Raw genomic sequence first — 288,358 nt, 5'->3', positions numbered from 1 at the left:
CAGGACAGCACTCGGTCTCTAACCACTGCAGGTAAGTGAGGAGAAATTCTTCCATGTGGAAGATTTCTCTAGGCTGTTCACTGCAAGCTTTCTGCACAGTGTTCCTGAGCCACGTTCATAGTCACTGGTAATAGCAGACTGCTGGATTTGGTAATAGCTCAATCTATGCTTTATATTAGAAGGGTATTAGAAGGCTCCCTGTACCACAGGCATTGAGGAGGAGAGTCTGGTTTGAGGAGCTGTCCAGTACTAGGTGGAGAAGACACATTCTAGGCTTGCTCTTCTCCCTGGATATTTCTCTAAGTTCTTTTTCCCCTCTCTTTTACGTTTTCCACTAATGCATTCTAAAGGCACTGCCAATGGCTAAAGGGCTGTTGATTCTAAGAAATACTCTATAGAAAGTAAACTCATTGAAAACAACATAACCCCCCACAAGCTTATGGAATGAATGCAATATTTAGTGAAGACCATAGAAATTATGGGAAGGAAGGGAGCATCTAAAAGGAAAAATACCATTTAGATGCCATCAGCCGAAATATAACAATCTGTAAGGGCAAGTTGATTTTGTCAGTATCACTAAAACAAGATGTTTCTGAACACTGAACTTGCTTGTATTCAGGACAAAGAGGTACTGGGAATAGCAAAGCAGGATGTTAGCTGGTTGGGTTAAGGCACTGTTGGAATAGATTGCCTTAGGATGTGGTTGATTCATCACCATGTGGAGTGTGCAGACTGAGACTGCATGTCTTTCTTTAACTGCTCTTCAACCATGGGATACTGCTCTTAGTAATGCTGAGTGTATGTAGTGGGGAAGGAGGATAATTCCTTTCACTGCAGGAGTTTTGCATGGTCCATGATTTTGCAGGATTGCAGACAGTGTGACATTATTGCTTCCTTCTGGTGTTAAATATGTGACTCAATGAAATTCCCTTTGGCTGCAGTGTGGTGCTAAGGCACAGGCTTCATTTGTGGTGCTGTGTGGCCACAACTGCTCATGGCACTCCTGGGCAACATTGACACAATGCAGATTTTCAGAGAAGCACGGAGTAAAAACCCTGCTCCTCTTTTGAGAAAAGGGCTGCAGAAGAGATAACGATTAGTGTGAGTGGGAAAAGGTTTGGTGGTAGGAGGGAGTGAGGAGAGTTTGTGCTAGAGCGTATGCTTCACTGCATGGGCTGTAAGGGACAAAGTCACAGAAAGGTGGATTCCCATCTTCTGTAGCCCAGCTTCAGTCAGAAGTTCATCAGCTGAAGTCAGTGGCAGAGTTGCATCAAAATTAAGCTTGAAGTGAGCAGTATTGGGCCCACATTGTTTTGCTGCTTTGTTTTGAATCCTGTTGCACCTCATTGTAACCAAAGGCATGGGAAGATCCATTCTAAGAGGTTTTAAAATGGAACAGTTTACCATTTGAAGGGAAAAGGACAACTCACTGCTTTCTGGCTGCAGTTGAGGTGTTTACCCTGTATCTACACTGCCGTGCTGTCAGTACAGCTACTGTAGCTCTTCCTGAGACATCTAATGATGGCTTTGATGCTGTTTGCACTGCCAGAACCATCATATACTCCATGCGGGCCTATAGGCTGATCTTCTCAAACCAGTATGTTAGACTCTGCATCTCCCTCTTGCTATACTGCTAGGAGGATTGATGCTTACCACCTTAAAACTAGCTCAGCCGTGTATATTCGAGCTATTCATGCTTTGGACTGGAAGTGTGGATATTTTTGTTAGTTTTAGATTTGATTTTACAAAATCCGAAACCTGATCAGGCAGATTCTGCAAGTCCTGAACCTGTCCTGGTTTTGCCATTCTCTATTTGTAATCTGAAAGCCTTTGTGTGGGTCAGAGAGAGAAAAATTAGGACACACACACTCAGGCAGTATAGATCGGTGCAGATCCTCTGAGCTGACAGTTCAGGTAACTCAGTTAAACCAGTGGAATAGTTGGCTGAGGGACTGCTCCACACTAATAGGAAAGAGAGAACTCCAGGGGTTAAAGGCAAGAGCATCCTTTGTATAATTAGGACAGATCAGAAGTGGAGCAAAATGTTCTTGCAGCTGAATCAGCTGCCCTCTAACCAGCCTGGAGTCTGGAGCTGGGGCTGATGGACACTTGTGCAGAATGCAATTTAATCTGTAATGGCTGAAGAGGACTCCTCAAAGTCTGCAGCAAATGGCAATTATTGTCCCTTTTTGTCACATCCCTCCCCACCAAAACAAAAAAAAAGAGAAGGAAATGAATGAAAATAACAACAAGGAAGGCTCCCAAGCAGCATGCCCTGGCTCCCCCTTTCTGTTTGAACATCCTCTGCAGTGCAGTGACTGAAATGAGCTGCCCGGTGTAATAAAATCTCTGGAGCACCAATGTGAAACCAGAATTCCTCCCCCCCCCATGGATACACACCCCTTCTCCTTAATGAGCAGGGAGACGCCAGCTCGGGGGCTGCAGCCAGCGTTAGATTAGCAGGGAGGGCCATCCGAAGTGGGCTGACTCCAGCTTAAACTGCCTTAAGTGTCTGTTTATTAAATCACACCACCGCTTAGAGTCTGCCCTGCTGCCACATCAGAGCTGTCTGCATACAGACAAATCCTGGCCAGTCCCAGGGGAATGGGGTCCAACTGAATACTGGTAGTAATAAAGGCGGGGGGGGAGAGAGCAACCCGCCACCAACAGGCCCCTTGTTAGACTCCATCATGCATTATTCTTGAAGAGCAGAACAGGCTTTATCTGAGGTTACAAAGCCGGGAACGTGGGTGTCTTGAAACTGTAAATTCTTTTTCCTCTCTCCATTTTATACAGTGTAAGTCATGGCAGGCATTTCCTTGCTCAGCTGGCTTCTATGAGCCTTGGAGCGAGAGCTTTCCTCTATCAGTCCTTACTGGGAAGTGTGGCCTTCAGTTTCAGCTCTGCTTGGGCTACAGTGCGAGCAGATTGTTAAAAAGCACGATTTTTAAAGAGAATTCACTGATGTCAATCCCTCTAAGGCTTTGGAAATAGAAAATCTACTGTTCAAACCTGAAGCCATCATATTAAAGCAGGGGATAATCAAAATGCTTCTGTACATTTGTACGGCGTGAGGTACAATAAGGGTTTGATTCTGGATGGGGTTTCTACGCACACCTGCAAACCAGCAATGCTACATTCTCTGCAGTTAAGGCAGACAGGAGAGATAAATCCAAGCTGTAAATCTTGTCCTGTTGGTCAGGAGACATCACTTCTTTTTCCGCTCTTTCTGGGAGAAATTGTTTACCAAGAGCCCGTCTATATTCCCTTCTTTCCCGATACAATTGGAACCAGAGCTGTTGGTTTATGACTCCTGCTGTTTATGTTACACATTGGACTGTCTTGATCCCTTCCCTACATTTCCAAGATAGTTCTTCTTTTCTGCATAAATCCCTGCAGGGGAATCTTGGGGATAAGATAACGCTCTCATCCCAGCATCTCGTAGGAAGCCTAGGATAAAGCTTTGGAAAAGTCTCTGAGAGTCAAAGTTCTTATGAATTGCAAGGGTTTGCTGAACAGCTGCTCAGTTTGCCATCCTTCCACTTAGCACAGCTCTTCTCTGTAATATGATTTTCAAGCTTCAAACAAGTTTCATCCATGTGGTGTCAGTCAGCATACAGAATGTACAGCAGCAGCTCCATTTCCGTTTATTCTAACAAGCTGGTGAATGCTTCTGTACATGCGTCCCCTCCTCTGCCTCCTGTTTTATGTCTTCCATGAAGGGTTTTTGCTGTACATATGCTTCCAGAGGCTCCACTGCAGCCCAGATGGCATCTTCTACGATAGCAGGTTAGGAGTCATGGCCAGGCACCCTTTTTTGAGGTGGTCCATTGGCACTGTGGAAGAGCAGCCGTTGTTGAGCTGATTTGTATGAGACAGAAGCTGTGCAGAGTTTAACATGAAGCTGGTTTAGCTGGCAGAAGGGTGAGGTGGGCTGGTTTCCATTTCCCTTCCGAATGTCAAACACTAATAGTTTCTTCCGATGATCCCGAGATTGCCAAATAATTGACTCCTGCCTACAGCAAAACCCTCCCTGATCGCCAGAGCAGGAAACTGGTGACAGCAATTGCCTGAACGTGTCCAAATTAGTCAACCCCTTGCAACCCCAGCAGGGTCAACAGTGGCAGCCCAGAGGTCGTGGGGCAGCAGGAGATGGAGGTTGAAGATTGCCCTGCTTCCTCTGCCCTCTCATGCCTCCAGGACATAGCTTAGGAGATGAGGCACTCACAGCTGGAGCAGCCAGCACCTGAACTGTGCGTCCAACAGAGATGTGTTTATTCAGAAGATCTGTGCTTTAGCCAAAACCCAGGGTCAGGGGAAGAAAGGAGGAAGTGCCTGTCTTTGTGAGTGGCAGGAGAGCAGTTGTGTTCTGTGTGCGGCTGACCCGGTGTCAGGCTGCTCCTTGCATGTTTTCTCTAAGTCCTCCAGGGTTTGCTTGCTTTGCTATGTGGAACTGACATATTTACAACAAGCTGGTGTCTATCCCGTTGCTGGATTATTTTTTCTGGGCCTTTGTTTGTTCTTCCGCAGCTGTGCAAGTGACTGCAGAAACAATGCAAGCATGTGAATGTTGCCTTGGAGCAGCCCAGTAGCACTTGTGCACATGGAGTATTTAGGCATACACATACAGCCCAGGACCTCAGCGAGAAGCCAGACACCCACCACCCATTTCATGGTTGCCCCATCAACACATCCACTTAGGTGTGTGGGGCTGTTCGATTTTGTAAAGTGGAGGAAGTAAAGGAGCAAAGAATCTCTGGCCCTGTCCCCTCTCTCTCACCTTTGAAAGGATTCCAGGTGTGTCTGTGAAGGAAAATCCAGCATCTGAGGGCTGTGGCATTTTCATAAGACTATTTTAGGACTTGGAGATAGGACAGAAGAAAAGAGAGAAGTGTTGTCACAGAGCTCCCAAGCAATACAACTTCTGTTACAGGTAGGATGAGAAAGTTTTAAGAGCAGGCTCTTTGTCTGCCTGCCTGTATTCTCATCCATGTTTCCTAAAGCAGAGGAGCTGGGGATGGGGAGCCTGCCCCTGACGTCTCTCTGAGTGCACTGCTGCAGGTCAGGACCTCTGCCCATGGAAGGAGCACTGCCTGTAGGCCTCCCATGTCTCCTCACGGAAAGCTGGGCTGGATGCTCTGTCACACTCTGACAAAGGTCACTTTTACATCCCGTCTTCTAAAAGGTCACAGCATGACCCCAGGTGCAGGAGGAGAGGAGGAGGGAGAAGGTGGCTTCCTCTCATCTTATTTCCTTTCAATATGTTACCACCACTGGAAAAAACACACTGTGCCCTTGCTCTTGTGTTACCCCCCCTCTCTCGACCCACACTGGCACCTTCTCTTCCTAAACACTATAGTATAAGTGTTCCCCTTGCTTAACTGGCTGCCTACTGGGTTTTCTCCTCTTGCTCCACTTTGTTCTGAATTAACTGTAGCTGTCCTATTGATACTCTTTCAAATTAATAAGGAAACACTTCCAGCTTTCCTGGACCCCCTGATGAAAAGTTGTATGAGCACAGCTCTTCACCAGTTTTTGTAAGGCACATGAGCACATGCATAAAGGTAGTTTTTCCCCCTGAGGGCTGGGTGGGGGGAAATTAATAGTCCTTCTGACTCACTGCTATACTGTGGTAAGCGGATACATCTCCTGAAGGGAAAACTACTTTCTCTTGCTCCTTAGTGTCAGCATTTACACATGTCAAGGAGAGACGGGTGAGAGTAAAAGGCAAATCCTCAGGTGTCACATGCTGTGCTGTTTGTTGTTGTTTCCCAAACTAGGATTTACTGAACCAGCTGAAGGATGAAAATAAGTTCTTAACTTAAAGAAGGCTCAGTGGTTACAAAGACATTTATGTTCAAAGCCTACATTGGCTTCAGTTCAGGACTTCCAGGGTTATTTGAAGTTCTTCTTCATCACAGAATTTGCAGCAGCAATAGACTTTCTTTCTGTATTTCAGATACTGATGAAAAGGGAAGATACAGGAGGTTTCTCTGTGTGTGCTGATTTTAATAAGCATTTTGCTTAAAGGCTGGACTGTGCTACCAAAGATAAAGGTGCTGGGCTTGATTCTCTTTGTGGGGTGCTGCGGTGACTTGTTACAGGTGGTAGTTGTAGAAGTGGGTGATAAAGTTCTAGAGACGCAGTTGACTTTGTGAAGACAAGAACCTGCCACAAGCTATTTTATTGGCGGTATTCATTCTTCATAAAGAATTTCCTTAGGATGCTTAAGTAGAGATATAAAGAGGTAGAGAGAGAAACGTGGAGGAGTCGCTTTGCAAGGGAGCTCATTACAACTTCTGTATAGGAAGTAGTCTGCTCCAGCTAGCCCTTGAAAATAGATAGTCAAGATTTCACTTCTATAGCAAAAGGTATTAATGTGCAGCTATCTTAGATAGCTGTAAGGGCTCTTATAACTCACATATCTCAGTTATATCTCACAATACATTTTAAGATAGAGGTCCATGCTGTTAGGCCAAAGGAATTAAGTAACCAAAGACCAGTTTGCTTTCAGTTGTGTGAGGACCTTAAAAAAATCCATGCCTGATTCCTCAGATCTCAAAGGAAGTTTATGCAGCTTGCAGCCTACCCACGAGCTCAGTTACCTGTTCCTGACCATCATCTGACCAGACTGACAGAATTCTTGCGCATTGCCCAAAATCTGTGGAGCAGCAGAAACGTGTATAACGTAAAAAACCAGCTCATGGTTGAGCTGGGAATACCAATGGACCAGGCTACCTGCTGAGCGGAAAACAGAAGAAATAGCCACAGTGCAGAATACCCAAAGGTGGTTTTCCATCTTCCCAGTCACAAGGGAGACTGTTCCACTAATTGGGCCTTAAAAGGTCTTTGCTGTTGAAATTCTTCTAATACGCCCCGAGATATGAGGGTGTCTGTCTAAGGATGTCTCTCTTTTCATTCTTTTCAGCTGTGTTTATTTTCCTCTCTCCCCTTCCCCATTCTTTGCAAGTTCATGAAGAGCATTCAGGCCCCATGAGGGGGTCTCTACCGATCCCCTAAGAAGATTAAGCTCTCTGAATATTTCATGCCCCTGATTGACAGTTCTTGAGGACCTCTTGTAAGCCTGGCGCCCGTATTCTGGCTTAGAAAAAAAGAAAGAGAGAGGCAGAGACAAGAAAATCACATCCACAGAAAAAAAATTGATCCTATGGGCCCGACCTCTGCTGACGGAAGGCACTAGATGGAGGCAGTTCCTCCCGGACATCCCCCCCTCCTTTTCCCTCCCCACCAGTCTCTACTGTGAAATAAAAGGAAGGTAATGGGATTTTAAGAGGCAAACAGTAGTGAGACGAGGCCGTGCTTGCTGCCTCCTCCCCCTCCCCTGCGCACCACTGCTTAGGCTTATGGCCCCTCAAGAGCTATTGTCAGGCTCCAGCCCTGACTCCCAGGCCCGGTCCTTCCTAACAAGCTGAGCCCATGGCCCCTCATTAGAGGCCGGACTGAAGAGTGCGCCCTGTGGTCTCCTGCAGCCGCTTCACCCCATTAAGGGTTGCCCCCTGGTTGACAGCAGGGAAAGGGAGCCGGCGACCTGTAAACTCTCATCAGACTGCTTTAGAATCTCCCTTCCCTCTTAATCATCCCGCAGTAGGCAGCTGAGAAGTTTTGCCGTTATTTAGAGAGGCAGGGCCAAGGGGATCTCCTCACATGCTGGGTTTAGGCGACATTCCTTGATGGAAACGGGAGGATGAGGAGGGGGAGAAAGGCACAAAGAAACAGCTCCTCGTCCTTACAACTGGAGTGCAGTGGGATCTGCTGCTCCGCTTGCTATAGGTACCAGCGTTAAAGACAGTGAAAGTGTGTTTGCTTCTTACCTGATGCTACAGGAGGAAGTGCATTGCACAGACTCTGTTCTAGCCAGATAACAGTTCCCACACAAAATGCTAAGCTTGCCTGAGAACTGTAAATCTTACTATGAATAGTAACTGTAATTACAGCAGCACTAACAATGAAGGGCCCTGATCCTTCCACTTGCTGCTTATTGAGTTCAGGGGCTCGCTTGGGATTCTCAGGATCATGCCTCTCCTGGCTAATGCATTTTGGGGCTTGCTTGAGATACAGGTGTAAACTTCTTGTGTGGCTGAGCCAAACGTGGGCTTGTTGGCCTTTGCTTCAGGTTGTTTTCAGACCAAAGGGGAGCAAGTTACAGGAGTGAGCTGCTGGGGCATGTTTCAGTTCTAACAAGTGTGTGGTGAGAGGGAGAGGACAAGGAGCTCATTCCTTCTCAGAGTGAAAGCACTGGAAGTAGTCGTGGGGTTGACTTCCTGTGTTTCCTGGATGTAAATGAAGGTGAAACTTTGAAGCTTTGTTTTGAGCTGTCACAGGGGTGGAACAGGCTGGGAAGGGTGACGGAGCCTGGTCAGTACTGAACATAATCCCCCATCGGTGCTAGGTGAGAGCGAGCATCTTGTCATGGCTTCAGAACACATCGTGTCTGCACCTCACACATCGAGTACTTCTTCTCTTCTTTGGACTCTAAAATGGTTGAAGTTAATGGTTTCTTACTCCAGATTTAAAGTTTATTTTTCAAGATGTTGTTCATAAGATGAACAGCCCATGGGGGAAGGACATGTACGCTGCTCTGAAGCTGGTATGTGTGAAGGAAACCATTAACCTGTGAGAACACTGAGTTTGCCCCGGCTCCCCATTTCACTTATCTCTTGATGGGCTTGTTCAAGTTTGGAACTAACCAAAGAGCAGGAGTACCAGTCATCTCAGATCAATGGCAGATTTTATTTAAGCAGACATGACATGCTTAAATACCTTATGGAATTTTAACTAGGCATTTTGGGCAGAGAGCAGTTGAGTTCAGGCTAGAGCAAGTCAGCCTCGTACTTCTGCTTTATTCCTTACAGGGGTTAGTAGGGAATCTGTGAAGTCCTAGTACCCCATGCAGTGGTCTTCACTGGTAAAGAAAAGGTAGTTGCTGAAGGTGGGAGTAAGTAAACCAGAAGGCAGAAGGTCCTAGCAGTGTTTGTTCTGGACTCACCTTATTCAGGGTAAGGACGGCTGGGGAGGAAGGATAGCAAAAGGGAGTCAGATAAGTCTGAGGCCTCTGCAGCATGCACAGAAATTGGCACAGCTTCCTGGTGGGAAGTTTAAGGGCATCATCCATGGTGGTGGGTATTTGGTGCAATGGGATTACAACCATGCAGGTAGATAGCATGGTCATGGCTGAGTAATTAGGAGGCTCTGTCAGCTTTTGCATTACTCTAGTCTTTCCCTTGCTCAAGAATCCAGAGTTGCTGGACTCAATTTAAAGTCTCCTCTTTGATGTTAAGCTTGCCTTCTCAGCATGACTGATCTGCAGTGGAACACAATCTTTACTAAACTGCAAAATCCTTTATACGTAGGGTCAGTATTTCTGTATGAGCTGTGGCTGGACACTCCAGTAGGATTGGGATCGTTTGAGTAGTGGACTCAAGTACATGTAGGATGTTACACGTAGAAGGCATAGGCATTTTTATAAAGCATCTGTTGAGCCAATAAGTTACCCACTAACATCACCTTTGTAAAGTCAGTTATTATTTTAACAACCAATAGCTGTCCCATTTACTTGCAGTTGCGATCGTGGTGGAATGCCAGTGCTATTCCTCAGTAGTACTTATCCTGCCCATGTGCTCTGGATGGGAATGCAGCTGACATCGCCTATGGCTACAGCTCACTGTTTTGGTTGGAGGGGAAGAGAAGAGCGTTGGGGTGTTTATAACCATCATGGGAAAGATTTGTGTACAAACAGGACTTGTTGCTAAGTTTTTGCCACAGTCTGTAGGCAAAATCCTTTGCTTAAGGTCAGTGAAACCTTTTCAGTCCAGTTCTGTCCTTTGACTTAGAACAACTGTATAAGGAATTTCTGTCTGATTCCTGAAAGTCTTTTCCTCTATTCAGCTGCTTTGTCAGAGCAGAAGAGCTGAGAATGGCAGAGCCTGGAGACAGAGCTACCCTTTAGTCATTCCCAGCTTCTTACATGGCTTGCCCAGTCTCTCTCATAGACACAGAGAAGGAGCTCTTGAGAAGCAGCTGCATGCTTACCATGACCGCGTCAGTCCTTTTCAATTTTAGATGAGCAGCAGATAAAGCAGGAAGACTGAAGGTCATTTTTCTTGATGGAAATTGCATGTCAGCCTCTGCCTACTTGCAGGTTTTTGCTTTTCATCAAACACACTATTTCATCTGTAATTAAGCAGGAGATGGGCTTACTGGAACAAATCTGCTGATGTTTGGGACTGATGGCATATTTTCACTACCCAGCTTTTAGGTATCTACCTGCAGTGATAAGATGAGGAGACTAAACGCACATGCTATGCTCCTGCTCTGAATGCTCTACAGAAACCTGCCTGCCCCCCTCTTCTGTCTGCACAGAGACTTTAGGGAGAAGTCCTGTCCCCAACTTAGATAACTGGGGTATAAAAAGGCAGGAAGTAAAAATATCCCTCAGTGCTACAAGTCCCTTTGCTTAGGGAGAACGATGAAGATCCTTGTGCTCTGGTGTGCTGCAGTGGTCAAGAAGGTTTTGTGGTTGGTTGGTTGGTTGGGGTTTTTTTTCCCCCAGAAGCAATTTCTGTCCGTTATTTTATATGAAGTGTGGTAGAGTATACAGCTTATTGATACTATCACATTTTTCTGGTCTAGTCACACATAGGGAGATATTTAGCACGACACGCCTCATCTTCTATTTTTAGACACCTAATACAGGATAAAGATATTGCTCTTCAAAGCAGTCCTCATCTCTCCAAAGAATTGTGGAGTAATTCAAGTTGGAAGGGACTATTGGAAGTGCTATGATCCAAGCAGCACTCAAACAGAAGGGGACAGCAGGTCAGGATCCTGCCAGCCATTCTTAATCCTATGCAATAGAGAACTGGCTCTTCCCAGGTAGGTTTTCAAGAGCCAGCACTACTGCAGAGCTGCCAGCCCTCCCTGCTGTGGTCTATCTGTGGTCACTGTGGCAAAAGGGAACTGCCTGACCTCTGGATGAGAATGGAGTAGCCCTGGGTTGCTGGGGGTATCTCAAAGTTGCAAATGTATTTCCAGCACCCAAGTGGAAAACTGCATTGCTATGGTGCTGTATATGTTAAACAGTAGTTACCACAGTAATAATAGGATGAGAAAACGAAGGGGTTTCATTAGGAATAGAAGAATGGTAATGGAAAATCTGCGTTCCCTGTTGCGATGATTATCCATGTTGAAAACCAGAGTGGAATTTAAACGTGGTTTTCAGGGTTCTGAAATTTCTGGATCATTTTTTCCATTTTGATTTGTGGTTAGGAATAGAAGCAGACAGAGCAAGGCACCTCACGGACAGAGCAGGACACCTCACGGACAGAGCAGGACACCTCACGGACAGAGCAGGACACCTCACGGACAGAGCAGGACACCTCACGGACAGAGCGGGACACCTCACGGACAGAGCGGGATACCTCACAGACAGAGCAGGACACCTCACTGTTTCTGTAAATATGTCCTAGAAATCACACACAAAAAACTAATTTCTTCAAAGGTTTCCTCAAAACCATTTTTCAAAGGTTTGGAGCCCAGTCTTGCTGAGGTTTGCTTCAGTCTCCGGTTAGGTAACAGTCATGAGGGCTTATGTGGGTCAAACACAGGGCCGGGGCTGGCAAAGAGCTCTGGGTGTGTGGGGCCCTGGAAAGGCAGGATTGGGGTCTCAAAGATCTTCCCCTTTGTTGCTCTATGGAGTCCAAGGCAGGGTGGGAGAATCACTGCTTTTGCCTTCCCTTATAAGAGAAGAGAGATTTCCACTGAATGTTATCATAGGTCTTGAGACCGTCCCTTCAGTTTTGGGGAGGTGAAGCTATCACCACAGAGAAACACTGGCCTTTTCATGCACCCCTGAGCTTGTCTACAAGAAAAGGATCATGTTGGTGTTTGCAGAGGCTGGGTTTTGCCTTGAACAAGCTGGCTAAAATCTGGAGTTGAAATCCACAAAGTATTTTCATTTGGCTTAAGCAAGATTCTTTTTAAACCAACGTTGCCAGTAGTGAGAGCTGTAAATGTAACATGGCATAAAGCACAGTCAGCTGGAGGTGTTTGAAAGCAGATGGGGAAGAAGGAGTTAAGGATTGTGCTCTAGGAGCCATCCACAGCAGGGAATGACCCAGTTTAAAAGGGTTAACAGTATTTGGTTTTTCAGAACTATTTGTTATATCAAGTTAGTGCAGCAGAGGTCACACAGGTCACTGTGCCTCCCCCTTCCCTTGCCATTCTGGCCCCTGCTCCGGTCCTTGTTTCTGCTCTAATCTGATGACCTCAGACACAGCTCTTTCCTTATGATGTTCTTGACAGCATCTTCAGACAATATGCAGCTCGACGCCAGTTGTCTTTCCCTTTTGCTCCTGTCCCTCAGGAGAAAACCTCGGATGCTAAAAGGCACTTTGTGCAGTGGGGAAAAGCCTCAGCAATTTGTTCTGTGGTTTTTGGACAAGAGCAGCTCAGAAAACAGTTTTCCTTGTATGTGCACTCCTTGCACGACTGTCTGTCCTTCTGGGTTTGTTATTTTTGTTCCATTGGTTTGGATTTTCTTGTTTCTGTTGTATGTGTGTGTGTGATTAAAAGCCTTCTGTAAATCCCAATTTGTCAGCAGTACCTTTGGGTCTCTTTCCTCGCGGTGCTGCTGAGGGTGTCTTGCAGATGGAATGAACAAATGCTTTTTGGGGAGTACAGGTTAATATGTTACTAATTGCAAATGGTAATGAGAAATTGTGGCTGGAATTTGTGCTGGGGTTAGTAACCAAATGAGGTCAGATTTGCTGTTGTAACTGTGAGTTAAGTACAGAAAATGCTGTTGGGACAATTCTCATCCTCATCCCTCCCCTCTGACCTTCTTCCAATGGAAGCTTCTCTTAGGTGTGTGCCAGTGTATTTTTGTAACCTACTTTCAAAGGTCCACAGAAAGCAGAGTCTTGGAAGTGAAGGAAAACTTCAGGTGCTTGGTGTCTTCTGTGAATCAGGTGATCACTGTCATGCTTGTGCATTTCTGTTTCATCTTACCATGGTCTCTGTGTTAACTTTCTGTCACACCATCAATGAGGAGCAGAATACAAACCAGCCTGCCCGAGCTGACATCAGGAAAGGTCCCATATTCCTGGTGCCTCAGCTGTATGTGTTTTACTGTGTTTCTCATTCTTCTGCACTTGTGCCTATTTGGACAGCGTTTTAAGAGTGTTCCTTGCTTCTCATTGCTGTCTGTTGCTCATTATGCAGCCAGAGGGAGGGGAGTTACACAGCCTGGTAGGGGGTAGAGTTAACAAGAGTGTGATGGACCAACTTTCCCCTTTTGCTATGGGTTGACCTGGTTTTTGAGGAGCGTGCCTTGCTTTCTTTAGAAGGATGGGCTAGTGTAGTAATAGATGTCCCTCATCTCCTGAGGGAAATGACTGGCCACCAGCAAGCTGCTGCTGGTAATGCTGAAGCTGTTGCTTGCAGCCTTCACTCTGGGTAGCTGCCAGACCTCAGAGCTGAGGGATCAGTGAGACAAAATGCCTGTGCATATATGCTTGAATTCAAAAGCAGGTTGCAACTCCAGTGTGATTGTATGGCTTGCATTTGCTTCTCGGTCATGTTCAAGTGCTAATGGTGTGAATGTTAATTATAAAGCAAAGTTTAAGGCTGTGTCTTTCATTAAGGCTCTTTTATACTATGCTCCAAGGAAATCGATGCTTTTAGTTCAGTCACCACAAATGCTGTATCTGGAGAGCACGCCTTTGGATTCCAAGTTCCATATAACTGGCAAAAGTTGAAGTAAAAGTTTCATTGTCAGATTTTTCAATCCACAACTTGCTTCTCTTGATAAGTGCCAAGGTCTGTTTCGCAGTAGCATGTCCAGCTGACACTGGGTAGCAACCACAATAGTTGGTTGGAGTTGCTTTGGATAAATCAGAACAAATGGCAATGTTTTGCACATGGTGTACGTGGCAAGCTGCTTATTTGACTCTAATACTGAGCAAGAGGCCTGGATGCAGGTCCCGAGTGTCTGACAGCAAGCGTGGTACCTCCGAACACTTGGTGGTTGTCCCAAAAGCTGGTGAGGTATGAAAGGGCTCCGTGTTCAGGTAATTCTGAGCTCTACCTTCAGCTTTGACATGAATCCTGTCTTTAAAGAAGTTAGCAAGCATTCCTGCCTCAGTTTCCCCAGGAGTGAGTTGAGGATTAGACAGTGTACTCATCAACCTCACAGAGACACTGTTTCTTCTTATAGCAATGGATGAATGCTTGGTGGCCAACCACAGCAAAAAGGGTTTGAAGCCAGAAGTTTGGCTGATGGATCTCTTCAGCAGGGCAACTCTTGAACATGTTGTAAGAAATTGTGTTTCACCTTCTTTGATCTTAGGTGGACCATTCCTGATGATTCACATTATGCAGGATAGGTGTTGAATTCAGTGCCTGTATGTTTCAGATCTTGGTTGTAGATTCCCTGGGCAGGTTTCAGCTCTTGGCTCCAGGATCTGCCCAGGAGTTCAGGTTGGATATAAGAAGTGCTTTACTGTGAGGGTGGTGAGGCCCTGGCACAGGGTGCCCAGAGAAGTGGTAAGTGCTCCATCCCTGATAGTGTTCAAGGGCAGGTTGGACAGAGCCTTGGGCTTCATGGTCTAGTGTGAGGCATCACAGGGGTTGGAACTGGATGAGCTTAAGGTCCTTTCCAACCCAAACCATTCTATGATTCTATTCTATTATTCTATGTTTGATGCTTCTAAAGGCTCTTGGAGTTGCTGTGTTGTTTATTATGCAGTTTTCTTTGTACCTCACCATTGGCCTTAGGGCTGCAGGTTTTTGGAAGCACGAATGTGGCAGAGAAAGGGAATATCTGGAGGAATGAAACTCCTCCAAGTTTTCTTTGGGGAGGAGAGGCATTATTTGGCTTATTTTTTTTTCTTAAAGAAAAAGGAAAACACTCCTTTGTCACTGCATCATTCTTCTTACCCACCAAGCCGTCTAGCTCAAAGAATGGTATCCTAACAGAGGAATCTCTAATAACGGGAAGATGCATTACAGTCTCTAGCAAGGAGGAAGGCATCAAAACGGGAGTGAAAATTGGCAGGAGGAGCTTTGCAAGGCCAAAAGTTTCCAGCTCAGAAGGACAGCGAGGGAGGAAGTCAGTGAGTGCAAAAGGATTCCCTCTCTCCCCACCTCTCGGCCCCCACCCTCTGCCCTTCCTCCACACCGCACCCGGGGAGATGGGAGAAGAAACTTGGCAAGCCATCGTGTCGCCAATCAATCTGTGGTGTAACAATTAGCACTTAAGCAGCACTCACGCTAAACACAGCCTCAGAAAACACTTAAAAGGGAAAAGGGAAGAAAAAATAACCCCCCCCCCGAACCCCACCGCAACAACAGGGGAAAGCTGGAACAGATCAATGCCACGCCGAACAGGAGGCACCTAATACCCCATTATTGACGAGGACGATAGCGCTTTAAGTGTGCGCTCTCCATGCTGAGCAATTAGCCAGCAGGCCCGCTGCCGTGAAGGCAACTCCAGCCCACAATGCACCCTCCCCCTGCTGCCCACCACTTCCCCCAAGAGGTGTTTGATGACAGCTTCATTTGTTAGCGTGATTCCAATAGCTGCCGGCGCCGGCATCCTTTCCATTACGGAGGAGAGTGCGAGGGGAGGCTGGGCACTAGGTCTTCTCCCCCCACCGCCCCGCTCCCCCTGGCCTGTGGTAACAGAATACAGTAGACACGGAGTCTGTCTGTGCGCTGCCTAAATTGATTGTAATGGGTTTCTTAACGTGGTGAAAGAGCCGACTGTTTTCTCGCCTCTAAGAAAGGCTGGAGGGAGGAGGAAGTGACTCCAGCGGCTGCGGCACAGCGGATGAAAGTAAACTTTTGTTTAGTAAAGCCCAGCCGACTGCAGACTGTCTCTGGCCTTTCAGCCAGCTCTCAGCAACACTGTTCTTCAGAAGAAAGGAGAGAGGGTAGAAAACAAACTGTCAGCTTCCTGCCTTGGCTCTTGCGCTCATAATAACCCCGCTGTCTGGCTGCACTTCCCAGAAGCACGCTGGAAACCTCTTAATGGCATGGAGTCTGTTTTCAGAAGGTGCCTATGGGCTAAGGCTTTCAGAGGGAATTCATGCACATGTAGAGCAGGGCATATGTGCTTTTAAATGCTTGGCTAGGCTGAAGCTTACCTCTAAAAGGTGTGCCTTGCTCTCGTGACAGCTAGGGCCAAGGCTAGAGAGGATATGGCCTTCTGAAGAGCATCCAAACAGCATCTGCTGTTGATAAGCCCCGGTGCTTGTCTGGAAGCCCAGGAGCCATCCTGAGACCTCCCAAGTGGAGACGCTTGTCCCAGGTTAGGCTGTGTCTGCCCAGCCAGGTAAAGCAGACCAATCAGTCAGTCGTACCGGTTTGTCACCAAACACAGCAGGTGCCACTCAGGGGCCTCACATGCACACTCTGCTATTCTCATTGTGCTCAAGCCTGTCCTGCTAATCTTTACTGTGTTGTTGCCTAAGCTGGCTGGGATCTACCTAAGGGAAACAGCATTGGGAGCTGCCTGAGTAACCTGGAGAATCATTGCCTCATATCTGAGCAGCCTTTATCAACACAACAGATGACACACAGATGTTCAAGCTTTTCTGGAGGTACTTTGTGTTGTAACAGCTCTGTACGGAAACCTGTGTGTGGGGCCATCCCCACACCAGCACATAGTGTTGGGATAGGAGAGGCTGATCTCTTCAGTTGCTCTACAGATATGCTTAGGTTCACTCTTCTCTTCCCATGGAAAGAGTCTCTCAGAGTACCACAGACTGACAGATACCACAAATGATGGGGTGACCCAGACACCTGGCGTGCGGGTGCTGATGTATTGGTAGGGAGGAGGAAAAGAATTTGAGCTCAGCATCACAGTGGTGTCACTCAGGCTGCAGGTGGTTACACACCTTCAAACCCTGCCTGCTTCACAACATGCGTTTATTCTCCAAGTTAGATCTTGTGATTAAAGGGGCTGAAAAGTGCAACTTCCTGTGCCACTGTAACCAGAAGCTGCTGTTTGCTTCTAACCAGGAGGCTTTAAGATGATGCCAGATGGGGCCATTAAAGCTGTGCAAACAATAAGGAGCACATAGGGGAGGCTGTTAATGGGTTTCTTTTGGAAGCATCAGCTGGAGCTCCTGAATGGGGCACATGACCTATTAAAAAAAGCCACTTGAGAAATCCGTGTGCCTGCTGAAATGATGGGATGTTTCTACCCTCCCTGTTTATGCCAACCCACTAAGGATCTGACATGCTGGATGCTCACACACTTGTGTTTGCTGCTTTGCTCACTTGCCAATGTGCTTTATGGCTTGTGCTGTAAAGCGGAGATCAATGGGCTGGATGAAGCTTCCCAACCACATCATTCTGAGCAGAGAGAGGAAGCCACGTTTAAGGGCATGGCTTCCATAGAAATGTTGTTTGATTACTGCTTCTGGGAAGGGGGAGCCCACTTCAAATGCAGATTCTTTCTGTGGTTACAAAGCCATGTTTTGCATGGAAAGCAAGCAGCACAGTGAGAGATGGCTTGTGAGTGCCTGTTCTTAGGCCTAGAGTTCTGGTGGGGGACTTATGTAATGCAGTGATTGTAGTAGAGCCTGGCAAAGCTATGAGTTTCAGCTCACAATGAGGATCAGCTACTGACTCCCTTTGTGCTATATGAAGGGAAATCCCTTTACCTGCAGTGGCCAAAGAAAAATGATGTGATGGAGAGGTGATAAAAGAACATACAGATATTCAACTTAGTGAATCCAGATCTTAAATTGCTCCATATTGCGAAGGCATTTTCAGCGTCTCTTGTTTGGCAGAATACTTCAACAATGCTGGCTTGAATTTGAACACAGGGAAGCTGTGTTCATGATCTCAAAGGGAGTTAGCTGAAGAGTGTACATGACAACTGTATTCAGCGGTTTCAGTGAAGAACTGCTCCTTTTCCACAGCAAAAGTCACGTCTCACAAGGCTATGTTGTTGTAGCTATGGTCACTCTTGTTCAGCTCATTCATACGGCTGCAAACTCCTGTGTAAGTTCCTGCGTGGAAGAACTGTAGACCTGTCCTCTGTGTCCCAGCCACTGGAGACTTCATAGCTGGCAGGGCTTTTTCAAGTGAAGTGACTATGAAAGCCTTATCCCCACAGGGTGCTTACTGTACGTGGGTAGAGCAAGCTCAGCGATGCAGAGTAAAATCAATTCCATGGTGTACACTGTGTGTACTTCATTGGCTTGGGTTTGAAAGAGGATAATTTTCATTTCTTGATTGAAATTTGGCTCAGTCTTCTTGATTCTTTGCTATTTGAAGCAGTCTTGTGACTACTGTGAGCAGCTCAGTCATCTTACAGTGCAGCACATCACCATTCAAACAAGGTGGAAACTGCAGTAGAGTGGTTGAGTCTTCGTTCCCCACAAGGATGTAAGACTTGTTCTCTTCAGGTGATTCACACCTCAATGATGTGCTTGTGTTTATTTCAGAAAGAGTACAATGTAAAGGTGTTAAACTCTTGCTGAGATAAGGGAAATGGAAATAGAATAGGCCTTGGAGAACACCTTTAGGAAAGGCATGAGATGAAACATTACATTTATGTTTATGTGTGCTAAGAGTGACTAATAACAGAATAACCATGGGAAAGGGTGGGTGTGGATTATCTGAGACCAGTGAGAGCAGAGCTTTTCCATAGGGGAAAATAAACTGGGAGCTGAGGGTGACCATACAACAGGCAGGAACAGTGACCTCATTGACCAGGGTGCAGTCCCACAGCACTAACAACAGGGTTGGTGATTCTAACACCCTCTATTCACAGTCTGATTCGCAGTGTGGGACAAATGCAAGATGATGCATCATGTCTGAGGTCAAACCAGGAAGTCCAGCCAGTGAATCAGGTTCAGCAAAGGACAGGACAACAGGTCTTTCTGTTCACAGCTCAGGCAAGAACGGGACCTGAGCTTAAATGGAGCTTCAGAGGTACCTGGGTAGAGTTCCCTGGTGAGGCTGTCGGGGGCTGTAGAGGCCTGTTGGTATATTGAGGGCTTGAAGGTGGATGTCTGCATCTTTGCAGTGATGCCTTAGCTCACTTCTGCACTAAAAGAGCTAAAGACCAGCTTTTCAGTTTGACCCAAAGTCCCCTTGAAATCGCATGAGGTTCTCAACCAGTTTGCTGGAGGCACGCAAGGGAGAGGGCAGTTTGAATCAGGGGAATGTTTTGTCATGTTCTCGGGAAGGCAGTGACAGAGCATTAAGTTTGACTGATTTCACATGGCAAGATCCAGTCTCCAACCACTTCAGAGTTTTACACTGGCATGGCAAACAGAAGAATTCATGATGCCAGAACCTCCTGGAACATGGATTTGTCTCACTTCAGAGAAGGTGTTTTCTTGAGTTGTAGGAGCAGCAGTGCAGAACCGATAAGGGAACTTTTCCTATCTCATCATTTCTCCTTGCCTTTGCTGTGTGCCTATACCTGAGAGAGGGAAGAAAAGCTGGCAATATGGGCACTGCCACTATAGTTCCAAAACCTCCAAAAGCCCGAGTATGCGGTTCTGCAAATCCTTCCCATCCCATGCCTGTGCTGGGGAGCCTTTCCCATCTGACAGGAAACATCTCCTGAAGGAAAATCAACCTGAAGTGTTTTCTCTCCCATTTACCACCTTCCAACTTTGGTTGCTGAGAGAAGAAGAGAAAGGCTTTTAACACCATCCAGTGACCCAGCCCTAAGTAGAGTCTCCTGGATTTGATCTAGCTGGAGAGACAGGAGGTCAGCTCCAGGGGCCAGGAGATGTGAGAGAAACCATGTCAACAGGCTGCTCCCGCCATGGCTGAGTGGTGAATGATGAGCGTGTGACACGGCAGAAGGAGCGAGGGTGCTCACCTGGAAAATGTTGCAGGAAGCCTGTCATGGGTGTTTAAGTGCTGACAAGATGTGTCTGAGATACCCTTGCAGTGCATTTAGGATAAGAGTAATCTTTCTCGTGGTTCCTGATTCGGAAGGAAGGTTGCTGCCCTGGTTCATATGGTAGGAGAGTGAGCAGCAGGTTTACAGCTTGATGAGGGGGAGTGAAATCATTTTTCGATATGGAATAATGCTTCTTTACTCATGTAAGGACTAAAAGGGCAGTTGAAGGTGGGGATTTAATTCTGCCAGCTTCCCTTGATCCATAGTTCTGATCCCAAATCAACTGAACTCAGTAAAACCTCATTTTGCTTGAGCAGGTTTTGAAGCAGGGTCTATTCCAGGAACGTCTCCAGATCAGTAAATCCTTTGGTCCAACATGTGACTGCTTTCTGAGGGAAATACCCATGGGACGAATCAGGTGCCTTAAATGTGTGTCTTTCAGTGGTCAAGTGTATCCCCTGTTCCCTCCAGTAATGTTGCAGATCAGGCTGGAGATGGCATTGGCCAAATTAGATACCCAAAGACTTTTAAGTAGTCCTGCTATAGCAGTTGCTGTCCTAAAATGTAAAGGAAAAGTCAGATGAGCTCAGTGTTTTATAACCCACGACTATATGTGCCTCTGGTCACTGCACCATTGCCTGTGAAGCAGTGAAGATTCATCTAAACTATACTACATCTGTCTTGAGAAATGGGTGTGATGTAGCAGTGGTGTCATGAGCACAGTGCAAAGCAGTTTGGCCTTTCCTCTGGTATCCCGGCTGGCTTGTTCCAAGGTAGCTGGGTTATCTCTGCACTGCGCTCTGCTCTGCCTTGGAAATGACCAGCAATTGGTAGGGGGGTTCTTTGCCCAGTAGACCCCTGAGATGCTGTCTGCCACTTAACCAGAGTCATGTTAGAAGTTTCTAGTAGTGTGAAGGGAAGGAATTTACTCTTGCAACTAGCTTTTCTATAGTAAATTGTCTTAAGAAATAATGACTTGGTGGGGTTTAGCATGCACCTCTCAATGGCTAGTCAGGAAACACACATGTACTGTGGAGCCAAAAATGTCTTTTGGAAGGGGATGACCTGTCTCATTCTGATGTCAGTTTAAATGGATGAAATGCATCTTCCTTGCAATTTTCCTACATACAACGTGATAAGCAAGAACAGAACCATATCCTGATCTGCAGCAGATCCTTTTCATTGATCTATTGGTTAAATCAAGGTAAAAAATAGCAATTTTCTACTGCTTATAAAAAGGCAGGAACTTGAATCTGTTTCTGTTTCTCTTCCTTTGTTTGCTGCTCACACTCTTAATTGCTTGACTCCTGTCATTCTGCACCAGTCAGCTGGGAGAGCTTTGTAATGTTTAGCCCTTGAGCCTGACCTTCCAATCCCTGCAAAGTCCAAAGGAGAGGAAAGAGTTTTAACTGAATTTAATTGGGATCATCTTTGCCCATCAGCCTCTCCCTACTCAGCACCTGGGGGGGTTGAGCTGGGGCCCTACTAACTGGTGGAGACGGAAGGATGGAGAGGAGAAGATATCTCCACGTCAGAGCCGTGCAGCTGTCATTGTGGGTTACGAAGCAGACAGGAGATGGTGCCTGCAGGAAACAAAGATGGTTCCCACCTGTCCAGAGCTAATGAGGATGTTTCTGATGTCAATAAATGTTTCCTGATCACAGCAAAAAGCCAGTAATCTTCCCAACCCTCTCATGAGCAATAGGCAAGTAGAAAGGGTGGGAGAGAGAAGGCAAAGAACCGGGGAATAGAATGTGGTGAGAGATGGAAGAATTGGAAGAAAAGGGAGAGAGATTTTGAAGGAGGAGATAAAAAGACAGGGAAAGAGCAAAAGAAAGAACAGAGAAAATATCTGGCAAAAGAATGAAAACGAGGATGAAGCAGCAAGGAAACAGAAATAGATGGAAGGGCCTAAGAGGAGAAATATGGAAAGCACTTTGGAAATGGACCAGAACAAAAAGAGCTCTAGAAGTAACAGAGGACAGCCCTATCAGGTGGAGGGGAAGTGATTAACCTACCATAGCCCAGAGCTATGAAGGATGGGATCTTTGGCATAGAGGGTTTAAGGGGAAAAAAGGGAGAAAGTAATTCTGACATTAATGTAAGACTTTAAATCTTTACTCTTGAAATAGTCTGTTGACTGAAGAGAAAAAATAAGACATCTACTTCAAGTTAGAAGATGGGAAAAGAAGTGTAAATAGTCAGGAAGACTGAACTAGGGCTTGTATGGTGTATAATGCTGGTGGGCATCTTGTGCTCAAAGACTACAGCATGGATGTGCTCTAAACACATCCTGCGAACAGGGTGGGAATGAGAGTAAGGCAGCACTTGGGCTTTTGGAAATGGAGCTGGGGGGCTTTCACTATAGATAATAAATAGACTTGGCCTTGGATGTTCATTATCATGCATGTCCTCTGTCTGAAATCTGGCAATATGTTTCCAGGAGAAGCTTGGAAGTACCAGAGCAATGTTGAAAATCAGCCTGTGAGCTGAAATTGCTCATCAGTTTGTAGAAATGGAGCCACTGTTTGCCTTCCTTCATACTGCTTGGATCATGTGCAGGTGATTCTGCTCTTAGTAGAGGACACCACTAAAATGAAGGGAATTTTGCATATATATATATCTATATATGTATATAAAAAGTATATAATGTATGTATGTGTATTGACGAGTACATAATGTAGAATAACTCTGAAAAATAACATTTGACTTTGTATAACTAAGTAGAGCATTGTATATTCAGCCATATAGTTCAAGTTCAATTTCAGCCCTGGACCAAACCCACATACATCATTAGATTGTGAAGTAACAAACCAAAATGAAACTTGAAGCATTTTCTGCTCATACAACATGGGATATATTTCAAGTGATTGTTTTAAGCAAATCTTGTGCTGAAGTTGGTGCAACACTATCAAACTGATTATATCAGTAGGACCTTCCAAAACAATCTAGCTCAAAAAAGAACCCTTTTGGAGATGGAACTACTCTGTGTACCTGCTTAAGCCTAAACCATTCCTTCCTAAGAGACTTAACGTGCTTGCACTACTAAGCTCTGCTTGTCCGCAGCAGAAATGTGAAGACCAGAAATGTCTATTAGCCCAATGTAAGCTGACCAAAAAATGTAGCACAGGGCAGGAACTTCCCTCAGGAATTTTACATCAGTCCTATAATTTCCTTTTTGCCAGCATCTTGAGGAAAATCTTCAACCTTGACATAAAGCAAAAGAGAATCCTTTTTAGGTATTGCACAAACTATGAATAGGGACTAACAAGTCCCCTGCTGGGGTAGCAGCTCTCATCTGTGACTTACACAGAAGCAGCAGACAGCTGATGGAAGACATTTGTCCAGGAATGTATAGGACTTGTTCATCTATGGCAGGAGGAAAACCATTGCTTTATACCCCTTGAGAATGTGCTTCACCCTCTCAGCAGCCCCCTCCTCCCTTCTCCTTTCCCCATGATATATTTGATATGGAAGCACCAACTGGTCCTGCTCATACATTTTTGCCAAAATTGGGCTTGTGTTTTGGGTTTTTTTCCTCCCAAGAATAATGGATTTTATTATCAATGTATGCTGATATTTCTTTAAATCCTGTGAAAAATCTTACTTTGGAAAATTAATTCTTCCCCTTCCTGACATCGGGTATCATATTTAGGAGTTAATATGTGTTTTCCGTGTTTCTGTTGCTTTTAAATTGCATCTCAATACCAATCTTGGAGTAATTGTTGTATCGAGGGTGGGATTTATCTGATTTTGGTCTAATGCCTGATGATCTTTCACCACAGCTCTTCTGTAGTCAGTATGAGAAGATCAGCAGCTCCGGAGCACAATCAACTGCTCTTAAAATAGGTGTCAAAGTAGAAGTGAATCCTACTGGGAGTCAGAGTGTCCTGTTAAAAACAGGAAGACACTTGGATCTACACAGGAAGGACAAAGTTGATTGCTAAGTAGAAGTTGTCTTTCATGAGCTGAAAAATAAACTGAAAGCTAAGAGTATTCCTTCAAAGTACATCCAGTCAGGTCTTCCAGTTGTCCTCCTCATTGCCACTGGCCAAGAGCAGGAGTAGGAAACCACCAGCTCATTTCACTCAGAGCTAAACTTGACTATCATTAGTGTTTCATTCCCACAGGGATGTCAGGCGTTCCCCTGTCAAATGCCAAGTGAGTTGGGTCGCCAGTGAGGCTGGTTACTGGAGCTGTGCTGCTCTGTCCCTGTTTGAAGCTCGGCCATGTGACAGTCACCGTGAACAATCACAGTTGAACGCTGGGGAGGCCAAAGCCACACAGCCCAGGAGTGTCAGGCTGAAGGAGAACTTGAAGACATTGGGGTCTTTCTCTCTCATCCCACACCCCCCCCTCTGCTCCTCTTTGCTGCCCTCCCCTCTTTTCCCTTTGAAGAAGAGTGTGTTGATGTAAGTGGACAACGCAGGGAGTCAATAAAGGGGGTATTGGAGAGCCTAGGGGGAGATTGCCTGCAGCAACAGAGAAGACACAATTACTGCAACAACTGTCCAACCAACCACAGCCAGGAGACTCCACTTAATCTAATTGAGTGTGAAGGCAGGCTGGAGACACAGGACCCGCTCCTCTATCCCCCCCTCCCAGAGTATAGACACTATTGGCTGCTAATTGGCGCCAGTGGGCTTGTGCTAATTGTGCTGATGTCTTGGTCTGAGGACAGGCATGTGAAGGATGAAGGGGTCTGCTGGGAATAGGAGGAGGGGAGAGTGAGGGAGACAGTGGTCATAAAAGTTGGACTAGGGCTTTAATTTCATATCAAATATTTAAGTAAGTGAGTGGAAGATCTGTGAACTCTCTTTGTGGTAACCCACAAAAGGCCTTGGAGAATACCAGCCCCCTGCTGCAGCCCCAGCCATGAGCGATCTGAAGTGCCTTGTTCCTCTTCCTCCTTAGCTTTGTTTAATTAATTGTGAGAATTGCTAACGATGCTTTATTCCTCTTTGTACTTTGTCTGCTTTCTGCTATTGCTACTTCATCCTTTATTTCAAAGATCCAGCTTTTCCAGCTCTAGGGCTGTCAGGTGGATACTGGCCTTCATTGCATGACCATTTTGGCTGAGCAGAGCGACAGCTAAGGCTGTGGTCATGTTCATTACCCTAAAACTGGATAAGGTCTGATTTGTACCTGCAAGGCCAGTAAGAGCACTCATGCAGGCATATGGTGCTGTTCCTTATAAAGCTCTGATTGCTCTTGGTAGCAGAACTTTTACATGCATCAGATGTTAGTAAGACTTGTTCACATAGAAAGTGTTGATGTATTAATTGTGCAGGTACACATGGCAGAGTTAAAACAGCTATTTGTACTCCTAGGATGGACATAATCGTAGCTGTATAGTTATATGGGAGTTGCATATTTCACACAGATCATTCCTTTTTCTTTCTTGAACAGAATAGACCTTATCTGCATATTCAAATACTTCTCTGCTCAACTGTGTTGCAGGCAGACATGTGCTCTGTGGACAAACAGTGCCTATGGAACAGGTTACTGTATCCTGCCCCTCTTCTGGCTCATTTTCCCCACAACACATGCTGGAGATGAATGCTGTCTTGGATCTGTCTGCAGAGATGCTTGTGTGAGTGCCTCTCCAATGCATGTTAGTAAAATCAATGTGGTCATCTGAGTAGTAAGCTCCTAAAGGGGGGAGTAGCAAGGGGGAATGGGCAGAAAGCTGGGATTGGAGGCACTGAGCATTCCCACCTTACAGCTGGATTTGGCAAAATGCATCTGTCCTCTGTTGTTCCCATGACTTAGTTGCTATCACAAGGTAGATGAAGGGTCATACTTATTGCTCTATAAAAATACAAATTTAACTTCATCCTGAGTTTGAAACGTTGCAGTGTGCTGCACTGCTATAGGAGCAGGTCTGCTCTTGACAGTGGCATCTATGACAAAGCCCAGAGTTGTGGTTGCAGGAGGTAGGTTGTTAACCTTGGTAGTTTGGCTATTTGACGTAGGCTGGCCAGATTCCATGTGTATAAGTTTTCTTGCTGACTATGCTGAAGTTCTAAGCCTTCATCTGTGCAGGTCCCGAAGAGCAGCTCTTTGTTCCAGCACACCTTGCTATACAGAACTCATTGTTGTTCGGATACTTTCCTCCCAAAATCCTTTGTTCTCTTTGTGCTTCCAAAGAATTCTACTACCATATAGTTTGCTTTTCTGGAATGCAGATTGTAAAGGGCAGGAAGTGATATCCTACAATACATCTTATTATAAATTATATATTTATAAATTATATTTATTTATTATAAATTATATAATTATAATAGTAATTTATAATATAATATTAAAATACGAATTTGAAAAATATAATAATTTATAAGAATATATTTTTATATTTATTATTAGAAATTGTCATTTAAAAATACGTATATTGGGCTTTTTATGCTGAATATGCCAAATCTGCACTAGTGACACATCTTAAATCTCAGCCTTCCTCCCCAGGAAAACCCCATCTCCCTCACTGGATTTTTCTGATACGTGTAGGAATAATGATTTGTGCTGGGACCCCTGATTCAGATCAGGAGTGAAGCTGTGAATCGTATCTGCAGGCTGGCTTGTTCTAAGGTTTGAATCTCTAAATAGGCAGGGAAAGTCTAAATAAACTTGGTATGGAAGCAGAGCTCCTGTGAGAAGTGACTTGCTTATCACCTAGCTATGGTGGTGTGCTGGAGTAAGGTGGGAATTTGGCATATGGTGTAATATTCAGCCAAAGTGAAGAACTTTACCAGTGATGATAGGGTATACCAGCCTTTAACAGATCCTTGGAAGAAGCTGGCAATCTGAGAACCCTGCTGTGTATTCTGGATGCTACCATTTGGTTAGAAAATCCAAGAAATGATGTTTTAAGCTTTTCTGCCCTCAGTGTTTTAAGCTCAAAGTGTCTTAGGTACCTGTATCTTGTTTGTGAAGGACTCACCAACCTTGTGATCCAGTTTGGTGCCTGACTTAAGACAGCGTGGTTGTGTGAAGCAGGGCAGTGCATGCAGTACACAGCCTCCTTCCTGGCTGGATGTTTCTGCCATCTCTTTTGAATAAGCTCAAATAATTACATGGTTGTCACCTGGATTTGAAAACAAATCTTCTGATTCCACTGAAAGCAATTTACTTCCTTAGTTTGCCATTAGTTTTCAACAGGATCATGGAGTTTACATGGATCCTTCTTTCCCAAAGGAGTAGGAAGGGGAGGTGTGATCAGAAGAGAAAGCTGTGATCAGTATCTTACTTTTATTAGTAACCACAAGATATCCATGTCCCTAGCTCCTCCTAAAACCAGACCTTAAGTGTGAAAGACACTTGAGCCTTGCAGTGCTGCCCAAGACAATGCAGAAACAACTTTAAAGCTCTCATCTTTGAGCTGTTATAATTCTCTTACATGTGTGTGGTGTGTAACACGATGTTAACTTGTTTGGCCTCGAGGCCCTCCTGCCATCAAATGTTCAATATGAAATAATAATGGCAGAAAGTACTTTAGTAGGATCTCTTGGTAGGATGTTCTGAATCCACAGATATGTTACAGGCCACTGAATTCAGGTAACAGTTTCAAGCTACAATGAAATTTTAATGTCCTGATATCTCGGCAATTTTAAGCTTTTTAGAAATTATCCCAATGTGCAGATTCTGAGGTGAAAGGCTTAAACATCCGAAGTTCTCTGCCTCCTCTCCAAATGGAGGCCCAGAGCTGATGTATGAGGCCTTTAAACTCATTTGACAGCACGTCACTTTTACTAAGGAAAGCAGAAAGTGAGTGAAAGCTCCGGAGTGATGTGTTGCAAAACCTAAGTTCCAAATCCCAAGCTCATGAACAATCAGGTCTGTCTTACAATCAGAATATGCCCATCTCTTCCATGCAGATACAAACTCCTAGAATATGACATCCTTAAGAGAACCTGTATGCTTGGTAGAAAAGCAAACCGTTATAGATCAGGGACATATTGGGCCAGACTCGTACCAAGGACAAAACAATGCTGTATATGGCTTTTCTTTCTCAGTTCAGTCTTCTCTTCAAAGGAGTTCATGACTTGTGCAGGTTCCTCCTACCCTTTCCTTCGATGAGATGGAATTTACTCTATAGCTACTGGTGGATCTTACAGGGTATACAAAATACCTTTAGCACCAGAGTTTGGATGCTGCTTATTGAATGGTTTGTTTTCCTTGTCACTCTGGATATAGCTCTGCAGTGCAGTGCTGGTCTGAGATATCTGGGCTAGCTCATAGCCAGCTGACAAAAAATGCGGTTGAATGGTTGGTGTAAGCTTTTCTAAGACTGTGCTTATGTTCTCTTCTTTCCTTCCTTTTCCTGCCTTCTAATGTGAATATTCATGCTTTCCCTTAAGTCAACATTAGTGATCTTACACACATGGTAAATCAGCTCTCTGATACCTCCTTCTTTCTATTATTCCCCTAGTTTTGCTCTGCTACTTTGTAAATCAAAAAGCTGACTTGGCTAGTTGGGTAGTGGCAGGATCACTACTGCTGATGGAAAGAAAGCAACAGGAGCAGGTACTTAAGAGCACTGTGACTGTCCCTTTGTGGTCTTAGTTTGGCTTAATCCAGCTCTAAACTTAATCCAACCAATGCAGTTTGGTTCAGTCCAAATACCCCCTGCTTGTCCACATTATGGAGATCATATCACAGAGGGCTCAATTCACAGAGTTCATTTATTGGGTTAAATAGATCTCTCCTGTAATCTATTGTGGAACTGAGATTATGTCACTGAAAAGAGCATCGCTTCCTAACGTAGTGTGAGGGATCTCCTTGCTCTATAGCTTCTGGATCTGAATCAGCAAAGTGGAGTGGAGTCAGTGGAGTGATGGCTCAGGTGCTTGCAGGTGGGCACGCACTTTGGTGCTTCACTGAGTAGGAATGGACATACTGGTATGTTTAAACTGAACGTGAAGTGGAATGCCTAGAGCCAGGATCTTGGGCAGGACCTCTGTTGCACTTCTGTCCTCTATCAGCTTCAAAGTATATAGTGCAAGAGACTAAGTCCAGATCTTGTAAATGATAATTCACATCTTTGAGCATGAAACTCCCGTTTGGCATCATGCTGAGCCTCTCATGAACCTTTGAATCTATCCAACTGTGCTCTGAGAACAGAGAATATCCAAAGAGTTTTCCCTTAGTTCAGCCTAGGGATGTGTGCAGGGGTTACTTCAGTGAAAAAATAGATGATTTGTTGTTCTCTGAATTGGGAAAACAAGAAAAGCTGCTCTTCTAATGGAATCCAAGCAACAGGAGACTGCTGTTATTATTAACCCTTCTAACGGGTTAATACCCCAGAACAAAACTAATCCAGAGTCTCCGCTCATTTGGAGCCGGGGCTTTCAGCAGAGGACGGGCTGGTTTCTCCTCTGTGTATTAGCTTCAGTGGGTCAGTGCCAAATGTGGGAAACTGAAGAACCGAGTCATTCTATCAACTTGGGTCTTAATGTTCTTCCTTCAGGGGATTTCTACATTTTATGTTGCAGTGCTGCTTTGAAAGGCAACTGTGACCAAAGAATAAAGGGAAGAACCCAATTCCACTGGCTTAAATTGCAGAATAATTTTTCCTCAAAGCTACTCCCTCCATCCCATGCCTTTCCTCTGCACATGCATTTTAAGTAGATTCATTGGTGCTGAAAGAGATTGGTTTGACAGGTCTGATGATTCACACCTTCTGTTCAGCTTCCTACTTCAAACTAGCCCGGACTGAAAAAGGAGAGGTCAGCTGCTTTCATGTAAGGCTGTGATTACTGTAATTCTGGCTAGGCTGGAAGCAGGGAGTATCTGAACCCAAGACCTCACTCTCCCATTAACCAGTGGAAGAATTTGCTCTCTCAGTGTTTTGTTGTGTGTGATACAGGTAAGACACTCAATGTAGACCTCTAAAACGTGTTCTGAACTCAACCTCTGGCTTCTCTTCTAGACAAGCAAGTTCTTCCTGAGCTGCTCAAACCGCATAGATGATCTGGTGGTATCACTACTATGAAGGTTCACGTGCCAGTGTATATGGCAAGAAGGTAATTTTTACATGGTTAATAGCTATTCATTAGTGCTGCTTTAATGTTAGTGCATGAGAACACTGGTTGAAAGCTGAGGCTTAGTACATAGCTAGCTAAACAGTGTGTGCATAGCAAAGATAAGGAGATCATGATCTACGCTTGTGGATAGAGAGAAGCACTGAGGTTTCCTGGGTGTCTTTACAAACCAATAAAACAAAAATGCATCTTTGTACTCAGAGCAAGAAACGACACAACCAATACAAATGTACGTGCAAGCCCATTCACCCAGCTGGCTGCCACACAGTCCCTCCTGACCGTGGCAGAACATTTGCCCTTCTCAAGATACAGACACGAATGTCTGAGTTCTCTCACCGAACATTTGTGTTTTCCCTCTGGATGTAGAAATGTGACTTCAGAGATGTCAGAGCGTGTCTGTGTGCACCAAGTAGCACTTAGATGTATCCATCCCTGTGCTTGCAAACAGACGCTGTCACAGCACACCCAGTTTTGCCTTTCTTTGTCCAAATTTGTCCCATTGATTTTTACTTTTCATGCTTCCGTTACCAGCTCCAGCTAACAATTGCCACTGCTGTTTCCTATCAATATTTGATGAGTAGGGTGAAGTGGAATGGAGAAACCCTGTGAGTTTCTCCTTCTAATGGTCTCTGTGAGGATTGAGGGTTTTGTGGCTTATGTTTATTGTCTCGGTCTGTTTTACTTGGTTTGTTCAGGTCCTAACGGTGTCTTCTGCTGAAAGATAGGATAGAAATAGGACATCTCTCCCCCACCCTTCCCTTTTTATGCCTTTTCATGCCTTCGTCTCTCTGCACTCTTGAGTATGATCATTGATGATTTTGTGGGGTTTTGAGTTTCTGGATACTTGTGAACATGAAATACTCATGGACATGAAATACATGTGAAATTCCTGAGCAGCGGAAGGTCAAGCCACGTGCTGCTACATACAGACAAGTACGTCAGCTACATACTTATCTATATGCCATACTTATCTGTATGTAGCTGACATAACTTCTCCTTAACTGATGTTTCCCAAGCTCTGAACAGCTGAGTGTTCCCAGGAAGTAAGCTCTCAGTTTTAAAATGATCTTTCAACTCACAGACTTCATGACCACCCTCAATGTTGCCTGTAGCTGCACAAAACCCCCACAGGACATATCTTTGAGTTATAATTCTTTATTTACTCTTCACTTGCAGTAAAAACGAAGTGCCCATAGTACCTAAGAGAGAGTCATCCTTTTTTTCCCCTGGGCTTAAGCAGCTCATGCAGCTTACTTTGTGGATGTGAGCTTATGTCAAAATAAGGTCAAAGGCCCATTCATTACTGAAATGAGAATTTGGTGCTTTGCAAATCCTTTTCACACTAAAGAGCTAGTTTAAGTTTGCAACAGTGGGGTCCTAGAGGGCAGTCCATGAAACATGACAGTCATTGCCAGGAGCTCTATGGTGAGTGAGAATATCTGAGGAGTAAACAGGGCCATGCTTAGAAATAGCAGCAAAGAGGGTGTTGGAAGCTTGGCATGTTGGAAATGCAGGGCCAAAAGCACTGGAGGAGAAGGCTGCCAGCTCTCCAACTCCTGCATTTGCCACCTTGGTTTTAGATTAGCATCCACAGGCAGTTGAGGTGTCAGCTGCAATACAACCCCAGCAACTGGGATAAGAGGAAGTGTGCGAAGGGCATAGCATAAAATGAGAGACCAGCCAACAAACACAGGCTACCCACAAAACAAGGAATTGGGTGTCATTTGGGAATGCTAACATGAAGAAATACCCACTGACTGTGCCATACAAAACTGCCAATCTCTTTGCAATGTATCAGGCTGTCCTTGTGATGGAGGAGGAAAGGGAACAGCCTCTGTCATCCCTGTCTGGGGTTTAGGCTGCAAGGGCTCATTGATGAAGACTTATCAGTTAGGTTCAAGGTAGGCATCAGTCTCATGTGTACTTTATAAGATTGCAACAGGGGAACTGCTGAAGAAGGAACTTGCAAGTCTAGAAAAAACTGTTCTTGCATTTGCTGCAGCCATCAATAGCCTTACAGGAGTGACAGGCAGGTCACCCAAAGGTCTGTGCAGGCTTCATATTCACATGAGGCAAAACATAGTAGGGAGAGCATAATTTCTTTCTTTTTCTTTTCCCCTTTCCATAATTGCTGCAGTGAACATGGATGTTTTGTTCCTGAAGGAGTCAGACTTCCCTTCTGACTTTGAATTGTATATTAGGTTCAAATAAAATGCAGCCTAGAAATGGGGAAGACAGGGATAAGAGGAGGACAGATGGGCTCTTCTTATCAGTCCCTGGGATATATTCTTTGCTAATCTTACAGATTAGCCAATTCTACAGAGAAACTGGAAGATGAAACTGAAAGGTGATCAAACAAAAGAAAACTGCTTCTCCATATTCCAGTCTTCTTCTTGAACACATATCCTAATCGGATGCTGCTGTTAGGAGTCATTATTCCTGGCTTTCCAATGACCCTTCACCTCTCTGGGCTGCAGGAGCATGTGCCTGCGGGATGCAGAGGTATCTCCTGGGTCACTGCCTGGCTCTGGGGCTTGAATCAGGCCAGCTCGACCTCTGTCAGCATTAAAGCTGCAGCTCGGAGGAGAGGCAGCGAGGAGGCAGGCAGCCGCTGCTGCTTGCGGGCATCCAGAGAGCCCTTGAGTCTTGGGTCACTAGAATCTCTAAGCCCAAAGGCTGTGCAGCTGGTGTGGCAAAGGCCTTTGGGTTCCGGCTCCAAGGCAGGATTGCTTCCAGTGGTGGCATCCCTTTCAGTGTGTGCTTGAATGTAGGAGTCTCATTTTTCCTGGAGATGAAGGATGAGTGTCCTACTGTCCCTTACCTACATGTGCCCCCTGAATCTCCCAGAGAGTTTGAGAATGCTGCTTTTTCTGATGAAGAGGAGAACTTTTACATCACTCTTCTGAGGCCCCGTAGATTATAGTTAAAGGGTTTATTTAGTTGTTTCCCTTCCCCATTTCATGTCATGTCAGTGGTGTAGAATGCAGGAAATGGCATCAGTTGCTGTGGAGGTGACCCACAATCCATCTATTCCCTCAGGTGCAAGGGTTTAGATTATTACTTAGAGAAATGAAATGAACATCCCCCAGCTACTCAAAAGAGCTCAGCACCCAAACAGTGCAGCAAAACAGGGTTGGTAAGTTTGGATACACTTGATGTTGCTTTTCCCTCCCCAGGTAAGCTTCCTGTGTCAGGTGCTGCGCTTCTGAAACTCACACCTTGGCTGCTGAGCCCCTGGAAAACCCAGTGAGCTCTCTTGAAAATCATGGCCCCCTTTGATCCAAATGACCAATGCCAAGGTTCTATGAAATGTGGGAAAGGAAGCATGACAGGTCCCATTTCCAGATGGAATGAGTCACACTGTGTAATTTTAAGGAGAATTGGTTTTTTCATCTCTAACATACATCTTTCCCTGTTTCTGGAACCCAAAGTCCATTTTGGATAGATACACCAGGTTATTTTTCTCCTTAGTCTTGCATATAAAAGCTCTTCCACGCACTGCAGCTATTAGGCAGCACATTAACAGGTTATTCTGGGCACTGCAGAAACCTCTGCTCTGGTTCTTCTCCTGGGCATTGTACCCTGAGCCCATTCCAGGTGATGCAGCAATCCAGCTCAGGTTCTCTTCTGTCTTCCAAATGATTTAGCAAACCACATCCTTTCTGTAAGAGAAAAATGATCTCTTTTCATTTGTAATATCTTTCCTAAAATGTGCTGTACAATCATGTCTCTGAAATATATGAGGCGATAGAGCAAATATATTGAAAAATAGCACATACTTGGCCAGTTTTACTAATAAGTAATACATACAGGTCTGTCTATGACAACTCTATGTGTTGAAATATATTGAAAACATATTTGGATCATTCCAGATAGGCTGAAATATTGAAAACTGGCCAAATCTGTAAAAAATTTAAGGCTGTGTTTTGTATATTATATATTTGAAAATCAGTTTCACAAATAGATAGCAAAGCAACTCGCTATGAAGATGTGGGAAATATGAACCAGGCTTTATTTTTTCCTGATGGAAACCAGTGATCGTGGATGCTGGGGCATTAGAGGCACTGCAGGAATAGTTAACGTGGCTTCTAGCTAATAATCTGTGTCCTGGGCCCAGCACGAGGGTTCATTGATCTTAATAGAGACCACTCAATAACAGTGAACTCGAACAGTAACGGCTCCCTTGGCATTGCTGGTGCTGATTTAAGTCCTTGCATTTCTTCCTCTGCAGTCTCTTTGGATTAGCCTGGGAATGACGGGGGAGTGGGAGTGAGAGTGGTTGTGACAGCTCTTAGGTGGAGGAGCGTGCAAGTGCCTGCAGTTTCCAGAGCCATGAGAAGTTGCTGGAGAATGAGGATTCAAGCAGGGAGACTTGGAGAAGGGATGTGACCCCTTGAAGAGTGCAGTTGTCCTGGCCTTTGCATGAAAACAAGCGTCGCCATTTGCTGGCATTCACAAGCATTCTCTGGGTAAGCCTAAAGATGTTTGGATGCCCGAGATCCTCTGGGAAGTGCCCTTTTGCAGTATGACACATAACCCAACAGAGTCACCTGTGATTAGAGCAGAGCTGTAAGCACAATGCAGCTGGGATTCCCACATGCTTTGTGTTTACTGTGGTACCCTGCTCTGAATATCTCAGTAAACATGGGATTAGCTGTGAATGATGGATGTAACCTTCCAAATCAGCACTACCATACCCCATCCCTAAAAGTCAGCAATTGCCTCTTTTTTGGAAGGCTGTCAGGGTCTAAATGATCCTTTTGAGTTTTGAAAGGCATGGGACAGGAGAACCCACTTTGTGCCATGGGAGATCCAGGGCTTTCTCTAACTTTCCCTGCATGTTCCAGCAGCAGTTAGATCCCCAGTGAAGATGAAAGCTCCATGTACGCATTGTTGTACATAGCATTCACATTGTGCGTATGTTTCTGGTTAGGGTTGGGATGATCTGCTTTGCTGATGGACCTATTCTGTGTTGCCAAGGAAACTAGTTATGGTGGAGGCACTTGAAAACAAAGTCCTCAAGTTTGAGTGATGAGTGTTCTAGAAACAGTAAAAAGATGTATGGGCAGTTTGAAGACTTGCCAGGAGAGCAGGTTCTGTTTGAGAGTTAGGTGGTAAAAACCAGCAAGGGCCTGGTTTCCTCATCCAGGTTAGAATAGGTTAGCAGCTGAGGGAGGAGGAGATCTCCTACAGAGAGCAACTGTTAAAGGAAGACCAGTTCCCTCAAGATGACATTGCTGCCTGGTTTGAAGGTGAATGGAATTTTCTTCAGTTCTTTGAATTGTCCTATCCTTTTGTTAGGAAAAGCATGAAGGACAATTTGGGGTCCTAAAGCTGGCTCCCTGTGTAAATCACTGTCATCATCTCTCAAACAGGAGTCATAAATCCTGTGATACTGTTGAGCAAGTGAATGTATTTCTGTCTACTACGCAGTACAAAGTGTGTGCAAACATTTACTTCTATGCATGGAGAAAGTCCAGCCCCAGCCAGAACTGAATGTCAGGTATACTGAGGATCCTGTCATGAGCTGATCAGTGAGGGTTAGGAGTGTCAGGATGAGAATCATCACTGGTTTACTCTTCTGAGATTCCTTCTGCCCTGGAGATCAGCTGCTTTGAGTGGTGCCCATGGTGGTTATTCTTATTCTGCAAAGCATCAGCGTGGAACACCTCAACATCTCAGAACCCTAATGAAAACAAGGAGCAAACCAGAGTTCTTCTGGAAACTAAACAAGGCCACGTTCCTGACCTCGGCTTGACCTGCCAACGAGGTGCTAATTACTAGAGGATTAGCACCTCTTCTGTGTCACAATGGACCCAGCCAAGGAGCAGGAGGTGACAATGCTCTGCACCAAATGCAAATCCAGAAGCATTACTCCAAGGGCAATAGACAAGTGCCAAAGTTAAGAACAGAGAAACCTTCTCAATTGTGAGTTCAACCTGGTGTCTAAACTTAGAAGGATTCTGCCTTAGAAGGCAGAATTAGTGGCTTTTGGAGGAGTTAGGCAGGGATGGACTCTTTTGTTTCCCCTTCAGGACAGGCAAATATGTGGCTTTTCTGGACTTTCTTTCACAGCTCAATAGAAAACCTTTAGTGTGGCTGCAGTGACAGCAATATCAAAAAAGCTCATTAAAAATTAACTGCACCAGCACGAGTATCTGTATGTATCTGTGCTGAAATACCATAGCCACCACACTACATCCACTGCTACACTGATAAGCTGGAATGAAAACTCTATGAATTAGTACTTGCAAAGGAAGCCCTAACAGAGAGATGTGTGATCTGTGAGCTACCTTCTGTCAGACAGACACACCATGAGCTTGGAAGCTGTGTAAGATGGTCTCATATGGTTCAGTGGCTGCATTGGTTATAATGGGGCAGTTGAATGTTTTTGCAGTGTGCTTTCCTTGGTTTCTGCTTAGGCATTAAGAACACAACAAAATCACTAGAAATCACACTGAAAATCACCTCTCCTGTTTGTGGTTGCCTGGTCAGCCACACGCTCTCTTGTCCTTTTCAACCTCTATGAAAGCTGCCAGAGAACATCCTGACTTGCTTTGGATTAACTGCTGCACTAAAACATGTCCCTCAGGGTATTTTTGGTACTGCTGAGAACTGAGACACTGGATTGACAAAATCCACATCCCCAGGGGACCTGATCTTTGGAAGTATTAGAAACCCAGAAGCTCTCATGGGAGCTCTATGGTTCGCTGGCAGTTCTTGGTTGCTTCTGAAGATCAGCGCGTGGACCTCCAACACAAGGACTGTGTAATTGTCTAGAAATCTGCCTCGTTCTGGGGATTGTGTGATGGTTAAAATGATAAAGTCTTTACGTTGCAGCTACTGCTGTCTCTGCCTGGGGGTTTTCATCTCTTTGGTCCTGTATGGGATGGGAAATGAAACACCCTGGTATAAGGCATCTTCACATTTGCATCAGGCTTTGTATTGGTGTTTAAATTTTGGTAGAAAACATAGTTTTCATGAAAATTTCAATGTCAGAAATAACTTTAATGATAAATCAGATTTTTAGGAGCTGACTTAAAATGTGGTCTTTGCCTGAAGCCAGGTCTACTTACAACCTTTTGCCAGCAAAAGTATGAAGAAGGGAGATCCCTGGCATGCAACAAATGCCATCAGCACTGCTGGTGATTTATCAGTAAATCAGTATTGCAGTATCTGCTGCATGTTCCATTCGTAAGTGATGATCCTCAGCCCGGGAACTTTGATTATACAGATGTGAAGTGTGGCTTTTCCACTTTAAGTTCCATGTCATGATCTCCATGGGGATGAAGAGGCTGAGTTTGCCTGGGTGGCAATGCCCTGGGTTTCCTGCTTTGGGCTGCTGGAGGGAGCCCCCAGTGCCCTCTTGTGATTTAGGGCAGTTCCATCTGGGAAGTCTCTGGTGAGGGGCAAGGGCTGACACTCACTGCACATCCAGGGAGTTCTGCCTTCCTGTGCCTCAGTTTTCTTCTCCATAGGATGTTCTGGTTGGTTTGTGAAGTCGTTTGGGAGCTATTGGTGACAAACCCTGTAATAACAGTCAAGGTTTGCGATTATAATTGGTTTTGTCTAAACATCAGTGAGGGCTAATGAAAGCTGTCACTGTATGCTCCTCTGTAACTGCATTTTCCATAGGGCATTGTTGTACTTGCAGTGCATGTTAGAAGAAAAGGCTCCCTTCTTTCATGTGTCCACCAATTGCTTCTCTACACAAGAGGCGGTTCCATTTTCCTTGATATAATTATATTAGTATCTCTTCGTTTGTATGGGTAGTCTTATTGTAAAGGAAGAGTGACTTAAGCTGTTTCCAAATACCAACAGGAGCTTTGCCCTAGGGTTAGGAAAGACACAGGTAGACTGGAACAGCCCAAAGTCTAGTGGCCAAGATGGACCCATGGAAGGTGAGACAGCAAAGCTGGGTGAGATCTGCAGATGAGCAAAAGCCTCCTTGGGAGCAAACGCCTCCTTGGGAGCAAACTGTCCCCCAGAACAGATAACAGAGCAGTGCTCTGCTGGGGGAAGGAAGACAAGCCATAAACCTGAGTCTCCTGAAGCTCAAGGACCTCTCCCAGGCAGTGACTTATTGGCTGTTCTGAGGTTCTCTAACCTGAGAATGCTGTTCCCACAAGTTTTTCAGTGCTGCTACATTCCTGGGGGAAAGTTTCTGGTTGGGATAATTGACTTTTCCAATAGAAGATGTTGCCATCAATGAATTCCTGACCGCCTCTCCACTGACCAGCTGCTTTGCCTTTACTGAATTTCCCAGCTTTCTTAGGCGTGAACATGAGCTGCTACACCACAGTCCAGGAGAGCTCCCTCTGGGTGAAATCCGTCCTCTTCGCTGGTTCAGCCATCTCAAGACACAGTTTTCAGAGCCATTCCTTGCCTTGTTCATGGCAGTTTGTCTTTTGCACTTCTTCTCCATGGATGTGAACTTCAGTTGACTCCGGCAGTGCTGCCTAAGCTTCCACCAGCAGATGAGCTGTAACTGTAACTACTTGGCTGCACAATGCAGCCCCATTAGTGACTGTGGCAGACACAGTGTGTAATGTAATTTCCTGTTTTGAGAGCTGCCTCCCAGATTTTCATATGGTCCAAGAGACTCCTGTCTACATTGTTCTTCTGCAAAGGATATGTGCGGTATGGGGCCAAGGTGACACAATCAAGATCTCCTCAGTGTAGTGTCTGAGCGGGGCCTCTGAATAATAACCAGATGACTATCTCCACCTTACCCTAAACATGCCTGCCTCCTTCTACGCTTTTTGTTACAGAGTATTGTCGCCAGGATGGATTTATGCTGGGCCATTTCCCACTCCAGCTGCGTCATCACAATCATTGTCAGGAGAACACAAAAGCACAGACTGAATGCCTTCTGCCTTCCGAAAAATATATTTGTCCCATTGCCCTGTGGTGACCTCTGGAGAACCATGTGGCTTCATCTGCTGGTGGCTACTCAAACGAATACTTCCTGATGCTTGATTAGCAGGGATCCTCAAAGGCCAGAGTGTCTCCTTGTTGTCTCACATAAGCTGGTTAGAATATGGAAAGCAGAACTGCCAAGTGAAGAGCAGTTCCTAGAGGACAGGAATCAAGACAAATGCCTGCAGCACTTTAGACCTGAATAGACACCGTTTTGTTCTCCTGCAGTCTCATGCCCACCCCCTTTTCCCGTGTGTTAAGTGTTAGCTATCCACTAGAAGGCACTGTTGTACAGACAGTCTGGGGGTATGGTCGCTAGACACTTGAGTGACATCAGGAGAGTCCCTTTCTCTTCGAGTGCCTCAGTTTCCCCATCCGCCAAACAGTTAATAGTTGAGAACTGTTGACCAATGTGGCATAGAGCATTTGGATGTTGTTAAACCACCAAAGGGGGAAGTCAAACTATATTCTTGCTTTAGGAAACCAAGACCCAACCAGATGCCTTCAGGCTCCTCTGCATGACACAGAGCCACAGAAGGTGATGGGGCCGTTTCTTCATTCTTCCATTGGTTTCCCATTGCTTTGTGTCCTGCTGTCATCTCCAGCCTCCTATAACATTTTGCCATGGGGCTTAAAAGAAAACAACCGCTTATTCAAAGGGGCATGTGCTAATTTTATAAGCTTACATGGCTCTGGCATACAGCATACAGCAGAGAGGTCAGTACAGAGCCGTTCCCCACGTAGATTCCTCAGATACAACCTAGAAGAGCAGTCTGCATTGCCTAAACCCATCAGTTATTTGGATACCAGGCAGGGACCCCTTTTTGGGATGAGATACACTGCTGATTGTATGTGGTGGACCTAATAGCAATGAGGTTTCCTCCATCAGTGTGTGCTGACACTGAGACGGGGTTTCAAAAGGCAACAGCGTGTCTGAGGAGATGCAGAGATTTGGTTTGTCTGCAAAGCTCTGAGTAGTAGAAACTGGTTTTCCCTGCTGTTCATAGAATATTCAGAAGAAACTATTTAGGAAGAGTCATAGTTCCTACTGGAGCGCTTTGCTCTGCAGGAAGAGCGTGTGTTTTCCCATCCATCTGTGCATCTACCTACCTGCAGCCTTAGTGCTCTCTGTGTAAATGAAGATGCAGGGCTATGGGCTTGCACCTGCCTGTCCCTTTGGAGGTGTTCTGAAAGCAGGGAAAGCCACTCTTGGTTACCACTGCCATTGTGTCCAGGGTGAGCTGGGATGAAGGTGTCTTCATCTGTGTTTATGATCTCAGAGAGGAGAAGAAGCTGCTAAAGCCTCCAAATTGTTTCTCTCCTGTTGTTCATCAGCCTAAAGTGCAGTCTATCACTGATCGAACTTCATGCTTGATGAACAGGAGGTTGTGGCACATTTTCCTCTCTCCCCAGGGCTGCACACAGAGCTGGAGAGCACAGACCTTGTCTTCTGGGGCTGCAGACCCACACCAGCACCTGTGTGCATCCCTGCACTACAGGATCCCTTGTCTTACTCCTGGCCTCTTCCTGGTGCTGCACTCGGTGTGCTTCTCTCCCTTTTCCCTCATTGTCTTGTTTCCAGCCTCCTCATTTCTAACTTTCTTCCAACCTAGATCTCCTACAAAACCCATCTAAATAAATGGTTGAAGAGACCCGGCCCAGGCCTTGCATCTATATGAAACCAGTCAAGTGAGAAAGAAGTTCTTGCATGAGAAGGTATTTCAGATCTAGAATCCACTCAGAGACTCAAATCAAGAAGCAAGCTTTCTGCTCCCTGTCTTCTGTGCAGTCATGCAATGAGCAGGCACAATCTGGTACTTCATGCTTATCCCCTCTTGTGGTTCGTGACAGTCAGCTGCTGTTGTTGTCAGGATCATATGGAGCAGAACCAATGATTTCAGCAACGATGTGAACACAAAATACTCCCTTCACATCCCCAGCTCCACCAATCTCATCTCTTCCTTCCAGCCCTCGGGTACATTAAATGTTTTGGCCTAATGAAGCTCTCTGATCTTAAAATCACTCCACTCTCAATGACCTCCTGTGGCAGCGGGTAATGTTTAAAAGCCTTCTGTGCCTGCTGAGGCTCCTTGTCTCTCTTTTGGGTTAATAGTTAAAAATTCATGGTTGTTTTTCAAAACCTAAATTGCTTTACTCTCTGCAAATGATTCTCCTTTCAATTCAAAATCAAACCTTTGTCTAGACTCAGCAGACTCTTGGCTAATAGCTCTGGCAGGCGAGGAGGATACCACTCCTTTATCAAGATGCTCCCTTTCTACCCCAGACTCACTCATCTCCATTACATGGGGTGGTTTTTGTTCTCTCTTATTCAGCAGCAGCGGAGTGTTTAGCTAATTGGGTTAAGGAGCCTTAGATGTTACTTGGCTCTCCACAGAGTGTTTCTTTTTTAGCAGTGCCAATTTCCTTAACAAATGTATTTCATTGTGTGGCGCATTTGATCCTCATATCCGGAACTGTATGTGAATCCTGAACCACCCCGGAGTCGTCTTTATAGCTGCCATGTTACTGACTGCAACGCTGCAGAAGGCTCCGTTGACTTAGAAAATGCTCCTCGAAATTCAGACACTCACTTCCAAATGAAATGAGAATGTAAGGAAAGATAAAGCAGTGTGTCTTCTTCAAGTCTAGGCATGTATTCCCCTGTATTTAGCTGCTCCTGTGGTGAACTGGCCATCACCTGCACTGGGCCTGTGCAGAGGTTTTGATGTAGTCCTCTCTCAAGTCTTTTGGCGGTGTCTGTAGAGAACAACCTTCCCCTTTACTCAGGGTTCAGAGATTTCCAAGCTTCCGTGTTCAAATATCAGCTGCATTTACATGGGAGCTTGGGAATCGTATAGGTGCCAAGCTAGGAGTTTGGAAGCCCAACTGTATATGTCAGTGTTACTAGGCCTAGGCAGAAAATGTTTTTCATGTACAGGACCTTAACTAAAAGTATGTTATTAAAAGAACAGCTTTATTCTGAGGGTTTGTATCTGGGTTTAGGGGCTTTGGTGAGGAAAGGCAAGCCATTTGCTACCTAAAGGTAGCCTTACAGGACCTCACAGGGCAAGCTCAGTTCCCAGGGAGCAGCCAGCTTTAAAGTCTTCTGGTTTTGCATCTCCTCAAAAGACTGACTGTGAAGTAGTCAAAAGTGCAGAGTCCAATTTGCCTTACAGCTCAAATCCTGTTACAAGGAGCACCAGAGAGACTTGAAGGATTAGACACATTTGAAATCTCTTTTCTAACTGCTAGGATGGTGTAAAGGAGCCTTAGTGTCAATGTGGAAGCAACCTTCAGTCTTTAGTGATAGGTTGTATCAAGGCAGTGATTGCACAGTATGGTGTTCTCATTGCTATGTAGAGCTAATCCTGGCCCAGCTGCTAGTACTACTGTAGTAGTAAAGGAAATAATGCTTAGCACATATAAATATTTTACTTGCATACTGAAACATCCTAAACCTGTATTTCTCAGCCCGCCCAACCTGAAAATAAATGCTGTTTTATAAATGGGAAAAGGAGGTGGGGAGAGGGAGAATCATTCTGGATCACATAACATTTTGGAGATGAGACAGTGCTGAGACTACAGTTTGAGAGTGCTGTGTGGCTTAATGGCAGCCCTTTATTCCAGGAAACTGTAGATATGAACATTGTTGCTGCCATATGAAAAAGAGGGGAAAAGAGGACTGTCTTTGTGTAGAACACCCACTTTCTGTTGGTTTATTTCAGGTTTAACATGGGCAACTTTCTCATGATTACTGATAATGAATTATGGCTCGAAATAACCACGTGTTAACTATGCAATCGGAAGGCAAATGGGAACAGACATGGCATGTGGGATTTTCTAGTGGTTTGTGACTGGAATAAAATCAAGCATTAAATAAGCTTCACAAGTGTTGCCTTATGGTGAGCGTTTGTTTTATGTTGTGTTAAAGGCACAACATAAACATCATTCTTAAGTGGGAAAACAGCACACATGCTGGACTGCAAAGTGACCACTTCCAGCATGGACACATCGTCCCAGCACCAAACTGAGCACTGCCTACCAGGGGAACAGAGAGGCAGAAACTCAGCTGGCAGAGGACCACAAGCATTCAGAGGGCCATTTTGGCATGTCAGCTTTACAGCGTTGAAAACCACAAGGCTTTGAAAACATGAATCAGGCCCCTGGAAATGGAGACTGGCTTAAAAATGCTGAGATTGCAACAGAAAATGGATCTAACAACTCATTTGTTGTTTTTACATTTGCCTTCTGATTCTTCCTCCTCCTGGGTTTTATGTCTTCAATCTGTCCCCTGAAACCATGACAATTAGAAACTCTTCTTTCTCCTGATGAGATTTGACAATCCTGTGTACTCACATGACTCCAGACACCAATATTGTGGGGAAGAGAAGCCTGAAACCCTATTCTGAGAGCTGTCTCCACTGGCACTGAGGGGTGAGTGCTGAATCAAGGCTATGGAGTTTTGAAGCTTTGGGATGTGCTGGTTTCTAATGTAAGCAAGCTAAATATGTAAATGGTCATAAAAGTGAAATTACAATGAGTAGGACTTGTCATTGGGAAAGAAATTAGTCTTCAGAGTGCTTTCTGCACATATGTATGTGTTGTGAGTTACATAAGGAAGGTACGTTCCTGTGTTGCCTGCTTGGGTGACCTGCTGAGTGGGACAAGTTTGCATTTTGTTCAGAGTAATGGCCAGTAAGGTTCTACAATACAAGTCCTGTCTCCAACTGTAGGGAATGGAAACTACAGGAGCGGGAGGAGAAGCAGCATTGAATTGAGGTAGAAAGTTGTGTAATTCAGCCCTCCAGAGTGCTCTTTTTTGTTTTCACTCTCCTCCAATCCCAAATACTCTTAGTATTCAAAAGTATTCAAAAGTATTCAAGTATTCAAAGTATCAATCCCAATTCTCTTAGCTTTCCCACTTGGGGAGAGAAGGTAAGCCTGGAGTGGGAAGAACCATGGCTGCAGGGAAGCATCGTCCTTCTGGACTTCTGATGCTCAGACTTTGGGGCAAGTCAATACAAGTTAATGTGCTTGAGGTTCCCCAGGCCTCACTGTGTACTTGAGGGAGGATTTCAGATGGCAGTCCATAGCACAGATTTAAGCTGCAGGGGACAAGCAGCATACTACTGATGCCTCTAGTACCTCCTTTCAGCATGTGCACAGAGCTTCCAGTGACATCAGAGCTTTCACAGCTGAACAGAGCCAGGACTAGGAGGAAACTCATGGTGGTGCACTTGAGATCGCTCCTGCTGTGAACTAAAGCAGCACTCAGTGCAACAAGAGCAGATGGCAAAGATGAGGTTTTGCCATCTTCACTTCCCTCTGCCCAGGCATTTACTCATCATTAAATACAGAAATGCTTCTTTTCAGTCTGCAAGAGGTAAATGTGATGAGGAGGTGAGCATATGGATTCAGTACTAGCCAAGTGTTACCTTTTCAGGAGGACTCTCCAACAGGCTATCTAAATGCAGCTAAGAACTGTCATGTATCACAGAGGAAGGTGAGGAGGAGGGTATTGGGCCTGGGGTCAGACCTGATAGATCTCCAAAGGCTTGTCTTCACTGCAGGATTAGCTCATACCTTGTGTATTGCCCCCAGCACAAAAGAACTCTCCACTCAAATGTAGCAGTGCTGTTCATTCAAAGGGTTTGACCTAAGGGAGATGCTGGTGTTGGGTTAATGCATCTTGCCAGCCACTAACACAGCCACTTTAACCTGGACTCAGGGTGACTCCATTTGAGCCCTTTCACAGCTCCTCTTTGGATATGATAGGAAATTCTTCTACAGGTGACTGGGAAAGGATCAGTGGAGGGGCTCAGCAGTGCAAAGAGACACGGTGTTTGTCATGCAAGCAAATTTCAGATTCGGTAGCTGGAATTAGGTGATGTAACTGCTCATCCTTATGGCTCAGGAGTAGTGCTTTGAGGGCAAATTACTTCATTGTGCTGAGGTATCCCTTTAAAAGTCTTATTTGAACTAAGGAGTGATGGCCAGTGAAAGCCTCACAGCTCTTTTAAAAGGCATATTCCTGTTCTGTGGAGGATCTGAAAATTCAGTGCCATTGGCATTGGACAAGGAAGAATTTCATGATAGAAAAGCTCTGTAAAGTGTCTAAGGTTAGCTTATTATATATTATAATGTAGGTATATTAGGCATTTTAGATGTCTAAGGCTAGCTTTGTAAGTGCTCTAAGGGTATCATCCACATCTCATTTCTGGGTCGCAGTTGAACTCCTCAAGTAATTCAGTGTGAAGACTCTTGCTGTGAAAAGTGTGCACTAGAGGAGGTGGGTGTCCCAGGGTGGAGATGCTGCTAACACCCAGCAATAACCAGTTCCCCTGCTTGGCAACCCCCTTGCTGGTCTAGGTAAATGGAAATGACTTCATTATTTGTTTGTCCCTTGTCCTAGTGCCTTTTATTTTTAAGCCTGCATAACGCAAACCCCAGCCCCCTGGGAGCTGAACGAGGGTCTAAGTGGCACCACCGTTCCCTGCTAACAATGGGCTTTTGTTGTTCACACTTTCCCTATCAGAGTGTCCCGGAGGAATGTCCTTGCTTAGGAGACTATATTGTGATGTTATGACCTCAGAGAGGGGTGGGAGAGGAAGGGAGGTTTCAGGTGTATCTTTAACTTACTTGAATAACTTTCTTCTAGTTGTGTTTTCTTCCCACCAGGATCTCTAATAACCCCTCCGAGGGGCAGGCGCTGTGCTATAAATACAGCCGCATTATCACTCGGCTGCATTGTGTGCAAGCGCGAAGTTTCTATTGCTGGGTTTGAACTTGTTGACTTTTGCAGGCGCTCTCAGGAAATGTTGGGTGGGAAAGGATTAAAGAGGCTATTGATGTGACTCGGAATCGCGGGCCAGGAAGACTGCTTGTATCATCTTAGATCTAGAGACTGGTGTTGATATCCAGCTTTGGCTTTTTGTATAGAGTCACTTTAGGCAGGTCCCTGTTTCTCCCTCCCGCCTCCCCCAGCGCAAGCATACTGACTCCGGCTCTCTAGGCCGGAGTCTCCAAGGAGGAAGTAGACCCTGTAGGCGAATTTCCTGGTATTATACCATTTTAACAACCTCTCTCTTGATTTAGGTGTTGCAGGCTGGCTAAGAATATTCCTTGACACTTGAAAGGGACCTTTATTGTTTTCTTAATTTGTGAAGAATTGCCTTTTTTTTTCCTTCTTCTCTCCAAACTTTTCTTTGTAGGGTCAGACTGGAGCCATGTTATTGTTGTTAAATTTAGATCTGAGACTATATTAAGTCCTCTGGCAGTCTGCCTCAAGCGCTTTCACTTCTTAAAACAGGAAGGCAGGCCTTGGCCTACTTGTGCTCGTGTACTTAAAACGAGTGAGAAGATGACTTCTTACACTGCTGGGAAATAAATACAAAACTCCCCGGTGTATATACAACAGCCGTTCTGCTGGAGCCAAGAAGGAATTTCAAAGGTATCAGCTCCCAAGCCTCATAGTTCTTCAGCAGGAATTAGGCACTTCAGTGCCTTTTTGGAACCTCTGTCCCCAAAATAATGCAGTCACACAAAAACGCTTGTGCTAAGTGGGAGAGCTGATTCAGCAGTGTAGGCTGAGCTTTGAAAGCAGTAGGTATGTAACAGAGCAAGCATCGTAAAGGTTGGGGTGATTGATGGGATATAGCATGTTTACCAGGGGTATCAGCTCCTTCCCGAGGTGCTGCATGCATCTGGGGTAAGAGTTCTCTTTCAAAGCCCTGTGGAGGGTCTCCTTAGGAAGGTGGTGACCATGACAAACAGGTGAAACAATTCCAAACTGAATTGAATATATATATATATATCCAAAGAAAAGTGAGCATTTGGGGACGGAAGGAATTGTTCTATCTCTGACATTGCTAGTGACTTCATGTGTGACTTGGAAAAATGACTAAGGATTTGTCTCTGCTCATCTGATTGTGATGTTTGGCCCAAATCTGAACACGTTGCATCTGTACATTCTTACATCTGAACATTCAGCTCAAAACACAGTGCTCTTTCTATATTCTTCCTTACGTGTCAGGAAGAATATCCCATAATTCTCTTTGACAAATTGCAGTAACATTCTTTTCCTGGTCAGTGGGGAGCAGCTGTGGGAAGGCATCAGAGGACTATCAGCACCTGAAAGATCTTTTCTTCTATCTCAAACCAAAGTAGCCTCTTCCCATGGCGAGAGAAAACATTGCTGAGCTTCTAAATAATCCTCCCTCGGCCAGGTAAGCTGGTCCAGACAGAAAGCACTTCCAAACCAGAGGATGTGTTATACAGATAGTAAATTGTGTGCAAAATGCAGCTGACACCTCTTTGCCCTGAGGAGAGTGTGACCTTTGGGAGTGTGTGCTCCTACTTGTTCCTGGCTGTAAGGATGCGGAAGAGCCTGGTTCAGCTTCTCTTCCTCAGGACTGTGTTCTCAGGTAACGTAACTTGCTGTGCATCCTGTTACATGCATGCTGCAGATAACTGCTTCTCCCACTTCATTTAGGAGTCGTTGTCTTGGAGCTACCTTTCTTTATGTGACTTAGTAGATGTGGGATAAAAAGCAGGGAAAGGTTTGGCTGAAGGCGAGAGAAGGCTGGACTCACTTTGGCTGCAACAGAAATGGAAGTGGTTTTCCTCTGAGTCTCTCTTCACTGTATTTTGGGCCACTATAACTACGGATACCTGTACAGGAGGTGCAAATAATCATCAGATTAAGCAAGTGGTCAGGATGAAGTCCTGCTAGTGATACTTGCATTGTACTTGAGGCCAGGGCATTTCATCAGGCCTGGCACTTGTAGGCAGCCTCGACTCAGAATTCAGGATATAGTTACAGGGTTCAGGATGCACCCAGTTTGCTGATGCAGCAATGGGAGGTCCTCCTAGAAAGGACCCTAAGCCACCTTGTTGTTTACCTGTGGGCAGAAAGAATAGGCTGACTGGTTGAGCAGTGTGTTCATGTCAAAGCAGCTGTTTTCCCTTCTGGTTACTGAATGTCCTTTCATGCTCTTGTTTTCTCTGCATTCAGTTTTATTGCTAGCTTTTGGTTAGTGGAGTCACCAGATTCCTCAGCTGAGAAGTTGCTCAGCTCAAGATGGCATTTTGAAGACACAGAAACAGAAGGAAGGTAGATTTAGGTGATGGTGAGGAGGTTAGTGGAGAATTTGTAGCTCATTCTCCTTTAGGAAGCAACTTTGCAACGTGGCTGCTCCTGATGAGAGGTAGGAGATTGAAGGCTGAATGGGAAACATAAGGAGAAACTTGTTGTGTAGCAGAAGCATTGATAGATCTTAAGATTCCATTTCAGATTTAATGATATTTGGTGTCATCTTGTTTGTTGCTTGTTTTTAACCGGCCTCCCAACTCCTCCATTGGTTTGGTTACGTGTGCAACGATGTTGGTGTCTAAAATAGAACCTCCTGGATCATTTTTGTGCATCTCAAAGAAAGTGAGCCTTCTAAGACTCCCAAGATTCCCATGGAAGGCAGTGAGGGGCAGGCAGTGAGGGGAGAATGCTCAGCGCTTCAGGAATAACGACTAACTCGGATCACAAAGCCCAGCTTTGTAATGTCTGGCATCCGGGTCTGAAAACTCTGCCTCGAAGCATCTAGTGTGAAAATAGATTGAAATATCTGCCTGTGTGTGGAAAGAACAGCTTGAAAACACAGTCCCTAAACCAAAACACGGTGGGAAGGGCAGAAAGCCTGAAAACCTGGGCTGCTTTATTTTACCCTCTCAGTATTTCTGAGCACACTTGACTCTTGCCTTTCACAAGGGACAGCAGAGCCAGTGAAAGGCAATATTGCAGCACCTGCATTTCTTCTTTTATGGAGTGGTGGCTGAATGTGAACAAATTGCCTGGGTGGGTAGGAGCTCTGTGCTCCCCTCCAGTTTTGACTCTTTCCCTGTGCCATTTGTGTAGCTAATCCTCCCTATCAGCAGACAGCTAGGAGCCAGCAGCCCTTTGAAAGGGGAACTAGACTGAGGACAGGCTGCTGAGAGGGGGATAAAAACTGTTCCTTCGAGGACTCTATGGATTTTTATTGTTTTTTCCCTGTGTAAAAGCATTCTTACTCTGATATATATGATGGGGGCGGGGGCCACGAACTGTGATAAAAATACCCCTGTGCTTCACCCGGGCTCTTTCTACCTTTTCATAATTCAGGAGTCTGTCAATCACGGCCAAACAAGAGCGGCTGACAAAGGAGCGTGTGAGGATGTGTATGGGGAGGGCGAGGGGCAGGCAGGGAGAGCAGAACGTGCTGTCCTCCAGCCTGCTGGCACTCCTCATCCTCAGGGTACCACTGGAACTGGGCACACAGTAGCAAGTGTCCCCTGCTCTGAGGGTGTAACAACAGTGAGTTTATGTTAGGAGCAGGCTGGTGATGGAAGGGCTCAGGTTCTGTCTGGGGAAGGAGAGGTCTGTGGGTACCAATTCCAGTGCGTGGGCTGTGCACTCTATGTTCATTGACACACTCGTGTGTGGTGCTGAGCTGAATAGTTTGGTCTGTCTTGAGAAGTGGTCAGTGTGAGCTTTGACACTAAATGGGAAGAGAAGGCTCAGGGGAGACCTTAGAGCGGCGCCAGTGCCTAAAGGGGCTACAGGAAAGCTGGAGGGGGGCTTTGGACAAGGGCCTGTAGGGACAGGCCAAGGGGAATGGCTTTAACCTGCCAGAGGAGAGACTGAGATGAGCTCTTAGGCAGAAGCTCTTCCCTGTGAGGGTGCTGAGGCGCTGGCCCAGGGTGCCCAGAGAAGCTGTGGCTGCCCCATCCCTGGCAGTGTTCAAGGCCAGGTTGGACACAGGGGCTTGGAGCAAGCTGCTCCAGTGGAAGGGGTCCCTGCCCGTGGCAGGGGTTGGAGCTGGAGGAGCTTTAAGCTCCCTTCAACACAAACCAGGCTGGGATTCTGTGATTCTATGAAAATCTTGCTCAGATAAGGATTGTCTTTTTGCTGCCTTTCTTTGAAGCTGGCTGTGCGACACTGGAAGTTCCCAAGTCCCTCCTCTTTAATAGTATTTCAGCTCTTTAAATTTGATGCCAGATGAAACATAGGAGAAATTCACAGGGGTGGGCAATCAATTCAGACCACCCTGAATATTCAGTTCAGGCCAAGGGATGGTAGGGGCAAGGCTTAGTAAGAAGGTATCAGGGTCTGGAAGGCTGGTAGAATTCTTTAGTAATAATGAATCTTTGAAGAACAAGGTATTGAGGACTTGGGCCACTGAGTCTCTTCTAGGAAGGCTTTTATAGCAGGGGAGAAAGTGAAAGATGACATTAAAATAATATTACCCAAATTAATTAATTAGTTAATATTTTCCAAAGGAAAACATTGTAATGTTGCTGAATCTGGGTTGTTTGGCGTTTTGTTGTTTTTTTTCTGCATTCAAACCAATGCAGCATTCCTTAGTTTCAAGTAATTCTTCACCCAAAAGGATAACTTTGGTACCAGAGCTGAGGGTCTTTCCACTGGGACCAGTCCTTCTGCTCTTATCTCCTTGCTCCTGCAGCAGAGCCAGTGATAAGGCAGGGACTCAGAATTCTTTCGTTTACACAATCTGCCTGACAAACACTCAGATGAGCAACAAGAAACCCTGAAAGAGTGTAAAAGGCTCAGGTTTTCTGGTCCTCTGCATCTCCAGGTAGATTCAGGATTGTTTTATCTGAACTAACTTTGGAATTGCCTTTACTCGGGGCTGTTGGGGATGTGAGTAGGTGGAAAGGTTATTTCTTTCTGTACACAGGATCTAAAGTTCCCCAGATCCGTTCCCTAAGAGTTTTACACCTTTATCTTTAGCTTCTCCTGGCCCTAAATCCCCTCACTGCCTAACTGGCTGCTGCCTTCTGTCTCGGCACCAGGGGATGCTCTGGAATGCCATGCAGCCAGCGTTACTGTCCTTATCTTGGCCTGAAGTTTGCAAGGCAGAAGAGTCAGTTATTTAGTGCCTTCCAGAGACAGAAGATGGGCAATCTGTGATCTGTTTTTCCTTCTGCCTCTGGCATACTTTTAACCTGGTGCCTTTTGTTTGCCCTCTGGCCCTGTTTCTGTGGCTGTCTGACCAGATAGCAAACTCATCACAGTGGTGGTCGTCTCTCCCTTTGCATGCAGCTCTGAGCACAGCAGCGCATCCTCCGTGTGGGGTTTTTACCTCTTGATCCCTTTGCTGTTTACCATCATGTCCTCCCCATCTGACCAGGTTCGTGGCATGTTGTTGCAGCGTGCTGAGTGAGGTGTTGCAATTGCATGATTGTGCTGGTTTCCAAACAGACTATAAATCAATTGCTTTTAGAGCCTGGCCCGTGGATGTTGCCTAAACAAACAGGCGCTGACTCCATCTACTAGAGCACACCTGTCTCCTCAAACACAGAGGTTTGCTGTCTGTGGAGCTCCAGCCTCTTATCTGAGTCCCTTCCCAAGAAGAGACAGGTGTCTCCTGGCTGCGAAGCCTTTACAGCCCCCTTGTCCATCCCGCTCCCGTTATCAGGCACTGGGTGGACTGGCTCATTAAGCAGGGGGTGTGCTGGGAGCAGAGGAAGGAAGGTAAGAGTCAAAGATACTGAGCCACAGCTGAAAAGCCCAGATCAGTGGACAAGATGTCTGAGGCATATGATGCTTATCTGCTGGAGTGGGTGGAGGAGGAAAGGGCATCCCTTATCTATTCTCTAGTTCCCAGCCCGCTGTGGCTGCTTAAGGAGGCTCGCTGGAGTCTTCCCACATTCCTGTACGTTCGGATTCCTGCTAGACAGGAAACGGCTGCTGCTCCAACACCCATCACATCTCAGCTGGTAGTGTCATTTACAGTTAGATTCCCAGCATCCCCCCGGGTTTGGGGTGGAGTTGGGGGGAGCAGAGGGGTGGAGGGGACGGCGATGCTTGTGCAGTGACCCCCGTGCGAAAATACCTCCCTGGGAACAGAACAGGAACACTGAAACGCTCTGATTTCTTGAGCAGTTGGTGAGCCTGGCCTGCAAGATTTAGGCGCTTTAAGGCAATCAAACTGACCCTTCGGAAAGATGTGGAAAGTTGTGCTATGTGTAAGCTTGTATTGAATAGACCCCTTGAAAAACCCAAAATAAGAGCCCCAAAGGAACCAAAAACCTGGCCTGCAGCTGTATCAACAGTAGCACAAAGCTACTCAGGGTTGTTCCTCATTAGCAGGACTCTGGTCGAGAAAAAGCCACAGGAATTGCTTTATTGTGGGTAGATTCCAGGGAGATGTCACCTTCCACTCCCAGTCAGTGCTTGTGTGGAAGGCTGGTGCTGCCAGCTACCTGGGAGAGGAGACAAGTGGACCCCTGCTGCATCCCACCACATCCAGTTCTCCGCAGCAGAGCCAGGCTGGTGTCCCAGCACAGTGACCATCAGGGCCATGTATCACAGAGCCTGGATCTTGCAGAAAGCAGGATTTCTGTGGTCCTGGCTAACAGTGACCAGCCTCTCCTAACTTCTGGTTCTCATTTCTGTTTGAATGCAAAGGCATCGGCACTCACTTGCAGGGAGCAAATATGTGTTTGTGACCCTGCTGTGCATGATTCAACAGCAGCTGCTGCTGTTTCTGCCCCAAGTTCTCTGCTGGGCTTTGGCAGTGTGAAAGTCTCTCACTTCCATTGCGTAGTTCAAAAAGGTAATTGCTGTGCAACATTACAGGATGAGCCTGACCATTCCAGTATTAGCCTATGTCTGCAAGGTGCCAGATAATACTGCATTTGTAGGTAGGATTTCTCCTCGTGCAGATCCTTTTGTGAATTCCTTTGCTTGCAAGTGTGGCAAGGTGCTGAAGGCCACAGAATTAATGAAAACAGAGATACAGGTGCCACTTAAAGGGAGATACACCAACTCCTGCTGGTAAATGTGGTGGTAATGTTATAAACATGTTCATGAATTCAGATGTATCTTTCATGGTTTGTTTAGGTCAGTTGAACATTTGCTGCTGAAGGCAGTACCAGTGCCATGCTCTGATGGCAATTGTGCAGTGTTCTGATTTAGGCAACTCTTGGAACATTTATCACAGTTGCCTGTTAAGAGGGTAAAAATAGATTTATTCTTTCTTTACCCCCTAAAGTTCTTGGTTCTCTTCATTTCCACCCATGCTCCATTTAAAACTCTGTTCTTTAAAGTATATGACATATTATTTCTGATCAACTCTTTCAGGTGCTTACAGGAGGTTTCACCTTTCACCCATGAAACATTCAGCATTTGCACCGTGATTATCAGAAAAGAAAGCTCTTCAAAGGGCCTAGAAGACAGATTCTTCAACCTTTGTGTCACTGTTTCGTCCCCTTGCATCACTGTAATTTCATTCTTTATTTTGCTGATAAGAAGAGTATCAACTGTGCTAAGATGAACCTATCGCATGTGCAAAAGTGAGCTGGGAACTCCATTATCTTGCTCTGGTATTATTCATTGTATTGCTCATTGCTGCTCAGCCCTTCTCCATGGCTTTTGGTTTGTGTGTGTTCACAAACAGGCTGAGCTGGCAGAGCCACGAGGCGATAACTTGTTTTGAGATCATTATCACATAGTTTAAGTCTAGTTTCTCTTGAAGGAGAACACATGAAGACCCTCCCACAACTTGCACAGCGGGAGCTTTTGCCTTTTGCAACCCAAACCTGTTGGGGATTGACCTAATGTCAAGGCAACATTAGTGCTCAGGTTTCCCATCTCTGCAGCTATAATCCCACCGAGGTATTTCCGCTGGGTGAACAGGGGTTACAAGCTGTCCAGCATGATGTCGTGCTGGGACAGGGTGTCCATCTCGGCAGGTAACCATCCATAAACATTGCACTTCTGTTCCTCTTTCCATTTGTGTCCTTTGCACTGTGGGCTTGTGTAACACCCAGTACACAGAGTTTTGACATCAGCTGACTGTTCAAGGTGCCTGTGATATATAGATCAATACTGACAGTGACTTCCTCCAAAGTGAATCTGTTACAGAGAAAGGGTGTTGCCTGGAGGCTGAGAGTTACTGTGCATGAAGCGACTTCTGTTACCTGCCAGGAAATCCATCTTCTTCCCAATCCCTAGAAGTGCTGCTCTTAGGATTCTGCCTCTTAGAAAACAGAACTGGGAGTCTGCAGGCAGAGCGAATCCCAGCAAATGTTCCTAAATGGAGTTTTGCTGAGGTGTTGGAGGGTTGTGGTGCCTTAACACTGTCACTTGCAACAAGTTGTGACCAGTGGCCTGTCAATGGAAAACAGGAGCAGCTGTAACATGGAGTGTCATCTGCCTCCTGCTGCAGATGATGCGCAGTAAAAGCCTGTTTAAAGACATAACTGTGTGGGTTTGAAACTGTATTCTCCCAACAGGTGTACTGCGTTCTGCTGTGAGGCTCTCCAGTAACACAGGAGAGCTTCAGTGAGCAGGCCAGCTGGAATGCACAGCTTTGGTAAGCACAGAAATGGGCGCTCTGAACAGATCCGCTTTGTCTTTCTTATTTCATTGCGATTTTATTCTTCAGACAGATTAAATCCTTTACCAAGCCCTGAGCAAAGAGTTCCCTGGTATATCTCTGCAGATACGGTGCACTGCCGGATGCTTTGGAGTTTTTCGTTTAGGATGGACTATTTCAAATTGTATTCATTATTTTAATGGTTGCTGGCTTTTTTTTGCCCCAGTCTTTGAAATTAATTCCACATTCTGATAGGAATTTCAGATGAGTTTTGCTACCTTTTCACCACGGGATTTCATGTACTTCCAGATGCATTGCAGTCTTTCATGGTCATTGCTTACCTCTCAGCCTGCTTGAAGCCCATGTGAATGGAATCAGAACTTAGGTGCTTATTTGCCCAGCCCTTATAAGTAACAACTCGGAGTATCCCGGGTCTTATGATCGTTTGTGATGGCTGTATCTGTGTGCAGGTACACATCTGGCCTGCACTTCTTTCTTTTAAGGACTAAAATCCATGCTGAAATGTGGTAGAACTTCCGAATTGGCCTTTCTCATGCACAGCTCAGGAATCCTGTTGGGAAGCATTTGGGTAATTATCGTGCTAGAAGATCTTACAGGCAAAACATGAGTAATGTGGAGAAGGTCAAACAGATCCCGAATCTTTACCCCTCTTATGAAACAGTTTACTTGTAGTTGCCATGATAAGTGCTAAAGAAAAGATGTGGAGGGAGCCATGAATTGCAAATCCTGTGAACTGGAATTGTGGAATTGGATTCCTGTTCCTGTGTGTATCAGGGAAAATCTCGCCTATCTCTGTGGAGGAGATTGGCAGCTCGGTATTGTTCATCCTGCACGTGGCTATAATTAACATTATATTGCATTGTTGCCCTCCCCCTGACCTTGGTGAGTTTCCATTTATGGAATCGCTTGTCTATTGTCTGACATTGTCTTACATCTTCAAATACGTTCTTCCTTCCTGTGATAAGGAGAGAACTCCTGAGGCCAAGCGTGTGGTTCCTTCTGGGCTAATTGGCATCTTGGTCTTCGTGGAAAGTCTGAAGTGACATCAACTCATTTTCCAGGCTCTCTTTTAACTACTTCAGTTCTTTGGTACATTTAAATTGCTGACCTCTCTCGCATCGCCCTTCTGCTACATCCACTACTCCATTCTTATCTTTGTCAGAACATGATTTGACCAGAGCCACACTTCCCTCAGTGTTGGGTAATCCTGGATTCAGGTACTCATGGAAGTTAAAGGATTCAGAAGCTTTTCAGAAGGAGGTTGCACGAAAACAAGTTGAACCCCTCTGGCTGCAGGGGTTTCAACAGAGAGGGCTCTTCAGAAGAGCATCTTTCCTACTCTCTTGTGCATACGCACTTTCTTTCTTTAGAGAGAAGTGGAAGGAGTTGCTGAGGAGGTGTTGGCGAGGAGGTGGGAGTATAAATGAAGAAGGAAAGCCTATATTGCGTGGAGACCTCATAGCAGCCTTCCAGTATCTGAAGGGGGCCTACAAGGATGCTGGGGAGGGACTCTTCATCAGGGACTGTAGTGACAGGACAAGGGGTAACGGGTTCAAACTGAAACAGGGGAAGTTTAGATTGGATCTAAGGAAGAAATTCTTTACTGTGAGGGTGGTGAGGCACTGGAATGGGTTGCCCAGGGAGGTTGTGAATGCTCCATCCTTGGCGGTGTTCAAGGCCAGGTTGGACAGAGCCTTGGGTGACATGGTTTAGTGTGAGGTGTCCCTGCCCATGGCAGGGGGGTTGGACCTGGATGATCTCAAGGTCCTTTCCGACCCTAACTATTCTATGATTCTATATTCATTTCTGTCTGTATTGGTAATATTGTGACTTGGATATTCCAGACTGCAGTATCCTGCAGTTGCAGTGCCTGCAGTAGAAGTGCCTGACTGGTTGAAAAACCTCCTATCAAAATCACTCACACAGGAAGACTGAGTTCATTTGAATTTGAAATGAACATTTTTCTAGAAGGCATCTCCTTCCTTCAGATGGAATCAGTTTCATTAGACATGAGGCAGAAGCTCTTCCCTGTGAGGGTGCTGAGGCGCTGGCACAGGGTGCCCAGAGAAGCTGTGGCTGCCCCATCCCTGGCAGTGTTCAAGGCCAGGTTGGACACAGGGGCTTGGAGCAAGCTGCTCCAGTGGAAGGGGTCCCTGCCCGTGGCAGGGGTTGGAGCTGGAGGAGCTTTAAGGTCCCTTCCAACACAAACCACTCTGTGACTCCATGACTCTATGAAAGCTACTTTTAAAGCTTGAAGTAAAATCTGTGAGCACTTGAAGTAGTAGCTCTGCTGCAGAGCTTCTGTGATGAGGGTGAGTTGTGCTGTAGTCTTTCCAAAGGAGGAATCTTCCCTTGCTGCTGGTTTGCCTGAAATTTGGAGGAGCTGAGTGTTATGAGGATCCTGTACTTCTCTGTTCAAATAGGCATTGAACTGGCACAGTGGATTGAGAATTGTTGGAGAGAGGAATAGAGCCACATGTCTAGGGTGAAAGTAGGTAATACTGTGTTTCAGATGGGACTGAATGAATGGGTTGATAAATACCCTTGCTGAACCTCTCACCTCACTCCTAAGGCTTTTTAATCTTAAAAAGCAACATTTCATTCTACTTGACAAAGTCTCAGTGATGGACTTCAAACCAGAAGCAGAGCATTCAAGAGTGAAAATGCAGAACTCGTGCATCATCAGCGGGGCTGGACTTTGCTCATCTGGATACAGTACCAAATTTACCATATGTTTCTTTTGTGAAATGTTTGTAATGATATATCACAAATATTTAAATATTGGAAAATTGGCAAATTTCCATGGTATTTGAAATGCATTTTGTTGTACCATATAAGCTAAATTATTGTAAGGAAACCAGCCAATTTTCTACATTATTTTGAAGATCTTCAGTGCATTTTGATATACACATACAATAGTATGTCTAATAAATAGATATTTATGCAATATGATTAGGGAAATATATACACCTAGATGTGTATATATATATGTATATATGAATGGAATATGTACTGGCTATCCTTTTGAGTTCCTTCTTTTTTTCACACACAGATGCGCCTCCAGATGCATGCCAGGAATTCAATGTCGTGTGGCCCTTAATGATGTTGTAAATCATCTAAGTCAAAAACCCCTGAATGTTAAAATCAGAAGTCACTGCTGATGTGGTGTCGAAGCAGCAGAGCTCTACCTATGCATGCACTGAGGTGTGGGGATCGCTTGTCACTTCCTAACTTTCTTTAATATGGTTTCTGGAGGCTGATCTGATCCTGCTACCACATGGGCTTTTGTTAACTAACTGCTTTGTAATTTAAGCTGTTATAGTGGAGATTAGAGTTAGCTTTGATTTGGTGGATAGGGATTTTTCATGCTGGTAGCCTGTGCAGCACCCTATTGGGTTTACTCAGCAAATTCTTTTGAGTTCTATTGAGCCACTGTGAGGGAAGAAGTGGATTCAGTTTACACCTAAAAGAAAAGGTGGGACAGATTTCCAAGTTGTAATATCTGCTCTTGCTCTGTCTTGGCTTTCTGTACAAGCAGATGTATATTGGAAGGACAGGTGGGAGACTTGGGAGGTATTTTACACTCATGAAGAAAAGGTGGTGAGCATAAGTGTCATTGTGGTTAGGTGTGTAGGTGTTTGTGAGAGAAATAGCCATTACCGACCTCTTGTAACTGGTGTGTAAAGGGTCTTCTGTTAAACTTCAAGGGGAGTTCCAGACACTCCTTAAGGACAGTTTATGTCCTTAAATTCCCCTCCAACCCATTCCTTTTGACTCGTTAATCCATAGTGATTATGTCTTGTGCCTTCCAAAATGACTTTCTGCCCCTGTTTCTAGAGCATCTCTTGCAGTCTGCTGTGTGAAATGTCCCTGCTTGGTTCTGTTTGGTGAAACCTTCCTTTTCCTGTTGTCTTCCCCACCCAGTATAAAGCCACCTGCCCCAGCAGCACAGGCTGCAGCACGTTTTTACATGTCTACTGTTTAATTCCTCCCTGGAAGAAGCCAGCAAGCTTCAGTTCTGTGGCATTGCTCCGGTAGCGTGTTGGCAGGCACATGAAGCAGATTCTTCAGTCACCCTTAACGCCAACAATGAGATTTATTATCTCCATTGCTCTTAGGGAAATTAGCCTAGGGAATTAATTTATGGTGTTTTGAAATGCTGTTGTCTTATCGAGTGATTGCTTGCTTACACCCAAACTCCCTCTTACCTTTGGTCACAGGGATTACGTGTTTAATGTGTGCTTTAATGGGGGCAATTAAAAGGGCACAAGTGAAACACAGTCACACTCGGGGCCATTTATGGCATTTGACCCTTGTACAGCAGGAATGACCCCCTCCAGCTCACCTTCTCTCCCAACATTGTATCTGGGAGGAGAGATAAATTCACAGTTAATAAAGATAAGACTGGAAACCTCTCTTTGTAAACTTGTGAATAACTCCCAAGTTGCAGTTCAGTTTCTAACAGCAGGATGCAGCAGTATCTCATAATTCCGTGGGCCGTGAAGAAGCACTGTTGAGGGAACAGGAACTGAGCAGTCTGAATGCCTGGGTTGGACTGTGCTGGACAGAAGGATTTAAAGGGTTAAATTCCTCTGCTTTAGCATACTATTGATGAAGTCGTGCAACCTCTTTGTGATTCTTCAGCATTTCGGTATGTAATGGTGCTCTTGGCAGGGATGATTTCTGCGGGCACATTGCTTATCCAAGCATCCGCGATGGTGTCGAAGATGGAGTGGTGACTCTTGCCCTTCTGTCTCCTGCATTATTCATATTTGTATTATCATTAATTAATGATTTACAGAACCCATTTTGCAAACCACAGACCCATTTACAGCAGGATAAAGCAGCGTGTATGTAAAACATGCACACAGGTGCGTACCCTGTGCAGACAGTTACATTGGAGGTGGAAACTGGCAATAGCTGCATAAAATGTACAAGAACTATTTAGACAGAAAGCAGAGTTCTGTGTCCCAAGGAGTCAAAGGAGGATCATAAGCAGAATGTAATTACTCTGCATTGTATTTAAATGTCAGCTTTCTCCTGCTATGGTGCCTGTTACATGGTTTGACTCAGAGTCTTTACTGAGCAAAATGGCATAACATCAAGTGGATATTCCCCTGCAGGGAGTTTCATCTCCAGTACCTGGCCAGGATGTTGAGAGGGTTATTTCATCATGGTAATGGAGATATATGTGCAAGATACAGTGCTCTTCTAGTATGAAATTAGACACCCACAGTTAAACAGCTATCTTGGGGTTTAGTATCAAACCACACATCTCGAGGTCCCCAAAGGGCTTGTTTTCCCACTGTCTGCAGTGCCTCTCACAGTGTTTTTCTTCTTTCATCCCAACTCACACCTGCAGTTCATCTTCTTGGAAAGGTGCTTCAGGAGCTCTGCTTGAACTTCCTTTTTCTTTTAACTGTAACTCATAGCCACTTTATCTCTGTGAGGTTTTTATGTATTACCTATCACTGTCACACGTTGCATTAAACACAGTTAAATTAAAAATCCAGCTGATGCTAGAAATCTGTGGTGTGAGAGGCTCTGAAGGGGTGATGATGGCCACTTTTTCACACAGACAGGTCGTATCCCCATCATTTTAGAGCTGGGCAGAATGTCCTGGTCAGCCTTTTCATCACAAACTTAAACAATAGCTCTGAGCTCTTCATGTATTGGCATCTAAGGATAAACATCCTCTCCTATATTCTAACCTACATCTTCCTCTCTGAATCAGATAGCATAGTGACAATTCCATGTGGGGTTTCTGTTTGTTTATCCTGTGGCAGGGGGCACTCGTACTCTGTTACCTTATGATGGAACAGCTCAATCACTGGCATATCACATGCAGGTTACATCAGTGCAGCTGAAAGCTCTCTCTGTAGTTATGCCACACAGGTTTACCTCCATGCCCATAAAAACCACATCCACCAGGGACCTCATCAATGCAAATACACTCAAGAGCAGCTAATGAGGATTTTAATTTAGCTGTAAATGCCTTTGGTGCTGGGGGGGCCTTTACGGCACCAGGCGGGGAAACCTCCGAAGCTCTGGCGGCTTTCACCATAAATGTCACCGCACCGTATTTATTATTTGGTTTAGCTGCATTTCTAATGACCAAAAAAGCTCATTTCTCAGGTTACAGCGATGCTGTGTGTTACTTCCCAGCACCCTGCCTGGCTTGAAACACGCTGCAAAACGCAGGAGCTGGCCAGGAATAATTTTCCCTTCAACGTGGCAGCGGGACAAGCATCTTCGGGAAGGTTGGGAGAGAGACCCTAGGAAGGGTCTGACTTGACTGGATGACAGGATTTTATGGAGGTGTGGGCTGAGGTGTAACAGGTACCTGTGATCCTCTATCGGCATGGATGCTTTGGAGGACTCTCCCAGGGTTACTTGGGAAAGAACCTTTTGCTGTCTGTAGCTGAGCCAGTGCTGTGAGGTGAAGGTTTGTCTTGCCAGTGTTTTATAACTGCCCAGGCATTTGCAGGCAATGATTACTTATTAATGTTGCTGTTATATTGAGTGTCACCTTTCCCTCAATCCTAAGTGAGTCATTATATACTTCAGAGCTGACTTCAACCTTCCTTGAAGCTTGTGTTTGCCAGACCCTATCAATGGGAGATTTATTGCCCTGAGGTGGTATTTTCCAGCCTTGGTCCGGGACTGGTCTATTTTACGACAGGATAAGGGTAAGCCTTTTCATAGGCTCACATATCAGTGCTTGTTTGAGGTTGGAGACACCTGTCTTAGGATGCTCTGTGCTCCCATTACAAGGTAATGCTGGTGCTGCTCCTCTTCTTTTCCTTTCCTTTTCTGTTCCCTCTCTCTCTTCCAGATTCTCCTTTGCACCATCTTTTCCACTTGATCTCCTACCCTTGGAGTGCTCAGAAATTCCAGCTTCTCTTCGCCTTTTCTCCATCTGCAGTCCTCCCCTTCCACAACCTCTGTCTCTTCACCATTTTTGACAGTCCCAAGTTTCTCTAACCCAGTTTGTCCCTCATGGAAGAATTATATCTGGCTCTGGGAGCTAGCAAAAAGTAATCTGCAAGTCACCAGCAGGCTGTGGTTTAAGGCTCCAGTGTCTTAGGTGATAGATAACTTCTTTAAACCAGAAGGAGAAAACCAAGATACCCAAAGTCCTTTTATCCAGACACTGAGGTGCTGGTCTGTCCCATCCCGTGGCAGCACTAAGTCCTGCAGTAACAGATATCCCTTCACGGCTCAGGTGATGTGAGGAGCAGGGATTCAACATCCCTTCATGGCTCAGGTGCCTTGTGGAGCAAAGGGGCCTGATGGATTGCTGGGATAATGGTTCTTTGCTCTATTTCCCAGACTACTTCGGGATTTGTAGTGCAGGCTTCTAGGAGTTTGTTTGCACAGCTGGAAAGCTGCATTAGCCAACGTGATTCCTCCATTTATAATGTAGTGCTGACTGACATGACTTGGTGAGGTGCCTCTCAGATCTTAGCCCAGTGCCTGGCCATTGCTGTCAAAAACGCACCATCCCTTCAGCTTTGTGGCCAGCCTCAGCAGAGGCCAAGGATTAGCCTGTTCCTTTGAATGGGCTTTATGTGCAGACAAAATGAGGTGAAAATCCTCCTTATGGCTTTTCTTACTGGAGTTTGCAACACGTGCCTTCCCCAGGTGACAGGGCTGAGTGTCCACTAAACAAGAGGAATACCCTTCTGTGTGTGCACATTCAGGCACTATTAAAAGCCCACTAGGAATTGCTTAGGATCACAGCTTTCTCATCTGATTAATGCCTGGCTCCTGACCCAAGACATTTAACCACTTGACACGTGTTCTGTGGCCTCGATACAAAATAAGTCAGAAATCTCCATTTGATCATTCGAGGACTTGCAACCACATCATGGAATCCTCTCTCATCGTTCGACAGCCTGGAAGGAGATGCTGTAGATCTGGAGTCAGATGAATTCCTCTTGGAGCTGTAGAAACTTCCATGCCGGGCAGAGGTTGAGAACCAGAGTCTTGGCCGGGAAGGCCTTCGCTTCCCAGGTGTGTGTGTTCTGTTTGAGGACTGAAGTTTTTCCAGCCCTTTAAAACTTGAAGAAATCCCTACCCCTGTCCCACCTTCCACCATGGAACAGTTTCCTTCCTCACTCCTGTTTCAGTCCAACACAGAAGCCTGTGTGTTGACCTGTCCAGAGAGACCCCATGGGCTGGCAGGAGCCACCTCCCGATCCCTCAGCAGTTAACACCTCAGCTCTCAGTGAAAGCAGCTGGTTTGCTCCATGCCTCATAAAACCCTGAGCAAACTCCTATCCGTTTGTGCTGAGAGGAGGGAGAGAGATTCCTTATCCACTCCCCCAGCGCTCTGCAGCACAGCCCAGCAGTTACAGTCAGGTCTCACCTTATCAGGTGAGCAATAAGGAGGAGTGTGAATGGAGATAGGTGATGGGATGGGCACTGTGGCAATGAACACGTTATTGCACATTTGCTGGCGCCGTCAAGTCTGTATCGGCTCGTTTCAGTGGCCGTGCTGGAGCAGAGGGAGGCAGGCACCATGCTGCCCTGTGCTGAAGTCAGATGCCTCTCTCATCTGCATGCAGGGATGAGTAAACAGCATACGATGTGCACATTGATTTCCAGCCCTCACTGTCGCCTGCTCTCATTTATGGTGGGGAGATGAACTTTCACCTTTCATTCGTTTCCTGTGTCTCCCTTTTCCCTTTGCCCTGTCAAACCCCAAGGCAAGTTAAGAGTTGCTCAGCCAGTGTTGTTGTCTTCCTCCTCAGTCTACGTGTCCCCCTTCCGAATCTTTCACATGATGATATCCAGGCAATTCAGGAGCATCCATTTATGTGCTGCTCTTAGAAAAGTCTGTATAGAAACGCACTGTCTTGCTCAACAGCCCAGCGCTCATCTGAAAGTCAAAACCTGTGTTACCAGATGTGTAAAGAGAGAGAGAATTCAACTTCAATTTGAAGCCTTAGATTGTCTTTGCAAATTTAGCCATTAGAACTGTGTTAGTCAAGTATCCCCACAGGGAGATGAGAAGCATCTTAGTATATCAAGATTTAGAGTCTAATGATTAGAAAAGGATGAAGAATCTTCTAGCAGGAATGAGGTGAGAGATGCTCAGTTTATTGGGCCATGTTGGTATAAGCCAGAACCCTGGAAAAGCAAAACCTTCTCAGGACATCTGGGGAAGTCTGACTCTAATTCTGATTGGTGTGAGGTAGGTCCAGATTTGTTACGCTGAGTATTACTCCCAGGAGTATTACTGGGTGAAGTAATATTCAATATGGTGAAGATGGGAATGACAGGTGCTTCAAAAGGAAAAGAAATGCTGAACAGAGAAATAACTTGCCTTTCCCTGTGTCATTACTGACTGGTTTCTAAACCTACTTTCTGATTTCTCTGTAGACTCCAGATAATCTTTGTTCTCAGGTATTCTGAATAGATCTGACTACTGAGTTCTGACAGTCCTTAGTAACTAGAAGTGCTCCATTAGCTAATTGCTCAGTGACAGTGACCTTTCTGGGTAAGTCCATGTGACAGCCACATAAATGCCACCTTAGTGCTTCCTGATTAACTTTAGAAGTCGTTTGCTGTATAACTGAAGTCCTCAAATAACAGCACTTTTGGTTTCATAGGACTTTGGGTGTCACAGCTGGTCCTGTAGACAGGCTTTGCTTGTTTGGAGTCAACAAGTAATGTCAGCCTCCAGTGTAGTATGCTTGAGGAAGTTCTTCAGGAAACCAATTCTACACCACAGTGACCACTGCTCCAGCCATGCCATGGTGTGTTCCTTGACTTTACAAGGGAAGGAACACCCTGCTCATGACTATCAGTGGAGCAGACTGTTAAACATGTAGATATGAGATAGAAAAAGTGATGAGCGGAAGAGGAAAGATAAGATGGACTGACTTGCATTGGCCAGAATACAGGGGGTATACAAGAGTACAGAGGTGGCTGGCAGTCTGTGAGCTGTGCTTCTCCCTCTACTGCAAGCATATCCAAGGCTCAGTGTATTTGACAATCAAGTGTAGAGGCAGGCATTGCAGTGGGAGGTTCTTACTCGGCTGCAGGACCTCAGGTTCTCATACTCAGCCTCTCTGCATCTGTGTGCATATGCCTTTAGTGCATCATTGTGGATTGAGCTCACAAGCATTGCCTTAAGGTTAGTCCTAAGGCCTGTCTAGCCTAGTGTGTAATAGTGGATCCCTTGGGAGAGGATATAAAGAAACATGTAAAGAAAGGATAATTATAACTGATCCATCCCAGCTTCCTGAAGTTGGTAGTCAAGGTATCAGAAGAGTTCTAAGACCTGTGCTGAAATGCACATACCAATGACCTAAGTAATGGCAAATAAATCTAATGAAACAAGGCCTTGCTGAGAGGGTGGTTGATGCTCCAGGTCTTCTAAGAGTTTTCCATCTTCTTTAAGCCATTGTGTTTCCTCTTGCACAGTGTCTGGAATAAACCACTCTTATTTCTCCATTTTCTTCCTGCTTTCAATTTGGCTATGCCTGGGACTCTGCTGAAGTGTATGCCCGGCTGGTTTATGCCTAGGCCAAGTATGTAAACATGGGATAACAGGTATCCAAGGTCTGCTATCCTTCCTTCCTTTAGTTAAGATATGGGGCAATGTTGTGCAGTCATGATTTAACCCACCAGCTCTGGGTGGGAGTTTAAGCACCATTTAGTGCCTCAGCCCTTCACTTCTGATCTGAAGATAACTGGGAGGTTAAAGAACTGAAGCCAATCTGGATAGAGATCAGAACCAGGCTTACACGGGTGCGGCCCATAAACTTTTATGATAGCTTTAGGTACTGGAGGCTTGTGGCTATCTTGTCTTGATCTTCAGGGATCTGCTTTCGAAGGGGGAGACAGTTACAAGTGGTTGTGTTGCAAAAGACCCAAATAGTGCTGGGTTTCTGCAGAGGATTTATGCTGGCCACGGGCTTTGCTGCTGTATCTGTTGAGGTTTCAGTAGAGGCAGGAGAAAAATGAATGCTGGCACTCTTGGAAGTAGGAAAAATCCTCTCTGTTTCCGGTATCACACTGTGCTAGTTACCACATCGGTTGTGATGCTCTGCTCCTTGCTTACAACCCCCAAAACATTCATCTTCAGTGTGACAAAACTCAAGAAAAAAATTCAGCATGCAGGAGGCAAAGCCTAAGGGGAGTCCAGCTCAGCAAACACTGAATCAGATTTAAGCTACAGAGAGTGGGGAAAAAAGAGGTTCAGCAAGACTTTTTGTTGAGGAAAGCAGAGGACAGTTGAACTGAGCAAGTTTCCTGTTGTTTCTCTTGCTGTCTTCCACTTCAGCTGGTTTTTAGGACCATTCTTTAGTCCAGTCTTGTTCAAGCTCCTGCAAAGAGCAGTTTTATCTCCCCAGTGTGAAGCATGGCTTAAATCCTGACAACCAGATTTTTAAGAGTGCTTAATTAGATGTTTCCTTCTCACCCTCGGGCAAAGTAAGGTTCTGGTGCTATCATAAAGGCTGGTCAGGAGTAAATGTCATCCCAGTGACAAGAGAACTGTTGTGATCCTACTGTTTTCTTCTAGCTTTTGCCTGTGTCTTATGCCAGGCATTCACATAAACCAGAGGCTGCCTCAATAGATTGCCTCTGCCTATGTTTCCTTACACGGGTGTGCAGTGTTGCTCCACACTCACCACTCAGAGTTGTTTTAGCTTTGGTGTGATGGTTGATTTATGGTGAAATCTGTAATGGGATAACCAACAGCAGTGGAGGCTCCGGGATATAAGCCCAGTGCTGTTTCCTCTGAAGTTAGTAATAATAATCCTGATGACTGGTTGGAAAAAAGCAGTTCTACCACCTCAAGGCCTTTTCCTTCCAGCAAAATATCTGCTGACTTCAGTGCAGAAAACCCATGCTCTCTGTCTCTTTGCCCTTTTTGTTTAACTCATGGGTTCTTCCTCTTTTACTTCCTATGCTTCACTTGTTCCACTGTTCAGAATCATAAACAGTTCTGGTAGTAAAACATATCTACCAGGGGGATGTATGGGCTATTCTTGCAGCTCTTGTTCCTTTGATGTATTCTTTGAATCCATTACATCTTCCTCTGAGCCTGAAGAGATGTGAAAAGACAAGTGATACAACGGGTAAATATTTTAGCACACCACTCCAAGCACTTGAGAGCAATATCCTTGTGTCATTTCCACCTACGTAATGTAATGTCTTCTGTGCTTAAAAGGATCTGAACTCTTTAATAGCAACTCAGATTTTGGATGATGAACACTTAAATCTCTGTCTCTGAGCTTGTTTGAAGGTCTGGTCCTGGAGTCCAGCCTTGCTGTGCTGCTGCCTGGGTTTCAAATGCTGCTGAGAGAAGTGAAAACCGATGTTACTGTGTTGCCCTGCCCAGGTAGCCCAGGTTTTTGGTCACAGCTTGTGAAGCCTTACACGTGATGGGTTTTTGGATAGGATACAGTGTGTTGTGGGGCTCCCATTCTGCAGCAGCCTTTGCTGCAAAAACTTAGATCTCAGTCCCTCAATTCTGTCAGTGATGCTTAACATCTCCCTGGCCTTTACCCATGATTTTCAGACTCATACCCATTGCCCAAGGTGTTGTAAGAGCCTGCAGCCTCTCCAGGTATGCAGTTCTTGGGGCAGGATGGACCTGCAGTGAGGATGTTAGTGATGGCCAGTGGTGGTTCTGGTTCTGTCATACTTTCCGATGCACTACACGGAAGGATAGTGGAGACCAGACTTACCTGAGCCTGGTCTTCTGCTAGTGTAAAGGCATCACAGCTTAACTTCACTGGTGACATGCCTTGGCTGAAGTTTTCATCAGACATTTAGTGGACTTCTGCAGTATTCGGAAGTATTTCCATAGGATTTCGTGTGCATGAAATGAGTAGACTTTTCAGTTGAAAATGGATAGATAAGTATGTAAATGACCTAGAGAAATAAATAGACAGTGTTCTTCACTCTCGACTGTTAAAAATCCCCCATAGAATAATTTAACAAGAACATAAATAAGATATAAAGGACAGGAACATGAATCCATACTGTAGTTTTTGCACTAGACAAGTTTATGCTTTGTTCTTGTTCCTATATGTCTTTTCTGCTGCTGTACTTAGCAATGCTGATTGGAAGAGCACAATGATCCCATGGCCGTTATTGTCACTGTTCTTAAGTTGCAGCTGTCAGTGCTGAGCTGGCAAAGGGATCCATATTTTTGGAGTCTATACTGACCTTTGCAAAGTTCTGTGTTGAGTACAGCCATCAGCTGTCCACACACACTTTGGGTAAGTACGGGCAAATATCTCTTCATTATCTTAAACCACACTATGGTAGTAAGTCAGTACAATAGCAGCTAGAAGCCACAGCTGAAGTCCCTGTTAAGGGTACCCAGAATGAGTGATGGTCTCAAAAATGCAAAAATCACATTTTAGAAAGACAAAAGTAAGCTTCTTATTGCCATTTCACAGATAGGAAGACTGAAAAACAGTCAGTTGCGTGCTTGATGTCACACAGGTTGTGTGACAGAGCTGAAATTCGTATATCCAGTTTAAGGCTTTAATGTCATGGCTTTCACCTCTTGCTTTGTTGTTCCTTCTCAAAACACACGGTGTCTTGCATACCTCTCCAGCTTAGGGCAGGCTGTCTCTTACTTGACTGTGACAGGATACTGTGTGCTAAAAGCCTCCCAGGCTTGGAGCCTTCGCATCCCTCCTGGAGGCTGGCAGTGACAGCTCCGCTGGTTCATATGGCACTGCTGAAGCATTGCAAAGGGGTGTAAACGGGGTGTAACTCCTGTGAGGTGGGGGCACCTATGTGCAATTTAAATGGTGGGGGCCAGAAGGAAACAGAAGAAAAGGGCTGGAGCTGGTATTCCCACTCAGTTGTGTCTCCCACTCCCTGCCTTTCTTCTGTCACCACTGCTCACTTACTGAGATGTAATGTCCACATCAATTCATGACAGCATTTTCCCTTGGGGCAGGAAAGCTTTTGTAGGAAAGGTGTGGAATTTTCAGGCTCTGGACTGAAAAATAATACAGAAAAAACCAAAAAGCCAAAGAAATCCTACCTGAGTGACAAAGAAAAGAAAACCTGGTTAGAGAAAGCACACTTGGGGCTGGGGAGATGCTTCATGTGCTTCTGCAATCGGATTTCCTTGGAGACTGCAGCAGACATTGTGACATTGAATTACATTTTCCTTTACATTTGTATACCAAAAATAAACCCTGCCTAAGTCATTCAGTGTCTTCTTGATGGTTTAGAAGCAGTCAGGATGACAACAGCTACTGGTCAGAATTGTCAGAATCAAGCCTCATTATCACAGCTTGCAGTACTTGACCTGGTGCCCTGGCCAGGAGGAGACATTCAGTAGGGTGCCAAATTCCTTTTGAATTAGGATCTCGCATATAGAATTCATGCTTCGTAGAAAGATGCTCTTCCTCCTCATACATGTTACCAGAGTAATACTGGTACCAAGGAAAACCCAGTGATGAGTTGGGCGCTGCCAGTTCCCTACTCCAAACACAGGAAAGGGTAGTTAGGATTACAGAGTACCTTCATTCCTTTGTGAGAGAGGGTTCGAATGAGTAAGATGGAGTATGGTTGTTAGTACTATGAATGTCTGAGACAATGAGTTTTGTCGAGCCCTCCTTTGAGAGCAGGTTTGTAGAGAAGCTCCATTCTTGTATTTTTACACATAGACGAAAGCTGGATTTCCAGTATTGCCTATCTGCAGTTTTAACAATGTGGACACATGTTTATGTGCTAAATGAAGACTTAACAAACGTTCAAACTGGACTAAGCTTTATGGTTAGTGGCCAAGGGCAGGGAATAGAGGAGTGCATTTTAACAGTAAACGGCAGCAATACCCCAAGTGAGACACAGATGAAATGGGAAGTCCTTGCAGATAGAGCCAAAGGTAACCAACCTTTACAGAAATGCAGAGATACTTTGTCCCATAAGCAAATTGGAGGTAAATGTTAAGACAGATTTTAATAGGTATTTAGGTGGCTCTTTCTTGCTGGGTTCAATGGAAGTGAAACATCCGGAAGCTTGTGAAAACCTCATGGACCAATAAATTCTCCTGTCCAGCCTCGGTACCCATCATATGCTGTTAGTATCCAAAAAATGGTTTGTGCTCTGTTACTAGGACCAGCCCCTCGAGGATGCTGAGACCTTGGGCCTCTTGCGCCTTCACTCCTTGCTTGCTTGCATCCTTTCTTTCATCCGATCTTGCTAAATCTGATCAAGACCAGAGCGATCACCCTGGTACATGTTTTCTCTAAGCTGTCTATCCATTTTTTTCCATTGAAATCAGATTTGTCACAAAGTTCTTAGTTAAAACTAGAGCTTATCCTTCAGATGTGCTCAGTCCTCTAAATGAGGAGTGAAATGTTTGGATGTACTGGTAGGAAACAGAGCAGATGGAGTGGCACAGAACTGTAGGACCTTCGTACAGAAACCTTGCATCAAGGTCTTCCTTTCGAGGCCTAACTATTCTATGATTCTATGTCATGGCATCTTTGGGTTTGAGTATCCTGAATACTTCTGTGAGGGAAGCCTTAGTTTTCCTATGTAGATGAGGTTTCCAACAGCCCAAAAAGAAGCTAGACAGAAGTTGCTTTAAAAATACTGGTGGCATATCCAGCTTTCTATCAAAGCCCCATAAAAAGAAGTGGGTTTGGCCTAAAAGCTGTGTACAAAGGAAATAAATCTTACATTAATGCACAGCTCATAAAAAATGAATTATTTTTAGCCAAATATACAAATAGCTGCCATTTTATTTGTTATGGCTTTGTTTTGGCTTGGGTTTTTACATCAAAAAATAAACCCTAGACAGAGCATGGGAAGCAATAAATCTGGGTGTGTCATCAGATAGTGCTCTAAGAAGTTCACATTGCAGAGTGGCATGAAATTCCTCTGGGAGCATATATATTTACATGTCAGAGGTCTAAAAATGGGTTACTAGAATAAGTGTTAGAAAAGAGGCAAAGGGGGTTGGAGTTTCTTTTATTGTTCTGGTTTGAAATGAAGAATTGTAATCTGAATGGGAAAAGGGTTTCGTTAGGAAAAAGCCACAGAAAATAAGAGATTAGACTGGATCTAATGAAACCAATGAACCGTGGGGCTGATCTAAGACATTTCTGGAAATGGCTGGAAGTCCTTCCATTAGCTGTAGCCAGACCTGTGTCCATCCCAGGAGTCCTAAGGGGCACTTAGGTGGTTGGTTTCCCTCCTGAGTAGGCAGGAGGTGATGTGTTGTGGCCTGGTTTGGTATCCTCTCTGCCAGCACTTTGTGGATGGTTGTTCCCTGAAGGATGAGGTAGGATCTGAACTTGCAATGAGATAATGTGAATTTAACACTTTCTGTCACTGGTGTTCGGAGCAGTCACAGAGTGGTGCAAGTGATGCTGTGTCCCCAGCCCAGAGATGGGGCGCTAAGTCTGAGATAAACAAGGCCAGAAGCACTGTGCTACTGTGACAGCAGCCAAGGCCCAGTCTCCAACAGTCAGCCATGGGTGAAGCTGTTGATCACATTCAGGTCTGTCAGCCCCACTCAGGAGCCCTGGCACAGGGTCATGTCCCACAGTGAACCTTCCGCAGCCAAAGTCTCCCTTCTCGCTTTGCTACCCACTGCGTGCAGCTCGTGTGGGATGTCCCTGTGTGCGTGTGCTGAAGTTCCTATCCCCAGGGCAGAGTCTTTGAAGCACGGCTGCTGGGATGGGGTTTGGGCAAGGGGACAGGAGTTTCTTGCACTAGATCTAGTGGAAAACAGGAAACGGGCAGGGTGGTGCCTCCTGTCCATGCCAAACTTAGGGCAAGCGGCTCCTTTATTCACGCTATTGCTAAGCTTGCCTTTGATATTTATGTTTCCTTGAGGTGGAGCAGTGTTATGAGGTTCCATTTGAAAAGAAGTCATATTAAGGGGCTGAATACACGTAACCACGCATGGGGGCACATGCACTGTCGCTCACGGACAGGCCACCCTCACTAAAGTCAGGAGAAATAGCTAGTCTGAAACCTCTGTACCTCTGAAAACCTGCTCTTTATGGACTGCAGATGAATGGAAGAGGGTTTTTGAAAGACGTCTGTCTTATTTATAATAGCTTAATCAGGCAGATCAAGAGAGCCTTTTTTCTTGTGTTCTCTAATCAGAACATACCACAAAGTCTGTTTGCTTATCTCTTAAACCTCTGCTGTCCAAACAGAACATATGGTATCCTTGCAATGGCAAAGGTGAATTCAAGTCCTCAACTGTTGTCAGAGAAAGAGCTCAGGAAGACTTAGAAAATGATGGTGTCATTTTGCAGCAGTCCATCAAGTGGAAGTGCTGGAGCCGCCCATGTGCTTGAAGGTGGATCTGGCACCTCTCTTAGTCAGCCCTGTCATGCAGGCTGGAGGCGAGGGGTGTGCGGTGGCGGATGCCCATTAGCTCATGATGAATAGCGCGTTAGCAAGTTACACCAAAGAAGCCTTTTGTAACCCCGGTTACAGCAGGGAATGTTCAGCTCAGAAAGAGGAAGAAAGTCACTGACTTCATCAAGGCCGGACCTTCCATTTGTCTCAGCTTTTTGTTTCTGCTGTCACGGGTGGAGTCAACTCTTCCCCGTTTTGTGCTCAGAGGTCTCCTTGCTGCATGTTCTGGCATCTAACCTGCTCTTCAAGAAACTGGCCTGGAACGGGCCAGCTTTTTTGTTCAGAAATGGACAGACTGGATTTGTGTGTGTGAGTGAAGAAGAGGCAAGTACGCACTGAATTACCTGTCAGTCATACCCATCGTATCTCTCTCGTGTATAAATAGAATGAAGAGTTAAGCCTCCGTAGTCTTTCTCCTTCTTCAGTTCTACAGTGACTGAGTGATGACTGCGGTGCCTCCCCTCGAACAAACACCTCTCCCCCTCCACCCCTGCGCAGGGATTCTTCTCCTTCCCTTTCTTTTTTTGCCAAGATAAACTGCGTGTGTGAGTTGGATGAGCACTGAGTACATTAAGAGGGGGAGGGACAAAAATAAGACCCTAAGTAATAGTTTTGTTACTAAGGGAATGAGAGAAGCAAAATCAGAGGAAGAACAAGAGCAGCTTTTCAATCTGTTACTTGGTGTGTGTTTGTGCATGTAGTTGTACATGAAGATAATTCCAGCTGTCCTTCCCTCTTTTAATAATGGTTCATTGCTTTCCTGTTGTGGGGCCATATTTGGACAAACATTAACCAGATCAAAGCCTAATGGATAGTTATGATGGCTCTGATTCAGCAAAGCACTTAAGCACAGTGTTTCGTTGTAACTTCAATGGGACATGCTTTAACTTCAGCAATATACAAGCATTGCTTCAACCAGTGACAGGAGGAATGACTGTATGACTTGGCAGGGGGGGGTGCTGTGCTTAAAACCCAAAGGTAAAGTGAGTTCTCATTCCCAAGAGTGATAATTGATTGTTCTTCCTGCCAGGTATTGCTGTTGGACTTAAGCACTCCTTTGCCTTCCTTGATCTAGGCCGTCCCTATTGTGCAGTGTTTTAATAGCTGGAGTACTAGAATCAGAAGAGGTGATGGAAACCGTGGGATTCCAGTCAACAAGAAGAAGGATGGAGGGATAGCATTGAGGAAGAATGGGGATGTGCCCATGAACCAGGTTCTCTGCATGACAGCAAAGATCTGTATCTCCCCAGAAGCTGTCTCTGGCAGTGCCTTACAGCAGATGCTTAGAGAACCAGGTTAGGACATAGGAAAAGTAAAGTAGACTCCATCCCTTGGGACAAACACCTGGGAGGTGGGAGGCAGTGGCCTGTCCCTTCAGAGCCAGGGGGTTTAATCCTGGTGCTGGAATGATTTTGTAGGACAGCAAGTGTCACTGTTCAGCAGGACGTGAGGAGAGAGGCTGGAATGACTTTTGCTGAACTCCCCCTGTTGATTCCTTCCCTGTTGATGACATGAAATCTTAGAAAACCATTTTCTTGTCTCATCCAGGCCATTAAAGTGTAATGAAGTGTGGCAGCTCCAAGGTTTTAAAATACTTTCTTTTCAGTGGATGGGCTGCACAGCCTTGGAAACCCTTGGAATTCCCCTTTGTGATTATGGGTGAGTTATTTATAGTAAGTCCCTATTCGGATGGCAGAGTCTACATCCCACTTTGAGCTCTGCTGGTTTGAAGGTGGGTGTGTAGTTTCATTTAGCAGTTTTACTCGCTGTGTTTTGCCATTTCATGTTCCTGTGTTTTAAACTGCTGCCATGAGTGAACAGTGCCACTGTTGCACGAGACAGCCTTGCTTAGCTTTAAGCACTCCCTCTGGAACCGCTTTCTGATTTGAACATCATTATCATCACTATAATCACATATAGAGTGCCTGTGATGGGCCAAATCTGTCCTTAGGTACGGGAGTGGGAGCCTGGAGAAAATGGAGACATCAGGGGAGGAGAGGGAGGGGAATTTAATTTCCTTTCCCTTGACATTGATGTTGTTGTAAAGTCTCTAAAATGGCACCTTCTGGCTCAGAATTAAGCAGCCACAATGACATGTCTCAGTTTGTCCAGACTGGTTTTCTTGTCCCGTTAAGTAGGAGAGTCTTATGCCTTTAAAGCTTCCTGGCTCCCAGGAGGAAAATGCCAAACTTGTCAGAGAAAACAAACAGTGGCTTTCCTAGCCTGTGTGTGTTCTGATTAACGAATCTATTAGGCTATAAAACCTGGGACCCCCTTTCCCAGAGAAGGAGCATACATTAGGAAGCTGTTGACAGTTCCTAAGTCTGACCCCTTGCACAATGCTGGAGACCTATCAGCAGCTCGGAGGCAGCAGCCGGGGCCTGGTTTGTTCTAGGAGGTCTCAGAGAAGTATTTGACGCTCGGTAAATGCCAGATGCTCTGTTGTTTTAATCTGAAATGTGGGAGGCCGGAGGGAGAAAAAAGGAGGAGCCGCCGCACAGCTGAGTGCGTTTGTTCTTCTGCTCTAATCAGAATGGGTCTGGAGGAATATTACCTTGAGCTTGGGCATTGCTGGCTGCTGCAAACTAAGCAGGGCTGGTTTAGCAGGAGGTTCCTAGATGGATTTGTTGTGGTGGTACAGCGAGAAACCGGAGTATTCCAATTGATGGCATTCTGGGCTTTCAGTTAAAAGGGAAGTGCTTGCCAGTGCTGGATTTAGCAAGGGCTGTGCTGATCTAAGCATTAATTCCCAAGGAGATGCAAAACCAGGGTTCTGACATACGAGGATGTACAAACCCCATTTTACAAGAAGAGAGGTGTTAAGCCCTGTATTCCTGGCATGTTCCAGTGACAGCAGTTACATTCTTCCTATTTCCCCCTGTTCGTTCCACTTCTGCTGATGCGTGTTAGGGGTGCAGCAGTTTTTTCAGGCACTATGGTATTTGTCAAGCAAAAACGTAAATTCCTGCATTCCATCATAAACTGCTCAATGGGGGTTTCACGTTTGGACTGCTATGAATATTCCAGTGGGTTTCAGCTCACTGCTCTCTTCCTGGGTTGGTGGTACCTGGTGCTTTCCCTGTCCCGGAGCAGATAGCACGGGTTGAAGAGGCAGGTTCAGAGCAGCAGGCTTTCATTGCAGTTCATCCCCTCCAGCTGCCAGCCACCCAGCAATGCAAGGCTGGGAAAACCAGTGGTCTCTCCAACCCATGTTGTAAATGAGTCACCCCACTTTCTGTAATTAGTAATTAAGATAACAAATATGTGTCAGTGAATAACGCTGAATGTATTGAAGAGTTACCGATACCTGACCCAACACGTTTTAGACAACTTGCTGCAGTATAATGAACTTATTTCTTACTTTGTCAAATTGTGGAGCAGCGGAGAAGCACCTCTGTGGTTCCAGCCCAAGTCCAGCCTGGTCCCAGCCTCTCTCATTCCGTTGGACATGCTCCTTTGTCAAAGGTGGGTCAGAGCCCAGGCTTTGTGTAGCAGGTGGCTTTCACTCTTGATATAGCACACACCATTGAGGTCAGCCCCTGGGAGACCTCCAAGCAGGAATACTGGAATTCACTGTAGCACGTATTAATCTGCTGGATGAGATCTGTGTCTCCCAAACACAAGACTTGTTGTGAATCACAGCAGGATATTCTCTTAAAGAGCCCAGCAAAATGCTGCTGACTGTCACAGAGCAATGCTAATCCGACATCGCATTGGTCATGGCTCCTCAGGTTACTGTCCGCCTCTGTAGCAGAGGAGGGCTGTTACTGTGGGAATGAAGGACCTCGTGCTGGAGGGACACACTCAGGGCATTAGAAGGAAGAAAATCTATCCTATTCCCATCACTTCCTGAAGGGTATGTGTCAGAATGACGCACGTAGCCTTGGCTTTATTTGATGAGGGGCCTGGAGGGGGAGCGAGAAAAGAATGAGATGGTCTCAGGGGACACACGATTTGGCTTCGTAGGGTCATGATGCTCTAAATGTTGATCCTGAATTGCTGAAACTGAAGGAGTGGAGAACGGTCTTTGCTGGATACACATTTGTCATCTTCGTGACTCAGGAGAGCTCTTGTGGATATTTTAGACAGACCATGGTTTATGGGGGGCTCCTTCATAGCTTTTCTCAGCCTCATAAACAGGCCTCAAGAATCAGACAGGAGGGTCCCAGTGATGGTGGTGTGTGCTGTGAGCAAGTACATTCTCCCATGATGCTTCTGGTTGGATGAATCAGGGGAGAAAAGACACCAGGAGGACAAGCATCCCTTAATGCACATTCACTCCTGCCCTCATGTTCAGGCTCAATTCCAGGGCTTCATTTCAGTGTAGGCCTCGGTGTCCACTCCAGTCTGACTTAATACTGACACAAGAAACGGAGCTTTTATCTTGTGATGAGATCCTCTTGTTCTCTGGTTTTCCTTGCTCTTAGGGAATGGTACCCTCTTGGAATGGAATGCTCTTGGGAAATGGGGGACCTAATGATGGGGAAACTTCGGGTGTAGCTTGTGAGGTTCCCTGCCAGCAAAACTGCAACCAGCCTGTACCACCACCCTGGAGGAACCTCTCTTACAGGACAGCAGGCAGGTCCAGGCATCAGGAGCAGCCCAGAAAGCTCTTTGCTTTGCAGAAATGGAAGTAGATTTAATGAACGTACATTTAGCTTCCTGGGGAGAGAGGGTCTTCTGAATGTCACTGTGCTTGAGCTTTCCGGTGTAGTGAACTGGCTGTGTCAGGAGTGAGGAGGTAGTGAGGAAGACAAGTGCAACCTGCACTGACCAAAGCTGAGTCACATGTTGGCCAAAATCTCCTCTTCTCTGTTCTTTTCCTCCTCAAGAAATATAGATTTGGGTCAAATGAAGTACGTCACAAATAGGTGCTGAAATACATTGGTTAAAGCAGAGACCATGTGCCCTACCACCAGTCAAAACTCTTGGGCAGTGGGTGAAGAAAAGGAATGAGTTTCAAGTGAGAAACTTCGAAATTAACTTCAATGTCATTCTTCAAGTTTCTTTTTCCTTGGGTCGAATGAAATGTTTTGGTTGAGGCCAGGCTGTTGCTTATTCCTGGTTTTCAGTTCACTGAAGAAAATCTGTTTATTTTGGGTTGCTGCCCAACTTAATCTCTTTTCATTCGTTTCTCTATAATGGGAGCAAAATGCAAACCCCGTTGTTTACGCATCTCAAGTTTGAAACTCCTGTTTTAACCATCCATCACATTAACAGACACCACAGCGTGGTAGCAGTTTTTCTTCTTCAGATGTGGTGCTGTGTTGCTGTTCTCTGATGGCCTGTGAATGAGAGTTACATAGGGAAGGAAGAAAGTAGTGAAATCAGTGAGATCCTGGATTCTGTTTGCAGAGCTGTTGAGTGATTCCCTAACTGAATGGAAAGCCTGGTTGAATGAAGGTGTTAACCTTGATCTTAATACCTATGTCCCCCTTGCCATTTGAGAAGTCAACAAATGATTTGCTTTGACTCTGCAATGATGGTTTAGTCTGGGTGCTTGCTTCTCATAATAAACCTCATCTGAGAACAAATGGCAAGGAGGCCATTGGCTTCCGAAAGAAAGGATTTGTTTAAAGTGGGAAGGGGAGAACTGAATTAAAATACAAGAGGATCACATAATCTGCTGCCTCCTGCAACCTCATCTGGCGGTTTAACCTTTGATACTCACTTTATTTTTCTTCATTTCTGTTATCGTCCTCTGAATTCTCCCTGTTTTCCCTATGGCTTGAGGGAAAGCTGTGCCATGGAGCCTTAACCTGTCTGCAAGGGACTTCTCCTGAAGCACTGGAGCAATGGAAAACAAGCCTCATCCCTAATGGCTTTTGGTTGTTATGGGGTTATTGTTTCACTTTGTAACCTAATTTTTGGTGGCTTTTTATCAGAAACAACTCCCATGGGGATGCCACTTGTCATCAAGGTGGGTTTCGGGCTGTTGTACCGAGGTGTGAATGCAGGAATAGACTCAGATTTATAGCAACTGGTTTCTGCTCCTCACCTCATTTACACACCGTCATTTACACACCACCGGTTGGTCTTGGTAAATCATTGTAGCTCTCTGTGCCTCTTTGCTTGCCTGAACTCTTCTTACTGCAAAGGGGTTTGGGAAGAGCCGGCTCCTCACTTGGCTGATGTACAGTACCTTGCACAACAGGTCTGCAGTTTCAGCGGGTGCCTCTAGGTGCTACCACAATACAAACAATAATCAATCACTGACCAACACCTTCCAGGCTCTTAGTGAAACCAAACACAATAAAAAAGGCTCCCCAGAGGCCAAATCCACTAGGCTATGTAAACGATTTTCTAGTGAAAGTGGTAGAAACCCTATCTCTTGGGACACTTCAAACTACGCTGCAGAAAGCACCAGCAGTCAGTGTGCTGGGGAATAACTGGATGTTGGCAGAAGGATCAAATGAAGAGGAGTTCATTCTTCTGGACTGCCTGTCCAGCATCTATCACTCTGAGCACAGGCACAATGACTTAATAGATGTCTTTCAGCTTCTGACTGCTGCTGTCCTTCACTCTGGGTTCTCACAAGCAATAAAGAAAGTGAAGCAAGCCTCAGCCAAAATGGAACGTTGCTTTTTAACCTTGCAGAGAAACTTGGATCTTTTGCTCAAATAGTGTTAGGTCTCTGTTTAGGCCAAGTCTGAATTCCTTTGTTCAGGTTGTTTGCTCCAGCAAAACACTGGGTAAAAGTGTGCTTTAGGAGAAATATTATCTCCCCATAATTAGTTAATAATTGCATTAAATCAGAAGCAAAACAGAATGTGAAAGTCCTGGGGAAGAACTGCATCTTGGTGCAGAGGAAAATGAAGGTAGCTGCAGGTAGGAGAGAGGTCCACAGTATTTGTATGTAAGCTGTGTAACCATGGTTTTGATTGTCATCTGCGTTTGGGGTTTTTTTAGGTTCCTCCGTACAATGGGGTATAAATTTCCCAGGTAGGTGAGCCCAGGCAGGAATGGAGTGAAACAGCCCAAGGAATGAGACGGGATCATTCCATAGTCCATTTTGTGTTCTTGCTCACCAGGCTAATTAGATGTTGCAGAGCTGCTCTATCCTGGATAGGAACAGAGGCTCCTGACTTCCACAACGGTGCTAATCCCTACAACAGGCATCTTTTCAAGCCAGCCCTGCAGGTGGCACAGCGAGCCTTGTGTTTCCAGCTATGTGAGCAGCCGCTGTCTCCCCTTTCTATCATCTTACAGTACAAAAGCAGCTGTGATGGGAAAGGCTTCTGGTATCGAAAAAAGGACTTAACGTGCTATGCTGGCTACCAAAGCATCAGGTCTTATCTCAGGCTGTTTCCAAGGCTTAGCTTTAGACAGGTACAGAGAAACCAGATCATTTCCTTTTGGCTGCATCAAGGTGTTTCGGATGCTCTTACACTACTTCCAAGCTCAAGTTGAGAAAGAATGTGCAGCCAACCTCCTAAAACTCGAGGTAACTTTTGTGGGTCCTAGTGGCATACTCTTCCTGTGTTCTGTCAGGCAGGTCTTCTGTCAGAAAATCTCTTCCGAAGCCATTGGAGTCAAGTGGAAGTGATTGGGAATTGTGGAAAAGATGCATAGAAAAGGACCCTGTAGCCTGCAGGGCTGCTGGGAATTCCTGCTTGTTAGTCCTTGTGCTCTAACTTCTCTTCATGGCCTTGGGCAAGTCACTTAACTTCTTAATCTCTGGCTCAGTTTCTCTGCCTGTAAAATAAGATAACTATGACTATCACATACCTACCCGACAGGATTTTCTCCCTTAGTAATAATTAACATTTGTAAAATACTCTTTGACTATGTTTATTTTTATTATAGTACTTCTAGATTATATTACAATACTGAGGCTGTTGCTGTTGCTGATTTGAGCTCCTGTACAAGATTACACCGGAAATTAAGTCATTTTTCTAATGAGATATAAAACAACTTGTGGTCGGTGTGGTTAAGCTGAGTTTAAAGCTGCTTTGCAGCATGACAACAGTGCGAAGTAGTTGAAGCATTCCAGTGAATCTAACCCCAGTATCTGTGACAAAATGAACTACATGCACGGAAGATTGTTCTTGATCTGATCTTAACTCTAACAGAAAGGTTAGTTATTTGATAAGTACAACTGAAGCTTTGAGGTTTCCTTTCCATTACCACATTACCAAAAGGTGTAAAGTGCACATCTTGACTCTTGTCAGGTCGTGTCTTCATGCACATTTATATCCAGGATGCTCCTTGGTCCAACAGTACAAGGAGCTGAACTGAGGGTTTCTATGGTTGTGAAAACATCTGCGAGCCCAGTGAGTCTTCCTTTGCATTTCTCTTTTTAATAGAGTTATGATAGAATCATAGAGTGGTTTGGGTGGGAAGGGACCTTGAAGATCATCTGGTTCCTCAAGTGAGAGTTGCCTAGAAATAGCATGTATTTTTCCCTCCGTCTATGTGAAGGTAAAATACCTGAGACTTTGGCTTTATAAATGAACCTGATGTTGCTCCAGCAACAAGTCAGCAAGAACTGAAGTCTGATTTTTGGGTAGGGATGCTGTGGTTCCAACTCCTTTGCCTCTGTCCCTGGAAAGCTTTAAAGATTGACTCCTGCCTTTTTTCCAGTCTCGTCTGTATCCATGTCAGCTTTTGGTGTCTGTCACACCCTGTGGCACTGTGGTCCATCATTAACAGAGGTCTGTGTAAAGAAGTACTGCCTTTGGTATTCTGAACCTGACACCTCCGTTTGATACCCTCAAATTATTATGGAAAAGTATTAGAAGAAACAATGGATGCTTGTTCTTTATCACGGCCAAGATTCTTGTGAACTCTATTACAGGCTGCTCAGATGCTTCTCTTCTAGAGATGAGGAATGAGAGAGATTATGGACGTGAGGAGGTAAAGAAAGTGAAGATGAAGAGGACTGGGGGTTTGCTGCTTGTTTTTTCTCACATCCTGATATGGGTTGATGCTAGACTAGAAGAGCAAATGATGTGGATATTTTGCAAGAGCTGATCTGGTTCTGGTCCTTTCGAGATGCACAATGTTCAAGGTTAGGTTATGGTGTCTCCCCCCATCATTTTTCAGATCAAAATGTGTTGGTTGGTTTGAATTAATCTGGGAGAGAAAGCCTGTCTTTACAATTTGGATACCTCTGAGGGGGTGCTGGGGTGGTTGCTCTGTATTTACACAGAGCAAAGACTCTTTAATCTCTCTCTAGAGCATCTGCTACCAGCCAGTGTTGGAAGGAAAGTGGATGGGGCAGAATTCCATTTTGACCCAGCGAGGCCATTATGGTAAGGGATGAGGCTGTTTGGGCCCGTTCTGAGCCAAGGGGATGCTTGTCTTTGCTGAGTACTTGAAGACAACCCAGGAAAGGTGTAAAGCCTTTTAATCTAAAGTACAACACATTTGTCCATGTCTGAGGTGGGAAGAGGTGGAGTGGAAAGGCAATGCAGCCTTAAATAGCATCTCCTCTGCTTGCTGTGCTCTTTAGCACCCACACATGTAACTGTCTAAGTAACAATAAGGAAAGCGTAAACTAAGCAGGAATCCAATGCAAAGAGGCAGAAAATCAAAAGAGATTCCTTTTAACCTGACAAAGAGGAAATTGGTGACAAGTTTCAGGCTTGACTGAGCAAAACACAGCAGAAATACCTGTATTTTTCTTTTTCTCTTGTTTTCTAACCCATCTTCTCCCAGCTTCCCGCCCTCTGCTCCCCTGGAGAGAAGGCTGGATGTAACACTACTGCTAGGACTAGGCCTGTGATTAAGTTCTGTTTTTCAAAGGTGATCCCAGCATGATTAAAACCAGGTGGCCCCCATGGTGCGCAGCGAGGGAGCCAGATGTGCTCTGCAACTGGATTGCCATTTCCTAGCCCAGCTGCAAACATTTGATTGTCCACTCGCCCTGGGTATTACAGCCGTGACCTTCTCTCTTCCTTACCTCCCCCGTCTCCTGTCTACTTCCCCCAGTGACATTTGAGAGGAGAGAAGTCCCTTTAGACTTGTTTGTCACTGTTACAACCATCCCTTTCTCCCTTCACCTCCCCGCTCCCGGCCTTGGTTCCGCACTTCCATTATTCACAGATGTTAACGGGTAGGAGCTGACAGCATTTGCTTTTACCTCTCTTTTGCCTTGATTTGGATTTTTTTTTCCCTTTCCATGTTCCGGCGTGTGTGCACTGACCCCAAAGCACTCCCAAGTCAACTGGCAGCGTCTGAATCCACTTAAAGGTGAAGGGATAAAGCAATTTTCTTCAAGACGTGGCATAAACTGTTTAGTTTTTGCTGTCTCCAAAGGCCTATAATGAGAGGGTGGCCCTGTCCCAGAACAAGCCCTGTCTCACCCTGCTCTATAAAATTCAGAATAGGTTAATCTTTTCCCACAGCACTGGCCTGTCAGCCCTTTTTTGCTGAATTAGGGCTCTAATGCATGGATGGTGTCAATAATTGCCTAGTAAGCCATACTTAAAAAAAGAGTCACAATCAATCGTCCCAACATTAGGATGTCATAATGCATCAGTCCTGCATTAGGAAGTTGTAATCCATCAACTTGACATCAGAAGGGACGGTGGATGGTGGGAGCTCGGTTCAGGCTTAGGGGAAGCTGAAACTACTCCATGGGCTTTACATCAGCTCTGGGTTTGGTCTCAAAGGGTTATTTTGTTTTGTTTTCCCACCTACCCTTTGCAATTTAATAGTGAGTTCAATGAATATTGAATTCTCTGGAAAGAGAAGGGCTGGTGATGCTGGTTTCAAGAGGTCTGGGACACCAGAGAGTTTTTCATCTCCTTCTGTCTAGCAAAGTATCTTTTTCCTTGCCCACACATTCTCCTCCTCCTGTGTTTGTTGGTACATGAATGAAGGCAGCCGTAGTTATTCCTGTCTAGCCTGTTTCTGCTTTCTCTGGAGATACCTATTTGGCCTAGTTTGTAGATCACACCTTGCTCTATTCTAGTTTGAGATTCAGCTTCTTCAAATCAACCTTGCAGCTCCTTTGCTTTAAATCTGCAAAGCTTTCTCTTTTCTGTTCTGCAGCAGTCGTTTTGTTTAGGGCAAAACCACTCAGCTGGGTTGGGTGTCGCCTCAACTTTGTGGACCAAGCCTGAGGATGTCAGTACTCAAACCAAGGGTTGAACTCAGCTCCATGCAGGGAGGCTGCAGAGTTCCCTTGGTCCATCACATACATGCAGGCTCCAGCTTTCAAAATGTACATCCAGCCTTACCTGTTCCATCAGCTCTCAGGAGGCCAGCTCCAGCGCAGGCACTGAGTGCCTGAAAATCTCACTTCCTTCACCAGGCATGGTTGTTGAGCTACTTCATGTTTTAGTCTTGCAAGTTTTGGGTGTTACACAGAGCCTTCAGCCCGTGGCCTGAGAAAAACCCAAGGAACAAATGAGCTACACGGAGTTACACAGAACAAATCTTATCCAGAGGCTCTTTGCAGGCAGCTGCAGCTAGCCTAGCCTAGCCTAGCCCTATTCTTGGTAAGTCAGTGCTTGTGGGGAGCCAGCTCTGGGGATATTGCTCCATCTCTTGTTATCTACTTAGAGATCCTGAGGTGACAACTAAGGTGAATGCATAAGCTGTTGTTAATAGCAAATCAGTGATTTCCCTTGCGTCATCCTTCCTTAGGTGAGGATACAGCTTGAGGAGCTGGGTTTGGGGTGAAATGATCAATGGGACATGGTGCAAAAGGTGGCAATGTCCTTCCCCACACCAAGGTTGAAGGCTCTGAAGAAGCAGTCTTCCAGTATACAGACCTATCCATTCCAGTGGGCAGGCATCAGCATGGCCATTGGAGTGTTTGGTCCTTCTCAAAGATGTTATCAGAGGCTCTGATACAACATCTTTGGGACACAAATGCTGCTAACCTACTTGGCTGGCACCCGTGCTGCTGTGGTAGCAGTGTGTCCTGCTGCTTGGTAAGGCCTTGTAGGGCTTGGTAAGGCTGTGTGCTAGGAGGTGGTCAAAATCCATCAGAAAGGCATCACTTGTCCCCCTGAGCAGGAAAACGGAGAGAATTCACAGAAGGTGAACTCTTCTGGAGTAATAATTTGATTAAAACTGTGATGTCCTTCCTTTTGAGTGATGAGGAGCAATTAGGATGGAAGCAGGAGTGCAGTGAAAGGCCATGTTTTGGTCAGCGGCGCAAGGAATGACTGCAGGGCTAAATCCAGACCACAGGAGATCACCCCACGTTCAGGTGTTTGACAGCACTGCTGTGGTCGGTTACTTTTTGAAGTGTGTTTCTTAGGTTTTGGTTTATGTAGTTTCTTGTGTGAGCCCAAAGGTTTGTCACAGGAACCTTCGCCTTTTCTTGGCTTGAATTTAGTCGTTACTGGCTTTGTGTAGAGCAATTGCCGTGCATAAATGATAAACTGAATAAATATTGATGGTGGTTTTTTTAAGGGAGGGATGGCTTTTAATGTGCTGAGCTGTTTAAGTATCAGCTCTTGACTGAGAGTCTCAAAGCTGCCTTTAGCCCATTGAAATGGGTGTCCAACCCCCCTGGAAAGATTGAAAATCCTTTCCTTTGAGTGCCCTGCAATATGGCTGAGATTGGCAGAACAGACAAGAAAAATCATCTATCCCCAATACTTTCTGTGCAATTACCTTGCTTTCAGCCCTACATTGATGAAGGCCTCTCTGTCACCATGACTGAAAACACCCCTCTAGTTGGCTAAAATGATTGGTACCATCCGAGCAGTTGCTCGGTGCCAAGGGTCGAGTATTGCACCTTAGAGAAATGGATGGATAGATTCTGGTAGCTCCTCTCTTCTGCTGTCATCTCTCTTCCCTCCTCGAGTAGAGCACTGAGCTGCCCTCAAGAGAGAAATGCAGCCACTTTTGCTCCTGAAAGGACCCCACTGACAAGACTGCAGCTTCAAGCATGAGGCCTAAGGTCGGTTTTAAGATTAGCCTCTGGCTTTGGCTGACTCAGTTAATCCTTTGAGGCGGATTTGAGCCACGCACGATCCCATGCCAAGAGTGACCACTAAAACCCCACTGAAAGCACGGCTTTCTTGGCTGCATGATCTCTGATGCCACGGGAACACCACTCCGGAGTGACCTTCGTAGTTGATCTGGTTCTAATTATAATCCAAGGAGTTTGGAACATTCATTTAAATGTCTTCTTAATTGCAAGCTAATTTCTTCAATTGTAGCCCATTCATCAGTTGTTAATCATTTTTTAATTGTGTGGAAAGTTTGAAGGGTTGGTAACAAGTCATTTGTTAGCTAGAGGTCAGCGAAAGGGTTCTAGAAATGGCTTGGCTAATTTTCAATAATAAATTAACAAATGGGGGGACTCCCAAATTCTCAGGGATTTCAGTATCTGCCCATGTGAATAAGTGTTACAAGGCAGGAAAGAGGAATTCTATTCCTGGTACAAATAGGGATGCTGTGAGGGAAACATGTGTTGCTCCTGCTGCTCAGGAGAACAGAGAGTGGCAAAATGAGCGTTTTTAATGATGTTTTAATTGGAGTTGGATGGAAATGACTGAGGAGATTCTGGTTGTGGTCTTTTAAAGGCAGGCACCTTGTGTGGAAGAAACAAAGAAACAACCCAGTGTCTTTTTCAAGCTATGTGCTTAGTAAATGAAATCCCTTGACTGTTTCTAATAAGAGCAGCTGTGAGCAGGAGCCAGGGAACAAGAAAGGATGTGAAGCTGAAATGAAACAGTCTTTAGGATCCCATTTGTCACATCCTTGGGTTCTGATCTTCTACTTCAGTTTGTTGCTTGGCTTTGTCTCATTTGTAGGGAATTCCTTGTTCTTTGCTTTGAGCTTATTACAGCAGTGAAGGTGGTGACTGCGAGCTCTTAGGAGTTTTCTGTCATAGATAGTAAGAGACTCTGCATCTTGCTAGTGTTAAGGATGACATTCAAGGTGATACATAGCCCAGGCTGGACTATCCCATCAGTTCCTTCTCTTTGGATACAGGATCATGGTGTCAGTCCAAGCATGGGGAATTTGGGAAAATCCCTGCCACACTGTAAGAAGTGTTACAGAAGGAACAAAACTCCCCTGTCTAAACTGTGCTGAAATAACCCCAAGAGCATCACACTCCTCACACTAACAGGAGCTGAAACCAGAACTTCTTTGAACCATGCACGCTCTGAAAATACCTTTAAAGAGTGATCATAAATCTGGTCATATTCTCCTACAAGAGGCCGGATTGCAGAGGAAGACAAAGTACTGTATCATGAGAAAGCCTTGCTAAAAGTCGTGTCTTATAAAAAGCACAGGGATTCCTCACTCTTCCTCCTCTCTTAAATATTTCCATTCCCCAAATCATGGCACTTCCACAAATTGATGGCTTTGTGTGGATGAAATTCCATTTACTTCCTTAGTCATCCTCCTTTGTCTTACTTCTCAGCTTACTATTTTGTAACTGCTGTTCCTGATGAGAAAGGCCACCTTCCTCTCCTCTTCCAGCTGCATGAGAGATGTCTGCCCTGTGATTTACTGTCGGCTTGGGGGAACAGTTTGTATCGCAAGGTCCCTCCATGCAGCTGTAATTTAGAGTCATTGCTTAAAATTCCCTGGAAAGGGAACTCCTGTGAGCTTCCCCCACTTTGTACCCACCCCAGGAAATAAATACGCATCAGCTTCAGAACAGATTCCAATCAACATATGGGCAAAAGTGAGCACAGTGATTGGAAATTGCCATATATCAGGAAGGTATTCAGGATATATTGTCTGTCCTTATGGGATGTGAAGGGAGCTACAGGCAAAGCTCACGTATGGAGCGCTCTCACCGGAAGGAGTAGATTATCAGAGGGAAAAATCCTTTAGGCAGTGCCTAAGGTGGAGCAGCCCAAATGTGTTCTGTTCTGTTGGGACTTTATAACCCCAGTGAACTAGAATCTTACCCTTTCTTTCCTGTTTTTTCCTCTCCCCATGTACACCCCTGAGACTGGCAGCACTGAGAAATTTTTCCCTTCTCTCTGAAGAGAGAAGAGGAAAAGAAGAAGAGGGAAGGAAAAAAAACCCTAAACATGAGAGGAATAAGGTCCTGTGTTCCTTACCTGATAGCTCACCCTGATCACACTATGGGGCTGTCATACACTCGCACGTGCAGAAGTCCCTACATTATATAACAGCTAAAGGCAAACTCCAGTGCGACCTGGATCCAGCTAAAATCCAAAGCACTTCACAGTTTAAGATGATCATTTTGTTGTTTTGAGTATATTTTAGATCTCGCTTAGTATTCCCCAACATGAAACACTCGTTTCCCTCCCTTCTTCTCATTGGAATGTGCAGAGAGGGTGATGTTCAAATGAGTAGAACTCTTCTCACTCTCTGGGACTCTGCCTCCATCCTCTGCAGAGGAGGGGGGGGGTTGTAGCTATAATCCAGGATGAGTTTGGTGCTCGGTACAGGAAAAGAGGAGCTTTATTACGGTGACTTTGTGCAGGCAGCCATGAAGCAGATGTGTGATTGAAGATGACTTGTAAAGACTTCCCTCTCGTTTCTGTGCCTGTTTGTTGAGGTTGGCCTTAGTTTGTTTCTGCAGAATGAAAGTCTCTGAGGAGTCTCTGTTTGTATGTTTGCCTTTCTATTTAAAAACCCCCATATATTGCTTGTGTTTTACAAATGCCAGAAATACCAAGTTTCTTCTGTTTTCCTGGAAGACTGCTTGTGTTTGCCAGGGATCCTATGTGCTCTGCTCTAGAATCTGAAGAGACAAGTGTATTTTTAAGGAGTTATTTATGTCTGATACATTAATATTAACACCGTTAAGCATTGTCAGACAAACCCCAAAAGCCTGAGGACAGCACACGGTTTATTGCCTCCTCAATTTAATCCAGCCTTTTGTGCCACTCAGTGTCACCATTTCAGTGGCAGTCAGTGAAGCTTGCTCATGTCCCCTGCTTGTGGGAAGAAGAAACACCCCACAGTAGAGGCCAAGGTGAGGGAGCTCTCTGCTAATACCTGTTGGTGAGCAAGGGGAACTTATGAGTAGTTTCTGCTTCATTTGCACTTCAGCCAAACACCCTTTGGAGCACTTTGAGCCATCGTTTTCTTTGTATGTTCAGTTTTCCTTCAGTGGGAGGGTTTTTAGTTCATCTGACAGAATATAAAGGTAGATGAAGTTCTTGAGCTTTCTCTGCTCCGTTCTCATCAGGATACCATGGCAGCTGGCACTCTTTTGGAAAAGCTCTTTACTTTTCCATCCTGATACTTCTTGCCATGTCGCTGGGACTTGTCCTTGGCTCCCTGTTTAAATCTGGGATTCCAACCCACCAACTTGTCCTCTATTGCCTTATCCAGCCTGCCCAGAAGGGTTGTGTTTGTAGTTTTGAAACTGAGCCTTCAAAGTAGCCTTGGGGTAGGCTCCAGTGAGGTTGCTGTTACTTCTTCCCCTCACTCTTCGCAGTTGCAGCTATTGGGAGTCCCATTGTGCCAGCGCTAAGAAGAATGGGTTTAAGATTCTGACTATACCCTGACTGATGTGCTTGAAAAGAGTGAGAAAACGTAACGCAAGGGAGAAAGGGTGAGTGATTCCAGATCATGTCTTGGGCAGAATTGATTTCCTGCAGTTGCTGAGTTAATGTAATCAGTAACCAGGGTCTGTAACAGACGGAAAACATCCAGAGGGATTAGATGGGTAGTGAACAGTGTTCTTACCTAAGGAACCCCTTTGTAAAGGAGAACTGTATTAAAATCTCTGTGTTAATTGTCAGGGAGTGCAGGGAGTGGAAAAATGAGCATCAACAATATCCCAGAGATAGCTCTCCATGGCCCTCTGCTTAGGGATTATGATTATCTGAGATTTTGGGACTTCTGTAACGTGTGTCCTGGTTACACCAGTGTTACTTTTGGCTAACTATGTCTATTCAAAGTGCTTGCTATCAGTGGGAACAGTGTGAGTGGTATACCTCTACCATGTGAAGGTGCACTGTGACCCGAGGGCTCCCTAGAAAAGGAGCCTGTGGTGAAATATTGCATCCTGGCCACATTCTCTTTTTCCTCCAGGAATCTCCAGGCATCTTTAGACAGTGGTGCTGCTGGTAGGGAAAAAACCCCCCCTCTTGCTTTCAGAGGCAGTAAATGCTAAACAGACCAAGCGGTGATCCAGCCCCTTTCTCCCCTGAGCCTTTCCAGGGGAAGTTTTTTGTGAATGACTTTAACAGAACCTCTTGAAGAGTCATGAAATACACAGCGATGAGATCACAGGGACTCCATTTAATAGGATTTCTTTTTTGGGGTCCCAAGAGTAATGTCATGCCAATAATTCACCCCTGCAGCTCCCTTTCTGTTTCTTAACAGCACTAAAGAACCCTAAACAGCTTCCTTCTGACCAAACAGCATGCCTGCAGTTCAAGGGTCTGATCCAAAAGGCACAGCAGTCAGTAAACAGTGATTTAAGTAATCTTCATACAAATGTGATACCAAACCTCTTTGACACCAGCAGGTCTCAGCTTTGGGTCTGGTTCAGATTTCAGTGTGTTTCAGCCACATCAGTCTGAAAACAGAAACAACCTAAAAAGAACTCAAACCCAGAAAGCAGCAAAGAAAATGGTGTTTTGAAGGATGGACCCGGGCCAGACCAGGAAATGTTGAGTTATCCCATCAAGTTCATTAAAGTAAACATATTTATAAATAGAGTCATACTGGGCTCTGGCTTTGCATGGAGAATTCACCTGGTAGATGAGGGAAAGAGAAGCATTGTCCAAAGCAGCCAACATTCCCAGAACTCTGGGGGAGAAATAAAATCTCAGGGAGATGTGAGCTCTGGAGCCAGGTCTTGCAGATCATTTGAAGGGGATGTGAGTAAGGCAAGTGTTTTCCAGATTCCAGACTCGAGGAAGGACCTGTCCTGAGGGCTTTGTGGTTGGAGCATTTCAGCCGGACTCTGCTGCAGTCTCTCTCAAGTCCTCAATATAAATGGGATACTTCCTATAGCTCTCAGGTCTTTGAATCACACCCAAATGAGAATGTGGTCTTTCTCAGGGGACTTGGCTGCATATCTGTGTTGTAGGTGGATTTTCTAGGTAAAATAGGTGCTTCAGCCTTGAGGTTTTAATGTGTATTTGAAGCAAGCAATTGGGAAAAGTGGGGTGAAGTGATTTTTTGACACAACTCTGCCTTTTCTGCCTCCGAGCATGGACCAGGCGATACACAACTCAGAGAATGTTTCTTGTAGCATGTGAGTGTCACAGGATAGTGTCATTTGAAAAGTCTTGTTCTCATAACACTGGTATTTGGGAGGGCAGGCCAAAGCAATGGGTATTAAATCTATACAGTGGATTTGGGATGCCTGAGCTAGCAGACTATTATGCTAAGTATAACTGGTGAATAGGATGACACTTGTCTTTCAGTGCCCAGAGACACTGTCCTTTAGCAACCCCCCAAAGCCTCTGTCTTGTCTGTCATCTCTTCAGACAGATCATAGCCATCTCCCCCAATCCATTCTTCTCTTAAAAGGGATGTTAAGCAGGGACACAAGATTAAAGAAAGTGAAGTTTGCTTGCAGCTGCTGTGTCCTGTCTGTTCCACTTAGCATCAGTGGTATTAAATGCCTTCTTTTGGGTGTCAGGTTCTGTATGTGCCTAGCACCAAACTGCCAGCAAAATCCAATGCGCCGAGCGCTCTCCCTTCCCTGATTGGTTCCACCTTTGGATCTGTTTCCTTCCCGCTGACTGGTGTCAGCAGCCTATTTGATGTTGAGTGAATTAGCACCAAAGAAATAACTGATAAAAAAATGCACATAACCGCCAAGCAAACTCCAAAGGAGGAGTTGGCTTCCTGAAGTGAGCGTTCAGCAAGCACCTGGGAACGCTGCGTGTCGAGGAACAAACCGCATTTGGCCACAAATAGTTTAGCTTGATTAAAAATTTCTCCCAAAGGAAAGACTCGTTTCCAACACACAAATAGGATTTTGTGCTGAGGCACTCAAAATTAAGGCTTTCCATCATGTCAGTTGTCTTTCAGTCTGAATGGTCCTTGTGTACTTGGTACAGCTCTTCTCCGTGTAAGGCGGAAATCTCTGAGTACATGGGTGTTGACAGGGCAGGGAATATGCTTGTCCCAAGCTAATCTTTGGAGAGAAACATGCAAATAAAAGCAGTGATAATAACGAGAATGGGCAGCTCGTGTCCATGAGCTTTTTGGGAACCAACACAATCCTGGCTGCTGTGGTGGACCGAAGCCAGAGAAATCCCTCTTTTTGGGGTCATTCGCAGAGCATCCCGAGTGTTGTTTTTGAAGCAATGGAACTTTCTGGGAAATCTGTCAGAAGAGTTTTCATCTGTAATTTGATGTCAGACTGCTGCAGAGCCTGGCTCTGGTATCCAACACTGCTCCCGTGTACCTTGCCTTGTGTTACAGCCTTTTGTTCGTGTCTCACCCCTAACCTTAGTGAAATTACCCCATTAGGGAATTCAGTCCACTGCTGTGCTTGAGACGGAGCTCAAGGGGTCTCACCCAAACAGGTATGTGACACCTCTGTAGGAGAGTTCCATTACATCCAGAGGGAAAAAGCAACTCCTTGAGGATCCTGATGGCCATTTTGCTTGGTTTCAGACACAGAATTCTGAGTTTTAAGAATTCCCAGGGCACCAAGCAGTGCTGTCAGCTCCAGATGCATTGGAGTCTGCGGCAGATAAATGTAGACATTTTTACTGGAGAAGATATACTTCATCTACTGACCGTATCCCCTTAAAACCCAACTATTCCTCTTCCCAACACATGACCTGTGGGTTCAGGTGTCTCGTAACATGGATTCTCCCATGCCCAGAGCACTGCGTTCTGTGCTGCTGCCGTGTTAAAGCCCCTCAACCTTGCCTCGCTGATATCTTTATCATGTTGAAACATGTTTTCCCAAACACACACACGCACACCCCAGCAGTGAAAGCTCGAACTTAACGCCTCGTGTTCTTCTCAGATTTCCAAAGCACTGAGGCCTGGAGAATATGTTTCCAATATCCTCTCATCTCTCTCTGTTAGTGTTTTACTCAGCTCCATGCTGTGGAGGTCCTGACCCCTGCAATCTCCAGGGGAAGGGGGTGGGAAGGGGGGTCAGGCCATGTTAGAAAGCTGCAGGCCACAGCCTGTGAAATAAGCCTGCTTTCCTCGACTCCTTTAATACATTTAACCTGGAAGAGGCCGTTGCTGGCCAAAGATTAGATTACCAATGTTGGCATGTTTGGCCTAACAAATGGCAAATGGATGACGTGCCAGGCAACAGCTAATCACTGTTGACACAGATCTATTGCGAGGCCTTTTAGAGGAGGGGATAGTTCATGTCTGCAACGAAGTTTTGTCTTGACGACTGAAAAGGGAGTTGAGAAGGCCACTGGAATACCTGTCTCTTTGAATCTGAGGGCTCCCAAACTGTGTGTCATCTTTTAAAGGTCTCACTGGCCCTCTCAGAGGACGATCTAAATGTCCCGGCCTCCTCCAGGCAATAGGATGTGAGAGCTTGAACCTTTCTCATAGCAAACCTGCATTCTCTGTGCGTGTGTAGCTATATATACCCCTATCTCTTGACTGTCACTGATCCCTGGGCAAAACAGACCTGTTTCTGCAGTGTTGGTTTGAAAGGATAGTGGGGTCAACCAGCCTTACTTCAACAGATGTTTTTCTAAATGCCTTTCCATGGTCATGGCTTTAAAAGTGTTTTCTGGCTCCTTTTCTGTGAGATGCCTCTCACGAAAGGGTAGAAGCGGGAGGCAATGACTGAGATGCAGATGCTGTCTCTGGCTGAGCAAGGCTGCTTTGCAGTTCTTGAGCTTAACTTCACAGTGTGTCTTCTTTGATTCCTCTAATGTCTAAAAGTCCGAGTTGCTCCTTTCTTTTGCATGCTGCTGAGAACTTTCACGAAGGGATTAATTCTCATTGCAAGCAGCATGTTTTGGGAGTTCCAGTTCCAAGTTTATGCTTTTCTTTTGGAGGGTGGAATGAATAAGGTCTTAGAAAGACCATGGTGACAGACAAAGCTCTTCCTAACCAGTAGATTGTCACCACAATTAGTACTTTGCATCCAGAATGTTCTTTACATCATTTATGTGGGCCAGCCAGAAAGATCCTTCTCTGAGTGTAATCAACCTGAATCTTGAAAGGAAGAACTAATAGGTAAAACTATCAGTCACAAGACCTCAGTTCCATTCTGAGCTGCTATCTCATAGCCTTAGTCAGACTAATGGTCTTTTAGCTTTGCAGTTCTTCAAACCTAAAATTAGATTGCAATGTCTTACTGAATAAGTGAGCTCTGAAGGCTCACCAGGGCACCAGGGAGGGGGAGCAGGATCACTCTGAGCCGCTTCATAGTCTCAACAAGGTCAGAGGAAGGAAACTGCAGAGAGGTCCTGTTGGAGAGCTCTGTTGTTTGGGATAGCACCAGTCTATATAGAGCCCTCTGTGCAAAATCAAAGAGCATTTTGATGAGGTATCTATTAGGAGGCACCTATGCTGTGTTTTGCACATGGAGAGATGACTAGATAGGGCATGGAAGCAGCGGGTGATGGAAAGGGAGACGAAAAATCCTTTAGCAAAGTGGAAAATGTAACATGCTGAGGCTTGACATCTAGTAAGCAGCAAAAGAGGCTGAGATTCAACTAAGAGGGCATATGTTTTGTTTGCCTCATTGAACTGATGACATTAGATCCATAGACTTTCTGCTTTCCTGTTAGTATTTAGAGCTCATATGCTTGATGGCAGAATATCATTCTGGTACCTTTCTTAAGAAGGCATCTGTACAATTGTGTTTGATGCTGTTGACAGCCTGGTCGGCTGCCAGTCAACTTTATCTCCAGTGTCTGATTTCAGTTATAAGACTTTCTGTTGCAGATCAATCTCATGCACCTAGATGCTTCAGATCTTCATAAACCTTGTCAGGCTTGGATACATCATGTCTAATTTTTACTTGGTCCATAACTCATCTTACCTAGTTCTAGACATGTAACTTTCATCAAGTTAAAGTGAACTGTCTGTATGACTAATATAATCACTGAAGAAGAATAGGCTGTTCTGCAGGGAGTATTCATTCCCTTTTGAAATGTAAGATGTGTGATTGAAATCAAGGGGTAACCCTTTGGAAGCACCTGCTTTGTCTTCTGCAGATAAGGGAATCTAGGTGACTAATCTAGATCTGGAAAGCTCTTAGGCATGGGAAATGAATGCCAACATTTGAGGGGAAGTCCTTGCTAGAAGTTGAAGACTGAGAACTATGTAAGATCTCCAGGTGTCTTCAATACCATTGCCAGTGAAGACCTGCTAAATCTACTACATGCTGTAGCAGGAATAGCTAGTGCTGTTTGAAATGACTGTTCTTCCTTCACATGTGTTCCCAGATTTTGGACAGTGGCTCATGACTTTCTCCAGTGCTTTGCCTTGACTTCTTTCCTGTTCCTGGCTATTGGGATGGCCGGTGCTTTATTACGTTTATACTTACAAGATGTATTATTCTGTGTGTTCTCCAGCAGGGCTATCCAGCACCAAAAGCAGTGTGAGGTTTGTCTTTCTGACCACAGTTACTGAGAGAAGAGCACTGATCTTTTTGCAGGACTACATACATCCTGGGTTTGGAGTATTGTTTTTATCCCATTGACTCATACAATGGTTTTATGTTTATGGTTTATCCCATAGACTCATACATTGGTTTGGGTTAGAAGGGACTTTCAGGATTAGCTAGTCCAACCCCCCTGCAATGAGCAGGGGCATTTTCAACTGATCAGGTTGCTCAGAACCACATCCAGCATAGCCTTACGTTGTTCTGATCCCCTTCAGTCACTGGAGGAATTAATGAGTCTCTTTATCTTATAGACACATGCCAGTGGGATGCCTGTAGAGGATGAGTCTCTCTTGCCAAGGGGGGCTTGATTTTGTTCTTAGAGTGGTGGTGGACCTGCAGGAAGAAGAAGGCAAGAAATTGTAGTTGTAAATACATTGTGGTTAATACGCAGTATTGCCATTGAAACCCATAAATGTGCCTAATTAATACACAGGTGAAAGGGTACTGCAAAATACAACCATGAAGGGTAACCTGGAGTTTGCATTTAAGTGTGTGCTTATGTCTTCGGTTACGTGTACTGGGACTGTGTGTCCTCAGCTTGCTTGCGTGTGCCCCATGCTCCTGTGAGTAGAAATGTGTGTAGTCATAGGACCTGTGTTCGCCATCAGATTTAAAATGCCAACAATCCAAGTGAAAACAAGGGAGGGAAATGAACAAACAAAACAAATTTGCCAGGAGATATGGTTGCTGCTTTTGTTTTCCTCAGAAATAAAGAGAAAAATGAGGGTGAGGAGGCAAAGGGGGAGAATGTGTGTGTGTGGAGGCTGGAGTTGGGAAAGACAGAGGCAGTTTTGCTCTATAGCTCACAGAAGTCTCATCAACCTCTGCCTCGGATGCTGAAAGCTGCTCCTTGGTCATGCGTGCAAAGGCTGTGAGACGGAGGCAGAGCAGGACCTGGGGGAAGGAAGAGAAGAGAGCAAAGATGTCGAAGGGGGTGGGGAAGACGTGGAGAAACCAAAACAGTTGCAGGGCAGAGGAGGGTTTAGTTTAATTAGGAGGGAACATGGGGGAGAGCTGGAGCAGCACACGCACCCACACGCATGCACACACCCTCTGCTCCACACCCTCACCCCCCAGTGAAAAGTCATCACACCGATTGTTTCATGCTCTGGCAGTCAAGTGATGAACTGAGGAGCCCAGGGTCCCGCTCTCCTTTCCCGCAGTCCCTCTGCCCAAGTGCACCACGTCTGAAATAATGAAGCAGATCTGATGAAATTTTCGCTGGCTGCAGCAGCCACGCTAATTTGGAGATGGGCTCATTAGTTTAATGACCGATCCGAATAATCACAATTCATTAGCATTAGTGCCACTATTGTCAGCTCAACATTAGCCCTGGGCTCCCCTCACACAAAGATGCGGAGTTATATATTTAGAGAGAGGCTGTATTTATATGCAGGGAAAGAGAGAGGGAGAAAGCGAAAGGAAAACTAAGCAATTGCATTTTATACTCTTATTCTTAGCCTTTACTGTGGATCTGTGTTCAGTAGGGATCTACTCAAAGGAGAATCACATAAAAATGAGGTTTTGAGAGAGTGTCAGGGTGGGTCAGCCATGGGAATCCAGCCCACCGCTCCTGGGAGGTGAACACGGGGGCCCAGTTTGCACATAAAGGCAGTGTGGGTTTCCTTTGTGGAAGATGCTGTTGACTTTGGTTATTTCTGCGATCCAGAGATGCTGGGGAAGTGCTTAGGGTTTGGAACTGGAAGAAGCTCCAAGAGAAGCCCAGAGATTTTAAGGTATTTAAACTGCTTCTCTCAGAGCCCATTTGAAATGAGTTCTCTGTTAACTGGTGAAAGTCTCCTGGAAAGACTTCGGGTCTCATTTTGTGTCATGGTGAAGGTATGATCTGGTAGATCTACCAAAACCAATGAAGCTTGTAGAGGGGTGGCTTAAATGAAATGAGATTCAGTTCCCAAAGCTCTGATGGTGGTAGCAACTTAGCTGTCAGCTCCAACTACTGCTCAGTTCAATGCAATAAAACAAGATTAATTTAACATTAAGGCTGTACAAAATGTCAAAGCCCACAAATTATGAGCCATGATGTTTTCTCGGGCTGGCTGCATGTCATGTCTGTCTCCTGATAAACATCTTTTCATGCACAGAATACTTGATTCAGTCCTGCACTTCGTAGAAAATGCGGGAATGTGTAAGACTGCTCACGCTGTAGGAAAGAATGAATGTGATAGTTAATAGCAGGATTTGCATTTCCTTGCCCTGTGATCTTTAAAGATGGTTCAATTGTATCACTATTTCTGTTGCTTTTTTGTTTTGTTGGGTTTGTTAATCTGATATTCTTGTTTAGACAGTGTATTTTATAATACCGAGGTCAGTATGTATGTATGCCTTCATTTTCCATAGGATTTTTCCAGCTCTGAAAGTTGGGAAGAGTACTTTCATCAGTCTAGATTTTATTTCCCACAGAAGCACAGCCCAGTCCCTGTTCCTCTGCCTGCCTTGCCATGCCTGTGTCGTGTGTCAGAGACGTGTGGTGGGAGAGCCGGCCCTGATAGATGGTGTGTCTACATCCAGTTAACTACTGTTGAAACACAGGTGTTCCTTAGGCAGTATCTAACACATCTTGCTTGTTTGCTTTTCCTCCTTTCTTTGCTGCTTTGAACAGAGGCGCTTTTCTTTTCACCTTTACAACTCACCTGAAGGGGCATTCCATCACAATTATATTGACAAAGTAAGATATATTAAAATCATATCTCCGAGACTGGGAATAAATCACTGATATTTGGGGAAGCTTTGTAACACCCATCTGTCCATGACCTGAGTTTATATATTGATGTATTGAGGAGAGCACAAAGCACCAGAGTCAGGTGCTTAATAGCAAAGTCAAAAGCATTTAGAAACCTAAGGATGATTGACTACAGAGGGTTTCTCCACCTAATTTATTTAAACACTTCTGAAAGTTCTATGCTGTGGGAAGATGCATTCATTTGGACTTTGGACCTTCAACTTAGATCTCCAAAGTGAGAGGGTTTGGCACTTTGACCTTCCCTGCAGTTGGAATCTGGTGAGAACAGCAGGAAAGTCCATACCTGAATCACTAAGGATTGACAAAGAGACTTCCTTGTAAGTCCATTGTCTCAGAGAAGTATGTCTTTCGGAGAAAGGCCTTTTGCTATAAAGGGATAGTTGAGTTCCTTTCACATAGCCATTGGCATCAGCTGCATTACTGAAGTATGGAGAATGGGAAAACATTCCCATTTGCCTTTACTACCTTCAGCTCCTCAGTGATTACCCCTCTTGGGATGCTTCCTTTCACCACCACGCATGGCATCGCTGGATTGTCTCACAGTGTTACCTACCAAGGTCTTCCCAACTGCTGGAAGTCTGGTCTGGCAAACAAATATCTGGAATCTATATTCATCCAAAATGTAGCTGGGGTATTATAAAACCCTTAGGACTTCCTCCTTGTGGTAACTCCAGAAACTTTCCCTTCTACATAGCCTTACATGTTGCTTAATGTCTTACTTAGCATTTATCTTTTTCTTCTACAGAGATTTTCACTAACAGGAAGCTGATATTTCTTTAAATATATTTTATTCCTAAAAAAGCTTTTAAGTCTCTGTAAACCCTTGAAAATCCAATTTCTGAACTACAGGTTCTTTGACTTTTCAAGTATAACAGGAGTTCTCTGGCCTTGACTAGATGTTTCAGGACTATTATGACTTGCAAAGTTAAAACCTCATAAAACCTGGGAAAAGACAGCAGATGAAGTCTTCTTCATCTTGTGACTTTTGGGTTGTCTGCTCTGCTGAGCAGTTTACTGTGCCACATTAGTAGGAAATAGCTGTACCTGTGGTATTCCAAACATGAATCTAAACTAAAAGTGGTCAAAATCTGTTGGTTTTCACGCAGAGATAAAGGGGCTGTCATAGCCAACCAGGCTGGCTTCTACTGGAACTTCTACTTGGTGGAACAAGTTGAATGAAGCCAGATAATTGCTTTTCGTTTGGAGAAAGGATCTGAGTCTCTCCAAAGGAGGAGCAAAGGAAGAAAAGGAACGGGGAGAATGCTCAGTGAATAGGGGATGTTTGTGCTCTTCTTTGTTGTTGTTAATCAAAGACCAGCTTCCTTCAGAGGAGGATTTCTTCTGTTCCTTGTGTGTGAGTAAACTGGAGTTAACACCAGTAGAATGAGGAAAAGGGACTGGGGGATGAAGTGAAGTATATGAGGTTAGGAGTGGCCTTGAAGTGCCAGCAACATGGGACTGGTGAGCATTGCACCTGGGTCGGAGCAATCCCAGGCACAGCTATAGGTTGGGCAGAGAAGAGATTCAGAGCAGCCCTGCAGAGAAGGACTTGGGGGTGTTGGTCAATGAGAAAATGAACATGAACCGGCTTCAGTGTGCGCTCGCAGCCCAGAAAGCAACCGTATCCTGGGCTGCATCAAGAGGAGCGTGAGCAGCAGGTCCAAGGAGGTGATCCTGCCCCTCTACTCTGCTCTCGTGAGACCTCACTTGGAGCATTGTGTGCAGTTCTGGTGTCCTCAACATAAAAAGGACATGGAACTGTTGGAACAAGTCCAGAGGAGGCCACGAGGATGATCAGGGACTGGAGCACCTCCTGTATGGAGACAGGATGAGAAAGTTGGGGCTGTTCAGCCTGGAGAAGAGAAGGCTGCGTGGAGACCTCAGAGCAGCTTCCAGTATCTGAAGGGGGCCTACAAGGATGCTGGGGAGGGACTCTTCATCAGGGACTGTAGTGACAGGACAAGGGGTAACGGGTTCAAACTGAAACAGGGGAAGTTTAGATTGGATCTAAGGAAGAAATTCTTTACTGTGAGGGTGGTGAGGCACTGGAATGGGTTGCCCAGGGAGGTTGTGAATGCTCCATCCTTGGCGGTGTTCAAGGCCAGGTTGGATGAGGCCTTGGATGCCATGGTTTAGTGTGGGGTGTCCCTGCCCATGGCAGGGGGTGGAACTGGATGATCTTAAGGTCCTTTCCAACCCTAACTATTCTATGATTCTGTGATCTAGAACTGAGGCTTTAAGTGTTTCCTTATGTTTTCAGGAGTATCAGAAAAAGAAGACTTCAGTACTGGTGTGGGGGATCACTTCTCTACTTGTTTTCACTGGGTGCAGTTTACCAAGTGTTCTCTTTTGCATCGCTTTGATTAATGCCATCATTGCATCACTGTGGTTCTTGTCACTGTGAGCAAGTTATTTCTTTGGTATCTCTGCTGGATGTGGGAGTGGGATCATCTTCAAGTCCTTATTGCTGTGTAGCCATTTGGATAACTGAATGGACTTTTATGATTGTTTAGTTTGCCCGTGTCTGACCTGTTTTGGAAACCAGCCCTTCTTTAAGGGATTCAATAGATGTAAGTTCTGTGAAATCAGGTGCTGATTTGATGGTTTTGAGTGCTTTAAGAATCTGCCTCTCAGCTCATTCAATAGTCTGACTCCATGTCTCAATTTTGGATATAGTTCAGAGTGATAGTCATTAACCTTGCATTGCTTTTTGGTGTCTCAGTTCATGCAGTATTGGGCGTTGGAGGTATCGATCCTGGTTTTTGCTTTGTTATTAACTTGTTGTGCAGACGAGTCATTTATTTTTCCCTGTGATCTGTTGTCCCCTGAGCTCAGGAGTCTGATGGTGTCCAGCTTGTACATTGGATTTGATACCGCTTTGTATCCAGAACCAAGCAACTGGAATTGGAAGCAGCCTGTGATCATTTTGCTTTTCCTGTCTGCTCTTCCTTTTCCTTTCCACCTAACAATGGTAACGTCAGAAGATGATTGCTATTTACATGGGGATCACCATACTGGATTCAATCAACAGCCTCTGCAAATGAAATCAATACCAGATGCTATAGATGAAAGTGCACGAGTTCTGCTGAACAAAGAACTTTGCAGTTATGGCCCCATAGATACATTCATTTTTTAGCTCAAGTTCTAGCCCCAGATGTACGGAAGAGGGGAGTTGAGGTCTGGGGACCCCTGTTTTCAAATTCCTTCCAGGGAAACATGCAGTAGATGGTAGAGGTACCTCTTCTTCTTTGCACTTCACGTACTCTTCTCCCCGTGGCAGGAAATTCTGGCCATAACACATAATATTGTAAGTTGAACTTGGATTCTGCCTTTACTGCACCCATTTGCTGTGTAAAAGACAGATCTTAGCAGAATGTCAGGCACTTCACAGCTACAGAACTGTAGTGGTATGTCCTCGCCCTGGCCGTAGAGAATGGTCCCAAAGAACACCTTTGGTCTTTCTCATGTCCTGAGCCTTGTTTTCTATCTCAAATGTTGCCCATGCAAAAGAGTGCCTGAAGCACAGCTGGCATGCAGGCAACTTCAGGATACTGGGAAGCACGTATGGGTGGTAAATCCTGTGGCCCAGCACTTTTATAGTGTAGGATTATATTTGCTTTGCTAGTCTAATTTTAGTTGGAAGGGAGACTATTACAGGCTAGGTGTGCAAAGGCATGTTTGTACTGGGAGATTTTATGTCAGTTGAAAAAACCCAAAGGTATCTTTGGCAATATGGATCATGCTGGAACTCTCTCATATTCTGACCTGGGAGATTTTGAAGCCTCTGGTAACATTGGTAAAACACTGTCAAATCTGACCCACCGCTGAGCTGTTTGCTTTCGCTTGCTGCTTGCTTCATTACAACAGGACTTAACAACACACACACTGTCATTCTAGCAAACAGCAAGTGACATTCATTTCACTTTAAGTAGATGTGGATTGCATATAAATTCACCATCAGGAAGTTTTGCAAGCCATACACAACAAGCCTTTCTTTCTTCCATTCATTTTAGCTGGTATTCCTGAGCACTAATATTTAAACTAGGATTTGTTTCTACAGACATTGAATTGATCCAGCTGGGTCTGCGTTGGCTCCAGCTTGTCCCTGTCACCGCTGAGGTTTTTCTGCTGTCTTAGTTGGTAGGGGAGGGGAGTGTGCATGAGGACAGTTTGGGCACTTGTTTCCTCTTTGGCTGTGATGAGGGGAGATACCTGCATACTCTTGCTTGTTCATTAGCTGGTTGTTAACAATCAGATACAGAAAAATATGCACTGAGGGTGTTCCCTGCGTAAATTCAAATGAGTGCTGGCAGCTGGCCCACCCTTCTGTGAGATCAGGTTCTCTCTTTTCCTAGCACTCTGTTGAAGACGCAGTTAGCATAAGACTGGCATTGTCAAAGGCAGGCAGAAGATCCAAATGACCTTCAAGTGGCCACTGATGGGAATGTCCTTGGCTAAGGTACCCATGGAGATTTTAAAGGGGCATGAGCACTTCTCTCATGAATCAAATGGAGGTGGAAGCTTGGGAGACCTCTACTTGAGAACTGGGACAGTCTAGAGATAATACAGAGTGGTGTCAGGGACTGTTATGTACGCAGGCACTTGTTCAGGGGCCAGGAGGTTGCAGGAAAATGAGAGTCTTCCACAACAGGATAGCTCCTAAATCATGTGCCGTAAGAAACCAGGACTTCCAGAAATATAAAAGGATCCCTGTAGTGTACTTAATTACAGGGATGAGAAAGCGCTTTTGTTGCAGTAGAGGTAAAGCAAAGTTTAAGCTCGGTGTAGGATGTCTGTATGTCAGTTCTGTTGACTGCCTCACTGCTGGGAATGAGTCAGCTGAAGCTGACCAGTGATGTCTTTCACCAAGCCATGCCAGCTCTAGTCTGGGCAGATCAAGAACGTGTCAGCTTGATGGTAGGAGGATGAGTAAGTCTGCAACACCTAAAAGCTGGCACGAGAGCAGTGCACTGCAATTTCCTCCCCAGCTGGCATGTGTCTGCGGCCAGCAGGCCTGCTGGGAGCCAAGAGCAGAACTGAATGACAGCCTGGGTTAGAGCTGGGTGTTAAAGGGCAAGGTTTTCACACAGGATCCTGTCGGAGGTGAGTGGTCTCTGTAGCCCTGTAGGAAGAACTTGGAAACCATGGAGTACCTCCAGATAACCACCTGGTTTGTCGCCTTACGCATCAGACCTTCTGCATATGGACTAAAGAAGGTAACAGCAGCAGAAGCAGGCATGTGTGGCACCCTGTGTAATGGCTGCTCGCAACAGCCTGGCACCCAGATGTGGTATCAGCCCAGCTTTGTCTTGTGCGAGCACTTTGTAGAACAGCAGTTCCCTGTGGCTCGTGCTGGAGAGCTGGCCTGGAAGGGCAGCTGCAGAGAGTGAATTTGGAAGGAGCTTTGCCAGGCTCCTCACTTTCTAGGTTGAGTGGTTTTCACTTCTTGTTTTGAGATGGTCTTTGTTCTTTTCAGTAATCCCTCATTTTCATACTCTTCATATTTTCCTGTAATTCCTGAAAGAATTTATTTCCAAGGAATCGTGCCAGTCATTAAATAACAACAATTTCTGGCTTAGCCCTTTGTAGGCTCCTGATTTACCTTATGTGGTGCTTTTTGATTCACTTGGAAAAAAAGACTCTGCTACATAAAGATAACACGTACATAACAACATATAGCAATAGGATGTTGCTTCCTAGAGCAAAGTGTGAGAATCACAATCTGCACAAGCTGATGAGCTTTAATTACAATTCAAATGCCCATTATGTAAACTAGAGACACTTGAATTTAAAAAACACCCCTTTTTTGAGTCTGGAAACCAGCGTGTTGCATTGCATCACTCCCTGGGAGCATGAGGCAGCCGTTCCCATTGGAAACACCAGTCAAGGTGCCTTGGATGTGTGATTCCTGCCTGTGGCTTCACAGTGCCGTGCAGGGGAGGCAGAGCAGATGCTCCTCTGGGGTAGGGCTCTGCCCTGTTGTTACCTGCAGCCCCTCAGCTACAGAGCACAACTGTTAATCTTCCCGTGGCCCACACAGCACCTCCCTCAGCCATCCACACCTGAAGGCGCTAAGGGAGTCATAAAACAAGCTGCTTGCTTGGGTTGCTAGGGAGTGGCGGCACGCAAGCTCTCTTTGGAGTGGGATTATGGGATATAAGCCATGCACCTACGCAATCCTTGGCATTTAATTTCCCTGATTTATTAGCATGAGCTTCTTGCACCTTCAGGGATGGTGAATTATCTTCTCTTTGTAAAAGGGAAATACCCGCCGTGCCGTCCTCCCTTTGCTGACTGGCAGCCAGAGCCAAAGCGGTGGCTGTGGCGGGTTAAGCTGTGGGTTGGTTGCAGAGCTTTGGAAATAAGATTGAATTGCAGTGGGATTGCTGCTCCTTTCAGACTTCCTAATGGAAAGATGCTGTTGGATACACTGGGGGGTTAGAGCCCTTAAAGCCCCTGGCTGCTCCACAGCAGAGAGAAATTTCCAAGAGGAGCCTTAATCCAATGGCTGGGACTTCCATGCTTCCCGTTCTGCACAGATGCTCGGAAGGAGCTCTGCCTGTGGGGTTTGAAGCTCTCTGTCTCCTTACAGAGGGAGTGCTCTGGATGAGGCTCCAGCACCTGTGACAGCTTCTGCTTCTGTTTCCCTGGGGCAAAAAGGGAGAAGGGAAATGCCCTGGAAATACTTTGGATATGATTCTGCTCCTGACTGCTGGTCATTTGCAGCGGGTCAGCACAAATCATTCTCGTGGGCGACCACTGACAGCTGCAATGTGTTTCTGAGAGGCTGGTTCAGAAAATGATAAACTGAGAGGGAATTAGCTGCTGCCCGTTTGTCAGCCGGTTTCAGTGGTGCAAAATGCAGCTTTGCTGTTTCTCCATGGCTGTCCCAGTTTCCATGTCCAAGAAAAAAAATATCCCTTTCACTAAAGAGGCTCCCGACAGGCAATTATTGTACTGCTGGCACTGATCTTCCCTTCTCAAAATTAGCTCGCTCAAGTGAGCCAAGATGACAACACTTTTTGGAATCTGTTGGTCAGAGGAATGGAGCTGGCTTTCTTGGAAGTTTTCTAGCTCTCCTTGGCTGGGGACAGAGTGGGGATGCCAAAAGGTAGAGGTGTCAAAATCTCCCCTTTTGAAGTTAATCAAATAATTTGAACATTTCTCACCTCTACCTTCAGACTATTGGGATTAATCCAGTGGCATATGGTAACCTTGAAAGCCCTGCAGCCCACAGATCAGAGTTGTCTCTCTGCTTTTAATACGTGTGAATTCTCCCCTGCAATCTCTCCTCATTCCTGATGATGTTAGCAAATCACTGCACAGCTCTGGACTATTTCTCTAGAGATTCCCCAAAGCGGCAGCAGCCGTGGCCACCTGAAGAGTGCTGAAAGGTTGTGGCACCGTGCGTGCACTCTCAAACCTATGCATTTGCAGGGTGACAAGAAGGCTTGAGCAGGGAGCCTGAGATGAAACACTTGGGTTCACACGTGAGATGTAAAGTTGCTTTCTTTATTTGCAGCCATTCTTACTCTTTATAGACTTGCTATTTACATACAAGGGAGAAAACCTGAAAGTCCCTCTGAAAGCACCCTAGGGAGAAATACAAAGGAGGGGGGTTGGAACTCTTAAGCTGCAAGGCATGAACTGCGAGACATGTGCCTGTCCTTCTGAGGAGGCCCTGTTGGGAGCAGTTTAAAAGCAATGGCCACGGTAGAGCTGGATGGTTCAGTGTTGGGGTGCAAACCTAGGAACTGCTGGATTTATGACCAAGTCATTGACACTGCTTTGCCACAGACCTTCTGTGGGATCCCAGGCAAATTCTGTGACCAGGTTGGTGAGATCTGAGCTATGGATTGTGAAAAGACCATTAAACAAACTAAAGCCACTATGTGGGAGCAGACCAGCCTGTTTATACTTGCACAGGAACCTGAGGAGCAACTGGTTTGTCCATGGTTAAGCTTGCAAGACTTTCCATTCCTAACCTGAGGAACAGGACTAATTGTTTCTCATCACCTGACCAAAAGCATCGAGAGGATGGGAGGTTGTGAAGCTGCCTTTAGATTCAAGTGTGGGGAGAGTGAAGTTATAGAGAAACGGGATGTATCACACTGAATTAGGAGGTGAAGACCGTATTCTCCCACCTTGGTGCAAGACAACAAAGGTAAGCCAAAGGAGGGGGAGAGTAGTAGGCCATAAGCAGCATCTGAATTACTGCTTTTTATGCCAAAGAACTGTTAAGTCTGTAAGATTTTGAAGGAAAAGACCTTAGAGGTCATCTTGTTCCAACACTGGATTATTGGGATCAGAAGGCACAGAGATCTCAGACACTTGGCTGTGCTTTGCCACCCAAAGGAGTTTTTTCTGCTTCTGAGGTAGGAGGATTTACCCACTGAACTGTTGGAGCAGCAAGATGAGAAAATCAAACCAGCAGTGATGAACAGAGAAGTTAATGTAAAAGAAGAGCAGATGCAAGCCTTTGTCTAAGAGCTAATAATTGATACAGGTAACTAAGACTGATAACTAAGAATTGATACAGAACTTAGGTTTTTCCTTCCCCTGAACTTGAAAACCAATTGTAGTCATTGTCATTGATCCTTAGGGGTTTTGGGGGGCTGGGAGGATCCAGAATGAGAAAGGTCGAAAGCTCTTCAGGAAGGTTCCCTGTGGTAGCAGCCACCCAGTAGTCCAGATTACAGTTGCAGTTAAATTCAGATAAAAATCTGTACTTGCTTTGATTCAGCAAAGCAATTAAGCATGTGCTTTAGATCCACTTGGGATTTGAGTGTAACCTTAAAGTTAAGCATGTACTTAACATTTTGCTGAGTTGGAGCCTGAGTCTTTAACCCTTGCTAGAATCTAAACTCCTTTCTACTGAGTACTGGTGTATAATAGGCCTCTTTCTCAATAATGTTTGATTTTTTGCAGCCTAAAAGTCTGTCTTTCAGCCTCAGTGGGCTTTGGATCAGGGCCCAAGAATGCAATCCAGAAATAATAATTTACCATATTTACATTGCATGTAAATTATATATGAAGAAATGAAACGGCATAATGAATCAACCACAGGGGCTTTTCTTCCCCTCTGATACCAGAAGAGAAAAAGCCTGTAGGCAGCTCACAACTTTTCTTACTAATACTCTTGAGCCTTTCTCTTATTAAGTCTTCTGTTTTCTCTGGCAAAGCCTCCTCTAATGTTACCTTCAGTACAACCTTCTTAGTCCATAAATGAGATTTTGATTCTGCCCTTATTAAAACGTACCATTGAGCAAAGGGTTTACTGGTGGGAAAATCCCATTAAGCGTTTCTGAAATACCCTTCAACTGCTTGATTTTGAAGCTGATAGGCAAAACATGACACTCCTCACAATTATATATACAATAGCTGATATTTGCATTCACCACTCCGGTGATAGGAGGGTAAGAAAGTAGATATCACATCTTGTGATTTTAATGCCTTTGCTCTCTCTGAAGGGTGTGCAGGGCCCTAATGTTAATGGAACCGGGTGCTTGCAGAGGTTTTGAACCTGTCCTGTCTGTGAGAATACATCTCAGTGGTTTTCCTCCTTTGGTGTCATCCTCCAAGGTGTCTGATGCAGGTTCCTGCTAACTGAATTCAGGGAGACTCTGAATACTTTTACCCTGAACTAATGCTTTGGATCTAATCGCCAGGGGTGGGTTTGACCTAAAGCTTTGGTTCAAAATCTGCTCCTTGAGCTAGGTAAAACGTGGCTGCAAAATGCATAGCTCTTTGTTTGCAAGTTGTTATTATTCCATTTGGTGAAACATTAGAGCAAGAGTATATTCATAAATAAATTTAAAAGGATTAATGCATGATGAATAGACTGTGTAAGCATATTACAGGCATGGTTATTACGTGATATAGGTGATCATAAGTCATGGTTAAATGCAACCTATTGACCAACTGGACTCTATAAAAGTCTGTAACAAGACATTAGCCACTTGTTAACAGAGCTAGTAATCATTTATTGATCTTCCATGCAGTATTTATACATCCGCCACCCTAGAAAGTGTGGAATTCAATTCCAGGATCTACTTTCAAGCCCCACTTACTATAATGGGTGACACAAATCTCTCACTTCTCTACGTTTAACTGTCAGATGTTGTCAGGACCGGCAATAGGTGAATGCTGTCCTCAGGTGCATCAGAGCCTCGGGCTGTAATACCATAAGTAGTATTAATACTGGGTTGGAGCAATGCAGAAAGAAGTAGCTCAGGTTTTGTGAAGCTTGGTGATAGTTTTACATTTGGGTTTGTTCAGACCAGAAATGAAATACCCAGATCTTGCAAACATGCTCTAACAGGTATTGAAACCATCATCAGGAGCAGTCCAAGTGTTGGGCTTCCTGTGAGACAAGGACTAGAAGCCTTCAGGTCCTCAGTTCTGCAGCAGTCCAAGTAGGTTGGTCTGCCAAGGCTCAAACACATCTCAAAGCTGATGTGAGAAGTGAGGTGGACTAACCCAGCTCCGCTGGAGCTTTCTGATGGAAACAACAAGTCATTTCCAAATGAAGTTTTGTACCCATTTTCTTAGTCCTGTCTAAACACAAGTGAGGAAAGAGAGTGAACTAACCCATCCAGTGAGATGAAAGGCCCCGTAATCCCAGAGTCAAAATGGTAGAGATCCAGTGGCCAGATGTTCGGTTATCATCTCCCTTGAAAAGATGGGTCACTCATGTTAAGAGAGGGTCAAAGTGAGTCAACAGTGAGAAGAAATAGAAAGGTGAAAGGTGCAGGGAAATGAAAAGGACTGAAAGAGAGAAATGAGGAGTGGGGCAAGGGACAGAGCTGAAGGAATGGCCCTTGTTGCAGTAGGGCAGTGCAATAATAAATACCTCTGAAACCCCAGAGTGCAGTCGTGCAGTGTAGATGCCGTTCTGAAGAGGCCTGCGTTTCTCTCCTCCTCCTCCTCGTAGGAGGAAGTAGTGATTTTATCACAAGAGCGAGGAAAAAATGATGGAGTGGCACATCCATGCAGTGCTATAGTGAGGAAATGAAGGCACACAGCCCCGGAGGCAGGCTGAGGATGGCCCTTAGTTCTCTGTCTCTCTGTGCTCCTCTGGCTCTGGGACTCGGAGAACACACAGCCCATCTGATTTAATAAAGGCAGGAAGCAAACAGGGACGGAGCCATGAGAGACTGCAGATAGGGGTTGAAGAAGGGTCAAACTCATTAGTCATACGATGGGATGTAGTGTGTGGGGAGGGGGAGAAGCTTTGAGCGTTAAGAGGAGTAGAAATGGTTGCAGCACTCAAAGAAAAGTGATATTAACATAGCTGATCTGACTGCTGTGCTGCAGTGTGGCTATTAGGGGTAAGGACAGCATCCTGGCCTCCATCCTTTCTGTTTTCTCACTTTGGGTCATGTTTTCATAGTTTCATTTATTGCATTCTTCTTCAGTATTACTAAGAGATGGCTATGTTTAGTGTTTGCAGCACACAGGGACTCAAAACAGGGGTCTCTGCAGGGTTGTTGCTGCTTCAGGTCAAAAGATCTGTCCTTCTTCCAAAACTGATGCTTTCTCCTAGTTGTAGCAGTGGCTAAGCATTAGCTTCTCCAACTGAGTATCCGTCATTCAGCAAGACTTGAAATGAACCTTTCACTCACATGCAGAGGTCCTTCAGAGGGTACTTGTTAATACCCTGTAAGAAGTGTACCTTACTCAATGCGTGTGCAACGAAGAGCTAAAGAATCATAGAATCATCACAGAATCCCAGCCTGGTTTGGGTTGGAAGGGACCTTAAAGCTCCTCCAGCTCCAACCCCTGCCACGGGCAGGGACCCCTTCCACTGGAGCAGCTTGCTCCAAGCCCCTGTGTCCAACCTGGCCTTGAACACTGCCAGGGATGGGGCAGCCACAGCTTCTCTGAGCACCCTGTGCCAGCGCCTCAGCACCCTCACAGGGAAGAACTTCATAGTGAAGAATGATCGCAAATACTCATCACTGCTGTCATTAATGATCTTTCCGAATATATATTCATTAAATGCACATTAGTATTTTAAAAAGTGATTTCTGTTGTTCTGCTCATTCCAGGAAGAAGTTTGGAAGTTCCGGGTGCTGTGTTGCAATGCAGGACAAACTTTACTCGTGGCAACAAATCTGTTTATTTCTAATGTTGCCCTTTTTTGCTTGAAAACAAGCTTTCCTTGCCCCTTAGATTATAGGCATCAGGCCAGAAAACAACCAGAGCAGATCTGAACTTTCCCTCAGAGATGTTTATTGAAGTTCAGGGGGGTTTTATCATTCCCTTTTTCTTGCTGTGAAAGGAAATCCTAAAATAGCATGGTCAAAACTCTTCTCTCAGCATGTTTCTGGTTCAGGAAGGAGCTACAGGCTTTGTGTCAGGAAAGGGGGAAAGATGCAGTTTGTAAATGAAAACATTTTCCTTATTTTCCTCCTTCCAAATTCCTGAAGTTTGGAAGATACCTGCAAAGTCCAACACCTTACATACAACCGGAGCAGGGCACGCGCCCCGAAGGCTCCATTTCTTTCCTCAGCTCAATAAGTACATTTAATTTGGCAAAACCTCAGCCTGGATGAAACATTTTGAACTCACCAGTGCTGAAGATAATCTTGCATTCTTCAGTGCCTCCTGCATCACTATTGTCTCCAATAAGTGGGCTGATGCATAAGAAGGATGTGGCTGTTGGTTGATGTCGGATTAGTAAAGCTATAGAGATTGACACCATTGGAATATCTCGTCCTGAGTTTATAACAGCATCTATAGTTTAATGTGGTACCTTTTGTGGAGTCTTCTCCCAGGGCTACCTCATCAGAGGTAGAAAGTGGCAAAATGCTTTCTATGGATCTTTCAGGAGCTGGAAAACTCACATCAGGCTTCAAGCGCTGGCTCTGCCTAGGGGAGGGTAGAGGTGGGACTGGCAGGATATATATTAGGCTGACTAATGTATGAGTGATTCATACTTAAGCAATGGTTACAAGTGCTAGTGATAAATGGTGAATTAATGCTTATTAGATACACTGAACCGTCCAGAGCTGCAGATGAAATTCTGGGAATGAAGGTATTATCAATTGATGGATTTGTTATAATCTCATAACTATAGGTATGGCTGTTTGAAATGCAACATTTGGAATAGATTTTGTTGCTTGTTTGGCATGGTGTGTGTTCAAATACACCAAGTGTATCAAAACAACAAGCCTGCAGTTGCAGCAGCAATGACTTAGCTATGGATATAGGTTCTAGCTTTCTCCATGCTCCAATGTCTGGCTCCTACCTCAGGTAGGATTATGACAGTGTGGAGTGAGCACTAAGCCTGGTTTGCTTTGGGTACCATGATGGTTTGTTATCCTGATGCTTGTGATGTACAGGCCAAATAGCCATAAACCCATCACACCATTTAGCATGTTTCTTCCTTATCATCCTGTAGTCTGCTGCATTTACCTCAGTTTTCCTCTGTTGACAGTGGCAAAACCATATCAGTCTCTTCATATTGTTTTAATATATTGTTTTAATATATTGTTATTTTACTTCCACCTTGGTAAGGCACCTGCAGCACTCTGGGAACAGACACAGCTCCACTGAACAGGAACGATTTGTGCTGCGCACCGTCTCCTCTGTTGTAATTAGAGTTTTCTCCCTTCCTCCTTCAACCCTCTGGACTCGTGTCCTCTTTGCCGCCTTCACTAAGTCAGGCAAACATGTTTCTTGGAAGGTCAGTGTAACCTGTAGGAAATTCCTTCTGTCTCTGAGCTGGCTCATTCATCACTAGTCATAACCATTCTGGAATGTGAACTCGTAGTCTGTTATCTGGCTACCGCTAGTGATGATGCCTGGAGATGACAGCTTGGTTTTCAAAAGCTGGGTTGACCCTGAGGGGTGAGGAAAACTTGTTTTGACAGAGCAAACATGACATGGAAGCAGTGCAAGTGCCAATATGTGCAGGAACAAGGTGTTATTTTCTCAAGGTGGATTTTTTTTCCCCCCAACCTGGGGAAAGCACACTGCTGTATGGGGAACAAAACAGTCTGTGGGTTTTTTCCTTGCCCACAAACGTAGTTAAAGCAGAAAGGCTCTCTGTGTGTATTTTGACTGAGAGAAAAAAGATGAAACAGGTTCATCTGTTAACAGAGCATGGAATCATAGAATAGTTAGGGTTGGAAAGGACCTTGAGATCATCCAGTTCCAACCCCCCTGCCATGGGCAGGGACACCCCACACTAAGCCATGGCACTCAAGGCCTCATCCAACCTGGCCTCGAACACCACCAGGGATGGAGCATTCACAACCTCCCTGGGCAACCCATTCCAGTGCCTCACCACCCTCACAGTAAAGAATTTCTTCCTTAGATCCAATCTAAACTTCCCCTGTTTCAGTTTGAACCCGTTACCCCTTGTCCTGTCACTACAGTCCCTGATGAAGAGTCCCTCCCCAGCATCCTTGTAGGCCCCCTTCAGACAGTGGAAGCTGCTCTGAGGTCTCCACGCAGCCTTCTCTTCTCCAGGCTGAACAGCCCCAACTTTCTCAGCCTGGCTCCATACAGGAGGTGCTCCAGCCCCTGATCATCCTCGTGGCCTCCTCTGGACTTGTTCCAACAGTTCCATGTCCTTTTTATGTTGAGGACACTAGAACTGCATACATGTATGTCTTTCTCTCATACAGCTGTCCTGGACTGGGTGAATGGTGCAGTGATTAATGAGTGACTGGCCCTGAGATTCAGCTGGTGTTCTGCCCTGCTACTCGATTCCCCTTCCCCACTTGTCCATTGGGAATATGATCTCCCAGTACGGTATCTCACGCAGGGAGCCTTCTGTCCTGGGTGCTGCTTCTTACTCTACAGTGCTATGCAGAATGACAGCAATCTCAGCTCTTCACTCTGGTGTGATTATAGTTCCTACGTGTTCTGCTTCCCTCAAAGCCACCACAAAGCAGACAGTGGTGTGTATTTTAAGATGTCAGGCAGACACAGTGGCATTAATATCATTTAAGCCAAACATTGCCCCTTAATTCACTTTACTTTCTGCTCTCTTAGTGTCTTGCATTCCTTGTTCGTGGTGCTCAAAGTCATGTGGCTCCATGACACCGTTGATGCTACTGAGTTTCCATATGTTCTAAATTTGAACAGCCAGATGCATCTTCCTTCGGGTGTGCATGGACTGTCCTGTGTCTGGGAGCCGAGACTGTCACCGAGTGTGTCAGAAAGAAATGTCTCTCCTGCTAGAGCCACGGTGCGGTACCTTTCTCCTTTGAGTGCTTCTTTATGGGAACCGGGATTGTCACTGGACTGTGAAGGAAGAAGCAAAATGCTGAGGCAAAGCACCCCACAGTTAAGAATAATGTATCTGTGTTTCTTTGTGCCCTAACACACTCGGTGGACCTAGATGGTATTCTAAAATATGAGTCATTAAAAAAGATCTTCAGTTGTTTTAGCAGCAGCTTAGGTGTTACAGAAATCTGTGCTTAACAACAGAACATACTTAGAGAAGCAAGCAAGTTAGATGTAGATAAAGCAGTCCTTTTCATAGCCCCTCTAAACTACTATAGAGGTCTAAGGACACGTTTCATTACTTCGGTGTGAAGTTGAAAACCACTTGCTAAAGACTTAACAACATGCCGGGACTGTGATAAGTTACAGTGGTTTATGTTTTAATACTGACAACTCACTTCCTTTTCATGCTAGAACCAACAATGACCTCCAAGTGGTGTCAAGGGGAGAAGCAGCATCTCTTTAGGATCGGTGGGAGGGGAGCAGTGGGAAAGTAGAGTCATGGGCAGTCCCATGCAGGATGCTCCTCTGTGTAACTCGGCAGTGTCCTCCAAGGTTAATTCCACTGCACAGCTGCACTGCTTGGGGCGATAAGGATGCATGAAATGAAAAGGGATTTTCCTCTTTGGGAATCAAATTAGAGCAGTCCACATCAGGCCTGTGCTTTTGTCTCTTTCTCAGCCCAACAGGAAGTTTAGACACAAGTCCCCAGAGGTCCTTTTCTCATCAGAAACATCTGCAAGGGACTGAAGGAAAGGGGTGTAAGGACAGTGCTAATCGCCTTACTGTTAACAGTTGAGAAGACAGAAATGAAGTAGTGATATCTAGTGAGGAAAATGAGGAGGTTAAACATGCAGGCAATAGAGAGAGCATTAATGGCAGCATCATTCCTAGGGAGGAGACCTGCACCTGACTGTAGCACTGTCATTGCAGTAGTACGTCTCTCAAGCACATGGGAGACCTTGAATCTTTGACCTCTATGCAAAGACCTCAAAATAAGGAAGGAAAAGAAAGAGTACAGCTGAAACCCAACATATTTCTCTTGCAGAGTTTACTGTCCGAGCATGAGTCAGACATGGTGTGTTCAAGAAAGTCCTTTGATTCAGCCTTATTCCATAGAGAAGGAGCAAAAATAGCTCCCTAGGAAGCTAAAAACACAATGGCTGGTGGGATTTTTCATCCCAGGCCTGATTCCTGATAAAAACGAATGAATGTTGATGTGTAAACTAGAGTGAAAGCAGTTGGTGGTCTCAGTCCAATCCTAACTACATCAGAATTCCCAACATTAGAAAATAGGCAGTGACCTGGCTACTGCTGTCAGTGGAGTTGTAGCAGCTGATGGGGAATGAACTCCCCTGATGCAGAACTGAATTGCTGCTCTTTAAGCCAGGCCATGAGGCTTTAGCTTCCTGGAGAAGTCTGCTTCCATCGTACCAACAAAGCAGCTGTACAGCATTCCTTGTACTGGTGTATCACTTCTTCATGTTTGCTGGCATCAAGACCTGTAAGACTTTGTTCTTTTCCCTGTATCAGACCTATAAAACCCTCCAGGGACTATCTGTACAACTGTCTGGTAGCTGATGTAGCAGAACCTCACTCCAGTAAGTGGCATAAAAGGTAGCAGTGATGAGGTACCTCTCTCGTGTTTTTTTCTGTGTGCACTAAAACCACCTTTTAAAATTGGTTCTGCTGAAGATCACTTGCATATGGCCAGCGCTATAGAAACCTCTAATGCTTTTTGCAACAATAATATCTTCATTGGCTATGCAGCTAAATTGCAAAGAGTAGAAATCCAGATGTTTGTCTGCAGGAGAGACCATATCAAAGCATTATTTACCTTGCAACTCAGAGCAGAGATGCTCCGACAGCAGTGCGTTTATCGCAGCGTTGGCATTAATCCCACAAAAACAATAAAGCAAATTCATCACTGCTAAAACTCCATTGTTTTAGTGGAGTTGCACAAGAAGAGATGTTGCCCAGCATGGTCTTGCCCCTCGTGTTGGAAAGGGTGGAAAAAGATTTTGTCTCCTTTGATACCATCACAACTGGTCTAATCTCAACTGGCACACATGAACAATTGTCAGCTTTTCAAACCCAATGCATCCAAACCAAGACAGTAACCCTGCAGTTGCCAAGTGACATCCTTAGATCATTTCCACGGTCTTTTGTTGTCTCTTTTTGGCCTGAATTCCTTGGGTCTCATTGATGTTGCTCTCTGCGCATCCCGTCATTTATTCTGTTCGACAGCCAGCGTCATACACTGAGAAATCCAGCAAAGAAAGGCAGAGGTCAGACTTGTGACATCTTTTGAGCTATGTATGTTTATGTAACCCAGCAGGGTTCATTTCCATCAAAGATGGAAATAGCATGTATCACTGCTGCTGGGAGTTCCGATGGGAGCATGGCTGAAAGGGTTGGGAAGAACTGTTGAGGAGGCAGCTCTCTGCTGTGTCTTGTCTTGCTGGTTTCTTATGGGGGCCCATTCGATTTATGTATTGCTTGTTAGAAGCATATCTGCTAAATAAGTAATGTGGGAAAGGAAGAGTGAAAACCTGTAGCAACCCAGTGAGAAGAACTAATACTTCCCAGTGAGTATTATGGTAGCTCTTCAGTGACTCCAGCAGCAGAGGGAAAGGAGGAAAAGCATGTTGGGCACACACTAGAAAACTCAGGGATTTGTTGGGCTTTGTATGCATGTGGAAGAACTTTAAAAGCCTGGTCCTGCTTTTCTTCCCAGACCTGGCAGCTCTTTGATGCAAAGCCATGGCAGAGGGACCTGTCTTGGCTTCCAATTGAGAGCAAATTGTTCTTTTCCTCTCCTAGCTCCTTAGTTTTATGAGCAAAGCAGAGCCTCAGTTCTGCCCACAGGAGCTGGTATTGTCCCCTGGGGAAGTGCGGCTAAGGTGGACTTGTGGCTAGGAGCAGCAGCGACAGTTCTCTTTCTCTTGGCATTTTATTGTTGGAACTTTCTGGCCCTTTCTCTGCAAGAGTTACTCCAGAAGCTTTTCTGGCCTGTGATGTGCAGGAGGTCAGGTTAACCGCGATAATTGTCCCCCCGAGTTCCTAAGTTAAGATCTGGTAATGACTAGGTGGTTATTACCTGCTTCTGATTTGACCAAGACCAGTGAGGTGCCTCCCGATCTAAATCCTGATTTCCATGCACATGCTATGACACTTTCAGTTAAATACATGAAACTTTGATTTATGGAGGCATTAGGAATGTGTTTTGTGAATACTTGAGGTGAGCTTTGAGACCCGTGTGTAGAAGCTGCCAAACTTATTCAGCAAACCAACCCCCCCACAATGAATAACTCTAAAACGTAGATACTTTTGATATTAATCTTGTATTCTTCTTGTTATTATCAGCAGGAACAAGGGTCCGTGTGTGCTACCATTGTGGGAAACCAACACGCCAGCAAAACCGGACACAAACAATTAATTCCCTGGATTTTGCTGTTCCTTCTCAGGGCCATAAATGGGAGAGGAAGCTGGAGGTTGTCTTTGAAGGCAAGAATTCACAGGTGACTGAAATACTGCTTCCTTATTTATTTAGCTAGTTAGGTACTTGAGGTTTGCTGTCTGCACTCCTGATCTAGTCAGACTCCAGCACATGAGCTAATGGTCTCTGTGTGAAGTCAGGTCAGAATGTGTTCTCTCTACCAGAGCTTCCCTTGCAGATAGTAAATCACTGTCCCAAACAGGTTGAAGACAGCTTGGTTTGATAACAGTCCCTTGCAGTAGATGGTAACTCTCAGTCCCTACCACGATGAAGTCTGGCCGCTGAGTATACAGTCAGGGAAACATTTTTCTTGTCCTAGCTTGGAATCCCAAGAGGCAAGAGGCAAAGGGGGAGTCTGAAGCAAAACAGAAGCCAAGTTGCTCAGCCAACCTTGTTCATCAAGTCTGTGGTGGAGCTTGGACCTGAATGCAGGTTACCTGGCTTCCAGTGAAGTGTCTTAATGTCTAGGCACAGTATTGCTCTTACTGATTATTTCTTCACTCCAGCAGACCTGGGGAGAACTGAGTGCAGCTCTGATTTAAGGTCACACAGGTAAATAGGTATGATGGCCTTGCATGAATATAAAAAGTGGGTCTGTCAGGAGAAAGGCTTGAAATGAAACAGCTTTGACACGAACAGGAAAGGACCAGGAAAGCAGGACCCGTTTCACATAGAGAACAACTCTAGATGGGTCCCTGTCATTAGCTGGGCTATTTTCACAGCGTTTCACCTGGCCCAAGAGCCCTGCTGCTCTTTCATAAACATTCTCCTTCATTCCAAAGTGATTCTGAAAACTGAAAACCTCTTTTTGGTGTAGAACTATTTCTCTGAGCACATGCAGTGGTCAGAGAGCTGATTAAGACAGTCTGAGCATCCAGTTACACAGCCATGGCTGCTTTCCTGCGACTGGAATTAAGAATCCAGATGATGTGTTCAAGATTTATGGTTTCCACCGGGGTTTATGCTGCTGATGTTCATTGTGCTTCACACAACATATTACATCCCATTATGAACTCTGTCAGGAGAAGAGAAAATGAAGCCATTGTCTCCTGGAAAACCCTGCCTATGCAGTCACCCTTCAGTGGAAGACGTGACTGTGTAAATATTCCAGTGTGATGTGTAGCTGGAGGCTATTGAGGCTGGTTTTGGGGAAAGGAGGAGGGACTTGGGGTGTGCCAGTAAGAGAAGAAGATGTAATAAAGTTAGAGGTTACTCACAAACCCAGGCTTTGGCCTGTAACTGAAGCAGGATTGTGAACAGACATAGGATGGTTCTTCTCCAGACCCCTGGATCTCTTGTGCAGCTGGGTCATTCAGAGGGAGATTTTGCAAGGTCAGAGACTGATTCCTGGTTTTTGTGTCTCTTTGAATAGTTAAATGGGCCACAAAATGTACAGAGGGCTCCATTCACCCCCATGATTACAATGCGCGGGTCATTTGCTCACTGTATGCATCAGGATGGAATTTGGTCTTGCTGTCCTGCTCCTCATGATGAGATGTGCAGAATGTCATCCCTGAAACAGCACATGAGGAAACGGAGTGAAGCTGCATTGGGGAAGTTCAGATGGGAAGGACTCTTCACTGAGAGAGAGTGGTCACAGGAACAGGCTCCCCAGGGAAGTGGTCATGGCATCAGGCCTGTCAGAGTTCAAGGAGCTTCTGGCTGAGGCTCTAAGTCATATGGTTTAGTGTTAGGGAGTCCTGCAAGAAGCAGGGAGCTGGACTCAATGATCCTTGTGGGTCTCTTACAACTTGAGATTGAGTCTATGCTAAGAATGGCATCTTCAGTTGAATTCCACTCTTTGAATGCCCATGGTGAGCTTAGGCGTACCCTCAAAATGTGTATCTGGAATAAAGACAGAGCAGATTTACTGTAGGTGAGCTTCATGTAATAATGGATTTGTTGAAGTAAATCTCATTCATCCTGGTGTTGTGCAGTTTGTTTCTGTGAAGGGAACACTGCATGAGAAGTAGAACAAGAGCTTTCTTGGTTTCACCACTGACTTGCTGTGTGTGACAAGGGGCAAGTCACTTCCTTTTTCTCTAGGTAATGACTATTGAAGTCATAAACCTCAAGGGGCTCTCAGGGAGTCCTCCCCTGAGTTAGTGTCCCAGGTACTACTGAAACATAGAGCTGAGCTTCTGAGGAAAACCTGTTCTTCTTTCTCTGCTCCGAGCTGTAAACCAAAAGTGTGTCACTTTTATAGCAATTTGATCCTGAATTTGGATTTTGGAATGTCTTATTGTCTTTCAGTTAAGAATGTAAAATCCCTGTGGTTTACAACGTCTGCTGCTGTCAACCCTACCTTTGCCTCATTGACCACCAGTTGATCACCAGTCTTGATTTGCAAGACTCTTTGGTGCAGTTTCTCAGAGTCCCAGTGGAACACTTTGTGTGGCCTCACTCCCACTGGTGCTCCTGAAAGCACAGTTGAAGGAGCTTTGGGAGGAGAAGCTCCCAATCACTGGATGTGTGTGTGGGCAAGCAAGGACAGAGAGGAAAACCTGGCCAAATTCTCCTCATCTGGGTGTTTGCTGTCCAGGCGAAGACCATGAACAATGCACCCATCCCTTGCCACCGCGGAGTTTTTCCTATGTGTCTCAGGCTTTGTCATGATGGGATGGGTCACTGTGGTTGTGTGGGAATCAGGGTAAGTGATGGCTCAGAATTTTACCTGAAGAGAGTGTGCACTTAGAAACACATTGCTCTAAGTAGAGCTGAGGGAAGTTGGAGATTGGAAGCATTAAAATACCACAGCAAAGGCTGCTCGTGCAGTATTTATGACCAGAGTGAAAGCAGAATGTACCAGAAAGCTTCTGTTGGTGTCTTTTAACTCTTCTCACGAGGTTTCCCATCCTTCATCCTCGAGAGCCTGGGATAATTTGGATAGACTTCAACCACACACCTAAACTTCATGTGATTATCTGTACTGAACATCTGACCCCTTTTTGAGGTTCGGACATCTTTGGGCAATTGGAATCTAACAGAGATAACATTAGACTTTCTTTTTCATGCCTGAGCTTCAAAAGTGCCTATTTTGGTTAATGAAGCTGGGGCATGCCCATGGGGCTCTGAGTGCCTCTTTAAGAGTGGCCAAGGCTGTCGCTAAGAATAGTGCCGGTTGCCAGCATGCTGCCCACTGTTTGTTCACAGATCCATTGTTTCTATTCAGATAGAAATATTCTTCTTGCTTATGTTTCCTGGCTACCTCAATGGACTGTATTTTAGCCCATGGTGGTGTTTGCAAACTCGTGATTCAGACCTTTTCAGTTACTTGTCCGTTGGTATTTGTGCTGTGGAGTTTATTACCTCTCACAGAACAAGCAGCTCCTCAGTTGCTGTTAAAGATTCCATCTCCAAAAGCCTCGATTAAGCCATGAGAAATTTTCCTAGCTGAGGATTTAGATACTCAGTGGGAGTTTTTTATTCCCCAGTTTAAATTGAATAAGTGAAACAGTTACAGGGGAGTGATGAATGACCATTAGTGAGCAGTGAGAAATTGCTTTTATGATTCTTTCACATCCTTTGTTTGTCATGCCAAAGGTCCTAAAACTTTGCTGGATATTCTTATAAATCATCTCAATATTTGCAAAATGAAATTGCTTCTTGAATTACACCAAAGCAAATTCACTGGGATTGATGGGCCTTTGACCTACAAATTGCACAGCTATTTATACCAGAGCAAAGTGGAGGTGAAATCAGACCTTTTTGATCTGGCAACAGTTTTGCCTCCACTTTGAACTGATTTTACTGGGGGGAATGCAATGTCTGAAGGGGGCCTGCAAGGATGCTGGAGGGGGACTCTTCATCAGGGACTGGAGTGATAGGAAAAGGGGTGATGGGTTCACACTGAACCAGGGGAAGTTCAGGTTAGATCTAAGGAAGAAGTTCTTCCGTGTGAGGGTGTGAGGTGCTGGCACAGGGTGCCCAGAGAAGTGGTGAATGCTCCATCCCTGGCAGTGTTCAAGGCCGGGTTGGACAGAGTCTTGGGTAACATGATCTAGTGTGAGGTGTCTCTGCCCATGGCAGGGGGTTGGAACTGGATGATCTTAAGGTCCTTTCCAACCCTAACTAGTCTGTGATTCTATGAAATGACCAGGCAAGATATTGTATGTTACATGTCGTTCAGTGGACCCTTGCCTCTGCCTGTGTGTGTCTGCTGTTGCCGTAGTGCCAATGGCTCAAAAGCCTCTATGCTCTGAGCAGATGGGGGTAAAAAGAAAACAGTTTGTCTTGGGGCATAGTTTTCTACTTGCTTACGGCACTGCAACTCACTGAACCCCACGGAGCCACTCTGGAGTAAAAGGGGTGAGACATGAGCATCCTTTCCTCGTGTCCCAGTGCTTACAGATCCCTCCCTACTGAGTGCATTGTCTAAACAGCTCAAGCACAGGACACGTGGCAGAGAGGAGGTGGAGGGAGCAAACAGACAGACTGACAGACACCGGGGTCCACAGACAGCCAGACAACAATTATAAATAGCACCCTTTTGAGGGCTGTTTGATGTGTTGCCCAAGGCCAGGTGGAAAATCTTTCCGTTGCTGCCTCTTCAACTAATCGCTTTCCCCTCATTTTTCAATAAAGATTCCAAGTTTGGTCACTTCTTTGGCACATTTGTTTCCCATTAGAATACTTTGTGCTCTTTCACTGTGTTATGCTAGATAATTGCTCTAATAACAAACCAAGGAAAAGCTTTTGAACATTTTAGGAAGTAATTTTTTCCCTTCTGAAAATGCAGCGGACGCGGGCAGAGATCTGGGGAATAGCTGAGGAAAGTCAAAGGGAGAGAAAGGGGAGAAGGAACGTCTTGACTTTTATTGATGGTATTTCTGCACTAACAAGTGAACCACAGGCCAAAAATTTAATTGCAATCCACCTGAATATTTCTATAGCGCTTTATCGTCTTCAAAGCTTTTTTAGAAGTATTATTTAAGTGAACCTCCCAGCATCCTGTGATCAGGGACACAAGGTTATTGTCTTCTGCTGCTGGAGAAGCTGAAACGAAGTCTTGTTTGAATGGCAAAAGGCAATGACAGGAATTCAAGAGGTCCTGCCATTGCTGAACTTCACCTCTTTCCATATATTAAGGGCAAGAGTGTTTGAAGAGCCTCGGTAATAGTCTGAGGCAGAGTGAGTTTTAGCAGAGTAGCGCAGGGGAAAACAATTAGAACATGTTTAGTCCTTTCAGTAAACTCCCCCTCTGTGCTTGCATACTGCCAAGATGCCTTTAAGAACTGACTGTGGTCAAGGGGATAGGGAGATAAATAATATAAACTGAGGAGAGGAGGCTTCAGGCTGATTTACTGAAGCCTCTTAGCTAAATTCTTTCCGCTCATAATCTGAGAGAGGTGGAGCTCTTTGTCTGCAATGCCTGTGCCTTTCCCATCCCACAGAAAAAGCTCCAAGTGCACTCAGTGCTCAAAATGAATCCTGGGGTAGAGGTGTTTGAGGTAAGAGAACTGTGGACGAGGGTGCAGGACACAGGCTGGCTGAGCCTGGCCTGCCATTAGGCACTGGGTATGTTTGTGAGCGCTTTCTCCTGGCACTTGGAGCTTCGGTTCCCCTGTTCCACAAAGGAGGAGGAGTGGCACTTTGCAGAGTGCTTTTAAACCTAGGCTTGAAAAACACGGTGTAAGAGCTGGGTTCAGCGCGCGTGGCTCCTCCCAGAACTAACCCCTGCTCTGGCCTTGAAACAGGATTTTCACTTCTTTATTGTCTTCCTTCGTTTCAAGCCATCCTGATGTTTGTGGTGGGAGGGGAAAGGAAATGAGTACAATTTGGCAGAAGATTCTTTTCTTAACTTGACCTCTGGATTTGCTGCAGATGGCCCAGCTCAGATGCCTCCTCTGTTGTGGTCCATACTGATTGCATAGCCTTAGGTGTGGCCTGTCTAGATTCTGGCTTTCCTTGTGAGTCGTGCTGGAGTCATCCTTCCACTGAGGCGGTCCTGCTGAATCCCAAACACCAGCACTCTATTGCTTCTGCTGATCACATCACCACTGCTTTCCCCAGGGCTTTGTTGAGGTCTGGTTTTGCTTTGCCTCTCTCTGTTGGCATTGAGCTTTCCTTAGTACAGCAGCTGCTAGATTACGCACACTTGATCGTGGTCTGGTAGAAGAAAGAGGGAGAGGTAATAAAAGTCGTGTGTGTCTCCCTCTTTTTTTCCCCCCTCCTTTCTGGGAAGCTGTTTGGATGTTACAGGGATGCATGGTAGGAGATGCATGTGCTGAATGCGTGGGCAAAAGGGACACTGGAGGCTTTCAGCCACTTTGCTCTTCTGCAAGTTCCTCACTGTGCAACCTCTGCTTGAGCAGCTGACAGTGCTTTGATGACAGCCCCAGAGAGTTAATGAACTAAAAGGGCTATGGGTTATCCATTCCCAGAGATTGGGGAGCGTGAATTAAATGGTCTTTTGGAAGATGGGAAATAATTATTCTTCTGCTTCAAAGCCATGTCCAATTGAATGATGTCGCCAGCACGAATCAGCAATCACAATCACTGATGAAGACCCATTAAACAGATTGGGCTGAGTGATGCACAGGAAAAAATGTCAGGAGCATCTTTAATTCTGAGTCTCTCAACCCTACAAAGTTGGGGTTTTTTTCTTTTTAAAAGAAACTAAGTGGTTAGAGCTTTTCTGTCTCAGCACTTTAAAGCTGAAGTAGCTAGGAACGCATTTCTGCAGCATCCCTCGTAGAAAGGCAAGGATTGGGGTAGCTCAGTTTCCTGGCTATTGTCTGGAATATCTGAAGGGTATTGTTTAGGATGTGTGAAGTAAAGAAACCTTCTGGGAAAAGGTTTAGGCAAGACCAGGTGGGAGTTCCTCCACTTCCAGCTATGGGGTACTGTTCTGTATGGCCCTTCCTTCTGGCAGTGCTGGGGCAGAGGTGAGCTTCCCCAGGGCCAGCACTTCTGTACACTTCAAGAGAAGGGTGAGTGTTGAGAGATCCTTCCTGAAAGAAAGACACATTCTTCTGTAGTTCAGCTATTGCAAAAGTGACATAATGAAGTCAAACATTAGGCATGATCATTAGGGGAATTCATTAGAAATGCTTGGCTGTACAATGAATTCAGTTGGAAGTTCTGAACTAAACTCTTTAGTGTCATCGAAGGGAGGCAAATCTTAATAGAGTGGTTTGCTTTTTAACCATATGAGCTGAAACTTCAGGGGAGTTGTACCAAAGGGGAACCTTGCCACTTTGCTCACATGCCAGAGAAACAGGTCAGTAGGTTGGGCAACAGGTAAATCGACTGGGTAAAGTCCAGCATCTTCTCCAGTGGACAGGGGGTTACACAGACGGTACAAGGAGACTGAGAAAGGCCCATATTTAGGAAGGAGCAGTCACTGTGATCAGACCCAGGGTCTACCTAGTCCACTAGTGTGGCTCTTGCTAGTTAGTTGTAGTATAATCTGCCTCCCTGTTGCACCTTATCTTAATCCCTAATGAGTCAAATTTGTCATATCACAACATTCACAAAACAAATACAGGAAGGAGCAGTGGCACGAGTGGTTTGCAGGGATGTAATGGAAGGCGAATGTTGTGCTACATAACAATCCTGGACTGGTTTTGAGGATGATGCTGTAGGTTATGTGAGGATGCTGAGGAGTGGTAGCAGCTCAGTCTGGAGCACCAGCAGCCTCTGACCCTCAGCACCTAGCTGGGTTTCAGTTGTCCAGACTTGGACAGCAGCAGTGTAGGTGTCTGCATCTGGGCTGATTTCACTGGCTAGGGGGAAAAAGACATTTCTGAGGCAGTTTATCTTAAAGGCACCATCCAGAACAGGTCAGAGAAGTATGGTCTGGAAATGCCAGTTTCTTTTCATTAATGGGAAGATGGAGATGGAAGATGGCTGACCTCTAATCTCAGTGCAGCGTTCCAATTTTCATTTCTCTTCCCTCCTGCAGATACCTGCAGACTTCCAACTGTCACAGAGCTGAAGACAAGGCTGAAAATGTGGCCTGGATGGTATTCCCCTGATTCTGCAGCCTGTCGACACAAAAGCTTCAACAAAGGCAAACTGTGCCCCTTCCACTGAAGGTAACAGAGATGCGCATGGGAGCACCATGTAGGTTCTCTCTGGAACTTTGTTTTGTCAAAATCTATTTAATGAAGAAACAAAACCCACTGATGACCCTCCTATCAGTGGATCAGCCTCTCAGATGTCCTACTTAGTGTTGCTTCTGAGGTGCTGCAGGGTGGGCTGGGCAAAGGCTTCACAACAGCAATGTGTATAATCTCCGATCAAAAAACTACCAGGAGAGCACAGAAATCATTGGGGGACTTTTATTGTGCATTGGCATACTCTGGTGCTGTTGATTGATATACCTGTTGGATCAAAGCTCCATTCTCCTCTATTGGATTTGATATATATTGGTAGTCCTGGTGTCCTCCGCCCGGATGTGGGTCCGTTCCAGCTCAATAGCAAGGGCGTTTGTACAAGCAGGATGGCAAACAATGCCTGCTTGTTTTGACTGTAGGTTGTTAAAATGCTACTTTGGAGCTTGTGTCATGATGTTGGAATGTGAATTCAGTATGAAAGACACAGAAGTGTTTTAAAGAGGTATCATGCAGGTCCCTGCTCAGCTGCACGAGGATGAGTGAAGGGCTGCAGGGCATTGCGCTCATGTTCCCTGTGAGCACTGCAGAAACAGAGGTCTTTCACCTTCTCTTTGTAGGCTTTGCTTTCTAAAGGTTTTTAGCATTTCTTTTGCTCCCTTGTGGGGTTTATCCACTTTCCTCTACCTTTCCACTGAAAAGCTGTATCTGAAACCTAAATGCTGTGGTTAGCTGGGGAATCACTTGTGCCAGAAAGAAATCCTTCCATGACCTCCACTGAGTACGATGCTCCTGGTAACATGCTGTTAGACTCTGTAAGAATCAGACAAAAGCCAGAAGGTTAAAAACAAATTCCCAGGAAAAAGCTCTTTTGAGGGCAGTTAAACCCAAAGGAACCTCTTCTGCCTCTGAGAACTGAAATGCCAGTTGTTGGAGGTTGGAGGAGCATCCTGCAGTAGAAACACTGTGTGCCTGTCCTGCCCTGAAAGTCTTTCCTATGCATTGACTGTAACCGGTGGGTACAGGACACTGAGCTGAGCTCTGGCCTCCCCAAAGGACACTAAGGAACAAGTGCCTGTTTTACTGCTGGTATGTCGGGCAGCAGCTTTGTCCTGTGGCCTTCCTACAGTGAGGAACCATTGATGGTTTGGACAAATGTCCACCATTCATACTGGAGAGCTGTGTGTAGCTGGGCTACCATTCAGTTAATAGGGTGCATTCACGACTATAGTTGGATGGAAGTTTGGGGATGCTGGGAAATCGTCTCGTGCCAGATTGGAGTGAAAATCCTGAAAAATGCTGACAGAGGAAAGGGGAAAAATGTGGATTTGTGCTTGGGTGGAAAGTTCTGTTTTGGCATCTCTGGGAAAGGCTGAGAAATAGAAAATAATCAGAATTAACCATTTCAGATTGGAATTAAACTGCACCGAAAGCTCTTTTGAACAGAAAGGGATGGCTCCAGTGAGTGTTCAAGCAGCATTTTTTGATTAGTTCAGACTTTCCCCCCCTCCCAATCTTTTCTTCTCCCTGTTTTCCATCCTCCTCTGTGGGTCTGGCAATGTGATGCCACCAAACCATTCCTAGAAAAAAGGTTTTGGTTTGGATGACTCCATGTTTTTCAACAACGTGCTGTTTTGTGAGAACATTCCCTGCTGCTTCTGCTCATCAATAAAGTTGAGGAGTTTAACCAGTCTCACGGCTGGCTAGGGAAAAAAAGCTCCCCCAGTTCGAGAAGTGGATAAATAACTTGGCACAAAGTCCTTCTCTGTTGACTCAGTTTACTTTGTGGACCCGGGCACGATTGTCATAATAAATTAAAGCATGAACATTCCCATTTGTCACTTCACCACTTCCTTTTGCTGCCTTCCAACATGTGGTAAAACCATTAGTTTTAACACAGAGAGAAAAGGCCAGATGAGGGGAGGAAAATAATGCTGGAATTAAGCGGAAAGAGGAGAAAGGAGAAGTGAAGTGAAGGCAACACTGAAGCACCAGTTGCATATTTACAGGGGCATAGTTGTATTAAAGTCATTTGGGGTTAGCAGCTTTCTCTGCAGGAAGAAAGGTGATGATTCTTCTTGAAGTCACTAATAACCACCCTCCAAATACTTAGGGTGGCCTAAAACCTATGGGTAGAGAAAGGCTCCTCTCAGTCCCAGGGTTGTAATTAGTTATGCACTGAACTGCTCATATGTAGGATGTTCCTTGCTCTCTCCAGTTCAGCACAGCATCTCTTCATTGCTCCTTGCCGTCATCTGGAGCAATTTCGTAAAGCTAAAAGAGGATGTGTTCAGATCAGGCCCCTTGTTGACAAGGTGTGAACAGATTAATGGCCATCCCATCCCACCTGGCTTCACAGGAATAGACTCAACCTGAGCGGGCTTTCCAGGAATCCCCCGCTGAACCTGAGCCCCTGCAGAAACAGAGGCTTTCAGCTTTGAACAAGAGCAGAGGTCAAATTCAGACACAGAGAGGGTGGGTCTGTGGATGTATGTGTGATGGGAAGCTCAGAAGAATGTGAGTTTGGGATGTGACAGCATCACACTCCTGAATTATGATTATTTATTGTCATGATAGTGCCTGGAGGCCCCAGCCTCATTGTGCTAAGGACTCCACAGGCACATAAAGAAGAGACAGTCCCTGCTCTGAAGATGAATGAGGAAAACCCCCGATGGGGCTGGGAACAGCTGTGGCATATATCCATCAAGCTGATGGAGCAGGTTTACAAGGTGGGTATGTGAGCCTATGCGAGTGTAAGAGAGACAGCAAGAGACGGAGAAAGTTGGATGTCAGTTTTCATCTCCCTGGCTCTAAAGAAGGGGTTTTACTTTTATTACTATTATTTTTATTCTCACCTCTCTCCTCCAGTACTGATTATCCACAGGTAAGATAAGAATTAACAGAAAAGTTTTAGTGATTTTTGCTATAAATCTGGATGCTGAAAGATGTGATTCAGTAAATTCACTCTGTATCTTTAAGCAAGTCACTTTTGCTTAGACTTTCTAAAGGCAATTTGGTACCTATCCCCATCATGTCTCTTTGAAAACATTGCTCTTTTATCTTTTAGTGCTTTAGCTTTACCAAGTCTAAGTGTATAAGAATGAAATTAATAAAGAAATCAGTTTTTGCATGAGCAGTGGATTTAATGAAGCCTGGTTTTCCCATGGACTTGTATCTATGATTCTATGACCTCTGTCCTTGCTGTGCCCCTCACCACACTGGTGCTGAGCAAGGCAGAAAACATATTGTTTGGAGCTTTTGGGTAGAGACCTGCTGCTTGTGCCAAAGGAGCTGTGGAGTTTTTAATGCCTTCCCTTCACTTGGAAAACTCATTTGAAATCCCTGTCCCTTGGTCAGATTTGCCCAGGATTGGACCCTGGGCCCAAAAGTTGTGTGATTAGGAGGGAAATAAGCAAGTGCACTGGCAACACTATCATAGAAGACGTGATTTTGGGGGGGGATTTGGTCACCTACTTGTAGCAACCTCCTAGAAACCTAGTAGTAAAATTGCTAAGTATGAGGAGTGCTGTGCTTGGTAAGGGTTAATGAAATACCTGCTCTGAAGCTCCTAGAAGAGAGGGGAACAGAGCATTCTGCACATCACTGGGACGTGGTGGTTCTTGAGTACTTTGGGGAGAAAAAGGAGCAGGAGAGAGATGTATAAATTCTTTCTTTTAGTTCTTAGAACAATCACCAACAAGAAGAAACTTAGCTATTCTTAGTAGCATCTAGGGGCTAGGCATAATCTTTCCTGCTGAATTATGGAATATGATAGCTTTTATTAAATCCATTACAATTACAGCCTCTCTGCTGCACAGGTTTAGAATATGGAATAAGTAGGGTGCATAATTTCAAATAAATATTTAAGGTTTTGATGCGTGATATGGTTTTAGACTCTTAGGAAATAGAATTATATTTAGTTAGAGCAGTTTTCATTCACACAAACTTTCCTCTCCGGATACTTTGTGGGTCTGGATAGTTTTCTTTGAAGAAGTCGTTGTAATGGGCAAAAGATTGTGCTTGCTGCAGGTTTGCCTAAGGTTTTATCTGTGTCGGTGCCGTGGGTTTTCTCTGACGTAGATGGGTATAGAAAGTAACAATTTATTTGAAGGTCAGAACTAATGTTAGGATTACATGAAACTGGAAAAAACGTTAAGAAAAATTATGTCCAAAAAATAGGAAATTTGGACAAATTATTCCAGAATTTGGATTGTATCTCTTTGCAGGGGCACAGGAGCAATAGGGAACAGGCGATGTGCACATGGTGGCTGCCCTGGATCCTCAGCTCGCTGCTGCTGTTGGGTTCTACGTGGTCACGGACATCCTCCCCTGCATTGCTGCCAGCAGCAGGCATCTAGATGAGTGCGAAAGGGGTGCCTTAGCCCAGGTAAGTGGGAGCTCCTTTCCTTGGCTTTGCTTCGTCGCTACCTGGGTAGATGTTGTCTCCAGCCACGTAAGAGATGATGCCCCCTAAGCAACACTGGGCTGAGCCTGTCTGTGTGTTGCTAACAACTTCTTGCTGATAGCTTTGGCTGTTGAAGCTGACAGCTCATAGCTGGCTACTCAACAGCTTCTGAACAGTCTCATTTCAGTATCTCACTGAGACTTACTCATAGGAGTGCCATTGGCATGGGAGGTTACAAGCACGCTGCTCCTAGCCTTGGGGTAGTTGCTTCACAAAACCCACTAGTAACAGGAATACTTGATCCCTAAAGGAGCAAGGACAATGAGGGCAGTGTCAGAAACTGCTGGAGGAAACAGGCAGGGATGGCTCACTATTTCCCTTGCCTGCTGCCCAGACAATGGACAGTGCAACCCTTGGAAGAGCAGCTAAACCTCTTTGTGAAGCAGGTATGGAAATCTCTGAGCGTGAGACCAAGAGGGGAAACCCCCTCTGGATGATTCTGTATTCTTCCTTTGTCTTCCCCACACCTGCTCCCTTTCCTCTTCCGTTCTCCCCACCCACCCTTCATGAAGATGCTCTAGGTGTTGGCTTGGACTTGGCTGCCAATGCTCTGCGGAGATGTGTTAATGATGACTGGCAGCTTTTAAAAGCACTGTTTCAACACCTTGCTGTCACCACACCTCATACTTCAGCAGCTTAGCACATGTTCCAAGGTGTTTAAAGAGCTTCCTGTGCAGTCCTTTTCCAGGCACTAACCTCTTGCCAGGAGCAGTAGCAGCTCCTGACCGCACTTTTCTGGCTGCGACCTTGTTAGTATTTGCCTACGACATGTAAATGAGCAGCGCAGTCGTTAGCTACTGAAATGTGTAATGTTTTCCATTGTGTGGAAGGCTTAGAGCTGACAAGACCAAAGCTTGTGTTCCAAAGTCTAAAGCAGTTGGCAGGTTTCTCAGTACCAGTTTTTTATGCCCTCAAGTGGGTTATGGAGCGGAAAAGGGGGTGGAGAGGAAAGGAGAGGGAGGAATGTGTGCGGATGTATGGTGGGGGGAGAGTTAGCGGGAGAGAAGGGCCATTTGCAAGCCACCAGCTTTGAATGTAACTCACATGGGCCTTGTGGTGGTGCTGAAGGGCCTGTTGTGCTCGTTTGATTGACTCTGGGCTTGATGCTGCTTGCCACTTACCAGCACTTGTCTTTGCTCATTAGCAGGGGGATTGTGGGCAAATATTTAGATATTCAAGAGAGGAAATGTTAATCTTTGCAGTGTTCACTGAATATTTAAATGAGGCAGCAGGCAGTTTTGCTCTCTGTTGACCTAGACTTACAATGCTGAGGAAACACTTGAGTCTTGGGGTGAATTAATAGCCTTGCACCTCCTTAATATTAGGGTTCAGGTCATGCGGTGAAGTTCAGACCTCCAGAAAAGGCAGTGCAATCAGTCTAAGCCAAGCCCTACTGAATCTAAATGGTGAGGAAGCTTTGGTCTGCACCAGGAGTGCAACCCTCATGGAGTTAGAATGGTATTGGCTGTGTTGTAGACCCTCTGGTCTGTGTGTAGGAGATGGTCTTGCTGTGAAAGTTGCAGATAATGATGGCTGATGGTTGCTGGTAGACTGGGCTCTCAGGATGCTCTTTTTGGTAGAAGATGAGAAAAATACAGCCATTTGTCTTGAGGTTTGGACAGATGGATCTTCCAAGACGAGGTATAAATTAGGAACTTAATGTGTTTAGAGAGGGACTGGAGCACCTCCTGTATGAAGATAGGCTGAGAAAGTTGGGGCTGTTCAGCCTGGAGAAGAGAAGGCTGCGTGGAGACCTCAGAGCAGCTTTCCAGTATCTGAAGGGGGCCTACAAGGATGCTGGGGATGGACTCTTCATCAGGGACTGTAGTGACAGGACAAGGGGTAACGGGTTCAAACTGAAACAGGGGAAGTTTAGATTGGATCTAAGGAAGAAATTCTTTACTGAGAGGGTGGTGAGGCACTGGAATGGGTTGCCCAGGGAGGTTGTGAATGCTCCATCCTTGGCGGTGTTCAAGGCCAGGTTGGACAGAGCATTGGGTGCCATGGTTTAGTGTGAGGTGCCCCTGCCCATGGCAGGGGGGTTGGAACTGGATGATCTCAAGGTCCTTTCCAACCGTAACTATTCTGTGATTCTATGAGCGTGGTATTTGTGCTGGTGTTCTGATGACCCCCGTATTGAGCTGGTGGATGATGGATAGAGTGCCTGTCTGCCTGGAGTGTAAAATAGACTCAGGTGGGGTCAGTCTGCACTGACAAACTCGAAGCGTGTAATGAGAAATGTCTTGCATTGCATGTTATTACCCAGAAGCTTTCTCTAAATGTACTTAATTTGAGTTTATGTCCCTCTTCCTTGCTACCTCCTAGGATTATTCTGGACAACAAACATGGAAGCAGCAAAAGATGATTTGAAAATGTAGGAGGTGAATATTGAATTAGCAGGTCCTGACATCTGCACAGGAGTCTTGATTATTTTGTATTAGGATCAGATTAGGAATACTCTGTGTAGGATGTGTATCCTGCTTGAATTTTGCATATTTAATATCTACATTAGTTCCTTAGGGAGAAGTGCTAGACAAGGAATTACTGATGGGAATAATATTGTTGGATAAGGTTAAAAGACAAATTTATATGTATATATTGCAACAGATGAAGGGCCAAGAGGATTGAATCTGTCGGCTGCTTATTTAATCCGTGTTTTAAGGGAGCATAGCCTCAAATGAGCATGGTACTAGCTTTAACAAGGTAAAGGAGTAGGTTGGTTCAAGCCAGATCCTGCCAGGTGCTGAGCATCTACCCTGACCCAGTTGCATTTCTGTGGATCAGAACCTTTATGGTTAAGGCGATTCGGCTAACCTGAAATTACTCTCTTTTCATTTGATTAATTTGCAGCAGAATCACCTGGGAAATGATTTGCTTATTCCTAAGTACAGTCACTGGCTACATCCTGACAGGATGAAGTGAAAAACATTTATATGGATTTTATTATTGATGGAGTTCCTAAACACAGTTTCTTTATGTTTTCTGTCTCTCATATTCCAGTAGCTGCTAGTCAATTAAATATTTCTCCAGTAAATTTGAGGCTTAGAGAATCCCTTGGGAGTTGTAGAACTCCTTTTAGTGGGAAGTAAAAGCTGGTTACTGTAGGTTTAGGCACATCTGACAGTTCCACCCCGCGTGCGGTGCCTCCGTTTGCGGCTGTGCCCTCCTACCTGGGATCTTTTCCTGGTTTTCCTGTGGTGTTTTTCCTTTTTGCCTTTACTTGTCTTTTTCTTCCCATCATATTGCTGCTCTGAGGAGTTCTGGGAGGACAGCTTGTTCTTGGTCCACTCTCCGCTTGACCTTCACTCAAGGCAAGGGGTCAGCAATGCAAACCATGGCTCCACACCGCAGGAGCCACCTATCCACTGGCAATCAAAGCAGCAGATATATTCACTGAAGCCAACTTGTGAGGCAACAGATAGCAGTGACTTTAGTCACAGCCACAGCAACAGCTTTTAATCATGGCTCTGGGTTCCAATTGGCAAGCTGGTGGCGATAGGCACGAGATCCCATGTTTATATCATCTGGTTTCACTGGTGTTGCCTTTTTTAGAGTGTCAGTGCCAGATTGGCAGAGCTTTTCAATGTGTGCAGTAAATGGCTGCGTGTCTTTAGTTTTTAAAATGCCCTCTCTGAGTCTGCTTCTCATTGTCAGACGTTTTTGTTGTTCTTCTTCCTGACTAACCCTGGCACTGTGTGCAGAAAACCCTGGCTCGTAGCTCTCTGCAGATATAGGGCACTTGCCGCTCTAGGGAGTAACACAGTAATGGGAGAGAGCATCAGAGAGTCTCCTGCAGTTAGATTTGTCAGCTGCACTCGAGTGCATCACACCCAGCAGAGTAAAATTCCTGGTACCACTTCTTCCACTGATACTCCCTTGTCAGAGCTTCTCCTCCTTCTCCGTTACCTCTACCTGGAGCCCAGCGTCTGGAGTGGTGGGAGTGGGGAGCAGCGTTAAAATAAACCCAGAAGAGCCTAACAGCAAACTAATTCCCACCTGTAGAGTGCAGAAACCTTTGCAGGAGGCATCCCCATCTTTGCGCTATCTGAGGGTTGTTCTTCAGTTGCTCTTCTAAGCCATCTGATTTTGAAATGATGTTAGGTGTAGGAAAACAAAAGCATGTTTAACTGGGGCTGGTGCCAAAGGCGCGGTGTAATAGATCTCTAGGTGGAAACAGGCTCCATGTCTCCATCCATCACCTCTTCCTCTGGAGCTTCTGTCTTGGCAGGTATCTGCAGAACAGATGGCAAACTGTAGTGGCTTTTGCTCAAAGAAGCTCAAAAGCAGCAGCAGTAACCCTGATAACAGGGCAAGTCAGAGGGCTGCAGGATTTCATAAAGAAAGGCTAATGGGGATTTGAACTTAAACCCTGTACCTCTTTTCTGCTCTTTTCCCTACAGCTTAAGGTGTGTGTTCCCGTTGCTGGAGCCAGGTTGAAAAGCTCAGTTCAAACACAGCTGGGCCTCCACCCATTCATGGGGCAGACGCAGGAACGTTCATCGCTGTCAGTGTTCCATTCTGCTGGGATGGTTCAAAGGTAACAGTCATTCTCCAACAGGTTTTAGAAGCTGGTGTGAAACAGAGCCACAGATTTCATTTCTGACACCTGAAGAAGCTTGTCTGTGTCACCGTTGTTGATTTGGATGGGCAGTAACATGCACTAGGACAGACTCAACAGAAGAGCCAGTGCCACTTTGACTTGAAGAGGCAGGCATGTATTCTGTACTGGTGCAGCTACTCTCTTCATAAATGAATTTACACCATGTAGAATAGAAGCAATTCCTTATGCTCTCTTCATCCCTCACTGATGACCTCCCAAAATGAGTTATTATGCTGACTTTTACATAGCAGTGAAAGGCGGCTCCTGTCCCCAGGCTTGTTCCTCTCTTGTTCTTTCGCTGCATTGTGCTGTTGTTGCTTCATTGATTTTTGCTTTTGTTGTTGTTGCTTTGGGTTTGTTATTTTGCAAAGAAGAAAACTGTAATAATTAAACCCCAAACCTTCCCTTCATGCCCAACCAAACCCAGAACCCGGAGAGCGAGCAGGCAGGGTGTGATTCCTGATGGCATGTGGCAGGAGGAAAATATTCAATTCATTTTCCAGGGTGAGCCATTGTGAGCTTGAAAGGGACGTTGTCAAGTAATTTGATTTTCCCACAAAGTGTTGCAGCCTATCGAGGAGAGTATCTTTTTGGTGTGGTAGATGCCAAGCTCCAGAAAGGAAAATGCTACTGAAGCAGTGCCAGCTGGCTGCTATCCCAAACTCCATTTCCAAAGCCAAGGTAATGGCATCAGCAAGGCTGGCATGAAAGTGGAAACAAAACAATCTCTGTCTTGACTACAGACTCCCTTTGGAATCACTTCCATGTGAGGGAGAAGAGGGGAGGGCAGGGGAAAAGAGAAGGTGGGCGAAGAAAATGTTTGCCCAAGTAGAAAGTGTTAAAGTGCAGTGAAGCAAGCTGGTGAAATGTGCAGTTCTGTGGAAATCCAGAGAGTCTCAGTGAGAGATTGCAGCAGGGAAAATCCAAATCCTTGATTTTTACAAGTAGCAAAAAGGGGCAACGTTGACAGTGCTGAAACCTGATATTTTGGTAATAATTCCATTTCAGGTTTTTATGACATGACAAATGTCTAACTCTGAGATCCACGTATTTCACTCGTATGTCCCATATTTATTCTTAAGTCAAAATTAAATCCAATAAAAATAGAACTGTTGATCTCAGAACAAAGCCTTTAAACTCTACCAAACAAGCTGCCGTTCCCCCAGGACTGTTGGATGTGGGTAATTCTGAATTCTCAGCTTCATGCTCCGATTCAGTGCAGTGAAGGAGCTTGATTATAACAATTCCTGCAGAAACTGCTTCTAGACCAGGTTTAATCAAGGTGTTAATCGCAGTTTTAATCAAGGTGTTAATGACAGCTTTATCTTTCAGAGCATTTTAGAACAATAAGAGGACCTACATGATATTACATACAACACCCTTAGGTTTTACCTGTACCTGAATGAATGTTCTCTGCAGAGCAATGGGGCACATTAGCTGGGCTGCAGCCCTCCTTGGGTATGTCTGCAGGATTTTCTGGTACCAGGGAAGGTTTTCATCTTGATAGTGAGGATTGCAGGTGAAATCAGCTCACAGCTATCTCCATTCATCTGCCTGGGACTGGTTTGCCATTATTTATCTGCATTTTGCTCATGTCGAAGAAATACAGGGTAGGTAGAACTAGAGCCCTCTATATATTGCCATCTCTTTGAGCAGTGAAAGACCAGTACAGAGTACAACAGAGAGGCTCGTTTAGATCCACCACTCTCTTCAGCCACTCTGTCTTCTGTCAGTCCCAACAGTGACAGATGAGTCTTATCCTTTGTTCTGTCTGTATTATGAGTTACTACATTACGTATTATGAGGTTTAGCTTTTGCTATGTGCTGTTGGGCGGAAACCAGGAGGTTAATGCATGCTGGAACATCATCCATAGCGTGACATTGCATAGCAAGTATTGAATTTGGACACTGGTAGATACTGGTGTTACTCCTGACCCACCCATGGACTCAATTTTGTAACTGTCCTTTTCTTCTCTATGCTATGCCCTAGGACATTGCGTGGTGGTGACTTCTTGCTTTGTAGGGCATTGCAACTCATTTGATGTGTGTTCATGAAATGTCCCTCGGATGTCAGACGTCTGTAGAAGTTCAAAGGGGTGCATTGTGCACTCTGTCCTCTTTCATTTGCCCTGGTCGACATTAACTGGATATAGAAAAGTTGGTATTTTCCTTCAACTGGAAACTGTTGAGTCAGTGCAATGGCTCCCAGCTGGTACAAGGCTGGTACAAGACAAAGAACTTGTGAAAGGTGTTCTCCCCATGAAGTCTGTCTCACAGCCTGGGCAGTGCTCATGCACGGCCGTTGCAGGGTTGCAGACCCTGCTGAGATGATCCCTGAGACCACTGCTGTTTAGTTCTGCTTCTGAGTGGCCAGTAGCACTTCAGAAACCGGTGTAAGTGATGATTGCAGCATTGAGCATCCCACTTTAGTCAAGTCTTGTGTGGGAGAACTTTTGTATTAATAAGTTGTGAATTATCTAAATGAATCCAGTGGTGCTGGCTTGGCTGTGGTGAGATGTGTTTCCAATGCATAGGTGAGATTACAGTGTTGAATACTGAGGGCATCAGCCCTTAGCAGCAAAAGAAAAAGAAAGACTAACTAAGTTACTCAGTAGGGCTTAGAAATATGTATGTAAGTAGAGACTGAGTGTTATAAATACAGAAGAAATCAGTGTTTCTAGAGGAAAAAGTGGCAAAGTAATTGAAGCATCTCTTTCTATTAGTCTTAGCATTGTTAATATGGCTCAGTATTAAGTAAACTTCACCTTTTATATATGGAAACTTAATTTGGGGAGTATGGAAATGTTCTCATTTTTCTGGAATACTTATTAGCCATAGGAATATATTTGAAGGATGGAACACGTGCAAAACTCCTCAAGCATCTCAGAAGCAGAAGGTACATCAGGGGGTTAAAAGGCATCATTTAAATGACATCATTTAATGTTGTTCAGTTGATAAAGGTGAGGCACTTGGGTGTCAAAAAGAGGCAGTATGAATGGATTAAATGGATCACATCCAAGAGCTCTGGAGGAATAAAAGGTCCAAGGTGTGACTTAAACAAACATCCTCCATGGGCTTTACTTAGTTTTCTTCCAGCTCTTCAACTGATATTCAAAATTGATATTTCTAAATGTTGTTTTGAGGCTGTTTGGGGTTTTTTTTTTCCCATTTCTGGCTTACTTTTTGCAGGCAAGAACAGGCAGGATTGAGATCACAACCCCCCTGAGCTGTACAAGTAAGCGCTGAATGTCGTCTCTGAAATCACTGATTCCTGGGCTATATTTCAGTACCTGGTAACTAAAACTGGCTTTGTGGTCAGAAAGCCATTGATGTTTGCTTCAGAGGGAGTAGCTATTGGCAGATGCCCAATAAAAGGCAGAACTATTTTATCATCTGTCAAGCAGACAGGATGGTGGGTTTCAGGACTACTGCCTCGCTTTATAATGTAAATGCCCATGTCTGTTAATTCTGTCCTCAATTAGCTGTATCAGGTTGGGTTTGAGGCTGGGTTTTATCTGCAATTGACTATTTGCTCTTATATTTTGGATAGCAATAGATGTAAGGGCAGCTCTTGGAGTCAGTCTTTATTGACTGCCCATGCGGTTCCTGGTTACCCTGACCCATGTCAAGAGACTTTGCCCAGGCAATAATCAGTCTGTCACAAGAACTGCTGTGTGAATCTGCTGATCACACAGATACCCACAGCAGCTTCCTTTGTTCTCAAGGGAGCTGAGCGGAGAGAAGAAACAAACAGGCCTCTTCTGCTTCCTTTTTTGCTGCTCTTTTCTCAGGCCACCCGTATCTGTTCTCACTGTAAAACAGAGCCTGGTGTTTAATTTCTGCAGAGATTTTGTGTAGGATCAGATGTGCACTGAGAATCCCTGCTCAAGAAAGAGCACATGCAGAAGGACACATTCGTGGTCTGTTTTCTCCTTTGATGTTAGTGATTTCAGCAGAGTTGGGCCTGATCCATGTGTAGGGTAAGGAGACTCCAGCCTTTCTACCTTGGCAGCTAAAGGGGAATACCTTTTAGCAGGAATGGCTCCCTGCCCCAGGTCATACTGAGTGCTGAGACTGAGGTGTGGTGTTTCTCACCCGGTGTGTCACTACTATTTAAACCCATGGAGTGATGCAACCTCTCACAGCGTTCAGGTCTTAGAAGATATTATCAGGACAAACTAAAATCTTACAACTCAGGCCCCAACAGGCAGGTAGCAATCCTGATCATCTTCTGCAATGCAGGTAATTGTGTGCCTGCAAACACACCCTGCTAATGACTGCGGAGTCTCTAAAACTTCAACTTTTACAAATACTTGCAAATTGACCCTGAAATGTCTCTGAGCCCAATTAAAAATGACCTTGGGTCTCTGATTCATGAACTGTTCATAGCTGGGAGTGGATCCACCTACAGATTTCAGTGGAAAAACGTCCAGGCTCCCAAGATCCAAGCCAGCAATATTAATAACTGTCACAAGAAGTAGTGTTGGCTCTTTGTTTCTTCCCCTTGATGTTTTTACCCTGCTTTTGTGAGTCTCACTGAACCTGTTAGGAGGATCCAAATCCCAAGTAAATCCCGGGAAGAGAGCAGTAACTGGAGTGCTGTTAGCAGCGAATGGAGTGAGCTCTTGCCTTGCCTGAGAACTGATGGGCTGGATGATCTTTAAGGTCCCTTCCAACCCAAACCATTCCGTGACTGTGATTCTGTGAGTAGCCTTGCTTAGCACAGCATCTGGCACAGCTGTCTCGCTCATGTGTAGAGCTGAACTGCTGTATAGGCCAGGACATGTTTGGCCAGGCCTGTGACTGTCTTCCGGACATTCACCAGCCCTAGCTCCATCTATCCCTGCATTACCACATTCCTTTCTCTTTTTATGCCAAGATCTTCCTGTGTCTGTCTGTCTCTCCTTAGTCTCAGACCTCTGGATCTGTTTGTCTGTTCCAGACATCACTACAGTGTGTGCCTTATTCCCACATACGAATTATTCTGATAATTCCTTGTCAGAAACTTCTTCTTTTCTGTTTTCCTTCTCCCTCCCCACTTGTCATCATGCTTCCTTCCCTGCTTTCCTTTATCAATCCAGTTCTCCTTTTCCCTGTCTCTCTCATGATCTGAGCACATTACTCCTGTTAAAGCTAACGGCTTTTACCTGCTAATGAGAGAACTGTTCTCTTCTGTCCTTTGCTCTTTGGCAGCCCCTGAACTTTGCTATTTCCTGTGATGTTTGCTAAGTCTGGAAAGGCCTTTGGCAAGCACCCGAGCAGCCCAGGACTCCAGCCTGTATTGTGTTTGAGTGGATAGTCATAGGTCCTCTTTTGATCCCAACACCTACACGCTTTCACAGTGAAGTCCTGTAAGCCTTGCAGAGTTTTTACTAAGCATCTAGCTCCAAAGGGGATTTTATGAGCCCTATTATGGGTATGAAGCAGCTTTTATTAGGGAGGAATGTGTCAGGGGAAGCTCTGCAGTTAAGGTTTCCCAGCTGCCTGATGTCGCTGCAGGAATGCACGCTGCATCCTATTTTCAATGGACATAAGATACAGCTCTCAGCACCCAGCCTAACTTTAGTCCATGCTTAATGGGGAAGGCTGTGTAAAACCATCATCAATCTGTACCCAGCATCACAAGGTCCTGCTTTTGTGACTGCCCCCTCTGTAATAGGGCACTATTCTGTTTTCATCAGAGCTTCCCATCAGTTTGTAAGTGGTACATCAGGCTGGCGGACACATAATACAACTCACTGTAAGCAGTCCTGGCCACGTGGCAGCTTTGGCATGGGCTTTCAAATGGCTTCTTCTTGTGCCAAAGAATCAGACAGCTTGGAGGAGATGTCTGAAGCCTGGGCTATGGGGCAAAGAGGCACTGTGATTACCACCCTGGGAGGAAGAGGCATTCCAGGCTCTGCTTGATGAACCACTGTAGGAAGCAGGCAAGTTTTAACGTGTCATTTTACAGCAAGGCCAGTAAATAAAGTCCAGTGGATAAGAACGAGCCCAACATGTGGAGGATGCAGGTTCTGTCTGTGAGTCTGCCAGTAAACTGCTACATGATGTTGGCTTTACCCTTCCATGCTGTGTTTTGGCTTGCTTAGTAGCATCTTCAAGACAGTTGTGATTTCCTAGTATAGAATCATAGAATGGTTTGGGTGGGAAAGGACCAAAGTTCATCCAGTTCCAACCCCCCTGCCATGGGCAGGGACACCTCACACTAAACCATGGCACCCAATGCTCTGTCCAACCTGACCTTGAACACCACCGGGGATGGAGCATTCTCAGCTTCCTTGGGCAACCCATTCCAGTGCCTCACCACCCTCTCAGTAAAGAATTTCTTCCTTAGATCCAATCTAAACTTCCCCTGTTTCAGTTTGAACCCGTTACCCCTTGTCCTGTCACTGCAGTCCCTGATGAAGTGCAGCATCCTTATAGGCCCCCTTCAGATATGTATGTATGTGTGTCTGCCAGACTGAGCACAGGACTTGTTGGAGCAGTTTCTGACTGTAGTTGTGCATCCATCAGCCCTCTACAATAAGAGGACCATGTAATCTAAGAAACCAAATGAGAGCTAAAGCTGGGAAGGTGGATGCTCAGCCTGTCTTTTAATACTTCTTTATTCTCTGCAACTTGCAGTTTATTTGAATAATTTTGATGGCAAATTGCTATCCAGCATATATTTTTTGAGAAAAAACATATGTGATCCGTCTGCTTCCTTTCTCTGTGCATCTTAGGAAAGCTGAACAAGTTCTGCATGCATTCTTGAAGTAGAAGCCCTGGTGGGGCAGCGTGCACTGGTGCTGGGTGATGGAAACTAGGTGGTGTTACCTCCAGAAACAGCAAAGCAGGCAGGTGCTGCATGATTATCATGTACAGTTTGTGTGGCTTCTGATCATAGCCTCCAACAAAAGGGAGGGAAAAAGCAGCTCCATTTCCTAACTGCATTTGAATTCAGAAGGCAGCAAAAGGGTTTAGTCTGAGAAGAGCAAGAGGCCAGCTATAACAATGCTTTAACAATGCTTCTGAATGTGCAAATGTGTTTCCGTGTTGATTTTTTGTATATCTTTTTATGTGATCTATTTTAATGGAGTTTGGGCTTCCTTTATTTACATATATTCTATCGCTGCTACTGAGTAAACAAGAGATGCCCAGCTAAGCAAATAAGCCCGAGGGTGATGGGAGATGGAGAGAGAAAGGAGAAGAATAGGGAGAGGGAGAGGAACAGAGAGGTGGCAATAGGCAAAGGGTAAACAGACAAGCACTAATTAAGGCCTTCATCACAAGCAGGGAGATGTGCAAGGCTGACAGTCAGTCAAGCAGATAAGGGGAGATGAGTTAAAATCTAGCCCCAGGTTTTGAAGGCCCCGGGGCCCTGGCAGACAAGAGCACAGTGAACCAACAGGAAGCCACTGAAAGGTCATTTGCATGAAATGATGTTCAGGATCTTTTGCTTTTGTTGTTGCCCTGATGGCTTTAACCCCTTCCTGGCCCAGGAAGCGCACAAAGCTGAGACATTTGCAGCCAGGCTCTGTACATGGCTTGAAGGCTTCTTTTGGTGGCCTTTAAGGGAGCAGTTCTCCCTCTTGGTGAAGGGAGAGGGCTTGCATCTCCCATGGAAAGTAAGGGCAGCTGAAACTCCTTGGCAAGTGATGGGATCACTCTCTGGCAGGGCATAAGATGGAGAAATCATCACAACGGGAGACTTCAGGCATAAAGCGATCCACAGGCTTGCCAAGGTGAGGGAAGTTGTGAATGCTTCATCCCTGGCGGTGTTCAAGGCCAGGTTGGACAGAGCCTTGGGTGCCATGGTTTAGTGTGAGGTGCCCCTGCCCATGGCAGGGGGGTTGGAACTGGATGATCTTAAGGTCCTTTCCAACCCTAACTATTCTATGATTCTAAGATGCGGTGACCTGCGTTGGCCAAAGACGTTCAGGTGTTCTAGACTTGGAGTTTTGTTCGGTTTTCCAAGAGCTATGGTCCACAGATGTTAAGAGTTTCCATTATGGAGCAGTGTCAGAATCTATCGTCCTTGCCTTTGCTGTACTGTCACACATCATCACTATTGGGAGTGTTGTGCAGGTGGCTCCTGTCTGCCCCTTCAGATGGAATTGAAAATCCATCCAAATTCTTAGTGCTTATAAAGGAATGGGCGAATTGTGGATGCAGTCTCCGCTCCCTCAGCTACTTCAGGAAATAAGATTGTGCTCAGATCTCCAAGGGAATTCCGGCACTCTAATCATTATTATAAGTTCTCAATGAGCTTAGGCATATAGGCACGTTGTAATTCTTAGGGACATGGCAAGAGAAATGCATGCAGAAGTGCTCACCATTTTGTAATAGACTTTTTATTTCCCCCACTTGTGTTTAGCCATTTGGCAAGTCACAGTTGTTACTCTTCTGCTTTTCCTTCTGAAACGTAAAAACTGGTTAGAGGGAAGGTTAGTAGATTAAATAGGGGTCTGGGCAATTGGACTTCTGGGTTCTCCTCCACTGCAACTTCATTACTGTTTGACCTTCTCCATCTCATGTCCACTCATTGTGAGTGATGTATCTGCCACAGAAGGGCAGTAAGTTTTATGTGCCTCCAAGAAAGGGGGTGATTGGAGTTATTATCTCTGAGATTGCTGGAGCACTCTCAGATCCTTGGGTGAAAGAGCTGTTGAAGGTAGAGCAGTGGTTATCAGAAGAGCAGCGCTCTGGAGTGGGTGGTAAGGCTGGATGTTTAAACTACAGGCTTAAAGCCAACCCGTGATGGGAATCCAGTGAGGTCTTGAGAGATGCCAGCCTGTTACAATGTCAGATCTCGCTGGAGATTTCCAGGGATTCTGAATGGTCTGATTTGATTCAGAACATTTACAGGTACCAACCCCTTTCTGTTCCATAGCAAAGCTGGAAAATTTGAATCTGAAGTCTGTCTTAGACTGCGTCTGAACAGATCTCAGCTGTTATGGCTGGTGAGCTCTTGGGTGTTCCCACTAGAATCAGTGCTGTTCAAACCAATGCACTCCTGGTTCAGGCAGGAAACCTCTGGCTCAAGCCCAGCTATAGCAGAAAATCTTGTTTAGTGCTGTGGTTTAGTGCTGGGGTGCTCGTGCTCAGTGGCATTTGTTGTAACTCCATCTGTAATGTTGTAACTCCATGTTGTAAGTGCATTTGTGTGCTCCTAGGACACAAATCATCTTGATAATAGAAACATTTTCTCCTTAAAAGACAACAAAACAAGTTCCCAAGCTTTCCTTCTGTTTCACTTTGCCCATACTTTATGCTGCATTCTAGTGCATGTTAGAATGCCATTTAGATAAATATTGTTCAAAGCTTCTGTATGGAACCAGTGGAGATGATGGTGTGTAGGATTACAGGGAATTGTTCTGTGTTATGAATACAGTGTCATGATTGTGAATGGACTTTGCTAAAGCAGGAGCTATGGGCACATGTACCAGTAGCAGAATATCGATAGCCTCTGGCTAACTGCTTCTTGTTTCTGCTCTCTGTAGAGTTTCAAAAGGCCACTGTCATCAAGTAATTTTTCTTCGCTATATGTAATAGTGTCTTTAAAAGCCTGGAAATGATTTTATTTGCCCTTTTATTCTGGACAAACAGCAGTTTCTTTTTCTTGGCCTAACTTTCCATTGGGAAGACAAACCCAAGCCCTGTTCGGTGTGTTTTTGCTTTACATTCCATAGAATAATCATTGCTAGCATCAGCCCGAAAGAAAGAGATTTCTCAAAGTGTGATTAATCTGTTCAACGTATGGCCTTGAAAGCTGAGCAAGTGGAAAGGAAATATTGATTGTTAAAGGTGAAGTCTATGGTTTGGAAAGAAACCTTGTTGGTGTAGTAAGAGATCAGTGACTTTGGATGTTGAGAGAAAGCATTTGTATGAAAGAAGAGCCCTTGTGCTCATTTAAGGAGGAAGTATGTGTCGTTCCAGTCTGTGTTTTATGAGAACATGCTGCTGTTGAAAGACAACCCTGTAAAAGTCCTACATTGTAATATCCTAAATTTATCCTGTACCTCAGGGCGAAACACAACCTGGAATTGCAGATTTCCCCTCACGCCAATAATAGAGATGGCTGGGACAGAGGATGCTGCGTAGACTCCATAAAGCAAGTGGAAGAGGTGTTATCCTGCTTCTTTTCAGCCAGTGAATTTGGTTGTCTGCTGGAAAAGTGAGTCTCCAAGATGACAGCAGCCCTTGGCTCTTGTGTGCCAGCCTTCACCCTCCCCTGCAGTGGTCTCTAAGTTCCAGAGGCCACGTTGCCCTTACCACAAAGACCAGCCAAGGCACTCAGTGCAGCTGGCTGAGGGAGCAGCAGGGTAATTCCTGCTTCCAGCAGGATCATTCTTCACTGTGAAGTTCATCCCTGTGAGGGTGCTGAGGCGCTGGCACAGGGTGCCCAGAGAAGCTGTGGCTGCCCCATCCCTGGCAGTGTTCAAGGCCAGGTTGGACACAGGGGCTTGGAGCAAGCTGCTCCAGTGGAAGGGGTCCCTGCTCGTGGCAGGGGTTGGAGCTGGAGGAGCTTTAAGGTCCCTTCCAACACAAACCAGGCTGGGGTTCTGTGATTCCACGCTTCAAAGGGTAGAATAGACCATGACTGTGTTAAAAAATACCCAGAGATTTCAGACTCTCTGCATCTTTAATTCTCATTTCAAGACCAGGCCAGCCCTGCCCCACCAGTGTGGTGTGATACGTGCCCGGCAGTGTGGCACAGGATCAGAGAGGTTTGCACACTGCAGGGAGCAGCCTGTGATTTCCCAAAGCCCAAGCAGGCGATTTTTCTCTCTTTCTCTTTTTCCCCCCTTTTCCGCCTGGGAAGGATGCAGCAGCATCACAGACCTTGTCACCCCGAGCTTAGAGGACAGCAACCATATGCCTTCCGACCTGCCCTTGCTTTTCTAGGGAAGATTCAGCCTGCTGGGCATTTCCTATCAGAAGCATTAAGAGACAGCGGCAGGGATGTGGCCTGGGCTGGCGTTCCTCTGGTGCTGTGCAGGGGGAGGGCGAGAAGGGGAGCATGGAGGGGGAGGAGGGTGAGGAGACTGGGCTGCCAAAGAGGAGGAGGAGGGATGGAAGAGAGGTGAGATTGGCATCTTCATGTGCATGAGGCTGGCCAGCGTGAGGACAGCTTGATGGGCCCGCAGGCTGCTATCTCTCACGGTTGTTGTGATTGCAATGATGGGCTTGTCTGGTGGCTTGGACACCAGCTTTCATTAGCAACGTTGGCAGTGGCAGGGAAAGAAGGGAATGGAGGAGGTAAAGAAGCCCTGGAGTCACACTCACACACACATGCATGCGCGCACACAAATCGGAGACAGGAAAGGCAGAGAAACAGCTTTGGCTCCAGGCTATTGATTTTGTTTCGTGACACTTGCTCATTTCCCACTTAGTGAGCTTGTACCTTCCCGGTACGGCTACAGCAGCTCGCCATAGAACAGTGAACCCAAAGTGGAAGGGTTAGTGACTGATGGGGTGAGCCATTGATTGGAAGCCATTTCAGAACAGTTCCATCTGTGTGCTTGCAGCAGCACATGGACACTCCAGTGCGTCTCCATGCTCACCAAAGACACACATTCCCACATGCCTTTCACACAGGCATGCACACGCATCTTCATCTGTCTGTATGTAAGCTCCTTGCATGGTCTTCTAAATACTCAGATTCAGCCTCTGAGTATTCTCTCCCTCAGCCTTTCCAACATCTTGTCTCATGTTCAAGGTAAAGGACTCTGGAAGAAGGTATCAGAAATGTCTTCTGGAAAAGTGATGGTCTTTGGTGGCATGGCTGCCAGTGTTGCACTATAGGCAAACCTGTACAGGCAGCATCACGCTGTGCTTGTTCCTTCTTACATCAGTTGTAACTTTACTCCCTGTGAACTGGCCATTGCTGCCTGAGTCACGCGGGGCAGTGATGGCAACAGCAGTTTTCATCTTGGCCACATTTGGTTTTCAAACATAACCAACTGCCTGACCCCAGGGAAGGGGAGGAAGCTGCTGGTGGAATGGGAGCTGAGGGAACCAGGGCTGTCACTGAGCATCACAAGACACTGCGGTAAAGTTGTGTGATGCTCTGTGGCTGCCCATACTTCATCTCTGCTGAGGATCTCAGGGGTTATCAGACAGTTGCCTTCATGCTAGCACCAGGAAGTTTGGGGGCATGGAGGAGGTCTGCTGAGTAGTTGATGATCCTTTGCTGTTAGTATCATTTAGATGCTTCTGCTAGAGCTTCTCCACTCCTCCTCCTGGGAGGGTACTTTGGCTGTGAGAGTAAAAAGGGACTTTTGTGTCTAATTCCTTGGTTACTTTCTCCCTTTCTGGCCTAAACACATTCATGTCTACGTGCATGTACACACACACACACACACTCTTTGTCACACACACATGGACATAGTTTTTCCCAGCTGTGCACCAGGGGATGTTGCAGTGCCATGGCTGGCAGGAGTTACTAACTGGATTTGCTGGCAAATCCCTCTGGAGCCCCCAGTGGGAGGGATGGAGAGGTTCAAGATGAATAATGGCTTGTCTGAAGCAGTAGCATGGATTAGTTTATGAAAAAGAAGCGGGGGGGGAGATACCCTTTTTCTCCATGAAGACTTCTACCTGAAATGGAGGTGGAGGATTGAAAGGTGTCAAGCAGGTAAGGAAAGAGAAGGTTGTTTATGAAGAGGAAATGATTTTCATCATGTTGCTAAACACGGTTTTCCATCCTTTATCGGTACATTTATTGCATCTTGTCTTCCTATTAAACTGTTCCTTTATTTCCTATAGCTTCATTACAAATGTGGGACTGTAAGGGGAGAGGCAGCTCCTCCTCAGGTTTCTTAGTGACAAGATGAGGGGAAATATTTGTTGTTCCTCCTTGTCCTTCTTTTGTTGTGCAAGATGTAAACCCCTTCCAAACCATGCCTTGGGGCTGCCCCTGGGGACATGGCCAGTGTGTTGGGGCTGAAGCCACAGGGTTTCACAGTGTACTTTGCTGTCCAGCTCCCGGGTGAGATTTGGCATTGACTGATGGAGTGAAAACAGTCACTTGTTTACTAAGAGCTGTGCTGAGATCAGACGGCTTCATCTGGGGTTTGGCGACAGCCGCACTTCAACTGTACCTGTGCAAAGGAAGCAAGGCAGCAGAGACTCAAATGCTGGTGAGAGGGAGAAGCATCTTTGTATTGATAGACTTGAACGAAGCTGCATTTGCTGATGTGTTGCTTAGATAAGTGGCTGAGGAAATAAAAATAGCTTTTTCTCCCCCTGCCCTCATCCTATTGCATAATGTTGCCTATAGAAAGCCAAATACACTGGAATGAGAAGGGCAGAGCCTTTCCTTTTTCTTTCTGGTTGTCTTATCCATCCACAGTGTTGCCACTTGTGTTGCAGGCCTGCACAATGCATAGTGTGCGAGTGTGTGCTCAGTGGTGAAGGTCCAGCCCCTGGAAGCACTTTGTTATGGGAGAGACTCAGAGCCTCTGGTTCTTTTTTGGGGGTCTTTAATTGGGTTTCTTTATGTTTGCTTGGGGTTTCTTTAATTAAACTTGTTTAAAGCAGTGCCCATCCACAAGCCCAAATCTCATAGTAGATTTCAGATATAGTGATTTTTGAAGGTAGGTTAATGACTTCCAAGGCTCTGCTTTGGGATTAGTGCTGTTAGGATGAGCACACATAGCACCAGGGTTCCAGTCCTGGTTCTGCTTCAGTTTTTGTAGTCTTGCATAAAGCTCTTTGTTGGCCTTGGACCTCAATTCTGCCATTTCTAACGTGCAGAAAATAACATCTAGTTTATGTATCATGCTTAAAAATAACACAAGAGGAGTGGCATTTGTTAAGTTCACCTCAATCTTTAGTGAAGTAACATGAGCTGCTGTAACTTCAGCTCATCCCTCTTTACTGTGAGCTTTTTGTCTGGTTCTTCTGTTACCAAGTGATGGTGCTGGGCTGGGATGGAAACAAAGAACCTGTCTCCAAAATGGGAGCAAACACAAAGACAAGATCTTTGCCAACTGTGTTCATTATCCTTTGGGTGCACATGCTAATGGCTTTTGACTGTTAAGAACTGAGACTGTTCCTACAACTGAGTGATCCCATCAGTGCCCTTGCTCCCTGCAGCCTCTTCCAGCCACTGCTGCTGGAGCCCGAGCAGTAGCAAGACCCTTTCTTCCTCTCAACCCCACTGTTCTTCATACTTGATCCTTGTAGACGGGGACCGTGGTGGGATTTCCGCCTTCAGCCTGTATCCTAGAAGCATACAAGTAGTATAGGAAAAGACAATTGCATACATACTCTGTATGTAGGTTGTGAGGTTTGAGGCTGCCATGAGGGAAATCCTATGGGATAGGGTTGCTAGCCAGCCTGACAAACACAAGCAAATTATCAGGGCCTGACTGGGGGAGTCTTTAGCATCATTTGGAAACCGCTGTACTGAAGAGTCTTCTTCCATCTCGTTTTATGACTGCGTTCTGCCTTGACATCGGTCTTGGCCACAGCCTCCCCTCCTGTCATACACGATACTGTCACGTCCAGACCTTAACGTTGGAGCTTTGTTTTTCATCTCAATGTGTTAATGACGCAGTGTGCAGAAAGAACCCATCTTTAAGACAAAGCAGTGCAACACCCAGCAATTCAGGGCTGAGATTCCTCCAGTGGCAGTAGTGTTGTAAGAGGGGTTGAGGAGTGCAGGGGTGAGGTCCTGAGGGATGGCCCTTTCCTTTGATGCCGGGCTGGGAGCGTGTTGGGCTCTACACAAAGCGCAGCTCACAGAGGAGACCTCTGGCCAGAAGTGTGAGTGCTCACGTGCAGTATCTGGCATAAAAGAGCCTATGTTCTGTAGAGATTTTAGGACCAAGGGTAAGAGCTGTAATTAATAACAGGAATAACAACAGCAACAATAATAAAAATGATTCTGGTGCCATTAAGTGGTGACCTAAATAACAGAACAGCCGATGAGAAGTCCTGGGTCTGATCTTTCCCCCTCCTCCTCCTTTTCCTCCACCCACGTCTCTGTGCTTATTTCTCTCTTTATTATTTTCCTTTCTAATATTTTTTTTTCTCCTCTGGACATATCCTTGAATCCCGGCCATTCCCCCAGCTCATGGGATTCCCATTATACACGCTTGATATTTAACAGCTTTGGCGTCTTCCATAGCTGGGAGTGAAACGAGAAAAAACAGCTTGGAAGCATAATGGAGAAAAATCTGCATACGGAGCCCCGGTTCCATGTCCCTTTACACTGTTTACTTAGATCTTAAAAGCTACGAGCTGTGGCATCTACTCAGACTTCATCAGCCCATCCTGCCCTGATGCTGGCCTTGGAGACGCTGCCAGCTCCGAGTTCCCTCCTGCAGCCACCACGTCAGACGCAGGATTCTGTGGTTCCTGCGGCCGCCCCGTTCCTTTCCTAGCCTCTCCTCCAGCCGGTTTTCCCACAGAGCAATCATGGGGCTGCTTGTGCGTTGGTGGGGGCAGAATGTATTCCCTTTAATCAGAAATCCTGATTATGCCCAGGAGCTGAGTTTACCCCCACATGAATATCTGCTTTATTTGCTCCGTAAGCTGTCCTGCGTCTTCACCACGGTGCAAGTTGTTGGTGTCCTCTGTGCTATGCAGATGGGATGAGGAGGTGATCCTTCTCCCAGAAGAACCTAATCACTCTGTTTAGAACCATGCCTGCATGCCTGGTGTGAAATTATTGTCATCATCTTCATCTAAAGAGAATATTGTGCCACGTATGAGTGGAGCGGTTTGGTATGAACCAAGCCCGTTAGAAGAATAGGGGAAATACCTCATCTGAAATCCATGCCTGCCTTGTGCTGCTGCATTAAGGAATCCCTAGAAATCCTCATATCTCTGAGCTTTTCCTAGTGAAAAAGGGTTGGGTTTATGTGGACCTGAGTGTCATAAGCAAAGCAGTAGCCATCCCCAGCCTTCTCTCCCACTACCTTTGGTTTGGGGTTTTATTTTCTCTCTCTTTTCTTCTTTATTCCCATTTTTCTTCTTTTTCCCAGTGCATCTGAGTTTTCTGGACATCAAAGGAGGAGCACAGTGCTCGCGGTGACCTGTCCGTTATGCTAGAACTGGAAAAGTATCTTAACAGTATCTAGACAGCCTGTCCAAATGTGGAAGTCAAAGTCTGAGCATTGTGGTGTGAGAACAACCGCACTCTTCCAGAGGGCACTTCATAGGCCTGGTCTTAGGTGTTTAATAAGGTAAATTGCTCATTTACCAAGGCATAAAGAAAATACATGGGAATTAGCCTCAGTTTTTAGTCTAAGCTAGGTCTGACTCATTCCATGCTTTAATTCCCACTTCCCTTAGCAGCTTAGAAAGTCTTACCAGCAACTTCTCCTGCTGAAGTGCCTTCTTTTAAGGTTTCCAATGTCTGTCTTTCCTGTTCCCATCTTTCACACCTGAGATGTCAGTTGTTTCTTTCTGCAGTGCAAGAGCCAAAAGATTTTCACTGAAGTTAAGGGTGGCACATTTAAAGCTCATGAAAGCAAAGGCAATTATGAACCCCGTGCTTTGTTACTGGTTTACAACAAGTAATCAGGGACACTTTCATTTTTGTAGTACGAAAGGTTTTATATGGCTTGTGACAGCATCCACAGTTTTATTACACAGATTAGAAGTGCATTAGCATCAAGGTGTGAGACAGATGTTAACTGATGGGCATTAACGAGGAAATACCCTTACAATTGCCCATGGTTGAGCATGGGGAGGTGTTCTTGATTCTTTATGAGTATCCTCTGGGGTCCTTTCTCCTTGCATAGAGGAAGAAGCTCTGGCTGAAGCCCTCTTCATCTGGGATGTAACTTCTCTGCAGTGCTGTTGTCTTCGGGTCCTGCTGAGCTGCAGACCAGGCCTTTTGAGTTTATTTCATGCCCTGCCCAAGAGCTGTGGCCCTAGGAAAGGCTTGCTTCCCTCATACTGGGACTCATCTCCTTGCAAAACCATTGTAGACCATATCCATCAAGGCTGGAAGATCAGGATGGCTGAAGTTAACACTCCTGTCTCACAGGACAGCTGAGCATCAGCCCATGTGAGTGATGCACTGGTTGAATCTCCTCTTTAATGATTCTGTGGAAGAGCAGCAGCAAATACGTACTGAAGTTCTTTCACACAAGCTGCTGCCAAGCACCACAGTCCACCAGAGCTGCGTAACTCAGGTGAATACCGACTTCCATACTGGAGGTAGGGTGCCAGTTGGGCTCCCTGGGTTAACCCCGTTCCCTTAGGTGCACCTTTTGTTTGGTAGATGTTCATATTTGTAACTCCGTGTAGAAGCAGGTCAGCAGATTCTTCAAGGGCCATTATCCTGCTGCTCCCTACTGCGCTAGGTACACAGCAGGGAGCTGCATCAAGGAAATGCATTAAGAGGAATCAGCAAGAGAGAAGGGTACCTCTGGGCCAACTCCCTGCTTCTCAATTATTTATAGTTCATAATTTCCAGCAAATCACTGGCTGTTTATTGGTGCTCATCTATAATAGAAGAGTTTCCTAGATCACTGCCCAGCTTTGCTTAAGTTGTAGCTGGCCATGCTTTTGAAAGCTGTTAGGAAAACCCCGTAGGAGAAGGCAGGGTCTCAGGAGTGGCTGGTCATCCGCTGAGGATACACCCTTTTAATTTTTGGCTTTTGTGGGCACCTGGGACTGGTAGGTTTCCAACGTGTGGTTTACCATCTCCGTTTGACCACACCACATCACGTAGGGACTGCGTGCTACAGTACCAACCTGACCCTGGCCGACAAGTGTTTCAAGGATCCTGCCTTTCCAAGCTCTTGCTCAGGCAGTGTGCTGCTTGTTCTGCCAAAATACCAATAATACAAAGGCTTGGATGTTCCTGAAGTTCTTGAAGAGGCTGTGAAAAAGGGAGCTACTGTTCTGAACCGAGATGAAACTTTCAAGAGCTTAAAATCCAAAGTGCGTACTTCTGCAGGGCCAGAGGTGGCTTTGCTTTGGATGGCTCCTTCATCAGGCCTGGCTGGTCTTTCTCCAGTAACATTTTGACTTCGTTTTTCTCTCTTCATTTCCAAGTGAAATGTTTGGCCAGTTGAACGTTTCTCTTTAGAAACACTAGAATGGGCCACTTTGAACGTAATCCTTTACTTTTTGGTGTTTGAAAGAAAAAGCTTCGCTGGAAGCAGCCATCTCGGTGTGAACAACTTCACATCGGAGCAAGCAGGAAATTTGAATGAAAAAATGTTTTGTTGAAATGTGCCCAACCAGCTCTATCCATCACTTCCTTTCACTACTACCCAATAAAAATAGCTCCCACATACCACTGCAGTCAGGAGTGCCATGTTACAGAAGACGAAATAACTAAGCCAACAAAATGACTCACATTCCAAAGATAATATATAAGGTAGGGGCTGGCCAACTGGTTAGGTTCAAATGAGAACCAGCCTCAGCCTTCCTGCCCGAAACAAAATGATCACAAAATATGATCTGTTGTTATTTTTTGATGTTTGCCCTGTTTAGTTTCGCACACTTCTATTCATGAGCCCACTTCAGGCACGGTAGAAGTGGACATGCTTTTAATGCTGTAGTAGTTGTTATTTCCCCTCGTTTTTAGCCTAACTAAAAGCAGGGAGCGCTAGGACTGTGGCAAGGGAGTTTGTTCTTGTGAAGTGATTTTTTAGCTCTGTTTGCCAGCTTGGAGTTTGGATACTCAGGTTCCAGTCTGCATGAGGATCTAGGCCCCTGCACAGCTGAAGTTTGACACTACTGGGTTTCTTATTTTGAAGTGATCTATTTTGAAGCAGCCAGAATTGTGGCCCTCAGAAACGAGCTGATATAATTCAGTGGGATACATGTTACACATCAGCAGACAGAAGTGGACCACTATGGTCCCGTACATCCTTAGTAACCCTTCTTAGTTTTAAACATCGAAATCAAAGACATAAGCCTTCTAATTTTATTGTTGTTCTGACGTACTGAACTAACACCCTGCAGTTTTTAGCTCATTAGTTCCGTTGATCTTCACTCAAGCACTCGTTCCAGCAGAATGAATCCTTCATGTACGTACAACGTTTCAGCCAGGTTGGTAGTGCTTTTAGGAGCCGCTCATGGTTTAGGGTGAATGCATTTTAAAGCAATCTATAAATCTTTATGATCTTTGTTTTTCTTGCTCTTGCATGCATACTTGGCAAGGATTTCCAGTTTGCATCACTGCAAATTTGATTCACCTATGTACAATGGGTGAGATTTGTCCACATTTGAAAAGCCACCATCAAGCCCTTTGCACCTTTTCAATCTTCCAAATAGGACTGAAGCAGGACATTATGGTTTGCCAAACTGTTGCGCTGCCTTCCCCTGAAGCTGAGCTGAGTTTCAGCCAGGCAGAACGAAGGGGCTGATGGTGTGGAGTGAATTACCGTGACCTTGCAATGTGCGATGGAAGAAAAAGGTAATTTGGGGGCTGCAGGCCTGATTTTTGCTTTCTTTTCTCCATGGCTTCGGTGCTTTAGATAACAGCTTGGACTGTTGCATCCTATTTTGGCATCCTCTTATCAAATATTTGGAAGCTTAGAAGGAAGTAAATTAATGTTAAAGATCTACAGAGACCAACTTATCAGGAAAGGGTTTGAGTTCAGTAGATGTAGTTTAGATGAGCAATATGCAGCATGGAGAGAGTAAGAGGCCAGCGCTTGATGGGCATACACACAAAATAGGCACAAGAGTAATGAAGAGTGTGGAAAGGGGAGATTTTTCTGGGGATGGATTTGTGTGCTAGGGGAGTCAGTGTATGAGTTGGGAACTTCCAAAGGGAGGCAGAGCAAAATCCAGGATGGTGCGATGAGCATGGCCACGAGGTCACAGCATATGGGAGAAATGCGTATTCTTTGTCTCTGGCTTAGTTTTGTGAAATCTCATGTAAAGGATTGGGATAACTGAAGCTTTGGGTGTCTGGTTAAGACCTCAGCTGTACTGTGGTGACAGTCAATGGGTGTGTTAGGGCAGCACTGCCCTGGCAGGGTCCCTGCAGCAAGCATTGCTGTAGCAGCGTGGGGGAGCCCCTGCCCCAACAAGGGCAGCTGTCTGCTCTCCATCTGAGTTCCCCCTTGATGTCTTTCCATCGGACCTCTTCCCTTTTTCTCAGAATAGAAAGGAAACCTCTGTTTTACACAGGCAGTGATGGAGCAAATGCCTTCTGTCCACAGCCGGCTCCCAGCCTGGAGCTACCATCCTGAATTCTGAAGGAAGGAACGGGAAAACAGCCTTGTAAATGCTCGAAGGTTGTGTTTGAGGGAGTGTTCAAAGTGGCCAGAGTCCTGAGGTTCTGCCTTGTGTGTGTGATGAATGAGGAGGACGGAGGAGAGGTGCAGGTGAGGAAGGGACAGCCTGAAACTGGGACTGCACCCTTTGCACTGGGTCTGAATAAATAAATGCAGACAGGGTGAGGACACAGGAGAGTCATCAACAGGTTCTTGTGCCATGTGCCTTTGAGTCCTGCTGGCTTAGAATCAAGCCTGGAACTTCCAGGGTTTACAGCTGAGCACAAGGGCTCCTTGGTGGTGTTTTATGCTTGGTTGTTATTAAACATCTTCACTACATGTTAACTTGGTGGTTCCTGGTGACCCTCAGGACGGTTGAGGTAAGCAAGCTGGAAGCTGGACATTAAAGTGGATGCTGGGAGTGCTGCGACGTGGCCCTAGTTTGTTCTAGTTGAGCTCCTTTTCCGAGCTCTGTACACCAGTGCCTATCCAAAGCCTGTGGAAGTCCCACAAGGAGCAGGATGCTTGCGAGATGCACTAGCTCTCCCCAAAGTGTCCAGTAGCGTTTCCCTTCGCCCAGGTACAAGGGGGCTTCTTAACACTTGTCAAATGTCCCCGGCAAATGCACTGATTATTGAGATGATTTGCACTAGGAAATAAATAAATAAAAGACATAAGAACAGAAAATGCACCCTCCCAAGATAGCTTTTATGTAGCTAGAAAAGTGAGGTGGTTTCCTGCTCTAAATATTTAACATGATGTTTATGATATGTCCTCTGGGGAAAGAGATGCTTGAAAGCTAATGTTTATGAAGTAAGTCTGGAGGGATGGAAAGGGGAGGGAGGGCACGCTAACTAGGGAAAAAACAGGGAGAAGGAAAAAAAATAGAACCTCAGGAGATGTCCTGATTTATGGCTTCATTTGCTGGAGAAAAATCTCGGTTTTGTTAAAAAGGTTGCAAGTGAAGGAAAGCAACTTCAGCCCAGCTCCTTTTGAAACCAGAAACCTGTTCCTTCAGTCCAGACAGGATCTGAGTCTGGGCCAGCAGGAATCTTTTACTAGCTGCTGCCTTTGTGCTTTGGAGCGCTGCAGAAGGCGTATGTGTCTACACATCACGTGAGGGTTGGAATGATGGTCTGATGGGTATGAAGCTGAGCTACGTTTCAGAAAGGAGGGGTGAGTTCGGTTTCCTACTCTGCCAAAGGCTTCTAGTGTGATGTTTGGGTGTTTAATCTTCCTTTGTCTCTGTTCCCTGTCTGGGAATAGCAACAGTTTCCTGATTCACTGGGAGATTGAAAATAAATCACTTTATTGTTATATACTTGAGAAATAAAGGCCTGGATTGCCATGACTTCAGGAGGGATGACTGAGCTCCCTGTGAAGCACACCCTGAATGGATGGTGTTTTTTAACCCAGTTTATTAAAAGGAAACCCATGCTTGGCTTGTTTTACCTTAGTAATTCTCTATGTAAAGTGCAAGCAACTCAGGACCAGCTTTGTGTATGGCTTTGCCATTCCCACCCCAGGATGAAAATCTCGTTGAGGGAAAGCTGTAGGTCACAGAGGTGGAAACTTCAGGTGTTCCCACTCCTCTGATCTTCAGTAGTGCAGGTGACAGCAGTTTTATGCACCGGCTATGTCTGCTTTAGGGTGTAGAGCACCAGAGGCTGCGTTTGGAAGAAGGTTAGTGCAACTCCTGCGTGTTTTACTGGAATATCTTCTGGGTCCTCAGCAGCGCCTGTGGTGGTTCCTTTGGCACGTGCTGGCCTTAGATCTTGCCACTGAGGAGGCTGGAAGGTAAACGTAAGGAATTTCAAACCTAATCTTGTCTAAGATAAAACTCCCTGTGGCTTTAACGCTGGACTTTGAAAGTTTCGAAGGAGTCAGAGGCCAGGTAGAAAAATCCCGTGTCTTAATCAATACTTCAGGTTTCTTCAGTGCGTTGTGCTCAGCCTGGCTGCAAGTCAGGCCATTTGTTTCAATTATTAAATACAGATTTATGACCTGTTGTTTTTCTTGGAAATAGAACCAGGCTTGGGACCAGTTTTCTCCTTGCAAATAACGGTGTTTGGCTGTATCCATTCCATGCAGGTAGAGATGTGTCAGTCACATTTATAAACATCCAGTTTTCTACTCCCTTTTCTCTCTATCCTTGTGACTCTGACCTTTCTCATCAAAGCATAACAGTTACACGTCCCTTTTTTGTGGAGTTACTGTGTCTGTATTTGATGGCTTTGCTTTGGCATGCTATCAGCAAGCTCTTAAATCATTTTCCAGCAGGGAGAGTCACTGGGCTGTGACAGTGCATCGCTGGCCAGTCCTGGTTTGATGACAGGCAGGTCTCATTGGTCCAGCGAGGGGAGATTGCAACTAGTGTTGATAATATTAGTGTACTTTCTCTCTTGATAGGCTGGCCTGCTCGAACAACTCTATTCATCCAGTTATAAGCATAGATGTTTTCCTTTTATTTAGGTATTTATGCATGACAGTTATTGAACAAAGTAATTTTGATCACAGTTGAAACAGTGATGGTTGAAAAGGCATTTGAGCTTGGGTAGAGTTCACATGTTTAGGGTAAAATTTGTCTAACAGTGGAAGCTGATAATGTGTGCTCTGTGTGCATCATGTGTAACTGTAGTAACACACTGCAAAAGCAGAGCAGGGATGCAATAGCCCACTACTCTTCCAACTGACCAGTAGAGCTACAGGAGGAGGTGTGAAGGTTCCTTCTTTAAACCTTGTTGGTAATACACAGAAAAGGCTGTTGTGTATAAGGGGCATTTAATGCTTTTAATACTCCCCTTTTGCCCTAAAGTTGTCAATCTCTTCAATTCCAACACAAGAAACTACTAAACCTAAGAAAAGCAGCAAACCCTTCCCCTCCTCACAGCCCCGTCGTACACACCCCTCCAAACTTCCCCTGTTACCTGAGCATCTGGAGCATTGAGGGGAACATGGTTTTTAAAGGGGTTTTCTTAAATGAAAAAACTCCCTCACTCTAATCTACAACCCCCTTCAGACCTGCCCCTGGGGAGAAACCCACCAATTACTATTTACTTTACCAACCTCGAGTGATTTGTGGATGTAGGGAAGAATTATTTATGGTTTCATGCAGGAAAAACTTTCAGCTCCCTATTTGCCCCTGTAAGTAATGAGTTGCCTCGGGGGATCAAAGGTCAGATTTTGGTTTTAATGCCCACCTCCTTTTAAAAAATAAATAAAGCAATCTATGTGAAAAGAAGAAGGGAAAAAAGAACCCTCAACAGTCTGAAAAGGCTCTGACTCCTGCTCTGCTTTGATGTTTTAGGTCTGGAAGGGATCATAAATTTGCTGGTGTGAGATAGAGTGATAATAAATGTAGCTTTTAACTGCTGGGGTTTTAGCTCACACAGCATCCATTATCACTGGCAACTGCAAAGGGAATGTACTTTTTTTCCCCTGTTGCTCTGTAGAAAGATAAATATTCACCCCACTATCTGCTGATGTCCCAAAAGCTCAAATGAAGTCTCTCCTTGTGATCATTCACCAGCAACTTTCATTCTTGGTCAGGATGATTCAGTGGTGGTGATAAGAGTCTGGAGGGGTTGGCTTTCCACTTAATTCGGCATTCACCATCTCAGCTCTTCATTGGAGGGATATTTTTTCCAGTAGTTTGAGGTGTGGTGAGCAGGGAATAGCCAAGGAACAATTTGAAACAGAAGCTATGTTTGGGGTTCCAAGTTTGAGAACTCGTGAGGTTCCCAAAAGAGCTGGAAGCAGAACTACTGCTTGGGTTTAGAAGGACTTTTCCACCTATGTTGTCCAGCTTCCTGGGAAACTCATACCCTGGAGTTTCTTCTCCTTCTTATTTCTTACTGACAGAGGCCAAAGACGTTGCCAGGCACAGAGATGCCTGCGTGCCGAGTCAGCACCTTTCCATGCCATCCCCAGCACTGTATTAAGCTCGGGCAAGATGCACTATTGGAAATTGCTTTGAAAGTCTGACAGGTACTTTGTGCTGGTATGGAGCAGCGCTTCCAATGCAACCGACTTAGTCATGTCATAGCGTTTTTAAACTCTCTTGTTAAATGATTTTAACTGCTTCGATGTCTATTAATGTCTTTTTACTGAATGCCAGCAGCCTCATATTCCAACAGTTTCCACAAGGACTTATTGATCAGGTATAGATTTGGAATGAATTTTGCCATATCAGTTTATCAGCCCTATATATCTCTTTCTATCTGCTTTGCTGTGTGGAGTGAACACTTCAGCTATTGTTTTGCTTTTCCCTAGATCAGCAATTAAGTCATTTTTACTCAGCCTGCATCCATTATGGATCACTTCTGTTAGCAGCATCATTTAGTATTGTTTTTGTAAGTTCAGCCATAGATTTCTTTCTTTGGTCTGCTGCAAAACCTAATGATTTCCCATATATTCTTTTCAGACCTCCAGCCTAAATGAGAATGTCATCTACTCTAAGTTCATTGCTTGGAGAGCTTTTAGAAGCTGTTAGAAAACTCTGGGAGTAGAACGAATACCGGACAGCACTTACTGCAATAAGTGGCATTCGAAGAGTGTATGAAAACACACTGACTTGATCTTTGCTTGCAACTTCCATGCAGTTGATACTGGCCATGTTTTAATTTACGATAGGTCTTGTTCTTATTTCCTTGAAGCGCTGCAGACAGGTTTTTATGTCTTTATTGAAGTTGCATATATCAGAGGATACCTTTTCTTACTTGGCTTTTCTAGTCCAGCCATGGAAATCAACCTCCTTTCACAGATTCAGAAAATGGGAGCTCAAAGGGATGTCTCTTATAGCCTGAGTTATTCTACAAAGGAAACCAGTCTGTTTGAATCCATTTAGTTCTAAGTGGCTGACACTAAGTGTACGTTTCCTACTAGTTTGTTGTAAGTTACCCGCCATGACCTTCAAGCATTTAACTGCTAATTTGAATGTGTCTGGCTGTGGTTTCTGATTAGTCTAATCCACCCATGGTTTTAGTTTAAGCTACATTAGTCCAGCTTTTCCTGTTACCAGCTTTGCTTCCAGGTTTATCTTTGGGCCAGGCCAGCTTTTTACTGGGTACATCATGTTGGTTTTTCACTGAGCCTGTGCCTTTGGAGACCTCTGAGAACTAAGTCTGAATGTTGTCTGTGTTCATCACAGGGACTTTGGCTGCTTACTTTGACCGTACTTGATGCTTCTTTCCGGGTCCATGCAGATGCCCATACCTGTTACCCTGAGGTGATGTTTGCCATATGCTAGTTAGGAGTTGAGCCATTTCATTCCCCAGAAGGTACCTGGAACAAATGGGCTGTATTATCCCAGTGAGATGCCTGTGGCATTGGCTCAACAAAGAGCCTGGAGGAGTGTCCAGCTTATAGACCTCATTTGCTGACTACTAAAATCAAGTGAGATGAATCCTGCTCAGCTGCACACGGTTACCCAATTTCTATAATGTCTTTCTTTAATGGAAAATTCTATCTTAGCCATCTGATTTTATTGAAAAAGTCTTACTTCTGTAAATTGGCCATTTTTATCAGCTCGTTCTCAGTTCTGCTCTTTGATTGCCTGTCTACTGAGACTAACCCAAGTGTCTGGGATACCGAGTAGGAAAGTTCATGTGAATGTCAAACAAGAGCAAAAGCATCGTGCATTCTGTGAGTAATCTCATAGTAAAAAGGAGACCTACATTTCAGTGACCACCTGGAACTGAGTCTGGGAATGTATCTTAGCATAATGTAAACTTGAGCTGGACTCCAGTGGCTGTGAAGGCTGGGCTCTAGATAAGGTCCATTCTGTGATTAAAAACATCTGCTTCCCTCGGCTGGATCTTATCCATACTCCTTGGAATAGAACAGGCACTCATGGGGAGATGTTAGCCAAGTTCTGGATGCAGCTCTTGCTGTAAAACCTCTCAGGAAGCTCCTGCTGTTCTTCCTCTGCGTGCACCGGAACTGAAATACATTGGGAAGATACATACAGTAATCTTTAGAGCTGCTATTTCAGCTTCAGTACCATGAGCTGGCAATGCTGAACGTTGAGGTGGGATCAAGTGGTGATGACTATGTTGAAATGACATTTCCATGATTGTGATTAGGCAGTGAAATACAAGGAATATGAGGAAGTGGAAATGGGTATCCTCAGCTGTAATCTGCAGCTGTGTTTTGAAAGGCAGTTGTATACACATTGTAGGTTGTAGAAGCTGGAAAACACTCATGTTCTGCTCAAGAGAAGACTGCACATGTAAACACAATGAAAGGATTATTACTGTTGTAGCCATGATGGATTTAGGAGAAGCAGATTTTGTGGGTAGAAGGTATTTCTTTTTCTTATATTAAAGCAAGTGAAATATTGAGGAAAGCACTCACAGTTTGGGGCACATCTCCCTGTAAGTCATTTCCTGTTGTGGGCAGGCTAGCCAAAGCTGGATACCTGAATGTATACATACACTGGTTGAAAAAGGTTTGGAAAAGAAGTCCAAAGAATTCCTGCTTGGCCCTAGGAATGAATGCCACATTAACATGCTGTTTCCTTTTTGTTATCAGTGACTAATACCTGTTCTCCATGAACAAAATAATCATTGTGGGGTGTTGGATTGTTTTTAACTGGGGAACAGGGATAAGAAAATCTGAACATCAAAGCAGTCGTGAAAGGGCCTATCTGTGGAGCAAAGGTGGAAGGAACATACACCAGTGCATTTCAGAGAGTTAACTTCAAGGTCTGCTAATCTGCATCCCACTAAGATGCTGTTGGACTTCAGCAAAGGGAAAGATAGCAAAAACCCCTGAAACATTTAGCTAATCAGGATTACACCCAGCTAATGGAGAGAGGTTGTTTCCCCCCCCCCCCTTCCCTATCACCCCGATCGATTCAAATTGATCCTGGTTCTGCTGAGCGCGAGCAGTCCTTCAAAGTTTATTCTGGTGTCAATTTTTATAGTTCCCCCCCGCTGATCAATAGAATGCATAATCATTAAGGCAAAGTTTGTGAAAGCTAATCCTTCAATACGAGTTTTATGAATGGCTCAGAGTCATGGCTCTAACCATTTGGATGTAAGTGGAACCTTTAATCAGGTGAGTGACAGGAGACAGTCAATAAGATCTGCTGAGATTGGATTCTGATTTTCTACACAGCTCTGCAGAGTGAGCAGGGGAAAGGGAGTGGGGATGGCCACAGGAACAGACTAAAATGGACATTTCTCCTCTTTTATTATTCATAAACTGTGTTGCCAGTATTTTTGAAAAACACTTTGCACTTGCATATAATTTTTCACCTCGAGAACTCAAGTGGGGACGTTTGCTGATTAAACACTGCATCATCTTTTTGTGACATTGAATAACAGTTAGTCCTTATTAACTGGGTATTCCCTTTAATGATTATAAACCTGTTTATAAAGCAGGTTTTCATTTGGGTGATTGAGCAAAGTGGTCTTGAACTTAATGGGCCGAGGACCTGCGGGCTGATGAGGTAGATCTGGGACAGGGCTGTGGCACGGCACTCTGTATATTAAGCTTGGTGCAAGTTATGCTCCTCATATTCTGGCATTGCTGCATTGGGAAGTTGGTAGAAATAGGACATTTCACATTAGTTGAATGTGTGCTTTGTTGCTGTTTCGTGATCCCCAGAGCATTTCACTGTTATGAGTAGATGGATGATAAGAAATAGAGAAACTCTGCTTATGCCAGTGTCTTCCAAAATTCAGGGAAGTCAGACCTATGTGGGAAGTGTATCAGCACTTGCTTACAAATGATCTCAGAATAGATCATGCCATGATAAACTCAAGGACTGTTTATCAAGGGGATACTGGCTCCATTTATTGGCACTCACCTGAAATTATGGTTATGGTTATGAAGGCTGTAATGGGGCAGCACCTCCGCTTCCTTATGATAAGGTCTCGAGGGTGTCCTGGGAAGCGTGTGATGGGTGAAAGCCCCATTGCACATAGAACCCCCCTTGCCTCATGGAACAGTTACTGTCCGGTGACTGTTGGTAGTTTCACACCTAGATCTAGATGTGAACTTTGTTTCTTGACCCCATTGCTTAAAGATTGGGTTCTGGCATTTTCTGTGATGTGCTTGCAAACCTCTGCTGTGAATTTCTTTTGAGTGACAAAGGAAGATACGGGGGCAGCTCCAAACTTGGAAATTATTAGTTGCTGAGATGTATTTCAAAGCTTTTGGTCTGACAAGAGCTAACGTTTGATGTGGTAAATGACAGCTTTACCAATAGAGGTGAGGAAAGGGGAGGGTTGACAAATAGGGGAAGGGTAGGATGAATTGGGAAAGATCAGTGGAAGCTGAAAGCTGAGTTTGTTGGTTCAAGCTCAGGTGGAAGGAGAGACTGGGGATAAGGGTAATGTGTCCTCTGTGGTGTCAGGAAAATACAAGCGAGCTTGGAGACTGCTTCAACCTTAGTCCTTTCCCATTCCCTTCTCCACCTTCTCCTGAATGCCTTGGTCTGCTTTGCTGAGGCAACTGGGCAGTGAACACCAGCACTTGGGGATTAGGTGGTGGGAAGTGTTGGCCCACTCAGTGGCTGCCTCTGGGGCACATCAAACTGTGGAGCACAAACACATGTCTTATGGGAAGCTGTTTCTTGAGAGGTTTCACTTTCAGAGCAGATGGTGGCTGAGGTTAGGCATTTGGGAAGCTCACTGGACCTTGTTCTCATATGAACCTCGAGCAGAGCCTTGCTGCAATGGAGCTCATGGAGCCAGTGAGAGTCAGAGGGCAAAGGCAGCTCGAGTTCAAACTGGCCTTGGCAGGACACAGCATCAAAGGTGCTTTCCAGGGGTTATTTATCCAAGAAGTCTGGGGATTTACAGGAATCTGAGCTCACCCAAAAGTGGAAGAGGCTGTGTTTGTGACACACCAGTTTTTCCTTCTTTTTGGTCACTGCTTTCCTTCTTCTCGTGACTTAATGCTGAGCAAATACTTTCCGTGTTCCACCAAATGCTTCATTTCCTGATGGGCCCTTCCACAGGCTGACGGTGCTGCTCATAAGCACTGCTGAGATGCCTCTGTGAGTGATGAGCCTGTTCCCAGTCTTTCACCACACACCCCCCCCCCACCTTTCACTCTGGTAAATATTTTAGTACTCATTGGAATCAATTGAGCCTCATCAATTGGAAATAGAGTGTAAATCACTGGGACTTTTGCATTCACCCCAGAAATCAATTTTCACACATTAGGGCTATTAGCTTATTGAGAACTGTGTGATGAATGAGTGCGGGCCATCGTGGAGCCACACCTGCCAGCTCTACATTCTGCATCTCAAACAGGCTCAGAAGGATGGGGAGGCCAAGGGAAGGAAGATCTCAGGTGGGTGGAGCAGTGTAAGGTTGGAGACACAAGGACTGTGCAGCCAGACAATCTGTGCCTGGAGATCAATAACATCTACCGAGCGCTAACTCATCCTCGCAGGGGCTGGAGACAGAAGGCGGCTCTGAGCCAAAGCTGTGGTTAGACATCTCAGGTTTGTTCTCTCTCCTAAAGATGAACATAATTTGGGGAGGAAAGGTGAAATCTAGATGATGAACATTTAATAAAACTAATGCAGTAGTTTAAGAAAGCAGCTTTTCTGTGAGTAAATGCCTGCCTTTCACACAGTAGCTGCAGACAGGGTGTAAAATGCCGCCTTCTTCTGCCATCCCAGTGCTCCAGGTAAAAAGGATGTACAGTTTATCACTGGCTGTGATATGAAGAGAGCTGGGGGTTCTACTCTCATTCCGTAATTCCTTCCTATCCATTTGAATTCTAACAGTGGCAGCTCATGAGCTTTTTGCTGAACAAACCTGGGAGAGGTGAGGGATCTGGTGGCCTAGCTGGATGAAGGGTACAGGACCCAGCAAGTCATTCTGTGGTCGTCAGGAAGACCTTGGTCTCTTGGTTTCTAAGATAGGATATAATTCATTCCTCCCAGTTACTACTGACAATCAAAACTGCGGGTGACTCCAGGGATGTGGATGCTCTCCAGTGGTGTAGCCTGTGTTTATGTGCTTTGTAGCTTGGTGGTTTATGCTCATAAGCCACCCCTGGAGCTGAAGCAGTCTTTTTGGCCAGAGTTCTGATCTCATTCCTGTAGTTCTCCTAAAAACTTGTGTACAGCATGCGTTTCCCAATATTTGTCTGTACAGTAGGAACAAAAGGGGAAACTGGAACAACCAGATAGCTTGTGCAATGTAAGTAGCAGTTGTTTTTCTTGCTGTGAAATGAGTACTGTGCACATATACCTCTGTTGTTCTAGGAATAAAAACCAGAGCTACTTTAATAGACAGAGAAGATCTGTGTCATCAAAGGCTCTTTCTCAAGGTGAGTGATGAGAGTTTAGAGGCAAAGTTCCTTCCTGTAGGGGTCTGGAAGAAAGTGGCTCAGGTGCTTCTTGGTCTATGTTTGATGAGGAAGCTCAGGACATGGTGTAACAGGAGATGTTTCCCTGCTCAGACACTACAGAGACCAGTTGTGGCTTGGTCATTTTCAGTGTCAGTGCTGGTGAATGGGCTGGAATTGTGTTAGGAGAGCATCCCAAGAACAGCAGGCAGCCAGGAGAGCCAGCACAAACAACAAAGATGCCCAGTAGTGAGGGGCTTAGCTACCACTTGCAGGTAGCTTTGACCCACTCCTTGGGGCTGGCTATTTTGATGTTGATGTTTCATCCCGCTGTGTGCCTGTTTCCTCCTTGCTCCTTTGCTTTGAAAGACCAAACCGAAGGCCTGAAAGTCCTGCTTCACCTTCAGATGATCTTTCCAGGCAGCCTGGAAGCAGGAAGCGAAGAGCTGCTCCCCAAAGAGTGCCAGCATGGTTTGGCAGCTCTCACAGCAGCAGACAGCTGGCTTTAGGTTGTTCACACCTCAAAGCTCCTGTGCTTCATTCAGCTGCATTTCTGCAACATTTTCCAGTCGCTCCATCCGAGATGTTGGCTTTCTTCCTCCTTACAAGTTTCCTATCTAGCAGCACACCCCGTGCTGCACAGCCCTGCTGGGGAACTGATTCCCAGGATCTGGAGCTGCAGGCCGGCCGGCTGCGATCAAGACTCCCGGGCTGGAGCTGCGTTACTTCTCTGACAGTCTCGGGCTCTCACCCTCAGCTAATTACTTTGATCCTTTACACTTTGTAAAAGTTCTTACAACACAAAATAAGTCCCCCCTGGCTTTAACCTTGTGACCTGGCTGGTCCTTGTAAAAGGGAGGGAGAAAACACACAGTCATGCGCGCCCCAACACACGCAGTCATGCCTGTGCCTATATACACATCCCCACAAACTGCCTAAAGCCTCTTGCTTTAATAGTTTCCTCCCAGGACTCCCACAAAAAGGCAAATAAAACTCCTTTTACAAGATAGCAGGGCAGCACGAAGGATCAGCTTCACCAACAACAAGCTCTTTCTTCAGTTCATTTGTTTTCAACATACTTTTCCTTCAGATTTTGATCCTCCAAGTGCTTCTCCCTCCTCTTGCCTTCCCTTTTGAGGCATTGTGTGCAGTTCTGGTGTCCTCAACATAAAAAGGACATGGAACTGTTGGAACAAGTCCAGAGGAGGCCACGAGGATGATCAGGGGCTGGAGCACCTCCCGTATGGAGACAGGCTGAGAAAGTTGGGGCTGTTCAGCCTGGAGAAGAGAAGGCTGCGTGGAGACCTCAGAGCAGCTTCCAGTATCTGAAAGGGGCCTACAGGGATGCTGGGAAGGGACTCTTGATTATGGACTGTAGTGACAGGACAAGGGGTAACGGGTTCAAACTGAAACAGAGGATTGGATTAGGATTGGATATAAGGAAGAATTTCTCTACTGTGAGGCACTGGAATGGGTTGCCCAAAGAAGTTGTGAATGCTCCATCCTTGGCGGTGTTCAAGGCCAGGTTGGACAGAGCCTTGGGTGCCATGGTTTAGTGTGAGGTGTCCCTGCCCATGGCAGGGGGGTTGGAACTTTATGATCTTAAGGTCCTTTCCAACCCTGACTATTCTATGATCCTATGATTCTATGATTCTAGCATTGTTCCTCTTGCCTGCCCGGCAGCCAACAGCTTCATGGCTAAAACAAGCAATGTCTTCTTTTCAGGATGTGCTCATTCACAGGGAATAGTGTTCCCTTTCAATGAACAGGGAATGTTTCTTCTTTACAGAATCCAGCTAAGAGAAGAAATCCAGAGGAGAGGGAAAACCATCATATTTATTTAGAGCAACTAAATGGACCGGGGATCTTCAGTCTGCAAGGTAGCTGAGGGGCGATACAATAGAGGTCTATAAAACCATAAGTGGCCTGGAAAGATGAATAGGTTGTTACTCTTTTACCTCAGTGACTACAAAAAGCAAACTCAGTTCTTCACACAACGTACGTGTCCCTCTCTCTGAGGGAAGCATTTTAGAGAGTGGTAACTTGGTGAACAGCATAAAGAAATAGAACTTTCTGTATGGTTTAGATTAAGCATGGGGAAAACAAATCTGTATCTTGCTCCTTCACTGGCTCATCTGTGTTTATGGAACTTGCAGACACTCAATAATCCTGAGCCTTCTTTCTCCCTGACATATTTGGTTAAGAATGCTCAACATCTTCTGAAGTTACCATAAACCAAAAAGCAGTGCAAGACGCATACACATCCTGATTCACAGGCCTTGCCTCTTTAGGAAAATAGGGGGGAAAAAACCCTTTAATTTGCCAATGAAAGCCACATTTGGATGCTTTTACCATTTCCTCAGTTAAGCCAAACCCAAACTGTTTGAAAGCTTTTAGGCTTGCATTTATTTCTCCCTTCTTTCTAGTATTTTCTGCTTCCCATGCTTGAATTGGAACTGGTAAAAGAAGGAGTTTGGGAATAAACCCCTGCATAGTCTGTCCTTCCTAACACATCACCTGGGTATGGTAGTCACAGACATTTCTCAACTGAGATGAAACCAATAGTGTCATGTTTTCTGGGAGCTAAGAAATGGATTCTGGGATCACTGTTTGAGGGGAAAAGCACCCGACCCTTCTGTTGAAAGGTCTGCAGTGCTGTTTTGTTTTGCTAGACATCAAGGTCTTGGATGCAAGACTCAAGGCAGTGAATGACGCTTTCGCAGCGTTGCTGCAGTTTGATGGTGTTTAGGCAATACTTGTACAGAAACATGCTGTAAATGTTCTTCAATGAGAACAACCAACATGTATTGTGAATGTGGCTGGTTTTTGCATGTCCGGTTGACTATTGTAATCCTGAGAAAAGAACACAGGTTCCTGATAGCTCTCCACGTGAAGTCCCCTTCAGCCCTTCGCACCACTCAGGACAGCCACAGCGTCCAGTGAAGATCAGTGGAAGCCAGTTCAACAGACAGTGACATGATTAGGGAATGTTTGAAGCCAAAGTGGATTTTACTGTTTGCTTGGACATTAAGGCTTTGGGCTCAAAACTGTGACCAAGAGACCATGAAAGACCAAGGAGGAATCTTGGTAGGACTCTCATACTCACCCCTCTTACCCTTGGAAGAGGGTGATTGTTTAGACAGGGAGCTACCTGGGCTGGGATCTCACTGCTTTGTCCTTGTTTGTACAGTACCTAGTGTGAGACTGCCCTTAGGAATCTTTGGGATTCTTGACCTGTGCTTTGGCAATGCTTGGGGAAGAAACTACTCACATAACAGAAACACAAACAGCATCTTCCCCAGTGCCCCTTCCCCTCAGAGAGATTCTTTGGGGGGTTTCTCATACCCTCAAGGCTCCTGAGCCTGATTTTAACCCATGTCAAGGGACACTTGAACTTCCCAGTGCTGAGGTTACTCTCCATTTTTGTCCAGGTCAGCTTCCCACATGCATGCGTCTGAGTGGAGCCATTTCAAGGCTCAGTCTCCATAGGGTGCTACCCGTGCCAAAGCTCTGACCACAGCCAAGTTCTACTAGAGGGCTTTGAGATTGTCTTTCTTTCCCCAGGTAGCCTGCTTGTACTAAATACTGGGGCAGCTCTCTAAAATACTGAAGGAACAAAGCATGCAAGGCAGTAAAATGAGGCAATTAAACCTATAAAACAAGGGTTTACAAGGGAATTTATAGTGTCAGAGGCTTTTTATAGCTTTTTTAGATTAGTTTAAATAAAAAAGGGGGAGAGAGAAAGAGAGAGGGAGAAAAAGAGGACCTGAAACTTGAGGAGACTTAAAAGTTTGGAGAGAGGCTTTTAGGCAGCACAGGGGTAATAATTAGAGGCACATTTTCCATTTCACTGTCTTTGCAAATTGAAATTAAAGGAACGGAAGAAAAAGCATGCCCAGAACAACAAGCAGTTTACGTTGCTCCCACTGCTTCCTATTAGCATTTGATTTCTCTATTGCTCTCCTTTAGTTTTCTGGCCAGGTGAAAGCACCCTGTGACCTGGGCACAGGGGCTGAAGTGAAAGAGCAAGCTCAGGTAAGGTGAAACTTCGGTTTGGGTTTTTTCCTCTCTGCTGTTCTTGCTTGCTGGTACAGTTCACTGTGTGCTTGCGAATCTGGGAGCTCGTGTTCAAGAGGTGAAATGGAGCCAGCACCTGATTAAGGCAAATTTGGTCAGGTAAGACAATAGACCCTGTGTTTTAAAGGGTATGTTGTGTTTCACTAGGTCCTCCAACTGCCTTTTGCTCTGCGCATTCACAACATACACACGCACTAGGCTTGAGCTTACCTTTGGCGTGCCCAATTAAACCCCTTCTTGGCTTTTGTCTGCTTCTGTGTGGAACAAAGGAAAAGGTGATTCACATTTCCAGTCCTGCATCCTTCTCTGTGGAAGCATCTCCTTGATTCAGGCCTGATTTCCTCACAGTGCTTTTGAAGGGGTATTTTTCCTTTGCTCCATCCATACAGTCACAGAATAGTTGAGATTGGAAGGGACTGCTGGAGATCTTCTAGTCCAATGTGCTGCTCAGAGCAGGGTCAGCTAGGTCAGCATGCTCAGGCCTTACCAGGAGAGACTGAGGTGAAGAAGGCATGGAGTAACTTGGTCTTTTCCAGGTCCTTTTTCACAATATCCCTGCCCCATTTATCATTTCCCGAACCTTCTTCTTGCTGCTGATGTACCTGTAGAAGCCCTTCTGTGTTCCCCACAATATTCAGCTCTAGATAAGCTTTTACTTTATTGACTCAAGCCCAGCATGTTCAGATAGTGTTTCTGTATTCCTTCTAGGTTACCTGACACTGCTTCTACCTCTTGTATTCTTCCTTTATATCAATTTTGTCAGGAGCTCAATGTTCATCCATGCAGGCTTCCTGCTTCCTTTGCTTGATTTCCTGCTTGTCAGGATGGACCATTCTGGAGATTGGAGAAGGGGATCCCTCCGAATCAACCAAGCTTTTCTAGATCCCTCTTTTCTCCAGGACTGTATCCCATGGAATTCTTTCAGGTAGATCCTTGAAAAGGCCAAAATCTGCTGTCCTGAGCTCCAAGGACTCCTGATTTGGCTTTTTGCTTTGTTGTTCTATAACAATTTTAGTACCTTTAGAAATGGCCCCAAAGGCTGTGCTCTGTGACAGCCTGGACAATAGTCTCACCTTATACATGTGGCAACTTCTTCCTTACACGAAGGAGGAATCTCTGCTGGCAATCTTGTTGCCATCACTATCTTATCTGCATTTACACCATGAGTAAAATTACCCTTTCCATGGTGTTTCTGAGGCCTTGCACACTGCAGTGCTGCTGGGCAGCTTTGAATGCTATCTTTGGGAAAGTGTAGATGCTGTGTTTAGTGTGGTAGAGTCTAGATCCTGCAGGGTTGCTGGAATATGCAATTAGTAAATTACTAATTAACCACAGCAATTCATCATCCTTCTGCTGTGTAGCTTTTTTCCATGAACCTACCTGTTCTCTAAGGCAATATAAATAAAGGGCCCATCCTTTGAAAAATTAACTTACAGCAAAGTAGAGAACAGCAGCCTGCCCTGCAGAGCAGCTTGAGCAGCTTATGTGGAACGTCTTCGCTAATGGAGAAGGTGCCACAAGAGGTGTGTTCCACCACCCTTGGGTTCTTCAGCAGAAGGGAAGGTTGCTCATGTTAATTTTTGGTTCACCTGAACTGATGCATTCCTCCTGTAGCAAATACAAAGTACAAGGTGAAGGCTAAGCAAGACAAAACTTAAAATGAGTGTGTATGTGTGATGGAGAGAGATAAGGTGAAGGTAGATAAAGAGGAGTAAATTTAGGTCTGATATGGGCATGTGCAGCTCCAGAAAGTTCCTCTTGGCCAGCTTGCAAAAGGTATGAACAGTTCTGAACTGTATCTGCACCCGAATTCCCATCTGAAAGAAGGTGAACAGAGGAGGGCAATGAGACAAAATTACCTGTTTCTGATTACATTTCCATCGGGGTAATTATCTTCATTGGAGATGTATCATTTTACAATGAGATTACAATCAAGCCCATCGGTTTTGAAGTTGAGCTTTAGTTTTTAAAGTCTGCAAATGTTGCAGTCACATGAGAAATAGTTCTGAAATCAATATAGAAAGCTATTAAAAGTGTGGTTTTGTCTCTGTCTGGGATGGTACATTAAGATACATGTATCGCTGTACACTCTCTTTCCCTCTCCGTATATGTACGTATGGACGGAAATTTTGATAGTGCTCAACGTTGGTCCAGCTGTCCCCAGTGGAAAATAGAACATTGACCTCAAATAGCATCCCATTTTAGGTCAATGATGAGTGATTTTGAAAATGCTACCCTTAAGTGTATATTTAAAGGGGAATAACTAGAGTAAGAGTGAGTCTTTAACTTCCCTGATCCGAAAGTTGTGTTTGAGACATGGTGATGAGAGGGAGAAGATGGCCAGGCAGAGTCACCATCTCATTCATCCCAGCCCAGAACTGCTGTGGCATTGCTGCTGTGATTTCCCAGCAGGGATTTGCTTCCATTTTCTGTGCTGTTCAAGAAAGAGTGAGCCTGCAGTGACTGGTTTACATCTTCCCTGTTCCCGAATACATCAAGAAACAAAAAGCTGGCTGCATGAAGCTTTCACAAGAGTAGCAGGAAAAAGCTTCTCATTTGCTAGTTGCTAAATACAACTTTTGGTAAGCACTGAAGTCAAACAAACAACTTTTACGAGTGAGAAGATCCATCTGCTATCACTAATCTTATAGATTGTTCTGTTCTCTGATACTCCAGGATTTTAAATAACATCTAATGGGCCAGAACGCACAATGCAATCAATGTTACTCAAGCTCTGCAGTCATCAGCTGCAGGTGTATGCTGTCCTAGCACAGTAGGCTTGGAGCCAGAGCCTCAGCTCATTTAAATCAATGTCAGCAGTTTACAACGTGCTCAGAACCTGGCCCCGTATTCTTACAAGAGAACATTCTTGGCCAGCAAATAGTCTTGGTCTGTTCTAAAAACAGATCCTTCATTGATACCATCAGGATGCAGAGCCACGAGGCAAACATCATTAAGCTACTTCAGTGCTTAGACACAAGAGTGTTCTAACTCTTTAAAACCTGAGCCCACTCGCTCTGGGGTTCATCAGAGCTCAGGAGAGAAGTGACCCTGCTCCGTCTAACAGAGCGAAAAGGGTTTAGCAAAGAAAGTGATGCCTCCTCTTCATACGTGTTCATTCTTCTCTTTATACTTTGCAACACCAGTGCTCCCAGAGACCTTTGTTGGGAATCCAGACTCTCCTGGCAGGCTGTGAGGGTTCAGAACCATGCTGAGCTGTGCGGTCCCACAGGCAGCATTGATCTTGAGTAGCACTCCCAGCAGAAGACACATACCTGGCTGTGCTGAATGCCTGGCAGCCCGTCCCTCCTGTGCACTGGGGCAGCTGTTCTCAATCTTGGCCGCAGACTGGTGGTGGCCAGGAGAGTACGTGGTTGGCCTGAGAGCCTGACGGTCTGTCTCTGCCTCTCCCTCCCTCTCTTTCATTTTGTTGGCTCCGTATATTATATCAAATAACTTTAAAGAGCACAGTTTGAATGATGGAGCTTATAATTCCATCTCGGGAGTTCTGAGGACTCGAGCTTGGTTCTTGTGGTTTATGATGTCACCGGGACCCATCGATGGAGTCGTAGCCCCATAATTCACCGTTGCCCTGTTATTTATTCTGTGCAATAAATGGCTCCAGTTTAATCACCAGAGTAAATTGCTGAAGCATCTTTGTGGAAACTATAATGTGACTGTAGCAGTATCTATGGCAACAATGATTCAGTAGTGGAACCAGTAACACTTAGCCCTGTGCTCCCAACAGGAAAGGCGTATGTACCAGCCTGAAGAATATATAAAAGTGTGTACTTTCTGAAGAATGGAGAAGAATCCATGAATTGCTATATAGATACATGCATTGGATATCATATATAGTCTCTGTGAAATTAGGATGTGGATCCAGACCTTACCAAATTTCCCAGACTTGTGGCATTGATTGTATGCAGAGACTTTAAGGAAAACGCCTGGCTCCTCTATAGAGACGTAAAGCAAACCCATCTTTTGTGCAGAGTACTCTTTTTCTCTCCCCTTTTCTTGTTCAGGTAGAAAAAAGAACTGAGGGCTCTTGAAACAAATGGTTCTGAATTTCATACACTTACAGCTTGTGTTTGGTTTGAAGTATGGGGAAGAGAAGCAGATTTCTTGGTTTGTCCGAACTGTCTCAGTTCTTATACCTTTTTGTTCCCATGTATCTCTCTGCTTAAAAGGCCTTGTAGGGTCTTGTATTTTAGTGCTGGTGGGACCTAATGGTTTTGAAGCTAAAAATTAAACACTTCTTTTTGGCAAAATACATTTGCCAACCTGTTTAATGTCATCCTAAGATGCCTAGTTGTTGTGGATGTGCAGTTGGCGTGCGAATACATAGGGCTGTCATGTAGTTATCATAGTCGAGCACTATTATACCATTATTGTCATAATGTTATAAGGTTTTACTTTCCAAATCTTCCTTTTCCATTCAAGCCCCAGATTTTCTGGGTTCTCTTTTACTTTTTGCCCTCCCCTCTCCAAAAATAAAACCTTCTAAGCACTAACTGAAACCTTTGTATTGGCTGAATGTAAGGAGAAAATAAGACACTTTTCAAACCTCTCTCCCCCTCCCTTCTCCTTTACTCCTCCGTGCTTTCTATATTCAGTAATTTTCTCTTTGGGAAAGAAATCAGGAGGAAAAACCCCATTCTCTGGTCATCCTCTTTCAATACCCTGTGAGTGCTTGAACTGCTCAGCTCTTTTTTACTCATTTCCTCTGCTGAGCAGCCCCAGAGAAGTATTGCAGCACGTGGTATCTGTGCCCTGACAGTCCGCTGCTTATGGTAAATGTCATTTGACAATGTAACTTCTTTTTTATTAAGTAGAGGTTTATGGTTTGCTACAAGGATCCATTGTTTTAAGCCACACAACCAACATGTGTTTCTTGAGATATCACTTACCTTTTAAGCAAGTAGCAGTTGAGTTTCGGGCATCAGATTTGGCTGTCTCTGGATTCGTGCAGTTCTGTTCTGGTAACCTGATACTACATGAGGAGGTAAGAACAGGAAGAAAAGCCTTTGGATTTATGGTGGGTCTCAGTTCTAATCATGTAGTTGCTTAGATTTTGGCTTTATCATGAATCATTTTTAAAGACAGTTGAAGAGAAAAGAGTTGAAAGGCAAATCTTACCTTTCTCATCACTGACAGCTTTTCATAACTTAAATCAGACTTTTTTATGGCATAGCCTTGCAGTATGGGCATTATGCAAATGGAGGGCTAAACTGAAGGGCAGGAGCCGTTTTCTTCCCAGCACAAGGTGTATCTTTACAACAGCAATTTCAGAGCTGTCTTTAAACTGAGAGCAGTTCTTCAGCTTGTGGATTTGCAAACATTGTCCATGAAGTCCTTCATAGGAAACTCGTGTTTCCTCACAGGAAGCTTGACTTTCGTGGTCACCTTTCAAAAGGCCCTTAGGATTTCTTCTGGAACATCCCTTGTGTGTGGGGGCTGAAGGGTGAAAACCTTGAAAGCTGATGCAAAAGGCCTGACGGACTTTAATGTAGCCAGAACGTCCCTCCTTCCTAGTGACATCTGCATGTGAGGAGAGCTCAGTCAATGGGTTGGTGGGGCTCCAGTTACCCGTTTGCTTTGGAGTACATGCTGCTGGTGACATTCAGCAAAGACAATTGGTTTGGCATCCGCTTGCCAAGAGACCTGGTTAAAGCGGTCACCCTTCTTTAGCAGAGCCCATGGCTGTGCATTCAGTGGTCAAAAAGTAGTGAGTGAAGACACTGTTGGGGATGCTGTTGTGGTGCCCAATGGAGTTAATAGAAAAGATGCTCTCGTTGCAACCGGAAAGTAATTGAGTGCTGGCAGTGTCCTGCAATGCATCTACATGGCAAGTTCCCATCAGCACTAATGTGGCTTTCAAAAAGCTAATCTCATTTCCAGGCATGGCCACGCCACCCCTTGGAGCTGTTTTTAACTCCTCCATCTTTTGTGTGCTTGGCCTGTCAAGTCTTTGAGGTGCTGGATTCTCAATGTGCTTGTACTGGCTGTGGCAAGACCCTACATCAGGTTGAAGGTTTTCAGCGCTCCTGTTGAAACAAAACCCAGCCATTTCTTGGACCCTAGGGGAGCATTGAGATGCCCTGCATGGTGTGTATGCCTCCCACATCACCATGGACTTGGCTTCTGCCATTCCTGTGTTTCCTCCATGATCTCCAACTCTTTCCTGTTTGGAGATATGTTTCCAACTTAGGTTGGCCACGTACTATGTTCTTTGTAACACATTTTGACAAATTCAGTTTGATTTTGCCCTGAAGGTCTTTCTAGACTTAATATTATGCTTGTGGAAGGTCATATAAAGGGTAGTCTATTTAAAGACCAAACTGTGTCACGTTTACTCATGGGGGTAGTACTCTTCTTCTTGAAGATGTCCACTCATTTAAATGGAACTGCACATGGGGTAAATGGCATCTGTTGTAAACAGAGGTGCTGGAGCCCACCTTACTCATCTCACTGGACTACTCAGAGAGTAAAAGTCAAGTCCTTGTCCTTAACATTGATTTTTCCAGCCCCTGTTGTTACAAGGTGGCTTTCTGGCCCCCTCTAGTGACTGCCCATATAGAGTTTTATGAGTAAGACACAACCTTTTTGCAATCAGAAACAGCCATTTTCAGTCCAACAGCAAAAGACTTGTGGCATTTCAAATACTGACATATTGAATTTGCTCACAGCCCTCTCAGGAACATCATGTTTAAACTTGGTGGGACTTCTTATGGAGTTGGAAACTGTTCACAGTGGTTGAGGGTGAAACAGTCTGATACCAACATGGTGGCATGGCCCCATTAGCCCTAAAGTTCATCTTCATTAAGGGAAACTGGCTATTTTTTCATTACAGCTACATTATGAATGAAATAGCCATGACTTGAAGCGGATATCAAAAAGGACCAAAGTATGAATCAAGATGGATAATCTTCTATTGAATGAATTACAGTGAAATCACAGAGAATTGGAGTTCATATTGAAGAGGCATTTTCAAAAGCCTTTCTTTTTCTTGTTCTTTTCATGCTACTGGAACTGCAGCAGGGAATCTTATTTAAAATATGAAATAGCAGTTTTATCCTTCTTATGGCTCTGTGTTCTTGAGAAGCAGATACCCATCAATGCCTGTTTCCTTGAGGGAGCGCGAGCTTCTGGAACGGGTATTTTACTTTTTGGCTAATGAGGATCAGGACAATTATTTACTCCAAGAAGCTGGAGCAAGGTTGACAGCCTGGGGGTAGATCTCAAAGTGCCATAACACTTCAGGCTTTAGATGCTCTGAGATCCTATAGACACAGCTGCCTTGATCTTTTAGTGCCCTGGTAAATCATTTATTCTGATCTCCACCTTACAAGTTCCCCCTCAGCCATCCTATCAGATGAAATGAGCTGGGTGTACAGCTCCCTGGCTTGTGTACTGCTTGGAATACAGCGCACGAACTGCAACACAGAGCTTCAGCAGGGCTTGGTAAAGCAGCTCGGTCAGGAGCAGCATCAGTCAAGGCAGAGCTGAAAGTCAAAGCTGGAGGCTGGAGATTTGGGATGGGATTTTCCCCTCTCCTGTTACTGTGCCTCGCAGGCTGCAATCAGGATGCTGCTGAACACGCTGTGATCCCCCCTGCTCTCCCTCCTCCCGCAGTGTGCCTGCTGCTCTTTGGCAATCTGTTTCAATTCTCCTGCACTTCAGCATGACCAGGGTCCCCCGGGTTACCCAGTGATTCATCTCTGTGGAATTTGGGAGTGCTGCTTCTCTGCTCCTACCCAGCTTGGCAAGAGGGTTATTAAAGCGTCAGAGGTTAACCAGAACCTCCTTTGGTGAATATTTAGGCTAGGAGCACTTGATGCCAAACGTGTTACTTTACATGTGTATTCTGACACCACATTTTAATACTGCACCTCGCATACCTCTGTGTTCGTGGTTTTGAGCACCTTTTCCAACTACGATCATATTAGAGGATCCCTGACCCTTTGGGAATGTACATGGGGAATGACTTCAAGTGGAAGCGTGTTTGGATTGTCCTATTTCTGTTTCTGAAGCCCTCTCAAGGAAGCTCGCTCTCTCTTCTCACCCCATCGCTTCCAATGGGACCAAGTCATTGCACTCAGTGTGCGCACAATGACACCTCAGAGAGACTTGGACTGTTCTCTTGTCTCACTTCCACTCTCTTCCAGGCTGGATGCACACCCTGGAGGTATGTGGTTTGTCTCAAGATATAAGACTTCCCCCCTCACAAACTACATTACTTCAACAAGCCACAAAGGGCTGGCAAGAGGGAGAAGGATGCTCTTGTTAGTGCAGAGATCTTTTCTGCGATGCAGCTGGAAACATACTCTCCCTCTCCTGAGCTCCCGTGTGTGCACATACACATGTTCCCTCATGCAGCAATGTCACTGATGTGAAGGTACACACACACATACACTTGCTTACAAATGCACAAATACCTTTCATTTGCTGCACTCATGCATACATATAGAGGCAGAAAATCTCTTGTTTGAGCGTGTGCAATCACACGCATACGCACTCCAACCTGCTCTTTTATACATGCATATACTGCCCCGGTACACGTGCCCTCTCTCTTGCAAACACGCATGCATGGATACAGACACATTTACTCACCCTGAAAAGAATTTGGAAGGAGAGATGAGTAAAATGGGCCTGAAGGGACCTCTTAGGGTTTAGTCCAAGCAGGCTCAACACTGAATTCAGAAAAGGGTGATGAGAACTTCACCCGGTCAGATGTTTAAAGCCTCCTGGCTCAGAGATGTGATAGCCCAGTTTTACTTTTCCTTATATCCGGGCAGAACCTTCACTCCTTCAATTTTTGCCCTTTCTTTTGACCTTTAATTTATGTCTTTTACTCCCCTGCCACACACCTGAGCAAAGAGCCTGAGTCTTTCTTTTCTACCTACAGTGTTATCAAGAAGGCTGCTATTAGATGCCCCCTAAGACATGTACAAAGTAGACAAACTCCCTTCCCTAAGCTCATCTTCATAGGTCCTGTGCTGTCATGCTGGCTCTCTGCTGGATTTCAAGTTTATCAGCATCTTCCTTGTATTTTCAGGCTCACAACCAGGTCTAGACCAGATAGGATCTAACAACCTAGAGAGGGATGATTGCCCTGTGCTCCTGTTAGCTCTGGTTGCTGCCAGGTACCCAGGTCAGCTAGCTGTCCATAAGTTCTTGGCTGGGGCTGAACTGATGGCAATATAGTAAGTAAGATAACCAAACCCTGAGCTCTTCTTTTTACCAGTCTGGGCTAAAACTTGGTGGATCTGAGATCTCAAGCAGTTCCATGACTCTCTTCAGGAGGTCAAAAAAAGACTGATCCCGCTTTGAGAGAACAGGGCGGATTCAATGACCTACCAGATCTCTTTTATAATTCCTTGATTGTGACCATCTTTGCTCTTCTTTTTGGCCTTAGAGATCTACTGAATGTTTTTCCGTCCCCATATTCAGAGGGATTCAGCCATTTGAAATTTCCTCCTTTTCCCAAAGGCCAGTATCCACGCTGGTCACAACCGTAGCTGCCTTGTCCAAGTCCTGTGTTTCAGAAGGAATATGAGACAGACATCCACTGATGATGTGCCCAAGGACAAACGATGCTCTCAGTGCTTTTATCAGCGCCAGCGCTCCTGCAGTAACATGGTCCCCAGTGGAGGCAATAGCTGAGCACTTAGAGGCTGAGCTGTGTGATTCATCCCCATCATCCACAAATCACAGGTTTAAAACCACACAGTACTTAATGTGTGAAAGAACTTCAAACTCCGTAGGGATTCCTACCTGCCTATTATCTTGCAAGGCACGCACTGAAAGGAAAGGGTATCTTTTTCAGCACATTTTCAGACCTTACCTGGGAGAATCCCTGTTTGTACACTTCTCAGCTTCAAGCAAAGAGGACTCCTGAGCACAACCCTTCAGGTGAGTGGGAAAATGGAAGAAACAAGTGCAAGGTTTCATTTTAAGAAAAAAAAATCTAAAGGAAACTGACTTTTTCCAGCCTTTTCCCATTTATTTTTTGCATTCGAAAGCATTTGCTGAACTCTGGCATAATCCAAATATTCTGGTGACTAAAATATTAGGCTAAAAAATTCCCCCAGCGTCAAATTCTGTTCTGTTTCTGATGGTGTTTTAACATAACGCTTGCTTTGGTAAAGTGCCCACCTGTAAGGTGCCCACTGGGCGATGGGACTTTGTGGCTGTCACAATTGGTTTGGTTTCAAACCAGGAGAAAATCTGGAGCAGAACACAGGCTTCACTGTGGTGTTTCTTAGAGGGATTCTTCCTCATTTATTTCTTTACTGTTTAGACGGGGATCCTGATAAAGGCTCAAGAACTCCTTTTAGCCGACTGTTTGTGTGCCGTTAAGGTCAGCCTGTTTGGGAGATGAGGCCAAGTTGGATGGGGCTTGGAGCAACTGTTCTCTAGTGGAAGGTGTCCCTGCCTGTGGCAGGGGTTGGAACTGGAAGAGCTTTAAGGTCCCTTCCAACCCAAACCATTCCATGATTCTGTGACATCCATAAACTCTCCACTGATGCTGAAGGAGCTGAAGGTTTAAGACTCGCGTCTGTCCCACGAAGTATGAAGCACAGGCTTTGGTTTCTTTACTCCTCACAGTGCAAGGGCCACTGGTGTGCAGGAGTACATGTGATACTGGTGGTTAACCAGAGGTTGATAGAAGGGTGACCTGTGAAAGCTTTCAGACAGGGATGTCAGACATATTTATATACATCTTTGGTTTTCAGCTACCTGTGGCTCAGTGTCAGGGAGGCTGCTCTCTGGTACTAAATAGAGATATGCTCAAGAGCAGAATTTGATGAAATGGCTTAAGACTGATAATATCTTCACTAAAAATAGCTCTTGACATCTATTATATGTTCCCACGTCTGTTTACTTTTAAGACTTTAGTAACAATTATTCGTGAGCTATGTCCAAATATACACAAATGTGAACATCCACCTCTGTATGTCTTCCTATGTGCACCCTCTGTGGGCATGTGTATGAAGACATCATGTGCATTTGGAAAGGGATTTCTTGTTTGGTGTGTACATCCTTCCACCCAGCAAGTCCTGTGGAGATGTTCCTGTCAGGACATGCCTCTGTCGTTGTCCAAACTTTGGCATGTGTGCACTTTAGTGCAGAATGAACGCTGGTTAATTTGGGAAGTGACATAAGCTTTACATTCAGGAGCCAGGTCCTGATTTTCCCAGTGAAGCCATAAGTGTAAGCAGCACAATTCCTGCGGAGCATATTGCCTCTGACTGACAGCTTGGATGCAGGGGGTGCCTGTGTTTGGCTTTGCTCTTTATTGCTCTGAAAAGAGCAGTTGTTGCCCTTGACTAGCAAGTGATGCCAAGTGCAGCATGTGTGATAGTGGCCAGAGGCCTGGTCACTCATCTCAGCGAAGACTCCATGCCTTTGTTTCTAGCCATTATCAATCAGACTGCTTCAGAGACAAGCTTCTTTATGATATCTGTATTGCTGCTCTATAGGGACTCAAGGCTTACGTCTCTCATCTGTCTCAGATAAAGTATAGAGCACAGAGTAAACTGCAAGCCTGGGATGTCTGCAGGTTCACGTATTGCTGTGTTTGTGCATGTGGACCTCGGGGTACAGTCATGGTGGTTTCATGCTTATCCTGCCTCTTAGTGTGGATGCGAGGCTGAGCACAGTCTGAGAGCGTGTTTGTGTCAGTGCATCCGTGTGTGTGTTCCAGAGCTGTCTGGGAGGAGCGAAGGTGCATGCAGCACTGCAGAGGTGTGTTATTCGCCCATCCTTGCTAGCAGCAAACAATGTCATGTCCTTACCTGCTCTGCAACGCGACATACACCTTGAAACCAACAGCAACAACAAGCTACAGAGCCACAGGAGAAGGCAGAGCTGCTCTTTGGATCCTCAATGAGGAAATCCTGTCAACCCCAGCAGAGCATGCCGGGATCCAAACTAGCTTTTGGATTGGGACTCAGAGAGTGAGAGAAGCCCTAATTTGTTTGCCATTGCCTTCAAGCCAGGAAATCCAAACCCCAAGCATTTCCCAGGCCACAGCTCATTCGAGTCCAAAGAGAGTATCAGTGAATCACTCCCATGTCCAGGCAGAAATACACACATGTACACACACACACACACGTGTACATGCACACGGGGACGACATGAGACGAATTGTTCCAGCACCACTGCGGTTAAGATGCTGAGACAACCTCGAGTTTTCAGGCCATAGCTGTCAGGATGCTTTGCTATATTCATCACCCCCCACTCCATGGTGATAAAAATTTACACAGCCAATGAAACGAAGATTAATTTCATGTGAAAAGCTGACAGAATGGCCCATGTCATTGCTTTATTTGTGCCAGCACTCAGTAACTCGGCGCAAGTTCCATTGAGGTGGCAGACACCCCGTCCCCTTGAGCCATCTCTTCTCCTCCCTAATGATGGCACCGTTTTGACAAAACCAAGCAACCCAGCCGGTATGTGGGAATTTGGAATTAATTTCCTTCAGAAAGGTCAAGTATGTTAATGAGCTTTTGGCTGCCTGCGTTTCCTTTCTTGTGTTTTCCCTCTGTTAAAGGGCAAAGATGAGGAAAAAGAGGAAGGGGGAGAACTAATTGCAGAGATGAAAAGGAAGGAAGGAAGGAGGTAAAGAAAGGAACTGTGAGCAGCATTTAGAAGAGGCAGGATTCAGGGTAGGTTTTCATGGCTTCTCCTTTTCCAGGACTGAGGCAGAGTGACTGTAGCAGTGCAGGCTGCTGGAAGCTGTTGAGCGACGCCAGGCATGACATGGATAGCAGAGCTGGTGTAACCTGGCACGGAGGAGGTGACTTGCACCTCCTTTGCACTCGGGGATTGACGGCAGCTTTGTTTGCCAGCACGGAATGGCTGAGCTGTGCTCACCCCAGGTCTGCGTGTGCTGGGGAGCAGAGAGCAAGCAAAGGTGAAGGAGGAAAAGGGTTCATGGGCTCAAGCTCTTGTGCCCATTAGTGAGAGGAAGCTGGGAAGAGCGCTCAGCTGGGAGCAGTGCCAGGACCTGCTAATTCATGCAGCTCAGAAATATGACAAATAGGCTGTTCAAAGAGAAGTTGTCACCTCCTCATGCAACTGGCTGAGATGTTTGAAGTAGCCGTGATGCCAACCAGCTCTCATCCCTGTGTTCCCCAAACTCCTGCCTTTATTCCTGCAAGTTAGAATTTGCCACTTTCTGGCATCCTCATGTCAGGAGTTGCCTTGATTTCTCAAGGGCTTGGGTGACGATCAATGTGAGTAAAGGTGGCAGAAGCAGGAGATGGTTTGCCAGGGCACGAGGGAGAGAAGTTGCACTCCTGGCTCCGTTGCTTTTGCCAGGGTAGGACATTAAGGGTAAGTAAGACTCCTCTCTCCTAATTTTAGTCTTGTTAAGCAAAGCATCCAGACTAAACTAATTGTCTGGGTTTCCTCTCTTGTTAACAGAGAACAGCAAGGAGGAACACGTATCCCACCTAATTGAAGATGAGAGAAATTCCATTCTGGCAAGGAGTTTCTTTCCCCACTGCATGTAAAGTGAACTTAAACAATTACCTTGGAATGAATCCCTACCTTTTAGAAACTTAAAATTATGGGGCGTGATTTCCCCTTCGTTTTCTTTGCCCTGCTCCCATTCTGGCTCTTATTTCCATACATAGTCTAATCCAACAGGCAGAGGAAGTTCAGCAGGTCTCGCGGATGCTGTAGTGGCAGTACAGAATCAATGTCTGTCACTCCAGCTTGCCCAGGCTGGCTCCATGCTCCTCCACTGTTGTGGCAATACAGCCTTTGGCTGTGATCTGGTCATTTCTCCCTTGCTTTGCTGGAGTAAGCCCAATATAGGGATTCTTGGGCATTGTCCAAAAGCCTTTGTTGACTTTGGAGAGTACGTGTTTTGCCATCCTGGCTGCAGCACAAGGAGAAATGATGTGGAATGTACCAGTGCCAGTGCCACACGTGTCATATTTAAGGGTGTCCTTCATTAGACTTCTTCCTTCGGTTTACACCTCACGCAGCTGGTTCAGTTGCGTGGGTCCTCTTGCACGTATGATCCTTGCGTGCTCACCACATGAGTCATTGGGAGCAGGCCTGCCTCTCACTCATGGCTGGGGCATGGATTTCAAAAGCACTCAAGTGACTAAACTTAACGATTTTCAGCTGACTCCAAGGATTGTCCTGAACATGGAATTCCTGCCCATAAACCACCGTGCTGCCCACGCTCTCCCCACTCTTTCCCAGGCTCTGTGGTGTGCATGGAGGCACGTTCTTCTCTGCTGACCCTGCTCCAAGGTAGAGTGCTCTGGCAGCCAGGTGGGGCAGGAGGGTTCACCAGAGGAGCTGGTGGGATGGCTGTCTCCCACGTGCTTGCACATATTGTCTTGGAACCTTCGTGGGCATCATCAACACTTGTGTATGCATTTTCCACTGTAGAAGTTGTGGTTTTAAGTGGTTACTTTATTCCTCCTCAGAGGTGGCTGCATTTCTGTGATGGAAGGAGACATTTGCTTAGCTCTAAGGTCTCTGCATGAATTTAACTATAAATAATCATTTGTGCCCAGGACAAAGGGGCTAAGAGAGGTATTTAACATATTCCAGTGTCAAATCAGATTTTGAGTGCTCAGTTCTAGCAACAGAATGAATATGTGAAGTGTATGCAAAGGGATTGCCTCATTCGTGGACACTGTGGAGCAGGGCATCCCTGTTCTCTCTGGCCTGTTGTTGCCTGGGATGTCAGACAGGACAAGCTTTATAAGAACTTGAGTTCTTGGGCAACTTCTCACCCAGCAGCTCCCGGGGGCTTTAGCTGCACTGTGGGATATTCAGTGTTTCCCAGCTCCCGTGTTGAGGACCATCTCCTCTCTTCCCAGCTGTGAGATGCAGCTCTGCACCATTCCCGGTTTCTCCCCTCCCACGCTCTGGTTTCCGTAGGAAGGAATCCTGGGCATGTGAGTCAGGGAGCTGCAGCGCGCTCTGGTTGTGTCACCAGCCTGCATGATTCAGGGCTGAGCCTGCACAACACCTACCCCATGGTTTGCATGCAGCCCTTGGGACCTCCAAGCCACAGTTCCTCAGTGTGCCAAGGTCCTGAGAAAATCCAACCACTTGTTTTGGTGCCTAAATAGAAACTTAACCCTTAGGAACAGGAATCTCTGAGGTGCATCAGGGAAGGGAGTTTGCTTCCCCCTCCTGGCGCTCCCCCTGTGGTTATAGGTATCATTATCAAGTGACAGGAGCATCCATCCCTACGTTGCAGTGATGTTTGCACCGTTTGCTTTCAGCTTCTGTTTCTTTCCCTCCTTCTGTTTGTTTCCCCTGTGTGAGAGCGCCGGCGCCTGCGATGGAAGGTCACCAGTGAGGTTAGTCAACTGGCTCCAAGTATTAAGACTTCCTTCTGTGCTACAAAGCGCTGCCAAGTCCCCTCTCCCCGCTGCTTACCACAAACCCCAGTGTTTGTTTGTCTCCCTCTCTCCCCCTCTCATCCTTCCTCCCTCCCAAGAAATGTCTTTCCAGCAGACAGAGCGGGAGGATGAGGCACCCGAGCTACCTTCAGATGCGTTCGCTGGAGTCCCAAGAGCAGTATGGCCACAGGGTGATGTCGCTGATGCCCCTTGTCAGTGCGCTTATCCGTGTTGCCAGCAGGTGAGTTAACCCCAGCTGCAGTAGAGGTGTCCCTTCAGTCCGTGCCAGGTTCCCTTGGGGATCTGACCCTGTAGTTGGGCTGACAAAAGGCTTTTATTTGCACTGGAAAATGTCATCCAAGTGTTTCTGCCGTTAGGCTGAGGGGATCCATGAGTGACTGGGAAGGGGTTCGTGAAAAGAAACTAAGGAGAACATGATCTGTATTCAGTAGATGCGAACTGGCTGCACCAGGACCTGGAGCTTCCTTCCAAAAGTGGTATGGGGTTACAGATGGAGAAGCATTAAAAATGTCTGCTCTAGGCATGAACCTGGGGAAAGACAAGAGATCTGCAGTCCCAAATGAAGTGAAATGGCAGCCCCAAAGCTGCTGTTGTCCTCAAGGGCAGTAGGGTGACGGGTGCTCAGCTACAGACCCTCTATAGAGCTATAAAGCCAAAGGGACCACGTTTGATGGGTCTGCACCTGAGGGTGTGGGCAGGGAGCACAATGCAGGGAGAGCTTTATTTACAGGAACAGAGCATGAATCAGAAGATAGATCAGGATACTGGGAGGAGGAGAAGAGAATATTTCTCTCATTGGAATGGGGGGAAGATGGGAAGCAGGAGAGGGGAATACAGCTCCAAAAAGCACCATAGAGATCAACCTCATTCAAGTGAAAACATGATTTTCTTTAAGAATAATATAAAAGCCCTACATACTAATTGTTCATCAGGATGAGGGAAAACTGCTTGCTCCACCCTAATATGTGCTGAGGTAAGATTAAAACCACAGCTCCTCGGGCAGGAGGCTGCCAGTGTTACACACACAGCACTGGGCTCCCCCACCAAGACACACACACGTGGGATACACTTGAGTTTGCATGAATCAACCTAGAACAGAGGCAGCTGCTTTGGAAGAACTGATTTTAGACCCTGCAGCCATGGCTGAGTCTCCTCAGCTCCTTCTCTTTGCTCAGAACTCCTTTTCTTAAGGATGACATAGGAGACTTCCAACTGGTGTGCAGGGCTGCTTGGGACACCAGCCACAAGCTCCTTGTCTTCTTCCTAGGGACTTTGAGGCTGCACTAAACATACCTGGAGGAGTTCTTGGTGAGCATCGCATCTGAACTTGCCCCACTCTTTACCAGTTGATGCTAAATGGAGACCACAGAGACCTCATTTAATTACTCCGTGTGTGTAGGTGTAAAGCTGTTTGAGTTCTCCATAAACGTGGGTATTTATTCATTTAGATTCCATTTTCTTTATGATGAATTCATTGCCAGTGAGAAAGCCAAAGCCTCGCTATGAAAAAAATCCAAGTCTGGTTGTTGGGTTTGCTTTTTTAGGAAATGAAACAAGTCTTAAATTAACTGGTTTCTAATTATGCTCTGAGTGTTGGTCCTTCAGGGTGCCACCAGCGGCATGTTAGCAGATCTGCCTTCCTTTCCAGACATAGCCAAGGAAAAGATGAGAAGAGCATTGAAACAGAAGGATGGGGGGGGACGACAGTTGTTGCCTTATTTCATGGCACCCTGTGTTAGCTGCTCCTTCGGTTGTTTGGGCTATCACTTTCCAGGGTGCATTGCTGGGGTTAAGGGGTAGAGTGAGACAAATGAGAGGGACAGAGGTTACATACGTGAGCTACAAGGATGTCCCTGGTTTTATGCGGTGTAGAAAATCAGATGGAGTGTATTTGCTCCTGCCCTGAGGCTAAAAGCAACAAAGGAAAAGAGCAGGGGATTTATCTAGCTACAGTCTAATACTCCTTTGGCTGCAGCAAAGGCTGCAGCACTTCCCGACTATGGGCTGGTGCTTTCACTCACACACATCTGTGATTGATGGGCAGAGAGTATAAACACCTCATTAGTGCTATAATTCACTGGTTAGGGCTCAGACTGTGCTGTGGGAGGGAGGGAGGGGAGAAAAAAAAGAGTTGAGAAAGTTTAATAAAGGAAAAGAAAAAATGGAAGAAGGAGAAGAACGGATGTAAAGGCCACACAAATCATTGCAGGGAGTTCTCTGACCTGCTTTGAAAACTTTAATTGCTGATAATGGACAACCTGTTGGGTGGTATTTTATTAACACTAATAGATTTTTACGGGATATTTCTCACATTGCTCTCCCCGAGCCTGAGGATTACATTAAATATTAAAAGTTAATGCTCTTGGTTGCTGTTTCAAGGATGCCCCACTGATAACGAGCTTTCCCGCAAGTTCCAAACCAGGAGCTGCTTTTGCCACTTACGGCCCCTGCAATAATGATGAGGAAAATACTTGTATCTTGTGTGCACCTTACAACTGAGGCTCTTAAAGCCTGGCCTAAATGCTCGGTAACAGCAGGAGGTATATCTGATCATCATGGATATGCAAGAGCTTCCTGAGTCCCACACTGAAAGCAAATGCTTCTAACCCCCGTTTGCTGCTTTACATTTCAGTTATTCAAAGCAGAGGCCTGAACTGACAACTCATACCTGTTTCTCAAGAGAACTTATGTCTGAAATGGATGTGCTATGATCTATTTCTTTATGATGCCTAATGGCTCTATAAAAGCCTTCTTTCCACACTGATTTGTCACAGAGATGACCCAGCTACCTGGAACAGAATCACAAGTGCCCCAGCAAGCAACTGCAAAGGAGGTGGGCAGCAAGGGGGTTTCTGGAGGATGCTCTTGGCACGCCAAAGGCTGTCCTGTACACAGCAGAGAACATTCTGAGTATGGAAAGATAAGTCAGTTCTGTGCTTTAAAGAGAGAAATTCAGGCAGCTGAAGAAGGCAAAGAAATTAATGCCAACGTAAGGAAGTTTGCTGGAGGGAAAGCATCCCTGCGTATGCAGTAACCAGCTTATGTGGTGAGTCAGTGAGGTCTTGTATTGAATGGAGAAGTCATAATACACATTTCTGCTCACAGGTGAAACCTGGACTTCCTCTTAAGAGCCTCCTTTGGACACACCAGCCCTGTCAGCAGTCATGACCTGCACCTAGAAAGCAAACCTAAGCTTGCTGTGTCCTCAGTTAGATGTCCAAGGTCACCTGTCTCTTGTCTCATGCCATCTTCACGTTGTGGCTTCAGTGCCACTAGGGCAACTAAGATGATGAAGGGAGTGGAGCATCTCCCTTATGAGGAAAGGCTGAGGGAGCTGGGTCTCTATAGTTTGGAGAAGAGGAGACTGCGGGGGGACCTTATTAGTGTATATAAATATATAAAGGGGGAGTGTAATGAGGATGGAGCCAGGCTCTTCTCAATGGCAAACAATGATAAGACAAGGGGTAATGGGTACAAACTGGAACACAAGAGGTTCCACTTAAACTTGAGAAGAAACTTCTTCTCAGTGAGGGTGACGGAACACTGGAACAGGCTGCCCAGGGGGGTTGTGGAGTCTCCTTCTCTGGAGACATTCAAAACCCGCCTGGACACATTCCTATGTAACCTTATCTAGGTGTTCCTGCTCTGGCAGGGGGATTGGACTAGATGATCTTTTGAGGTCCCTTCCAATCTCTAACATACTGTGATACTGTGCTCTTGGTTTTGGATCTCATTCTGACCACTGTTTATGCAGCCACCTTCTTGTGCCAAACCAAGCTGGACCGGATGGCCACATCCATGCTCTCTGGAACAGCTCTGATACACTGTTGATGAGTAACACTACTTTCCAAGCCTGCTTGGCCAGGGAGCAGCTTCCCAGGCTTTTTTGTGCAGGCAGCCAGCTAGAGCTTACTCAGAGCCTGTGTTCCAGCTACCAGGCCTATCTGTGGGCAGTCTACGAGAAGATGGATTTCTGTAGTTCCTTTCTCTGTTTGTAGTCATGCCATGGACACTTTCAGCTGGATTATCTTTTCTTTCTCAACCTTCTCGCGATTTTGTGTTTCCATACAAGTAGTAAAAGCTGTCAAATTTAGCTACTTAGCTTTGGCAGCCTTTCCCACCTTCCTTGCTAAACCAGCACACTTTTTCCTCTGTAATCCTTGCCCTATTTCTGTTGAAGTTTTGCACGTTAAGCAAAGGATTGAGCTGCTTTAGGATGGTGCAGGCAGAAGAGGAGAGTCTCCAGTTCAGTCTCCTAAATCCAGCTTTCATCACCAAGGTCTCATCTTGGCATCTGGAACATGAGCTACTAGACTCAGTTTGGAGGAAGTAGGGACTAAGCACAGAGACCAGTTGTCTTCTCTTATATACAGGCCTGGCCTGGGTCAGAAATGTGCATCGAAGGTTTCAGACTTGGCTAGGGAGCATTTCGTTAACCCTGTCTACACCAGACAGTGTTATCCTTTGGGGGGTGGGCATAACATAATCTATGTGGGTTGGTTCAGGTGCCAGATTTTTTTTCCTAGAACACTCCACAAGGAATCTTACAGCTTAACTATAAATACATAGATGGTTGCTATGTAGAAGGATTTTGTCTTACAGTAAATGACATCATAGCACCCACAAGGTAGGTGTGAATAGAACTGGGAACTTCTGGAAGGCCTTTCCTTTCAAGTTGGACAGGGTGCTGAAGGATGCTTTTGACACAGGGCCCTTAGATTGCTTGAACTGGACTCGGCTCAGGTGATTTAAGTCTTTTCAGTTGTGGGTCTTCTGTGTCTGAAAGAAGGATTGGAATTTAGGTCCTTGCTGGATCTGGGAGGAGGTTGGTAGAGGTGAAGAAGGAACAGGATACTTCTTTCCAAAGGGGTAGATCCTTTGGCTCACATGCTCCAGGATGTGCTTTGTTGCTAGACTGCTGTTTAGTTCCTTAACAGGAATTGACTGCTTGGTCACTTCTCCTCTCCCTGCCAGCCAGTCCGTTCTCCCCTCTTCCCTCCCATCCAGTAATGACAGCTTTTCCTGATTGACCCCACAGGCTTACAAAAACCCTTTTTACTTAAACGTATATTGACCTCAGTCTTGCTGCCCAGTGAATTATGTCACAGCTGGCAATCTGAAAGCCATAAATCAGGCCTCGGACCTGCGGAGCTGTCTCCTGATGATACGGATCTGAGCCTTTATCGATGGAGGTTGTACCAGGTGCCTTCATGGCTCTGACAACTCCTACCCTTTCCATGGTTTTTTCTACTGTCATCCCATCGAGCCTCTGATTTTTTTCCTTTCCTTTGATTTTTTCTTGATTTCCTTTGCCTGTCTTTGCTGTGGATGCAATTTCATTACTTGCCGTGACCTACCCTTTAACAGGGAAGAAAAGGAAACTGTCAAACTTAACATCTTGGGTAATCTTAATTCTTAGGTAGTGCCAATTTTACCAGGCTTTCCTCCTTCTCTTCCTATTCAGTCTTCTGTTGAGTTTTTGTTGTTGTTTTCCTTGATGTGATTCTTTTGATCTGGACAAATGCACTGGACAAATGAGAAATTTAATGATACTGGAAATATTTCTCCCTTATTTTGTAATGCAAAATAATTCCAATAGATTCCCTTTGCATTCATCATCTTTTCCCCTATGACTCGGGATGTGCTTGCTTGTTGTCACTTTTGTGGATGAGGGATAGGGAATAGTCCATGAAATGTGAAGTGTCACCATATAAACTGAATCAACCCTTGTGTCCTTGTACAAGTATTGATTGAGCGGGAAGGAGGGAACTCGCTCCATGACATAGTTTGTAAAGGAAGATGTGTGTTGTGCTTGACTTAAATGGTAAAAATTTCATGAGTTTCCCTGATTCCCTGTTCTTTTGGGGAGACCTGCTGGAAAGTAGTGAAGGGGAAAGGGACCGGGGGGTCCTGGTGGACGGGAGGATGACCATGAGCCAGCAACGTGCCCTTGTGGCCAAGAAGGCCAATGGCATCCTAGGGTGCATTAGAAAGGGTGTCTTTAGTAGGTCAAGAAAGGTTCTCCTCCCCCTCTACTCTGCCTTGGTGAGACCGCATCTGGAATATTGTGTCCAGTTCTGGGCCCCTCAGTTCAAGAAGGACAGGGACTTGCTTGAAAGAGTCCAGCGCAGAGCCACGAAGATGATGGAGTGGAGCATCTCCCTTATGAGGAGAGGCTGAGGGAGCTGGGTCTCTTTAGCTTGGAGAAGAGGAGACTGAGGGGTGACCTCATCAATGGTTACAAATATGTAAAGGGTGAGTGTCAGGATGATGGAGCCAGGCTTTTCTCAGTGATGTCCAGTGACAGGACAAGGGGTAATGGGTGTAAACTGGAGCATAGGAGGTTCCATGTGAACATCAGGAAAAACTTCTTTACTGTGAGAGTGACAGAGCAGTGGAACAGGTTGCCCAGGGGGGTTGTGGAGTCTCCTACGTTGGAGATATTCAAGGCCCGGCTGGACAAGTTCCTGCGTGATGTACTCTAGGTTACCCTGCTCTTGCAGCGGGGTTGGACTAGATGATCTTTCGAGGTCCCTTCCAACCCTTGGGATTCTGTGATTCTGTGAAAGGGAGGCATAGTTCGATCTTCTAACAGACAAGAGCAAGGCTGAAGTACCTGCGCATCTTGCATGGGTGCCATATCCAGTAAAGGAGGGATATTTATTTGCTTTCCTTCATCTCCACACAATTTCTGTCTTTATTCTATCTATGCAGGGATACACTGATAACAAAGCTGGGAAAGCAAAAGAGCTTCTTTCTTAGGTCTTCCAGAGTTAGTGGAAAGAAGAGTTTGGCGACAGACCCATCTCTTGTTTGAGATCTTGTAAGCCTCATTTTATACCTGTGGCACATGCCTTCAGTGTGCCATGCAAATTCCCCAACTCAGGAACCATGTCTTGTGTTCAGGATATGATGCCTCTTTCTGTGTCCTGGCTGCCTTTAGTAAATGCAGAAAGATCATTTTGGTGATAGCTGCTGACAGTATCCCTGACACTGGGGCCAGACCTGGCAAAGATGAAATTAGCTCAGGGCTGAGGAGCATTCTTGGCTCCAAATGTCACCAGGGAAGTTGTGAGGGCCCTCAGCACCTCGGTGGTGTTCAGTGCTATGGATGAAGATCAGGCCCTAAGACAGCAAGGTGATGAAAAGCCCTTTCAGCAATAGTGACACATAGACAGAAGAAGATGCAGTGATAGTGTGTAGAAATAAACCCTTCTTATTCTGCTTTTGATCTTCTCAGTTCATTATAAATATAAGAATTTTTCTCAATATGTTTCTTAGATCATCAGTGAGCTTCTGCCCTGCACTTTAAACAGCCTTTATAGAATGATACTAAAAGAAACAGACTCATGCATTTATTTTAAAGACACTGGAATAGACACTATCTTTATTTAGATTAAAATACTGGCCTCGGGTGTTTGCGACACAGTGCTGGTGGTACTGGCATGTGCAGCACTGCCCAGAGAGCAAAACTGGCTGCAAACTCCTTCATCTGCTTTTATGCTGGAGAGGATGTAAATGTGAATGACCTAAAGGTTGGACTGGTGGGAGAAAAACTAGTAGATGGTGGATTGTATTTCTCTTTTCCTAATGTGAATTGCAGGCACAATAATGATGTTTGTGAGTTTGAGACAAGATTTTAAGGTAGATTGTGGCCCTTCAAAGAAAATACTCATAAAGATACTCTACAAGATTAGAGGTACTGAGGCCCAGTGAGGCCATGGCTCAGGGTTTATGGCATCCATCAAGACATTGAGTATGAGCTGTTCTGTGACCCGGCTTTTGTAAAGATCAAAAGGCTTAGAACTGTGGACAATAAGATTTTCATATCATCCAGGGGAGGCACCAAGTTGTCAGATGGGAGGAGGCTCTTTGAAGTGTGCAGATAAGAACCTTTCTAACCCTCAGTCATGTATAAAAGCCATTGCCAGCCAGCAGAGAGATGTGTCATCCAGTTGCGCTCACGGTGTCGAGGTAGCTCATAGGAGTAGACCAGCTGAGTGGATTCAGGGAAAGAGCTGGCTGTAAATGGGACCAAAACTGAATGCTTGAAGAGGATTGAAAGGACTGGGACAATTTAGAAATGAATGTACTGGGGGAGGTGGGAATTCTACATGCTAACATCTCCCTGTGCTCCAGGAGCAACAAAGCAAAGCACCTACTCTGGGGAGTTGGGAATAAGAAGTGTGCTCCTCCAGATATTATCTCAACCTTATGTCTGAGCATGGAGGAGCAGGTGGGAATGCTTATAAAGAGCTTCTGGGTGGGAAAAGGGTTAAGAGAGACAGAAGTCAGCAACGTACCTCTGCTTTCCGGCCAAGCAGCTGAGCCAGTGCAGGGACAGGAGGGAGAAAGCATTCACTGGTGCTGTAGACCAGGAATAGCTTGCCACTGGTAGGAAAATAGCTGTAGAAGAAACACTGTGTGGAGAAGCTCCTGCTAAAGGCAGGGCAGCTGCACAGCACCACTTTTCAGGCTGTCCCAATGCTCACCATCCAGCATGAACACTTAAATGTTTGTTCATTCCCTTCTCAGATCCCTCAGACTGGTTGATGTTGGCAGCTGGGTTATCATGATGCCTGGAGAAAGTACTTCTGCAGTGTTCTTCATGTAAGCAACAGCTGTTAGCACTGAAAATCTTCCCCAGCATGGATTCTCCTGAGCTGGTAAGAAGAATTTCTGGTCACATTTATAGGAGTTTAAATGGTATCTAGACGAGATAAATGGCCTTCATGTCTTGTCGTCTCTGTGCTGATGAACTAAGGATACGTTTACTTCCAGTATAATGACTTTTTAAGAGAAAACAGCTAAACAAGACAGAATAAGAACCAAGTTTCATGGCAGATGCTGTCGGATACATGTGTTTCCCCTGTAATAAGCTCAGTCTTTTGGCTGACGATAGTATTTGTCTAGCCAACAACTTGAAAGCTGAAGGTGAAAACACAGAGGTAGGAACCTCGTGGTCCTATACTCCATGTCCAAGCATTGAATGCCCTCACAGCAACATAATTCTTTCTTAAATCTTGTCCTAATAATGGCAGCTCACACAGATGCTCTCTAGGAACTATGGTGCACAGGTTTGGTCAGAAATACTTTGATGGCCTCATTCCCATTGGAAAATGTCAGTTTGGCAAAACTGAAATTGTTGAGGAAATTTGGCTCTTTTTGTGTCTTCAGAGGAGTAATAGAGGAGAGGCTGATCGAGCTGAAGACATGGGTTATATTTAGGTGTTCTTTTTCTTTCCAAATGACTTTTTGCTTGTTGCTTCTTCTCCTAGTAGTGCTTAGCTGTACTTAAGGCATTTCCAATGTATTTTAGTGGGTTCAAAATGAAATTGTGGAGGGAACAGTGAGATTTTTGGGGTTTTTCTGCAAAGCAAAACATAAGTAGTTAATAGAAGTCCAAAACTATGCACCAGCTGGAACTTCCTTTCTTTTCCTCACCCCAACAGTGCAGTTACACACAGAGACCGAGCTGTGCATGGTATTCAAATACTCTGGAAGTAGTATTGCAGAAGGAGTTCCCTGTTTCTCTCCACAAGGTTTTCTTTATTTACTCCAGGCTATTCAGGTTTCCTTTGCCATCCTTCTTAAAGCAACCATTTCCCAAATACCAGAGCAGAGAGAACTATGTTGTCAACTATCCACTCACCAGCGTAATGAATAGGATCCTGCATTAATGGGCCCACAGGTCAGATTCAGCAAGGAAATTGCTGTGTCCCTGTATCCTTTCAATTGCAGGCTTTAAAACCAAAGCGTGGAGACACACATAAATTATTACACTGTCGTTTAATGTGGAGTCAGTCCAGTGTGAACCTTGAACGCCTGGAGCTGGTCCAGGCGAGTGGCAGGAACAAGGCTGAGAGTCCCAGTAAACACCACATCATTTCTGGTATTTGCAGGGCATCTGTTTTGCCTGCCCTTGCAGTACCATTGTCTGGTCTGGAGAAGATCCTGGGTGACTGGTGATTGGATTACAGGCTGGCACATTTGAGGGTAAGCCATTCAGCTTGTCAGCGTGCTCCCAGAAGAAAAGCTGCAGTGAAAAAAACCTTGCTGTGGGCTTTGAAATGTGAACTGCAGCCAATTCCAGCTGAGGGATGTGCCCATCGCCTTTTTGCTGTGAAGTTGCCATCTGAACAATGACACTGTTGTGTGGCTTGAACAGACAACAAGCAATGAAAAGGATAAGTGTCTGTCATATGTGTGAGTGGGTAGATATCAGTTAGAAAGCAATCCAGGCCCTCAGCCTTTCCTTTAATGCTGCATCTCAAAATCCACATTTAGAGTTGTTTCGAGGGGACACAAATGCATCCCAAGTTTCCTTTTTTATTAGCAAAAGACCACGCCATCTGGCCATGCTTCTCCTTTGAAAGCCGTGCCTTCCTAAATAGTGCTGGGAACACAAGAAGGAAAGTTGCAGGAGAACAGGGAGGAGGATTTCCAAGAGAACCATAGTGAAATATAGAACTCCATAATGAAATAATAGTCTAAGAGGAGCTCACAGCTTGTACCAACCAGTGAGATTCTGCTGCTAATATTCACTGCAAAACTTGTTTTCACAGAATCAGGCTTCCCAACCCAGAATCCAGCTGTGTGGTGCATGTGCTGCACAGCTCTCTTCAAGTCAAGTGGGCCACAGCACGGGGTGAGCATTACTCCAAATTCATCCAAATTAGAACATCTCGTCTTTTGTTCTCCATTTGTTGGGACAAACAGCTCCTCTCATTATTTCCTATTTGCCACTCCAACAGGACCCCAGATGAAGTCATTGCACTAAGGTCTTAGCTAGCTCGTTCTGTGAAGTGCTTGAATAAAGACAGTGAATGGTGAGGGGAGGAGAGGGAGAGACTTGTAGTGCTATGTCCCTTTTGCAGATGGGGAGCTCTTGTCCATTCAAGACAGAAAACAACCTTCTTGGCCATTATACTCTGTCACCAAATACCTGAAGCTTGGCTGAGAAAGGACTGGTTGAAAGCTCAATGGTATTTATGAAAGAAGTCCTGCTGTCCTTGGTTTTGCTCCTGCATAGCCACATTACAGGGGGAGAACTTCCATTTTCCCACCCAGAAGTATCAGTGCACCTCAGATGTCTCAGATTTACTGTTTGAGTGGCTTTTGCTTGGACTCTTCATGCAGGTCCAACCACAGATACTGCTCCAACAAGCTGAAATGCTGAGAGAGTGCATGAGGTATTGAAATCCCGTAAGGACAAAAGCAGGGGCCAGACAAAGAGAGCATATCCAAGCATGCCAAAGACAGATAAAGCTCCAACAGAATTAGATGGTTATCCAAACTTTCAGCTACAGATTTAGAGTAAGCCTGGCTTTGGGCACCCCTCCTGAGATGCATGAGGGCTGATACTCAGTTCCCACTGGGAGCTGGGCATATAAGGCTTTTTGGGGTCTGGACGTTGTGAAACTTGTGGCTTTATAGTGGATATTGTATTGTTGTCATGTGTGAAAAGCAAGTTGACTAACAAACTTCAGGAATTTACATAAAATATGATCATGCCCAAGCCAGGGATATAAAGCCCAACAGTCCTTTGACTTTATGTAAGTAATGGGCCTTACATGGAGAGTGAGAAAATCCACACTTAGGTTTGTGTTCCAATAAGGAATAGAAACCCTTTAAATCTGGGGCCAGGGAAGTATAATTAATGAAAGGGGTTGCGTTACTCTAGAGCAGAGTCAGGTCAAAGCAAAACTACCAGCAAGGCGTTGCTTACATTTCCCCATGGGCACAGATTTGGGATGAAGTGAACCAGCACCCTGCTTGGGGTGACAGCTTGGTGTAACCCACTGGTGACCAGCAGGTAGAAATAGAGCAAAAGTAGTAGTTTGTGTTTTCCCAAAAGAATAAGAAAACATTCAGGTAAGTAAGTGTGTAACCCGAGAAAGGAAGACACCAGCTTCTCCTCTTCACTCTGCTGTCCATCTGTTGTATGGATGTGGCAAGCCTCTTTACTAATCCTATCTGTTATAGGCTACAGATATTTCCATCTGTCCAACACTGTAGTGTTGTAGGAAGCATTACAAATGCTATTTGCTATATACCAGTAAGGAGTACAGTGAAAAAGCTAGTGTTGCAAGATGAAGCATCCTTGTCAAGGCTACGCCTCGTTCCAAGAGCCTGTCCATACCCATTTCCCCTGGGTTAGAAGTATGCTATTGCAATTCTTCATGAGATCTTTCTTACACAAGCTACAAACCTTGTAACATCTTTCACTCCCTTTGTCCAGACTAAGAGCAGATGTTGGGAGAGGATCCAGGCCTGTGTGTTACACGTAGAAGAAGCCATATGTATAAATCCCCCTTCTTTCTACAGCTGTAATATACAGTGTATGCACCTTATTATCTGAGAGAGATCCAGAGAACAGGGAAAAGTATAGGATAACCAGAATAATACAGGGTCTTGGGAGATTTCCCCCTGTTCAGAAAAGCTGGAAGAGTTTTATGTGGAGAGCCAGACTTGGGAGGAAAAGAACAGGGGTGAGTAAGGAGGAACCACTTTAAGTATGAAAATATCTGAAGGGAATAGGGAAGTGAGAGGTTTCAAGGCTATATGAGCTAGTGTCATATGCAAGGATAAGAAAGCCTTGATTTAGGCTAGAGGCAAGCCAGCAGGCAAAGAATTTGCTCCAGACAGAGAGTCCTTCGTAGATCCTGCATGCTACTATAGCTAATAATCATGTCAATAGGGTTTAAAAGGTGCTTCAGAGGAACTGGGAAGCAAAGACAAATAAGGTGGGTGGCTGAGGGAGGAATGGAAAGTCCAGTGGTTACTGAGTGAGGCTTGAGTGTGATGAAAATCCTGGCTGTGCTCCAGTACAAGATTTCCTATCACATTAATTATACTGCAACAGGCTCCAGGGCTTTCTGTGATACAGACTTTGTATATCAAAAATGCAGCACAGACACCAGTGGTAGGGGTAATAAGATAAGTTTGCTGCGTTGTCTCCAAGCCTTCCACTAAGATGCCTTCAAAGATGAAGCCTGAGACTCTTCAGTGCTGTTGCGTTTGAGCATGTGGGCAGAAAACGAATGATTTATGGGGAACAAGGAATAATCAGCTCTTGGAAATGTCATGTTTCTCCCCAAAATTAACTCCATCTCCTTCTGTTACAATACAAATGCTCTTGGATGGCATTTTTGTGACACTAAAAGGTATTATTTGAAAAGTTTGCTTTGAAAATATGGTTACCTAACCCTAGATGAAGATACTGGGAATGTTGTGACACTGTCACTGTTTGGTGTGAGCAGAACTCTCGGCAGGTATCTTATGGAATTGTACCTTTTCAAAGCAGTAGAAGGACAGCTGCCACTAATGATCATAGTTTACTACCACCTGGAGCCCCAAAACCTAAAGAGAGTAAATGGCAGCATCCATCAGATTTAATCCTTAGCCCTGATTTGCATTGAACCCCAAGTACCTGCTGTGTTCATTTCTTCTTGTGTCCCAGCCACAAGGATTAGCCTGAAATTCCTTCCAGGAAATGTCACCAGCTGGCTTCTGTATTCTTGTGGACTTTGTTTTCCTTGTTGGGTAGCGATATCAGCTGCTCTGAGGGATGCTGATGTAAATTGAAATAGCAGCCTTCACTCCCTGCTTTTACAATGGATAACTTGCTCTTTTCAGTTCTCCTAGCATGGGAATGGGACTGAGGTGAAGACTCTGTCTTTTCCCTCCAACAAAGAAGTTTTTCCTCTCCAACTGGGTGCACTGGGTGGCAAATGCCCTTGCAACCATTGAAGGGTTGAAAGTCAGCACGAAAGAAGTACAGTCTGGGAAGAAGCAGCAGCAGATCTAATACCATCCTAACAGCCACCCTACTCTGGAACAGGGTATAATTCAATGTATGCAAGCCAGGGTTGCTTTAGACCTAGGATGTGAAGACCGTAAGGCCTGGTTCTTACTAGGATGTAGCAATGACGTTGGGTTTTAAGCCTCATTTATCACTAAAGGGTGAAGGTATAAGTTGAGGAGGACTGAAAACCACTGGGGGAGCCCCATTTGTTGCAACCACACCAACATTCTCCTTTGTGCTAGAGGCAAAGACTAAAGCTTTGGGCTGGCCAAGGAATTCCTTAAATAGTCTTAGGAGGCCAATTCCAGATACTGTTTTCTAACCAAAAGTGTATAAAGGAAACAAGAATGGGGTCCATTCCGGAGCACCCACCTGCCTCTCCCAGCCTTGCGGCACATTGGCTATAAAGATATCGAGCATCCTCTACTTCCACCTCCTTTGGTATGGCCAGAGCAGAGTTAAGCCTCCTTTTCCCTCTCTCCCCTCCAAAAGTGCATTATGGGATTCACTTTTCTGCCTCTCCCTCCTCTCTCCCGAGCTGTGTGTTTGAAATGATATCTATTTCTCTTTGCGACAGCACACCGTGACTGCTGCCTTGACATTCTCCCAAGCTGACATCCTGACCGGTATGACACTGATGCCTTTGGGCAGAAATCAGAGCCGGTTTGCTACATGCCTCTGCGTCCCTACGATGCCTGTAGTGCCTCTGAGAGCCCCCAGTGCCCTGCTGGGGAAATAGAGCGAGCACGTGGGCCCCAGATGAACTCCGAGAAGAGAGCAGGCATATCTGCAATGATCCTGCTACCCTTTCTCAGGTTTAAGTGTTCACATCGACATGGATTTTTTCCTCCTTTTTGTCCTTTATTCTTTCCTTTCCCTTCTACCCTTGGTTGGTTTCCTGTTTCTTCCCTGGTTGCAGGGTCCTTGGGGAGCTGGGTTTTTGTGAGCTGGAAAAGGAGCGCACAAGCATCTGATCAGCCCTTATTAGTGTTGAGAAGGATCTAATAGGTCCTGGCTTCTGGGACCATTACCTGTCATTTAGTTTTATTAAGTCAGTGATGAGAAAGTTTAAAATTAAAGGCTTTGTAAATTGGATTCCAGTTTGAAAGGGAGGTACCTACGGGGAAGTTAATGCCAAAGCTTGCAGATGGGCCACTGGGAACAATACCAGGCTTGAGCTGCTTTGACAGAGATCCTGTGCCGAGGTGTGGAAGGGAGGGAGGTTGTGGCAGAGCCTCGGGGTATCCAGAGATCTTCAGCTATGTGAACCATTTAATCCCTTGCCAGGCTACTCGCCTTTGAATCTCCAGTTACTGTTTGAGAGTAGGGTGGTCTGCTGGTTGAGTCATTACCCAGTGCTGTGAGTTCTGATTCAGCTGGAATGACAGCAGGCAAGTCATTTCATCTCCTCATGGTTCAGTTCCTGATTTATAAGGAGGAGGAGTCGGTGTTGGTGTTACCTGTCACCTTTTTTAGGTAGTCAGCCCTCTGGGACAGGAACTGTCCTTGACTCTTGTGCTTACAACAAAAGCTCCAACTCTTTTGAGTATTCAAGGCATAAATAAAGACTTTAGTTTAGTCTGGAAGAGAAAGCAAGCAAAATGGATGAGGCACTTAGTTAAGAGAAACATCTCATTCTTAGGGCTTGTAACATTGCAGTATTCTCTGCTTTTGAGACTCATCTTTGAATTAGCCATCCAAATGCACTTGCAGATGAAATACCCCAACTGTAATAGAGCAATCCAGCTAATTATGGTGTGACAAGGGAAGCTTAAGGGCCAATCCCAACAAAAGCTCTTGTCACTTCTGTTATCTCAGTTGAATAAAAGTCTCACGGTGACATTGCTCGATGAGAAGCAGCCTGAACCAGTAATTATAAGCACAGTCAGAATTCTTGTTTCTTGTGTCTCAATTTGTCTTTGACTTGAAAAGTCACCTGAGGTCAGAGTTTTAAGATTGCCTCCTGCCCATCCTTGCATTGTTAAATGCACAAATTGTGCTTACACGGCTTTACATGGAGATTTAAGGTTCACACTTTGTCTCTGAAAGGCAGAGTACAGTACTCCACCAAAGCACAGGGCTTAGCCAGCTAATAATAGATTGCGAAACTAAGTGTCTCCCGAAGGCAGAACGTGCAAGGATGAAACAGATTCCCCTTAAAGTAATGGTTTCTCGGAAAAGTTCACCTCGGGTTCTCCCCATGCAGCTTGGCATTTTCCGTCTCCCTGTGCTTTGCCGTTTCTCTCTGCGTTTAAAAGAGGTAAGATATGTGAACCATTCAGGCTGGAAGGGACCATCCACTCTAACCACCTAGCCAAGCTTCAGATGGGAACGCTCTCATTAAGGAAGGTTCACCTCTAAAAAGAACCAGGACTGGGAGCAAAATCCCGCACCAAACTCACAGCAAAAGATGGGTCTTTCTCCTTCTTTCCCCAGAGACCTTCCAAACCACACAGGCAGGAGGTGGGATAACAAACCCAGAGGAAACTGAGACATGGAGGGGGGGATAAGAAGGAGCAATACTCAGGCACTGCAGGCAACCTTGGATGCAGAATCCTGCAAAGTGAGATTAAGCATGCGTTAACTCCAGGCCATTCTTCCTGTATCTCCATAGGCATAGCAGTTCCTTCAGTTCCCTTGAAGGAGGAGTGATGCCTCTCCCAAGTTTCTCTGCTAGCATCATGAGAGTACTGATCTATGAGCTATTCAGTGGTTACTCACATCACTCTTGTGTTTCCAGGCGTGTGACTTGACCGCAAGGCTTTCAGAAAGGTAATCTGGGGAGATGTGATCCGATGTAAAATGTTCCTGGATATTCCTGGAGCCATGAGGTAATGAACCAAGGTTTTCTTCTTTTTCTTCTTTGAATTCCACTTTGCTGAAAAACCACAGGCCCCAAAATATTGTCCCAGGGAAGCGGAGGAGTTTTAAGAAGGAGGCTCAGATCTTGTGCTGGGCTGAGCCATTCCATGCTGCGGTGCTAAGGTTTCTGCCTAAGTCCTGTGTCTCTTACTAAAGTCAGAACTGAACCTCTGATATGGACAATAGTCTCTTCGCAGCAACCACTCCCTTGTTTCTGCTGCTGTGATGGGAAGTGTTGCTGAAGGAAAAGGCAGCTCAACCAAGCCTGTGTTGTTCCTCGCTCCCCCAGGTTTGTTGTCTGTTTGGAGCTTTGGTATTTGTTGTAATTGTGGCTGTTCCCTTTTTTTGTGAAGACAATTCCAGCCCAAAATCTTGTCTCAAAACCCTCCCCAGAAACGTGGCTCCACATGGAACACTGTTTTCTTAGTGTCATCTGTGCTGGAGCTGAGAGCACAGTTTGCAGTATCTCAGTGCTTTGAAAGACCTTTAAAACCATTTTTGGAGGGACAGTGGTTCCTGAGGCATGCGTCTGTGAAAGTTATCCTGGCATATTTATATCTGCCAGACCAGGATGAGACTGTCCATGCTTTGATGCTTTGGATTTCAGTACCTGTTGAAATCCCCTGAACAAACGGTGCTCTTAATTACAGGGCCTGGCTTTGATGAATGATGCATAGGGGACAACATTTCATTTTGTCGAGGGGGAGGTAAGTGGGATGGGGCATTTCTGAGTGTTCACTGATGCAGGAGAGGTCCTGGGTGTTGCCTGATCAAGGGGAAGTTGCTTCCTCTCTCTGGAGTGCTGTAAAGTCAGTGTCAAGTCACGGTGGCATCTGGGTTATGTCACCTTCTGATGGGGCTACCTCTTTATACATCAGATTCCCTCAGACAAAAACCAATTCAGCTCTTTACCTGAAAAGCTTTTAGAATTACGCTAGTCCTAAATGGCTTTTGCCTGCCTGAGGGGCTGTCCCAGGCCATCTCAACACCAGAGCGATGAATTTGGGGTTCAGATTCTTATTAAGACAGGTGAGATGGGGTGTTCTCAGAGAAAGCCCCATGATGTTACCATTTCTTTCCCCACATCCTTTTGAAAGGGCAAAGAGGAGTCTTACAAAAGCTGCTTGTATGGCAGGATTATCAGAAATGCTTGTTCCTGGAATGGTGAATAAAACTTTTCTCCACAGCTTTGACTTAGTTGTGGAAACTTGATTTCTTATTTGTGTGCATCATTATGTTTCTGTGCCGGGAGGTCGTGTCTATGCCAAAAAGTTGAATTAATATTTGGGGTACCTGAAAGGTTTGTCTGTACAAACAGCATTACACCGTCACTTCAGTCATCTGGGAACATCCCTAGCTGGTTTCACAAAGGGACTCAGTAGCAGGACTACAGGGTAGGAGGTCTGTGGGCTACCAGCTGGTGTAACTGGTGGGAAACAAGCCTGTTCAAAAGGGAGAAGAAAGAAGGAACATCGTAAGACAGTGGTATTGAAACTAAGGATAATGGAAAGAAAGTATTCACTCCTTTTAAAGCACCCAAAGTGACAAGGAACAAATTGGGTTGCATGATGTTCTCTTGTGGGCAAGAGAAGACTTAGCAAAGACAGAAGGTGTGATTATTGGTTTTTAACTGAGTTTAAGTATTTACAGTGTAGATGGTGACATGATTTAGCCTCCATATTCCAGTTTAGTGATTCACTTCAGGATAATCTGAATCACACCTTGGAAATTTCTATTTCTTATTATGACTGTAAAGGTTTCCTAATGATAGTGGCTGAGATGAGGAGATCTATACTGTATCCATCCACCTGTGTCAGAATTAGACCCAACGTATCAGGGAAAGAGAGTGTCAGGATCCGAGTGAGGGAAACCTCACTGCAGTGATAGGGCAAAGCTTGTTCAGTGGATAGGGAGGCACAGGGAAGAAGTAAGTTTGGGGAAGGCAGGTAAACGGCAGCTGGAGAAGCAAAGGTGTATTTGGGGATGTAGAAGTTCCAAGAGTGAAGGTCAAGTGAACAGGAAGTGCACATAGGAGAGTAGAACTAGGAAAGGGGTTTCATATCTATTCTAGTTTAGAACAAGCACGTGGCTATTCTAAACCAGAACAAGTTCAGTCACCTCAGAATAAACCAGTGCTGATGGCATGTGGCTGTGAGATGGGAAACCAAAGCTGAAGTCTACCTTATTCAGGTCATGGACTGGAACTGGAGTCTTCCATGCTGGGTCTGAGTGTACTAACTCAGATACAATGGATGGCATCTGTAGCTTGTTTTTCTGGAAGCATTTGATTCTGTACACACGATTAAATACTTGCACGTAGCGTGAAGCTCCAGGCACCCCACATTACACATGGTAACACCAAAACCAGGACATGGAGTGCAGAGGCAGAAGAAATTCCTTGCCGGTCCTGAGAACATACTCTTTTGGAAACTCTTATATTCTTCATACGAGAAATTTCAGTTTAACTTAATTGGCCCTTCCCAATGAAATTGCACTGAGAACTTCCTGAACAGCTCTCGTCAGGAGGCTTTGGAGTCAGGAGGACCAGAAGAATCCTTCAGGTAATAAGTTTAAGACAAATAAAAGGAAATGAGTTGTGACATGAGTGGCTAAACAGATTGCAGAAGTCATTGACAAGGAATACAATGGCCAAAGGCACAAATATGTTCAGAGAACACTTAGATGTGTAAACGGAAGGTGACTCCATCAATGGCTAAAATGACAGCTAGGTGTAACAGGGAAAGATCAGTCGTAGGAGAACCTAGGCTTTATATTCTCCCTTAAGCAGCCTGCCCATGCCTCCCGGTAGAGATCACGTGCGGAGCTAGGTTGCCTTTTGCCCAGTATGGCATTTTTATTCTTGTTCTAAGTCCTTCTGCTTCTTGCCCTTGTGACAGTACTGGAAGATGACACTGGGGTTTGGTCAGCCTAGTGTGTATGCCTGCTTTTGTGCCCTGTCTGCAGACTTCGATCTGTAGGGTATGTCTGATGCAACTACGTGTTATGGTCAAACATCATTTCTACATGCACATAAGATAAAGAGGGTATTACCCCTGTGCCTTTGTGTCACAGAGCATGCAACGGCCCAAACCAGGCAGACTTGCTTTTGTTAGTGCTTCCCAGATTCCCAAAATCTGGCATAAACTCCAGAAGGGTGTTTTCCAAATAGCCTACAAAGCTGGGAATTAAAGACAAGTGTGAAACCTCTTCCAGCTCCCTCTGTCATCTAGGCATGCTCGTGGCACGTGTCAGTACAGACTGTTGAGACATCTGGAATGGGTTCATGGGAGTCCGTGGGGTCTGGATCATCTCGCGTGGGAAATCCCTCAGTACCCTGCTCATTTCACTGACAGGCAGCTCATGCCTCCGCGTGACAAACTAGAGCCAGCCCCTTTGCAAAGCATGGTGGAGGAGGATGTTCTGATCCTGATCCAAAATGGTTCTCACAATAACCTCATCTGACTGGTTTAGCCCTCCAGATGGGACAGGCTCTTACATCCAGCACAGGGATATGATGTACAAACATCTAGAAACCGCTTTATTGTTCGTTCAAGGCAAAACCTGCCCCCATCCTCCTCAGTTTTACATGTGTTTAATTCCAGTGATCCAGTTTCTGCGTGGCATTAACCATCACCACACTTGAGTCTCTCCGGATGAGGAGCTATTTTATACCTTCCAGCTGAAAGACACCTGACCTAGGTGAGTACACACCTGCAGTCTCAGCCCAAGCAAGGCATTTAAAGACATTCTTGGCTTAAACTGGGTCTAAGAGTGGGTGAAACTTGGCACTGAGGTGGCACATGAAGTGAATGCCCTGTGAGAAGGTGTTTTAAAAACAGGGAGGGTATCAACTTGGAGCTACATTTTTATGTGGTTAGAGGGCAGCTCTCTGACCTCCTCACCTAATTTGCAAGTAATCTTGTCAGGACAAAGAAGCCATGCTGAGCCTGTGCTGTTGAGACTAGGTGGTTATCAGGATCTGCACTAGTGAACTTGAAGGTAGTTCTGGTCTCTCTGTCGTGTAGAGGAGTCACTGTGGTACTGACTGCACTGCAGAGGTATGCTTTTGTATTCAGCAAAATGCACACCAAAACCCCTCTTCTACAGAAACCTGGAATTAATGGTCTTCCTAGCTGGTTTCTTTCAGGCCATTTGTGCTGCAGGGGTGAGTGTTGAAGGTAAAGGTTGAATCTGCAGCTCTGAACACCATGAATTGCTTAATTCATCTTAATAGAGGTATTCACTCTGAACCTGAAAAGCTTTTAGTTGAGATTTAGCCTGTGGTTTGCTATTACAAATTGCTTGGTGGTAACATTGGTTTAAGACATTGTTGTCTCCTGGCCTCTTGTACTTGCTGCTATGCTGGCACAACTATGCCTGTGGTTGGCAACCAGATGGGAGGAGCCATCCAACTTGAGGGGGGAAAGGTTTAGTTTGTGTTTGTGTGTTTAAAGCAGGAAAAGTTCCTCTGTCTGGTTCAGCACCTGGTCACACCGAATGTTCCTGGCGCAAATGAGTGGAAAGAGCACTTTGGCATGGAGGGAATGAGAGACAGAGGGTGAAAGGTGAGCACAGTTCCTGATTCTGCTAATGCCATGGTGTACTTTCTTATCTCACCATGATTTAGAACTGATCTCAATATGTGAAAAATGCTCAAATACCTTTAAAGTTGTTGGTCTTAATCTTCGCTTTTAGGTGTCTTGGCAGACACTTCCAGTCTATGTCCTTATCTCCCAGTCTCCTGCCATCTTCAAAGGTTTTCCAGCCTCCCAGGTTTTGCAAGTGGGTCCTGCAGCCCGTTGGTATTGAAAATGTGTGAATGAATAAAATCATTGGAGTTGAATGACAGTGTAAGTATCAGTTGTCACTGCAAGGAATCTTTCCTTCATTTCCATAAAGAGTTCATTGAGAAAGAACACGTTTTAATATAAAGGAAAGCAGGGTTTCCACAGTGATATTCTCCTATTGAGCAGATCTCATCATTTAAATCCATTATGGAACGTAAAGATCATTTGCTATATACCTCATCAAACCACCTGAACCTAGAGTTACCATGAAGAGTATGGTGAGATGCCTGGGAAAACAGGCAAAATCTATAAGAACAGACTTCCAAGGCACTAGAAAGTGAGAGATTTCTTCCATTGGAAGTTTGCCACCCCAGCAGTGGAGTTGTCTGATAAAGAAATTCCCTGCAAACCCGGAACAGTGGAATACCCAAATGATTAGGTTAAAGAAATGCTTGCTTTGTTTAAGGAATTACGGTGCTTTTGATGAAGTTTCCATGGCTGAAAGTGAAACTTAAAGTCTCCTTGGCTATAAATAGCCATGTATCCAAATATTCTAGTGCACTGACACAGGTTGAAATCTCAGATCTGGCCATCAATGAACATGGCTCATTAATGGAACTGCTAGGCCCTAAAGTGTGGAGTTTGCTAGTGGGTTCACTGGGCAACTCACGCTTGTAGCCTGTGTGTGGCAGGTTGGGAACCCCTTTTCCCTCTCCATCCTTTTACTGCATTCCCCAATCTTGTAAAAGAGAGGGAGAGGGGAATTTCTGCTTGGATTTCTTTGCAGCGACATGCGGACAGAAGCAGCTCAAGGGAATCCTGCACAGCAGAGGTTAATGTGACCCACATATAATTGTGTGAAAAGATGCCACTCTGCGCCTTTGTCAAAGAGGCTTCTTGTTACAACCCAAGCTATCTCGTCCGCAGCCCCTTCAGCAAAGCACAGTTTTCTTGCATTAAATCACCACTGCCCTCTTGCCAGCTGCTTAGGGTTTGCACATTATACAGAGGAGAGAGAGAATAGATATTTATATGTTTTTAAAATGTGACAGATTGTCTTGTAACATATGTAGTAGTGCCTTGAAATGAGCTACGTGCATGTGATGGCCGAGCCAGCAGACCCTGTGTGTGTGTGTCTGTGTGGTTTGTGTTTTATTCCTTCTGTTGGAAATCTGAGAGGCCGAGACACTCGAGCTTTTCATGTTGCTTCTCTCTGAAATATTCATGACGAGTTGGCGACCTTGATTCCTTGATACCTGCCATTTATTTATGTGCCACTGACGATAACTGCTGCTAAGTACATATGTCAGTGACATGGTTGAGTGAGTTGGATGATAAGGGGAAGGAGGGCATCTGAGGGATGTGTGTGCTGGAACAGGATTACTTTATAAACTCCGAGGGCATTTTAGGAGAGTGCCATGCCATCTTGTGCATCCCACTTTGGTTTTCTGACTAAAGCCTGCTTTCATTGCTTCTTCTCCAGCTTTTTCTTCCAACTTGGAAATCTGCTATTTCAGTGCTGCTTTTCTTAAAGATGATCACTGGCTCATTACCAAGTGAATTGCTAATGAATTAGTTATGCTTACATTAAAGGAAAAGAGATGCGAGTCTGAGGAGACCCAAGGAATTCTTCTCAAGTGAGAAACAGCTCCTCTTTGAAATGGATTCCAAGGAGTTGGTTAGATGATACGGGGCATTTTGGTACTCTGGAAAGGCAAGGAAAGATGAGGATAGAGCAAAGGAAAATGAAAACAAGAGTATTTAAGCAGGAAAGCACTAGTATCACCTTGTAAATGTGAAATTTAAGCAGGCAAATCTCATTGCTTTTGAGTAATAGCATTATCTGGAAGAATGTGGTAACCTGCAAGGCACCAGGCGTAAGGTATTGAAGGTGGGAGTAAATATGTTGACAGAAGGGGTTACAGAAGTGATGAAGTAATAGAATGTATGGGGAAAGAATTCCTGAGTGAAATTAAATGAAGTTCAACGTGAACCAGTTTTTGCTGTGCTTGTCAAAATGTAGAGACATAGAGAAGTAAAGAGAAACTGCTGGATCAAATGTGGTTCCTTTTGGCTGCGAGTTATTCTATGGGCTTTCGGAAGCATAACTGGTGTCAGGACCTGGGTTCAGCCTACTTTAGCTAAAGTTTTGTAGCTGAAGGATGTGACCAGGAGCCCCATTGTCCTGACTAACTTGCTGTAGGTGCCTGTGCTTTCTGCAGTGGTGATCTAGGAAGTGAAAGGTGGTGCTTTCCTGACTTAGATACCCTAGTTTAAGGTCCCTTCTAACCCAAACTATTCTATGAGTGTTATGAGTTCAAGCTGGACTTTGGATGGGAATTGGGAAGATCAGATGGAGGAGACAGTTGGTCCCCTAGTGCTGAATGCTGAAGAAGGGACTCTAATGGGTAGATGTATTGACAAAGTCTTTCTTCACCTAAACTGTGAAGTGAGGAAAGCCAGAGCAAGGGAGATGATGGAGCAGAACCTCTCCCATGGATTCCCTTTTCACTGTATTTCATACAGAAAATTGCAGCACAGCCTCTTTTGAGGGCTATCATTGTTCCCTTTTGGAAGTCACACTGAGCAATGTACATTCTCCTGAAGAGAAGTTTTCTTCTCTGTAAGCAAATGTGGGGAAAAGGAAGAGGACACAAGGGTGGAATTAAAATTAAACAGGCCTGAGAGGCTTCAGCATATGCTTCTTGAACCGCAGCCGTTCTAGAGAGGCAGGAGATAAGGTGGCTTAGGGAATGCAACTGAGTCCAGAGAGGCATTTATTTAAGATTGATATCAAACCTTGGGATTGTGAGTGGGAGGTTTTTTGAGGAAGGAACAGGATGTTGCCAGGAGGGAGGGAGGCTGATTTATTAGGAGAGGTCAGTAGCAGGAAGTCACTGGAGATACGCAGTGGTCTAAAACACCGGCCAAGGAACCCGCGTGAGGACACTGGTTTATGCTCTGAGATTCTGGCCCCTCAGAATAAGGCCAACGAAGTGGCTGGGTGGTCTAATTTAGGGTCATCCTTGGTGGTCTGGCATAGATGTGTTTTGGTCGGCTTTCTTGTCCATGTGTGTGTCTGTGCACAAGGACTGGTCCTGCTCTGGGGTCTGTTACGCAGGCTTTATACCATTAAAAAGAAGATCACTGCACTCGGAAGAGAGATTTCAGACCTTTCTTAGGGCAAGAAGCCATTTGGTGCTTACACAGATAATCGGGCACACGAGGGCATGAAGTAGTCATATTTATCATTAGGCTCCCCTCCCTGTGATAGGAAAATTCCCTGGGACACAAGACATGAAAAGACTGGCAAGAGAAGGGGAGTCACGGCCGGGAATGACCTTTCAGGCCATAAACAGCATTGGAAAGTTCAGCTGGATGGAAAGCTTTAACTAGCTGTCAATCTGCAATCTGCAGCTCCACGTCAACGTAATGGCCCATTTATCTTGAGCGGGACTACTGCAGGCATCAGTGCTTTTTGATACTGATGACTATAAATAAATTCTTGATTATTAGGCACAGCCACCTTCTGTCTAACCCACTTCTGAGTGTCATTTGTGTGTATTTTGCTGTCTTGTCTTCTGAGCCGGTCAAAACCAGGTCAGGAGCGGTTGTCCTTCCTGAGAAGGAAGATGCTGTCACAGACAGCCCTCAAGTCAAGCAGGCAGGAGTGTGGAAGAAGGGACTTAGGCTCTCTGGGAAATGCAGCCTTGGAGTGAATGGGAGGATGCCTTTTGACTTCAGATGGCCTTAAATGCCTTGCCAAAGGTCACACAGATAAGTTTTTGCTTGGGTGCAGGACTAAGTTCATATCTTCTTCGAAGGGATGAATATCTCAACAGTGCTCCAATATCCCTGTTCAGGTTCCCATTATTGCAGACTTGGCTGTGTTGTGGTTTTATTCCGTGCATTTAAACCCTGCTGCTGTGTTTTTGTTTCTTTCTGCAGCTATTCTGGTTGTCCCTGCTGATAATTGCCCAGATTAGATCTACACAAGAGGGTAACATCTGAGCTTTTAATGCTGTCCTTTTATCTGATGTCCTCCAGCTCGTGGTCCTGTTGTCCCTGCACAGCTTGGTATGTGGTGATGTTCACCCTCCTGCTTACACTCAGTGTAATGATTTATCATGTGTTATCAGTAGGACTCTGTACAGTGTCCAGGGACAATGTTTTCTTCCATCTGGTTCCAAGCTGGTAGAACACCCTTCCATATGGTTTTCACATGTGGTTCTTCTAGTACCTCCTCTCTGTTTTTTCCCTCTGCATTCATCATTATGCAGTTCGTCTTACAAGTACACTTTGTTTCACTTTATAAATTAGTCACATGCATGAATTAAAACTTCAGCAAATGTGGATATTTCTTAAATGACAGAGATTCACAGCTGGGTGAATCTATCTTATGGAAGAAATATCCAGTCCCACTGCTGCAGTGTTTCACACCACTCTTCATACAGATACTAGCCTGATGGCTTGTTCTGGAAGAATCTTATCTTCTAACATGTGCACAAGTCTTTCGGTTCTGTTCCGTATTATGAAGATGCTGGTTGTAGTTATAGGTTCATGACGTGGGCAGAACAGAGCAAGACATAAACTCCTGAAGTGTGCTTTCCAAATAGACTACAAAGACCATGAAAACATGGGTTTATGTAAATCATCTCGAGACACAGACAGTGATTCACAATGGCTTGGTATTGGGCACTCAAGAGACAAACAACTTCATCATTTGGTGAGGCACTCGAACAGGTTGCCCAAAGAAGTGGTAGATGATCCGTCCCTGGCAGTGTTCAAGGCCAGGTTGGACAGAGCCTTGGGTGCCATGGTTTAGTGTGAGGTGTCCCTGCCCGTAGCAGGGGGGTTGGAACTGGATGATCTTAAGGTCCTTTCCAACCCAAGCCATTCTATGATTCTATGATCTCAGCAGTCTTCTGAGTGACGCAGCCTGCAGAAAGGCTCCTCTGCCAGAATCACTTGCTGCTGGATTTGCTGGTCTTTGCAGATAACTTCTCCTCTGTGGTCTTTGTTGATTTTATGTTGTTAGACCTGGTAACACACTTTTATCTTATCTGGCTTTTTCTCTTCTTTGCTCTCCATGGTGTTTGCTATTCCAGAATAAACACGCCGACCGCCTGCCCCTGGAGGCCAGTGCCCTGTGTTCCTCCCCCCGGAGCAAGCAAATATTTGCACCACAGCAGGCTCTGAGCCCCGAGACGTGAGCAGCGACACGGGGAGGTGCAACAGAGGGCAGGGGTGGAAGGCTGGAGGGTGTGAAACTCGCACACAGCAGCCGGGGCAGTTGGCTTGAAGCATTTAGCAAGCAATCGCCTTCAGAGCAACAGGGAAAAGCAGACTTGGCTTTGGGGGTGTAGGTGGAGATAGGCACAGCTCTGAGTAGTGAGGTCTGTGTGTGACACTGACTTCAGTCAGTGAATGTATGTGTGTAGCAGGTCCTCAGGAACCTGTTAAGTGCCATTTTCTGTCTTTATCCACCTTGCTTTCAGGCTCCTATGTTTCAAAATAGCACATACACCATGTGTGTATACATTTGTGTTTCTATGTGTGTAGTGTGTGCGAGCGTGTTGGTGTACAGGGATGGGTATACTATAGGTGTGAATTGGCATAACACTTTGTCTCGAGTTTTCTGCCCTTGCAGATGCAGCTTGTATCTGTTGAGGATTCTAACCTTATCCCTTTACAGAACCATAGAACCACAGACTGGTTTGGTTTGGAAGGGACCTTAAAGCTCATCCAGTTCCAACCCCCTGCCACGGGCAGGGACCCCTTCCACTGGAGCAGCTTGCTCCAAGCCCCTGTGTCCAACCTGGCCTGGTTGGGATGATGGAGGATCCCTTGTTGGGATGATGATCCTTTGGAGGGATGATGGAGCCAGAAGAATACTCAAGGAGAGTAGTGTTTTTAGGCCTTTCTGTCCCGTTTAGTTTCCTAGTGGTTAAGAATCAGGCTTTCCTTAGTGTTGCAAGAGGACACTCTTCATTTAAATCCTTTTCCCCACTACCTGTTATGTGTTTCAGAAGCTGTTTTGTCTTCAGAAAACCCCACATCTGAAGTGACTGGTGTCTTAGATCTGGTTCTTATTGCAGAGTTATGTAGAATATCACCCCTACTTTATGCCCCATTTATAAACAGAAGATCTTCAGCAACTTGTGGTGATGGTGCATGTCCAAAGAGAAGTAAGTCATTGCTAGAGCTAGAGCTAGAGCTAGAGCTAGTCACACCATGGGCGTGTTAAGCAGTAATTTTGTAAACTGTTGAGGCCAACATAAGCCAGCATTCTCACTAGAAACAGATCTTTTCCCTTTTCCTCCTTTCTTTAGTTGCTGCTTTTCCATGCTTTCTCCTCCCTTGATAGCACAGATGTTCTTACAGCCTCATGACGGAAGCCACCACCAATCTCAGAAAGGAATTATGGTTGGGTTTACCATAGATCTATTCCCTAATTCACTTCCTCATGGAAACCATTTGTGCAACTGTGGGATTCCTTGTGGCAGTGTCACTCCTCACCCATGGGGCTACGCAGGAGGAGAAGCAGAAGGGGTAGGTGCTACCCTTAAGGCACCTCTCACTGTCTCCCTTGTTGACTTCCCGCATGTCCTCCCGCCTCTCTCACCTCACTTAGCTGCTTTGATTCGGAGCCACCACTGGGTTAGCCAAGTGGGTTCCTTTCTGTTGGTTTTGGGGGTTTCTTGTTTGCTCACCGCTGCCTTCTTCCAGTTTGAAGTTTGCCGCCTTCTGGCCTCTGGGCCAGTGACCCTTTTGCGAGCTGTCGGGCCGCGCAGTGCACACTGTGTTATCATCAGTGGGGCTCTTTCATTTCCAGCTGGGGCTTTTGGTCTGGATTGGATCCATCGTGCCAGCAGCTCTGATTGATGGCCTTATTGACAATCAGGTTGACCCTTGTTCAGCAGGCTGACATGCTCCGTATTTCACGGGCCGGCGTTTGATGTCTATCAAAGAGGTGGTCAGGTCATCAGAACAGCCAATTAAAACGATAAAGAGGGAGGAGTGGAAGATGAGGCTTTAACTCTTTCCAGCCCATCATACACATCTTTATAAAGTGAAGGGGTTTTTTGCTGTCAAAACAAGGGCTGGGAGGGAGGGAAAAACCAAGACTTCATCTCTCTAAAGAGTGGGAACTCTTTAAAAATTGAGTAAGCAGAGCTCAGGAAACAATTCGCTGTCTATCTAGTTGTCAGTTACTTAGAGTCTGGATCAATTGCCTTCCTTTCAGTGTTTTCTTCTACTCTTTTTCTGAACAGCATATTCTAAAGGAGACTGTGAAATTCAGCATAGCTTAATGAATATATAATGATCCATCTCAGACTCAGACACTGCTCAGAAGACAAGATTTTTGTATCATCCTTGTTGTTACCTGAAAAGGAGAAAGATGCTCCCATTACAGTTGCTGGTAGCTGACAGCTGGCAGAAGGTAATAAATTCAGGAGTTATTTAGCATCAGCTTCTGAATACTGGTATCAGAAGAACATGCTCTTCACATGAGAAACCTAATGAGGGAGAAGGAATTAAGAGGACCACTGGGATCAGGGATAATAAAAGGTCTATCATTTGTCAGTAACTACCAGCGCAGGGTCACTCACAGTTGCTTCAATGTTAATCTGAGGGCTGTGTTTTCAGATAATGCAGCCTTTCCTAAGATACCAGAAAAACCTCACTAGATCCCAGACTGTTTTCCTGCTGAGCTTTAATCCGCGTTTGCACTGAAGTTTCCAGGTATCAGTTTTAGTGGAAATGCTGTCAAAATAAAGCTTGGATCAGGGTTAAGGTAAGGTGACTTTTCGAACAGTGCACCAGATTCAGATACAGAATTTCCAGGTGGCTTTATCTGTCTTGTACTCCAGTTTCCAGCCTGTAAAAGGGGGTAGAACTACCTCCTTTTCCCAAATACATTAAAATCTAGGAAACACAGTAATGCTAAGAACTCTCTTGGTGTCTGAATAAGAGTAGAGAAGAAAATCCCCCTATCCCCTGCAGAAGATACCATGCTATACTTGCAGAGCAGCAAAAGATCTCAAACATCTTCCTTCACCTGCTTGTACTTGTTCACTTTTTGCTTGAATAATCTAACTAATGCAAAGGCATCGAATCCATTTTCTGACTGTTGGGTAAATGATGGTTAAGTGTCAGGAGATTTATTTAATTGTCTGGCTATTAAAGAAAAAAGTAAAGGTAGGTCTGCTGGGTGAAAGCTTTTATGCTTTTAAATGAGGTATTGCTGTGATTAGAGTTTAAACAGCAATGATTTCCTCAAAAATGCCTTGGCAATCATCACTGGCTTGTTTGATTGTCCACATAACTGTACCACCCTCGCTGCCAAGAAACTCATCTGAACCACCAATGATAATAATAGCTATTTTTTCCATTAAGTGTGCAGCAGATGTAATATTCAGGGACAGGAACATCTTCATTAGGCGCTACGGAAAGTGAACATATTGTTCACAAACCAGCCTCAAGAATAATGGACTAGAGAGACTTGAGAGGTGAGGGATGGAGGTTGTGGGGGTGGGAAAGGGGTTTAAAGCTTCATGAACCACATACAGAGAGGATTTTAGTGGGATATGGGCAATTGACTCCCTTAAGTGTCTTTGAAGAGGCTGGTCTAGAGGTGGAGAAGCTCCAGATGACTCACTATAATACTGCTTAGTCCCATCACAGTGTCTCAGTGATCATTTTACCCTTTTCTATTTCTTTAATTAAAAAAGCCAAGAATACAAAGCTAATTCACCTGGCATAATCAGAACAACAGCCCAATGATGACAGGTTGCTGAGGGGAGTTGGTGCAGGTGGGAAAACGGCTGCCCTTCGCTGTCCCTGGATGCCTCCGGGACTGCAGAAAATCCTAGACAATTCCAAAATGCAAACAAACCAAACCCTTTCTTTACGATTTTTTTCCCTTGGGAAATCTGTTTCCCAAGCGAATGCCTCTTTCCTGCTACCTCTTGTCCTAGAAATCTGTCCTGTGCTGGGAGTGCAGCTCAGGGTGAGTCTTTGCCAGGGCATCTGTTCCTTGGGGGCCTCTAGAAAAACAGCGGTACCCAAGGGCAATTCTTCTGTACCCTTCTTCACGCCTTTCTTAATTTCACCTTCACTAATACATTTAGGCACCAGGAGCTACTGGTTCCAGGTGTCATGCATCTGTAGGATTAAGGCTGACACTTGCCCTGAGACTCAAGCAGGAATATTAGTTTCCCATTTCTCATTGCCAGCCCCTGCCTGGAAAATCACAGGCAAAGCAAGCAAGGAGACCCAGTTTGTGTATCTGTCAGCACACTGCACCAGCAGGAGAAGGGCTGTCTGTGAGCAAGGCTAAGCTGCTTTTTCCTCCTCCCTGCCCTCATCAGTCCTCAGTGCCATTTAGCAATGTTAGCTGCCTGCTCCTCTCAGTTGGACACCGATTACTCCCTGTTGGAGAGCTGTCAGTAAGGGGAAAGCCATCCATTGCGGTGGGAAGTAATCTCACCCAGCAGGAGGGCACCTCTTCCCAGCCAAAACAACGTGACTTTGACAGCTTTGATGTATTTATTATCTTCTTGGTGCAGAAATGCTGCCACAGCAGGGTTGGGGGGAGAATGCTACTGGTGACTTGGAAGAGAAAGCAAGGAGTACGAAGTGCCAAGGAATTGTCTGCAGACAACTGATGGCAGGGCGCAGGAATGCATACAGAGAAAGACGGGTATGAAGGAAGGGAAAAGACTGTTGTAAAAAGACAATTCCTTTTATTCACGCACTTCACTCGTCTCCTGGACTCAAGGGCTAAGAAAAAGCAAAGAGCAAGTGAAAAAACAGCTTACAACCCAGATGGGGCATGGTATCCCTGGCAGACCGAGCCATCTGAAGGGTGGGTTTAGAGAGCTATCGCCTTGGTGAGAAGCATGAATCTCAGGCTCTTGTGCTCCTTGCCCTTCTGGCCTTGGCTCCCCTTTGGGTTTACACTGTGAGATGGGGGGGTTTCACTCAAGTGCTGGCTGTCAGGTGAGTTTTGCCAGCTCCAGTTTGGGTCCGTAAAATGTGAAGAGACATTTTGACTGGAAGAGAAAGTAGTCAGGATCTTTCAGGGCTAGAGTTATGTGCCAGTCCGTAGGCTTCATCCAGTTGAAACTCAGCATAGTTGCTTGGTTTGAACTCCTGGGTAGCAATGGGGGTTGAGCAGGAGCCTATGATAGCCAACTAATCTGGCTTTTGAAGAACAAGCAACCCATGTCTTCTACACTGGTGTTTCAAGAGTAAAATCCACTTAAAGAAATCTAGTAACCTCTCTGAAGTCCCCTGGCCATGTGCAGGTGTCTTCTCTTGGCAGCAATTAAGTAAAACTTGCCAGAACCTGTGTGCACCAATAGAGCCAATAGGACCTTATTGCCCTGATGAGCCCCGCCTGGGCCCACCAGCCTCTGCTCATTGGTCTGGGAGCTGTGTTTAAGCTCAGTCCCTCAGCTTTGTTCTCTTTTATAAGCATGATGCTAGCTTTGGCTTTTCTCTTTGTGTCTTTGTGGAGGCTCAAAGTTGAGTAGTTCTGTGCTGGAACTCAGACCTTATGGTTTTGCACCTGGGGTGTGTTGTCTGGTGCCTATGTTGCTTCGAGAAGAGGAAAAGAAGCCGACCTGTGCTGATAAGTGAAGAGTGAACTCTTTATTGTTCTCAGTCTACATGTAACATCACAAGTGGGAAGGGTACAAGTGACTTCAGAGACTCCTTAAAGGATGAGAAGAGCTTTGCCTGTGTCATGAGAAGAACCTGCCGTGGGGTGAGGTTGACTTTACAGAAGCCTCCGAGCTGACTGGCTGAAATAAACTGCCTGCCCAAAGCCACCTTTGCCACAAGGATCCCAGGGAAACAGGAGTGACCAGAAGAGATGGAAGGAAAGGCGCGATCTGCTCCTAACTGTGAGTAAGCGAGCTTTACGAACTTTACTTTGGCATGCAGAGACTGAATAAGAAGCAATGTATGTAGTGAGTAGCAGGATTACAGAATGATGCCTCATCAGGAAGGTGTTTGGGCTTCTCTGCTGGGTTGGGTGGTGGATGTTTTAAGCCAGAGTGTTAAGCTGGCTCTTTGAGAACCTTCTCTCCGGAAGAACATTGAAGCTTGGTAACTTGTAAGTATTGAGAGATACAGACCTGGTTCTGGTTGCATTGTGGCTGAAGAGAGGGTGCACAGGGAGCTGTTTTGTCTATGCTGAGCTTTGATTTTTGTTGCTTTGAACTTGGCTGTTTCCTTCGGTTTCTGGCCAAATGTGGAGTGTGGACCAAGTGGGTTTTTGGCTGAAAAGAGGCCAAATGTGCTGATGCCTGTAAGTAGTAGTTTTCAAATAACTGCTTTAAAGTGATGAGGTTCTTTTGGTGGTTCACCACACATGTTCAGGTGGAGAGCTGATTATGATCCTGCTTAGACTGAATAGCAATCATTGTGCTAATTGTGGTACAGCAACCAACCAGTTTCGTGCTTTCTTTGTCTCTAGTTCTTTCTCCTTAACGAAGCATATCAGTTTTAGTGCTGGGATCTTTATGACAATAAAACATTCCTATTATTGTTGCAGCTTTTGATGTAGGCTGTTTAATGAATGTTATTGTTCTGTGTGGTGTGGCATGAACATATGCATTGCTGTAGTGCTGCTGAGGTCCCTTCATGCAGGTGAACCTTGATGTGGAAGAGGCTGTCTGTGTTGCTGAGGGCTTTCTAGATGCTTTGCTGCAATTGATTTTGTGTGCATCATGAACATTGTCCATGCATACTGCGTAAGATCTCATGTAGCTGTTCCCTAACACCTTTTTCCTACATGCATTTTCATGTATGCTTATGTCCTTACTAATGCACTCTGTGTGGCAGAAGGATCTTGTGTTGCTTTGTCCCTTCTGCATGACCCGAGTTTCTATACAAGCACTAAGGGGCTTCCCCAGTTATTGGTTATTCCAGCTGGAGTGGCATGCTTTGGGTAACTGAAGTCTGGTAGGTCACAGTACTCAGATGCATTTGTGGTATAAACTCTGCAACCCCCTGCAAAGTATATCTTCCTCTTCTGTTCTATCTGTACAGGGGGCACACTGTGCTGTGCTGTCTATCTTGGGGCTTTGTATCATCTGCAGAAGTGAACTGTTTGGCAGCAGCATTGAGTTCCTTCTGGGATTTCTGTAATTATTCAACTCTTATTTTAAGGGAGTAAAAACAGTGGTAAGGGTGTGATAAGGTGTGATACTGGTTTAGCTTATTAAAAATGCTTGGCTTTTAATTTGATGCTGAATAATGGAAAGGAGTGGATAACACAGTGCTTTGCATTAAGAGAGGGTATCTGCATAAACTTCCTACTCATAATAAAATAGCCTTCAGGAGGAGGAAAGCTTTGCCTGTGTCCTCAGGGTGGTGAGGTGCTGGCTCGCTGTGCTAGCCGCCTCTGGAAGGCTGCTCCGCAGCCAGGTTGTTTCCATTGGAAGCGCTTTGTCGCTGTTGTGATCCACGCTGGGCTTTGTGACCCCTGGAAGAGCATCTGCATTGGCAGAGCTCTTGGTGAGGGAAGCAGGACTGCTTCAGCCTAACTGTGCCTTCACCCGTTCCTATCACCTTGGTTATGGCAGGGAGGCACAAGTTCAGGTAGGAAATATGCTGTGGTTTACCCCTGTAGCTGTTACATCCATAAATTAAGGGTTTGTTTCACTCTCCCAGCCCTTTTCAGCTGCCAGCTCAGTACCTTCATAACCCCTGAAGTCAGCCAAACATAAGGAGTAACTCCTCGCTAAGCACAGGCTTTCCTGTGCATGTCCAACCTTGACCCAAGTGTTGGCTTTGTGCTGCTCTGATTTGCTCCTTCTCTGATGTGATCAAGTGTAAGCATGCCCTTCCTTACGCAACCCTGCGGACCTCTGTGCTCCAGGCAGCTGCACCGTGTGCTGCTGTTAATAGCTTGTCCAGTCCTGCAGCTCGTGTGAGCGTGCACACAGTGCTCCCAAGTCCATGCTGTTGGTTTCCTGTCGTATTTCATGGCTCCTGATGGCAGCCCAGCTGAGGAGTTATGGAATTCATATCCTCTCTGCCTAGGAGAAAATGGCAAGTGGAAGATTTAATATCCCGGAGGGTTTAGTGTAGGAAGTTGTACCAGAGGGAAGAAGGTGGGGGTGTTAAAGCTTCAGGTCCTTTACAAATCTATGCAAGTCGAGGTTGCCAAAGGTTGGAAAGCTGTGAATTAAACCAGCTGAATTGCATGCGTGGCACAGTGTTGTAGCACTTCTCCTGAATTCCCTTCCCCACCAGTAATTCTAGGATTTACATTGGGAGGAAATGGCCTTGTTTCAGTTGGTGATGGATTTCACTTAACAACATGGAACACTTTGTGATCAGGAAAGACAATCCTATGCTAAAATCTGTCGTTGATTCATCTGTGTTGCTTTGGGGTCATACATTAGGATCAGGTCTTGGTATCTAGAGCAAACATTGCGTATTGGGATTGGGGGGGGGCTGCATTTAACCCCTCTATTACGTGCCTTGGGTGAAAGCCTGCACTCTGTGTTGGCTGATGACATACGGAGATCTCCAGGTCCTTCAAGGATGACCTGGAGATCCTTCAAAGACATTTCTGTGCTCAAGCTACTCCTTACAGTGGAAGGGGCTAAGGGCATGGATTAAGATAGGATGCAAACTTCTAGCCTGTGCTCAGAAGGCAACAAATGCAGAAGTCACACATAGTGTTGTATCAGTAGCAAAGTACGTTATCAGGACTGCCTAGGCACCTTAGCATGGCTTGCATCCCAATGGAAATCACTAGTTTGTGTTTAAGCAAGGTGTGAGGCAGTAGTCACACAGAGTGGAGGAAAATGAGAACTTAAGGGTGTCTTAAATCTTTGAGTCTAGAGCAATGGAGCAACTTTGGCAGCAGGTCATCTTGAGGCATGCTGGCAAGAAGCCTTCTTAGGTCAAGCAGTAGAGGTGATGGAGTGGTACTGCTGTTTCAGGGCCAGGTTGGACAGAGCCTTAGGCAACATGGTCTAGTGGAAGGTGTCCCTGCCCATGGCAGGGGGTCAGAACTGGATGATCTTAAGGTCCTTTCCAACCCAAACCATTCTATGGTTCTATGAAGGTGTTGACCTGCCCCATGGAGGAAGGCAGGAGCTCTGGGCTGAGAGTTCCCAGGGAGCAGAGGAACTTGAAGCAGTGAGGCCCCAGCCCTGGTTGTCCATGTGTGGAGGCAAGTGGTGTGTGTTAGTGGCATGCTGTGGCTGGTCTCTAAGCAATAAGCATCTCTCTTCCTTCTCTACAGGCAGTCTTTAAGGAGGAAAAAGGTTGGTTGTGGTTTGATGTTTTGTGTTAGGTGGGGGTTTTCCATTCAATTTTACTGTCCCTCTGAAAATAAAACTTCACCGTTTACATGGGCAGAATCCCAGAGCTGCAGCCTGGCTTTGTGTGGCAGCAGTTGTGGTGAAGCCAAATGTCCGGCAAAGAGGAACTTTCATTTAGTCACATTTTACTGATGGTTTTCCTTTCGAAAAGGAAGATTTTTGTTCATCATTACAATGATCAATCTTGAAGCAGTAGCTTAAAACCAGATGAGTTTCTTCCTTTAACAATGAAAAGCTCCAAACTCGCCCAAAATATTTCAGCCCCAAATGCCTTGGAAATCCATGAAAATAGAGAAAGAATTGAAGAGATGGGGGAAGAATAACCGAAACACTGCATAGATGGAAGATTCCATGCAATGAATGAAAGCAGTTTAGTGAAAGTCAGCAGAACTCCAAACCCAAAGTAAAAGAAATGCTGCTGTCCAGATGAGTAAAAGAGTAAGAGTTGTTGTCGGGTTCTTGGAACCTTTATTTTCTTCCTTTTCATCCTTTGTGGATGTGTCTGATATGGAGCTACCAGATTCTTTTTAGTGAAGCTTTTTGTTTCTGCCACTTGTCCCTTTCTCATGTGCCCTTTCTGACAGGAGGCATCAGCAGCGGGAGCAGAAGCTATTCAGTCATAGTGACAGAACTCCCAGTTTTGGATGGTAAAATGTTCTGTTGGTTGGTTTCATATCTATAATCTCATGTTTGTCCCTGTGCTTGCATCCAGTACATTTGATGAAATGGAGCATGAAGGGTTGTTCCGTGAGATTTCTGCCCTATTCTGTAAGGCTTAAAGGAAAGGATCCAAATCCCTGAGAGCTTATTCTGGTTGGTGAGCAAGCAAGGAGTGGGTAACCTGTTGGGAGACATTAGGGATTGTTGTGAACTGTTGTGGTGAACTCATCAGGTAGATGATTGAGAAAATCTAAGTGGTGCGATCTACAGATCACCCCAAAAGCATTGCAAGTTTGACTTAGGGACATGATGATGCCCTGGTTGGGGATGTGGAGGACCTGAAGCTTGCTGTCTGGGCTTGGTTTCCAAATCAGGCACTGGTCTGCACAGTGGTCTCAGCCAAGTCACTTCACTGCTTTGTGCTCTATTCCCCTGACTGCAAAATGGGGACGATAACCAGTTCAGCTGATGACAAGTGTGAAAGGATAAATAAGCATTCTCATTTGATGTTTGTCAGGATGCAGGATGCTGACCTAGATCTGCACAATCAAACTGCATGTAAGCTGCGGAGTGTAGTTTCATAGGACAGCAGCTAGGCAGATTTACACTGGCTGGCAATTCACTGCCATCCACGAAGGTTACAAGCATCAATGTAAGCTAAACAGACTGTCTGATACTCCCTGTGTGAACGGGAAGACATGTGACACCTCAGGCAATAAATTCCCTGGAAGAATAAAAGGGAATTTGCAAGGTCCAGGTGTATTGGTGGTGGTATGCGGCTTCATTTACATCCATCACAGGGTTGTAATGGTCTGTTTTTCTCTTTGGTACCATTTAAATGTCTTCCACTGTGTTGGCAAAGGGTCATTGCATTAAAGCCTTGAAATACTGTACATGTGAAGTCCAATGCACTTGTCCTGTGTCATTAGAATACTATGAGGTCCTGTGTTCCTGTGGAACAGCTTGATCCCTGCCCTGGCTCAACTCAGAACAAGTTATTTGTGTCTGGTTTGGGGTGTTGCAGGCTTCTTACTCCTTTGACCTGATCTCTGGGCTTTTCGTCTTCTTCCTCCTCTGCCCCAGGTTAAGGGGACTCCTAATCCCCTGCATAGGGACAAGAGAGCTTATAAGGGTCTTTCATAAGGATCCCATCACCCTAAGATCTCTGGTAGCAGCACTGCTGCTGTGTCTGCATTGTGCGGGCCAGTCTCTGAGTGCTGACGTCCAACTTCTCCAGGAGGCGGGTGAAATCCAAGTGGCAGGGCAGGCACCTCTGAGGAGATAGCTCCTAACTGTTCCCACAGAGCTTGAAGAAAAAGATTTGACGGGTTTACAGAGGAAAATGGCTGAGAAGGGATTGATAAACACACAGAGAGATCTAACTAGTGTGTCCCATCACTCTGAATAGCTGATCATAGCGAAAGTGCTTCAGGGCAGTGTCGGGAAGGATTTGTCGATGTGAACTCGTGTCTCTCTGAGAGAATCAGGCTGTTTCGGGGAAGGGACCATCCAGGGAAGGTTGTTGTGATGAAGAATGCAGCTACAGTGGGGTGGGCATCTGTGTTGGGAGGAGTTGGCGAGATGATCACCAGTGCTTTCTGAAGGGAGGGCTGTGAGGATGCCAGCCAAGGCTTGACAGCTGAGCTTCCTCGCAGCACCAACAGCAATGCAAACTTCCTCTCAGTGCAGGCATGTGCAACAATAAGCTCTCAATGCTACCTGGGATCCCAGGCACTGCAAATTCCATGCTGCAGTTGGGAATCTCCTGTACCTCCCATGCTTAGGGCCACCTTAACATGACCATCTACACAGCAGTCAGCAGTGTGAACAGGCTGAACTTTGTAGACTGCTTCATATAGTCCCTCAGTGCTGGCAGTAGCTCAGGAAAGGAGAGCAAACATGCTTTCTTCAGTAACATCTTTAAAGGTCCATCTGTTGTTGTCATAAGTAGTCAGAAAGGCTCAGGCAACTCTTTCTGGAAGATCTCAGGGTGATGTCCATTGCTGTGTATGAACAGTTTAAGAAGGACCAGGTATCACAAACCCCCAGTGTTTGAAATCTTGATGGGCTAAAGTGGGGAGTCAATCTGAAGCCCAAGTGGGAGCGTTGGAATGGGAGTTGTATTGGGTGTATCCTGCCAAAGTGCATAAATGGGCAGAACTGCAGGAAATGTTCCCTAAGATGGGGCTTCTTACAGTTCACATGAACCATTGAATGCATCACCAGGGAAGCTTTTGGCTAGAATCTGTCTAGGAGGAAAACTGTGACCAAAACAACTGAGTGTCCACTTGAGAAATGTGGGAAACATGGCTGTCGAGGGAGTTGTGTGATCCTTTAATGTTGAGTTTCACCTTGGTTGAGATGCTTGCTTGGGCACTTCTCCTATCCCTGGCAGTGTTCAAGGCCAGGTTGGATGGGGCTTGGAGCAGCCTGGTCTAGTGGAAGGTGCCCCTGCCTGTGGCAGGGGGTTGGAACTGGATAAGGTCCTTTCCAACCCAAACCAGGCTGGGATTCTATGATTTTAATGGGTTGAAAATGTATGTTCTCAGCAGGACACACTGTTTCAAAGGATGTTTCAATGATTTTGTTAATTGGTATCATATGCTTACTGTTTTTTATATATATATTAGCTTTGCATTCAACTGTTCTGCATGAGAGTGGTCATCAGAGTTAATACTTTCTGGCTGTCAGTAAGGGAAAAGATTCAAAGTTGCCATGCTGGTCAAAGCATCCAGATGAATACTTGTACCATGCTTCGAATATGTAAGTTCAAGAGAAAATAAGATATACTAAGGCTCTGAAGCTTTCAGAAGCGTTAATATGTGCTTTAGGAGAGAGGTGTGTCAAACTCTTTGAAAGTGTTCTAAAACCCAGCTCAACAGAGCTCGCACAGGATTGCCAGTGACACATGTGTGCTCCAAAGGAATGCTCTAATTGCCTAACAGTTCCACGAAGGGGATGGCAGGTAGCGTGGTCACTGCATCCCTTAGCTTTGGGAGGCTGAAGTGAGTTCATCCTTGGTAACGATGTTTTCAAACCCTTTCGTAAAGATGTGTGCGTGTGTGTCTTTTACCCTTTAAGTAAGGCTAACAAATTGAGATGAGCTGCAGCAGCTCTGTGAAGGCTGAGGACACATACACAAGGGCCTGAGCTGATTTATCTTGATGTTTGGTTGAATTCTTCGCATTTTGGGTCCCTTCTGTAACCTTTTCACCTCGTTCTTTTTTAAGGTGGCTGCCTGGCTGTTACAATTTATCATGAACGCATCTCACTTCACTTTTGGCTCCTCTGACGGAAGGAACAGCCGGTCTCCGGGAGGTCAAAGACATTATTTTCCCCTCGTCTTTCTCAGTTTCCAGCACATATTTGTCACTTTGAAAAAGCATGAATTCTGGATTTGATGCACTTTAATTGATTTCACCCTCAACAAGTTCAACTGTCCATCAACCTTTCCTTTCTCTTTCCTTTCCCCCTTCCCTGTATTTATTTCTTTCCTCTGTCCCTTTACTTTGAGAGTGATGTTTTCATTCGCCCACATGTTGAAGCTGTTGCAAAGCTCACAACCCTATCAAGGCTTACTGTCACTAGCCATTTCTCTCATTTTCTTTATCCTCCAAGTTGAACTTTGGATGCTGAGTGAGAATGAAGCTGCTTTATAAGAGTGCTGGTCTTGTAGTATCTTAGTGATGTGCTCCTTGTCAAAGTGACTGCTGATAGCTGAACTTGGCTCATGGTCTGCTTGTTTTAAGGCAACTGCGTGGAATTGGAAATGTGAGGGGATTAATAATTAGTTTTTGATATACTGGCATAGGTACTTAAAAGCATTTGCAGTACTATGGCAGGGATGTATTCCTCTCCTCCTGGGAAGATGTGTATATCTAGTGATGTGTACACCCAGAGTAGCATGGTTGTAAATTGAGTTGTGTAAAATGGCATTGGCACCTCACAAAATGAGATGCTGTCACTCTGTCTCTTGCTTGGTGAATTTGTGTGGCATGAGTGGGCATTATGGAGTACGTAGGGTATGGAGGTGGATAACAACTTGGGCTTTGCACTGAAGTCCTTTAAGTGTGTCTTCAAAGCCAGAGGCCACTTACTAGAGGAAGCTGAAAGAGAAGTTCATAGGTGTTCTGCTGTCATTACGTCCTAGTTATTATCAGGACATGGGCAGGGGAACAGCCTTCTGTTTACAACAGTTCTCTTCACTGTTTCAAGGTGTTCATCAGAACCTGCGGAGACAATGGCATTCCTTGGATTAATGTGCACTCACTGAAGAACCCCAGCACTTGGGATGAGCAGAACCGCATCATGATGCTTCATGTTTTCAGCTTGTAGCCCAGGGTAACTGAGCAAGCCAAGCCTCTTGCTGAAATCTGTGCTGTACTTCTCCCACTGTCGGGAAGAGCAGGATTGCTGCGTGTCCCGGTCTCGCAGGGGGAAGTGCTGTCCATGGTCCTGGGTGGCCACAGGTGGGAGGCTGGGGGCAGCTTCCTCGCTCCCCCTTATGCCAACCAGTACAGGTCAGCTCTGCAAATGAAGCCCATTATTTGCATGGGTGGGGAGCTGAGTGCTCTTTAAGGAGTTAGAAGGGGCCCCCACTCATCCCAGTGGGCCTTGTACTAACCCTTTCCTTCCATGGTTTGCTGCTGAGGGCTGTTGTAGCCTTGTGAAGACTCTTGTCCAGGCTGGACTGCCATATACTGGATCATATTCTCAATGTTATGTGAATCTTGAGAGGAGAAGATCCTGGACCATTATTATCGGAGGTAGATGGGATTCCTCATTGGCAAACCTCTGCAGTCTAATTCTGAGGTTAGGTATTCCTAGCATGGGTATTCTTGCTTAAAACACTACTTTGAGGCAAAGCTCGCTGGTTTTTAGTTTATAGATTGATTTGCTCCCCATATCCTTTGGAATTCTTGTTATTGTGTGGTGATGATTTATTTTTTCTCACTAGGCTTCTCAGGAAAACGTAGCAGCTTTCTGGTGGCCAGAGCTATGGTGTGGGAAGAGCTAAACAGTGTTCTGGGCTTGTGTAAATGGCTGTTAGCAGTTTCTTGCAGTGTTGGGGAACCTAAGGCTCAGAACAGAAGGTAATTAATAAGACACCAGAATGTTTCAAAGGACATAGAAGGACTTCTTCTTGTGAGTGGGTACTATCTGTTCCTCTTAAATCCAGTGCTATGCCTGGGGGAAGAACCCATGGAGAGCTCTGAACAGAATCCATTAAGCTGCTATAGGCACTATACTGAACAGGAAGAGCAGGTAACCTAGTGAGATGAGGTGAACTGCTGCCTTACCGCGTTCTTCAGAGTCTTTTCTATGGCCTTTGATTCCAGCTGAGATGCTGATGTGGCAGGAAGTATTCATACCACCTATTTTTAATAGATAGTCAAATAGAGAGAGGGAGATGATGAAAAGGAGATGCAGAACAATTGCATTAGGCAGTTGAGAATTCCAGTCTGAAGAGCTCTGAATTCCCCTCTGAAATCTTCTCTTGGGAGTCTTAGTTCTTAAGTTAAATGACTAATTAGAGGATGTTCACACCACAGATCAGCCCAGCAAGGAAAGCACATAAAAGCTAATGTTGCTTACTTGCTCCCAGTGGAAGCTGAAGATCTCAGGAGCTTGCATAGGCATTTGTCCTCCTGTTACCAGGACATTGGAGAATTTGGGAGAGGGAGGTGGCGACAATGAAAATCCTCTCTGACAAGACAGGGCCTGTATCAGTCTCTTCTCAAGCCAGTTTCTTTGTCTCGTGCTTTCTCTGTTCCAACATCTTTAGTGAGTTAAAAATTGGAAACTAAGTGCCCCAAGCTGAGAGATGTGCAGCACCCAGCAGGACCCTGACCTTCCTTGTAGGTAACAAATCGCATGGCATGTAGGCTGAAGATGCCTGATGAGAAAGGAGGGAGGGGGATGGCTTGAAGGGGGGTTAAAGTTACAAAGCCAACATCTGTTACTGAGGCCATGGACTGCATTGCTCTGCCGTTCCCCTGGCAAGCAGGGCTGGCTTCAGGAAGGCACAAGGGAATGGTCTTGGGGCAGCCAGAGGAAAAAAGGTAGGAATGGGCACAGTGGGCATTTCTGAGGTGTAAATACATAGAATCGATCCTGAGGTGGTGGTTGCAAAGGGATATAAGGTGGAGACTGAGTCTTCAGAAGGAGGAATGGTATCTTCCTCTGCGCAATATACAAAATCAGAGTTTGGTTTTCTTAGGGCCTCCCCAGGGATTAGTCATTTGAGTAATGGAAGGAAGGGCAGCTATTATTCAACTCTCTCCTAGTTACTAAAAGTCCCTCCTCTGATAACTTCCTATGTTCATATCCTCTTCGATCGGTCTCTAACTTCAGTCTTCCTTGCTATTTAGCACTGTGAGCAACTGCAGAAGAAATTAGGACTGGCAGTCAGAAATCATCTGCAGAGATGTTGTTGGGCCCCAGCTTCCACGGAGGACCAAGAAAGCCTTGGCAATGGCATCTCCTGCATTCAGCTGGGAGATTTTACCCCAAATACCTTCTGTCATCTCAGCAGACCCCATCCTTTTTGCTTTAATTGATTCTGTCTGCTTTTAATGTGATGTGCGAATAGACCTCCCACTGTGAGCGCTCCAAGAGTCTGGTTTGTGCGAGGGCAGTTGGAAGCTGGGTGTAGCTGTGATCAGAGGCAGGGTTATGTTATTGGAATAGGGAGAACAAGGGTAGTTTGGGGAGGTCCACTGAATTCTGTAAACCCAGTCACAGTTAAAATGGGGCCTTTCACTTCCATCGTGGGTTTGTGGGAAACGCTTGTACAAAACTTGCAAGCAATGAACTGTGATAATAACTTTCCATTATAGCCATATAGGGCTTCCTAAAGAAGTCTGCAGTCCTGTTGTGCTGGCTCCTTGCAAGCATGCACTGGGAGACAGTTGCCATGTGCATGTGTGAGATGGGGATTCAGGGACAAGAAGGGAGTAGGCTTGGCTGTGGTCACCTAATTGCACGATGGCAGGGATGAGAGCAAATAGGGAAGTTGAAAAAGAAGCTTGCATTGTGAGGCTGGTCAGCCAAAGTCTAAACAGCTGCTGAGGTTGTTTTATCGAATCCAAATTCAGCAGCGTGTTCACTGGATTCGGTGGTTGTCTGGGCTGACACAGGGCTGTTGAAACAGTCAGGTTTGAGGGTTCTGTATCCCCTGCTACTGCAGGGGTCAGAGCTCTGCTCTCTCTCCTAAGACATAGGAGAAAGAGGGGTGTAGCTTACTCTGGATGAGAGCAATCCTATTTCCGATGGCTTAGTTTTAGAGTCTTGAGATATTTTAAGGTCTCTTCAAAGCTGCTCTGTGGCCCTGTTTGGTCTGATTAAGTGTGCTGGTACTTGGACCACAAATGAGGGTTTTAAGTCAAATGAGAAGAGTTTTGAGGGGGGAAAATAGACGAGTAAGTATTCAGAGTGAATTATCTGCGCATTCCTGAAGTGGTTTGAGTAATAAAATATAGATATGTACACATTTATTCAGATCATGCCATTAGTGGTCTGTGCTTCTGTGTCAGGTGGTAGCGTGCTGGGAAAGGTTGCAAGGCATGGAAGTAGATACTCCAAAATACAAGAGTTGTACACTAAAGGCTCAGGTCTTTGAAGATATGATCTAGTTGAGGTGGTCCAGAAGTATCTTGCCCCAAAACATCAGGGATGTGGTGAGGTGCTAAGAGCAACGCGAAACAAAGAAGTTGAGGTTAGGCTAGAGCAGATCCCATATAAGCAGATCCTATACAGCTCCCCCACAGACCCAGTTCCTCATGGTGCTGAGTCCTCATTGTTCTCCTGCAGCTTTGTTCCTATCTAATAGTTTTGTTTAGAGTTTGTTGGAAACTGTAGAAACCAATACCATGTAGTTGCTGTTGCTCGAAATATTCCTTCCTTCCCTTCCCTGTACCAGCAATCTTCCCATTTTTGTTAACTTATGTTTTAGCCATTCCACCTGATCCTTCGATATTTCCATATTTCAAGGCGACTTAGCCAAATGGCATGTTTCCATGGCTGATATGCAGGAATAATGCAGGGTTAATACCTAATTAGTTCCCAGGGACATTGAGCTTTTCATGGATATTCAGTAACAAAAGCAACAACAAACAAGCTGAATTCCTAGGTCTTAATTCAACGGGGAGGAGGAAATAGGAACCTAAAAATGCCGGAATTATTCAGTGCAGCATGAAAGCTTAGTTCTTTCTCTCATGAAGCTCAGAGGATGCTACAGCAGCTGACAGGGAAAATAGAACCTCCTCCTCCTCCTTCCCTCCCTCCCTTTAGGGGGCCTGTGTATGTGTCTGTGTTTGCAGCCCTGACATCTCCAAACAGGAAAATTCCCAGTTCTACAGCACACTTGAAATAGCTCCTTGCCACAACCCCCAGTCAACCCGACCCCGTGTTTCTGATGTTCAGCCATACCTGATCAGTTGTACCCTGAGCAGCTGGATGTGATTGGAGCTGGCCTTCCACCTTGCAGGATGGCGAGCATATGGGCCCGCGGGCTCCAGCCATTACGGTCCTGAGCACGGAGCTTGGCTGCCTGTGGCTACAAAGAGGGTTTTTTTCCCCCCTCTCAAGCAATCGCAAATAAACCTTTCTGATAAGTAGCAGGAAAACAAACAGGCCCTTTGGCTCTGTAGGCAGTGAGAAGGAGGGAGGAAAACCAAGGAGCCCAGTAATAAAATCTTTGCTGTGTTTCGGCAGCACACAGAAGGCTTCAGAGTGCCTTCAGGAAGGAGGAACTGTGTCCTCAGCCAGAGACAGAGCTGTTCCTGGGGCAGAAATGGTTTATTTCAGGATGCTTGGCCCTCAGGGCTTTTCAGCCAGGCCCTGGTGTGGGAGCTCCAGGGGATGGAGGAGGTTTGACTCGGGAATGCCCTGGAGATCACCTAGAGCAACAAAAAGGAGGCTTTGAGCTGACCAGTATGGGCAGTCTGGTATCAGCTTTGAAGTCATAGAATCACAGAATAGTTAGGGTTGGAAAGCACCTTAAGATCATCCAGTTCCAACCCCCCTGCCATGGGCAGGGACACCCCACACTAAACCATGCCACCCAAGGCTCTGTCCAACCTGGCCTTGAACTGCACCAGGGATGGAGCATTCACAGCCTCCCTGGGCAACCCATTCCAGTGCCTCAGCACCCTCTCAATAAAGAATTTCTTCCTTAGATCCAATCTAAACTTCCCCTGTTCAAGTCATAGGGGGTTGAAGGCTGCAAGTGGCTGTTGTGCAAATGATCAGGCTCCATCAGAAAGGGAGGATGGTGCAGTGCAGGAGTTCAGGGCAGTTGTGGGAAGAGGCTGGGACAATCCCAAACAGCCTCTTTGTGTCTTCTGCCACTTCCAAGAAGGGTCTTGGGTTCTGAAAGGAGTCATAGGAGGCCTCTGGCACTTTCCACTGTCCGTGAAGGAAGCCAAGCAGAGTGTAATGGGCCAAAGCAAAAACCCCATGTCCTGTGAGTTCACTGTAGCACCGAGAGAGCTGAGGAGGGGTCCCTGCAACCCTCTCCACCTTAGAATGAGCTGACCTTGATCACTGTAGAAAGCTTGGGACAATCAGTGAGATTACTGTGAGGGTGGTGAGGCACTGGAATGGGTTGCCCAGGGAGGTTGTGAATGCTCCATCCTTGGCAGTGTTCAAGGCCAGGTAGGACAGAGCCTTGGGTGCCATGGTTTAGTGTGGGGTGTCCCTGCCTGTGGCAGGGGGATTGGAACTGGATGATCTTCAGGTCCTTTCCAACCCTAACTATTCTGTGATTCTATGATTTCTTGCAAAGAATGTGTTACAGATCTCACCTTCCTTGAGTCTTCCTGTCCTACCTGCCAAGGAAATAAGGCTTCAAGCTTTCCACACAACCCTGGCTTCCCAAAACTATGTAGCCAACAGCAGTTAGAGGTGCACGCCAAGGCATCCAGGTGGGACCTGGCACTGCCTTAGAATTATGGTCTAAACTGAAGGATGGAAAAGAAAACCAACTCATCTTGCCCTGTGTTAAGCTTGTCGATACAATACACAAGCTGTTGCTGTCCCATGTGAATATGGTACTCGAATGCAGTAGGGTCACAAAGATACCTTTAGACATGCAAACTGTGAGGTTGAAGCTTGCTCCAAGTTGTTCAAGAAACAAGATTAAAGCTGTTGGGTTTTGCTGCCTGCTTAGGCTGGGAGATGGCTACCAACAGCACAGAGGCATGCTGCCACGCCGAGCGATGAATTGCTGGTACAGCACCTTTTAGGATGGGGTCTGCATTCTGGGTACCTCTATTCTCTCAGGGTGCCTTTGGGGGGTTTAGTCTCTCAAGTGCACATCCAGCTGGTTCCCTAAGTCGAAAAATGATGGACTTTTTGACTTGGAAGTCAGAGGCATGAGGAGCCTTTGAAACCTTTGCCTCTGCAGATATGGCCAAGGTTATCATCCTGGCGCGTCTACAGTGAACTCGGATGCTATCTTGAAAGCTGGCAGTCTGCAGCGTGCTCGTGTTGAAATGCTGAAACCACATGAAGGGCCCCATGCCCTTGTCACCTCAGCCTTCTCCTGGCTGAAAGGAGCCAGAGCACTGAGGTCACCACAGAGTTACTACAGATGGTACCAGGTATGAGTTGTATGGCTGCCAATCCGTCTTCTCTGAGGTCTTCAGTGGGAATCGCTCCTAGAGAGCGATGTAGTTCTGTGGTTGTAAATACTTGAACTGTGGAGAGGAGAAGGAAATTCATGTGGGAAATCCATTCAGAGAGGGAAAATGAGAGCATAAGCCATGGGATCAGCACCAAGTGGGCCAAACATTGCTGTCAATTACTTCCCAAGCAACTCCATTGAAGCAAACAGCATTAATTGTAGATTTATGCCAGCATTTCTGAGAGTCACTCCTGGGACAGAGCCAGTTCTGGTGGAGGATTAATCTTGCTAGAAAGCTCCCTCTTGTTCATTGCTTGGTCTCTGACACTTGCACATGCACACAAACAAATCTCAGTGACCCCCCGACAACCCAGTTAGCTAGCAGGGAATTAAAGGATGTGAAACCTTAGCTTCGCCTTCAGCACAGCCCAGCATCTGCCATTCGGAAGGCAGGACTAGCCACCTGCTAGTTGTTTTGCTCGAAGAGAAAATGCCTGTTAGACACATAGGAAACAACTAATCCAGTCCCTTGGGAAGGACTGGCCATTTGTCATTCTCACAGTCACCAGCACAGGTACTCAGCACCTTCCAGCAGTGCACTATGGCTTTTCTCTGGTGGTTTTTCCCACCCGGTAGTAGCTCTGTATTTTGCTTTTATCTAATGGTAGGGTTTCTCAGACATTGACGTGTGGCCATCCACTTTAGGGCAGTGAAAAATACGGTGTGCCCTATTCCCACACATGTATCCCTTCTCGGCTTAAAAATGAATAGAGAAAGCCATCTATTGCTTGTGCTGGATGCAGGTCTCCTTTCTGTGTGCACACTTGCTTTCTGATGGTACTGTTTGTGCAGGTTACAGCCTTGCAGAAAGATGGGTCTTCTCTAGTTACCACTTCTGTGCCTTGAGGGCTGGTCAGTGGCATCTTCTCACCATTAATTCCACAGCATCACTGTCCTCAATGCACCACTGAAGTGTGGCGATATTGTTTTCTGATCCAAATTTGCCAGTGCACTGAAGTGCAACAGATGCTTCCCTGCAGCTTGTCTCAGCAGCAGAAGGGATGGTTTAATGGGCTCTAACAGCAGGCTAGGAATGCCTCCATTCCTCAGGAACAGCGGGCTCAGCTCCACACATTCTGCTCAGCCTTTCCCCCTTCAGAGGGCAATAAATCCAATAACATTCAGCTTACTGCCTGCCCGCAAGCTTCAAGTGAAAAGGGAGAGAGAAAACCCCAAAGCCAGCCAGTCAGTGGGTGCAAATCAGTATGCCTTTGCTAGCTTACACCAGCTGTAAGAGCTGGCCCCAACGTTTTGTGTTCACATTATCCTGGGGCTCATGTTGCAAGAATGCAGGGTTGGCCAGATGTGCAAGCTACAGCATCCCCTTCCCTCCTGAAGTGACAGGGTACCAGCTGCCACTCCCTGCCGTCAGTGCTGTGTGCCTGCAGCTTGGAAGGTGCTGTGGGGTCCTTGGGAAGGGCTGCCAGCAGGAATAGAGATATAGTATCCCTATTCCAGGGCACAACAGTAAGAGGGTAAGAGCAACCAGAGGAAGTTTTTCCCCTTGGAAGTGATGTTCATCTCCTCCCCCAGCCCAGCATATGGAATTCTGGATCACATTTCTCTCTCTTGCCAAGAAATATTGCAGATTTATTGCTCTATACCTGGTGGGTAGTAAATTGCATTCCACCTCTGTTATAAGGCTCTTTGCTATGACACAGTCTTGCAGCTCCATTAAACCTTAATTACAGCAACACTTCATTGGATTGCTGTGATGGTCTGAGTGCCATTGCAGTAAGGGAGGATGTATGGCCAAAACAGGCTGATGCGGAGAGGCTTTATTTTGTTTTGCTTCCTCCCTTTTTAAGGATTATGGAGAGTTGAGCCCAGCAAGGGGAATAGATGGAGACTCAGCCTCTTGCTCTCTGCTCATTTTCCACAACAGCTGGCTTCACCTGCCACAGCAGCTCTTCTGCTCCCTGATGAAGTGCTCAGCAAACAGTGTTCAAAGTTGTCTCTATTAAATGGCTTGTTTGCATTTGTACTTACGAGATGCATCCCAGATCCAGCATTATCTCTGGGTTTGAGAGCGTGAGGAGTGTGGGGTTTAGTCGCATAGAACACGAGGAGTAAACCAGAGCCTGGATTTCTGCAGAGTGTAGCAAGGCAGATTAGAAGAGCAGTTGCGCTGGTACACACGCGATCAGTCCAAGCTCATCCTTCAGTAGGCGGATTCTGTGTCAGCTCAAGGCACTGGTTCTGGTGCCCTCCCCGCCAGCCTGCCACTGTCCTTCCCCGCAGCCTGCGGGAAGGAATGAGCCTTCACTTCAGCAACTCCTTGGAGGTCAATGCGGTCTGATGTTTTCACCATGCTTCCCTATCCTCTGCTGCCTGAGGATTGACTGAGGCCGCAGCAGAGGCTGGAGGTCTCAGTGCCTGGGGATGTTGGATGTGTGGATAGATGGTTCTCGCTTCCCCCTCCAGCCAGGCATGGAGGAAGCACAGATTGGAGCTCCAGTCTCTCTGCTCCCTCCGGACTGAGGGTGTTCTGCTTGCTCTTATTGCTTTTGTTTTGGAGATCACTCCTGGTCTAGGATGAGTCCCCCAGCCCCTCGTGCAGACTTGATTCAGTACTAGCATGCATTGTACAGGTCTTCGGTGTTACAATGAGCTAACCAGAAAGCACTAATGGCTACAGCAGCCACTTGGATTCATTGCGCTGTTTCATAGGTGTCATCAGATCTGCTCAGGAGAAGGATTGCTTCATTCCCAGTTTGGAACTGATTTTCCTCAGTCATACTGGTGTGCCACCACTGTTACACATGGTGTAGCTATGGCAGTAACTGAAACTGCTGTCGATTAGCCTCAGGATTATCTTCTATCAGCATGATGCCCACGCTTCAGTAATGGTTTTGACTGTTGTGGTCACTTTGTTTAGTGCTCATCATCCTTGTAAGTGCACTCGTATGAGTAAGGTTGTTTGTATTTTACCACATCTATAACTTTATCTAGTCAAACATCTATATAGTGTGTACTCAGATATCCACAGGTACTTGTAGGTAGGCAGCACAGAAACCCTCTACACCTCTGCTATTGCAAAAAGCAGCTACCAGAAAGCAATTAAAATCTTTGTAGACATTTGCTTGCAGAACACTTTAACGAGTAACTAACACATGGCAAATACTTTCCTTTGGAGAGCCTCTTGGAGAGCCCGATTTGTCCTGATTCTCCCCTCTTGCAGCAACCTTGAGATGTCAGATGTAGGAAATGTGGCCACAGCTGTTTATGCACTTAGAGAGTTTTTTTCCAAGGCCACATCCTTCCATTCTCCCGTAGATGACTTGAAAAGATGCTGCAGGGACTCCAGAAAGCCAAGGTCTATGTGCCATGTGCAGGTGTTGCCAGGAGATTGACATGCCGCACATTTGAAAACTATCAGAGAACTCATTTGGTGGTGGGCTTTTTATTTCCTCTCCTCCTTCCTTCCCTCTTGAACTCTGCGTTAGGAGCCTCTTGCTGTACATTGATATTCCTAACAGAGCCCCATTATTCAGGCAAGAGTCAAACACGATAGCACGTAGCAGAGGGAAGACAGGTACCTTGTCATTTGCTGTGAGTAAAAGCAAACAGTGTTCAGCTTCTCTGGACCCTGGGATGAGTTGTCACTTGCCAAAGCCCTGTCCAGCCCCTGACTTATCTTCCTCCATAGGGTAGTTAAGTCATGCCAGCCCTAAATGGTTCAGAAAACACCATTGGACTGGTTTCTTCTAAGGAAATGTCATCACCTTGATGAAAACTGATGATTTTTCTATGCGCAAATGGGATGCGTTTTCAGGAATCTTTGTTTTAAATCATTGAAGAGGGAAATAATGTCAGAGGTTTGAGTAGCTGCAAACCAAAGGGGTTTATTCGGGGGGGGGGGGAAGTTTTAATTTCCAAAATGCAGTTGATATTTAGAGGAATTAAAGCTGTGTAAAATGAAATGGGGATGTTTTGAAGGGCCTGAAAATATATGTTTTGATTAACTCAAATGAACTTAAAAATAAATCACGGGGCAAGTGAAATGTTGGTGGGTGGCTTGGGTGGTTTTGGTTCTCATTTGGAATGAAAAATAATTTGCAATCTTGACGCTTCCCGTGGAATGAAAAGTCCATTTGCTGATTAAGGCCCGGATTCATCCTGGCTCATTTCAGGCACTATTGAACTGCTTCGTGCCAAAGGGCACTTTAATCCACCTGAGATTTAAATTGCCCTCTGGAGGTACCTATTTCTTTCGTGGATGAGACAGGGGCAATGTGACTTCTAATACATGGGTCTGAGAGAACTACCTGAAGCTGGGTGACATGCAACAGGGTGCAGTGCTCTCCTTGTCCTCATCTGGTCTCTCTACTTGTGGCTTTTGTGTTCATGTGCCCTTCCATCTCTGCCCTAAAAGCAGGGGGGCTTGGATTTGGGTTGGATATTTCGCTCTACTTGTGGAAAAGAATTCTGGAGGACCAGCAGGGTTATATCCTATGAGAAGCAAAGAAACAAGATTTGTAGCTAAGATTGAGGGGATCTTTGGCCAGGTTGTGTGTTCTCTTTTAATCACCACGTACCACGGCTTTCAGCTCGGAACATCTGGTTGGCAGAAGGCAGGTCCTCTTCAACAGCTCCTCCACAATGTGCTGAACACTCTGCTCCATCTTTAGTACTCCTTGACCGAGAACAAAAGTGAAAATATTTGGCATGCCAGAAAAGGTTAACAAAGGAAGTGATGCACAGCCTTTTCCTCACCGTGAGATCACTTCAATGTGAGAGAACAGTCTTCTTCATGTCACACCTGACAATCTGGTGACAGCGAAGGGACATACCTGCTGCAAGTCATTTCCCATGCTGTTGTCCTACGGCACTGTCTTACCTGGCTTTGAGTCTCCCACAGCCCTCCAGGTTGAGGATGTAGAGTGCAGAAGTCAGATCCGTCCCGCTTTATGCCCACAGTCCCAACTGATGTCATCTTGCCATACTTGTGAGGGCTTTGGTCATGTGTCCAGTCAGCCAGATGGATTTGCTTTAGGTAGCTGGACATTTGGGAAGTATTATTTCTTCTAAATATGTAGCCTGCACTGTTCTTATTTTGGGCTCATAAAACATAACGAGATATGGGTCAACATTTAAGTCCTGTGGAAAATTACATCCTGGAAGACTTTGTGGAGCCGAAGGCTTAGCTGGTATTAACTCTAATTATACTCCATTGAGCTGTACAGCAGCAACTGTGGCCTTTGACTGCAACCTTATTCCCTTTGCTCACCGTTCCTGTTGCATCTAAGCAGCGGGCTACATGTTGGGACACAAGCCCATGCCGGTGAGCATCGTTCTTTCTCTGCCATGTTTCAGTGGGGAATGGAGCATCTCACTCCATCTCACTCCTTTCTTGTCCATGATGGAGCATTTTATTCACCTTTTAAGCTTCCAGCAACTATTGCAAGCTCCTTGCAGCAGCTACTTGGCAAAGGATGTCGGATATGTCCGAGTGCTTCAGCCTGAATATCACAAGGGAGCGCTTGCTTTTGGGGGCAAGCAGGCAGCCCAGGAGGGTGCGGGAAGGAGATTAAAATACAGTTGTTGGCTGATACGAAAACCCCTTAAAAACTGAAATAAACCACAAATTACAAAAAAAAGGAGAAAAATCCTGTGAGAAAGAAAGAAAGTAACAAGTCTGTGGAGGATGGATGTTTGGAACTGTTCAGCCTAATGCATGCCAGATTCCTTCTCTCTTCTCTCCCCCCCAACCCCCTCCCACTGCCTTCCCCTTACCAAATGCTGTCTGCTCAACTTCTGAAACACCCTTTGCCTTTTTGACCCTTCAACTCATCTTGAACTTAGGAAAAATTGGGGAGGCGGGAAGGACTCGTTGCCTCTATAGCGCATGTGGCTGTGCCGGGGTAGGGGGGTGTGCGCCGGGGGGGCTGACATGGCTTTGTGTGGTTGATGCTCCCCTGAAAACAATTTGTATCCTGTTAATAGAATTAGTAAATATTTGTAGCTCCCTTTGAAGCCTGTGTCCCCAGGGGATGTATGGGAAGGGGGGGGGGGGGGGGGGGCAGAGAAATTAAAGAGACAAGTTACTGCTTCAGTCATCCCGTCCCCTTCCCCCAGCCTCTTTCTTTCATTATCTACCTCCTTTATGAAGACACTAAACAGACAAATTGGAGGTTTGAAGCCAGGCTTGTGCTGCTGCGTGCGGAAGTGACAGGGGTGGTACATGGGGTGAGGGGGGGTGGAGGAGCAGGCCTGATAGCTGCGAATGCAAAAGCCATTCACATCTAATGAACCCGTTTGGGAGCCAAGTTCCTGAGTGGTGATGGGGTCTGGCCAGGCGCCGTGGGGTGGTGGCAGGGGCCTTCAGCAGGGCACTGCCCCATGGTGGCTCCAGCCAGTGAGGTTTGGCTTGCGTGGCTGATAGAATAAGGGTCTTTCAGCTCCATCACACAGCAAGTGACCGTAATGTATGAATACACAGAACTTCCCATCTTCAAATCCCTCTTTCTTCTTCCCAGGGTAGTGTTATAAACCGGTAAAGGACAAAGGACGAAGAAAGTGATCTCAGATCGGAAAACTGAGTCATGTAGGGCTGAGACGTTTCATTTCCCGTTATTATTTGTGATTCACTTCTTTGCAGATGCACAGACTGTGGTTAGATCACCTGCAAGTTTTTAGGTGGTGGCCACGTTCCAGCTCTTTGCCTCCGACAGCTGGCAGTTGAAGTGCACGTGAGTGATGAGGGCCACCCAAAAGGAGGATCAAGTTTGAAAGGGTGGGAATTCAAAGAGCTGTTAGCATCTCCAGGCATGGCATTATTACTTGGGAGTGAGTTTGATGGGCACTGGGGAGGAAGTTTGTATGAGCTGCATTACTTTCAAGTGCAGAAGGAGCCTGAGTTGGGCTGTTGTTTCCAGAAGCATGCTTTCAATCACTTGCCTACCCAACTCTGTGGTCCTCTGATCATGTAAAGCTCCTAGCACAACGGCTGAGCTCTTACAGGTGAAATGACTCCTAAACACATACGTCTGAAGTAAGCTTTTGCCTTATACATGGACTATAAACTGTTGGGTGGGGGGATTGAAAAGGGGGCACCACATTTCCTGGAGATCACTGGGGCCAGGTTAGAAATGCTAAGCTTGCACAAAAGGAGTTGCTGCGCTCCAGATGTAGTAGCATCTGATAACCTGGATCTTCTTGATGCGCTGCCAGATTAAACCGGTTGGACTTGAATACCCATATTTTGTGGGATCACTGTTTGTAATATTAATGCTTTCTATGAAGCCATATTAAGACTGACTGAGGGAGGAGAGCATTGATCCCTGCTTCAGCCCAGCAAGCATGAAGCATGCAGCACTTCACTGGGAGAAGGTGCAGCTCTGGTGCTGTTCGAGGGTCAATTTGATCCTTAAAGCAACAAGCAATCTTAACTGGTGGTGTGGCTGCCTGCTGGGTGAAACCAGGCTGTGATGACAACTCCTGCAGCTGATAACATGGGGGAGATTTGTGGAAGTGACTCCTCAAATCTCGGTTTATGAGGTTGGAAATTTGCCTTCCGAGTTTTTTGGGGCTTGGGGAAGAAGTGAAGAAACCGCTCATGGGTATTTTCTGTCTTGAGTTAAAGAAAGAGCAAGGCAGGCTCTTCAGCTGTTGAATAATGAGTTGTCTATGTGCCAGGAATGTTTAATGGGATTGATAGGCTTCAGTTCCCTAGTAGTTGACAGCTAAGTGTCACCCAGCCAATGTCATCTCCCATAAGCGCCAATGGAGAGAAGAAGGTGGCTCAGGAGGGTGATTCCTCTGCTTGTATCTTGAGTGGTCCATTTCTCTCCATGAGCTACCAAGCTGACCAGGGTTACTAGCTCAGATATGTGGCCTAAGTAAGTTAGGATAGATCAATCCAGTTTTCAGCTGTGACTTTGGTGCCTTGGAAGGTTGCAACCCAGATAAACTTGTTCATTCATTCAGTGCTTGGTTGAAGGTTGGTGTTCAAAGTTTACTCATCTAAAGAAGAAGAACCTTTAAAAAGACCCTGACCATCAGTCGAAACAGAAGTTTATGTAAGAAATGAAACCATCAATTATTTGAAGCTTTGGATTTTTCCTTTCTTGAGGTTTAGAAAGAGAGAAACAACTGCAAAAACCCTCTAAGTCTTGTTGGGTTGGGTTTATTTTTGGGAAAAGGCAGCAACAGGAATGTTCACAAGTCTTCACAGAAGGCAACTTGAAGGAAAATAGTTCCCAAACACACTGAGGCTGCTTCAAGCAGCTGGATTTTCTGGCAGCTCCAGTGAAATCTAAACAAGGAAAATGATTGTCTCTTTTTTTTCTGTTGTGTTTTGCAAGATTTTTGCTAGCCAGACTGGACGGTACAAAGCACATCCTCTGTGCGAAGGTGTCGCAGGCTGCAGATGAGATAAAGTTCCCTGTGATTATATGGGGTGTTTCTCAATTGAGAGTCAGCACATGTGGAGGGCTGAGCCTTTTAATGCAAACATACAGGGGGGAAAAGAGAGGAAGTGGAGTCCATTAAGGAGAATAGTAAAACCAGGAGTCAAGTAATGAATGAGCGACTGCTCCAGGAACGTCATGTGAGCACCTTTCACTCCCACTGCTTGCAGGAGGTATTGCACAGTTCTGCAGGGCTGAGCCCCAGATCGGGTGAGCAAGGGCCTCTTTTGCAATCCTATATGTCTGCTCTACCTTTTCCAGACATGCATCTCTGGTTTTATTAAGCACACGGTTTGCCGTGATCCTTAAGTTCCCAGCACTCCCATTCCCACCCAGAGCTGAGAGACCTATTACCAGGTAATGATGTGTCAAGCAATAGGCAAGGTAGGGGAAAATCACTGAAGGAAAATGCTGATGTAGCAGTGGAAGCATCTATGGGGTTTTTTTATCCTCCTTCATGATCGGGTTTTCTATACCCAAAGCTTTTAACTTGCTGATGTTTCTCCTTAGATGGATGAGAGGGTTTGGGGACTGACAGAATAACAGCAGATCTGGTCTAAGAAGTGTTGAAATGTGCCTCATCCTAAAGTGAATTATGTTTTCAACTCCCCAGGCCTGGAAAAGTTACTTAGTGAGTTTTAGCCTTGCTTGGGTCTACGTAGTGACAGAACCAGTTGAATGACTGTTAGTTTTGTGTTTGTCTGGAAACCATAGTGAAAACTGGTGGTGGTTTTCTTCGATGGGCCAGGTCTTCTTCCAAAACTGAGCCCAGCACAATTCCAAACTCACCCTAACGGTGTTTGATCTGACCTGGCCAACGACAGATGACTGTTCTAACTGTCCTCAGGGAGCTGACTTCAGTGCTAGCAGACCAACAAGGACTGGAAGCATCTTAAATCAAGGTGTTGTAGAAAGCTTCGCAGTACCAAACCTTTGGTGCAGGTGATCTCCCTGGGGAGCATCATACACGTGGCTAAAATTGACCTGTCATCCGATGCCCAGCTGGGGTTGCACCTTTGAATAGTCCTCATCTCCACCTAAAGCAAAGGCAAATCTTGCCCAGATTCTTGCTTTATCATGTACCATTGTAATGGTTTCCCATCTGTTAAATATTTTCTCAGTAAGTGGGAAATCCAGTGTTTCTCGTGAACGTGATATTTAATAAAGCCATTATGAAATTATTTCTGGATAGCAGAGCCTGCAAGAGTTCAGAAACTACTTCTCTTTTTTTCCATCTAATGCTGTGTTATGTTCTGAGATTCCCTGCAAAGGCTCAAGCCCAGATTGTAAAATGTACTTTGAAATTTAATTTCCATCAATTTTCAATGTGGAAAAGATTAAAATGTGCAACTCCACAAGGAGAAGGATTTTCCTCAGTAACAAAACAAATTGCAGTGGGAGCTGGTGACAGATTTCATCAGAAAGATTTCCAAAGCTGTCATTTCAGCTTGTTTCTGCATTACAGGGTTTGAAAACGCTCTAAAAGCAAGATCCACTTTTAATCTCTTTAGCAAACTCATTTCCCAAATCAGCCACTGTAGCTTTGATTGCAGCGAGCTTTGCTTTCTGAAACCAGCAGCTGCGCGAAGGGAGCAAACAGACATTCATGGTTTGCAAACAGTGTGGGGAAGTTCAGTGAAAATATTGATGAATTATTCTGCAAGGACCCAACCACCTTTGTGAGAGGCTGATGGTAAAGGGAGAAATCTGGCTAAAAATTTGGGGGTTGAAAAGGAAACGGCTGCTTTCAGCATAAAACACTTCTCGTGCCAAGAATTGAAGCCAGCTGTCATTGTCTGCTGTATCCATAAACAAAAGCTTTGGTCTCCCTAACAAATCTCAACTGAGCCAAATGAGAATGGGGAAAGCAAGGGCTGGTGTGGCTGCAGTGCATGTGCCATCCGCTGATCTGGGACTGTTCCTATGAAATCCTTAGAGTGGATGGAGGGAGAGCAGCCCAAGGCTCAGTGTCCACACTGCTGGTGAGAGCACCTGGGAGCAGAAGTCAATCCCCATCCGTAAAATCCAGGAGGAGAGGAGATGGAACAGGGTGATGGAACTGTTGGAACAAGTCCAGAGGAGGCCACGAGGATGATCAGGGGACTGGAGCACCTCCTGTATGGAGCCAGGCTGAGAAAGTTGGGGCTGTTCAGCCTGGAGAAGAGAAGGCTGCGTGGAGACCTCATAGCAGCTTCCAGTATCTGAAGGGGGCCTACAAGGATGCTGGGGAGGGACTCTTCATCAGGGACTGTAGTGACAGGACAAGGGGTAATGGGTTCAAACTGAAACAGGGGAAGTTTAGATTGGATATAAGGAAGAAATTCTTTACTGAGAGGATGGTGAGGCACTGGAATGGGTTGCCCAGGGAGGTTGTGAATGCTCCATCCTTGGCAGTGTTGGACAGAGCCTTGGGTGACGTGGTGAGGTGATATGGTGACATAAGGTGTCCCTGCCCATGGCAGGGGGTTGGAACTGGATGATCTTAAGGTCCTTTCCAGCCTGAACTATTCTATGACTCTCTGATTCCATGATGGGCGTTTTAAGCCTGTTGAGACCATACCATAGCAGGTTCCTTTGCAATAGCTGTGCTGCAGCACTCACTGGGGGAGGACGAGGAGTGTAATGTGTAAGCAGAGATTTTAGCACCTTGTTGGAACTTCTCAACAGCTGGAAACCAGGAGAGTTTTGCTCCTTGACGTCTTTGGTCCTTATTACTTTTCTTTCCTTCTTTCTTCCCCTCTTTCACCCTGAACCCCAGCTGATGGTATCCCTGGAATGTGGGGGGCAGTATCACCCCATATTCTTTCTTGCAGTGCTGGCAGCAAAGCCTTGGAAATGTGCATGAGGATTTTAAGTAGTGCTTTAGCATCTTGCTTGCTCTCCCAGCCTGCGCTGCCCAGTGATGATGGCCACATCAGATTGCTCTTTATTCTGTCCCATAGATTTGTGATATCCTGTAAGCTAGTTAGCATTCAGGCAGTGTTTCCCAGGTGGAAGAAGGTATTCCTTATTTCTGTGATGGTAATTAGGGATTTTAGCTGAAGTCATGCAGGCTCTTTGTACCTCTTGTGAGGACTGAGGTTTTGCAGAAAGCAAGCCTTTGGGTGAGATTTCACAGAAGTTTTCCATCCCTTTTTTTGCCAGCATTTCAAAGGCAACAATTGTCTTTGGGATAATTTTGGGTGCTCTCATCTAACTAATAGCCTGGACTCATAAAGGAAGGAAGAATTTTCCTAAAAGGAATTGTTTAATGAGCAAATTAAGCCTGAATTGCTGTGATTTTATTTTTTCCCACCTTGTAGGATTCTCTGTTGTCTACAGAGAGTTTGGGTTTTCCCACTTTTGGAGTGCTATGGGAATGCTTTTCCACCTGGCTTCCTTGCAGTACAATGCTTGTGTGAGCTATGCAACGGAGACCTTTAGTCTGTTGGAAATGTTAGTATTTCAACTAAATAAAGAAGTGTGACTCGAAGATGGTGAGGTAACTGTGGGTGGACAGGCTCTGATCACACCAGTCTTGTCTCCATAGGAATCCGGGCAAAAAGAAGCTTACATCATTTCTGAGTCTTCTGCCTCTGTTTAGCTTCAAGTTATTGGTGAAGGTTAAACAGAGATGTTCACCAGATGGTTCATCTTCCAAACTGTCTCTCCTAAGGTTGTTTCCTTCGCTCCTTCTTCCGTGCTCAGCTTTGGAGTATTTGATCAATAGGAGCTGTTCTCATTTCTTTTACTATGAATATATCCCTGTGATTCCACCTGGGTTCAGGGAATCATTGGGCAGACCTGCCCAAGTGACAGCTGATGCATGGACCAGGTTAGATTCTGAATGTAGAGTCTGCCAGCCATATACAACGTACATGTGTTGAACACTAACGCGAACGGTAGACTCTACCCTTCTCTTTGGAGTCAAACTCAAGGTCAGGGGAACATAAGGTGCTCAGCTGCACTTCATTCACAACATGGCAGATCTGCATGAGAAGTCACTTAGGATGCACTTGCGTTTGTGCAGGCTCCAGTCTGGATCAACTGTCCTGCTCATCCTTCAGCACAGCAACTCTGTGGACCTCTCTGAGCTGATCAAACATCTGCCTTTGCTGTGCTGGGGAGATGCTGCTAACACACAACAGTGTCACCGAGTTTGAAGATCGAAGCTGGGCAGAACACGGGCAGAGGAAGAAACCTCCCCGTGTAATTAATCCAGTCTTATTACTCCAGCTTTCAGCTTTGTTTTGTATTTAAGCCGGCCTGGCCTGCAAAACCCAGGTCTCAATTAATACTATTATCCTGGGGATGACATTTCCTCAGTCTGTCGTCGGTTAGTTTTTAATTCTCTAATTTGTTCTAATATGAGCATTGCCTGCACATCAAGTCAGCCATGAAGACGCTGCATTTCCAGGTTCCTTCCTCTCCATCCTCCCAAAGAAATTAAAGCAAGGAGGCTGCGGGACCACAAGTGCAGGAAATAGAATTAGGGAACATATTAATTGGGGCATCAAGTAGGATTTTGTTCCAGGCGGTTTCCTTCCGTGAGCCACTTTGATGCTTCCCCTTCGCAGCTCTGTTTCTCATTAAAAGTATCCCTTAATGGCAAATGTTGTTTATTCATGTTGCAATTATGTCATGCTGTAACCCCTATGCTGGCAGGCTTGGCTGATTGGCGAGGAGGAGGAGGTCAGTTGTAGGGAGGCATCGGTGCGGAGGAGCAAGGGGGGAGGACGTGGGGTGGGAGATAAACAGCACACAAATAGTTTCAGCTCTGTGGTTGAAGGCAATGGCTGCTCGGAACCTCTCCCTGTGTTCAGCCAGGCTGGACGCCTGCGTGAGAGCTAAGGCTCGTCGCTCCCTTTTACAGTTGGGTTTTATTCCTTCTGCTATTTACTGGCTTTGGGGTTTGCAGCGCTGCCAGGGAAAATGGCCCCGTAATATTAAAGCTCTGCTTTTCTGAGTGAAACCTGGGTTCCCTTTTGCTACTGTTTGATTTAAGAGAAATAAGATGTGGGTTTGGTTTGTGGGGTTTAGGGGAGAAAGGGGCGGTTTATTTTCCTCATTGTCCTTTTCACTGTCCTCCATGGCTCTCGCACATCTTAGCCCAGCCATGGCTGCAAAGGGGTCGTCTTCAAGGTATTAAGATTTGCTGTGATCTCTTCAGACCCATTGCTTTGGGTGAGGCTGCTCCTAGGTGGCTTTTGCCAGCACTAATTCAAGGCTGTGAGAATAGCTCATTTGTGGGAGGGTATTTGTTTTTCCATCCAAGCAGCCAAAACCTCCAGCTTCCCCTCTCCCTTTCTTGCTTACTGGGAGCGCAGCGGCTTCATTCTGCTCTTGATCTCTGAGCTTTTGTGATCAGCTCAAGATCCTGGTGCTGAATTGAACTTTTCCTCCTGTTTCTTGATCACTTCTACTGTAAAATGGATTTGCCCCCGCGTCTCGATCTCAAAAGCAAACAATTAACAGCCATAATGAAAGAAAACAGCTCATGTATGCAGGGAGAGCAAGCCAAGCCATGTCCATGCCCAAGCAAGTTCAGAAGCCAATACAAATACCGCTGCTGTGTTTTGGAAACTGCTGGCCTCTCTGGATTTTGGGAGCCAACACGCAGTGACTGAAGCCAATGGCAAAAGCAGGGAGCAAAAACCTCAACGCTGTAAAAACCAGAATGTAAAACAAATCTAAGCAGGGGAAAAAGAAACCTCTGCCTCCTTCCTTCCTAGCTAAAGTGATTGGAGCAGGCAAACGTGGCGAGGAAACCACAGGAGCTGGGGCTGGTGAATGAGGGGAAGCAGACAAGTGTAGGAGTCACAGAGGAGAAGTCACCCGGTGCCTAGAGCCAGAGGTGCTGTGAAATGACTCATTTTCACTTTGCATGTATGATGTTTGCATGCAAAACACATTCTGCGAGCCGTCACATGGGTATTCTGCTCATGGGGCTTGATCCAGGATGAAATTTCACCCTTTCCTCCAGCAAAGTCGTTTATCTTTCAGGGAGGAGGGAGGAAGTGGGAGGGAACTGCAGGGAAAGAGAAAGAAGTTGTCCTTCGGGCATAAAACCCAGGGGTTTATCCCTCAAAAGGGTCACTCGGCTGTTTCCTAACATAGGGACAGAGGTGGGAAAGGCTGGTGAGAGCAGAAGGTCAGGGCAGAGATGGTTCTTGGCTCTGCTGCCTCCACCCCACCACTCGACTGAGCTGGAGCATCCCAGTGCAGTTCACTGGCTTTGAGCTTTTGTGCTGCTTTGTCTTCAATCCTTATCCAGCTAAAAATCTCGGGAATCAAACTAAAACTCCAGCATTAGACCTGTGCCATATTCTGGGAGTCTACAAGGATGCTACAAGGATGCTGGGGAGGGACTCTTCATCAGGGGCTGCAGTAACAGGACAAGGGGTAACGGGTTCAAACTGAAACAGGGGAAGTTTAGATTGGATATAAGGAAGAAATTCTTTAGTGAGAGGGTGGTGAGGCACTGGAATGGGTTGCCCAGGGAGGTTGTGAATGCTCCATCCCTGGCAGTGTTCAAGGCCAGGTTGGATGAGGCCTTGGGTGCCATGGTTTAGTGTGGGGTGTCCCTGCCCATGGCAGCGGGGTTGGAACTGGATGATCTTAAGGTCCTCTCCAACCCAAACCATTCCATGATTCTATGATCTACCCCCTGAGAAAGGCTGGCAGCATTTTGCCTGGTCACCCTTTGCAGGTCATTCAGTCTGGGGACCTGATGCTTTCTACTTGGTGAAGTTCTCCTGTGCTGATGGGTATGGTGTGGGAGCAGTGCGTCGTACCTGCGGCTTGGGAACCTGTATGTGCATCCTCCTCCCTGACCACAGGAGGGGAAAATCAGTCTTTAAAAGTGCTTGAGGGGATGAACCCACCTAATCCTGTCCTTAGGCTGAGCCTTACACCAGGGGATGCTGATCCCCTACGCTTATTCTAGCATCAGCCTTCGCTTTGCCTTCTATTCCCGTATTATCTTTGCTTTCTCCGAGCCTTATCCCAGGGATGGTGTGAAGGGGTTTACCCCCTGGGGATCTCTGCAGGCAGGCGTAGTTCATGTCCTCTTCAGTGGAAGAGGACTTTGTGCTGGGTCTCTCCACTGTTTTCTGGTCTGATGGTGCCCAGGAGGAAAATAACTCTCTGTAAGCCACCTTCCCTGCAGTCCTGGTGTTGGATCCCTCTGTCCCTGATGGAGAAGCAGCCCTGAACCATTGAGGGCCTTTTCATGCTTGCTGTTGAGTATTTCTGGTGTTGAAAGCTGCTCATGAGGACAGCTTGTTAAGTAACATGCTCTTGAGCCAACTTGCTTTGAGGGAGCTTCTAGGTCAGTCCTAAAGAGCTCTCTGTGATAGCACATATGCTGGACTGTGTCTTGGATGCTGCTGAGCCTCACTTGGAGCAAGATGAAACCAAGGTAATCCTGGGTCTCAGCTTTTTGAGGTGTTTTGTTGTATGTTTGTGCTTCCCTCTGTACTGAAGGGACAGAGTTTCCCAAGCAAAGGATTGCATTAATGCAGTCTGTTAACCTTTTCCTCGCAGTTTTCTCTGCTATTGCTTGTTTCCAAACCCTTACAATGCCATATGTATCCTATGGGAAAGGTAACCCATTGGTGAGCTGGTGGTGCAGGCAAATTAGCTGGGATTGTGAGCAGCTGCTGTTTGCCCTTCCCGGGCTTCCTAAGCAAAAGGAGCATATCCAGAAGCTGGAGCCTGCCATTTATGATGGCAGGAGGTGTGCCATTCTCACCAGACCCCTGTCTTGAGGGTTGAGAGCTCTTTAACTGTTCAGTATCTCACACATACAGAGGAGTTTCTCTGGCATAGCTCCTCTGTAGAGGGAGATCCTGCTGGTTTTGGCATGGCACTGGGGAGAGGCATGGTATGAATGCAGGCAGCCTGCCCCCATGGGCATTGGCTTACGCTGCTTGTGCTTCTGCCTCCATCCAACAGCGCCGGTTGCTAGTTTCAAGAGCTGGGGCAGGAGGGCAGCATGTCAGGCACAGCAGGCCCTGCACCTTGCTCAGGTGGATGCAGTTGGGTATAGATGGCCATGGTCCTAAGAGGTGAGTTTTGGGTTTGGTCTTCAAGATACTGCTTAGGAGCGATTCAAGTGGAAAACTCACCCGTGTAAGCCTGATTCTAAGCATCAGATGGTGAAGCCGGAGAAACTGTGGTCTACCTTGCAGTTATTACCCATGTTCAGACCATTTACCTGCATTAAATAATATCTCTGAGGGTGTGTCACAGAGTTAAATCTGTCCAGTCACTCTTGGGATACACCTGCAGTTTATCCTGTGTGCAGATCCAAACCTGTGCTCAGATCGAACTTGCTGTGTTCTAAGCATGGGCTGCTCTCCTCAACAGAGGGGTGATGAGCTTTCGGGTACCCAGGCAAAGAGGAAAACCTTGAGACTACCCTTGCCCTTAGCCTAAGCTCGGTTGCATTGGTAGTTAAAGAAGCTGTTCCCAGGCTGGGTGCGGGTTGCTGTTTGTAGTGACGTGAACCAGCATGGCCATAGTGGAGTATACCCAAACATCGGGAGAAACAGGGCATCCTGTAGGCCAAAAGGCTTTGAAATGACCTCTTTCAGTGCCAAGGTAGAGGAAGGACACCCCAGAACAAGTACATCTCATAAACAGAGGTAGAACAACTGCTTCTGGCATCTTTCTCTGAGCCCATGAGTTTTACAAGGTCTTCTACTGCTTCCCATCTGTTAGGGGATGTTGAATCCTGAGTTGGAGGGTTACACAGGCGATGGAGTGGGGTGGCAGTGGATCAGTTCCATTCTCCTCCTGTTTACACATAGTTTTCTCAGAAGCTTAAGGAAGGAGGGAGCATCACCTGGTAAACAAGCTTAAATGAACGCTGTTTTGCTGGAAACGTTGATACCTTATCCTGAAAAAGACACAAATCATGTTGATAGCGTAGTACAGGGTTCAGCTTGTGCAATAGGGAGCGTGTGTCTGGAGGTGTCTCTGTGTGTGTTTGCAAGATACGTCCTTCCCTGAGAGCAAGTTTGGAAACCGGCTGCCAGCAGGTGAATTCCCATGTTAGAATTGCCTGAAATATCCTGATCCATCTGCACTAAGTCACTGGGAACAGCAGTGACAAACCGCAGTGCTTGTGTATATCTGCCTGGGTTTCTTGACACAATCAGATAGGCAGTTGTGTAGCGGGGTGTGCATAGTAAATGCAGTGAAGATGCACTGGCTCTATTGGAGGTGCAGCACGTGTCTCCTGGATCTGGTATGTGCCGAAAGATGGATCTCGATGGCACCGTGGTATTTCCAGGTATCTGGGTGTTTAGTTAGAGCTGCTGCACAAACCAGTATCCTGATACCTCTGTCTTTGCTGAGATTGATTTTAATCGCTGGTTAAAAGAGGACGTGCAAGGACATCTATGGCGTGGTGACCTTAATTCAACTCCTGATCCAGGGCTGGAGGAGTATCGGAAAGGCCAGGGCAAAGTCTCTCATTTGATAGGAAAATTTTAATCCGATAATCCCATGAACCCTTGATGAGAGCTTTTTGGCTTGTCCTTTCCATCATGCCGTAACACTGGGGAGAAATACTGCTGTTAAATGATGCCACGGTGAGGCCTCAGGATGCTCATGAGGAAATAACACAGAGGCAGCACCACACATTTACATCTGTGCCAGTTCCTTGGTCTTGGATGTAAAATGAATATGCTTCAAAGAACTGGAAATGTAAATTGGGCTGGAATTAACACACTTGCCATCCGACTAGTCCCAGTGAGCCATGCTATTTCCTGCCTTGCTTTTGTCCCCTGGATCTCTCTTGCCCCCACTTACACATACAGAACAACCCCCTGTATATGCCCTCAAAATCACGTGTTCTGCTCATAGGCACTGAACTCCCCTGTCCCTGCGGTGCTGGAAATGCCTTCAAATGCAGGATTTTCCTATGAAAATTCCTCTGTAATTTAGCCTGCTTATGAAAACGAAGTGGAAACACCTCGAGTCAACAAAACTGCTTGCAACTTGGGTGGCCGAGGGGTAGCAGGTGGGGGTGCCACGGTAAAACAAACCCCAGCTTAATTACAGCAACCTCTGTCAAGGAGGTTTTCTCTTTCTCACACGTACATACATGCGTGCGCTCCTCTCCTGCCTTGCCTTTGCTCAAGGATCAGAAGAGCAGCGTGAGCTGTAACGCACAAGTTCTTCTTGTTGCCACAAACCGTTTTGCTGACTCAGTCCTAGGAATCCTGGCTGTGATGCCAAATTGCACTCGTGTTGCTCTGCTTTCTGGCTGCTGAGTGGTGGAAAAGATCTATAGGAGGCCACTCCTAGCAGAGGGCTGAGAACCTGAGCCTCAACCTTCTACCTCTTGCTTTGTGAAGTTCTCAGTGCACCTGCTTGCTTAGGGAAGGCACCTCGGGAAACACTCCCCGTGTGAGCCTCCTCTGATGAGCAGGAATAACGCAACTGAGTCAACAGCATCATCCAAATTCCAAAGTGTGGGTGGAAGAAAAGAATCACCCTTTGTTGCCGATCCGAAAATCCCGAAGCTTTCTTCGTCCTGTAATGTGTCGGTGTCAGCAGATTCGGGGTGTTTTACTGCCAGCAGTCCGATTGAACTGCCTTGAAGTTGCAACATCAGGAGGGTTAATGATGTACAAAGTGCTGGCCAATGCTGAGGTCTGGCATGCAGAGATCCAGCTGTGCTGGGGAGATGGTCCAGAGGTGATTGTCATGGCCAATGTTTGTGTGTTCCTGGGGACTCTGGGCTGCTTGTGTTCTTAGGATGGGGTCAGGGAGAGCAGGAAAACTCTGGAAGAGAGGCTTTCCTTTGTGTGAAAGGTCCTGGTTCAAAGGGAATCGTGTTAGTGCGTGGAGGATGAACGTTCCCAGGAACGGAGCTTTAACCCTCCTGGGTTTAATCTGATTCCTTTTCAACTCTTTTTAGGGTGGAAAATGCAGTTTTCAGTGCAGTTTTATTTCAAAATGAAAACAAAACCCAGAAAGTCGGGGGGGGGGGGGAGGAGAGGGGGGCAAAAGATGCTTTTTGTGGATTCTCATGAATGGATGGTGACTTTACAACTCCTTTACTGTTAGTGAATAACTGATGAATTGTATGCAGCTGAAGCGTGTGCAGACTTCTCTCTAAGGCATGGGGTGAACTTGGTGTTGAGGAGAAACTCCCTCAGGACTCCTGCAGTCGATTCCAGGTCTTCCAAAGAGGAAAAGAGCCCGTTCTGCTCTTCCCAAACAACCCGCAGCGCTGCCAAGTCTCCGTCCTCCCCCTTCCAGCAGCACTTAAAACACAGTTTGTGCATTTCCCAATATTTGTAACCTCGTCAGTCAGGGCTTATCTCCCTGATAACTCAAAGGACACAAAGCACACAGAGGCCTTATCGGAGAGCTAACAGAGCGCTCGCCTTACCTCGCTGAAGGCGCAGACATGGGAAGCGTTCTGTCAACAATTTAACCAGGGCAATTAAAACCCCTATCGATTCCTTCCTCACTTGCACTGGTTTCACATCAGTTTTGCTGCCGAAGCCACTTTTGACACCCAGCTTCACAGAGGTGATGCTGTCGGTTCTGAAAGCATTCCGTTTTCCCTCTTCTCTTTGCCTGGCATCTGGCAAAGCCCAAGATGCCCCCCAGCCACTTAATGTGCGAGCTCGCTTCTTGATAGCTTTCAGTTTGAGGTTCTTTACCCTCATCGTGGAATGGTTTGGGTTGGAAGGGTCCTTAAAGCTCCTCGAGCTTCAACCCCTGCCACGGGCAGGGACCCCTTCCACTGGAGCAGCTTGCTCCAAGCCCCTGTGTCCAACCTGGCCTTGAACACTGCCAGGGATGAAGCATTCACAGCTTCCTTGGGCAGCCTGTTCCAGTGCCTCACCACCCTCACAGTAAAGGATTTCTTCCTTATACCTAACCTAAATCTCTCGTGTTGAAGTTTGAACCCATTACCCTTTGTCCTGTCAATGTCCAAATGTTATTCTCCTTTGCCTGATGCAGGACACTGCAATGTCCCCACCTTGTATTTGAATACCATTTTTACTTAATTATGACACAGTTCAGTTACAACAGCAGCGGACTGAAGGATGCCTTTAGTGCTTGGCTGTCCTTTGTCTGCCCTAGGTCAGATGTCAGAGCTGCCAAATGTCAGCATTGCCAAACAGGGGAGGGGATGGGACTTAAATACAATTTAAAGCAACTTTTTTTTCCCCTTTTTGGGCAAATTGGCCATTTTCCTGTATGCTCCAACACTATCAGAGTCCTCTCCCCACCATTCTCCTGTTAGAAATACCCCACAAGGGAAATTGTTTGTACTACCAGTGGGTGATTTTAAACAGTAGTCGAGTTTGACTCGGTTCCTGGCTTAGCTATGTGCAGTGCAACCGTCTTGTGTCTTCCTCACTCTGAACTAAATGGCTGTTTAATCTCCATCCCGTGTAAAAAACCCCAAGTCAGGACATGCTGGTCCCTGGAGATGGGCTTTTTAATTGCTCTACTTTGACACTCCAACTTCATGTCCTCATGGCCGCTGATTGATTTCAATTAACATTCCCATGCTCCAGGCACTATAAATAACCCTTGTCTGGCCGGCTGCTTCTCCACTGCCAGCTCAACCTTTCTCCTTTAGCTGCTGCTGCTGCTCATCTTGCTTCTTGGCTTGGCCTCAGGCTCAGTCTATAATTCTTTCCAAACTTCCCTGTATAAAATAATCATGTACATGAAGTAAAACAGGAGTCTCATATACACACTTAATAACTCTTGTGTACTGTATGAGTGGGAATTCCACTTTATAACCCCCAGAGCTTTCAAATGGTTCTCATTTTCGGCAGCATTCCTCCTGCGAGATCTAAAACTTCCCATTTGAGCCCAAGCTGGTTCTTTCCCTTTCAACCTTTTTATTTCTCCTTTAGATTTGGGGGGGACAGGGGGCTTCACCTTTCCTTTTGGGCTGTGGTTTCAGCAGCGAGGCGGCTGGGAGCTGATAGCGCAGCTCTTGAGCTCTGAAGCCAAATGTCAGGGTTCTCTTCCCGATGCCACGTTTTCCGAATTAAAGCTTCGGCTCACTTGCAATGCAGAGCAAAAGGCTCCGAGTCAAGATTTAGACTCAACTGATAAGATAAGCTTATGGGGACCCAGAGCTAATATTCTACATGTGTTCGCCTGTCTGCCTACCTGTTATCTCTTTCCCAGGGAAAAAGAGAAGAAAGAATATCGTGTGGATTTAGACACATGCTGTGACAGATACATGGGTGTATGTATCGATGCAGGAGCAGGACTTAAAGGCAGATAAAGCAGGAGGTAGCAATCCACGGATTTGTGAGGCCTGAAGGGACCATTTCACCAAAGGCATGTAGAACTGGAGGGTGATAATTTGGGAGAGGGGGTTATTTTGATGGTGTTTGGAAAGCCAAGGGAAAACAGGCCCCTCTTTGATAAAATGCACATGGATTTTGCTGTTTTTCTGCCAGCTGGAGATAAGGTGGAAGTTTCCCAATCTTGGATTTTAAAGAAAGTAATTTGTGATTTGTCTCTATTGTGTCTGGCTCTTTATCTTATTTTTCCCCCACCCAGCAACATGTCCAGTGGAAGATGGCTAAACACCCTCATCCAGTAACATTTTAAATTGGGAAGATTTGTATTGATTTGGGATGAAAGAGGTGATCCTGCCCCTCTGCTCTGCTCTCGTGAGACCTCACTTGGAGCATTGTGTGCAGTTCTGGTGTCCTCAACGTAAAAAGGACATGGAACTGTTGGAACAAGTCCAGAGGAGGCCACGAGGATGATCAGGGACTGGAGCACCTCCCGTATGGAGACAGGCTGAGAAAGTTGGGGCTGTTCAGCCTGGAGAAGAGAAGGCTGCGTGGAGACCTCAGAGCAGCTTCCAGTATCTGAAGGGGGCCTACAAGGATGCTGGGGATGGACTCTTCATCAGGGACTGTAGTGACAGGACAAGGGGTAACGGGTTCAAACTTAAACAAGGGAAGTTTAGATTTGATATAAGGAAGAAATTCTTTACTGTGAGGGCGCTGAGGCACTGGAATGGGTTGCCCAGGGAGGCTGTGAATGCTCCATCCCTGGTGGTGTTCAAGGCCAGGTTGGACAGAGCCTTGGATGCCATGGTTTAGCGTGAGGTGTCCCTGCCCATGGCAGGGGGGTTGGAACTGGATGATCTTAAGGTCCTTTCCAACCCTGTTCTATGGTTCTAACTAAAGAGGGTGATAGGCCCTGTCCTCAGAAACCAAAAACCTCTTGCTTCAGAAATTCCTACTTTCCTTTAGAAAGGGGCAAGACAGAGACTAAAGGTAGGAACGTCCCCATGTCATACAGTTGGTAGAGGCAGATGTGCAGAAACGCGTGCAAGTGGTGAACTCCAAGAGAACAGAGACAGCTTGTGCATGTGAGGAGGTCCCCATCGGCTTTCTGCCCATTCCCACCTCACTGGTGGCTTGCACCCTTTGCCACACTGGTGGCTGTGACTTGGATCTTCCCTCATGTGCTGTAGTCACAGCTGCGTGTGGAGCCCATGTGCTCTGTGCATGTCATGCAGTTGCTGGTTACCCGTGCTAATTGAAACAGCATTGCCAATGGTACATTCCTTGGCTTCCCCTCCCCTGTTTCCACATTTGGAGCCTGGCCTTGGCCCCTCTGTTGTGTCTCTGACTTTCTTTGCTGAGCCCTGTGTTGGTGCTGTGTATCTCCGTGATGGTCAGTATTTGACCAAATGAAAGGTTGCAAAAGCTGGATCCCCTCCACCTCCTGCCTCCTCGCTGATAGGACCACCTGCCAGGTGTACTTCTTGCGGGGATGCAGTGCTTAATCAGTGCAGCTCATTTATATATAAAGGGTAAGATACTGCTCCATGTTCCTAATTAATGTTCGTTTTTCTACCTGTTCTTTGGAAAACTTGGAGTTTTGGGGGAATGGGTTCAAACTTAAATAGAGAGATTTAGGTTGGATCTAAGGCAGAAGCTCTTCCCTGTGAGGGTGCTGAGGCGCTGGCACAGGGTGCCCAGAGAAGCTGTGGCTGCCCCATCCCTGGCAGTGTTCAAGGCCAGGTTGGACACAGGGGCTTGGAGCAAGCTGCTTCAGTGGAAGGTGTCCCTGCCCATGTCAGGGGTTGGAGCTGGATGAGCTTTAAGGTCCCTTTATCCCAAACCAGTCTGGGATTCTATGAATGCCTTCAGCTTCTGTTTTGTATCTGGTGTTGGGCAGCACCAAAGAAAAAATTAAAACCCTATATAAAATAATTAAATATATTGGCAATGAAAAGAGAAAATTAAGCAGTGATTGATTTGGAATGGAAGTTAAAAACATCCCCAAAGAGAAGTGAATTTTCCTTTGTGTCTGGTGCAGTGGCAATGATGTTGTCATTTTAAGGCCATTTAATGCTGTTGAAGGGCAAAAAAATACAAAGGAGTCTTTTCAAATAGAAATCATAATTCTAAAAGTGTTGAAATTTGCCAGTGTGATGGTTTGGGATTTAGCAGAGAATAAGAATATAAAGCCCCTATGTTCGCAATATCAGTGTGTATTTGGGATACATCGCAGGCCCGCAAGACTATTTTCCACAAAAAGCAGTGCAAAAAAAGCCTGCCTAGATCTAATCACCCCATCTCCCAAAGCTATTAGTGGATATGCTCATAGATAAACAAGAAACAAAACATCCTGAGAGCAGTGGGAGAAATAAATAGGTTTTCTGGAAGGGCGAATGAGTGTGAGAGCGAGGGGAGGAGCGGGGCAGATGTGTGTGAGTTTGAAAACTGGTTTTTGCATTACAGGATGTCATTTATTTAGGTTGCAAAAACATGTTTTTACAGCGTTATTCTGGGCCTTTTGGAGTTCTCAGGCGCTTGGAAGCCAGCTCTGACTCCCGTGTCAATGGGCACTTGGGGACTCTGAGCCCTGAGTTATTTGACTGTTAAATGCTGTTACCAAGTCACTGGAAATCACTTTTTTTCCTCTTTTTTAAAATAGAATTAGTTTGTTTTTTGCTCCAAGATGCCCAGAACGATCATTTATCTTCTAAAGCTGCAAGTGGCAGGAGGACAGCTAAAAATAGCACATTCCAAAAAGCTCAGATTCAGATACTGGAAGAGAGGTTTTCGCTTATTCATGTTCTGCACCCTTATTTAACCTGATAAAGCACCCCAGCTAGGCAAAATAAGTCCCCTGGAATCCTATGCTATACGTGCCATAATCGTGTCATTTGTGTCTAATCAATCATAAGGAGAAAAGTGTCAGTCTGTGCTGTTGGCGTTTTCTAGGGGAGGAAAATCCAACTGCTGTTCTCCACGGCAGGCCTTTGATGGATTTGTTTCTGAAGGTTCTTAATCCTGGCATTTCTGCTGGAATTTGGAGGTGGGATGAGCTCTGACCTTAAACTGAAGCATCTTCCCAGACCTCTGTTTTTGCCAGTTCGCTGGCATCTCTTCCCAAGCTCTTGGGAAATGTGGCCTAACCAGATTACAGAGGTGTGGAGATGTGTCTAAATCCCAACACCCTGGCTTTCCTTATACGAATGACTTCTGTTCCAAGATCTACACAAATGTAGTTAAATAACTGAGCCTCTTCTACCACCTGGAAATCTCATTCAGAAGGAAAAGAATTTGACCTTTTGTGTCTCAATGTGGACTTCAGCATCCTGAGCTTCGGTATGGCTGGATAAAGCAGTATCAAGAGGCATTGCTCACTTCATGCCACGCTTCGTTTATAAGCCTGGATTATGGTTTTGTCCCAGACAGCTCGCCCTACCCTAAAATACTGGTGGTTTAGGTGAGAGGAAAATCAGATTAACTGTTCCTTATAGCAAGAGAGCTGAGACCTGGTGCAGGGAGCGGCTTCCACTTAGAGCAGGCGCCGCTGCCAAGCCGGCAGCTGAACACAAGCATCCGGAGCCAGCGCTGCTGTTGTATGAGCTCATCTCCCATCCCTGCCAGTGCTGCACCACTGATTGCTCCAAGCTTGTTTTGGGGGGGTTTGGCTGGCATCGATAGCTGGGAGCCCCATAAAATCAGAGGTCATAAAGGAAATGTTTAACAAATGTTTAGCTCTTGTAGTGAGGCTGCTGTAAAAGGCTTTTGGGTGCATGTTAGATCTGTCCCTTGCCTGCTTTAAGCTACATATGACTTTGGGGGTGTTATCTACAGTCTGCAGAACCTAGGGAGCTGAGAGCATCCTCTGAATGTTCTCAGTAAGATCAGCGCATTCCCCTACAGGATACAACCTGTGGAGTGCTGTGGCCTTTCCTTTAGCTGTGTATGAGCTACTGCTATGGGAAAACCAGATTCAACTGCTGAGGCTGCATGTGATGATCTCCAGTGGAAGAGAGTCCCTATGGTGATGGAGAGGGACTTAGAATCATAGAGTCATAGAATAGTTAGGGTTGGAAAGGACCTTAAGATCATCCAGTTCCAACCCCCTGCCATGGACAGGGACACCTCACACTAGACCGTGCCACCCAAGGCTTCATCCAGCCTGGCCTTGAACACTGCCTCTCCTGCAAGTGCCCTGGTCAGTACAGTGGCACTGGAGACCTGACTGCCAGGGTCATGTTGGGACCCTGGGGTCAGTCTTTGAGCCTTCGGGAAATGCTGAACACTTTCAAGACACCCTCTTTGTGGTCTCTCTCGATGGTGACATGAGTCAAATGCCTTCTTGTAGGCAGGGCATCTGCATCAGGAGGAAGAAAATGACAAAACTTAGGTGTAGTTAGAAAATACAAGTAAGGAGAATAAGGACATGCAGTGTTGGAAAGGGGGAGCCCAGCCCACCATTGCCACCCGTTGTATAGTGTAATCCTTCCCAGCCCCAAAGGGAGGAAGAAATGAGGCAGCCACACTCTGCTTTGCTCTCCCGGCTTGGCACAGGGTGAGCTGCTTGGTTTGTAATGCCAGGGACTTGTCTTTGACTGCAGCTGGGGAGGAAAGGTTTGTACGGGTTACTGGGCCATTTTGACCTTTTGCCTGCTTTGTCAAAGGCCAGAGAAAAGATTCTGTACTTTATGTGGGGCCAGAGACTGACTGGCCATACATGTTCATGGCTTTGATATAAGCCCAAGTCCTACCTGAAGCATTAATCTAATGCTGACAGCTTAGGTACATGTCGCTCTTCTCATTCAATAGCCAGTGAAGTGATTTTTCCAGCAGGTAGCCAGTGGCAAAGGGGAGGGTTTGGGAAGGTCTGATGCCATGCCCGAGCACAAGCCACTGGGGCATGGCACCTCCATCCTGCAGCAGGACAGGGCTAGGTTGTGGAGCAGGATGAGCAAGACTTTGCAGGACTGCTGGCATGGATGCCATCTGCACACCCCAGTTAAAGCACACTGTAGTTCAGAAAGCCTTTCTATAATACGCCGTTCTTTTCTTTGGGGGCGGGGGGAAGAGCGAAAAGCTTTCTTGTGAGCTTTGGATGCCTTGGTGGTACCTCCTGTGCGTGATGTGCAGCCCTGTTCTCCCACTGCCCGGACTCAGGAAGTACAAAACCATCTTGACTCTTTTTATTCCTCCTTTTTGTTTTATCACCAAATTATCATTTAGGAGTGCACAAAGATTCCCCCTTTCCCTGTGTATTACCCTTAAAGCTCTGTGACCATGCAGGCACCTAAACTACTCAGCACACACACTCCCTGCTTTGACTCGACCCCTGCTTCTTGCAGCCCTCTTGCAGGGAACCGTATTTCTTTCTCTTGATTCTCAGCTTCTCCCCAGTTACCTGAGAGCTTTCTTTGTCAGTCCCGGTTGATGCTAATGTGAAGTCTTCTGCAGGCATGACCGGTGAGCCTTGCTGTATCTGGTCATCCTTCTGTGTTTCTGGAGGTGATCTCCATACTTATCTGTAGGGTTTTTCCCATTGTCCAGGAGTTTCCCCACTGGTTGTGTCTCCCAGCTCTCCTCAGAACCCAAAGGCACGTAGAGAGAAAACAAGGAGCATCTCTTCGTTTACTACTGGTGTGTCCTTAATTTCCTAGGCGGGCCAGGAAATGTGATTGATCACATGAAGTGCTCTGTTATCATAAGCCATATGTTTTTCCCTTTTCATAGGATAACGATTGCAAACATCTTGGAGTGTTACTTTAATTCTCATGTAATGGGGTGATTTCTTGGCTGCTCGTATGAAATGAGTTTCTGGGAGCATTTCACACTGGGAAGTGCTGTGGATTTGGCTGACAGCAGCTTACGTGCCTGTCAATGATGGAGATGCTTGCAGGCTGTAGCCATCTTTTCTGCCTGTAATGTGTGGCGCTGGGTTTGCTCTTGTGCTTGTTTTGTCTTTGGCTGCTGTTTGTTGTGGTCATTGTGTTTTCATGTGCTGATCTTTGGTTATCATGTAGCCGTGGAGACCACCACTGTGCTCTGCCTCCCGTTGTTGTGGCTTCCTGCTAACCAGTGTTTGTTGTGGGAGATAATATGCGATGGTGTTTTTCGGCTTGTTCCTTTGCTCTGGCTGCTTGATGTTTGCGTTGTAGCCGTGGATTTCCGTGGTAAACCCTTGGAGCTTGGGAGAAAAAAGAACAAACAAGCTTTCCCTTTCTAGTCATTTGGGAAACTCGAACATGATCTTGTTCAGCGCGACCACGAAAACTTGGAGATCAAACCGAGTCAATTGAAAGTGTCCCACAACACAGAAATTCCCTTCTTCCGCCTTTCCACTCTTGTCTCTCCACAACCAGACTCCTCCTGCCAGTTCCAAGCAGAAGGGAGATTTGCCTACTGCTAAGAGAGCTGCTTGTGCTCCCGCTGAGTGGCGTTGGGATGGTGATGATGGAGCGTCAGAGCAGAGCTGTGTCTTTGGTCGGAGAAGACTTTAGGCCCTAAAATGTGAATTGATGCCTTTGTCAGCCTTATGACTCCATAAATCCATTATTTTTATCATAGAAGAATAAGGTTTGTGTCAGGGGAATGGAGAGGAGGGGTTGGGGGAACAGAGGAATACGTTTATATCAAGCTTTTCCATGCGAAGAAATATGTACTTTCTGAAAGGTTCCATTTTGAGGTGATTTGTCTAAAAGCTCTGTTCCACTCCTCTTGCTTCCCCCAATGCTCCAGCGCCAAACCGTCTCCCTTTACCCGTACAGATTAATGTGGTGGGTTGTCAGGGTTTTATGAACCCAGTGGTTTTTCCTTAGAGATAAACCCACTGGATAATCAAGACGGGAAAACGTAGCTGCGAGATACTTAAAAACGAGACATTTGAAAGGTCCTTGTGGGAACTTTCCTCCAAGTCTTTTTTACCCATTTGAAAGCCCCCTTTTTGCCTCCCCCAACCATGAGCAACACCACTGACATTCCGACAGTTGTAATCAGCTCTAATAGGAGCAGCGAAGCCAAGTGCCACACGTTGTTATGCCTCAGCCCCTGTAGTGCCGGTATCCGGAACCTCACTTGCGCTGGGATAACAGTAAACAGATGTGAGGGCAGTAGTTGCAATACTGAGTTACCCTTTAAAACTCTAGCTTGCCCCATGGATTTTTACAGTTCTTGTTAAAAGCCCTTCTCACTGAGTGCTTTTTCTTTCCCTCTTTCTTTCCTTCTCCTGTTCCGCAAGGTTATTTTCCTTCTTGCAGGATCAGCTCCCCTGACTGATTCACCGCGTGGCTCCATAAATAGTTGGATTGGCATAATTGAGGGGTGAATGGGATTTGGGAGTGAGTGGCTGGTGATTGAGAAAGGAGGGGGAGTGTGATGGGATAAGCTGGGCTTACCACCGAGAGGAATGTTTGTGGAGCCATGGCTTTTCCACAAGGAGCCACAAGTCTATCGGAGAAGCAGGGAAATGCTATGACCACTGCAGGAGTGAAACTCTGCTCTCCGGGCCAGAGACTGATGATATATGTTGCTTTAAGAGTATTGTCTTTGGCTTTGACCTTGTGCAGACGTACATGCCTGTAGCTTAACACGCTGAGCAGTCACTTTTGAATGGGAATAGCCACAAGAGTCCTGTTGAAGGCTGCAGGGTGATGCTGCTCAAGGCAGAGAACCACTTTGGCTGCTTTGGTGCTGAGCTAGGTCTAAAAGTTATGTTAAATATCTGCCTAAAGCATTCTGGAGTTGTGACTTTACTCCAAGTCTATGGAGTTTCGAAGAGAAATAACCCTTTTGTGGGTGGGCTCAGTTCTAGACATGCTTGGTCTGGTGGGTGCTGATGCCAACAGAAGAAAGAGGGTAAAAAGCAGTGCTAAGAGGAGGAGCAAGGGGTGGAAGCACAAACTTTCCACTGTTTTCAGCTAGTTGTGAGCTAGCACCCCAAGGATTCAGTTTCCCGTAACATGCAACTGGGGGGGCTATAGGCAGCTGCCCTGCCCTTGGCCCTACCGCACACTCCCACTGCCTCCCTCGTGCTGTTCTCACTGCCACAGGGTGAGCTGCACCATGGAAAATGAGCCCACTGGTAAAGAAGAAACATTTTCCTGATCTGATCCATTCTGCACCTTCATTGCTGCCAGATCTGACCCTGGAGAAGGCAAGGGAATATAGGCAGAGCAGTAGGAGGATGAGCGAGCAGGCAGTGGTGAGCTCTTCCCACAGAATCATTAGGGTTGGAAGGGACCTCTGGAGATCATCTAGTCCAACCCCACTGCCACAGCAGGGCCACCCGGAGAGGACGTTACACAGGAACACATCCTGGTGGGTTTGGAATGTCTCCCGAGAGGAAGACTCCACAACCGCCTGGGCAGCCTGTCCCAGGGCTCTGACACCCTCAATGTCAAGAAGATCTTCCTCACGTTTGCTGAAACTCAACATGAGTTCCTAAGCAGAGAGAGGTTCCATGAGGGTGCTGCAGGCATTGAAGAGTGGGTCTGGCCTTTTCTAGTGACAAGCCCAGCAGCCATCCTGCCAGCACTTGGTTCTTGGCAGCTTCGGCCCAATACTGTCATCAGCTCTGCCCACTTGTTTGTGGGCATCCCAAAATGTTGTAATTTGGAGGTGTAGTATTTTTAACCATGACATCGGTGTCTTTAGACACTCCATGACCGCGGAACGGCTTTCAAAAGAGGGGTATGGACAAAAGAAGCGGGTTTGGTTTGGTTCATGAGTGCTATTGAGGGGCTTTCTCCCTGGGGAGGGGGTTCCTGTACTAGAGCTCTCTCTCCTGTTCTCCCAGCTGTGAATCCTCAGGGAGAAGCTGAGGAGCTGGGGATGTGCGTGTGGATGTGGGCAGTGACACATTACCAGGGCATGTGCACAATTCCCACGAATGACCGCAGCACTTTGCCGAGCAACCATCGCAAGGTTTCTCACCCTTCCTCAAGGGAGGATGCTCTGCTTCCAGAAAAGCCTCCCAACGGATGTAACCATATTCATCCGGTTCTGTTACAGCCGTTGCTCTTCCTGTGGCTGTTTTGCTCTTCATTATCTCCCTGGGAAGAGGTTGTTCTCTTAAGCAACAATATCCCCAAACCAGTTTGGTTTCTTCAGTGTCCATATTTAGTGGGACTGTTTCTGATTTAGAAGCAGCCTTTGCATGGGTGTGAAGATGCTCTGCACCATGTGAGCAATGTTAAATGGGCTTTGCCCCCTGGTCTGTAGCTGGAGAAAATGTGTGCGAGATTTCCCTGCTGCTAATAAGCATTGTGTTCGCCTTCCTCTTTGGGGGTGGGATGGATTTGGGGAAAGAGCTAAAAAAGGCCTTCCAGTGGGACATGAATGTTTCTGCTTGTGTTCCCACATTGTTCCCAGCCTTCTGCCGGAGCCCAGCTGTATGACACAGGCCTCCAAAATGTAAGCGAGATTCCCCGATGGATGACGCACGCAATCACAACTCGCTGCTTGCGTGGACAAGGCAACAGCCGTCTGCTGGGTGCTAGAGAACGTTTGCTGCGGGGGAAGAGGGTGCTGAGGGCAGCGTGGCCTTAACCCACAGCAGGAGTTGGACCCTGGGCTTCTGCAGATGTTGGACCCAGACCCTTCTGTAGCCCTGAGTGTTTGTAGAAAGGCTTTAACTTCTCAACAGCCCTTTGAGAAGGGTTTGCTCCTCTGTAGATAACTAACAGGGGTCATCACACACTGACAAGTGCCCAGCGGTTCCTGGAGAGAAAACCAGTGAAGCGCTGGGTTCCCAGGAGGTGGGAGCAGAGGAGCAGCCTCCAGCAGCAGCAGCAGAGAGTCTTTGCTGCTAACGGGAGGGAATTGGAGGAAATGCTTGGATAGGAATAAGTAGAGCTGGCAACAAATGTGCATTTCATTTTATGAACATTTCATGGTGAAACTTAAAACTTCCACAAAATTTGGGGGACTGGATAGCTCAGGGGATTAGTAATGGGATACGGAGCCTTTCATCTCACCAGTGCCTTTTCAACTGCAGCTCGAGTCAATCCCAGCGACTGAAAGTTGTTACCATCTGATGGCTTATGTGTAATGAGTTGATGGTCTCACTCGGTTTCCTGGTAGTCAGGTATCTGCGGCTGACGCACACAAACACACCAACACACCATAGAGCCTGGCTGCTGGCCAGCCGTGTTGGCAGCCTCTGCCAATGACTGGATGAGTCCAAGGGTGAAATATCCCACTTGCTTCTAGCTGGGAGCTTTATCTGGTAGTACTCTGGCATGTGAGAAACTTGTTAGGTGGGAAAGCAGTGGGCCAGTTTGGAGCAGTGGGTTTACGTAGACATCTTCCATCTGTGCCGAGGTCCACAAGGAATAATGTTTTGTTGCAAGGACCTCCTTTTTGGATGCTCGCCCCTCAGCAATGCTGTGATGTGTGTGAGATTTATGTGTTGCAAACAGCAAAGTCATTATGGCACAGGGCTTTCTGGTTAAAATAATGTCATGGCTTTCCTCCCCCTGCCCAAAGTGGTTGTAAGTGGAACCTGGAGCACATTTTAGAAGCATTTGTTTATTAATGCATTTGTGAGTGTTGCACGGGGCCGCGCCATCATCCCCATTGCAAGCTGGGGAAACTGAGGGAGAGAGAAACCAAATGAAGGAGCAACTATTCCAAGATGAAAAATTCAGGAGTTTGTGGTGCTGGCCCTGTGCTGAGTCTGATAATGGATTTAGACCGTTGGTGTACTCTCTGCTTCTCCCTCAGTTAGGACATCTGCCCTTGCTCTTTCCATTGTGGACCTAAAAAGGACCCTCAGATGAAGCCTGAGGAAAAGGCTCTTGCTTGGGGAATGGGTTCTTTACCATTGTGTGCTCTAAAGACCTCATAGTCAGGACATAGTTTGGAACAAGGTGATTCCTACTGAAGGTGTCCATGCATAGATTTTGTTGGTTCTGCTCAAAGTAATGGTGAGGGGTGCTGATGGGGTGAAGAACCGGCTGGAGATGACTGAGCCATGGGGCTGGTCCTAGTCCACAGGTGAGATTCCCTCACCACCAGGCAGCGATCCATGGAGGATGCTAATCCCCTGATGAAGCGTGCAAGACCGAGCATCCCTCCGTAACCCCCACATCTGGGGCATTTCTAATTCAGTGTCTAACAAGAGGATCCCCTGTCCCTGCCCACAGGGAATGGGTACAGTCTGGTGCAAGAATCTATGGACCAAAGTGGTGGCGGGGTGAGGCCCCATGTGCCCCACTGGCTTTTCCATGATGATACAGAGCCAGGCACAAGCAGGCCATCAGTAAACAAGTGATGTCAGCTCCCACTGGCATTATTTTTAAGCACGTTGTATATATTAGTTGTCTGTATGTATCTCTGGCCTGTTCTTTCTCCGCCTCCCGCTGCCTCTCAATCATCTTTTGGTTAAAACCAACATCTGTAGATGTTGTCCTGAACAAAAATAAAGCCATCCATCTCCTTTGGCCTGCCCTTCTGTCATGTAAGCGCAGGAAAACTGGCTCGGTCAAGGTTTACAGTAGCTGTCGCAGCCTGCAGTGGGAAAGGCACTTATCTGCAGAGGAGGGTTAGCAGTTCTCAAGAATGCATCCTTCCCTCGAACTGAGGGGGTGGCTTTTGTTTATCCTCTGGCACACAATGAAATGATGGGAAAACATGCTTGGATGCACTGCAGTAGTAAGGTGGGGCAGGGCAGTGGTTAAAAATGGAACGGAGCCTTTGATCCCCAGCCAGAGCAGATGACTCCCAGGGCTTGGGTTTTAGGGTGGACGTCATGTTCTTTCTCTCCATCTCCGTGTACAGATCGAAGAGTTCCCCCTCCTACCTAGTGAGTAGAACAAAGCCTCCCAGGCAGGCTTGGGGGAAGCGAGGGGTCGCAAGTGAGGTTGGAAGGAAGGAGCCAGGGTTTGGGAATGGGGGCTGGCCCCCACATTGTGCCTGGCTCAAGGAGGGGAGCCCACAGCGCATCCCATGATCTCGAAGCACTGTAACGAAGAGCACGCAGCTGAGCCTCTGGGCTGTTGTTGCCTTGGTGGGGGACGAGGGGCCAAGCAGTGAGTCATGGCAGCGGCTGGGGTTTGTGACAATGTTTTTCCTGTTAATCTCCCCTGCCATCTCCCCCAGCAAACACAATGGAAAACTCGGTAATCCAGGAGATAGCCTGGGGCATACCACAACTCCAGAGGGTCCTCACAGGGAGGCTCTGAGTCCTCCGCAGATTTCCCAGCAGCCAGACCAGGTAGTAAATAACAGCACAAGTCCAAAAGATCGAAGGGGAGTGATAGAAGTATTACGTGCTTGTGCTTAGTCCTGCTCTATCCCGGATCTGGAGTGGGACGCTCAAAGACTCCGGAGGGCTGACTCCTTGGAGCCAGAGTATATCATCTGTTAAGTCTCTGGCACGGCAGACTTGCTTTAGAGTGAGCAAATTGCAGGGTCGTCTCTCAAACTCTGGTTAATGCCACATGCCAGAGTGGGAAACAGAGGGATGATGGATCCTCAGATGTATTGATCAATCTATGGCTCGAGGCATGTTTGTTTCTTACTCCGGTTTGTTTCTGTAGTCTAGGTATATTGTTTTTATTATTTATAGTGTTGGGAGGAGTAATCCTGTGTGTTTGAATTTATTTGCTGCACTGTGTGGCTGATTTGGAACACGTCCTCTTGTGGGTTTTCTTGTTATTCTTTTTGCTAAGGAACTCAGCAATCACTTGGCACTGAGTATAGGGGGGAAAAAGATCCCAAGGTTTCGTTTAACCATTTACCTTTTCAGCACTTGGCCACTGCACAGAGGTCAGAGATAGCTGAGGGACCCTGCGTGGCCTTCATTCAACCGGTCTTGCGTGGAACTTAAGCACATTCCTCAAGCTAAAACTGCCTTGCCAAGCAGTGGGCATGGTGAGGATGGCTTCACCCAAGGCAGCAGCAGCAGCACTGCCCCGGAGATGGAGCGGAGCAGCTGGTGAGCAGCAGCACAGGAGCCTCAGCCAGCGCCGCGCAGGGAGCCAGGAGGGAAAGAGGATCTGTTACATTGCAAGTTAGCTTCAAACTCACTTCAGTGTTTTAACATGAATCATTCATTCCACCAGTGAGATGGCTGAGGAGTCTGGGGGGGAAAACATCCAAAACGGAGGAATGCTGCAGAGGAACATCTAAAGGGAGGTGGGTGGGGGACTTGGACTAAGGACTTCAACAGCTCAGATGCGTCCTTCAGATGCTTAAGCAGGAGTCTTGGTTTTTTCCCTTTTGTTGATTCAGAAACTCAGCGTTCTGGACTTGTTGTCTGTTTGCAGTAGTGTGTCTCTGCATCTCTGTGGCTGGCAGAAAGGGCCTGTAAGAATGTCTTGGGGCTTTGCTTCTGGGCTGAGCTGCGGCTCTCCTATATGGAGCAGGCTCCACATCTGCAGCAGCTCTTGTCTGGGAGATGTGGGAAGTCCCTGGAGGAGGGAATGCAGTGGCAAGGCAAGGAGGGGGAGGCTCCTTGGGTGTGAATTGCTCTATTCCGGGTACCAAAAGCAGAGAGAGCTGCTTCTGTAGCCTTCTGAACAGGGTTTTTAAAGGTCCCTGTGCAAGTGTTAACATTGTAGTTGTCTATTTGGTCACACAGCTGAACCGGAGTCACAGTATCACAGTATGTTAGAGATTGGAAGGGACCTCAAAAGATCATCTAGTCCAATCTAGTCAAGAGACTCTGGAGCCCAACATGTGTAAGTGTACAGCTAGAGCAGGATCCATGTCTCTTCTGCAAGACTTCCCTAAGAAGTAAGGGCTCTCAAGGCACTGAGCATTGAGTTGTGTGGTCCTGCACACAATACAAGGGTCATCCTTAAGCCTCAGAGCACCTCAGCAGTTGAGTTCTCCAGTGAATTCCTCCTTGCATGATGCCCTGTGTCAGGGATTTCCCTGATCACATCTCCTTCTGCAACAGCTCAGGCTGTGCAGCCAAATTGGCCGCACGTCCTCTGAGCACAGGGGCCAGTTCTGGCCTGTTACATTTGCAAAAGTAGTCTGAATACAACATTAAGGCCAAGAAACCCAACCCGCATAGCCTGGACACTTCACATTGTAAGCAGGCTGAGGCATCATTAGTTCAGCTGCTTTGTTCACCCATGGCATTAACTACGCTTGTTTTCCTCCTCGTGTGTAAAACTTGACGCTTTGCTATTTCTGCCTATTGACCTGTACTGAACTTGAGCCCCAACCTGCTCCAAACACAGCTCAGCTGAAGTAGAGACTTCAGTAGAAACTTGAGTTTGGGGAATTGTCCGCCTTAGTGTGATTTCTTACTCTTAACTTGGACTTTGGGGATTTATCATTACTGTGCATTCAGGGTAGAGCTATTGCTGCTGGTTCCTTCTTTCTCTCTTGTATTATCTCATTTCCAAGGTGTTGGAGGGGAAGGAATGCTTGGGTTTAGAAATATGCAGCATTGCTCTTCCTAATGAGTTTTAAGATGTGTGGGACTGTCAGCACCAACATGCATATTTGGATTATTCTCCCAGTCTGACTGTTGGAAATGTAAAAATTCCTACGGATTTAATTCCTGATGACTCCATTGCTGTTGTACAAATAAGATATGTCCATGTAAGCTGATACAAGGAGACAAAAAGTGGCCCTGGCCCACTCCAGACTGCTTGGAAGGGAGCCAGCTTGGGCATGGGCAGAGGAACTTGGGTCTTTGCATCCGTATCTGCCTTTGGAGGTCCCCTCCGAGGTGTAGCCATGTTTCTATGGTAAACCTCAGCACAGTACACAGGGTCACAGGGCTCTGTTGAGCATGTTCCCAGCAAAACTGTCCTCTCTGCTCTGTGTAACAGGTTACACTGAAAAGAAAAACCAGATTGTGGCTAAAATCAAAATGTTTTCCAAGACTGTCAGCTTCAACTACGTTTTCCAGCAGATGAAGTTGGCACGACTTCCTTTAGCTTTCATGTTTTGTTTGGTTAACATCAAAGGCTCTTGTTTCAATGGGCTAGGATCTTGTCATTTCAGCACTAGCATTTCACTTCATCTTGGTTTCTCTATAATAGTAAATAAACTTTTTGGTGTTGCAGTGAGCAAGGGGGTTGGTGACATGAGGTGTAACCGACTTGTAAAAGGAAGGGTGATGCCTGGATACTTCTTCCAAAAGGAACTCATAGACCATGGCTTTGTGGGGTGGCTGGAGGTAAGGTAGGACTTCCCACCATGGTGACTTCCAGAGAGGGAGCGTGGAGGAGGAGTTGGTTGCCTTTATGGTCATATTCAGCCCTAAACTGTAGCTGAGTTGTTCTCATCCATGGGAGGGCTTTAGTTTTACTGGAGCAGACAATATGTGGGCTTCTTCCTAATGGAAGAATTTGGGGCTTTTTACTTTGTAGAAAACTTCAAACTCTTGGCTGGTTTTCTCCACATGGGAATCTTCAGTGAGTTTTTGTCTCTGGAGCTGGAAGTTGTGACAGTTCAGGGACGCTGTGCTCTGCCCGGCTGCAGTGCCCAAGAGCAGCCGGTGTTGACAACCTTGACATGCTCCTCAGGAAAGATGCCTTTGACTGCATGAAATGGTGTTTGTTCAGGTTTTAATCCACAAGGATGTGTTTGAAGCAAAGATACTTTCAAGGCTTTTGAGACCATGGCTCCCGCAGCTTTGGGGCTGTTGAGTGTGTTCCATGCGTAATGCTGATGATCCATTGTTTCATCCTAATGCTCTGCTGCAAGGGGTTTATTTCAAATTATATTGGTTTAAATGCATGAAGTTTACCTGGGAGGATAAAGAAAGATCCTTCCCCTATGTATTTGATGGGGGAAAAAGGCAGCCTAAGCTATGAAGGGTCCTTGCATCACAGTGGGATGGGTTGTCATTGCTCGCTGTGTGGTTTCCAAGCCCATTGGTGTTTTCATACTGAAGCCCAGAGAATGATTTTGCCATTGGTGAAGCTGAATTACGTGTCCATGTTTCTAAACTCCTTGTGTTTGTTTGCTTCTAAGCTAACACTGATTCTCCGCAGGTACTGTTGGTAAAACCACAGACCTATGCAAGCACAGACAGTTCTTTGGAGACACTTTATCTCCCTTGTAGGTGCCAGTGGGGAAGGGGAGCTCTGCCGCTTTCTTTGCTGGCTTTGGTTACAATCTGTTCTCACGGCTCTGGGCCATTAAGCAGGGCATGCTGCCTTCCCTCGATGCCTGTGCTAGAGGCTTGGTTTTACTCAATCCAAAGATACGTGGTTGCATTTTGAATGAAAACTACATCTGAAACCAGTTTTATCAGTTTCCTGGAAGATGACAGGGAGAAAATATGTGAAAAATGTCTTTTCGCCACTGTTGGGTTGGGTTTTTTTCATCCTTTGTCACTCATTGCATCAAGCTTCCTTATCATTTGACCATGAGAAAATGTTTTCACCCAATAAAACAGAGGCCAAACCCTCATGGGTTCATTAAGGGGTGACTGGTGTGACCGGAGATACCTGATCTGGAGTGTGAGGGGAGCGTCAGCTCCAGGACCTGTACTTCAGTCCAGCATTTATTTGCTTGCTGGTGATGTTTTGGGACAGGGAGAGAGAGATACATTGCTCCTGCTTAAACCAGCTACACTGGGGTGAACTTGTTTGCTGTGGGTTAGCTCAGCTCTGCTTGCAAGTCAAAGCAGCTTCCAGTGCCTTGCTGAGCTCCTCCTTTCCCCCATCCCTTGGATAGGAACGAACAGCAAGTCTCTCTCCTCGGCTGCACTGGTGCTCCCAGTATGAGCAGCCATGCAAAGGCATAAGGGCTGTTTGACAGCCCATAACTATCTTGCACAGAAACAGGGCAAGAAACATTCTAGCTTGTAGTGACTTCCCACTAGGCAATATATTCTTCCCATTTCTCCCAGTGGATGCAGCTTTCCTAGCTGCGTAACGACGTATTGGTTAGGTCACTTCACAACTATGAGGCTTGTGTGGATTCCCTCCCTTCTAGGAATTCTGCCGATGAATCATCAACACTTAAGGCTGTAGCTTGATGTCTTTATTCACACTTAATGCTAGTACTTGGATGCAAAAGTAATCCTGTGGAATCCAATGGGACTAGCTGTGGAGTTATATACTACTAAATCTTTGGCCTTTTAACACAGTAATGTGCTATAGCCACATTTGTGAATAAAACTGAAACACAGTCCTGGCTTTCGGAGGGGTTAGGAGTAGTACAGGGCAGAATGTTTCATGATGAAGCCTAGACCCATGTGAAAATTCCCTGCTAGCTGGCTTCTTTGTAAACCCTGGGATGTGATCCTCTAGGGAAAACTGGTCGGACCCACCTGGCCTCGCTTCTCAGAGCAACCACTGGAGCTCAGAACAAATTACACCTCAGGTTGGGGCTTTTGTCAGCCTATTTTACTATACTCCCCCCATTTGTTTACTATTGTTCTAATGAAGATGCTTCAGAGCATCATAAATAATTGTCTTGATAGAATTATAGCTTTTAAGGCTGGAAGCATCAGGTTGTTCTGCCTTCGTCCTGGGTACCATGGGCTGTTGAGAGATACAGGCATGGGAGATACAATCCTGCTTTCCAAGAGGGGTTTTCGGGTGTTATAGTGATGCTGTTTATTTATAGGAGGGCATTGCTCAGGTCTCCACTCAGTTTCTAGGTGGGTTTGCTGGGCTTTTCTGAAGTTGATGTGCAGGCTTCAGTCTGCCTTCCTTGGAGGGTGGGTGAGTGAGTCCCATTAACCTCGTTTTCCTCTATGGGATGGGGAAAGAAAAATAGTTGTTTGAAAAAGCAACAGCATTATCATTGGTCTCAACAGTTTCCTGGCAACATGGTGCTTGAACTTCAGATGGAACACCAATTGAGCCTGGGAGTGCTGGATCAAGAGTTTCAGGGGAAGGAAACACCCTTGGGTTAGGCCGTATAAAAGTGGGGATGCAGCTTGTGACAGACACTCGGTTGTGTCCAGCTGATGTGCTTTTCTGTGTCTCAAAGGACCAAAAAGCATCAGAGGCAATTGATGAAAACGTACCCACCTTTGGGCTTGTTCTGTGCCATCTGGAGCCCTGCTGTAGGATGGGGAGCAGCAGTGCTCCCAGCTACATCCCGTCAGAGCAAGGGAGGATCAGCCAGTTCCTTTCTACACTGATCAGGCTGCAAGCAGCGTTGACATTGCAAATAGAAAAAGGGATCCAGAGCTGGTGACTGATGATGCTCCTCGGTGTCATTTAAGAAAACAAAACTAAACCAGTTGCAGGTCAGAAATCTTCATTCAATGGAGTCAACCTCAACTGCAAGGCTGCAGCCCCAGTGATGGAGAAGGTGGTGCCATTCCCCAAGCCCTGGTGCACCAAAGTCCTGCCCAGCCCCACTCAGCTGTGAGCAGAGAGCAGCTCCTTGAGCGCAGCCGTGCCCTGGGTGCCACGCCAGCCCTTTTCAATGTGCCCAAGACCAGAACCACCAGCAAACAGCAAAGACGCTCCAGTGCAGCTGTGTAAAATTACACTGCAGGGGAGGAGAGTGGGGAAATGAAGAACAGCCATACATCCTCCCTTGGACAGGGCTTGGTTTACACTGCTCCAGCGGAGGTTTGTTTTCTTTATACTACATTGGATTGTGGCAATGGAGGCTGGACGTGAGAACATGACCCAGTGCGGCAGCTCTGTGGCATTGCTGGTCCACTTGCCTGAGCTCCTGCAAGGACCTGACATGGGAGCCTTTAAAGTCTCTTTACTTAGCTTCTGCCTCTCCCTTCCCCCTCTCTTTCCCTTCCCAAGGTGCTTTTAATCCCTTCGGTTAATGTGAAATTAAGATAATGAGTCAAAGAGGAGAGAGGACCAGGAAGGGGACAGCAAGGGGGGTGGAAAGGGGGAAAGAAAGAAAATAGAAAGAAGAGAGATTCTTCTGACAGATAATTAGGGAGATTGGTTTACCAGGCAGGGCCTAATGCTGGCTTCCCAGCTCCAGCAGTCCCTCGTGACTCATTTTGTGCCTTTAATTTCTATGGGGTTCCTTAAGCAGGTGCCCTCTGACAGGTAGTCAATAGAGGACTTCTGGCTGAGCACCAGCGCCTCTTTGGAGAGGTCAGACTGGGAGGTCAGAGAGCAAGGCCGGGGAGGTTGGCAGGTCAGGAGCCATCACGGTGACAGATGAACCTAAACGTGTTCCCTCTCCCAGGCTCTCCCTTGCAGAGCAGCAGCACTGGCATCCCTTGAGACCAGCCCTCTCTTTGCTCCTGTTCATCTCCCGCTCGCACCTCTCAACTGCTCTTCATTAGTCAGAGGATAGTGCTTGTTCACAGCCCTCGATCCCTTGGTGAGAGGGTGCTGTCTCCATACCTCTCAACTGGTCCTCATTAGGTAGAACAGTCCCCTTTTGTCCTGCATGAAGCCCCCTTTGTTTCTGTGCCACAGCAGGGCTGCAAGAGCAGAACCTGATACAAAACAATGCAGCATTATTTAGCCAGAGCCTAAAGTCAAAGAGAGAGCAGCGTTTGGGGAAGATTTTGCTGCTTTAGTGTGTGGATGTGTAAGCACCCACAGCTTCTCTCTGTCCGTCTGTCTGTCCTCCCTGCTCTGAGCTTGGTTCTTCTTGCTGATGCTTCTAAGCTGGAGCTCACCTTCCACAGAACAATGATGCAGGACCCTTCTGAGAATGTATTTCTAAGGTGGTGTAGCTGCAAGGAAAACCTTCCTTCAATTTTTGCTGGCAGGGAGCAGCTTTTATTGTGCTTCTGTGTGTTCAGGGGGGGGTTCTTAGTGCTCCCCCCTTTCCTTACACAGTTTGCATGGGGCTCCCCTGCTTGGCATGGGGGATCTGTGACTATTTTGCTTTGCTTTCACTCCTCCTGGGCTGCCTGCCTGCTGCCAGCAGCTGAGGTTGTGTTGGCTGGAGCCTGATTACTCATCCTGGCTGAGATTTCTTTCCGATGGAGGATAATGATGGGCAAAAAAGAAATTAATTTTCCTTATAATTGGATTCCAGCTTTTCCCTGAAGAGCTGATGTCTTTAGAAAGCAGTGTCTGTCACTTCCAGGTTAGTGGCTGTGATGCTGCTGCAAAGCAGTATTGCCACAGGAGCGTCTGGTAGGTTATAAATCGGGTGGCAGAATTAAATGCTTACATGCCTGGAATGCCAAGGTCGGGTCCTTGATCCCTTTGGCCACTTCTTTCACCTAGAAACAGCTGGAGCAGAGCTGAGCATCGGCTGCAAAATACCTCGGTCAAGTAGAAACTGCAGAGGCCAACTGAAAAGAAATGAGCACTAATGTGCTTTTGGGTCCCGTCTGCTTGCAAAGAAGTGAGAGGACTGGGATTAAACAGGATGAACCCCCCAGGAAAGAAGACAAAGCGTCATGTTTTGGAGCAACTGGGGACACAAAATGCTGCTTGCACTGAAGAGTGTTTGCAAAATGAAGGTCATCTTTAAGTTTAGGGAAAGCGAGAAAACCCAGTGTGGATCAAGGTACAGCAGAGCTTCATAGAAGCAGGAGTGAGGACAAGGAGCTCATTGTCCATGTGCCAGTGATCCAGAGAGAGGAATTTCTCTGTCCAATGCAAGAGTCTGAATATGAAGGTCCTCTATAAATCCAACCTGATTTGTGAGTTAATTGGAGTGGGGAAACCAGGCCAGTGGCATGGAGGGAATGGGGGCTCTGTGGGTTTCCTGGTACACCTCTCCCAAAGAGATCCTCCTCCGTTTGGGTCATGTTTCTGTGGCCTGCGGGGCAAGCGTTTACAGCGGCATCTCTGTGCCAAGACTCTTGCATCATACTGGTCAAGGTTTATTTTGATACAACCGCAGACGGCGTCATGTGTTGCACAACAACCGAACCCATCCTTCAGCCACCTTGGGAAGCCCTTGAGTGACCTTGAGCCCCACCGCCGAGCACGACGGGCACTATGGGAACTGATGGCTGTAGTTCTGTGTCTACAGTCTGTTGGGTGCTGGATGTTCCCACCCTATTGTATACTTTAATTCTATGCAACCCATGCAGAGAAACTGGTATAGGCCTCCCGTGTGACTCAAAGCAGTGACACACGCAGGGTTGGATTCTCTGGCAAGCAGATGTTCTGGTAGGCAGCAAAGTGGGAGGATGGTTGGCGTTTTTCCTGTAGAAATCTCCAGCGTTGTTTGCTGCAGCACTGGAAGCTCTGCCAAGTAGCTTCAGCAAGGGTCGTATCCAGTGGTTTGGTTGCAGGCTGGTGCCTTGCTTTCGTTTCAAGCTCCCGCTGTGCCACCTTGCTGTCAATGGCTTTTTTGGCACCACCAAAGCAGCTTGTGTCGGATGCCCACAGCTTGCTGCACCTGCAGTGGGGTGGTCATCCCAAGAGGACTGGGTCCATGCGGCAAATTGGGAGCCATTTGCACTTGGAGCATGGATTTGCTTTGTGGCCATGGTGGGTGGCCACCCCAGCCAGGATGGGGGTCCTGCACAAAGCTGGGCTTCAGGACTGCTGCCTGTTTATGCCTCTGTCAGCATGCAGATGCCATAGCAGGGTGGGACTTTGCGTCTTGTAGCTGAGGGGGCTGTGTTTTGTTTTGAACCGTAAATATAACACAATTGTGTTTATAGAATGCAATGATGCGAGATGCTGCAAATGGGCTTTAAATAGAACAGGGGTTAAATTTAGCTGCTTCTTTTTTTTTTTTCCTCCCATTGATTTTGCAGAGATAGATTTGTGTTTGAAAGACTTCTCACCCTTGAGTTCACCGGACTCTGTATTGCATGATCTCATTGCTAGGATCTCCCTCCTTCCCCACCCTTCCCTCCCGTTGTTTGCTCTTCTGACTGAAGATGAGACATGAAAAGTTAAACAAACTTTTTAAAGACAGGGAACGCATCATCCTATGTGTTTATGCAGTATTAAACACAACAAGATCAGTATCTGGAGGCACTGGCGACCGGATTCACGTTGGATATAAATGAGCAAAGTTCCCATCAAGTACATGATTTACACCAGCGCAGGGTTTGGCGCCAGGGTGGATAAGATGAGCAAGAAAAAAGCAGTTCCCTTTTTCAGCCTTGTTCTTTTTTAAGGATGGAAGCTCTTCTTATCTTCCAATTCGAAAGTGGAAAAAAGGACTGGAAAAAGAAGACAAATAGGCTGACCATAATCACAAGAGCAAACGTTCAAATTGTGAATGCAACTGTACTTTTAAACCTGACTTGGTTCTTTTCCAGCCAGCAGCAAAGCAATGAACCCAATAATTTGGTCTGAATTTCCCCATTTCTTGGAGGTCAACGCTTGGAATTACCTCCTAAAATGAGCTGAAACAATGTCTAGGGTTTGGAGCCAATAGACGGTGATGAAGGAGGGGTTGCAGATTGTGCTGGGATGTTAGGAGAAGCTTTTCTCCAGCTTCAGCCTCTTCTGAGGTTAATTTGATGTTTCCATTGTGATGCACAGGTCCTGGGACCCCTGCAATAGGTGACTGCCCAAAGAAGTGGTAAATGCTCCATCGCTGGCAGTGTTCAAGGCCAGGCTGGACGGAGTCTTGGGTGACATGATCTAGTGTGAGGTGTCCCTGCCCATGGCAGGGGGTTGGAACTGCATGATCTTAAGGTCCTTTCCAACCCAAACTATTCTATGATGCTATGGTCCTATCTCCCCTATTTAACAGGTTAAACTAGAGGTACTTTGAAGGAAGTGTGGGGTGTCCCTGCCCATGGCAGGGGGTTGGAACTAGATGATCTCAAGGTCCTTTCCAACCCTAACTATTCTATGATTCTATGAAGAGGAGGGATGGCGCAACCTGGTGCCAGTCCCTGTGTACATGACTTGGAGTGTCTCAGGTTGTGCTAATGCAAAGGGGAATGGCAGGATATTGTGTCCCATCAGCTGTGCTCATACTTTTGTGCCTGCAGGATGATGGACTAACCTGGCCGTGGGGAAGCAGGAACACTGCTGAGCTTTCCTTGCACTGTCCTAGGTGACTAGGAGAATAGTTTGAAAGATTGATAAATCCTAATTTCTCAAGGGTTAAAAGGCTAAATATTTATTTCTCACCTTGAATAGTTAATATTTTCAGTGCTGAAAACATTAATAAAGACATTACCAACTTCTTTAGCTTACTAAATCTGCTTTCCAGTTAAAAATCAAGGCAAAGTGAAGGGGTTTGGGAGGCTGATAGGGCTTTCTGCAAACAAATGAAAAGCACAATCATAAATGTTGTCTTTATTCTCTTAAGAAGGAAAGCAAAATATCTGAAAGGGACACTTTTGGAGGAAAAATGGACGGGTCAGCCAGGTTTTTGGTCATATCTTATCCACAATTCGCTACAGGCCATAGTCTTCCATCTTGACACAGGTCCGTCATTCATATTTGTGAACTATGTACAAGTATAAACTTCTTCCAACTCTAACAATGATGAGGTATGTGTGAGGAACTTGAGCAGGCAACAAGCAGAAATAGTTCTTTTCTAATAAAGATCCAAGGCTTAAAATAATCTATCCACCCTGAGGACCTCTCCGTTATCTTGCTGTTCCTTCAGGAGGGAATTGCCTTTGCTTCCTGGCACCAGGGATGTGATGCACAAAGGAAACCTGAATAATTTCCCATGATGTGAGCAGTTGTCTCCCAGTCATGTGAGGTTTAAGTTGGTGGATGGACTGGCACTCGCATTGTTCTCTAGGCCTACTGGTCATGCACCAAGTGTACGTGACATTCATTGGTTTCAAGCTTGGCCCAGGTTTGGTTTGAAGCCTGGGTTTGTTTTTGAAGGTGAGAGGATGCTGTGGTTGAATGGAACATAAGTTGATGCCCATTTTTGGAGTGTCCATGGTCTCTTCTGTTGTGCGTTTCCAGGATTCCCTGACTCCATGCTAATTGGATGCTGGCTCCAGGCTTTCTATTTTAATGCTGTTTGATGATAATCATCGTTCCTGCAGGATGAATGGTTGAGAACAAAGACAGGAAGCATCCCCCTGATTAGATAGAGGCAGGGGAGCCATTGGAGGAAAACAACAAATGACAAAAATGACAAATGAGGGTCCTGTAACTTCTGCCATCCTCCTGGGGCATGTGGAAGGGCCTGGAAGGATACGTGAAGAAGGCCATAATTTACTGGTTTGGCAAACCCTATGCTGGAAGTCTTCAAGTATCATCCCCATCTGCAAACAAAGGGCAGCAGGAGAAATAAGGCCAGGCAGCTACCAGAGCTGAGCTGTTTCGGGCACGGTTATGCAAAGCCTCCTTCATTCCAATCATATTGAAACCAACGGTGACCTTTCCTATTGCATTAATGGTGTTAATGGGTAAGAGGAGATGAGACAACACTCAGCTGTAGGTTTAGGTGATGAGCAGGAGATGAGCTGTATCTACAGCTTGCTCTGAGCACTAGCTGGAGTCTGACGTTGCTTCATGCCGACTTGTGTAGATGTAAGGCCATGCCCAGGCTAAACTTGGTGGGCTCCTTGGGAAACACTAGAGAAGATAAATGGGCCATGCTGTTCCTCAGCAGTGCCCCAAATGTGTGTTTCTGTAGAGTAGATGGATGTGGTCTATCTGGCTTTTCAATTTCTGGGTAAATCTGTCTTTACAGTATTAGCAAAGTTTTCCAGGCTCCTAAAAGGACTTGCAAGTCTCTTGCTGCAAAGGCACAAAGGTTCTGCAGGAGCCTGCTTTGGGCTTTAGGTGTTAATCCACATGTAGAAACGTGAGTGCGTGAAGCTTGGACCAGGTGGTGCTCAACCCTATGTCCTGGCCAGGTACCAGAGGTGCTGTTAGGATGTAGTTTTACTTGGGCTTTATTCTTTCTCCAAATACAGAAGTTCCCTGTGTTCAAGAGACAGTCCAGTATTTCTTGGGGGAAATAATCAGCAAAAGCAAAGTCTTTGACTTTAGTCAAATTGTTGTCAGAATATTGTAGCTTCTTAAAAGCAGAAAGGTTTTCATTTTCAGTGCTTGAAAACTGAGCGGGAGCTGGAAGTCCGGGGGACCTGGTTCTGATTAGCCCCGAGTCCCTACATGCTGGTGTGCATTTTGGTTGTATTTTTGTTTGTTAAACTGTGTTTCAACTAATTCTCGTCAGTGCTAACGTTCAGAGCATTGCCTTCAATTTGGTTATGATCATTGCACGCTGGGGCTATGAACAGAATATGGGCATCCCTGTGGAGCCCCCAAAACTGGGGAATTTGGGCTCTAGCTTGACACGTCCATGGCTTGGTAAAACCTCCAAAAGGTTTTTTGAGGCTGAATGAAGCATAAAAGTCTAACTCTTTCCTTTATCATTGTTCTGACTGTAACAGAGGCAAAAACCTGACCCTGGTGAACAGCATTAGATCTTGTTATCTCTGGTGTCTCTTGGCCTACTCCTTACAAGACCCTTTGAATAAAGGGTTACTGTGGTTCTTGGTGATGGCTGGGTTTGAAGCTGATAGAGATCTGCTGAAAATCAATGGAAGTATTCTGACTTGAATACGTTTAACTTCAGCTCTTAAGGGATAAAATACATTTCCTAATGCTAAAAGGCTTTTGTCAATGGCGTTTTTGAAGGAGAGAACGACTTTTTAGGTGTGCTCCTATAAAAACAACTCTTCCACCTTTGTTTGGTGAGAATTTATAACTGCTTTCTTAGACCTGTGCTGGGAAATTCATTAGGGACATGCCTGGAAAATACGGCCTTGGCTTAAACGTGCTGCAGAGCCCTTTTAGTTTCTTTCCTCCTGCATTTTTAAATGAAAGAAATGTGATGATTTAAGGCGTTTGATCTCTGAATGTTGCAATTTTTATTAGCGTTTGTTTCCAGTTGTGTGTTTTCCCAGGAATGGGTTTATGGAACCTTTCACCTTTAGCTCTTTACCTCCAGTGTCACGTGCATTGCTCAGCTCCAGCCATCTGGCTCTTCTCTCCCACCACTGAGCAAGTAAGGCAGAACAACAAATGCTTCTGCAACCGTTGCTACTTGGCAGCTCTGTTGGATGGCCTCAATGGGGTCAAGGACTAAAAAACTGCAATGACCTACTGGTCCCTTTCTAGATAGGATATTTCAGCTTGGGACTGAGAAACATACTAAGTTGTGGGAAGTTCTGCCAAATAAATCAACCTAAAGTGTGATTCCAGCTCTGAATCAGATATTTCTCTCTTCCCCTCCTCCTCTGGAGGGTCTAGTGCGTCAAGATGTGGCATCAAACCACTCGTTTCAAAATGGGGCAGCTCTGTCTTCCCCAACCCATCTGTCAGGAGTCTCGAATGTTCACAGGCAACAGCTGAACCGTTGGCCTAGAGCAATACTGTATGAACAGAGGGTCTCACTTCAGGAATGAGGTTTGCAAAAGGTCACTGAGGTTTAGAAATCTCTTAATAATTTATTCTTATCCTTTATTTCCAGTAGAAAGACCTCCAAAAGCTTTCCTATATCATTCCCATTCCCTCATGCCTTCATATATGTATGAGAATCATAGAGACATAGGATAGTTGGGGTTGGAAAGGACCTTAAGATCATCCAGTTCCAACCCCCCTGCCATGGGCAGGGACACCTCACACTAGATCAGGTTGCCCAAGGCTCAAGGCTCTGTCCAACCTGGCCTTGAACAGTGCCAGGGACGGAGCATTCACCAGTTCTTTGGGAAACCTTTTCCAGGGCTTCACCACCCTCACAGTAAAGAACTTCTTCCTTCTATCTAACCTGAACTTCCCCTGTTTAAGTTGTCCTTAAGTCACTCCTTGTCCTATTGCTACAGCCCCTGATGAGGAGTCCCTTTCTATGCTTGTAGGCTCCCTTCAGGTACTGGAAGCTGCTTGGAGGTCTCCACACAGCTTCTGTTCTCCAGACTGAGCACCCCCAACTTTCTCAGCCTGTCTTCACGCTGAATTCCAGAACACCACACTGCTTCAGTCACTCCTGGATGCTCCAGATCTTCCTGTGAAGAGTCTGCTTTGCCCAGAATGCCATCCTGTTAGCTGTGGTGTATCCCAGATGAGCTTCCACTCCAGCAAAGCGCCATTGCCTTTGTGGAAAGGGAAAAGCTATAATTTGGTTTAAGCAGACACAGCTCTGGGGCTTGGATTGCTCTCTGAAAACACAGTCTATGGCTCTGTGACCTTCAATAGGCTCCGTAACATGTCGTTCCAACCCCCGTGTGTGCGCGCGCGTTAACTGTTTCCATGTTTTTGACAGATGGCTTGGTGTACCTCACAGCGAAGCCAACATCCTGTTGAACAAACAATGAGGAAAGAGGAGGGAGGAAGAATGGGGTGTGGGAGAGAACACAGGATGCCATTTATATTTTCATTTATGCAAATGTTGGATTCTTTATTTCTTTTTTTTTTGAAATATTGTGTATGCAAGACTGAGAATTGGGGAGAAAATGAAACTTTGAGGCTTTGTCTTCAAAGAGGAAGACTTCTAAACCTCCCTCCGGAGACCATGAGACTTGTCGTTACTCTTATGCGTACTGACATCCTGGTTGTCGTGCTGTTGAATGGATGGAGTGCCTGCATTGTAAGTCCCTCGGGCCCTGGCAGTGGTGTTTCTCTGGGAGACAAGTACTTTCAAGGTTCAGGCTGTTCAGTGTTTTGCACTTCAGGTTTCATGTGCACATCTGAAATACCAGAAGCCCTCATCAGGCTTCATCTTTCAGTGAATTGCTTTGCTAGTGGCTGGAGTTGCCATCCGTGGTCCAACATGCTCATGAACAAGAGTGGTCTGTCTCATACAAGATTGGGGTGATGTTTCCTTTTGGTCAGAGCACTGGGTTAGGACTCAGACTTAGGTCTGTGGTGTGAACTTGGAGCAGGCAGGACAGAGTCTTGTCAATCTGTACTGTAAACAGGAATGTTTGACTGCTTTTGCAAAGTGTTTTGGGGATCTAGGGCTACAGCATGCTATAGGCTTGGAAACACCTCCAGATAGCTGATAGCTGTCTGTTATTGCAATGGCCAGAAGGAAACTTTCTCAGTCCTGCAGGCAAGCTCTGTCGGTGGCTTTGGTGCCCAGTCTTGACAGAGGGATGATCCCAGGTTGGCCAGGGAGTGGGGCCCAAGTGATGGAAACTTCTCTGGTGAATGGCTGGTGAAGCAGTGCAGCAGCTTCTCTGCTAGTATTGAAGTCCTCATGGGGCTGTAGCTCCTGCTCAGATCCTCCATAGCAGAGCACATGGCCATTTCCAGTGGTTTCTGATGGCTGTTGTAAGAGCAGGTCCTGTCTCAGGTGGCCCTTCTGAACAGCAAGGGATGTTCTTGCAGGACTTGAGCACTGGCTGGCATCAGCCCTTGCTGGTCAGTGTGATTTAGTGAACACATTGCTAAGCTGACCCCAGCTCCTCAAAGAAGAGCCTACTCTTTACACCTCTTCCGTTCACCCACGCCTCAGTTTACACGTTGCTTTGCTTTGTCTGCTGTGACCCAGCTCTTCTGTTTCATTGGATCAGGTTTTTTTCTTCCCTCTCATGTAGCCATGTGTAAATTTAATATCAGTCTCTCTTCCTTTTATACTGCTGCACCCTCCTGCCTGTGATCTTGTCCTAGCTTACATCAGAGTTCTACCTGGTCAGGTGCTGTGCAAGTGAGTCGCTGGTTGAAGTAAATTCCTCCCATCCGGGATTTGCCTGCCACGGAACAAACCAGGTTTGGCTCCTGAGTCACCTGGTGTAAATCCCTGCTAGCTTCTCAGCAGGCTGCTTCATGACAGAACATGCCAGTTCCAATACCTCTCTGCTTCCATGCTTGCTCTTTAGCAGCTCCAGTTAATTTTGTGTGTGTGATGCCTTCTGTGATACAGTGAGGGCTTGCAGAACCAGGCCATCAAGGTGATGCTAGAGGCATTGGGACAACAGCATTCTGCTGCTGGTATATCAAGATACCCTTTCTGAATTGCTGCTGACCACCTTACCCCAAGGAAGTACCCATTATCCCAAAAGCAGGATATGTAGATGTTATAGCAGCCTTCAGACCTCAGAGCAGCCTTCCAGTATCTGGAGGGGGCCCACAAGGATGCTGGAGAGGGTCTGTAGTGATAGGACAAGGGGTGAGGGGTTCAATTTGAAACAGGGGAAGTTCAGGTTAGATCTAAGGCACTGGCACCGGTTGCCCAGAGAAGCTGTGGCTGCCCCATCCCTGGCAGTGTTCAAGGCCAGGTTGGACACAGGGGCTTGGAGCAAGCTGCTCCAGTGGAAGGTGTCCCTGCCCATGGCTGGAACTGGATGAGCTTCAAGGTCCTTTCCAACCCAAACCATCCTATGAGTCTATATCAGTACTTCCCACCAAAAAGCTGATGGTTCCAAGACCGAGAAGCAACCATGAAACCCTCCAGCTCTGCAGAGGCATTTGCACAGATCCCAAGCAGTTCCCTGTCCCTGAAATAGCATGGCCCCTTAAACACTACCAGCTGAAGAAAACCCACGCACCATGGCAGGCGGTTTGGGAGGCATCCCTATGCCAAGTCCCCATTTGCAATACATCATCCCCCTTTCCACAAGTTTCCCAGGCGATGGGAATGTTTTTCCATCCTTCTCTGCTAGTAATGAAGTAAAGTATAAAGTGAGTTATAAAGACGTTTAAAGGAGCTTTTGCCCTGGCCTGGCCTGGAAGATCTGAGGTCATTCACAGTGCACATTAGTAAATATGTGTAGGGCCTTTGGAGCTTTCTTCCAGAGCAACAGCTAATAAAGCTAGCTGCCTGTGTTTGTTGTTCATGCCAAGACACATTCCAGCATCTGATTATTTTATGTCATTACTTTAATGTGGAAAGAAAGAGAGAAGCATTAATTTTTCCAGGTGGATTGGCCTGTTTTGGGGAGGTCACAGCTTACAAGAGGTGGATTGGATTAAAACTGACCCCAACTACTCTGTCAGTAATAAGCTCAGTGGAACTCAGCTTTACGTGTTAGTGTAACTAAAGCTGAAGAAGGAAGGGTACGGCAGCTGAATTGCATCTTCTCTTCTGAAACATTTCTGCATTAGCAGATTTGACATGGAATTGAAAAAGGAAAGAGACAATAGCACTGTAATTGCTTAAGTGTCTCGAACTGCAAAGGAAACGTTAGAAACCCATGGCAAAGACCTCCTTGTAGCCATATGTAGTATGGAGGAATTTTTGCTCCCTCAGAAATCCTGTACTCTGAGAGACAGAAAGGGATTGTTCCCAACTGGAATAAAATGCCAAACTATGTGTGTCCTTCAGGCTTACTTAAAAAGTGGATTTAATATTACCAAAACACTTTGACAAGAGGATTGATCACTTCAGCTTTTTTATTGTAGTAAATAATGCAGAAATGTAACGAAAGTTCTGACTTTTCCATGAAAAAAGTCATCCAAATCAATACCTCTCTTTAGATCTCTGCTCTTTTAAGGGAATTGCTCTGTTTCGACACTTTTACACCAGCTGCGCTCTCAGTCTGAGGTCTTGGTCCTTAGGTATGTGACCAGTCTTTACTCGTGGGAATAGGGACTAATGGACTTTGTGAAACCAGGTACGTAAGTATGGACTGTCTACATCAGAAAAAGTCATAGATTCATGTTCTGTAGGTCTGCTTTAATTTTTTCCCTTTGGTGCCACTTCATTGGCATTTCTCTTCGTTCTCCCCAGCATAGCCAGAATTGGAAACAGGACATCCAAGTCTGGGAATTTATAGCCAGCTTCTTATCTCTCATTGGCTTTCCACTACTGAAACTTCAATGAGTGATCATCTTTTTTTGTTTAAATATCCTGGTGTGAGAGAAATGAAGACCAAAGGACTTTGGATAGTTTATGATGGGTTACTGGATGGAAGTGGAGAATGAGAAGTGATCCGTATCCGGTCTCTTCAGCTCTGTTATCCATTTAATCATTGCAATTCCAGGCACTGTGCATTTCTAGATGTTACTTGTAAATGAAGTGGCTCCTTACAACTGATGTTGCTAATCCTTGTGCTGGCAGCACTTCCATTGCTGCAATGACATAATTTGTGCCTCGCTGTGATCAATAGCGTTGTACAAAGGTTAAAGCTAAACCCCAGTTTTCAATGGGGTTGCTTGTATCTTGCAACACAGTTGTTAACTGCTACATGTGGCCGTTATGTTTGACGTTGGACGGCAAAGAAGTGCAAATAAATATTTCAATCCTGTTTATGTGTGGTCCTGCCAAACAGAATGGAGATAGCAGGCTGGTGTCCAATGCTCTTAACTGGAACTATATGGCTTTTGGTTCTAACTGAATGTGGAAATCTCTGGGTTACACTATGCATTATGAGGGCTTTCTGGCTTAGAAAGGGTATTATAAAGAGAGTAGTCATTAATTTTCCAGATCTGAGCATAGACACAAAGTAATAGGTCTCATTTTTAAGATACTAGGAAAGCTTTTCTCTATAAGCAGCAGATTGGCTGTTCCCAACAGCTGTCTTAAGTCTGGTCTGGATGGCAGTGTAGGAGTCCTGTCCTGAAGTGATCTGTGAGTATGTTTTCATCAAGAATTCTTTGAGGTCCCATATTCCACTTGTGTTGGAGGTAGCTTTCTAACTGCAGCTGTTGAAGGTCATGGGCAGCACCTGACCACCTTGGTTTCATGAGTAGAAAATACCTTTACGTGGCTCAGCCCATTTTCAAACATAGTGTCTAAAATGTCAGTTGATATATTTGAAATCTGAATTGGAGTGTTTTGTGTATCAGCATTTGGTGGAACGTTGCAGGATGAACCCAAGGAGGTGTATGCTTTGGATCATGATCAAAGCTTATAAAGTGAAAAGATCTGATCTTCAGTGACATGGTCTAGTGTGAGACATCCCTGCACATGGCAGGGGGGTTGGAACTGGATGATCTTAAGATGCTTTCCAGCCCAAACCATTCTGTGATTCTATGATCTGTTCCAATCCTGAAACCCTGGGTTTAGGGCAGAGGGTGGAGCATCATCACTAATGTGTTGGTCGGCTCAGGTTATTTAATGCCACTTATTAACACCTTCTTCCAAAGTGGTGGTTAGTACAGCTCTCATCCCTCTGATCCACGTTTTTGGTTCTGTTGTGCATTTGTGCAAGTTTCTTATCAAAAGGAAGAATTTCAAAGACTGTTTGTAGGGTTGGAAATGGAAACTAAAAGCGGCGGCAAGGTGAGAGATATCTCAGGTTGGTTGCTCAGCTTTCTGAAACTGCTGAAGTTTAAACCCAGCCTTCCTCCTTCAGCCCAGCTTCTCTTTCTTCCTGGCTTCAGCTATGGAAAAAACAACAATAAAACTTTTTATTGTAATGCGGAATGTAATGTTCACAATGTCAAGATTCATTGCATTCACCCATCACAAGAAAAGCATGACCGTGGTCTAGATCTTGGGTGGGCTCCAAGGGTTGGATATCTGCAAACCCTATGGGTCTGTTTGGGGTTTTTTTTGTTGCAAAGAACTCAAGTCTGCAACAAAGCAGCATTTTCAGTGTCTCAAACTGCTTCACACCCATCATGAAGCCGTAAGCACTGTGGCAATGAACAGAGCGGACACAATAGCAGGGCAGAGCAGAAAATCGTGAATGACCTACAGTGATTTCTCTGCTGGGCAGCAAAAGCAGTTGATCAAGGCTCAGAGATACACAGTACATTATACTGTGCATCTTGGAAACCCTTCAAACCCTCCAGGGTTGGACACACCTCCAGATACTGGTGAAACTATTACAGCTGTACCCTGGGTTGCATCAAAAGAAGCGTGACCAGCAGGTCAGAGGAGGTGATCCTGCCCCTTTACTTTGCTCACTTGAGACCCCACTTCAAGTATTGTGTGCAGTTCTGGTGTCCTCAGCATAAGATGGACATGGAGCTGTTGGGGCAAATCCAGAGGAGGCCACGAGGATGAGTAAGGACTGGAGCACCTCCCATATGAAGACAGGCTGAGAAAGTTGGGGCTGTTCAGCCTGGAGAAGAGAAGGCTGCGTGGAGACCTCAGAGCAGCTTCCAGTATCTGAAGGGGGCCTACAAGGATGCTGGGAATGGACTATTCATCAGGGACTGTAGTGGTAGGACAAGGGGTGATGGGTTCAAACTCAAACAGGGGAAGTCCAGGTTAGATCTAAGGAAGAAGTTCTTCACTGTGAGGCACTGGCACAGGGTGTCCGAAGAAGTGGTAGATGCTCCATCCCTGGCAGCATTCAAAGCCAGGTTGGGCAGAGCCTTGGGCAACATGGTCTAGTGTGAGGCGTCCCTGCCCATGGCAGGGGGTTGGAACTGGATGATCTTAAGGTCCTTTCCAACCCAAACCATTCTATGGTTCTATGAAAGTGAGGAAGGATGGAAATACAGCTTTTGATTTGCTTCAGATTGTTTCAGTGGTGTTTTCTTGAATTGTCCTGAATATCTTGGGAATTAGGGGAGAATAAAATTAGCAAAACTTCCCATTTCAGGAATACAGAGCTTTTTGATAATGATATTGGTAGAAATTGTGTTTATTCAAAGGAATCAACTTGCTCCTTTTTGTAGCCATGAGCCACTTTTGAGTTACTCCTTCAAAGGCAACAACAGATTCTTCTGCCCTCTGCATTTTTCCCATAGCTCAAACTGAAAGCCACCTTCTTATGAATGTGCTCACATCTAGTGAGGCATTGACCTCTCAAGAGGAATAGACATTTGACCTAAGTGCTTTCACCAAACTTCTCCTCTGTAACTGTGTGAGCAGGGGAAGCCGGGGTGGAGGGAAACTTCGTTTCCCTTATTTCCATACCTGTGAAGTTCCTAGAACAGTTTATTTCCTGGGGAAATTACCTTTGGAGGCTTGTTGGGCACTAACAGATGGTACACACAAAGTGCTGATTCTCTCACTGAGGAGTCCAGTGAGGACGTGTATCATGGTGCTTGGGCAGCATTTGCTGGGCACCATAAGAGATTTTGCTTCATGTTTGGAATGTGAGTGAAACACTTTAAATGAAGAAACAAACCGAAAGCTACAAAGCAGGTGCTTGTCCCTTGGTTTTCTGATCATTATTTGTATTGTTGCTGAACTGAAGTTGCGTTCTGAACTTCTTCAGATGCTCCCCCTACCTCTGTGCCCACCTCCAAAGGTGTCTTGAGTCCAGGCAGTTCATCGTGGAAGAAGCTGGGCCATTACACAGCTCCAGGGTTGATGTGGGGCTTAGACGTTCTCTGTGACAACTGCCCTGGAGTTAGGCTGGGGATGCAGGACTCCGGTTGCAGAGCGATCTGCCTTTCACAGAGTCCTAAGTCCTGCTGGGATGGGGGAACCTTAAAGTCAGGCTTGCTCAGCAGCGGGCTGAATAAGCTGCCTGATAATGCAGCAGATTTCCATTGGGAACCCACATGGTTTATGTCAGGAATCTGTGGTGACCAGCATTCCCCTAAGGCAGATCTCGGTATTTGCCACGTTTGGACGCTGCAGTTTTCTGACATGATTTCTGGCACTGTTTGGATCATGGTTACGTGCCTTTGGTGGAGCTGTAGCAATGAGAGTGTGTGTCATGAGAAGAAAGGATCTTATATCCACTCAGATCAGCCGCACTGAAGTTTGTCCAGATGGACAGATGACCTCCAGAGGTCCCTTCCAAGCTAAATTATTCAGTGACTCTGTCTCTGGCATTCCAGAGGGAGTGTTAGGTGAAACTGGGACCATCCCATATGGGGAGGCGGATAGAGTCCTGTATCTTGACCCTATCCTCTGCCCTGGCCATCCATCACTGGGCACTGGTATTTTATTCTACCAGGATGTCAATCACCATTTCAATTAGTGAGCGGGAGGAGAGAGTGTGGGTGATAGCACCCGATCTTCCATTTGATTTAGGATGAATCACACTTAAAAGGGCATTTGAGGTTAAAGAACACAGGAACCTGGACACATGTATAAATCAACAGGCTTGAGGTTTTCATTATTCACCTTCTAGCGTATGAAGTGATATGACTCATTGGATCATAAAAGAGATCAAATAGCTTTGTTGCTAATAATTCTTTCCTTGACCCATTGCCTGGCACATTAGGTTTGTAAACAGAGTTTTAATGGCATCCCTTGGAAGTAATAACATCACGCCTTTATAGCACCTTGGCCGACTGCATGCTCCTGGCTATAACTGTGCTTGGGTTTAATCCTTAGCTGTTTGTGGGAACTAATGCACTTTCATATCTGAAGTTTTCAGTTACTGCCTCTTTCAGATTGATCATCTCCAGTTACTCTGCCTCCTGCCCTCCCCTTCCACGGATGACATTTGAACCCTCCCAGGAGCCCACAGCTCAGCTTTCCCCAAATGATAAGCTCTCCCTGTAATATTCTGCTGGAGATAACGTGCTTGAACTTCAGTGTGTTGTTGATGTCTAATGAGCTCATGGCGCCATTTATTGTTTTATGGCTAAATCACGATTATTCATTAACAAAAGTAGAATTAAGAGCATGTGCCAACTGTAGACAGAGGAAAAGGTAAAGCAAAAGGGTATGATGGAGGGTAATAAGAGTGTGGTACCTATGACAGCAAGGATGGCAAACTTCCTGCTGGTTCCTGTGCTGGTTCTGTCCGGTTGCTGCTGTGGAGAAGCCTCAAGTGGAGGGGGAGCATCTCTCCAGTATAGGGCTCTGATGCTGAGAGTCATGAAGTGCCCGGGCCACCACATGCTGTGGTTTTAAAGGCACATGGTATCGAACAGCCCTCAAACTATTGTGCTTTGATACTACAGTGACTTTTGTCCTGCTGTGCATCACCCTTTGCTGTGTTGCTTCATTTGCCTGTGTCTGCCTTCTTATTTGCCACCTGCTAGCGTGGTGCTCCCTGCAAGCACACTGCCTTCACTCTGCCTGCAAAGGCTGCAAGGAGGACTTGCATATGGGGTCTCAAGGTAGAAAACCACATTTTCAGTGGTAGAGGTGGGAAAAAGAAGGTCCTAGTCTCCCTTAGAGGGTTGAATTTCTTGAAACTGGTCCCAGTCCTTCTTACGAGATCAGATTGACGGGAGAATGTCTGGTGATGGGGAACTGTGACCTGAGGGTCCTGTCATCTGAATCCCTGTGATGGGGTGGCTCTGGGATTGGTGATGAGAAAGGTTCAGGTAACATCTACAGACTGCAGCCTTCAGGACCTGGGTCTTGATCCCAGGTAGCTGTGGATGGAGAAAGCACCTAGAGCAAAGTGTGATAAACAAGATCTGGAGATGACTAGGAAGTGTTGCCTGTCCTGCTTGAGGCTTCTTCAAGTCTCTATGTATCTTTATTGCCTGTTACTAGCTTGGGAGCTCATGGGACCTCAGTTACATCTAACAGAGGGATTTGGAAATGACCAACTCAGGCTTTTTATTCACCTTTCCCACCTTCCAGAGGTTTATTCAGATGCCAGAAACAGGCAGATCCGGAGGGCAGGAGGGGAGTTCCAAAAGCAGCGAAGAACTCCGTAGCTGTGATCGCTACGAGAGAGGGATTGGTTTAGCTGCACTCCAGTTGAAGGTCTCTAATTCTAGCCTAGAATCTGAGCTGTCATAGATGTATGGACTATGGAGCTTAAGAGTTCTAGAGAGGGAAAACAGTGTGAAGGATGAGCAGTGAGTAGGTGTCTGGGAGCATTGGGGTGGCTCCACCTCATTTGAAGGACAATGTTATCACTGGTTTTGGTCAGTTCCTATAGTTCATGCACGAGTTCTTGCATTGAAGGAGACCTAACAGAAGACTCCTCAGAGCTTGCATATAAATAGCTTTTGAGTTGCCTTATATTTATATATATATATTGGTTAAGCAAACTTGCATGAATAAACAATAGCAAAATAATGACCTTTATATGGATACTGTGCTGTACATGCAACAGAGAGGTCTGGTGTATTTATTCCAGCTTGTAAACCATGTGTATTTAGTACAGGATGTGTATTCTTCATCATTTACAGTTGTTTAAATGGAGGCTTTTGTGGTGGTGCCGTCGTGCAAGAGAACACTACAAGCCCAGAGCAAAAAGTATTAGGTGTTGGAGGGTGGATGTATTAAGCAGGAGATTTAATTAAAAGATTATATTCAGTTAAAGG

This window comes from Psittacula echo (assembly GCF_963264785.1).
Source record: "Psittacula echo genome assembly, chromosome: 13".
NCBI lineage: Eukaryota > Metazoa > Chordata > Aves > Psittaciformes > Psittacidae > Psittacula > Psittacula echo.
This window is presented reverse-complemented; position numbering follows the sequence as displayed.